The sequence below is a fragment of the Bombina bombina genome, chromosome 2 (assembly GCF_027579735.1).
Source record: "Bombina bombina isolate aBomBom1 chromosome 2, aBomBom1.pri, whole genome shotgun sequence".
In the NCBI taxonomy this organism is placed as follows: domain Eukaryota; kingdom Metazoa; phylum Chordata; class Amphibia; order Anura; family Bombinatoridae; genus Bombina; species Bombina bombina.
The window spans coordinates 367,845,358-368,133,715 of record NC_069500.1 but is presented as its reverse complement, the minus strand read 5'-3'; the positions used below and the strand labels follow the sequence as shown (position 1 = coordinate 368,133,715).

At 38.5% G+C, this 288,358-nt stretch overlaps 2 protein-coding genes across 6 annotated transcripts in view; one reads left to right on the top strand and one right to left on the bottom strand.

Moving 5' to 3' along the window:
• Positions 1–77,588: 77,588 nt before the first annotated feature.
• Positions 77,589–238,899, top strand: CCDC92 (coiled-coil domain containing 92). Of its 5 annotated transcripts, XM_053701821.1 has the most exons (5): positions 155,178–155,408; positions 157,799–158,136; positions 190,565–190,722; positions 195,334–195,375; positions 237,220–238,899. In XM_053701821.1, exons 3-5 carry the CDS (start codon positions 190,593–190,595, stop codon positions 237,990–237,992), a joined length of 945 nt encoding a protein of 314 aa, XP_053557796.1. In that variant the 5' UTR covers positions 155,178–155,408; positions 157,799–158,136; positions 190,565–190,592; the 3' UTR covers positions 237,993–238,899. The 5 variants fall into 5 exon arrangements, with proteins under 5 accessions (XP_053557799.1, XP_053557796.1, XP_053557798.1 ...); XM_053701824.1 differs by lacking the exons at positions 155,178–155,408; positions 157,799–158,136 and adding an exon at positions 77,589–77,739 and having other exon boundaries at positions 190,569–190,722; XM_053701823.1 differs by lacking the exon at positions 157,799–158,136 and having other exon boundaries at positions 190,569–190,722.
• Positions 238,900–242,573: 3,674 nt separating this feature from the next.
• The window catches only part of DNAH10 (dynein axonemal heavy chain 10), a 540,282-nt gene continuing 494,497 nt past the window's right edge, over positions 242,574–288,358 (bottom strand). Inside the window, exons 65-79 of the mRNA XM_053699776.1 lie at positions 280,304–280,577; positions 280,021–280,125; positions 278,771–278,925; positions 277,248–277,402; positions 268,993–269,176; positions 267,803–268,003; positions 267,411–267,620; positions 267,148–267,243; positions 266,309–266,480; positions 266,049–266,180; positions 263,957–264,168; positions 262,959–263,126; positions 261,846–262,026; positions 259,101–259,246; positions 242,574–242,884 (exon numbers count right to left, since the gene is read on the bottom strand). Of these exons, the coding sequence (XP_053555751.1) occupies positions 242,738–242,884; positions 259,101–259,246; positions 261,846–262,026; positions 262,959–263,126; positions 263,957–264,168; positions 266,049–266,180; positions 266,309–266,480; positions 267,148–267,243; positions 267,411–267,620; positions 267,803–268,003; positions 268,993–269,176; positions 277,248–277,402; positions 278,771–278,925; positions 280,021–280,125; positions 280,304–280,577 (2,538 nt within the window). The 3' untranslated portion in view covers positions 242,574–242,737. The remainder of the gene's footprint in view (positions 242,885–259,100; positions 259,247–261,845; positions 262,027–262,958; positions 263,127–263,956; positions 264,169–266,048; positions 266,181–266,308; positions 266,481–267,147; positions 267,244–267,410; positions 267,621–267,802; positions 268,004–268,992; positions 269,177–277,247; positions 277,403–278,770; positions 278,926–280,020; positions 280,126–280,303; positions 280,578–288,358) is intronic.

Sequence of the window (288,358 nt, the reverse complement as noted above, 5' to 3'; positions counted from 1 at the left end):
TCTGCTTTATAGGATTGAAAGAGCTACACAGCCAGACACCTGCCAGGTACAATTGAGTCCTTTGTATACAGTACCATTTCCCTGTATTTAAATATGACCACAGCTGTTTGCTCAGTTTCAAACTTGTCCTGCTAGATTTGCATTGGGTGCTTAGTGCCAGCAATCTTCATATCAATGGGACGCCTTGTTACATTTCACACTCAGCAGATTTGACACCTTGTTCCCCAAACAGCATGGCTTTAAATAGCTGGCAAATCATTTTCAGGTTTTAATGGAATGGTCTTCTTTTTCTCCAATTTATAATTTTAATTGGATTTAACAATTTGAAACTAGACATTATTACTTCATGTTTTCCAAAAGAGTTTCTGTTTGAGCAAATTCTTTTTTTTTTTTTTTTTTTTTTTTAAGCTCAATTTTATGTCCAGTTTTTAATTATTTTTTCATGTTAAATGAGGCACCACATTGGATTTTTTTTAGATTTTGTTTTTGCCTGGAGAGCCAAGAACAGATTTTCGACATTCTGTTATTAAAAAATAAAACAAAAAACGACATACTGCTATGTAAACAAACATCAAAAGAGCAATGTGACATTTTGTGTTATAGTTAGATAGATGATAGATAGATAGATAGATAGATAGATAGATAGATAGATAGATAGATTTGAAATATTACACTTCTGACACTGATTATAATTGGAACTAGTTTTCTTTTCATTTCTTTCTCTCTCTGAGGGTTGAAAAATAGAATACACAAAGGGCCAGATTACAAATGAAGCCTAATCAAAAACACAGACGGCTAGATTTATAGTTTTGCGGCCAAAGGGGTGCGTTAGCTACGCGTGATTTTTTTCCCCCGCACCTTTTAAATAACGCTAGTATTGAGAGTTCTCTGAAGGGCTGCGTTAGGCTCCAAAAAGGGAGCGTAGAGGCATATTTACCGCCACTTCAACTCTCAATACCAGCGTTGCTTACGGTAGCGGCCAGCTAGGAAAACGTGCTCGTGCACGATTCCCCCATAGGAAACAATGGGGCAGTTTGAGATGAAAAAAAACCTAACACCTGCAAAAAAGCAGCGTTAAGCTCCCAACGCAGCCCCATTGTTTCCTATGGGGAAACACTCTAAGTCTGCACCTAAAACCCTACCATGAACCCCGAGTCTAAACACCCCTAACCTTACACTTATTAACCCCTAATCTGCCGCCCCCGCTATCGCTGACACCTGCATTATATTATTAACCCCTAATCTTCCGCTCCGTACACCGCCACAACTTACATTATAGCTATGTACCCCTAATCTGCTGCCCCTAACATCGCCGACCCCTATATTGTATTTATTAACCCCTAATCTGCCCCCCCCAACGTCACCACTACTTTACCTACACCTATTAATCCCTAATCTGCCGACCGGACCTTGCCGCCACTATAATAAATGTATTAACCCCTAAACCGCCACACTCCCGCCTCGCAAACCCTATAATAAATTGTATTAACCCCTAATCTGCCGACCGGACCTCGCCGCTACTCTAATAAATGTATTAACCCCTAAAGCTAAGTCTAACCCTAACCCTAACACCCGCCTAAGTTAAATATAATTTTTATCTAACTAAATAAATTAAATATTATTAACTAAAGTCTTCCTATTTAAAGCTAAATACTTACCTGTAAAATAAACCCTAATATAGCTACAATATAACGAATAATTATATTGTAGCTATTTTAGGATTTATATTTATTTTACAGGAAACTTTGTATTTATTTTAACTAGGTACAATAGCTATTAAATAGTTATTTACTATTTAATAGCTACCTAGTTAAAATAATTACAAAATTACCTGTAAAATAAATCCTAACCTAAGTTACAATTAAACCTAACACTACACTATCAATAAATTAATTAAATCAATTAACTACAATTACATACAATTAAATAAACTAAACTAAATTACAAAAATTAAAAAAATTACAAGAATTTTAAGCTAATTACACCTACTCTAAGCCCCCTAATAAAATAACAAAGCCCCCCAAAATAAAAAAATTCCCTACCCTAATCTAAATTAAAATAGTTAACAGCTCTATTAGCTTACCAGCCCTTAAAAGGGCTTTTTGCGGGGCATGCCCCAAAGAAATCAGCTCTTTTGCCTGTAAAAAAAACACAATACCACCCCCCAACATTACAACCCACCACCCACATACCCCTACTCTAACCCATCCCCCCCTTAAATAAACCTAACACTACCCCCCTGAATATCTCCCTACCTTGAGTCGTCTTTACTCAGCCGAGCAGCGATGGACCAAAGGAAGACATCCAGAGCGGCAGAAGTCTTCATCCTATCCGGGCAGAAGAGGACATCCGGACCGGCAAACATCTACATCCAAGCAGCATCTTCTATCTTCATCCATCCGACGAGGAGCGGCTCCATCTTCAAGACCTCCGGCGCGGAACATCCTCTTCTCCCGACGACTACCGACGAATGAAGGTTCCTTTAAGTGACGTCATCCAAGATGGCGTCCCTCAAATTCCGATTGGCTGATAGGATTCTATCAGCCAATCGGAATTAAAGTAGGAAAAATCTGATTGGCTGATTGAATCAGCCAATCAGATTCAAGTTCAATCCGATTGGCTGATCCAATCAGCCAATCAGATTGAGCTCGCATTCTATTGGCTGTTCCGATCAGCCAATTTAGTTTTAAATAGGAAGACTTTAGTTAATAATATTTAATTTATTTCGTTAGATAAAAATTATATTTAACTTAGGGGGGTGTTAGGGTTAGGGTTAGACTTAGCTTTAGGGGTTAATACATTTATTAGAGTAGCGGCGAGGTCCGGTCGGCAGATTAGGGGTTAATACTTGAAGTTAGGTGTCGCCGATGTTAGGGAGGGCAGATTAGGGGTTAATACTATTTATTATAGGGTTTTTGAGGCGGGAGTGCTGCGGTTTAGGGGTTAATACATTTATTATAGTGGCGGCGAGGTCCGGTCGGAAGATTAGGGGTTAATAAGTGTAGGTAAGGTAGCGGCGACGTTGGGGGGGACAGATTAGGGGTTAATAAATATTATGTAGGTGTCGGCGATGTTAGGGGCAGCAGATTAGGGCTACATAGGGATTATGTAGTTGGCGGCGGTGTGCGGTCGGCAGATTAGGGGTTAAAAAAATTATTAGAGTGGCGGCGATGTGGGGGGACCTCGGTTTAGGGGTACATAGGTAGTTTATGGGTGTTAGTGTACTTTAGAGCACAGTAGTTAAGAGCTTTATGAACCGGCGTTAGCCCAGAAAGCTCTTAACTCCTGACTTTTTTCAAATACCGGCGTTTGGAAGATCCCATTGAAAAGATAGGATACGCAATTGGCATAAGGGGATCTGCGGTATGGAAAAGTCGCAACTGGAAAGTGAGCGTTAGACCCTTTCCTGTCTGACTCTAAATACGAGCAGGTGGTAAAAAGCAGCGTTAGGACCCCTTAACGCTGCTTTTGACAGCTAACTCAGAACTCTAAATCTAGGCGAGAGTGTCTTATGCTCTAACCCACACTAATAATAGCACAAAATCTGAAATTTTATACAGATGGTAAAAATGACTAACCAGAGAATCTTAATACAGCTGACATATTTTTAGAGAGCCATATAGTTTTAATGGGTAGTGAAGAGCTCACTATTATTATTATTATTATTATTATTATTATTATCAGTTTTTTGTTGAGCGTCAACGGATTCCGCAGTGGAAGTGTGCCTGGTGACACATGAAACGCGTCAGACTCAGATCTTACCTGTGAATATGACCAACAAATTGGATGATAAGTATATATCTGTATACAATAAATATTAGACTTTCAATTGCAACAAGGATATGTCTGCATACACTATTTGTGCTTATTTTACATCCAATGAACAAAATCACAGCAGCACCACTGTAGTATTTCCAATCTTTTTTTCTTTATTCCATGACACAAGTACAGCAATAAAATAGAAGGACGTTTCGGGTTATGTACCCTTATTCATGTTCATATAAAATGAATCACTACATACAGACTTAAATACCTACAAACAGGTGTAACTTAAGGAAATGGGGTGTAGATTTGTGGAGCGTGGATATCCACAGAAAATGATTGATGAGGTTACTAAAAGAGTATTGCTAACACCTAAAGGAAACCCTAACAATAAAAGACAAACAAAAGATCCTGATAGGATGGTATTTATTACAGAATATAATGCCTGTAGTCCAAAAATACAACGGATTATACATAAACATTGGCATATTCTTACTGAGTGTAACCCTGAGGTGAAAGCATTTAGACAACTGCCTATGCCCGCCTATACTAGGCTTCCGAGTTTAAGAGATAAGTAAATTAGGGCTGATATAGGTAGTGCTAAGAAAACCAAACAGGGTTTCATTACCTATATGAATAATGGTTGTTATCCCTGCCTCAATTGCTCAAACTGCAATAATTTAATAAAAGGAATTTTTTTTTACCCACCCCCTAACGGGTCAGAAATTTGGAATCAAAGGATACTATAATTGTAATGCCACTTATGTGATTTATTTAATTAAATGCCCATGTGGTATAATTTACATTGGCGAGACGACCCAAAGGGTCAGAGATAGAATCCTTCAACACAAATCTAATATTAGAAATGGTGACCTTAATGCCCCAGTAGCACACCATTTTGTAGAGAAGGGCCATACAGTCTCACAATTAAGATTCCAAATAATTGACTATATACCTATTCCAAGGAGAGGGGGGAATAGGGAACTTCTCCTTAAAAGGAGGGAAGCACTTTGGATTAACAAATTAGAATCATTAATTCCCAAAGGCATGAATAGGGAGATAGATTTGAGTGTATTTTAATATAGGTTAAGTTTATGTGAATATCTGGAAGTGTTAAAGCATTATCTTTGATGTAATCTGTTTATTAGAACTATCCCCTCCTCATCAGTATTTATACTATGTTTTTAACTTTTAAAAAAAAAATTGTAACATTGACAGGTGTTGACCACTGGGTGTCAGTATTTAGAAATAACGAATTGTGAAATAAACCTGATAGTGTTAATCCTAGAGGTGTGGTTACACCTGTTTGTAGGTATTTAAGTCTGTATGTAGTGATTCATCTTGTATGAACATGAATAAGGGTACATAACCCGAAACGTTGTTCTATTTTATTGCTGTACTTGTGTCATGGAATAAAGAAAAAAAGATTGGAACTACTACAGTGGTGCTGCTATGATTTTGTTCATTGGATGTTTCTTGGGTGCTTTTACAGTTTGCACCTCACAGCTTTGTGCACACCTTGTCAGATTTTGTGCTGGATACAGACTTTTGACTGTTGCTTTGTGCTTATTTTACAAGCGGTGTGTTGTGTATGTGTGCATTAATATGTATATATGTTTATAATTTATATGTAATTAAAGAACTTCACTACTTGAGCGGGGGTTTAGCGCACCTTCAGATTAGTGCTCAAATGATAACCAACATAACCTTTACAGCACACCCTCATTAAAATCTATTTTGATTAAAAGAACAAGCTATTAATATTTCTATCACTTTAGATAAACTTCACTTCTCAAACTACAACTATGGACATCCAAAGAAATCTGGAAACCAATGTAGAAAAACAGACAAAGGAAATATATGGACCACCCATGGGGAGATGTTCTACTAGTGTCTATGGATGATATGAACATGCCAAAGGTTAGATTAAATGGAAAATACTTTGTAGCATATTAAAATTTTGGAGATTTCTACTTGGGTTCTTCAAGGAATATTACCTCTTTTTTTTTTTAATTATAGTTTTTTTTTATCACATTTTTATTACGCACATATATATTTTTACCAATATTTTTTTTATTAGGTTTAACATATGATCACTTGATTCTCAGACTTTTTAATTTTTGCTACACATTACTCAGCATTACAGATTATGCATTTAGGGCATGATTACAAGTGGGGGCTAAAGTTAGCAACAGGTATATGGCATATGACAAGGTATTTGACTGAAAAAGGCTATAATGTGTATGTATATATCTATATATATGCTAAATAAGTATATAAGTGTGTGTGTATATATTTATATATATGCCTAAATAAGTATATAAGTGTGTGTATATATATATATATATATATATATATATATATATATATATATACGTATATGTATATACATGTGTATTTATGTGTTTATATGTAAAATATTCATAACTACCTGTTTAGCTTTGTAGGTCTAACACAGTGTTGGGTTAGCACGCAAGTGAAAAGTGTTAGTTGTTTTTTTAAAGCGCACTCTTTTGAGGTCTTTGGGGAGAAGAAGTTAACATGGCTGCAATATCCAAAGTCCTGAAGTTAGTGCAGATCGGGTTTCGCTCGCATGCTTTTTACTTTCAACTTGTAATAAGTTTACTGTTAACAGTGAAAAAATATATTTAGTACACTATTTGTAAACTGGCCTTTAAAGGGACAGTCTACTCCAGAATTTTTTATTTTGTAAAAAGATAGATAATCCCGTTATTACCCATTTCCCAGTTTTTCCTAACGGACACAGTTATATTAATATACTTCTATATCTCTGGGATAACCTTAGATCTAAGCCTCTGCAGACTGCCCCCTTATTTCAGTCCTTTTGACAGACTGACTCATAAATAACTTCACGGGAGTTAGCCCAATGTTTTCTATATGACACACATGAACTAGCGCTGTGGGAAAATGTCAGAATGCACTGAGATTAGAGGCGGTCTTCAAGGGCTTAAACACTTTTTTGGAGAATAGTCAGCAAAGTAATCTCCATTTTTAGAAGTTGGATGGCAAATTATACACCATTTGGTTGGCCATTACTCTAATGATGGGGATGCACTGTTGTTTAGGTTGAGAGTAGTTAGAAATCACATTATATGATTATTGTATTTTGGTTGGCTATGAGACTGTTTAAGTATTTTATACAATTGTATATACACATAAGCCTGAGTTAAAGGGATAGTAAAGTCTTAATTAGACTTTTATGATTCAGATAGGGCATGTAATTTTAAACAACTTTCTAATTTACTTTTATCATCAAATTTGCTTTATTCTCTTGGTATTTTTAGTTGAAAGCTAAACCTAGGAAGGCTCATATGCTAATTTCTAAGCCCTTGAAGGCTGCCTCTTATCTCAATGCATTTGACAGTTTTTCACAGCTAGAGGGCATTAGTTCATGTGTTTCATATAAATAACATTGTGCTCATGCACGTGGAGTTATTTAAGAGTCAGCACTAATTGCCTGACATGCAAGTCTGTCAAAAGATAAGGAGGCAGTCAGCAAAAGCTTAGATACAAGGTAATTACAGAGGTAAAAAGTATATTTCTATAACAGTGTTGGTTATGCAAAATCCTGGAATGGTAAATAAAGGGATTATCTATATTTTTAAACAATAACATTTTTGTTGTTTACTATCCCTTTAAATAGCCTTTTAGCACTATGAAATGTGTTGCTGGTCTTATTCTCACTTGCCACTTTTAATAAAGTTTTAACTTTTTAGCAAACATATCCAGCCATATTGCTCCCTGTGTGTTTCAGTCCCTAAAGGAGTATCCAGCACCTAAGAGAGCTGGTGGTCAGTTTGCTGGGCAATTCAGAAGACCCAGTCTTCTCTTACAGCACCAGACAGGTGCTTGCTGTTTGTGAATATTCAGTTTGATGTTTGTTTCCATTGTGTTCCTGTGTCTGGTTGATTACGGCACCATGAGGCACCTTTTCTTCCTCTCCTTTCAGTGATCTACTCCTGTGGTGAACCCAACCAGTTTAGGAAAGAGCTGCCTTCATTAGATGGTGCCTGGGCGTATTAAGGATTTAAGGACTCCTTGCCTATTCTTTTTATGAAAATATATTATTTACATATATTAATACTTTTTTGCGGATATAGCACCCACTTGTATAAATACCTTTTTGAGGAATTTATTTATATATTCCATACAGCATTAAAGGTATATGCCCCCCCCCAGGGCCGCCATCAGGGGGTGACAGGGGTGACTCCTGTCAGGGGCCCAATGGCAGCCACCAGTGGGTACTACAGCAGGGTGCTAATTGAGCATGGGACATGGGAATTGTTATTACAAGGAGTAAAGTATTAGCATTTGAGAGGATTTCTGAGTGTGCACTAAACCACTATGCACAGTGTGAGACAGACTTGGCACTTTGTTTGTACAATGTGTGCCTGAGTCAGACGGCAGATCACTTTCATTTGCAGAGGAGGTAGGACTTACTTAGCAAATGTTTTTTATTTCTTTGTGCAATTTCAGATTGTACCTTCAGTTTGGTAGTAGTTGTATGGTGGGGCCAGGGGTCCATAAAAACATTTTTTTTAGCAGCAGTGTATTTATGATTATTTGGCAAATGGTAGGTGCCCTTTTGGCAGATATGAGGTTTTTTTAAAATTAATATATATTTTAATTACATTCCATTTTACTGCCCCTTTATGCAAGGACTTTCCAAATGCAAGGAGGCATTTTATCTAAGACTTTTAAATCTGCATAAAATGTTATACTCTCAGACTAAGATTGCTCAGTTTTTGAAATGAGACAGGTTAACTTAAAATTGTTCAGTTTACACTGCAGCTGACTTAATTTTGAAATACATACCAACAAGCCTAAATCCTGCATTAAACTAGATCTAATGGTATGAGTACCACAGCTTATGGTTCCACCAAGACCTTATAGAGTACAGCATTTTCAAAATCCATAAGTACAGCTGACAGATGGGAACATTTGTACACTATATTTGAAGTGGTGCTCTTGTTTGGGGAAAAACAAACAAACAAACATATGTCAACCTTTTAAAAGTACTTTTCTTCATCTAGCCATCTACCCAGATCATTAATGTACAATTTTGAATTCACAAAATTCTTTTTGTTTACACATTTACAAATATGATTCTTTAAAAAGTGATCTCTTAATTTCAGCATTTTTTTATCATGCATGTCACACACTGTTGATTTAGGGGATGCAAGGTGCATAAATGTTTCCTCCTGTGAGTGTTTCTGTGGGTATCTGTATTTGTCTTTGTGCTTTGGTTTGCGTCTCTATGAGTGTGTATGTATTTTTTTCTGTTGGTCTCTCTGTGAGGGTGGGTGTGTATGTCTTTGTGCATTTTCTGTGGATGTCTGTGAGGGTGTGTGCATATGTCTTTTTCTATGGGTGTCTCTGCGAGGGTGTGTGTATGTTTGCCTTTGTGTATTTTCTCTGGATGCCTCTGTGAGGGTGGGTGTGTATGTCTGTGTTTTCTGTGGATGTCTCTGTGAGGGGGTGTGTGTGTATGTATGTATGTATATCTGTGTTTTCTGTGGATGTCTCTGTGAGGGTGCGTGTTTTTTGTGGGTGTCTCTGTGAGGGTGTGTGTATGTCTTTGTGTGTTTTCTGTGGATGTCTCAGTGAGGGTGTGTGTATGTATGTCTTTCTGTGTTTTATGTGGTTGTCTCTGTCTGTGTGTGTGTTTCTTTGTGTGTTTTCTGTGTGTGTGTGTCTTTGTGTGTTTTCTGAGGCTCTCTCTGTCGGTGTTTCCTTGGGTGTATGTGCAAGTTTGAGTTTGTGTGTGTGTCATTGTCTGTTCTTTTTTACGACATTTTGACCTTACTACTGATTATTCACATCTTTCTAAAGACTTTGAGACTAATGAGACCTTTACGGAAGTTACCAATCCACCATTTAACCTTTAAATTATTGTTTAGGTAGTTCAGGGCCCTTCCTTTCAGCCACTGCATGCTGTTGTCATCATTTAGTTAGCATCTTCCTTTACAAAAAGATAATCAGAACTCCATATTTTGTTTTCATTAATCTCCTTTTTTTACAAAACTGTAGTCTACCTCATTACTTGTCAGGTCAGTGTAATCAAGTGCTGAGTGTCTGTTTGGGTGTCTGTGTTTTGAGTGTGTTTGTGTGTTTCTTTGCGTGTCTGCTAGAGTGTCTATATGTGAATCCTTATGTGTTTCAGTGTATGAGTGTGTCTGTGTGTGTTTGTATGTAACTACCTTTACAACATTTCCAAGTTTAAATAGACACTTAAGAATAAAGTGCATATACGTTTTAGTCACTTGGTCAAAAATTGCACATGTCAAGGGGGGGGGGCCCTGATCAATGGTTAAGTCAGGGGCCCCAAAATTTCTAGTGGCAGCCCCCCCCCCCCCCCCTGTAATTCAGTGGTTTAAAGAATTTCCTGGACAGGGAGTAACCTCCATTATTTTTACTGCATTACATAAGTATTGCATTTAAAAAAAAGAAGAAAAAAAGATGTCCGTCTGTAAAGTTGCGGCTGCTTTTGATAAAATGTTGTAAAATAACCTACAGCACTGTTACCCATCTTGCATGCATAGGTTGGAGACTCATCTAGCTGTGCTGGGTTTTAGGGAATCATTATACTAATCATCAATATCATATATTTTTTGTGACTTAACAGGGAAACATTAATGAACACTTAAATAATATGATGCTAAGGTATACAAGCACAAGACGTACTATAGGCTACAAATGGAAATGCAGAAATCTTGGTTCCGTGCTGCATTAGAACATAGTAATTGTGATGAGAGCAGGAAGTGATGTCACTAGTTTGGGGCGGGGCTTAGGTCCGGTAGTCTGTGTCACAGTTAGTTAGTGAAATCAACCTGACTAGATGTATGTTTCCCTGCTCTGTAATAAAATAGAGTTGTACCATCATTGCTGTGTCCTGCATATGTCCTGCATCTCATGACATGATGTCAGAAGTTCTTGCCTGCGCTTCTGTTCCTGATCGATGACGATGTCAAAGTTTACCCCACCTGAGCCTTTTGACTTCTCTCAGCCTGTAGCTTGGCCCACATGGCGTCAGCAGTTTCAGCGCTTCAGGATTGCTTCCAAGCTGGACAAGGAGAGTGGTGAAGTACAAGTTAATTCTCTTTTATACTCTATGGGGAAAGATGTGGAGCCAGTGTTCAAGAAGGGGAAGAATTTAACTTTGATATAGTTATGGATAAACTCAGTGCCCACTTTGTGCCCAAAAGAAATGTGATTCACGAGAGAGCTTGTTTTCACAAACGAAATCAGCGTGTGGGAGAATCTGTGGAGTCATTTGTGTGCAGCCTGTATGAACTAGCTGAATTCTGTGAGTTTGGTGTTGCTAAAGAAGAGCAAATCAGAGACAGAATAGTTATTGGAATTGCAGATGCTGAAGTCTCACTGAAGCTGCAGTTAGAGCCTGATTTAACATTAGATGGGGCTATTAGGATGGCCCGTCAGAGTGAACTGGTGAAAAAGCAAAGTGCTGATCTGAGGTCTGAGAGTATTGTAGATGAAGTGCAACAGTCCAGGAAAACTGCTAGTGAAAGGCACAGTGTGAGCGGTAGATCTAAAATAATGGATAGACCTAGAAGTGGATGGGCGCAGCATGCCCGATGCACATGGTGCTACCGTGCCCATGATCAGAGTGTTATATGCCCGGCCAGAGATAAAAGATGCAGAAAATGTAACAGAATGGGCCATTTTGAAGGGGTGTGTAAAACTGAATACATTAAGGAAATGCAAGTGGACAGTGACCAGGAGGGTCAGGAAGTGTCTTTTGTGGGGTCTGTTGTGGAACGGCCAAGCTCAGAGGAAGATTGGAAGGTTACTTTTGCTGTAATTGGAGCTAATGTTGATTTTAAGATTGACACAGGAGCAGATATCACTGTAATGTCTCTCACTGCATTTATGAAACTGCCTTGACAGCCCCATCTGGTGAAGGTTACTACAAATGTCCATAGTCCTGGTGGCCGCATTGATTGTGCAGGGAAATTTCTTGCCAACTGTGAGTACAAGCGAAGGAAATTCACCATGTGGGTGCATGTGATTCGAGGTCAGTGTGTTAGCAATTTATTGAGCAGAAAAGCAGCCTGTGACTTGGGCCTCGTGGCCAGAGTGAATGAGATCTCCGAAGATATGTTTGGCGAATTGGGCCTACTGAATTGCAAGCCAGTCCGTATAGCACTTAAAAGTGACGCAGTCCCATACTGTATCTCTACTCCCCGTAGAATTCCGTTCCCGCTCATGCCTCAAGTGGAGAAGGAGCTTATGCGCATGAAGTCTATGGGGGTTATTGAGGAGGTTGTTGAAGCGACTGATTGGTGTGCCCCCATTGTTCCTGTTGCAAAGAAAAACGGAAAGGTGCGCATCTGTGTGGACCTGAAAAGGTTGAATGAGGCAGTGAAGAGAGAGAGATTTGTGCTGCCGACATTAGAAGATATAGCTCCAAAGTTGGCTGGGGCAAAGTTCTTTTCTACATTGGATGCTTCTAGCTGCTTTTGGCAGATCCTCTTAGATCCAAAGTGCCGCAAACTGACTACCTTTATCACACCGGTAGGTCGGTTTTGTTTCTGCAGACTCCCCTTTGGGATATCCTCTGCTCCTGAAATCTTTCAAAGGGAACTGAGTTCTCTCCTGAGTGACCACATGGGCACAGCAGTCATCATGGGTCTACAGTGGAGGAGCATGATCAGCGTTTAAGTTGTGTGCTGCAGGCTATCAAAGAGTCTGGGCTGAAGTTAAATAAAGAAAAATGTCATTTTAGGAAAACTGAATTATGTTACTTTGGGCATATTATCAATGGGGATGGCATCAAACCAGACCCCGAGAAAATTTGTGCTATTGAACAGATGAAAAGTCCTTCTGATGTACATGAGCTGAGACAGATATTGGGCCTGGTAAATTATGTGGGCAAGTTTCTTCCAGATTTATTAACAGTTCTACACCCTATCACAGAGTTGCTAAAGAAAGACGTTGCCTGGGTTTGGGGACCTTCACAAGAAAAATCTTTTATGCAGGCCAAGTCCCTGCTGGGGTTCTACGACCCTTCCAAAAAGACTGTGGTTAGTGCTGATGCAAGCAGTTATGGGTTGGGGGCTGCTCTCCTGCAGTTAAATGAAAATAAACTACAACCCATCGCCTACTGTTCCCGCACACTGACGGCTGCGGAGTCAAAATACGCTCAAATTGAGAGAGTGCCTGGCTGCAGTTTGGGCCTGTGAGCGCTTTCAGCGGTATCTAGTGGGTTTAGAGAAATTTAGTCTGGTGACTGACCATAAACCGCTAGTCCCTCTGATCAACTCCTACGATATCGACAAAACACCCTTAAGATGCCAGAGACTTTTAATGAGACTACTCAGGTTCAATGTTCAGGCAGTGCATGTGCCGGGGAAACAACTGGTTGTGGCAGATACACTATCCAGGCTCCCGCTAGCTGCTGCTGAAGAATCCTCAACTGAATCTGATGTGAAAGTGTATGTTGATTCGGTTCTGGCCTCAAAGTCCATTTCTTCAAGGAAACTGGAAGAAATAAAGAAAGAGACATATTTGGACACAGATCTGCAAGAGGTTATAAAGTACATAAAAGAAGTATAGCCCGAGAGCCGGGCAGCCTGGATGTCTTTAAGTTCTTACCAGTCAGAGAGGACGCAGCTCACAGAGCTGGAGGGGTTGGGGCTGTTCCAAGACCGCATCGTTATCCCTGTCAGCATGAGGAAGGAGATGTTAAACAGGATTCACGATGGCCACTTAGGCATTACAAAGTGCATGGAAAGGGCAACTACAGCGGTGTGGTGGCCTGGGATCAGCTCCGACATTGCAAATCACGTGTCTAAATGTACCTTTTACCGGGAACACCGGCCTACTCAGAGAAGGGAGCCCTTGATTTCTACTCCACTGCCTGCGGGGCCGTGGCAGAAAATAGCTGCTGATTTGTGTGAACTGCACGGGAAAAAGTTCCTTGTTGTGATCGACTACTATTCCAGGTATTTGGAAATTGCACCTTTGAATGATATCACGTCAAGCCGTTATCATCCATCTGAAGAGCTTGTTCGCCCGGTGGGGCATTCCAATGGAGCTGGTGAGTGATAATGGCATGCAGTTCGCTTCTGCAGAGTTAAGTGCTTTCAGCAGGGAATATGACTTTGTACATTCCACGTCAAGTCCACATTACCCGCAGGCCAACGGAATGGCTGAAAGGGCAGTTCAAACAACAAAGTTCATTTTAAAGCAATCTGAGCCATACCTAGCCCTCTTGTCATACAGGGCGATGCCCATTCAAGCCACCGGGTTTAGCCCGGCACAGCTGATGCAAGGACACCAGATTCGCACCACTTTACCCTCGGTGGGTGTCTTCAAGCTGACTGGATCTGTTCCTCGGGACGAAGTCCTTAGGAGGGATGAAGAGGCCAAAAAGGGCTATCGTTTCTTCTACGACCGGAGACATTCTGTCAGGCCCTTACAGGAACTAAATGCAGGGCAAAGTGTCAGAATTAAACTGGACGATGAGAAGAAATGGAAGACGCCTGCTACGGTAATTGGACGCTCTCCAGAACCAAGGTCTTATGCAGTCCTTACTGATGGAGGGACGGTTACACGCCGTAACCGACGACATCTTCAGCTTGTACCAGAGAGTCTGGAACTGGATGCCTCAGTACCACCGCTGGTGGGATCCCCTGTTCTAAGAGAGGTGCCTTCCCCTCAGCAAGATCACAGCGGGGATATGTCTATGCCTCCAGCGGACTCTTATTCACCTCCTTCTATATCAGAGGACAGTTCATGCAAAGTTACATCAAGCGGAAGAGTGGTGAAACTTCCAGCCCGATATAGGGACTGACTTTAGAACAGTGACCGGAAGTATGGGCAGAATAATCCCATGGTCACTGTGGACTAGGGTAGTCTACCCCGATGTCCAAGTCAGGATGTAATTAATGTTGTTAATTTTTCTGTAACCAAGTTGCTATATACTGTTCAAAAATGTTGTTGTATGCTCTTTGTATACCCTGTTATTTGTTATATTTAAATGTATGCTTCGCCCTTTGAAAAGGGGAAGATGTGATGAGAGCAGGAAGTGATGTCACTAGTTTGGGGGCGGGGCTTAGGTCCGGTGGTCTGTGTCGCAGTTAGTTAGTGAAATCAACCTGACTAGATGTGTTTCCATGCTCTGTAATAAAATAGAGTTGTACCATCATTGCTGTGTCCTGCATATGTCCCCTGCATCTCATGACAGTAATAAATCCCCCTCCACAGAATTAAATATTTTATTTTCCATTTTCTTACTAATAATGTCTGTCTGCATAAATACTGGGCTGCTGGGTAGATCAGCATAGGTTTTCATGACAGGCTCCCTGCTTGATAGAAAACTGTGGGGTTGCATTGCCTGACAGAACATGACTTTACTGCTTGCATGATCACTGTGTATTTGAAGTCTGTCCTCCAGGTGATGGAAGTAAAGCAGCAGCAGAACATAACATGTTTGTTGCTGTGTGGGCTGAATGGTAACTCTTATACTCCTGAAAAAATAGTGCATTACCAAGTTGTCCCACTCAACTTGACTTCATCCACCACCACCAATTGACTTCATCCACCACCACCAATTGACTTCATCCACCACCACCAATTGACTTCATCCACCACCACCAATTGACTTCATCCACCACCACCAAATTTAAGAAGAAGATGCAGTGTTGGTCCTATAGACAGCTTATTCCTGTTCTTTTCTACAAACATTTCATGGGTGTATTGGTTAGTTGCCTTGAATATTGTGAAGTTCCCTAGACTTTCACAATAAATGTATCATGTCCTGGATGCTCAGCTACAAAAAGGTAGTCTTACTTGATAAAAGCTAAGTGCTCACTTGTAACATCACATAGCCATATACTCCATACAAGTTTTCTAGTCTGTCATGCAGTCCCAGTGAAAATACTTTCAAATTTCCTTTATAAACAAACCTTATTCAGCCTAGGAAATTAGGGCTGTTTGGAATGTATTGGCGATTACGTTGCAGCCCCAAGACCATGGGGCCTATCTATCAAGTTCCGAATGGAGCTTGACGCCCCGTGTTTCTGGCGAGCCTGCAGGCTCACCAGAAACACCAGTTATGAAGTCTAAAGACCGCTGCTCCATAACCCTGTCCGCCTGCTCTGATGAGGCGGACAGGAATCGCAGCAATTCAACCCGATCGAGTACGATCTGGTTGATTGACACCCCCCTGCTGGCGGCCGATTGGCCGCGAGTCTGCAGGGGGCGGTGTTGCACCAGCAGCTCTTGTGAGCTGCTGGTGCAATGCTGAATCCGGAGAGCGTATTGCTCTCTCCATTCAGTGATCTCTGTCGGACCTGATCCGCACTATTTGTTAAAAAGGCCTCTATAGGTTGGACATCCCTGTTCTTATGTATTAATTTAATATTTTTGATATTTTGAGATCATTAAAATGCTGTTATACTAACCTACATTAAAAAATACATTTATTTTACTTAGATAGCACAGCAGTTACTTGCATCTGAAATGCTGTCCTTGAAAACTAACTGATATATTGCCAATTAATAGTAGATAATATTGCATGTTGCATAATCCAATGTTCTGCACATAGCAGAATATATTCTATTTATTCTTAAAGACATATTTAAATATATATACGATGGATTTTTGCACATACTGTATATATATATATATATATATATATATATATATATATATATATATATATATAGGAATATATATTAAAAAAGACACAGAACATATTCCACTATGTGCAGAACATTGGAATGTGAAATATTTACATTAAATACAAATTATAACACTTTATTTAATATGAATATTGCATAAATATGATTTTTCATGTTTTCATCTACTTGACTGCAAAGGGCTGGAATAATATATATATATGTGTATGTGTGTGTGTCTATACATGTGTGTACATATGTATTTATATGTGTATATGTGTTTAAATAGGTACACACTTATAAACAAACATATATATTTATTTATATATATATATACAGTATTTATAAAACAGAATTTATGTTTACCTGATAAATTACTTTCTCCAACGGTGTGTCCGGTCCACGGCGTCATCCTTACTTGTGGGATATTCTCTTCCCCAACAGGAAATGGCAAAGAGCCCAGCAAAGCTGGTCACATGATCCCACCTAGGCTCCGCCTACCCCAGTCATTCGACCGACGTTAAGGAGGAATATTTGCATAGGAGAAACCATATGATACCGTGGTGACTGTAGTTAAAGAAAATAAATTATCAGACCTGATTAAAAAAACCAGGGCGGGCCGTGGACCGGACACACCGTTGGAGAAAGTAATTTATCAGGTAACCATAAATTCTGTTTTCTCCAACATAGGTGTGTCCGGTCCACGGCGTCATCCTTACTTGTGGGAACCAATACCAAAGCTTTAGGACACGGATGAAGGGAGGGAGCAAATCAGGTCACCTAAATGGAAGGCACCACGGCTTGCAAAACCTTTCTCCCAAAAATAGCCTCAGAAGAAGCAAAAATATCAAACTTGTAAAATTTGGTAAAAGTGTGCAGTGAAGACCAAGTCGCTGCCCTACATATCTGATCAACAGAAGCCTCGTTCTTGAAGGCCCATGTGGAAGCCACAGCCCTAGTGGAATGAGCTGTGATTCTTTCAGGAGGCTGCCGTCCGGCAGTCTCGTAAGCCAATCTGATGATGCTTTTAATCCAAAAAAAGAGAGAGGTAGAAGTTGCTTTTTGACCTCTCCTTTTACCAGAATAAACAACAAACAAGGAAGATGTTTGTCTAAAATCCTTTGTAGCATCTAAATAGAATTTTAGAGCGCGAACAACATCCAAATTGTGCAACAAATGTTCCTTCTTCGAAACTGGTTTCGGACACAAAGAAGGTACGACTATCTCCTGGTTAATGTTTTTGTTAGAAACAACTTTTGGAAGAAAACCAGGTTTAGTACGTAAAACCACCTTATCTGCATGGAACACCAGATAAGGAGGAGAACACTGCAGAGCAGATAATTCTGAAACTCTTCTAGCAGAAGAAATTGCAACCAAAAACAAAACTTTCCAAGATAATAACTTAATATCAACGGAATGTAAGGGTTCAAACGGAACCCCCTGAAGAACTGAAAGAACCAAGTTGAGACTCCAAGGAGGAGTCAAAGGTTTGTAAACAGGCTTGATTCTAACCAGAGCCTGAACAAAGGCTTGAACATCTGGCACAGCTGCCAGTTTTTTGTGAAGTAACACAGACAAGGCAGAAATCTGTCCCTTCAAGGAACTTGCAGATAATCCTTTCTCCAATCCTTCTTGAAGAAAGGATAGAATCTTAGGAATCTTTACCTTGTCCCAAGGGAATCCTTTAGATTCACACCAACAGATATATTTTTTCCATATTTTGTGGTAAATTTTTCTAGTTACAGGCTTTCTGGCCTGAACAAGAGTATCAATAACAGAATCTGAGAACCCTCGTTTTGATAAGATCAAGCGTTCAATCGCCAAGCAGTCAGCTGGAGTGAGACCAGATTCGGATGTTCGAACGGACCTTGAACAAGAAGGTCTCGTCTCAAAGGTAGCTTCCATGGTGGAGCCGATGACATATTCACCAGATCTGCATACCAAGTCCTGCGTGGCCACGCAGGAGCTATCAAGATCACCGACGCCCTCTCCTGATTGATCCTGGCTACCAGCCTGGGGATGAGAGGAAACGGCGGGAATACATAAGCTAGTTTGAAGGTCCAAGGTGCTACTAGTGCATCTACTAGAGTCGCCTTGGGATCCCTGGATCTGGACCCGTAGCAAGGAACCTTGAAGTTCTGATGAGAGGCCATCAGATCCATGTCTGGAATGCCCCACAGTTGAGTAATTTGGGCAAAGATTTCCGGATGGAGTTCCCACTCCCCCGGATGTAATGTCTGACGACTCAGAAAATCCGCTTCCCAATTTTCCACTCCTGGGATGTGGATTGCAGACAGGTGGCAGGAGTGAGTCTCCGCCCATTGAATGATTTTGGTCACTTCTTCCATCGCCAGGGAACTCCTTGTTCCCCCCTGATGGTTGATGTACGCAACAGTCGTCATGTTGTCTGATTGAAACCGTATGAACTTGGCCTTTGCTAGCTGAGGCCAAGCCTTGAGAGCATTGAATATCGCTCTCAGTTCCAGAATATTTATCGGTAGAAGAGATTCTTCCCGAGACCAAAGACCCTGAGCTTTCAGGGATCCCCAGACCGCGCCCCAGCCCATCAGACTGGCGTCGGTCGTGACAATGACCCACTCTGGTCTGCGGAAGGTCATCCCTTGTGACAGGTTGTCCAGGGACAGCCACCAACGGAGTGAGTCTCTGGTCCTCTGATTTACTTGTATCTTCGGAGACAAGTCTGTATAGTCCCCATTCCACTGACTGAGCATGCACAGTTGTAATGGTCTTAGATGAATGCGCGCAAAAGGAACTATGTCCATTGCCGCTACCATCAAACCTATTACTTCCATGCACTGCGCTATGGAAGGAAGAGGAACGGAATGAAGTGTTTGACAAGAGTTTAGAAGTTTTGTTTTTCTGGCCTCTGTCAGAAAAATCCTCATTTCTAAGGAGTCTATTATTGTTCCCAAGAAGGGAACCCTTGTCGACGGAGATAGAGAACTCTTTTCCACGTTCACTTTCCATCCGTGAGATCTGAGAAAGGCCAGGACTATGTCCGTGTGAGCCTTTGCTTGAGGAAGGGACGACGCTTGAATCAGAATGTCGTCCAAGTAAGGTACTACTGCAATGCCCCTTGGTCTTAGCACCGCTAGAAGGGACCCTAGTACCTTTGTGAAAATCCTTGGAGCAGTGGCTAATCCGAAAGGAAGCGCCACGAACTGGTAATGCTTGTCCAGGAATGCGAACCTTAGGAACCGATGATGTTCCTTGTGGATAGGAATATGTAGATACGCATCCTTTAAATCCACCGTGGTCATGAATTGACCTTCCTGGATGGAAGGAAGAATTGTTCGAATGGTTTCCATTTTGAACGATGGAACCTTGAGAAACTTGTTTAAGATCTTGAGATCTAAGATTGGTCTGAACGTTCCCTCTTTTTTGGGAACTATGAACAGATTGGAGTAGAACCCCATCCCTTGTTCTCCTAATGGAACAGGATGAATCACTCCCATTTTTAACAGGTCTTCTACACAATGTAAGAATGCCTGTCTCTTTATGTGGTCTGAAGACAATTGAGACCTGTGGAACCTCCCCCTTGGGGGAAGCCCCTTGAATTCCAGAAGATAACCTTGGGACACTATTTCTAGTGCCCAAGGATCCAGAACATCTCTTGCCCAAGCCTGAGCGAAGAGAGAGAGTCTGCCCCCCACCAGATCCGGTCCCGGATCGGGGGCCAACATTTCATGCTGTCTTAGTAGCAGTGGCAGGTTTCTTGGCCTGCTTTCCCTTGTTCCAGCCTTGCATTGGTCTCCAGGCTGGCTTGGCTTGAGAAGTATTACCCTCTTGCTTAGAGGACGTAGCACTTGGGGCTGGTCCGTTTCTACGAAAGGGACGAAAATTAGGTTTATTTTTGGCCTTGAAAGACCTATCCTGAGGAAGGGCGTGGCCCTTACCCCCAGTGATATCAGAGATAATCTCTTTCAAGTCAGGGCCAAACAGCGTTTTCCCCTTGAAAGGAATGTGAAGGAGTTTGTTCTTGGAAGACGCATCCGCTGACCAAGATTTCAACCAAAGCGCTCTACGCGCCACAATAGCAAACCCAGAATTCTTCGCCGCTAACCTAGCCAATTGCAAAGTGGCGTCTAGGGTGAAAGAATTAGCCAATTTGAGAGCACGGATTCTGTCCATAATCTCCTCATAAGGAGGAGAATCACTATCGATCGCCTTTACTAGCTCATCGAACCAGAAACACGCGGCTGTAGTGACAGGGACAATGCATGAAATTGGTTGTAGAAGGTAACCTTGCTGAACAAACATCTTTTTAAGCAAACCTTCTAATTTTTTATCCATAGGATCTTTGAAAGCACAACTATCTTCTATGGGTATAGTGGTGCGTTTGTTTAAAGTAGAAACCGCTCCCTCGACCTTGGGGACAGTCTGCCATAAGTCCTTTCTAGGGTCGACCATAGGAAACAATTTTTTAAATATGGGGGGAGGGACGAAAGGTATACCGGGCCTTTCCCATTCTTTATTTACAATGTCCGCCACCCGCTTGGGTATAGGAAAAGCTTCTGGGAGCCCCGGGACCTCTAAGAACTTGTCCATTTTACATAGTTTCTCTGGGATGATCAAATTCTCACAATCATCCAGAGTGGATAATACCTCCTTAAGCAGAGCGCGGAGATGTTCCAACTTAAATTTAAATGTAATCACATCAGGTTCAGCTTGTTGAGAAATTTTCCCTGAATCTGAAATTTCTCCCTCAGACAAAACCTCCCTGGCCCCCTCAGACTGGTGTAGGGGCATTTTAGAACCATTATCATCAGCGTCCTCATGCTCTTCAGTATCTAAAACAGAGCAGTCGCGCTTACGCTGATAAGTGGGCATTTTGGCTAAAATGTTTTTGATAGAATTATCCATTACAGCCGTTAATTGTTGCATAGTAAGGAGTATTGGCACGCTAGATGTACTAGGGGCCTCCTGAGTGGGCAAGACTCGTGTAGACGAAGGAGGGAATGATGCAGTACCATGCTTACTCCCCTCACTTGAGGAATCATCTTGGGCATCATTTTCAGTGTCACATAAATCACATTTATTTAAATGAGAAGGAACCTTGGCTTCCCCACATTCAGAACACAGTCTATCTGGTAGTTCAGACATGTTAAACAGGCATAAACTTGATAACAAAGTACAAAAAACGTTTTAAAATAAAACCGTTACTGTCACTTTAAATTTTAAACTGAACACACTTTATTACTGCAATTGCGAAAAAGTATGAAGGAATTGTTCAAAATTCACCAAATTTTCACCACAGTGTCTTAAAGCCTTAAAAGTATTGCACACCAAATTTGGAAGCTTTAACCCTTAAAATAACGGAACCGGAGCCGTTTTTAACTTTAACCCCTTTACAGTCCCTGGTATCTGCTTTGCTGAGACCCAACCAAGCCCAAAGGGGAATACGATACCAAATGACGCCTTCAGAAAGTCTTTTCTATGTATCAGAGCTCCTCACACATGCGACTGCATGTCATGCTTCTCAAAAACAAGTGCGCAATACCGGCGCGAAAATGAGGCTCTGCCTATGATTAGGGAAAGCCCCTAGAGCAGTGCTTTCCAAACTGTGTGTCGGGACACACTAGTGTGTCGGCAGCAGTGTGTAGGTGTGTCCCTGCTTCAGCACTAATTTATTTAAATTTAATTTTAAAAAATTTTTTTTTGGTTTCTGCCTTTCCGCCTGCCTGCTACGCATATCACATGGTTGACAAATGATTGATACCTAGTGAGTCACAGATCATCTTAACCTATTGGCGCAGCTCAGTGGGAACTGAAACTATTGCCATTGGCGGCTCCTGGCTGCACGTGTAGTCTCCTTAATTGGCTTGTGACTGCATGTGTAGTCTCCTTAATCGGCTTGTGACTGCATGTGTAGTCAGTGAGTGGGACAGCAGTGTGTTTGCAGCGCGGGCAGTAGTCAATCAGACTCACTGAGCTCTGAGGGCGGCAGCTTAAACGCTGAGCTGAAGTCAGTGTGGGTTTTTTTTTGCAGCTAGCTCCCAGTAGTGCATTGCTGCTGCTGCTCTTGATATATGGATAGGAAGGGGGAGCTTAAAAAATGCTTGATGATGAAATGCGAGTGTCTTTATCTAACATTCCACCAAATATTCAGAAACTGTGTTCATCCCATCAACCTCATACATTCCATTAAAATAGTAAGTAGCTATTGGTGTTATTCTTGCACATACAAGAATATGTCGTATCTCTTAAAACAAGTTCGTTTAACCTCCTTTTTGCTAAAACAACTGAATTACTGTGTCGCGAAATTATGTAGGTCTAAAAAGTGTGTCCCCAATATGAAAAGTTTGGAAAGCTCTGCCCTAGAGAATAAGGTGTCTAAAACAGTGCCTGCCGATATTATTTAACAAAAATACCCAGATTAAATGATTCCTCAAGGCTAAATATGTGTAATATATGAATCGATTTAGCCCAGAAAATGTCCACAGTCTTAATAAGCCCTTGTGAAGCCCTTATTTACTGTCTGAATAAAAATGGCTTACCGGATCCCATAGGGAAAATGACAGCTTCCAGCATTACATCGTCTTGTTAGAATGTGTCATACCTCAAGCAGCAAAAGACTGCTCACTGTTCCCCCAACTGAAGTTAATTCCTCTCAACAGTCCTGTGTGGAACAGCCATGGATTTTAGTAACGGTTGCTAAAATCATTTTCCTCATACAAACAGAAATCTTCATCTCTTTTCTGTTTCAGAGTAAATAGTACATACCAGCACTATTTTAAAATAACAAACTCTTGATTGAATAATAAAAACTACAGTTAAACACTAAAAAACTCTAAGCCATCTCCGTGGAGATGTTGCCTGTACAACGGCAAAGAGAATGACTGGGGTAGGCGGAGCCTAGGTGGGATCATGTGACCAGCTTTGCTGGGCTCTTTGCCATTTCCTGTTGGGGAAGAGAATATCCCACAAGTAAGGATGACGCCGTGGACCGGACACACCTATGTTGGAGAAATATTTAGACATGTACAGTATAAGTATGTATCCCTATGTTAAAGCCCTTTGCAGCCATTTTTTGTATAACACCTGATATCTTTGAGCCCTTATAACTTATTATTAATTTTTTTTAAATAATTTTTTTAAATGTATTTTTGATGTGTTTTGTGACACTTTTTTTGCCTTGCGTAACAGTTAACCAGAGTTTTGAAGTCGCAGTAATCATTCGGGTGTAACCCACAATGCACTCACTCATTCTCATTTACTTTCAACTTGTAATAGGAGCGGAATTTAACTTGTACACAAATGGCCACAAAAAAACAATATTGCTTGTGCGCAAACGATAGGGCTCCACTCATAATCTAGTCCTAAGTTTGAAAAAATATATCGCTGTGCACATTTATCCTGTTGCATGTTGTTGTTAAAAATAAAACTTTTCTGAAGAATTTTAGTACAAACAAGCATCTACATCAAAAATGAAATTATTTAATGATAGCTATATCTTTTTTTACTGTAATCTTCTAAAATATGTATTTTAACACTGAATTTCAATGCACATTTAATTAAAAAAATGTATATCATGCAAGTGAAAGAGCATTTAAACCTCTTAAAATGAAAAAACAGGTTAAGCTTATTTATTTTGCATTTACACTAACAGGTGCACATGAATGTGTTTGCTTATTGCTTATCATCTTTGAGAAAGCACAGAATGCAGGGCAAATGAGGCAGAGGATTTTGATAGCGAGGGTCAATAGTCGTATCAGAGAATGGTGGCTGTTAGGAGCGCTGAGATCACCTAATAGTAGGGTTCTCTGCTAAGTAGAGTCAGGGATATCCCAAAAAATTCTAAGTGAGCCAACCTTAAAAGATATACATATTTATTGTAACAAAGGATGAACTAAGAAAATAAAAAAATTATTTAAAAAACAATGGTATTAGACATTGACTCTGAACCCATATTCGTGCTCCTGAATAATGATCAAGCTTCTAAATGATATAGTTACAGTGATATAATATATTGCAAATTCTCACATGTGAAACAATCAATATTGTGAAAATAAAAATTCAATCAACCATGAAATTAGGTGTACACCTTCAAAAATCAAAAAACAAAAAACAAAAATCAAAAATCAAAAAATGTGTCCTCTTTGTGAATATATCTGTGAAAAAAATGTAAAAAATGTGAAGAAATGAAAAAATGTGATGAAATGAAAAAAGTTTTTTCATTTGATTTTTGAAGGTGTACACCTAATTTCATGGTTGATTGAATTTTTATTTTCACAATATTGATTGTTTCACATGTGAGAATTTGCAATATATTATATCACTGTAACTATATCATTTAGAAGCTTGATCATTATTCAGGAGCACGAATATGGGTTCAGAGTCAAATTCTAATTGTTTTTTAAATAATTTTTTTATTTTCTTAGTTCATCCTTTGTTACAATAAATATGTATATCTTTTAAGGTTGGCTCACTTAGAATTTTTTGGGATATCCCTGACTCTACTTAGCAGAGAACCCTACTATTAGGTGATCTCAGCGCTCCTAACAGCCACCATTCTCTGATATCAAACCAAGATCAGGTCGAGAGATCTTGCACCTAGGAGCTATAGTAGTAATACTCTTTGGCGCTGGAGACATATACACTTCAATAGTCGTATCATGCATGTATTTAAAGGAACACTAAAGTTAAAATAACTTTCATTATTCAGGTAGCGCAGACAATTTTAAACAACTTTCCAAATCCCTTCAATTACCTAAATATGAACAATCTTGGTATATGCACTCTTTCTGAGGCACCAGCCCCTGCATGTGTAAGATTTATAGAATATATGTAGATGCATTTAGTGATTGGCTGATAGTTGTCACATGATGCAGTGTGAAGCAAAATAAAATAAAAAAATGTGCTACTCATGTGAAATTCAAACCAACTGCTTTTGCATTGTCTATTTATTATGCTTTTTTTTTTAGTATGCTATTCTACTGTTTTTTGGAGCCCTTCAATCCACAATAATGACTTTTCATTGTTTATGTTTACCATTATCATTGGACTATACAATAAAAATGTCTGATTGTGATTTCATCAACACTGGAAGGGCTCATCTGCATCTGCTAATTTATCAATAATTATCAAATGGTAGTGTTATTTCCTGCACAGCTGCCAGGCCAGTTTCCTGTCCAGCAGTCTTCTTTTCCCAGCGTCAGGTGGAAGGGCAGTGTGAAAGACAATGCGGACTATAATGCAAGAAAAAATAACAAAAATATAATCAAATTCAGAGCTGAGGTCAGGCAGAGGGTCAAATTCAGTCAGGCAGCAAGCGAGCAGAATCGGCAGGCAAGAGAATGGTCAGAGATTCAGGCAAAGGTCAAAATCCAGATAAAATACAAGACAAAATAAAAAAATATTATATATATATATATATATATATATATATATATATATATATATATAGGAACAAACACCCAGCGACAAGCTTCATACAAGGGCTCAGACTAAAGTTAGTCCTATGAGATTGGCAATTACCAGAACCTGAACAGAAGGTTGAACCAAAGAGTAAAAACAAAAAAATCAAAAAAGAACTAAAGAACAAGAAACTAAAACTCTTCCCAGTGATGAACAGACAGCATAGAGGGCCAATAGGGCAAAGGGGTTACTGGATCAAAATCAGGTTCAGTTCATGAAAGTGTGTCCACACAGCAAGACTGCTTTTTAATATCCTGAACAATTGGTAGAGATATAACAGGAAGATTGTGATGAATCTCATAGTTGTGCAATAATAAAATACATTAAATAATTTTCCTATTTAAGTCACACTAAACATCCTAGAGCAGTTTCAGCTTACACTCTAGCGCAAATTATAACTTTCAACTTGTAACATGAGTGCAAGTTAGCAGATACGCAACATAAATTGTAAGTATAGGTTGCGCTCAAGCAAAGTCAGCTATACTAACCCTTCTCTATTTAACAAGCTTTCCCATGGACTTACAATATCAAGTCATCCGCTAATGTTAGAGAGGTCCAGCAAAATATCATTAGCGTGCCGAGTATAAATGTAATTTGGCCCATAGTATGTAAAAACAATGTTACAATGTAATACAATAACACATTAAAACAAGGAAATTTGTATAAAGTTGAAACACTGTCTATTTTTTTCTAAAACTTTATTTAGTACTAGTTTTGAAGTAAGAACTATTCTGCCAAACTTTGCTGATGAAGATTGTAGCACACCCAGGAGTCATAAAAGTGCCACAAGTTTTCCAGATAGCTGATTCACCAATGTCAGATATTGATGCATCATTCTGAAGTGCCCAGGAAGTAGATACTACCCTAGTAGAATGTGCCTTAAGTCCATCTGGAACTTGCAGCTTGTTAAGCTGGTAAACTTTCAAAATGCACTGGACAATCCCAACTGCCTCTTTGATCTTTGGTGCTGGATAAGAAAAATTTAGAATCTTCTGAAATAAATCCATAAACTGAAATGAAGAAGAAAATCAGAAACCAGAAAAAATAAAGAAAAAACTGGAAACATAGTCTATCCGACGAAACTTGACACGAAGACAGAAATCCTGAAGAACTGGAAGGTAAAACATCAGATACAACTTGAGCTTGAAGAAAATCCTTAGAAGGAATCCGAATTTCAGAACCCAGATGAAGAGGGACCTGGAGCTAAAAAGTTACAAATAACAATGAGTATTAAAACACAAACTGGGCATGGGAATAGGGAGGAAAAATAATCGTCTCTGTCTCTTCAATAAAATCTAGAATATACCTTCACAAAGCTAGGATAATCTGAATTTTATTACAAGGATAGAGACTTATATTTTGCAAGTTTAAAGCTAACAAATACAAGAATTTCGGCATTAAGAATTTCTTGAAAAGATGCTGATTTACAAAAAGCTTTAGAAGCAGCAGCTCCTCTTATAGAATGAGAAGTGAAAGATTTATCTATTCCTGCTTCATTCATAACCCATTTGATCCATCTGCTAATAAAAATATAAGAAACAGGAAGATGAGGGGGAGAAAAGGAAATCAAAAGTTGATTAGAAGAGGAGTTACGAAAAGAATAAGTACGTTTCTCATATTCTTTGAGACAAAGTACTACACATAAAAGAGGATGATCAGAAAAATAAGGATAAAATATAGAAGAAGACAGATTTAGTTCTTCTAGAAATATAAAAAATTACACCTTGAGGTGAGAACATTTTAGAAGAAAAATCTATAGCCTTGACATCAGAAACTCCTCTGCAAGATAAAAGACAAAGAAGAGAAGCAAGTTTACAAGTAAGTTGCTTAAGGGAAAGTAATTCATTAGAAGGCCAAGATTGAAAGAGAGAAAATATTAAATTAACATCCCAAAAAGAAGAATATTTAGCCGAAGGAGGTCTCTTAATCTTTATAGATTTCATAAGTCTGGAAACAGAAATATGTTGACCAATAGGAGAATTATTAATTAATTCCTGACCTGCCGAAATAGCAGATCTATAAACATTAATAGACCTATAGGCCAAACCTTCCTCAAAAAGAGAAGAAAGAAAATGTAAAATGTCATTTAAAGGAGCTGAAAAGGGATCCAAATGTCTTTGACTGCACCAGCCAGACCACTTAGACCAGGAGGATAAGTAACATTTCTTAGGTCCTGGTGCCCAAGAGTCTTGTAATAATGATCTAGCTGATGAAGAAAGACCTTCGGAAGCCCAGGATCCCCTGAAATTGTCCATGCAATAAGACAAAGAGAACCCTAAAGAACTAGTTCGTGAAAATCTCCATTTGGGTCTGACAGAAGATAAGGAACCATGGGAAATAGAATTGGAAACTGAAATGACATTTCTAACAGAGACGGGTACCAGGACTGAGTTGGCCAAAACGGAGATATCAGGAGCAGGGAAATCTTGCTCCTCCTGATGACATTCAATACTCGAGGAATCATCGAGAAAGGTGGGGATGCATTAGCTCCTTGAAGTGGCCAGGATTGGAGAAATACATCTATCGCTAAAGCTTCCGGATCCGGACGCCAACTGAAAAAGCGGAGAATCTGATAATTGAGATGGGATGCAAATAAATCTATCGAGAAAGGACCTCTGATAAGGAGTAATTTTTTAAAAAGGTCTGGGTGTAATTTCCAATCGCTTGAGTCTAGAATAAAATAAGAACCCCAATCCACTGCAGTGTGTGAGAGACCCGGAATATATTCTGCTTGAATAGAAATATTGTTCTGAAGACATTGATGAATGAAATTCTTTGTGATATCTGCTAATTGTTTGGAATGAGTGCCACCCAAAAGATTCAGATAACGAACAGCTGAAATATTTTCCATTCTTAAAAGAATTGAAATCTGAGAATTTTGTTTGATAAAACTCTTGATTGCAAAAGAACCTGCTATCAGTTCTAGGCAATTGATCTGTAACTTGCATTCCGAAATAGACCATTTGCCTCCAGTTATTTGAGAACCACATCTGGCTCCCCAATCCGAATTGCTTGCATTCGATTCTATTATAATATCTGGAGCTTTCCCAAATATAGCTTTGCCGTTCCAGGCTTCTATATTGGAAAGCCACCAGACCAATTCTAGTCTGGCTTCTTCTGAAAAAGAGATTCTGTGAGAATAAGAAAAAACCCTTTCTTAAATAATACATTTTTAACCTCTGTAAAGCTCTGTAATGTAAAGGAGCTGGAAAGATTGCTTGAATTGATGAGGACAAAAGTCCCACAATTCTTGCAAGAGTCCTGATTGGGAAGATTTTTTTCTTTAAAAGATGGGAAATCTCTAGTTTTATTTTCTTTATTTTCTCTAAAGGTAAACTCAGAGTAGAAACCGTGGTGTCTATTAAGAAACCAAGAAAGACTAATTTCTGGGAGGGGACAAGAACTGATTTCTTGAAGTTGACTAAGAAACCCAAGTTCTTCAAAATATCTATAGTCATTTCTAGATGAAGAAGAAGGAGAGAAGGATCTTGATTCATAAGGATAATGTCGTCTAAATAAATGATTAAACAAACTCCCCTGAGTCTCAACCAGGCTACAACCAGTTTTAAAATTTTTGTAAAAACCCAGGGGGCGGAAGATAAACCGAAGGGGAGGCAAGTAAACTGCCAAATAGAATCTTTCCAAAGAAATCTGAGAAACTTGCGATGAGAAAAATGAATAGGAACTGTTAAATATACATCTGTCAAGTCCAATCTTACTAACCAATCCTTGTCAATCAGACAATCCCTCAAAAGATGAATGCCCTCCATCTTGAAATGGTTGTAAGAAAGGAAGGCATTCAAATTTCTCAGATTTATCACCGGACGAAGAGAACCCTCTTTCTTTTTCACAAAGAACATGTTGCTGAGAAAAGAATCTAACATGTCTGGAGCTAGTTCTATAGCTTGTTTCCCTTTGAGATTGGAAATCTCTTGGTCTAATAAATCTGAATCTGTTTTTGCAAAAACAATAGGATTTGGGATCCGAATCTGAAAAGGAGGGGACTGAAAATTTAGTAGAAGACCTGAGACTGCTTCTATTACCCAAGCATTTGAAGTAATGACTTTCCAATTTTCTATGAAAAGGGATAATCTGCCTCCAACTCTGTGTGGAGAAAAATTTGTGTTGTGTAAAGAAAATAGTCTTACCTGAGGTCTGGGACGAGATCTTGATCTTGAGAATCTAGGTGCCCAGGAGCGTTGTCTTGAGGGGAAAAAACTGGAAAGGGAGGGATTTGAAGGAGGGAATTGTTGGAACTGCTGGAATTGAGTTCTGTTGCTAAAGTGTGAGCGACCAGGAAAACGACCTCTTCCTTTCCCGGCCAATTCAAAAACATGACTGGGTTGGCTGTAAAAAATCTTTTAATAGATGTTTTAACTTTGTTAAGAGAATTGAATGTGTTGACGTATGTGCTAAGTTCCTTCAGGCCTAAATCCCCAAAAAGAAGACCCTCCGCTTGAGGACCATCTCTGTGGGAGCAAAGTCAGATATTTTAGGATCTATTCTCCTTAAAACCATTCTTCTATGTTGAGAAGAAAGGGCAGTGTTAGCATCCCCAAATAAATAAACAGATCTTTGGATCCATTGTCTTACAATGTAAGGATCCAACATAGCTTTATTTACAATGGCTTCTTCCATAAGTTCAAAAACTTTAGTAATTGGGCCTAAAGTATCTAAATATCTATCTTGACACGCTTTTAGAAACCTGTCAGGCCCTTTTTTAAGATTAAAATTTTTATTATTAACAAATTTAACAACATTTGCATCAATCAAAGAGTAATAGAGGTTTTATGGGGCAAATCAGGGCAGGGGCATTCTGCTTTTAAAGTAGACCTAGCTTTATTGGAGAGGGATTTCCTTAGGTAATGATCAGGAAATTTAGCAACCCTCTTGGAGGGTCTCCAATTGGAAGATCTAGGGTGTTGGAGATCTTCCTGATCTAAATATTCAAGCCCCTCGTTATCTACCAATTTAACTTTAGATTTTTTTAATTAATTTTTTACGTTTTTTAGCTTTTTTGGCTTTAGGAGAGTAATCAGAGGTAGAACTCTCAGAATATTCTGGGGAATAAATAGACTGCCAAGAATTAATATCTGTATCCATATTGGAGTCCGAAGACTCAGTTGTAGAGACCAAGTCTACCTTCCTCTTGGCAGCGCATTTTTTAGGAGCAAAAATCTCAGACTCAGAATCTGAATCTGAATTAAAAAAAATTATTTTACGAGATTTAACTCTATTGTCTGATTTAGACAGACTGGAAGCTCCTTCATTAGTGTCATCACAAATGTCATCTCTAAATTTTTTAGACAAATGTTTTCTTTTTTGAGTAGCCTTTCTGGGTGGTCCAGAAACCTTTTTGACAGAATTAATAGCTGTCTGAAACTGATGTCTCAAATCCTTAATGGATGAATCAATTCAATTTTTTACAGACTCAGTAGTTAAAGAATAAGAGTCTTTCTGAGATATTTTGAGTAAAATAATAAAGTAATAACATAATTTAAATAATTAAATTTCAAATAATTAACTTATATAATATAAATAATAATTCTAGGGAGATTGAGCAAATAAAATTAAGTTAAGTCAAGTAAATCTAAACTTTTAAAAACATCAAATAATAGGCAAAGAGCTAATGAAATAAATTCATAAACTAAGCAGAAAAAAATAGTGACAAAAACCCTTATATATAAATGGTTAAAACCGCAAAAATATTTTTTTTTTACTATAAGTGTATAGTGCAACAATGTAGTAACATCCGACTGAGGGAAGAAAGTGGGCGGGAAGGACCTGCGTCAGCTAAGAAGAGGGAAAACAATCGCGTCACAAAATGGGGCGTGGCCACGTGACCCGGACGTAAGATGTCGGCAAGGAACAGTAAGACCGACAGAAAGAGTAGTTAAGCCACAAGAAGGGTAAGACAATGAGAAGAACCAAATGAATGATAAACAAAGTAAGGACTAACAAATCTTAGTTTCTAAGGCCTAGATTTGGAGTTCGGCGGTAGCCGTCAAAACCAGCGTTAGAGGCTCCTAACGCTGGTTTTGGCCGCCCGCTAGTATTTGGAGTCAGTGATTAAAGGGTCTAACGCTCACTTTTCAGCCGCGACTTTTCCATACCGCAGATCCCCCTACGCCATTTGCGTAGCCTATCTTTTCAATGGGATCTTTCTAACGCTGGTATTTAGAGTCGTTTCTGAAGTGAGCGTTAGAGCTCTAACGACAAGATTCCAGCCGCCTGAAAATAGCAAGAGTTAAGAGCTTTCTGGCTAACGCCGGTTCATAAAGCTCTTAACTACTGTACCCTAAAGTACACTAACACCCATAAACTACCTATGTACCCCTAAACCGAGGTCCCCCCACATCGCCGCCACTCGATTAAAATTTTTAACCCCTAATCTGCCGACCGCCACCTACGTTATACTTATGTACCCCTAATCTGCTGCCCCTAACCCCGCCGACCCCTATATTATATTTATTAACCCCTAACTTGCCCCCCACAACGTCGCCGCCAGCTACTTAAAATAATTAACCCCTAATCTTCCGACCGCAAATCGCCGCCACCTACGTTATCCCTATGTACCCCTAATCTGCTGCCCTAACATCGCCGACCCCTATATTATATTTATTAACCCCTAATCTGCCCCCCTCAACGTCGCCGACACCTGCCTACATTTATTAACCCCTAATCTGCCGAGCGGACCTGAGCGCTACTATAATAAAGTTATGAACCCCTAATCCGCCTCACTAACCCTATCATAAATAGTATTAACCCCTAATCTGCCCTCCCTAACATCGCCGACACCTACCTTCAATTATTAACCCCTAATCTGCCGAGCGGAGCTCACCGCTATTCTAATAAATTGATTAACCCCTAAAGCTAAGTCTAACCCTAACACTAACACCCCCCTAAGTTAAATATAATTTTTATCTAACGAAATAAATTAACTCTTATTAAATAAATTATTCCTATTTAAAGCTAAATACTTACCTGTAAAATAAACCCTAATATAGCTACAATATAAATTATAATTATATTATAGCTATTTTAGGATTAATATTTATTTTACAGGCAACTTTGTAATTATTTTAACCAGGTACAATAGCTATTAAATACCTTGGATGGTGAAGACAAGGTAGGAAGATCTTCAGGGGCTTAGTGTTAGGTTTATTTAAGGGGGGTTTGGGTTAGATTAGGGGTATGTGGGTGGTGGGTTGTAATGTTGGGGGGGGGGTATTGTATTTATTCTTTTACAGGCAAAAGAGCTGAAATTCTTGGGGCATGCCCCGCAAAGGGCCCTGTTCAGGGCTGGTAAGGTAAAAGAGCTTGTAACTTTTTTAATTTAGAATAGGGTAGGGAATTTTTTATTTTGGGGGTCTTTGTTATTTTATTAGGGGGCTTAGAGTAGGTGTAATTAGTTTAAAATTGTTGTAATATTTTTCTTATGTTTGTAAATATTTTTTTATTTTCTGTAACTTAGTTCTTTTTTATTTTTTGTACTTTAGCTAGTTTATTTAATTGTATTTATTTGTAGGAATTGTGTTTAATTAATTTATTGATAGTGTAGTGTTAGGTTAATTGTAGGTAATTGTAGGTAGTTTATTTAATTATTTTATTGATAGGGTAGTGTTAGGTTTAATTATATCTTAGGTTAGGATTTATTTTACAGGTAAATTTGTTATTATTTTAACTAGGTAACTATTAAATAGTTCTTAACTATTTAATAGCTATTGTACCTGGTTAAAATAATTACAAAGTTGCCTGTAAAATATATATTAATCCTAAAATAGCTATAATATAATTATAATTTATATTGTAGCTATATTAGGATTTATTTTACAGGTAAGTATTTAGCTTTAAATAGGAATAATTTATTTAATAAGAGTTAATTAATTTCGTTAGATGTAAATTATATTTAAGTTAGGGGGGTGTTAGTGTTAGGGTTAGACTTAGCGTTAGGGGTTAATACATTTATTAGAATAGCGGTGAGCTCCGGTCGGCAGATTAGGGGTTAATAATTGAAGTTAGGTGTCGGCGATGTTAGGGAGGGCAGATTAGGGGTTAATACTATTTATGATAGGGTTAGTGAGGCGGGTTAGGGGTTCATAACTTTATTATAGTAGCGCTCAGGTCCGCTCGGCAGATTAGGGGTTAATAAGTGTAGGCAGGTGTCGGCGACGTTGAGGGGGGCAGATTAGGGGTTAATAAATATAATATAGGGGTCGGCGATGTTAGGGCAGCAGATTAGGGGTACATAGGGATAACGTAGGTGGCGGCGGTTTACGGAGCGGCAGATTAGTGGTTAAAAAAAATATGCAGGGGTCAGCGATAGCGGGGGCGGCAGATTAGGGGTTAATAAGTGTAAGGTTAGGGGTGTTTAGACTCGGGGTACATGTTAGGGTGTTAGGTGCAGACGTAGGAAGTGTTTCCCCATAGGAAACAATGGGGCTGCGTTAGGAGCTTTTTTGCAGGTGTTAGGTTTTTTTTCAGCTCAAACAGCCCCATTGTTTCCTATGGGGATATCGTGCACGAGCACGTTTTTGAGGCCGGCCGCGTCCGTAAGCAACTCTGGTATCGAGAGTTGCATTTGCGGTAAAAATGCTCTACGCTCCTTTTTTGGAGCCTAACGCAGCATTTGATTAAACTCTCGATACCAGAGTTAAATTTATGGTGCGGCCAGAAAAAAGCCCGCGGAGCGTTAACAGCCCTTTTACCGCCGAACTCCAAATCTAGGCCTAAGTAAACAAAGGAGTAATAAAGTAATAGCTGACAATTAGAAAGGCAATAAAAGAAAAACAAACATAGGGAAAACGAAAGTAAAATAGAGTTTTGAAAAAACATAAGTAATAAAAAAAATTAAATAACAAACAAAACCCAAAAATAAATATGTATAATGAAAAATAAACAATACAATTTTATTATAACTCTTGATGAGCTCACAAAGAAAACATATACTTATCTGGAGAGCAGCAAAGAGAAAAGAGGGAGTTAGGATTATGTGTGGTCAGTTTATAGCAAGTTGAACTTTTCCAATTGGTCTGTTTTGAATCATACCATGCAGGGTTGTTTTTCATTGGTCATTGTTTTCATTTCTGTTATCTCTATGTTAAATGTTTAAACTGTTTTTTGTAACTTTGAATGGCTGTTGAGCAGTAAAGAAAAAGGCTTATGCAAAATAACATAATTTATGCTTACCTGATAAATTTATTTCTCATGTGGTGTATCCAGTCCACGGATCATCCATTACTTGTGGGATATTCTCATTCCCAACAGGAAGTTGCAAGAGGACACCCACAGCAGAGCTGTCTATTTAGCTCCTCCCCTAACTGCCATATCCAGTCATTCGACCAAAAACAAGCAGAGAAAGGAGAAACCATAGGGTGCAGTGGTGACTGTAGTTTAAAATTAAAAAATACCTGCCTTAAAATGACAGGGCGGGCCGTGGACTGGATACACCACAAGAGAAATAAATTTATCAGGTAAGCATAAATTATGTTTTCTCTTGTAAGGTGTATTCAGTCCACGGATCATCCATTACTTGTGGGATACCAATACCAAAGCTAAAGTACACGGATGAAGGGAGGGACAAGGCAGGTACTTAAACGGAAGGTACCACTGCCTGTAAAACCTTTCTCCCAAAAATAGCCTCCGAAGAAGCAAAAGTATCAAATTTGTAGAATTTTGAAAAAGTATGAAGCGAAGACCAAGTCGCTGCCTTGCAAATCTGTTCAACAGAAGCCTCATTCTTAAAGGCCCATGTGGAAGCCACAGCTCTAGTAGAATGAGCTGTAATCCTTTCTGGCTAGCAGTCTCATAGGCTAAGCGGATTATGCTTCTTAGCCAAAAAGAAAGAGAGGTAGCCGAAGCCTTTTGACCTCTCCTCTGTCCAGAGTAGACAACAAACAAAGCAGATGTTTGACGAAAATCTTTAGTAGCTTGTAAGTAAAACATTAAAGCACGAACCACGTCCAGATTGTGTAATAGACATTCCTTCTTTGAAGAAGGATTAGGACACAAAGATGGAACAACAATCTCTTGATTAATATTCTTATTAGATACCACCTTAGGTAAAAACCCAGGTTTGGTACGCAGGACTACCTTATCCGCATGGAAGATCAGATAAGGAGAATCACATTGTAAAGCAGATAACTCGGAGACTCTATGAGCCGAGGAAATAGCTACCAAAAACAGAACTTTCCAAGATAAAAGTTTGATATCTATGGAATGAAGAGGTTCAAACGGAACTCCTTGAAGAACCTTAAGAACCAGATTTAAGCTCCATGGCGGAGCAACAGGTTTAAACACAGGCTTGATTCTAACTAAAGCCTGACAGAATGCCTGAACGTCTGGAACATCTACCAGACGCTTGTGCAAAAGAATAGACAGGGCAGAAATCTGTCCCTTTAAGGTACTAGCTGACAATCCTTTTTCCAAACCTTCTTGGAGAAAGGATAATATCCTGGGAATCCTGACCTTACTCCATGAGTAACCCTTGGATTCACACCAATAAAGATATTTACGCCATATCTTATGGTAAATTTTCCTGGTGACAGGCTTTCGTGCCTGTATTAAGGTATCAATGACTGACTCGGAGAAGCCACGCTTTGATAACATCAAGCGTTCAAATTAGATTTGGATGATTGAAAGGACCTTGTAGTAGAAGGTCTTGTCTTAACGGCAGAGTCCAAGGTGGAAAGGATGACATGTCCACTAGATCTGCATACCAGGTCCTGCGTGGCCACGCAAGCGCTATCAAGATCACTGATGCTCTCTCCTGTTTGATTTTGGCAATCAGACGAGGAAGCAGAGGAAACGGTGGAAACACATAAGCCAGGTTGAAAGACCAGGGCGCTGCTAGAGCATCTATCAGCGTCGCCTTGGGATCCCTGGACCTGGATCCGTAACAAGGAAGCTTGGTGTTCTGGCGAGACGCCATGAGATCCAGTTCTGGTTTGCCCCAACGATGAATCAATTGTGCAAACACCTCCGAATGGAGTTCCCACTCCCCCGGATGAATAGTCTGACGACTTAGAAAATCCACCTCCCAGTTGTCTACACCCGGGATATGGATAGCTGATAGGTGGCAAGAGTGAATCTCTGCCCAGCGAATTATCTTTGAGACTTCTAACATCGCTAGGGAACTCCTTGTTCCCCCTTGATGGTTGATGTAAGCCACAGTCGTGATGTTGTCCGACTGAAATCTGATGAACCTCAGAGTTGCTAACTGAGGCCAAGCCTGAAGAGCATTGAATATCGCTCTCAGTTCCAGAATATTTATTGGAAGGAGTGACTCCTCCTGAGTCCACGATCCCTGAGCCTTCAGGGAGTTCCAGACTGCACCCCAACCTAGAAGGCTGGCATCTGTCGTTACAATTGTCCAATCTGGCATGCGAAAGGTCATACCTTTGGACAGATGGACCGAGATAGCCACCAGAGAAGAGAATCCCTGGTCTCTTGATTCAGATTTAGTAGAGGGGACAAATCTGTGTAATCCCCATTCCACTGACTGAGTATGCAGAGTTGCAGCGGTCTGAGATGAGGCGTGCAAACGGCACTATGTCCATTGCCGCTACCATTAAGCCAATTACTTCCATGCACTGAGCCACCGAAGGGCAAGGAATGGAATAAAGAACACAACAGGAATTTAGAAGTTTTGATAACCTGGACTCCGTCAGGTAAATTTTCATTTCTACAGAATCTATCAGAGTCCCTAGGAAGGAAACTCTTGTGAGGGGGGATAGAGAACTCTTTTCCTCGTTCACCTTCCACCCATGCGACCTCAGAAATGCCAACACTATGTCCGTATGAGACTTGGCAATTTGGAAGTTTGACGCCTGAATCAGGATGTCGTCTAAATAAGGGGCCACTGCTATGCCCCGCGGCCTTAGAACCGCCAGAAGCGACCCCAGAACCTTCGTAAAAATTCATGGGGCTGTAGCTAACCCAAAGGGAAGAGCTACAAACTGGTAATGCCTGTCTAGGAAGGCAAACCTGAGAAACCGATGATGATCTTTGTGTATCAGAATGTGAAGATAAGTATCCTTTAAATCCACTGTAGTCATGTATTGACCCTCCTGGATCATAGGTAGGATGGTACGAATAGTCTCCATCTTGAATGATGGAACTCTGAGGAATTTGTTTAAGATCTTTAGATCCAAAATTGGTCTGAAGGTTCCCTCTTTTTTGGGAACCACAAACAGATTTGAGTAAAATCCCTGTCCCTGTTTCTCCTTTGGCACTGGATGGATCACTCCCATAACTAGGAGGTCTTGTACACAGTGTAAGAATGCCTCTCTCTTTATCTGGTTTGCAGATAATTGTGAAAGGTGAAATCTCCCTTTTGGGGGGGAAGCCTTGAAGTCCAGAAGATATCCCTGGGATATAATTTCCAATGCCCAGGGATCCTGGACATCTCTTGCCCACGCCTGGGCGAAGAGCGAAAGTCTGCTCCCTACTAGATCCGTTAGCGAATAGGGGGCCGTTCCTTCATGCTGTCTTAGAGGCAGCAGCAGGCTTTTTGGCCTGCTTACCTTTGTTCCAGGTCTGGTTAGGTCTCCAGACCATCTTGGACTGAGCAAAAGTTCCCTCTTGTTTTGCATTAGAGGAAGTTGATGCCGCACTTGCCTTGAAGTTTCGAAAGGCACGAACATTAGACTGTTTGGCCCTTGATTTGGACCTATCCTGAGGAAGGGCATGACCTTTTCCTCCAGTGATATCAGCAATAATCTCCTTCAAACCAGGCCCGAATAGGGTCTGCCCCTTGAAGGGAATGTTAAGCAGCTTAGACTTTGAAGTAACGTCAGCTGACCATGATTTAAGCCATAGCGCTCTGCGTGCCTGGATAGCAAAACCAGAATTCTTAGCCGTTAGTTTAGTCAAATGAACAATGGCATCAGAAACAAAAGAATTGGCTAGCTTAAGTGCTCTAAGCTTGTCAAGTATGTCATCCAATGGAGTCACTACCTGTAAAGCCTCTTCCAGAGACTCAAACCAGAACGCCGCAGCAGCAGTGACAGGAGCAATGCATGCAAGGAGCTGTAGGATAAAACCTTGTTGAATAAACATTTTCTTAAGGTATCCCTCTAATTTTTTATCCATTGGATCTAAGAAAGCACAACTGTCCTCGACAGGGATAGTAGTACGCTTTGCTAGAGTAGAAACTGCTCCCTCCACCTTAGGAACTGTCTGCCATAAGTCCTGTGTGGTGGCGTCTATTGGAAACATTTTTCTAAAAATAGGAGGGGAGAGAACGGCACACCTGGTCTATCCCATTCCTTAGTAATAATTTCTGTAAACCTTTTAGGTATTGGAAAAACATCAGTGCACACCGGCACTGCATAGTATTTATCCAGTCTACACAATTTCTCTGGCACTGCTATTGTATCACAGTCATTCAGAGCAGCTAAAACCTTCCTGAGTAACACGCGGAGGTGTTCAAGCTTAAATTTAAATGTAGAGATATCAGAATCAGGTTGCATCATCTTCCCTGAGTCAGAAACATCACCCACAGAAAGAAGCTCTCCTTCTTCAGCTTCTGCATATTGTGAGGCAGTATCAGACATAGCTCTTAAAGCGTCAGTATGCTCTGTATTTCGTCTAACTCCAGAGCTATCTCGCTTTCCTCTAAATTCAGGTAGTCTGGCTAATACCGCTGACAGTGTATTATCCATTACTGCCGCCATGTCTTGTAAAGTAAACGCTATGGGCGCCCTAGATGTACTTGGCGCCATTTGAGCGTGAGTCCCTTGAGCGGAAGTCAAAGGATCTAACACGTGGGGAGAGTTAGTTGGCATAACTTCCCCCTCGTCAGATTCCTCTGGTGATAAATTTTTTAAAGACAGAATATGATCTTTATTGCTTAAAGTGAAATCAGTACATTTGGTACACATTCTAAGAGGGGGTTCCACCATGGCTTTTAAACATAATGAACAAGGAGTTTCCTCTATGTCAGACATGTTTGTACAGACTAGCAATGAGACTAGCAAGCTTGGAAAACACTTTAAATCAAGTTAACAAGCAAATATAAGAAACGGTACTGTGCCTTTAAGAGAAACAAATGTTGTCAGAATTTGAAAAACAGTGAAAAAAGGCAGTAAATCAAACAAAAAATTTTACAGTGTGTATAATAAGCTAACAGAGCATTGCACCCATTTGCAAATGGATGATTAACCCCTTAGTTCAAAAAACGGATCAAAAAAATGATATAGACGTTTTTTAACAGTCACACCAAACTGCCACAGCCTTGCTGTGGGCCTACCTTCCCCAACAAACGATTTTGGAAAGCCTAAGAGCCCTCTAGAGATGTCCTATAGCATTCAGGGGACTCCTGGAGGAAGCTGGATGTCTCAGTCTGTAAAAGTTACTGCGCAAAAAAGCGCTAAATTAGGCCCCTCCCACTCATAGTAACACAGTGGAAAGCCTCTAGGCAAATTTAATCCAGCCATGCAGAAAAAACTAGGCCCCAATAAAGTTTTATCACCAAAGTATATATAAAAACGTTTAAACATGCCAGCAAACGTTTTATATTGTAAATATAAAAGAGTATTACCTCAGAAAGTAAGCATGATACCAGTCGCTATTAAATCACTGTATTCAGGCTTACCTTACATAAATTTCGTATCAGCAGCATTTTCTAGCATTTCACATCTTCTAGAAAAAATCTTAACTGCACATACCTCATAGCAGGATAACCTGCACGCCATTCCCCCGCTGAAGTTATCTCTCTCTTCAGTCATGTGTGAGAACAGCAATGGATCTTAGTTACAACCTGCTAAGATCATAGAAATCACAGGCAGATTCTTCTATTTTTCTGCCTGGAACAAAATAGTACAACTCCGGTACCATTTAAAAATAATAAACTTTTGATTGAAGCAAAATAACAGCTACATTTCACCACTTTCTCTCTTACTACCTCCATGCTTGTTGAGAGTTGCAAGAGAATGACTGGATATGGCAGTTAGGGGAGGAGCTATATAGACAGCTCTGCTGTGGGTGTCCTCTTGCAACTTCCTGTTGGGAATGAGAATATCCCACAAGTAATGGATGATCCGTGGACTGGATACACCTTACAAGAGAAATAAGTCTCTGTCCTTGTAATAAAATTCAGGAAGAAATGGTAGTTTTGACAGGTAGATGAAAGTTACAATGACCCATGGGTACAACAATTAAACTGTTAGTTTTCCTGAAGTCCTCTATCCTGTAAGCATAGTAATAGAGACAATGCACCATATCCAGAGTATACAGTGGTTTCTCATCCGATTTCTTCTTTGTGAAACAAAATTACAGCAAAATAATGTCTAAAGAAGGGGAAAAAATCTGACACTACCTGAGGTAAGAATTATGGAAGAGTCCAAAGAATCATCTGATCCTGGTGAAATGGAAGAACAGGCTCATCCACTGATATCAATTGGAATTAGGAAACACGTCTTTCAGATGTAACTGTCACAAGAAACACAGTATTAAAGTTACAGAGACTGATTTAAATAGCTCAGAGGGGCACCATCAAAACAAAACAAGCAGCAGATCCCACAATAGAATATGAGTTTTAGACAAAGAACAAATATAAGATAATACTTGAAAGAACTGAATCACTACTGGATCCTGTCTACAACAGGACCCCTGATATTGCTGAGACTTGCGCTTCGAGTGTATCTGAAGACAAACTTCCTTGAAATCCATCACAAAGAAAATGCAGAAAATGGCATAACTGAAACTTTTCTGTGTAAAAGTTGTTTTCCAACATCCAAGTAGAAAATATGTCCAATATTCTGTAATAGGTAATGGGTGTAGTCTGTTTCTTTGCTTGTAAAAGTGCATGAATTACTGTGGATGGAATAATCATCTAACCAAGCCAGATGTAATTTGGGAGGATTAAGATAAGGAACAGGGCCTTGACGAAAAAACACCAGGGAAGCTTGGAAGGAGCAACGGCATCTGAGCTGCCAGCTAGAGCAGAATCGGAAACCATGGCCTTCTTGGACAATATGCGGCACTCAGAATTACTTTCCCCTACTATATTTTATTCCTGTTTAACAGACGTGGCATGATAGGCAGAGGAGGGAACCCATATGCCAGTCTGAAGTTTTAGAGTTGTGAGAAGTAAAATGGGCATGGTTGTTTCTTGTCCAGACCCTCACTGGGGAGGGGTCTCACCTAGTAGGTATTTGCATAGTTTAGGCCAAGATAAATGCTTTAAAAAACAAACCTCTTTTTTATGTAGAACTGCAGTTCAGTGATTAAACAACTTTAAATGTAGTGTAAAGTTGTGGCATCAAATTCTGTAACCTGAAAATGCTGCAAATCAAATAGCTGGTATAGACAGCATTGTGCCCCTTTAATTGCTGATATCTACTATGCAGATATAAAAATTATCTTAATGATCTTATCAGGGGCGTAACTAGAAACCACAGGGCCCAGGTGCAAGAATCTAAGAAGCTCCCACCCACCAAAAAAAAAAAAGTGAATTTGATACATATATGTATTTCAACATAAAATGGCAAAATTAAACTTTCATATTTTAGATAGAGCATGCAATTTTAAACATATTTCTAATGTGATTTGTTCTCTTGGTATCCTTTATTGAAAAGGCTCAGATAGATAGATATCTCATTGAAACTCAATTTTTTCTTTATTTAGATACAGCATACAATTAAAAAAAAAAATTCTACTTTACTTTGTTTATCAAATTGACTTTTTTCTCTAGCTTTCTTTGTTAAAAAGCAGGTAAGTAGGCTGAGTGTGCACGTGTCTGCAGAACAATATGGCAGCAGTTTTGCAAGAACGTTATAAAATTGCAAGAACACTAGATGGGATTCTTGCAATGCGGTGCTCAGATTGAATCAGCCAATCAGATTTTTCCTACCTTAATTCCGATTGGCTGATAGAATCCTATCAGCCAATCGGAATTGAAGGGACGCCATCTCGGATGACGTCACTTAAAGGTACCGTCATTGTGTTAGAAGACTCCGGATGAAGAGGATGGCTCCGCGTCGGCTCCTTGGAAGATGGCTCCGCTCCGGATGGATGAAGATTGAAGACGCCGCCTGGATGAAGACTTCTACCGGATGAAGGACCTCTTCTGCGCACCTTGGATGAAGATTTCGGCCCGGTTGGGTGAAGACGACTCAAGGTAGGGAGATCTTCAGGGGGTTAGTGTTAGGTATTTTTAAGGGGGGTTTGGGTGGGTTAGAGTAGGGGTATGTGGGTGGTGGGTTTTAATGTTGGGGGGGTTGTATTTTTTTTTACAGGTAAAAGAGCTGATTACTTTTGGGCAATGCCCAGCAAAAGCCCTTTTAAGGTCTGGTAAAAGAGCTGATTACTTTTGTAATTTAGAATAGGGTAGGGAATTTTATTATTTTGGGGGGCTTTTTTATTTTATTAGGGGGCTTAGATTAGGTGTAATTAGTTTAAACTTCTTGTAATAATTTTTTATTTTCTGTAATTTAGTGTTTTTTTATTATAGATTAGTTTATTTAATTAAATTTAATTGTAGGCAATTGTAATTAATTTATTTAATTAATTTAATGATATTGTAGTGTTAGGTTTAATTGTAACTTAGGTTAGGATTTATTTCACAGGTAATTTTGTAATTAATTGTAACTTAGGTTAGGATTTATTTCACAGGTAATTTTGTAATTATTTTAACTAGGTAGCTATTAAATACTTATTAACTATTTAATAGCTATTGTACCTAGTTAAAATAAATACAAAGTTGCCTGTAAAATAAATATAAATCCTAAAATAGAAACAATGTAATTATTAGTTATATTGTAGCTATATTAGGGTTTATTTTATAGGTATTTAGTTTTAAATAGGATTAATTTATTTAATTATAGGAATATTATTTCCTTTTATTTAAATTATATTTATGTTAGGGGGGTGTTAGGGTTAGACTTAGGTTTAGGGGTTAATAACTTTATTATAGTAGCAGCGACGTTGGGGGCGGGAGATTAGGGGTTATTAATTGTACGTAGGTGGCGGCGATGTTAGGGAGGGCAGATTAGGGGTTAATACAATTTATTATAGTGTTTGCGAGGCGGGAGTGCGGCGGTTTAGGTGTTAATACATTTATTATAGTGGGGGCGAGGTCCGGTCGGCAGATTAGGGGTTAATAATTGTAGTTAGGTAGCGGCGACGTTGGGGGGGCAGATTAGGGGTTAACAAATATAATGTAGGTGTCGGCGATGTTAGGGGCAGCAGATTAGGGGTTCATAGCTATAATGTAGGTGGCGGCGGTGTCCGGTCGGCAGATTAGGGGTTACAATTTTTTATTATAGGGTTGGCAATGTGGGGGGGCCTCGGTTTAGGGGTACATAGGTAGTTTATGGGTGTTAGTGTACTTTATAGCACAGTAGTTATGAGCTTTATGTTCCGGCGTTAGCCCATAAAGCTCTTAACTACTGACTTTTTTTGGCGGTAGGAGTCTTGTCGGTAGAGGGTCTACCGCTCACTTCTTCCAAGACTCGAAATACCGGCGTTAGGCAAATCCCATTGAAAAGATAGGATACGCAATTGACGTAAGGGGATCTGCGGTAGCCTGGAGTCGCGAAAAGAAAGTGAGCGGTAGACCCTTTCCTGCCTGACTCTAAATACCAGCGGGCGGTAAAAAGCATCGTTAGGACCCCTTAACGCTGCATTGGACAGCTAACGCCAAACTCTAAATCTAGCCGTATGAGTCTTATTGTGGCCTAATCACAATCATAACCAAAATTCTGCCTGCTGTGATGTATTTAGTTTTTGTGCTGCCCTAGGCACTGGGAAATCTGCAACAATTTAAAGGAACATGAAACCAAACATTTTTCTTTGCTGATTCAGACAGAGCATACCATTTACACAAATTTGGAATTTACTTCTATTGTCAAATTTGCTTTGTTCCCATGGTATTCTTTGTTGAAGAGATACCTAGGTAGGTGTTGGGAGCACTACATGGCAGGAAATAATGCTGCCATCTAGTGCTCTTGCAAAACTGCTGCCATATAGTGCTCAAACCACATGCACGCTCCTGAGTTTATGTCCCTGCTTTTCAACAAAAAATACTAAAGGAATGAAGAAAATTTGATGATAGACGTAATTGGCAACGTTGTTTAAAACTGCATGCCCTAGTTGAATTATGAAGGAATTTGTTGGGATTCCATGTCCTTTAAGCTCATATTTACCACTCACATACTTCTCACAGCAGTAGGCAGTGATCACTTATCTGTAAAGGGACAGTAAAGTCAAATTTAACCTTTCATGATTCAGTTAGAACATGCAATATTAAGCATACCTAGGTAGGTTTAGAAGCACCAATGCACTACTGGGAGATAGCTGCTGATTGCTGGCTACACATATATTCCTCTTGTCATTGGCTCACCAGATGTGTTCAGCTAGCTACCAATAGCGCATTGCTGCTTCTTTAACAAAGGATACCAAAAGAATGAAGCAATTTGATAACAGAAGTAAATGTGAAAGTTATTTAAAACTGTATGCTGTATCTGAATTATGAAAGAAAAAAAAAGTTGGGTTTCATCTCTCTTTAGCAAATATAATATTGCAAGAGCATAGCACTGAAAAGATGTGTTATAGAACATAGAATATGCTGCCCCTCCTAAATCCTGCTGCCCTGTGTATACTTTAAGTTGGTTTGTGTGGTAATCTGACAAATACAGAGGCAGACTGAGCAGTCTCACAGAGGACCCAGCTTTTCAACAAGAATACCAAAAAAATGTTCAACAAATATATCTCTGTTTCCAAATGCACTATGGAGCTGACTGCTGCTCCCCCCATATGAACAGTACTGTTCTTTATGACCCTTTAATTACAGTAAAAACTGTTACAGGAACAGTTAATGCAGATTAATCCCTGGTTTATAAACTCTAAATGTATACAATATAAAAAAATAATTAATGTCCTTTTATTAGTATAGTATGCCAAGACTTTTCACTTCCATGTCCCTTTAATTAATGCAGCTGCTCTATTGGCTAACATAAAATTCCAGCAGATCCTTACCAGTCCCTATGTCCATAAGTGCTAGTGCGTTTTGTGTTTCCTATACATTGGGGCCTATCTATCAAGCTCCGTATGGAGCTAGACGGCCCGTGTTTCTGGCGAGTCTTCAGACTCACCGGAAACAGCAGTTATGAAGCAGCAATCACAAAGATCACAGCTCCATAACCTGTCCGCCTGCTCTGAGCAGGCGGACAGACATCGCCGGAAATCAACCCGATCGAGTACGATCGGGTTGATTGACACCCCTGCTGGCGGCCCATTGGCCACGAGTCTGCAGGGGGCGGCGTTGCACCAGCAGCTCTTGTGAGCTGCTGGTGCAATGCTGAATACGGAGAGCGTATTGCTCTCCGTATTCAGCGAGGTATGGCGGACCTGATCCACACTGTTGAGAACATTAAAATATCAGGTCCGCCAGACCTTGTTAAATAGAGGCCATTGTCTGATCTGATGGAGCTAACAAGATCTGTTCTAAAATAATGTTGCTAGACTCTACTGTATTTGTACATAGTGTACCAATAGTGTGTGCAACCTCTCAGTGTGCTCTGTACTGTACAGTTTGGCACAAGGAGACTGATGTCATTTTACTACACAGCACCAAACTGCTCCTAATGGAAACTGTCAGGATCTGCAGTTAAAAAAAAACAAAAAAACAACTTCCTGAAACTGACAATAAAGCTACTCACAACAATAATATAAACCTAGGGCTGGTTATTTGCAAGGGGGCAGGTTTAACACAACAACCACCTTTCCAAAGTCCTAACAAAGATTTATAACAAAGCAGCAACCGATTTCTTCACAGTCGTTTTACTAATGACATAATAAAGTTTTCTAAGGAGTTGTAGGGGTTACAGCACAGAGAGAACCACTGCTTTTGCTCTGATGATAAATCATTGTTTGCTTACCTACTTATTCAGTTAAAGCAGGAATCAGCTGCACAGAATGAGTTTGCCGCAAACATTTGGCTACCAGGAGGGGTTACCTGTGGCAGCCAATTAGTTAACACTCACATTAATATCAGCTGTGCTGCTTAATTATCGGGTCGCACCATTGCAATGACCGAGTAGATAGCTCCTAAATTTAGCAATGCAATGTGCACTGACTTACCTATTCCTAAGTTCCATTCACTGTCTCACTAGGCTTTATCTGTGGCAGTGTAACTGGCTGCATTCACACAGACAGCTCCTCCTGTCTCCTTCTTTCCCGCTCAGGAGCAAATGTTAACCCACGGCAACGCTCTGATTTAAAACTGCTAGTGCGCAGCCCCCGCAGCCGCTAAAAACAATTCTGAAAAAATAGTTTGTTGAAAAAAAAGTCTATTGGGAAAAAAAAGTTTGTTCTGCTGAAGTTGGGGCCCCCCTGAGGGTTAGACCTGCTGGGCCCGGTCGCAGTCGCGTCTTCTGCACGACCGGTAGTTCCGCCCCTGGTCCTTATAACCTCATGATGACATAGTTTTACCCTTTCTGGGAGTTTATACATAGCAAATAAATAGTTAATATATGACTCAGTCATTAGGTTATGTGTGAAGAATATTTTGTATTTAGAAATGTATACATTTTTGTTTATCTCATACTAGTTGGTAAGCCTGTCCAGAGGCTTACCAGAGGCAAAACATAATTTAAGTAAAAACTTACCCCTCAAAATGCCTATTAATACACCCCTCACCACACCCACAATTCAGTTTAACGAATAGCCAGGTAGAGGGGTGATAGAAAAAGGAGTAAAAAGCATAAAAAAAGAAATGGAAATATAATTGTGCTTTATACAAAAAAACATAACCACCATAAAAATGGTGGGTGTCATGGACTCTTGCCAATATGAAAGAAATGAATTTATCAGGTAAGTTCTTACATAAATTGTGTTTTCTTTCATGTAATTGGCAAGAGTCCATGAGCTAATGACGTATGGGACAGTAATACCCAAGATGTGGTACTCCACAGACGAGTCACTAGAGAGGGAGGGATAAAAATAAAAACAGCCATTTTCCGCTGAAAAAATTAAATTCACATCCAAAAAAAATAAGTTTTTCTCATAATTTGAAAAGAAAAAACTTAAAACATAAGCAGAGGAATCAAACTGAAACAGCTGCCTGAAGAACTTTTCTACCAAAAACTGCTTCTGAAGAGGCAAATACATCAAAACGGTAGAGTTTAGTAAATTTTTGCAAAGAACACCAAGGTGCTGCTTTGCAAATCTGATAAACTGAAGCTTCATTCTTAAAAGCCCACAAAGTGGAAACTGATTTAGTAGAATGAGCTGTGATTCTCTGAGGCGGGGCCTTACTAGACTCCAAATAAGCCTGATGAATCAAAAGCTTTAACCAGGATGCCAAGGAAATGGCAGAAGCTTTCTGACCTTTCCTAGGACCAGAAAAAACAACAGACTAGAAGTCTTCCTGAAATCTTTAGTAGCTTCAACATAATATTTTAAAGCTTTTACAACATCCAGAGAATGTAAGGATCTCTCCAAAGAAGTCTTATGATTAGGACACAAAGAGGAAACAACAATTTCCCTATTAATGTTGTTAGAATTCACAATTTTAGGTAAAAATTTAAATGAAGTCCGCAAAACTGCCTTATCCTGATGTAAAATCAGAAAAGGAGATTCACAAGAAAGAGCAGATAATTAGGAAACTCTTCTAGCAGAAGAGATAGCCAGAAAGAACAACACTTTCCAAGAAAGTAGTTTAATGTCCAAATAATGCATAGGCTCAAAAGGAGGAGCCTGTAAAGCCTTCAAAACCAAATTAAGACTCCAAGGTGGAGAGGTTGATTTAATGACAGGCTTGATACGGACCAAAGCCTGCACAAAAACAGTGAATATCAGGAAGCTTAGCAATCTTTATGTGAAATAAAACAGAAAGAGCAGAGATTTGTCCCTTCAAGGAACTTGCAGACAAACCTTTATCCAAACCATCCTGAACAAACTGTAAAAGGAATTCTAAAAGAATGCCAGGAGAATTTATGAGAAGAACACCATGAAATATAACTCTTCCAAACTCAATAATAAATCTTCCTAGAAACAGATTTGCGAGCCTGTAACATAGTATCAATCACTGAGTCAGAGAAACCTCTATGACTAAGCACTAAGCGTTCAATTTCCATACCTTCAAATTTAACGATTTGAGATCTTGATGGAAAAACAGACCTTGAGACACAAGGTCTGGTCTTAAAGGAAGTGGCCAAGGTTGTTAACTGGACATCCGGACAAGATCCACAAATCAGAACCTGTGAGGCCATGCTGGTGCTACCAGAAACACAAACGATTGTTCCATGATGATCTTGGAGATCATTCTTGGAAGAAGAACTAGAGGCGGGAAGATATAAGCAGGTTGGTAAAACCAAGGAACTGCTAATGCATCCACTGACTCCGCCTGAGGATCCCTGGACCTGAACAAGTACCTGGGAAGTTTCTTGTTTAGATGGGAAGCCATCAGAACTATTTCTGGAAGACAACACATCTGAACAATATGAAAAAAAACACATCTGGATAGAGAGACCACTCCCCCGGATGTAAAGTCTGATGACTGCTGATATAATAAGCTTCCCATTTGTCTATGTACCGCAGAAATTAGACAAGAGCTGGATTCCGCCCAAGAAAGTATCAGAGATACTTCTTTCATAGCTAGGGGACTGAGAGTCCCATCCTGATGATTGACATATGCCACAGTTGTGATATTGTCTGTCTGAAAACATGAATGGTTCTTTCTTCAACAGAGGCCAAACCTGAAGAGCCCTGAAAATAGCATGGAGTTCTAAAATATTGATTGGTAATCTCGCCTCTTGAGATTTCCAACCCCTTGTGCTGTCAGAGATCCCCAGACAGCTCCCCAACCTGAAAGACTTGCATCTGTTGTGATTACAGTCCAGGTCGGATGAACAAAAGAGGCCCCTTGAACTATATGATGGTGATCTAACCACCAAGTCAGAGAGAGTTGAACATTGGGATTTAAGGATTTTAATTGTGATATCCTTGTATAATCCCTGCACCATTGATTCAGCATACAAAGCTGAAGAGGTCTCATAATTGAACGATTAAAGGGTATCGCATCCGATGCTGCAGTCATGAGACCTAACATTTCCATGCACGTAGCCACTGAAGGGAATGATTGAAACTGAAGGTTTTGACAAGCTGAAACCAATTTTACAGAATCATGGACACTGAATCTATCTGGAAACCTAAAAAGGTGACCCTTGTCTGAGGAATCAAGGAACTTTTTGGTAAATTGATCCTCCAACCATGTCTTTGAAGAAACAACACTAGTTGATTTGTGTGAGATTCGGCAGAATGTAAAGACTGAGCTAGTACCAAGATATCGTCCAAATAAGGAAACACCGCAATACCCTGTTCTCTGATAACAGAGAGTAGGGCACCAAGAACCTTTGAAAAAAGTCGCTAGACCAAATGGAAGAGCGACAAATTGGTAATGCTTGTCTAGAAGAGAATCTCAGAAACCGATAGTGGTCTGGATGAATCAGAATATGAAGATATGCATCCTGCAAGTCTATTGTAGACATATAATGACCTTCCTGAACAAAAGGCAGAATAGCCCTTAGTCACCATTTTCAAAGTTGGCACTCTTAGAAAACGATTCAAAATTTTCAGATCCAGAACTGGCCTGAATTAATTTTCTTTTTTTGGGACAATGAAAAGATTTGAATAAAACCCCAGACCCTGTTCCTGAAACGGAACTGGTATGATTACCCCTGAAAGCGCCAGATCTGAAACACACTTCAGAAAAAGCCTGAGCCTTCACTGGATTTGATGGGACATGTGAAAGAAAAAATCTTCTCACAGGAGGTCTTACTCTAAAACCTATTCAATACCCTTGAAAGACAATACTCTGAATCCATTGATTTTGGACAGAATCTGCCCAAATGTTTTATAACAAATTTAATCTGCCCCCCACCAGCTGAGCTGGAATGAGGGCCGCACCTTCATGCAGACTTTTGGGCTGGCTTTGGTTTCTTAAAAGGCTTGGATTTATTCCAACTTGAAGAAGGTTTCCAATTGGAACCAGATTCTTTGGAGGAAGGATTGGCTTTCTGTTCCTTATTCTGTCGAAAAAAACGAAAATGATTAGAAGCTTTAGATTTACCCTTAGATTTTTTTATCCTGAGGTAAAAAAAACTCCCTTCCCCCCAGTGACAGTTGAAATAATTGAATCAAACTGAGAACCAAATAAATTGTTACCTTGGAAAGAAAGAGATAGTAATCTAGACTTAGATACCATGTCAGTATTCCAATATTTGAGCCACAAAGCTAGCTAAAATAGCTAAAGACATAGATTTAACATCAATATTGATGATATCAAAAATAGCATCACAGATAAAATGATTAGCATGTTGAAGCAAGCGAACAATGCTAGACAAATCAGGATCTGTTTCCTGTTGCGCTAAGCTTTCCAACCAAAAAGTTGATGCAGCTTCAACATCAGCCATGGATATAGCAGGCCTAAGAATGTAGCCAGAAAATAAATACGCTTTATAGATAAGATTCAAGTTTCCTATCTAAAGGGTCCTTAAAAGAAGTACTATCTTCCATAGGAATAGTAGTACGTTTCACAAGAGTAGAAATAGCCCCATCAACCTAACTGCTGGCAAAGGATACAACTTTTTAAACCTAGAAGAAGAAATAAAATGAGTACCAGGCCTATTCCATTCCTTTGAAATCATATCAGAAATAGCATCAGGAACTGGAAAAGCCTCTGGAGTAACCACAGGAGGTTTATAATCAGAATGTAACCGTTTACTAGTTTTAGTATCAAGAGGACTAGTCTCCTCAATATCCAAAGTAATCAACACCTCTTTTAACAAGGAACGAATATACTCCATCTTTAAGAGAAAAGTAGATTTGTCAGTGTCAATATCTGAGATAGGATCTTCTGAACCAGATAGATCCTCATCAGAGGTGGATAAATCAGTATGTTGTCGGTCATTTGAAATTTCATCAACTTTATGAGAAGTTTTAAAAGACCTTTTACGTTTATTAGAAGGTGGAATAGCAGACAAAGCCTTCTGAATCGCATCCGCAATAATAAAATCTTTTATATTCACAGGGATATCATGTACATTAGATGTTGAAGGAACAACAGGCATTGTACAAGCATGTAAAAGCTTATCATGACAACGTGTTACATACTACAGCTGGAGATATAATCTCCGCTAACTTACAACAGATACACTTAGCTTTGGTAGAACTGTTATCATGCAGCAGGGTTCCAACAGTGGATTCTGAGACAGGATCAGATTGAGACATCTTGCAAATGTAAGAGAAAAACATATAAAGCAAAATTATCAATTTCCTTATATGGCAGTTTCAGGAATGGGAAAAAAATGCAAACAGCATAGCCCTCTGAGCATAAAAAAGAGGCAAGAGGCATATAGGAAGTGGGGTTTAAATAATTAAGTTATTTGGCGCCAAGTATGACGCACAACGCAAAATAGAATTTGTTGGCACTAACAACATCCAGAAATGACGCAACTCGCGTCATGGCAGATGCAACCTTGTTCAAGGAAACCTGGCATCAACTAAGACGCTGGAAATGACAAATTGCATCACAAACGTACCTTTACGCCAAAAAAAATTTCTCGCGTCAAGAATGACGCAATAAATATCAGCATTTTGCGACCTCGCAAGCCTAATTTTCCCTGTGAAAATTAATGAAAAAGCAGTCAATTTGAAGAAAAGACTATACCCCAGGTAAGAAAAAATAACTTCCTAAATATGTTTCCCAATTTTGAAACTGATAGTCTGCAAAAAGGAAATATACATAAACCTGACTCATGGCAAATATAAGTACAATACATATATTTAAAACTTTACATTAAAACATAAAGTGCCAAACCATAGCTGAGAGTGTCTTAAGTAATGAAAACATACTTATCGAAAGATACCCATTCACATATAGCAGATAGCCAAACCAGTACTGAAACAGTATCAGTAGAGGTAATGGAATATGAGAGTATATCGTTGATCTGAAAAGGGAGGTAGGAGATGAATCTCTATGACCGATAACAGAGAACCTTTGAAAAGATTTCCCGTGAGGAAAACCATAGAATCAATAGGTGATACTCCCTTCACATCCCTCTGACAAACACTGTACTCGGAGAGGAATTGGGCTTCAAAATGCTGAGAAGCGCATTTCAATGAAGAAAATCAAGCACAAACTTACTTCACCACCTCCATAGGAGGCAAAGTTTGTAAAACTGAATTGTGGGTGTGGTGAGGGGGGGGTGTATTTATAGGCATTTTGAGGTTTGGGAAACTTTGTCCCTCCTGGTAGGATTGTATATCCCATACGTCACTAGCTCATGGACTCTTGCCAATTACATGAAAGAAAATAGAACTACAGAAAAAAATAAACACATTATCCAAAATAAAAAAATTGAACCTAATCCCTATGAAAATAAAAAAGCCCCCCAAAATAAAAACACCCCCTAATATAAAGCTAAACTAACAATAGCCCTTAAAAGGGCTTTTGTAGGGCATTGCCCTAAGTTAAACAGCTCTTTTACATTAAAAATGAACAAAGTCCCTAACAGTAAAACCCCCCACTCACCAAACCCCCCAAAATAAAAAACCTAACACTAAAAAAACCTAAACTACCCATTGCCCTGAAAAGGACATTTAGCTCTTTTTCACTGCCCTTAAAAGGGCATTTATTTTTATTGTAATTAAGGGGTTAATTTAGGGGATGTTGGGTTAGGTTAGGGGGCTTAGTCATTAAATTAGTTTTTTGCTTTGTGGGGTTTGGCAGTGTAGTAGTTAATAGGTAAATTAGGTTTAATGCGTTGTGGGGGGTTGGCGGTTTAGGGGTTAATAATTTTATTAGGTAGTTGTTGTTTTTTAATACTTCATGCGGGCGGTTAGTTTCTTTTTTTCTTAATACTTTGTACGGGCGGTTAGTTTTTTTTTAAAAAAATACTTATTGCGGCTGATTAGGGTTTTTTTTAATACTTATTGTATGCAGTTAGGTGTTTTTTTCATACTTATTGCAGGCAGTTTTTTTGTTTGTTTTTTGTAATGCTCTGTTTGCCTTCGCTGCATCCCGGTGGATTCCGAAAAATGGCAGGGTGGTGAAATAATCCAATTTGCATCCAGGTGAATTCTTTTGGCTGCACGCACAGCCAACATTATGTTGGATTCCTCGCGCTGTAAACATTCCTTTGAGAATGCGTGCGCAACTGCCGACGGCGACGGACATTAGAAACACAATTATAGTACAGATAAGAATATTCAGCAAATATAACAGATTCTTGGAGTGAAATTACATAGCACAGTGCTAAAAACATACACAAAATATGTGTGTGTGGTTTTGTTCTCTTGTTTGAGCAATTGCAAATGAATGCACTAATTTATTCTCTATTAATTGTTTCCATTCCACTGGGCTGTTCTCAAAGGAAGAGTGGTTACTTCAAAGCCTTCTATTTTAGCTTCAGTTATTAGTCTCTTAATTGTCAGCCTTGGAACTATTTACTCAGTAGAAGCACCAGACTATAATGAATGTACCAAAATATGTTGTCTGTTGTTTTGGTCTGGTATTTATGTAATAAAGAATAAACCATCAGTAAGAGACATTAGACAATTTCTATTATGTCTATAAAAGAGCATTGCTTAGACATGTTAAAGCAACATAAATGCATTTCAGTTTTGAAATCAAGCATTTTACCAATGCACTAGTACTGCTAAATAAAATACTTGTAGAAGCCATAAAGATATGCTCTCAACTTTTGAATTAGAGTAAATGGTGTCAGGGCCGACTTACAGTCGATTATCCAGGGCCCACAAAATTTTAGAGGCCCATGATAATCAGAACTTTGGGGGCTGAATAAATTGTTCTATTTTTTTCTTGTTAAAAAAAATGAACGTGTGGTAAGTCCCTCATGGCTTGTGCAAGAAACACTGACTTCGATTTTTAGGAAGTTTGTCCTCTCTCCATCAAAGAAAAGTGTAAAGTGTTAAATGCTGTCAGATCGAAGCAAATTGTCTGTCCAGGAATGGGTCCGGAGGCTGAGAAGTGGTACAAAACAAATACATACTGAATAAGACCCAAGACTTGACTCTCAAAGATGGTTAGGAGAAATACTGGTGGAATACTGTACTACCTGAAATAACATCCCAATAGGGAGTAGGTGAAGAGAAAAGAATGGTCAGACAGGCTGGGGTCAGTAACCAGACAAGCTGTGTAGTACCAAGTAGGGAGGATGAAAAATAGTTGGGGTCAGGCTAAGGTCAGAACAAGGCAGGCTGTGAAGTACCAAATTGTAAGGCTGAAGCAGAGTCAGAGAGAGTCTGAAAGTCCAGAGTAGGTGGCGGGCAACAGATAATCAGGAGACAAGCTGAGGTTGGCAACAGAAGTAAGGAATCCATGAATAGCACACCAACAACAGGAAAGTCCTTTACACGGGCAGGGAGTGCGCTATTTAAGGCCTTTAGATCGGCCCATAAAACAAGCACTAACGCAACATAGTAACAGTGTGTTACCATGGACTCTCATATAACCGAAACAGAAGCTCAGCTAAACACACATGTTCCTTGCATATTAAAACCTATCACTAATCAATTACTAGAAACATTTTTACTAATACAAGTATATAAAAATGTGACTACTTTTCAATTTTAAAATACATTTGAGTTTGCTGTTCCTTCAAGAAAAAACTTTGTTTAATGACCCATTCCTGAGAAATCAAACAGTTTTCTTCATTGCTAAACAAAAATTAAATCTCTATTTAAAAGTAATCTTATTGAGTTTAAATTTTATAAAGTGGACTAGCTTTAAATTTATGGGGAATTTATGTCTAATATTAATTAACTAGCTGCTAGATTACAAGTTTTGCATTATGAGCGGCTCGGTGCTAACTTGCAAGTTATTTCCATTGCTCACCTCCCTATAGCACTGCTATTATAGGTTTTAAAAAACCAGGCGTTAGCAGGCAATATAGCAGCGTTTAACTCCATACCGCACTCAAATTCTAGCGCTGCTTTGAGCTGGTTTTACGTGCTCGTGCACGATTTCCCCATAGACATCAATGGGGAGAGCCGGCTAAAAAAAAGCCTAACACCTGCATTAAAGGAGCGTAAAGCTCTGTAACGCAGCCCCATTAATTCCTATAGGGAAACAAAATGTATGTTTACACCTAACACCCTAACATAAACCCCGAGTCTAAACACCACTAATCTGCCGCCCCCGACATCGCCGCCACCTACAGTACACTTGTTAACCCCTAAACTGCTGCTCCTAACATCGCCGCCATCTACCTAATTTATTAACCCCTAATCTGCCGCCCCAGATGTCACCACCACCTACCTACACTTTTTAACCCCTAATCTGCCGCCCCCAATGACGCCGCTACCTACCTACACTTATTAACCCCTAATCTGCTGCCCCCAATGTCGTCGCTACCTAAATTACACTTATTAACCCCTAATCATCCGCCCCCAACGTCGCCGCCACTATACTAAAGTTATAAACCCCTAAACTTAACCCTAAGTCTAACCCTAACACCCACTAACTTGAACATAATTAAAATAAATCTAAATAAAAATTATAATTAATACCTAAATAATTCCTATTTTAAACTAAATAAATACCTGTAAAATAAACCCTAAGATAGCTACAATATAACTAATAGTTACAATGTATCTATCTTAGGTTTTATTTTTATTTGACAGTCAAGTTTGTATTTTTTTTAACTAGGTAGACTAGTTAGTAAATAGTTATTAACTATTTACTAACTACCTAGCTAAAATAAATACAAATTTACCTGTAAAATAAAACCTAACCTGTCTTTCACTAACACCTAACCTTACACTACAATTAAATAAATTACATTAATTAAATACAATTAACTAAATTACAAAAAACAAACAAACACTAAATTACACAAAATTAAAAAAAAATATATCAAATATTTAAACTAATTACACCTAATCTAATAGCCCTATCAAAATAAAAAAGCCCCCCCAAAATAAAAAAAACCCTAGCCCATTCAGCCAATAGGATTGAGCTTGCATTCTATTGGCTGATTGGATCAGCCAATAGGATTGAAGCTCAATCCTATTGGCTGATTGCATCAGCCAATAGGATTTTTTCACCTTTAATTTTGATTGACTGATAGAATTCTATCAGCCAATCGGAATTCAAGGGACGCCATCTTGGATTACATCATTTAAAGGAATCTTCAGTCTTCAGCGACCATCGAAAGAAGAGGATGTTCTGCGCCGGATGTCTTGAAGATGGAGCCGCTGTGAGTCGGAAGGATGAAGATAGAAGATGCTGTCTGGATGAAGACTTCTGCCCGCCTGGAGGACCACTTCTTGCCGCTTGGATAAAGACTTCTCCCAGCTTCGTTGAGGACTTCTTGCTGCTTGGATGAAGACTTCTTCCCGCTTCATTGAAGATGGATGTCCGGTCTTCAAAAACTGTGGATCTTCAGGGGTTAGTGTTAGGTTTTATTAAGGGTTTATTGGGTGGGTTTTATTTTTAGATTCGGGTTTGGGCATGAAAAAGAGCTAAATGCCCTTTTAAGGGCAATGCCCATCCAAATGCCCTTTTCAGGGCAATGGGGAGCTTAGGTTTTTTTAGATAGGATTTTCTTTGGGGGGTTTGGTTGTGTGGGTGGTGAGTTTTACTGTTGGGGGTTGTTTGTATTTTTTTTTACAGGTAAAATAGCTGATTTCTTTGGGGCAATGCCCCGAAAAAGGCACTTTTAAGGGCTATTGGCGGTTTAGTTTAGGCTAGGGTTTTTTTATTTTGGGGGGCTTTTGTATTTTGATAGGGCTATTAGATTAGGTGTAATTAATTTAAATATTTGATTAAATTTTTTTGTGTAATTTAGTGTTTCTTTTTGTAATTTAGTTAATTGTATTTAATTAATGTTAATTGTAAGACAGGTTAGGTTTTATTTTACAGGTAAATTTGTATTTATTTTAGCTAGGTTGTTAGTAAATAGTTAATAGCTATTTACTAACTAGTCTACCTAGTTAAAATAAATACAAACTTGCCTGTGAAATAAAAATAAAATCTAAGATAGATACAATGTAACTATTAGTTATATTGTAGCTACCTTAGGGTTTATTTTACAGGTAAGTATTTTATTTTAAATAGCAATTATTTAGTTAATGATAGTAATTTTTATTTAGATTTATTTTAATTATATTAAAGTTAGGGGTGTTAGGGTTAGACTTAGGGTTAGGTTTAGGGGTTTATAACTTTAGTATAGTGGCGGCGATTTTGGGGGCAGCAGATTAGGGGTTAATAACAGTAATGTAGGTTGCGGCAATGTTAGGGACAGCAGATTAGGGGTTAATAATATTTAACTAGTGTTTGCGATGCGGGATGCGGGTGGTTTAGGGGTTAATATGTTTATTATAGTGGCGGCAATGTCGGGAGCGGCATATTAGGGGTTAATACATTTATTTTAGTGTTGCAATGCGGTTTAGGGGTTAATAGGTAGTTTATGGGTGTTAGTGTACTTTTTAGCACTTTAGTTATGAGTTTTATGTTACGGCTTTATAGCGTAAAACCCATAACTACTGACTTTCAGTTTACGGTATGGATCTTTTTGGCCAGACAGGCAAACTCGTAATACCGGCGCTATGGAAGTCCCATTGAAAAAAGGACTTTTTGAAAGCTGCGGTAGTTATGTTGCGTGACGGCCAAAAAAGTGTGCGGTACAGATATACCTGCAAGACTTGTAACACAAAACTCGTAATCTAGCCGTAGACTAATTATTTACATTTTTCCTATTTTACAACACACTATGGTAAGTTCCAATTATCTGCTGTTGCGCATGTATTCTCAAAGGAATGTTGGCTGTGCGCGCATCCAAAAGAATGTTGGATGCACGAGCAGCCAAAACAATCTACCTGGATGCAGCGTAGGCAAATGGAGCATTACAGAAAGAAAACATAACCGCCCGCACGATGTATAAACAAAAAGCTAACCACCCGCACAAAGTATTAACAAAAAAAAACACCCACACGTATGAACAATAGAAACCTAACCACCTGCATGAAGAATAAAAAAAAAAAAAAAATAACTGATCGCACAAATTATTAACAAAAATACTAACTCTTAAAACGCAAAACTCAAATAACAGAAACTACCTAAACCCCCACAACCACAAAGTATTAACAAAAAAATATTTAGATTAGGGTTTGGGCATGAAAAAGAGCTAAATGCCCTTTTAAGGGCAATGCCCATCCAAATGCCCTTTTCAGGGCAATGGGGAGCTTAGGTTTTTTAGATTGGATTTTCTTTGGGGGGTTTGGTTGTGTGGGTGGTGAGTTTAACTGTTGGGGGGTTGTTTGTTTTTTTTACAGGTAAAAGAGCTGATTTCTTTGGGGCAATGCCCCGCAAAAGGCCCTTTTAAGGGCTAGTGGCAGTTTAGTTTAGGCTAGGGTTTTTTATTTGGGGGGGGGGGCTTTTTAATTTTGATAGGGCTATTAGATTAGGTGTAATTTGTTTAAATATTTGATAATTTATTTTTTATTTTGTGTAATTTAGTGTTTGTTTATGTAATTTAGTTAATTGTATTTAATTAATGTAATTTATTTAATTGTAGTCTAAGGTTAGGTGTTAGTGTAAGACAGGTTAGGTTTTATTTTACAGGTAAATTTGTATTTATTTTAGCTAGGTAGTTAGTAAATAGATAATAGCTATTTACTAACTAGTCAACCTAGTTAAAATAAATACAAACTTGCCTGTGAAATAAAAATAAAACCTATTAGTTATATTGTAGCTAGCTTAGGGTTTATTTTACAGGTAAGTATTTTGTTTTAAATAGGAATTATTTAGTTAATGATAGTAATTTTTATTTAGATTTATTTTAATTATGTTCAAGTTAGTGGGTGTTAGGGTTAGACTTAGGGCTAGGTTTAGGGGTTTATAACTTTAGTATAGTGGCGGCGATCTTGGGGGCAGCAGATTAGGGTTTAATAACAGTAATGTAGGTTGCGGCGATGTTAGGGACAGCAGATTAGGGGTTAATAATATTTAACTAGTGTTTGCGATGTGGGCGTGCAGCGGTTATGGGGTTAATATGTTAATTATAGTGGCAGCGATGTCGGGAGCGGCAGATTAGGGGTTAATAATTTTATTTTAGTGTTTACAATGCGGGAGGACCTCGGTTTAGGGGTTAATAGGTAGTTTATGGGTGTTAGTGTACTATTTAGCACTTTAGTTATGAGTTTTATGTTACGGCTTTGTAGCGTAAAACCCATAACTACTGACTTTCAGTTTACGGTATAGATCTTTTTGGCCGGACAGGCAAACTCGTAATACCGGCGCTATGGAAGTCCCATTGAAAAAGGACTTTTTGAAAGCTAGTTACGTTGCGTGACAGCCAAAAATGGTAAGTTCCAATTATCTGCTATCAGACATCTATACTATAATCGCGTTTGCAACGCGTCCATCGGTGTCGCATGTTGCATACACATTCTCAAAGGAATGTTGGATGCGCGCGCATGTAAAAGAATGTTGGATGAGCGAGCAGCCAAAACAATCTACCTGGATGCAGCGTAGGCAAATGGAGTATTACGGAAAGAAAACATAACCGCCCACACGATGTATAAGAAACAAACTAACCGCCCGCACAAAGTATTAACAACAAAAAAAAACCACACGTATGAACAATAGAGACCTAACCACCCGCATGAATAAAAAATAAATAAAACTAACTGATCGCACAAATTATTAACAAAAACCTAACCCTTAAAACACAAAACTCAAATAACAGAAACTACCTAAACCCCCACAACCCCAAAGTATTAACAAAAAACCTAACCCTTAACCCGCAAAACACCCACAACGCCAACTAAAAAAATTACAATATTAACCCCTAAACCCTACAATTCCAACTACCTAATTATACTATTAACCCCTAAACGGTAAACCACCCACAATGCAAAAAAATGTAACTAATCACTAAGCCCCCTAACCTAACACCCCCTAAGTTAAATCTAATTATATAAAATAAAAAACATTACAATTACACACAAAAAATCGCATTACAAAAAATAACAACATCTAAAATTACACAAAACAATAAACATAATTATAAAAAAAACAGCTCACCCAAAATAAAAATAAAAACTTAATCTAAAACTAAAATACACATAGCCCTTAAAATGTCTTTTGTAGGGCTTTACCCTAAAGAAATCAGCTCTTTTAACCTAAAAAAAATTAATTACCCACTAAAAGTAACCCCCCCCACCCACACAACCCCCCAAAATAAAAAGAATAAGTCTAAAAAATTAAGCTATTGTCTCTATGTCAATTTGTATGGGCATTGCCCTTAAAAGAACAAACAGCTCTTTTGCTGCCCATTAAAATAAAAAAAACCTAATCTAAAAAAAAACAACTAAAAATAAACTACCAATAGTTCTTAAAAGGGCGTTTTGTAGGGCATTGACTACATCAGCTCTTTTAACATGAATAAAGAAACAATTACCCCCTAAAAGTAAACCCCCCACCCACAGAACCCCCCAAAATAAAAAAAACTTAAGTCTAAAAAAACCTAAGCTACACAAGTCCAGTGGTGAAGATTTTCTTCCAGGCGGATCCATGTTCATCCAGCACGGGGACATATATAATCATCCTGGAGCGAAGGAACCACGGAGGCAGCCATGGAGAGGAGGCGGTGGAGAAGCGGAGGTAGCCGTGGAGCAGGAATGGCCGCCATGCAGACATCCATCGTGGAGGATCCTCTTTATACGTAATCCACCGTACACTGAAGATTGAATTCAAGGTACCCCATTTATATAGGAGTACTTTGAATTCCTATTGGCTAAAATTTTAAAATCAGCCAATAGGATGAGAGCTATTAAAAATCCTATTGGCTGATTTCAACAGCCAATAGGATTTCAGTTGCTCTTATCCTATTGATTGCATTCCCATTGGCTGACATTTTGAAATCAACCAATAGGATGAGAGCTACTGAAATCTTATTGGCTGATTTGAACAGCCAATAGGATTTCAGTAGATCTAATCATATTGGCTGATTTCAAAATTTCAGCCAATAGGAATGCAAGTTACACCAAATTGAATGCGGTATCTTGAATTCAATTTTCAGTGTACGCCGGAGATCGGATGAAGAGGAGCCTCCACGTCGCTGAGGATCGCTGTTCCAGATCCGCGCATTGGGGAAGACAGTTCTGCACCTCCGATCCACGCAGCCTTCACATAGGATGAAGATAGAAGATGATGGAGCCGCCTGGAAGAAGACTTTCTCCGCCGAACTTCAGGAACGGTGTGTACCTATTTGGGGCTTAGTTTTAGGAATTTTTTTTTATTGGGGGGATTTTTTATTTTTATAGGGGTATTAGTTTAGGTTTAAAAAATTTATTTTGGATAGCTTTGTTTACTTTTTTTTGTAATTTTACATTTTTAACTTTTAGTAAAATTAGGTTGGGGGTTTGCCCTCTGGGCAGGCTTATCGCATAGTTTTCAAATAAAAGCAATATACTTTCCACTGTTGAACAAGCAGCACTGTCAAAGTGTCCAACCAAATGTTTCATATTGAGGTCAATGTCAGATACATTCAAATTTAGTCAGTAGTAGATTAGGGGTATGTGGGTGGTGGGTTGTAATGTTGGGGGGGGGTATTGTATGTGTTTTTTTACAGGCAAAAGAGCTGAATTCTTTGGGGCATGCCCCGCAAAGGGCCCTGTTCAGGGCTGGTAAGGTAAAAGAGCTTTGAACTTTTGTAATTTAGAATAGGGTAGGGCATTTTTTTATTTTGGGGGTCTTTGTTATTTTATTAGGGGGCTTAGAGTAGGTGTAATTAGTTTAAAATTGTTGTAATTTTTTTCTAATGTTTGTAAATATTTTTTTATTTTTTGTAACTTAGTTCTTTTTTATTTTTTGTACTTTAGTTAGTTTATTTAATTGTATTTATTTGTAGGAATTGTATTTAATTAATTTATTGATAGTGTAGTGTTAGGTTTAATTGTAGATAATTGTAGGTATTGTATTTAATTAATTTATTGATAGTGTAGTGTTAGGTTTAATTGTAGATAATTGCAGGTATTTTATTTAATTAATTTATTGCTAGTGTAGTGCTAGGTTTAATTGTAACTTAGGTTAGGATTTATTTTACAGGTAATTTTGTAATTATTTTAACTATTTTAGCTATTAAATAGTTAAGAACTATTTAATAGCTAAAATAGTTAAAATAATTACAAAATTGGCTGTACCTGGTTAAAATAAATACAAAGTTGCCTGTAAAATAAATATTAATCCTAAAATGCCCTCCCTAACATCGCCGACACCTAACTTCAAGTATTAACCCCTAATCTGCCGATCGGAGCTCACCGCTACTCTAATAAATTTTTTAACCCCTAAAGCTAATTTTAACCCTAACCCTAACACCCCTTAAGTTAAATATAATTTTATTCTAACAAAATAAATTAACTCTTATTAAATAAATTATTCCTATTTAAATCTAAATACTTACCTGTAAAATAAACCCTAATATAGCTACAACATAAATTATAATTATATTATAGCTATTTTAGGATTAATATTTATTTTACAGGCAACTTTGTATTTATTTTAACCAGGTACAATAGCTATTAAATAGTTAAGAACTATTTAATAGCTAAAATAGTTAAAATAATTACAAAATTACCTGTAAAATAAATCCTAACCTAAGTTACAATTAAACCTAACACTACACTAGCAATAAATTAATTAAATAAAATACCTACAATTATCTACAATTAAACCTAACACTACACTATCAATAAATTAATTAAATACAATACCTACAATTATCTACAATTAAACCTAACACTACACTATCAATAAATTAATTAAATACAATATCTACAAATAAATACAATGAAATAAACTAACTAAAGTACAAAAAAATAAAAAAGAACTAAGTTACAAAAAATAAAAAAATATTTACAAACATTAGAAAAATATTACAACAATTTTAAACTAATTACACCTACTCTAAGCCCCCTAATAAAATAACAAAGCCCCCCAAAATAAAAAAATGCCCTACCCTATTCTAAATTAAAAAAGTTCAAAGCTCTTTTACCTTACCAGCCCTGAACATGGCCCTTTGCGGGGCATGCCCCAAAGAATTCAGCTCTTTTGCCTGTAAAAAAAACACATACAATACCCCCCCCAAACATTACAACCCACCACCCACATACCCCTAATCTAACCCAAACCCCCCTTAAATAAACCTAACACTAAGCCCCTGAAGATCTTCCTACCTTATCTTCACCTCACCGGGTCCCGATCTGTCCAGAAGAGCCTCCGATGTCTTGATCCAAGCCCAAGCGGGGGGCTGAAGAGTGACGTCCATCCTCGGGCTGAAGTCTGGATCCAAGCGGCGGCTGAAGAAATCCATCATCGGGCTGAAGTCGGAAGTCCATCATCGGGATGAAGTCTTCTATCAAGCCGCATCTTCAATCTTCTTTCTTCTGGAGCGGAGCGGAGCCATCTTCTTTCCAACCGACGCGGATCCAACCTCTTCAAGCGACGCCTACTAGCCGAATGACGGTTCCTTTAAATGACGTCATCCAAGATGGTGTCCCTCGAATTCCGATTGGCTGATAGGATTCTATCAGCCAATCGGAATTAAGGTAGGAATATTCTGATTGGCTGATGGAATCAGCCAATCAGAATCAAGTTCAATCCGATTGGCTGATCCAATCAGCCAATCAGATTGAGCTCGCATTCTATTGGCTGTTCCGATCAGCCAATAGAATGCGAGCTCAATCTGAACAACTGTGCTAAAGTTAACTGTGCAAGCAAGGACTTTATAATTACAGATAGAGTATTAGCTAGATAGCTTTAATCTCGCAATCTGACATCCCACATATTAACAGGTCCTCTTGTTACAGCGTTATTTCTGAATTTATTAATAGCCGGCTACAAAATATATTGTTTGTATCTGACTGCTTGATATTATACAAACTAATAACATTTCACATCTAGATACATAAATCTCACAGGTATTATTCACACACCTATGCTAAATATTAATATCTAGAGAGTTTAAGTGTTTTTAAACGTGTATGATTGAATAGTTAAACCAATAAAGATATGAATGGTTAAAAAATTGTTACTGTATTATTCAGTGATAATTTTTCCTACATAATTGTAGGGGTAAAGCACTCTTTTTTGTTTCAGACTTTGTAACTAATTTTTCTTTGAGTCTCAGTGCTATATTGCCCCCCTAACAGGTGCATGTTGATTACAAAAATGTTTGGCATCTATAGGTACTTACCATTAGTATTACTTTACCTACTATCTTGTTACTATAATATCGATGCGATATGAGGACAGTTTCCACATGGCACTAAAGATTTTAATCCACTAATTCCACCACATAATTAACTTATGGCAATAACAAACATGGCAGTCTTATGTTTCAAGAAAGCTGTTTGTGCTTTAAATAGTTATATATCTATCTACACAGGCCAGTTATAAATTGTTTTATATGTTCAAAGTTAATTTGTTACCCTAGCGACTAAGCTGTCTTGCACAATCTCAATGATTCATACTGTTATTTTGCATGCAGCATAGGACTATTCCTGATATATTGGTGCAATTATTAGATATGTGCATGATCGAAAAATTTGTTTCGGTTCGGATCGATTCAGAGTTTTTCGAATTTCGTTTCGGATCGATTCAAATTCGGAAAACTTTGAAATAATTTGTTTCGGATTCATTCGGATTCGAAAAAATTCGGCTGGATTCAGTTCGATTCGGTTCGGAAATTCGGAATTTCGGTATGTGTGCTGTGTATTAGACTAGTATTATGTACTGTATATTAGGTGTAACCCATAGCAGAGTAATATAACCTAAAATACTGTACAATACTAGTGTAATCCATGGCCATCCGAATTTACCGAATAAATCCGAACTAATTCGGATTTATTCGATAAATTTGGCAGTATTTTAATTCGGAAATTCGGATCGATCCGAATATCCGAATTTGCCAAATTTTCTGAATTTCCGAATCGATCCGAACCGAATTGCACATGTCTAGCAATTATACATTTTTTGTGCACCAAAAATGTCAAAATGTTATTATCTGTATTTGTGGGTGCCTCTGGGGGTCTTGGGGGGGTGCCTAATGACAGCCCACTAACATCTACTATGCAATGTCATGATTCCTGCTAAGATAAAATACTAGCAGCATCTAGGATATACTTTTAGGTACGTTACCTTGGTAGCAATACTTTCCATGGACAGCTATGTTCGCTATAGAAGTTTGGACAGCATATGTTCTCTTATTGTTTACATTTATATTCCAGCCATAATAACCACATTGCACTGATGGATTCTACAAGCCTTTTTTTCTCTCTTCTTACATGATGTGTGTGAATGATGTGTGTGAATCTCAATGAAACATTTCCACTCTCATTTACCAAGGCTCTAGTTTATATAACCGCAGTGTTTGTAGGGGGTTTGTGGGGGCCCTCGGCGGACACCTACCACAGCATTAATTTACTTAGGAGCCACACTTATACCACCCTTGTTTAAAATGATGATAGCACATGAACCCCCTTCTTGCGGCCAGCGGCTAAGACTGCAGAAGGGATTTACATAAATCATACTCAGTACAAATAAGAGGTTATAGGTCATAGAGTTCAACCTTTGATAACTAATGGAAAATGAGAACTTTCATGCAGCAGAAAATATCTCCACACACTTATTTGGCGAACGATCAAGTAGGCTTACTCCGAATTAGAGCGGTTGTTTTAGATATTATAAAGCGAAATTCAACCTCGCTATATAGTGTTGGAGATAGAGTTTATGAGTTGCATGTTATTGGACGGCTAAGCTTAGGCATATTTTCTTTTCTTTAAAAAAAATAAATAAACAGTTTATTTCTATATATAATAATTACAACGACCCAAAAGTGGTCTATAACTAGAGAAATGGGAAATAAAATAAGGAAAATTAGTAAAGACTTACAAGCATGAATACTATTTTGTATTTGTACTTTTTTTGAATTGTTTATGCTTGTAAAACATTTCGCTTTTTGCATCTGTACTGTAAAATTAATCAATAAAAATATTATAATTAAAATAAAGTATTACACACATATATACAGTTTTTTTAATAACAATATGTAATTTAAATTTAATAAAAAAGGTTTTAAAAGGGTTAAATGGGTTATGGTATAAGTCAAGGGCTTGAATGTGTATAAATATGTATGTATTTGTAAATATATATGTATGTATATGTATATACATATGTATTTATGTGATTACAGTATGTAGAAATATGTATGTACACACATACATATACAGAATCTCACAAAAGTGAGTTCACCCTCACATTTATGTAAATATTTTATTATATCTTTCATGTGACAATACTGAAGAAATGACACTTTGCTACAATGTAAAGTAGTGAGTGTACAGCCTAGTATAACAGTGTAAATTTTCTGTCCCCTCAAAATACCTCAACACCCAGCCATTAATGTCTAAACCGTTGGCAACAAAAGTGAGTACACCCCTAAGTGGAAATGTCCAAATTGGGCCTAAAGTGTCAATATTTTGTGTGGCCACCATTATTTTCCAGCACTGCCTTCAGGGCCGTCTTTAATATTGACTAGACCCTGGGCAAACATTTTCTTGCCCCCCCCCCCCCCCTTGCAATTTCGCTCTCTACCCCAACATCCAAAAAAACAACTAAATCAATTTATTTTATTTATTTTTTTAAATTATTAGCCCAGCAGTGGATCATCCACTGCTGGGCTAATCATAAAAAAATGAAATAAATTGCAATTTGTGAAATTGGACCTAAGCAGAACTAATAAGTAAATAAATATATAAATTTCTCCACTGTGGATTAATTTAATATGCTTTTGAATGTGATTCTGGTGTGAGGTTAGCTGGTTAAAGAGATTTAGGGCAGCCAACAGGAGCAAAGCAAGGTAAAGACTGAGGAGGAAGCATGGAGGTGCAGACAAATATAAGTTTACTGACTGGAACAGCAGAATTACTATATGAAGCTGTAAAATCTGAGACAGAGGGAAAAAAAAAACTATAAAAATAAACCTTACCTTAATGTGTGAAGTATCAGCATGACACTATACATTAGCTACTACAGCAGCACATGTCACTTCTTTGCTAGGAACACGCTCCCTCTCACCCTGCACTAGACAATGCTGCATTGGGATGGGCGTGTGTGCACTCACTTATTCTTCCCACTGACACCTTTCTACAAGGCACTGTTCCCCTAACAAACTTCAGTTAGTTGATCTTAGGGCCACAGCAGAAAGAGCAGGGCTAAGGGGACCAGCAGACTGGATGCTGTCTGTCCAAGGCTGCATGGATACAGTATAAGACGAGTCACACAGTCTCAAGACTGAAGATAGCAGTGTCTGCAGCTGCACAGACGTTCAAATCCTCACCTGCCTGCCGCTCCAGCTCTCTGCTGCATGCGCCTACAGTAAGCCCTAGCCAGAAACAATCCCCACCACCAGAGCAGTTACCTGGTAACAGTGGTAACCCTAGCAGAACCTCTTCTGATGCAGTGGGATTGTCTATATGCCGAGTTAGGGCTTAACATTCAGTGCTGCACAGTGGACATATAAAACAGCACATGGCACTAGCTTGGCATGTCACATGACACCGGCACGGTCTGTCACAGTTTCTCACAAATAAATATAAGCAGAGAACTTTTGACTGTGATAGTATTAGGACTGACTGTGTGTGTCCCTCATGTCACATGACATCAGCAGTTTTTTTTAATTATTAAGACTCTTGGGCCCCTCAACAAAGACTGGGCCCTGGGCAGCTGCCTCTTTTGCCCTGACTGCCTTAACCGTCTTGGGCATGGAGTTCACCAGAACTTTACAGGTTGCCACTGGAGTCCTCTTTCACTCCTCCATGACAACATCATGGTGGATGTTAGAGACCTTGAGCTCCTCCACCTTCCATTGAGGGTGCCCCACAGATGCTTGATAGGGTTTAGGTCTGGAAAAATGCTTGGCCAGTCCATCACCTTTATCCTCAGCTTCTTTGGCAAGGCAGTGGTCGTCTTGGAGGTGTGTTTGAGGTTGTTATTATGTTGGAAGGGAGGGGATCATGCTCTGCTTCAGTATGTCACAGTACATGTTGGCATTCATGGTTCCCTCAATGAACTCTAGCTCCCCAGTGCCGGCAGCACTCATGTAGGCCCAGACCATGACACTCCCACCACCATGCTTGACTGTAGACAAGACACACTTGTCTTTGTACTCCTCACCTGGTTGCCGCCACACACGCTTGACACTATCTGAACCAAATAAGTTTATCTTAGTCTCATCGGACCACAGGACATGGTTCCAGTCTGCTTGTCTTTGGCAAACTGTTTGCAGGCTTTCTTGCGCATCATCTTTAGAAGAGGCTTCCTTCCGGGACGACATCAATGCAGACCAATTTGATGCAGTGTGCGGCGTATGGTCTGAGCCCTGACAGGCTGACCCCCCCCCCCCCTTAAACCTCTGCAGCAATGCTGGCAGAACTCATACGTCCATTTCCCAAAGGAAACCTCTGGATATGACGCTGAGCAAGTGCACTCAACTTCTTTGGTCGACCCTGGCTAGGCCTATTCTGAGTTGAACCTGTCCTGTGAAACCGCTGTATGATCTTACCCACCGTGCTGCAGCTCAGTTTCAGAGTCTTGGCAATCATCTTATAAAATTGAAACAGGTGAAAATAAGTGAGGGCGCTGAAACAACTGAAGATATCAAAAACTACTCATGGATGGTATATAAGTTTATTAAAAAATATATGTTAAATCTAACAACTTAATGGGACGTCTCCCTTAATTGTTAGTAAAATATGTTCAGAGGATGAATATAAGTACAAAGTATATAAAATTAACTATACACTGTTAACTAGACTTAGACAATACAGTGATAACTAAACCAATCCTGAATACAAAGTATCAAAAAATAAACAGTAGTAACTAATGTGCCATACAGTTAGTTGACTTGCGTAGTATACACAATACTTTGAAAGTGCTGAAAACGAATGTCTCTTTAAACCATAGTCTTTTAGGCATATACCATCAATCTTGCAATCTAAAAAAATTAAAATTAGTACCTCTCTCAGCAGTTGGTACCCGTATCCTGCTATAATATATAGAGGGAAATGGAGCTAAAGAGTGGATACCTTCCAAGCGATTTGCTCCCTTTTAGTTAGATTGCCGATGCAGTCTCTGTAAATAACAAAGGTACCTGTATTCCTTTGGTTCTCATGCGAGTCTCGGAGTGTATTTGGCTCTTAGTTCACACAGAACTGACATCCGCTTCTTCCTCGATGGAGTCTTACACAGGTGAGTTCACCCCACGTGACCGATGGCGTCTGACATCACGTGTGACACTCACATTTGATGATATCATAGATGTCACTTCACCGTGAGCTATCAGTGAATAGCAGTTTGCTTGTTATTCCTGCACTTATAGCTCTGCACGCAGGGAAGATCCTTGGGAATTGCTGTATTTTTCAGCTATAATATAGCTGGATGATGTAAGCAAAGCCTTTAGTGATTAACCTGCGTTAAAGCAATTGGTGGTAAAAACAATAATAGTATTGTCACACAATGCTGGATGCCACAAATATGACGCGTTTCACCCTTATCAGGGCTTTATCAAGATATAAGTGGCAAGTGAAAAGCTTCCTTTTAAATGATTCTCTTAGTTGTTATTGGTGGAGAGGTCATTGGTTGATTTCCCAAATAAAGGTGGTATTGCCAATTCTTGGTTTAAGATGGTATATATAAGATATCATCTTATAGCCTAGGACATCTTTTTGTAGAGCAACAATTCTTTTATTCAGATCCTCAGAGAGTTCTTTGCCATGAGGTGCCATGTTGAACTTCCAGTGACCAGTATAAGAGAGTGTGAGAGCGATAACACCAAATTTAACACACCTGCTCCCCATTCACATCTGAGACCTTGTAACACTGTTCCCTGGGAGGGAAAATGGCTAATTGGGCCCAATTTTGACATTTACACTTAGGGGTGGACTCCAGTGGCAACCTGTGAAGCTCTGGTGAACTCCATGCCCAAGAGGGTTAAGGCAGTGCTGGAAAATAATGGTGACCACACAAAATATTGACACTTTGGGCCTAATTTGGACATTTCCACTTAGGGGTGTACTCACTTTTGTTGCCAATGGTTTAGATTTACACTGTTATACAGGCTGTACACTCACTACTTTACATTGTAGCAAACTGTAATTTCTTCAGTGTTGTCACATGAAAATATAAAATAAAATATTTACAAAAATGTGAGGGGTGTACTCACTTTTGTGAGATACTGTATATATATATATATATATATATATATATATATATATACATAAATACACATGTATGCACATATGTAGACATATATACTGTATATATATATATATATATATATATATATATATATATATATATATATATATATATATATATATATATATATATATATATATATATATATATATATACAGTATATATATATATAAAAGGTTGGGAGTGGTAGGGTGTTTTGACTTGCACTGTTTATATTGAAAAAATGTATTTTGCTCTTATAAAGTTCCTCTTGATGTATTTCAATAGCAGCTATGTCTGGAAATTCCTCTATCATCAATGGAAAGAATTTGTAGGGGTGAGGAGTGAGGATCCCAGATTGCAGCGCTCATAGAAAGGAGGGAACATAAACAGAAAACAATTTATGGTGCAGTATGAATATACTAGTATACAGTGTAGCATAAAGAGTAAGAATATTGCTCACCTTTTTTGGCCCCAAACATATGAGGTATGTTGAGAGCGTTGAGGGGAATTAACCCCTATCTGTGTTAAAGAAGATGATCCATTGGTAAAGGTGATGATCCCTTGGTAACCTGTTGGAGTATGGTACTTATTTCTTTTGGTGTCTTTGGGAAGTATTATTCTTCTCCTCTATGGAGTATGGTATCTTTATCTTTCTATAGAAGATGGTGAGCTTCTGTTGTGTACTAGTTTGGTGATTCCGTTCTCTATGGAGTATGGAAGGGTCCACTTGTAGAAACAATGAAGTACTTCTCCTCTGTGGGGTATGGTAAACTTTTACTCTTTTACCCTTCAAAAAAGGGGGGAGTGTAGTAGAAAACTTTTGGTGATGAGGAGTAAAGGATAATGCTCCTTATCTTTGTTACGGAGTGTGCAATATAATGAGTTAATCGATTGTATAAAAACTCAGAAAAAACTCAGATGTGAATTTGCAATAAAGATAAAAATCTTTCAGCCAGATTAAGAGTTTTGAGCGCTATAGGCAAATTAACGACCGCAGCATTTTCGGCGGTATTTCACTCCCTATAGCGCTGGTATTACGAGTTTAAAAAAAAGCCGGCGTTTGCAGGCGATATGGCTACGTTGAGCTCCATACCACACACAAATACCAGCGCTGCTTTGAGCTGCTGTTACGTGCTTGTGCACAATTTTCCCATAGACAACAGTGGGGAGAGCTGGCTAAAAAAAAGCCTAACACCTGCAATCACGGAGGGTAAAGCTCCGTAACGCAGCCCCATTGATGTCTATGGGGAAATTTATTTTTATGTTTATACCTAACACCCTAACATAAACCCTAAGTCTAAACACCCCTTAACACCCCTAATCTGCTGCCCCCAAAATCGCTGCAACCTAACTACACTTATTAACCCCTAATCTGCCGCGCCCAACATAGACGCCGCCTAACTACAGTTATTAACCCCTAATCTGCCGCTCCTGATTTCGCCGCCACTATATTAAAGTTATTAACCTCTAATCTGCTGCCGCAAAAATCAACCCACAACCTAACTACACTTATTAACCCCTAATCTGCCGCTACCCAACATCGCCGCCACCTACCTACCGTTATTAACCCCTAATCTGCCACTCCCGATATCGCTCCCACTATATTAAAGTTATTAACCTCTAATCTGCTGCCCCCAAAATCGCGGCAACCTAACTACACTTATTAACCCCTAATCTACCACTCCCGATATCACCGCCACCTACATTACAGTTATTAACCTCTAATCTGCTGCCCCCAAAATCGCTGCAACCTAACTACACTTATTAACACCTAATCTGCTGCCCCCAATGTTGCCGCCACTATACTAAAAGTTATTAACCCCTAAACCTAAGCCTAAATCTAACCCTAACCCTAACGTAACCCTAACACCCACTATCTTTAACATAATTAAAATAATTCCAAATAAAAATAAAAATTAATACCTAAATTATTCCTATTTAAAACTAAATACTTACCTGTAAAATTAAACCTAAGCTAGCTACAATATAACTAATAGTTATATTGTATCTAGCTTATGTATTATTTTTATTTCACAGGTAAGTTTGTATTTATTTTAACTAGGTAGACTAGTTTTTAAATTGAGCTCGCATTTTATTGGCTGTTCCAATCAGCCAATAGAATGCAAGCTCAATCCTATTGGCTGATTGGATCAGCCAATAGGATTGAAGCTTAATCCTATTGGCTGATTGCATCAGCCAATAGTATTTGTTACCCTTTAATTCCTATTGGATGATAGAATTCTATCAGTCAATCAGAATTCAAGGGACGCTATCTTGGATGACGTCCCTTAAAGGGAACCTTCAGTGTACGGCTGGGAGCGTATAGAGGATGCTCCACGCCGGATGTCTTGAAGATGGACCCGCTCCGCGCCAGAAGGATGAAGATAGAAGATGCCGTCTGGATGAAGACTTCTGCCAGCCTGGATGATGACTTCTTGCCGTTTGATTGAAGACTTCTCCCGGCTTCGTTAAGGACTTCTTGCCACTTGGATGATGATTTCGCCGGCTGGATGAGGATGGATGTCCGGTCTTCCAAAACTGTAAGTGGATCTTCGGGGGTTAGTGTTAGGTTTTATTAAGGGTTTATTGGGTGGGTTTTATTTTTAGCTTAGGGTTTGGGCATGTAAAAGAGCTGAATGCCATATTTTAAGGGCAATGCCCATCCAAATGCCCTTTTCAGGGCAAAGGGTAGCTTAGGTTTTTTAGATTAACTATTAACTATTAACTATTTAATAACTAATCTACCTAGTTAAAATAAATACAAACTTACCTGTGAAATAAAAATAAAACCTAAGATAGATACAATAGAACTATTAGTTATATTGTAGCTAGCTTAGGTTTATTTTACAGGTAAGTATTTAGTTTTAATTAGGAATAATTTAGGTATTAATTGTAATTTTTATTTGGAATTATTTTAATTATGTTAAAAGATTAGGGGTTAATAATATTTAACTAGTGTTTGCGATGAGGGAGTGCGGAGGTTTAGGGGTTAATATGTTTATTATAGTGGCGGCAATGTCCAGAGCGGCAGATTAGGGGTTAATAATTTTATTTTAGTGTTTACGATGCAGGAGCGCCTCAGTTTAGGAGTTAATAGGTAGTTTATGGGTGTTAGTGTACTTTTTAACACTTTAGTTATGAGTTTTATGGTACAGCTTTGTAGCGTAAAACTCATAACTTTTGACTTTAAATGGCGGTATGGATCTTGTAGTTATAGGCTGTACCGCTCACTTTTTGGCCTCCCAGGCAAAACTCATAATACCGATGCTGTGGAAGTCCCATTGAAAAAGGACTTTTTAAAAAGTGCGGTACTTACGTTGCATGATGGCCAAAATGGTGTGCGGTACAGCTATACCTACAACACCTGTAAAACCAGCGGTAGTGAAAAAGAGCCATAACGATGCTTTTTCACTCATAACGCACAAATCGTAATCTAGCTGTTTATTTGGTATGAATTAAAACACAAACTCCTGTCTGTGATTCCTAGAGAAAATGTTCCAATGTTGGAGAAAAAGCCCTCAAAGGATAATTGTGGCTGTCCTCTTTGAACGAAAGGGAGTGAATAAACTGATTCCCTTTTTGATGAGATAGTTAATATCAATTTTGTGAAAGTTCCGTTTTGCAAACGTGGAAATAATTGTTGTAGACACTACCTTGAAGTGTCCGGTGGACAAGTGGAAAGTTCCTGTTCACATAAGATGATCCTCTTAGAAGGATGGTGCTGGATTCAAGTAATGTATATGACAGGCTCGGTTGGTTGCTGTCTAGATAGTTGCGGTCTCGCCGGACCGGAAATTATGTCAAAATGGGCATGCCCTTACGCGTTTTGTGAACCTACGTTCACTTCGTCAGAGGGTATGCCCACAAGCTTCGTAGTTGCGCTTATATAGCTTGTTAAGGGGTCGATAAGCTGTAATTAGTTGATTGCTGCAGTGATTCTGTGTATATACACACAAATTTACACATATCATAGTTAGAAAAGGGAAACAAATCCCTATTTCTGTGCGTATATATATATATATATATATATATATATATATATTGATTCAAAGAGAGCACTCTCACTTCCAAAGTTTTTAAATGCCAGGGTGCAAGCAGATATGTATATAAATGAAAGAAAGCACTCTCTGGTCTTTTGGTGAATATTTAATAAATCAAGCGTGACGTTTCGGGGACACACTGAGGAAGGGGAGTGTCCCCCCGAAACGTCACGCTTGATTTATTAAATATTCACCAAAAGACCAGAGAGTGCTTTCTTTTATATATATATATATATATATATATATATATATATATATATATATATATATATATTGCAAATTTACTTCTTAAAGAAGTGGTTTGATGAGAATTTTTGTGATGTGTGTGAACTTTACCTATGTGTTTAATAAACTTTAATGAGAGAAACCTTTTCATCCATGGTTAAACCTCATTTTTATCTTGATAAAAAGAGGAAACATGATCTATTTCCGACCCATTAGGGGTGATAAGATCTATGTGGTAGATAATATATTATAGAAATGCAGCAAGATCATTATTGAGACCTATTGGTTGCAAAGACTTAAGACGGTGAATCCAGTAGGTCTCTCTTTTGCATAACTCAAGTAGTCTCCCTTTTCCTTTTGATCCAGGTATTTGTTCAATTGCTTTTATTGTAAAATTATCACTGTTTTTGTTGTGAAATTGTTCAAAATGTCTTCCAATGCCATATTCAGAATCTGCTTCTTTGATATTGTTAATGTGTTCCAGTGTTCATATTTTCAGACTTCTTTTAGTGCTCCCTATATAGATTTTGTGACATGAGCACTCCAATAGGTACACTACAAATTCTGACAATTTTTGATTGCAATTTAAAAAGCCTGTTATGCGTACTTTTTCAATGTCATTATTGATAATTCATTTGTTCATTTAAAGGACCAGTAAACACAGTAGATTTGCATAATCAACAAATGCAAGATAACAAGACAATACAATAGCATTTACTCTGAATTTCAAATGAGTAGCAGATTTTTTTCAAACAAATTTCAAAGTTATGTATATTTTCACTCCCCCTGTACCATGTGATAGCAATCAGCCAATCACAAATGCATATACGTATAGTCTGTGAATTCTTGCACATGCTCAGTAGGAGCTGGTGACTCAAAAAGTGTAAATATTAAAGACTGTTCACATTTATTTTTAATGGAAGTAAATTGGAAAGTTGTTTAAAATTACATGCTGAATCATGAAAATTTAATTTGACCTGAGTGTCCCTTTAAAGAAACCTTTAATTGAAGGCATTTTTTCTTTACTCTTAGTTCTTTTTAATGTTGTTGGTGCAAGAATCTTTTTAATGCACTTATTTTTGCTATACGGGACTTTAGGGGGTTCAGTAAGAATGTTTGCTAATACTGGATCTTCTTGTAGGATTCCCCAGTGTTTTTTTAGAATCTTTTCTATTTAGCACTATTTGTATAAGTGGTGATAAATCTGGTATTTGTGTCCTGTTTCTTAATTTTGGGCTTGCTGTCTATGGTTTTTAAAAGACATTTTTGGTCTGTGGTTTTCACTTTGTCATAGGCTTCTTTTACTACAGTGTCTGGATAGTTTTTATTCTTAAATTTTACTTTAAGTGATTCTGCTGCAGCTTCAAAATCTATATCTTTACTGCAGTTCCGTTTTATTCTTTGGAACTGCCCATAAGGAATATTATTTATCCAGTTGGGATGGTGACAACTGGCAACATGGAGGTAACCTTTAGTGTCAGTTTTTTTAGTATAGTTTTTTTGTGTGAATGTTAGTTAGTGTCTTCACAAAAGATAGTAATGTCTAAAAAGTCCAGGGTTTTGTCCCCCCAGGTCTTGGTGAAAGAGAGATTCATGTTGTTTGTGTTTTGGTGGTTAGTGAAGATGTTAAATCACTGTCCTCCCCTTCCCAAATGAGGATAATATCGTCAATAAATCGTTTCCAGAATTTTATCTTACTCAAATGCGGGTTGTTTTTAAATACATAGTGTCATGCCGCGCCGCTCTAGCCATTGCTAGGGGCGTGGCGTCTCCTTCCTGCTCATTGCCAGGGGCAGTGTCGGCTCAGGATGTGTGCGGCACTGACGTCATCGCCGCACGCTCCTGATGCCAGTAGGAGCTCACTGGCATGAGACCTGTGCCTAATTGAATCCTGCACTAACGATCTGTCACTGCCCAAGTATAGGTGTTACTCTGTGTGCTCCTGGGTGTGACAGATCGTTCTATGTACCTAAATACCATTGTTGCTGAACCTGCCTGTTTACTGACTACGCTACCTCCCTTAACCCTTAAACTGCTGGACTGATCATTGTTGCTGAACCTGCCTGTTTGCTGACTACTCTACCTGCCTTTACCCTTTAACTGCTGGACTGATCACTGTTGCTGAACCTGCCTGTTTGCTGACTACTCTACCTGCCTTAACCCTTAAACTACTGGACTGATCACTGTTGCTGAACCTGCCTGTCTGCTGACTACTCTACCAGTCTTAACCCTTAATCTGCTGGATTATTTACTGTTGCCAATCCCTGCCTGCCTGACCATTGTAGTGCTTTATCCCTGGACTGCTCTGCTGTTGCTGCTGGAAACTGTTCTGCCTGTGGTGAGTGCCATCTTCCTCATCTCATTGACTTTCTCTGCTCTGAAATATTCCCTATCATTCCAGCTTGACGCCAGGATAACAAGACTACTGGCCGAGTTCGATCTGATAGAGGAGTATCCCACGAGCATTACACATAGTCTTCTTCAAATTTCCCCATGTATAAATTAGCCAAATTTGGAGCAAATTTAGTCCCCATTGCGGTCCCCCATTTTTGAAGATATATTGTCTTGTCAAAAAAAAAGTAATTTTCCCCAGTATAAATTTGATTGCATCTCCAATGATATCTATCTGAGTTCCATTAATTTCACTACTTTTTTTCTAAGAAGAAACGTACACTTTCAATACCTTTTTCATGTGGAATTGTGGTGTAAAGGGAGGTCACATCTAAGGAAGCGAAATGATAATTTTCCTTCCATGTAAGATTATTGATTAATGATAATAGATGGGGAGTGTCTCGTAAATATAAGTCTAATTTCAGGACCTCTGGCTGCAAGACGTTATCTATATATTCAGACAGCTGACTAGTTAAGCTGTTTATGCCTGAAATAATAGGTCTCCCTGGGGGCATTTTTTTCGTCCTTATGGACCTTTGGGAGATGGTAAAAGACTGCTATTTTTGGTGTGTCATATTTCAGAAAATTGAATTAATCTGTGTTAAGAATGTGATCTCTCTTAGCCTGCCTGATAAAATCTAGGTATTGTTCTAAGAAATTGTCAGTGGGATCAGTCTTTAGGATTTCATACGTCTGTGTGTCAGAAAGAATGTGATGTGCTGCTTGTATGTAGTCCCTATAGTTTTGTACCACAATACCGCCTCCCTTGTCTGCCTGTCTGAACACTAGATCTTTGTTTTTGCTTAGAGTTTTAAGTGCTGTTCTTTCTTTGAAAGTAAGATTTCTCTTTTTTACACTGGAGTAATTACATAAATCTTCTATATCTTTCTTTACCAAGTCTTCAAAAATGACAAGTTGCTTACCTTATGAATGGACAGGGTAAAGTATAGATTGTGGTTTTAGGGTGCTGTGTTTGAAAAGTATTTCACCTTCAATATCAGTCTCTATACCTGACATAGTATATGGTATATCTGACTCCTTTTGAAGTTCAAGCATATTAGCTAGAGTGTCAGAGTCTCCCTGGGTGAGTGTTATTGTGTTGTCTATTTCTTTGTTTATTTTTTCTGTTTTAGCAAAGTGTCTTTGTAGTGTCAGTTTGCGAATAAACTTGCATGTGTCAATAAACAAATCAAACGGATTTGGTTTATTTGTGGGGGCGAAAGATAAGCCTTTTTTCAGGAGACTCTTCCTCTAAAGTTAAAGTGTGACTTGATAGATTAAATTTTTTTATATATTCTTTGTTTGCTTGATTGTCACTATTAGTCATGTCAATTACCATTTTGTCTTTTTCCCTATGTTTCTTTTTTCCTCCTCTACATCCTCTCTATTTGATCTAATTGTCTTTTTAGAGGTCTCTGAGGGTGGTTTGTGTAGTTTGGGGATTCGAAAGCTGACTCTTTTCTTGCTCTTAACTCTAAAAAATGTGGTTTGTTTGTCTGTACATAATTCCCCCTTGAGTCATTATATGACCAGCTTCTGGAGTTATGTGTTCTCCAATTGTCTTGTTCATCGTTTATGGGGTTATCCAATATAGTGTCTGGAGTCCTGTTAGTTGTGTATGTCTGATATCCCCTTTGCTGTTGTCTGTGATTGGGGTTATATATACACAATTTTGAGCCCTTCCCAGTCAAATGCCTTTAAACATGCAATATCAATTTTAATGTGTTTTGAATAGAAATACTATGCTATTCACGTAGAAAAATATTGTTCTTTTTTGTATTTTTAAATAGATATTTATATATGGATATATCTGTTTATACAATGTATATGTGTTCTCCCAAAGACCTTTTTAGTGGGTGCACAGCCCGGCTGATTTTACTGACCACCCGGCTAAAATTTTAGGCAATATTAAGCTAAGATTAGCTAATATTAAAAATGTTCAATTTGTTTTGCACAAACTATCATTAAATAAATTTTGCAGTCAGCATGCAAGTGGGAAAAAATAGAATACCACTTGTAATATGACCCTATATTTGTTGTTTAAGTATAGAAGATCAAAGTTTAAAGGTTTAGTTTTTAATTAGTATTTTCGTTTCTATGAAGTTGTGGATGCCACCATATTTAAACTTACAATTACATTCCCCTTATCTATCTCTCCTGTTGAAAATAAGTAGGGACAGATATAAAACAGGCAATAAAAGAAATTGTAGAAACAAGGCTGTGTGGAATCCCTGTTAGATAATTACTTTAACAACCCTAATGTTCAACACAGCATTATTTGCATCATCCATAACTTTATGAAAAAAAGTCAGTGGAAGTTATATTAAATAATGAAAGCAGATTGCAAAGTCTTTAAACGTCAAATAATTAAACATTTTGGGCTGGATTACAAGTGGAGTGCTAATTAGCGCTTTTGCTAGAGCGCTAACTGCGCTACCAGTAAACTGTTTGTGCTGGTATTACTAGTTGAAAGTAAAAAGTTATCGATCCAGCGCTAACCCGACTCGCACAAAAAGCCGAACTTACACTATTGAACCCGTGATAACCTACTGCCCCATAGAAGTCAGTAGAGCCAAAAAAGTGGGTAAAAACTAACCCTACTCACATGCTAACCCGAATCAACATAAGACCCCTACTCTAATAACCCTTAAAGTGCCACATAGCCCGCTGCAAAGTCTGGACTACACTATTAACCCCTAACCTGCCAGTCCCCCACATCACAAATTACCTATGTACACTAATAGCCCCTAAACCGCCAGCCTCCCACATTGCAAAGTAACATACACTATTAACCCCTAAACCCGCCAGCCCCCCTCAATGCAAAGTAACACACTAACATCTAAAACCCCTAACCTAACGCCCCCTAAGTTAACCCAAAATCGACTAACCCTAGCTTTACAAACAAAAAATCTAACTGCCTTGAAAAAAAAAAAAAAACTTACCATTACTGTTAAAAACTACCATTGCAAAAAAAAACTAACATTACAAAAAAAACTAACATTACAAAAAAAACTAACATTACAAAAAAAAACTAACATTACAAAAAAAACTAACATTACAAAAAAAAAACTAACATTACAAAAAAATAACAAACCCTAACATTACAAAAAAAAACGAACATTACATAAAATAACAAATTACCAAAAATAAAAAAAGAATTATGTCTATTCTAAGACCCCAAATAAAAAAAACTTTTCTAAAACTAAACTACAAATAGCCATTCAAAAAAATCTACAACCCTCTAACATTAACCCCTCAAAAAACAAAAACATAACTAAAAAAAACTTACTCTAAAAAGTTCTCTCAAAAGGGCATTTGGCTGGGCATTGTCCTAAAAAGGGCATTTAGCTCTTTTGCTGCCAATATTAAAAAAAAAATGGTTCTCACCGAAGATGATGGCAGTGGCATTTTTCCCGGCAGCAGTCCATCTTCTTATCTTTATCCCGGTGACGGTGGCGGTCTTAATCCATCTTCAGATCTTGAACACAGAGGTCCTCTTCATGCGGTTACCAGCCGCCCACTGAATTTTGAATACAAGGTACGCCTTTCATATAGGGGTACCCTTGCATTTCTTTTGGATGATTTGCATGTTCCAATTCAAATCAGCCAATAGAGAAAGCTTTCATCCTCTTTTTTTTAAATGTATTTTTTTATAAAGCTACGGTTAGTCTATTGTCGGTTAACTTAGGGTGTGTTAGGTTAGTGGGTTTAGATGTTAGTGGGTTACTTTGCGTTGGCGGTCTGGTGGTTAAGGGGTTAATAGTGTACATAGGTAGTTTGATATGTGGGGGGTTGGGGTTTAAGGAGTTAATACTGTAGTGCAGACTTTGCAATGTGGGGGCTTGCGGTTTACAGGTTAATAGTGTAGTGTTTTACTTTGCGGTGGAAGGGTAGCGGTTTAGAGGTTAATAGTGCCAAGAGATAGTTTGTTATGTGGGGTGGTGTTTTAGGGTAGTTAGGTGCAACTGTGTTTTCCGGACAAACTGTTTACGTGACTTTTTAGGTCGCGTAAAAAGTTTGAGAGGTAAAGCGTTTGAACAATCACATTTACTTTCAACTTGTAATACAAGCACATATTACCGCTAAGCGCTACCCATAGAAAACAGAAAACAGTGCACCACTTGTAATATGTAGATGAGCGTAAAGAACACTGCTATCTTGAGATCGTGTTTAGGCTCCTCGCGCTAACGATAGCGCTCCAATTGTAATCTGGCCCTTTATTTTTCAATTTCATGCTGTTTAATATCCCTTTAAAATTCACCCAGGAACCACAATGGTTTTCTCCTTCTGAACATGTAACAGCCAGTGAACCAGGGAGGTATATGCACATTTCCTCCACTCACCTGCTATGTCCTATTCAGAACCGCCTTGGGAACTAAAGAATGTGTGTTAATATACTTTATATAAATTTAAAAAAATAGTTTGACTTTAAAGAAAATTATTTTATTATTTTAGGCTTAAAGGGACATTCCGGTCAAAATGTAAATGCACATAGATTAATTACATCTTTGAATAGAAACATATTTGCTATATACATGTATTGGCAAAAATGCTAATAGTAAAAGTTATCACTGTTTTAGTGTTAACATTTTTTCTCTGCATGTGCATGTGAAGCTTAGCTAGATATTCTCACTGCACCTACAGTTTAAATATTGCAGCTGCTCAGATCATCAGTGGGGCTTGTATCATGCCAACAATTAACAAATTGAGTCATTACTAGATGGTACAGTACATGCACGTTAGGCTCTCCGAACAAGTGCTGTGTTTAAAATTCTGGTGCACGGTGCATACTTAAATACACTTTTGAAACTGCTATAGCTTTTATTAGAAGCATGTTTGCTAATGCATGTATATTACAAAAATGCTTCTGTTCAATACCGAAATGTATCCATGTGGTTTCAAATTTTGGCTGGAATATCCCTTTAATGAACCTTTGGGTTAGAATTAAAGTAAAAACCAGACCCAAGTTTTGTAGCACATCCCATAAAATAACTTTCCACTTGTAAAATACTTTCCACTTGGAGGTAAACATAGAGTGCTGTGGATTGCACTCTGGCAATGTTAGCATACCATATAGGTAACATATTTATATTATATCTATGCTACAATCAGTAGATATGACATAACACAATAGCATCACTATAGAAATGATTTGCAAAATCCCAAAAACTTATGTCTGAGAGCCCTGCACTATGCAATACAAATATACCCCGCTCATACAGCGGGTTAAGGACCGGAGCCCCGCTGTAAAGTGAAAACCACCTTAAAGTGAAACAAGGCAGTTTTAGCTTTCTTTTCACTTGCCAGCAATGTTAATTTTGACGACAAATTTCAATTTAGTCTTAGTTTTAGTCTTTTGACTAAAATGCCATTTTAGTTTTAGTCATATTTTAGTAATCTGAATTGTTTTAGTTTTAGTCTAGTTTTAGTCGACTAAATCTTCAGTAGATATTAGTCGACTAAATTTCCAGTAGATTTTAGTCGAACATCCTTCTTCCCCGACGGACTAACGACGAATGAAGGTTCCTTTAAGGGACATCATCCAAGATGGCGTCCCTTCAATTCCGATTGGCTGATAGGATTCTATCAGCCAATCGGAATTAAGGTAGGAATAATCTGATTGGCTAATGGAATCAGCCAATCAGATTGAAGTTCAATCCGAATGGCTGATCCAATCAGCCAATCAGATTGAGCTCGCATTCTATTGGCTGTTCGGATCAGCCAATAGAATGCGAGCTCAATCTGATTGGCTGATCCAATCAGCCAATCGGATTGAACTTGAATCTGATTGGCTGATTCAATCAGCCAATCAGATTTTTCCTAGCTTAATTCCGATTGGCTGATAGAATCCTATCCGCCAATCGGAATTCGAGGGACGCCATCTTGGATGACGTCCCTTAAAGGAATCTTCATTCGTCATTAGTTCGTCGGGGAAGAAGGATGTTCTGCGTCGGCGGGATGAAGATGGATCCGGAAGAAAGAAGATTGAAGATGCCGCTTGATAGAAGACTTCAGCCGGATGATGGACCTCTTCAGCCCCCGCTTGATAGAAGACTTCAGCCGGATGATGGACCTCTTCAGCCTCCGCTTGGATGAAGACTTCAGCCGGATGATGGACCTCTTCAGCCCCCGCTTGGGCTTGGATGAAGACATCGCCCGGATTGGATGAAGACTTCGGACCCTCTTCTGGACGGATTGTGATGCCCGGCGTGGTGAAGACAAGGTAGGGAGATCTTCAGGGGCTTAGTGTTAAGTTTATTTAAGGGGGGTTTGGGTTAGATTAGGGGTAGGTGGGTGGTGGGTTGTAATGTTGGGGGGGGGGTATTGTATGTTTTTTTTTACAGGCAAAAGAGCAGAATTCTTTGGGGCATGCCCCGCAAAAGGCCCTTTTAAGGGCTGGTAAGGTAAAAGAGCTGTAAAATATTTATTTTATAATAGGGTAGGGCATTTTTTTGGGGGGGGGGCTTTGTTTTTTTTAGGGGGCTTAGAGTAGGTGTAATTAGTTTAAAATTCTTGTAATTTTTTTTATTTTTTGTAATTTAGTGTTTGTTTTTTTTTGTAATTTAGTGTTTGTTTGTTTTTGTAGTTTAGTTGATTTAATTGTAGATAATTGTAGGTAGTTTATTTAATTAATTTATTCATAGTGTAGTGTTAGGTTTAATTGTAACTTAGGTTAGGATTTATTTTACAGGTAATTTTGTATTTCTTTTAGCTAGGTAGCTATTAAATAGTTATTAACTATTTAATAGCTATTGTACCTAGTTAAAATAAATACAAAGTTGCCTGTAAAATAAATATAAATCCTAAAATAGCTACAATATAATTATTTGTTATATTGTAGCTATATTAGGGTTTATTTTACAGGTAAGTATTTAGCTTTAAATAGGAATAATTTATTTAATAAGAATTATTTTATTTTGTTAGATAAAAATTATATTTAACTTAGGGGGGTGTTAGTGTTAGGGTTAGACTTAGCTTTAGGGGTTAATACATTTATTAGAGTAGCGGTGAGGTCCGGTCGGCAGATTAGGGGTTAATAATTGTAGGTAAATAGCGGCGACGTTGGGGGCAGCAGATTAGTGGTTAATAAATATAATATAGGGGATGGCGGGGGTTAGGGGCTGGCCGCCTCCGTAAGCACCACCGGTATTTAGAGTTGCAGTGGCGGTAAATTATGCTATACGCTCCCTTTTTGGAGCCTAACGCAGACCTTCTGTGAACTCTAAATACCAGCGTTGTTTAAAAGGTGCGGGGGAAAAAAAGCATGCGTAGCTAACGCACCCCTTTGGCCGCAGAACTCTAAATCTAGCCGATTTTGATTTAGTTTTAGTCATAGTCTTTTGACTAAAATGCCATTTTAGTTTTAGTCATATTTTAGTCATCAGAATTTCTTTAGTTTTATGCTCATTTTAGTCAAGTTGTAGTCGACAAAATTAACACTGCTTGCCAGTGTGTTTAAAGTCTTGAAAACATGTTTAAACTAACATATATTAGGGGTACAATAGTGCTACTTTTAGTTTAACACTAGCGCAGCACAGTATTCAATTAGTGTTCAATAATAACTGTACCTGTAAAATAGTGACAATTACTGTAGTAAAATTTGCCAAACTAGAGACACAGATTGCACTGAAATGCTGTAAACAGAGTGAACTGTGCATAACAAAATGGTGCCAGTCACTTTTCTCGCAATTACAGCACTGCTTCAAAATCCTTGGAGGATGAACTTCAGCTCCACAAAGCGCTGTATTAGCGAAGCGCTGTAAAGTGAAGCGCTGTAAGGTGAAGTATACCTGTATATAGAAAGATTTCGTTCTAGTTGTAAATTTAACAGCTGGTAGTAATAACACAAATCTTCATAGCCCATAATGGAAGTTTTTGCTGTTATCACCAGTTATTCAGTTAGCAACAGGAGTGTTACATAACACAATTTAAATTGATTCTCATTAACTAAAAATTAGCAAGGCTTGAGGTCTTGAAACATGTAGTGTTCATCGAAGTCTGCCTGGACCTGTTTGTTACTGATTACGCTACTGCAATAACTTTGTGTAATTATTTTTGTATTTTTTATTTTGTATTGTCATTTTGTATTGTGACTTTTCATACAACTATAAATTGTTTATGGTTTTATATATAGCTTTCCACCTGAAAGATTACCCAAATTAAACTCAGATAGATTTAAAAGTATTTTTGTCTTTTTAAAATCTGAAGAGATATATATTAAATATAGGAAACTACAATTTTGTAAAAGCCCACGACTATTAGACTGGTGGAAACTTCCAGCCCTGTACACAAGGTATAAATGAGTTGTTTCATTACCTGAAAGGCCTGCGGCAACTTGTGCAACAGATAAGTTTTAATGTCAGTCTCAATGTTGATACTTCTGTGTTGAACCCAGCTTTGAGGTGAATGATTATGGAGAGAGACATTTGCCCAGTCTTCTGCTGAACCTGAATATTTGTCAGAGATTCCTAGCAAGTGTCAGCAGGCCAGCCTGAGCGCTGCTGGAAAAACACTATGCAAAGAATTCATTTTATCTGCATGGGATGAGTTGCTCGGTATTAACTGTGAATGAAGAGTTCTCTGCCAAAAGCACCACTTCATTATAGTCACCTAGAAGGTAATAAAGGGAAACGCGCCATATATCATCTTTTCTATACTTCTGAAGTTACATTTCTCAAATACAATGAAATATTCTATAAGATAAATGGTGTTTTACATTATTTTAATGCCAAAGTTATTTGACAAAAACCACTGTCTTCCAAATTAAAGGGACACTGAACCCAAATTTTTTTCTTTTGTGATTCAGATAGAGCATGCACTTTTAAGCAACTTTCTAATTTACTCCTATTATCATTTTTTCTTCGTTCTCTTGCTATATTTATTTGAAAAAGAAGGCATCCTTAGCTTTTTTATTAGTTCAGAACTCTGGACTGCACTTTTTTATTGGTGGATTAATTTATCCACCAATCAGCAAGAACAACCCAGGTTGTTCACCCAAAATGGGCCGGCATCTAAAGTTACATTCTTGCATTTCAAATAAAGATACCAAGAGAATGAAGAACATTTGATAATAGGAGTAAATTAGAAAGTTGCTTAAAATTTCATGCTCTATCTGAATCATGAAAGAAAGAATTTGGGTTCAGTGTCCCTTTAAAATGAGATTCAGTGTACAGACATATCCTATAAAGATCTGGAAAACAAAAAGATCAGTCAACTAGAATGTAAAGTGAAACGTGCCATATATTGCCTTTAATTTACTCCAGAAGTTACCTTTCTCAGATACAGTGAAATACTATATAGATATATCTATATCAGGGGCGTATTTGGGCCTAGGCAAACAAGGCACTTGCCTAGGGCAGCAGATTGGGGGGGCAGCACTTTTTGTATCATATATGTGTATGTATATATATATATATATATATATATATATAGAGTATATATAAATGTGAACATTAATTTTGGAAAATGCCTTTAAAAAGAAAAGTCACGTCACCCCTTGACCAAAAAATACTATGACTAAAAAAGGCTTAAAACCTGTTGGATGGGGGGCCAGCCAGGGCAGCACAAAACTTAAATACGCCACTGATATACAGTATATAGTTATTATCGAGCTAGATATGAGTTTTGATACTGGATCTTTAATTTGTATTTTAACTCAAATGTAATTTACTTTATTTTAAAGCCACTCAAACCACCATCTTCCTACTGAAACAAAATTTGGTTTGTACAGGTATATTAAAAAGATCCCTCTAGTCTTAAATGTACTGGTTGTGTTGACAGACAATATCTATCTAGTTCAGTATAAATGTTACTAAGCAACAACTAAGCTGTCATTTGCATATTTAAATATCTTAAGATAAACTCAGCTAGATTCAATAGATTTAAAAAAAACTCAGTTATCCTAGGTAAGTAATTAAAACAAATCCTGATGTAAGACGTACATAATATAAGAATAATCTAAATATAACATGTTGGGGGTTAATTGCAAAAATGTAAAACATTGTTTACATTTAATTTAAATAAGTTGTGTATTTCCTGCTCATACTCATTGGCTGGCATATACTTTTTACTAATGCTCGTTGTCTGATAGGCACAACTCTTAAACCTTTATTGATGAAGAGTGTCATGTATTTTCAAGTCAAAAACGTGTTGAAGTGTTCTCCTTTTCTGAAACAAAGAAACAATAAATCACTAATGTCTAGTTAATGAATCTAAGTCCCTATGCTATTTAAAGGGATAGTAAACTCCAAAATTTTCTTTTAGGATTCAGATAGAACATACAATTTTAAACAATTTTCCAATTTACTACTATTATCAAATTTGCTTCATTCTCTTGTTATCCATTGCTGAAGGGACAGCATTGCTCTACTGGCAGCTAGCTGAACACATCTAGTTAGCCAATCACAAGATACAAATGTGTGCAGGCACCAATCAGTAGCAGCTCCCACTAGTGTATAATATGTGCATATTCATTTTTAACAAGGGATACTAAGAGAACGAAGCACATTTGAAAATAGAAGTGAATTTAAGTGTCTTAAAAGTTCATGCTCTATCTGAATCATGCAAGTTTAATTTTGACTTTCCTATCCCTTTAAATTCATATTAGTACAGTGGTATAGATGCAGTAAACACCTTTTACTATGCATATGTGACTCTCAGATGCCTCCAAGCTATTACCAAGATCAAAGTAGATATTTGATATGTGTTTTTATGTAGGTAAAATCTATAAAAGCAAAATTAAATTACCTTATAGCAAGCACTAGCAGAACAGAAATACAGATGGTAATGTTGCCCTCTTCAGGAGATTAAAAGCAAAGCAAATATTCCACGTTGCAATATATTTTTGTGTTCTGTTTGGAAAGATTTGAGTGTTCTTGAGGTTCTTGAGAACAAAACAAAGCTCCAGAGAATACAATAATCTGTATTGATAATATTATAATGAAATAAGGCTTCTGACACAACAGGATTCTGCTTGTTTTTACCATTCTTTGTATAAATTAAGTGGAAGAGATTAAGAATCTCAGCAGCATTATATGTAGTGTTTAAATAACTGAAACAGATAATTTCATGTACTATCAACGCCATCTACTGTTTAATTTGTTATTACATATTAAAGATTAGTAGTAAATAAAAAGGTAGAAAGATCATATCTATTTATAGTGTTTGATTGTGTATGCATATATATTTGCTATCCAATTGGGATTAAAAATGCAACCAAAAAAGTTGTCAGGACAAAAGTAATTTCCTGATTTTTTTTACCTCTGTACAACGTGAGATTTTTCAGGATCCATTACTAGCTGAAAAACATACGTGGTACAGAAGACAAGAAGACTTTTGTTTTGTTCCACTACTGTATAAAAATACAGACAGAATAATTGAAATAACCTTTAATTTTTATGTAAACAAATGCATTTAACACTTAAAGGAGGATAAATCTGAAATAAGAAATTGTTCTAATATTTTAGTTTGAACCAGGGTCAGGTGTGAAACTTGCTTTGTGAGATGGTTTCAGACTTAGGACTTGATAATAAAAGAAAATTGATCATGGAGAAATTTTATAAAGGGATCCGTATTGTGATCAAGATTGCCTGTAAAATGTTATAAAGGGATGAAATCAGTGTTTGAAGGGCGTCTTGCCAAGAGGTGATGCTTCTATAACACTGGCAGAATTTTCAAAACAGTATCGCCATCTACATTGAAGGCATGATGTAAATGATAAATTTACACAGTATTGAATAGCAATACAATTTACATGGGTCAACAGAAACTAATTTTTTTTGTTACAATACAAAAGGGAAATAAGTACATGAATTATAAACCTATATGAACTGGGGAGTTGTGGGTATATTATACATGAGTACGTCGTTTTTTTATATGTATGTATTATACTGTAAAATACAATATTTTGCATTTAACCCTTAATGACAGACACCATACAGGGTATGGAACCTGTAGTTATACCCTTAAAGTGAATGTAAATGTTGATGCTAAAGTGCCAGGTTTTTAAAAATTCGATTAAAAACAGGGGCACTTTAATTCATCAAAATTTACATTTCACTCATGTTGTGAAAAAATACTTACCTTTTAATCTTGACAGCCGCTCCAACTTCCTCCGCCCATCGCAAAGCCTCTTCCTGGGTCTAAAATGAGGAATCCGGCTTCCTCCAATCACACCGTTGAATCAGACACTGATTCCCCCGGGGGGGAAGCCATGATTGGAGGATGACCCATCCATCATTTCTGACTTCAGAAATGGCTTGCGACGACCGGGGAAAGCTGGAGCAGCTGTCAAGTTTAAAGGGTATTTTTTCACGAGTAAAATATAAATTTTGATGAATTAAAGTGCCCCTGTTTTTAATCGAATTTTTAAAAACCGGACACTTTTGCATCAAAACTTACATTCACTTTAAGTACACACGTCGTACCCTGTACAGTGGCTGTGTCCAAGGCAATCAAAGAGATTGTCTTACTTACAGCTCCGAGACCATACTTTTTATGCATGCCTCCCTCAAGTAAGGGATTGCAGAAATAGCATAATGGAGGCCACCCCAGGCTAGCAATCACAGAGATATGGTGTCCCTGTGATCGCATGACTGTCAGTGATCAGGGGTGCCTCTGTTACATGAGATACATGCTGCAATCAGCAAGTATCTCATGCTGTTGCTGGATGCCTGCATATGAGGCTGTCCTGAAACAGTACATAACAGTCAAATATAACTGTATATACAATCTCTGAGACAACCAGTCACAGTGATTGTATATTGAAGATGGAGCCTAGGATGCTAGCATGCTGCAATGTATGCTGGTATCAGGCTCAATGGTCAATCACTGGATCACTCAGGAGTGAGGAAGACCAGTGATGCCCTGTGGTCACGTGATCACTGTGACAGACAGTCACAGCAATTACATGTCAAAAATAAGAAGCCATTGTTTGGCTTGTCTTCACATCTCCCTTTCTCTTTCTGTAAACACATGTGCAAAAAATAATACTGTTATTTTAATAAAGTGTATTTATATATTGTTTTAATAAATAAGTGTTTTTATGCCTAAAATCGTATTTTCTGCTATTGGCAATAAAAGGGTTGAACATAAAGGGCTAGAGTGAGGCACAAACAGTTTTGCGCTAGCACAATCGTGTTTTTGCAAGCCATTTTCACTGATATTACAAGTGGAGAGAAATAGCGCGATCTCAGAGCTGTGGTTAACTGTTTTCCAAAACTAAAAAGTTGCACAAAACACTTAAAAAATATATTACAAAGTACAGTTACACTCATATTAACACTGTCTAATAAAAATTATTTTAAAAATGGGGGGCGGAGCCTACAGCTGTTGCGGAAGGACGTATATGTGAAGAGCTCCTGATTCTCACTTGGGTTTAACTATATATTTTTATACAAAAAAACACAAATATTGTGCTGGACATCTTTGCTAAAGTGCACTACGATACCCTGGAGGAGTTGGTGAGATAATATTACATAGACGGATCTTCCTATGCTCCTCAGCTAGACCACATTGTGACTGGACACATGGCAAACAGGCCTCTCTGGTGACTCTGTCTAACTTTGTAGTCAAGGCTGCCGCATATTTTATCCCCCCCCCCCGGGTTTCTACGGATTCAGGGTTACTGGCAACTCAAAGAAGTTGCCCCTTCCTTATTTAACCATCTAAGAGGTATCCGCTTCTTGTAACTTGAGTGCTTAATTTCTACCCCTGAAGGAAACAGTAACCGTTCTGCCAACAAGCTACCACTGCGCACATTTTGAACATGGAAGCGCTGGACAAGTGGGAATACACAGTGACCCAGCTGATACACAACCATGTTCAAAGTCTAGAGGAAGAGCTTGGTAAACTCCTCAATCTACATGGATTTTTTGGGCCGCCAACAAGGGAATACACCCGGGTCCAACAAGCGGCCAGGACAAGGCCGGACAGCATAACGTCACCCCACTTGTGCAGCCTGACAGATACAACACTTTCCACAGAAGGATCTATACCTACCTCAGCTTCAGACCGGGAGACTCTAGGTGGTAATGGGGAGTCAAGTGCCCGTGAAAACCTCAGACCGAAAATTGCTGTGAGTATGGATGCTGGAGGGGGGACTGTCTCCCAGGTTCCAGCTCGGGTAATTCAGGCCAAGCTACCCCAAACTAGGGCGCATCGATCCGGAGCTCTGGCTCTAAGTCAGGCTCCCTCTCTGTGGCTGGACTTACTTGCTGCCGACATGGATTGGGCTGATAGCAAGTGCAAAAGAGTGGAACTGACAGAATGTGACGTTACATTTTATGCCCCTCATATTGCGCTTCTAGGCAATACACTACCTTGGAACAGTTACCAGAGTGACTTGCCTTTGCATCGACAGGTCAGTACATACCTCATGGAGGACGGGGAACAGGACACTTGCCGGGGAACAAGCAAACGGCAATCATTTTTTCTTAACCTGCTGATTGCTGCATGGGAACAAGGAAAGTCAGGGATCGGCTGAACCTTATGCAGCAGGCCTGGACATAAAATGCATACTAGACTTCCCGTTCCTGTGTTAAACTGCCCTACCCTAATGATGGCGATTTATGCCTGATCAATGGTGGTCAGTTTTATATAATATCTATGTATGTATTTAGACGCATGATTACACATTTGTATCCTCAAGTGAAGACATCTGCCTGAATTTTTACCCCCTGTCTATTGGTCCCTAGCATTAATGGGAATGGCTGCTATATATTTACAGCTCTGTAAGCTTGAAGAGGACCCCCTGAAGACGTAGGGGTAGTAACCCATGCTAGGCCGCACAGTCATATGTTCTAGTCTAGATAACACTTTTGAACATTTATTATACTGTTATTCTCTGTATGTAATTTAATAGCGCCTGCGTATACATGCCATTTCACCTGTAGAGTTGTTAACCCCCTTTTTCCAAGGTTTCCAGTAAGTCATATAACATAGAGCTATGTCTGCATTTCCCCTAATTTGCTGTTACACATGCGAGAATGTTATGGAGCTTAATGTTGAGACACACTCTTTAGTCTAGAGTGTTAATTAGTTTTACATTCCCTCTAGGATATATGCAAGGCACAGGGCACCCATAAATAGTCCTAACTACTGTTAGAATTTCTACTTGTAAGGCAAGTAAATTGAGATTTAATGGGAGGGGATGCAGGCTTACTGCAACTGTTAAATTCACTAATACTAATACCAGTGAAGTGTGTTGTAGGGGAACTTTGTTTCTGCTATACTCTTCAATAATATGTAATACCCAGTACGAAAACTTTGGGCCGGAGCCTACATATAGTGGACTGTGATTTAAGCCCAGAGGTAGTAAGCTAAGAATGAGGCCTGTTTTCCGTCTCATAACATAATATCCTTAGTATACCAGACCTGATTAGCGTTGTTGAATTATAGCTTAATAGTTGTTCCTAGTGCTAATAAGATGGTAATGTTGCTTATAATGGCCAGCAATGTTTAGTTGGGGGAAAACAAAGTGTTCTCACTAATTGTCTTATTCATAGCTTTCAATGTTTGCTTATCTAAAGTTTAGATGCATTTTTTAGGGTAGTCTCGTACAATATTACTTATAAGAAGTGGATGCTTATTATTATACAATGCACCTAGGGTCCAAGAGTGGCCCCTTTTTTTTTGTTATTTTCATATGTTTCATATATATTAATAATGCCAGCCCAAGAGTGGCCATGGATCAACTCACCTCCATTGATTGTTATTATTTTATTATGGACCAAGAGTGACCTATTACTTACAGAGGAGGTTTATATATGTGAAAAAATGAGGTATTGCTATTTTTTGCCTACTTAATTTTTGAAATTATATGTATCTGAGACTGTACATTATTCTATCAATGTGAACTTTACCTTAAGGTCTGTAATCTTTAAGCTCTGGCAATTTTGCTTGCAATGTTTATGTTTCTATTTGCCTCAATAAAAATATATTAAAAAAAAAAATTATTTTAAAAACATATTGCACAAAAACGTTATAAGGGCTCAAAGATTGGAGATCTTGGGTGTTAGAAAAAAAAAGCCAGGCAAATGGCTTTAACATCGACACACATACATAGAAATTGCATATACATATATGTGTATACTGTATATATCAAAAGCAGAGATAAGCACTCATTGGACTTTGTTTGAGATAAAACTTCATTTTTATTATTCACAAGTTAAAAGCAAGGCATAACGTTTCGGAACCACATAGGTGCCTTTGTCAAATGCAAACACATCACAAAACAATCTTACCTAAAATCACCTCCCCAAATCTCACCTTATATACCCACATGTAAATAACAACTTGCACATAATCATCTGCAGCTGGTTCCCTTCAGTGCCATCTGCGCTGTAAGGAACGTGTATTGTGGGCCGGTGGCGTCTATGTGACGTCTTTGCCTAATGCCGGTTGCTCACAGATTGCGTGTATTGACTTCCACGCTACTTTTAACAGCTGTCAAATTAATAACATCGCTTAAGGACACATGCACGGCAGAACCATAAACAGTAGTGCCGGACATGAGAAACTCACATTACGCAATATAACGGTCCACAATAATGCCTAAACACTACTTAACACAGATATATCATGCAAAAAACAAAAATAAGTGAATAAAAACAGGGTAAAAAGACCTATATTATGGGTGACATATTCAACTACCCACCCTGGGGAGATCTAGTACTGAATTCTGCTGAAAGTGGTGCTGTATTTTAAATAAGTGTTCATACAATCTCATGCTTTTGCTTATTGAAGAGGTTAACAGATTAAAGAATAAGATGGTTTTGGAAATTGATCAAATCAAACAACAGAGTTATCATATACTGACTGGGGACAAAACACAGGAATGGCTCAATAAACTAGACACATTAGTTAACAAATATAGGACTAATCTCATTGCCTTCAAAAACAAAAAACTCACAACAGTCGACACCGATTATAGAGAGAGACGCATTTACAAGTGGTTATATGGGAAAGACACTACAACTTCTATGCACCGTCATAGAACTTTACGTTTTAACAACCCATTAGAGTCTATTGACAGCAGTGGAGGTGATTCCTCTGAAAGTGATATAACTAACACAGGAGATAATACTCCATCTAATGCACAAGCTAGTGGGTCTACTACAATACCTTCTTTTTCTGGGGTTGCTACCAGGGCAACTTCCAAACCACCGTTAGGAAAGGACATATAAAGAGACAGACCAGGAGAGGGGGCTATAAACAAAAAGCAACAACACAAGAACAATAAATAAATAGAATGCTGACTGAGACAGAATTAAAACTCCTTAACCGGGGGGTTGTCTTTTGTGCCTAACCCTAAGAATAATTATTTTGAAAAAATAGTTGATCTTCAGAAACTGCAACAGTAACTTAAACTCAAAGATTTCTATAAGGATAAGGCACAAGACATACCTAATAGGTTTAGGGTTCCATCTTCTTTTGATGCCCCTAATACTAATCATTCCATTAAGAGTTTCACTAATATGTTGTCTCTAGACTATACCACCTGTAATACTAGATCCTTTTCTAATCTCACTAAAAGTTATCTACAGTCCCTAGAGGACTTGAAAAATGACAATACCATCATCATTTGTCCGGCTGACAAGGGTGTTGGTATTGTCATTATGGATTACAGTGACTATAGGATGGAGGCAATTAGACAACTAACTGAAACTGGTGTATACACTAAATTGAAGAGCAATCCCACAAATATATTTAAAACCAACATAGATCAGTTCCTGAGGTCTGCTTTAGAAGCTAGGCATATTTATGAATCCGAATTTAAAAAATTTAACTACTCCATACCCTAAGATACCAGTTTTTTATTTGTTACCCAAAGTCCATAAGACCCTTATTAATTTCCCCCCGGTAGACCTATTGTCTCCGCTCGTGATTCACTTTTTTCTAATATACAAATTTTTATAGATTTTTTTTCTGCAATCTACTGTGAAAGATACTTTTGCCTATTTAAAAGACTCTGTGACTTTGATTAAGACTCTAAAAGTAGCAAAGGGGATAAAACAAAATGATATACTTGTTACCATGGATTAGAAAAACCTATATACCTGTATTCCACATGCAGGTGGCATCCAGGCAGCTAGGGTCATGCTGTCAAAATCTGAGTCATATACTGGTCCCCAATAGAATTTATTTTGCAGTTGATGGATTTTTGTTTAAATAAGAACTATTTCAGATTCAAGTACGACTTTTATTTGCAGACCTCGGGAACGGCCATGGGCTCTAACATGGCCCTGGCATACGCCAATTTGTATATGGCGTGGTATGAAGAATTTGTGATAAAACCACATTTTCATCAGAATGTGATACACTACTCCCTCTACATCGATGACGTGTTCTTGGTGTGGTGGGGCAGTTTAATAGATTTACAGACATGGGTACAAGAATTAAATAACCTTTATTCACCAATAAAATTCAAAATGGCATTTTCAACTGAGGAAATACACTTTCTGGATCTTAATATTTATAAAATATGTTTGTATTCCCAGTGCCGTTTGGGCACATCATCATTTTTTTTAAATCCACAGATAGAAATTCCTTACTGGAATCCCATAGTTGTCACCCAGAACATCAGAAAGAGGGGTCATATCCTCTCAACTCACTCGGGTGGTCAGGAATAATACTGAGGTGCCACACATGTTGGACCAGATGAATGTAATGGAGAATAAATTGATTGCTCATGGGTATGACCCTAAACTAGTACATGAAACCAGGACTAGAATTCTCACTAGAACACAAGATGATCTGTTGAAGGATCAAATTATGGAAACCCCTAATGATGACAGATTGAATTTCATTACTACCTTCGATACAACACATAACATGATGCGTACGGTGATGAGAGATCACAGGAAACTGATCAAGAATGACAGAGGTCTTCCATTTCAAAAGATGCAACCTCCAAGGATCGCATACGGTCATGCCAGCAATTTGAGGGATATCTTGGTGGATACGGATCCTAAATGTTGCTACCAAAAATCATGTTGGCTTAAACCCACAAAGCTGGGATGCTTCAGATGTGGCGATTGCACCACATGCCACAGTATGCAAAATGGATCAACGTTTCATTATCCCCATTGCAATAAAAGATATAAGATCAATCATAGATTGACATGCACAAGTTCTTTTGTGATCTATTTACTCATTTGCCCATGTTCCCAAGTTTATGTTGGGAAAACTACAACTACCTTCCGCGAGCGCATGGCCAATCATAGGTTTGCCATCAGGGAGGCCATAGAAAAGGGTGACTCAGATCAACTGTTGGTTCGCCTTTTTGCACAACACAAACATAATTTAGCAAGTCTAAGGACTATGCTGATTGACCATATACCACCTCTACGGAGGGGGGGGGTAATAGAGCTCAGAAATTGCTGCGTATGGATATTTATGCTGGATACAGTGGCCCCAAAAGGCCTGAACATGATATTGGATTTCACTCCGTTCTTTGGCAAACAATAAAGACCTCTAAAACAGCTGTGGTTATGCATTCTTGGGCATCTTCTGACTTGAATATTTATACAAATTATGAACTGAGAAATATTTCAATATGAATCCTTTGAAGTAACCCTATACCCAACTTTGCTATGGATATATACCAGTACACTGGATTGACCAGACTTATCCAATAGCAATGATTTCCTCCATTTATCATGGACTATGATTATTCGTTCAGGCACCTCAGTATTTCCTTATTGATAAAGTTTCTAACCATACTCCTAGAGACATATGGAGCATAAGCATTTTTAGGTAGTTGAATATGTCACCTGTTTTTATTCACTTATTTTCATTTTTTGCATGATATAGCTGTGTTAAGTAGTGTTTAGGCATTATTGAGGATCATTATATATTGCGTTATGTGAGTTTCTCATGTCCGGCACTACTGTTTATGGTTCTGTTTATGGTTCTGCCGTGCATGTGTCCTTAAAGGGACATGAAGCCAAATTTTTTCTTTCATTATTCAGACAGAGCATACAATTTCAAACAACTTTCCAATTTACTTCTATTATTTAATATGCGTCCTTCTCTTATAATCCTTTGTTGAAGGATTTATCTAGGCACACTCAGGAGCAGCAGAGAACCAAGGTTCTAGCTGCTGATTGGTGGCTGCATCTATATATATATATATACCAATTGTCATTGGCTCACCCATGTGTTCAGTAAGCAACCAGTAGTGCATTGCTGCTCCTTCAACAAATGATACCAAGAGAATGAAACAAATTAGATAATAGAAGTGAATTAGAAAGTTGTTTAAAATTGTATTCTCTGGGGGGGGGGGGGGGGGGGGGAGGGGGATGAGAGACCCCCCAAAAGAAAAAAAAAAAAAAGAAGAATTTAGTGATTAATGTGTGTTGTGAGTAGTACGATGGGGAATTACCCCAAGGAGAAAAACCGTGAATTGTTTCAAGGGTGTGGTGTCAAGCTTTGGCAGTTTTTATTTAGGATGTAGAGAAAATTTGAGCAAAGTGTTTTTCCTATGACCTTAAGGCTTAAGGCTTTCTGCTTTTATGATATGCTATGCTTTTACCCTCTCAACCTATATAGGACCTGTTATTTTTATTTTACCCTGAAACGTTATCAGAAATATAATTCAAAAGATAGATACTAGGACAGTTCTTAAATTAGTATGTAACATAACAATCTATCAGTCAGCAATACTTTCAGTAAACCATGAAAAAAAAGACAAAAAATATGTTCAGCTGTGTCCTTTAAATCTCAGTCTTCAGGAAAGACTTGACATGACAAAGGTGTGAAATCAGTCCTTCTTATCCACAAAACTTAATCTCTTTACCCTGAGCCGTTATAAGCAATAGAATTCAATAGGTATGTATTAAGGGAATTCTTAACCTGATATATGACATAATAATATAACTATCAGCAGTGCTTATAACATTTGCATTCAATAATACCATGAGAAAAGGGAAGGAAACATATTCAGCTATATCCTTTTAACAACAGTCTTCCTAAAAGACTTGTTATGATGAGGGTGTGGAGCCAGTCCTTCTCACTCAAATAGTTAAGTTCGTTTATAATGCTTTGTAGTCTTCTGACTTACGGCTAGATTTAGAGTTGGGCGGTAGCCGTCAAAACCAGCGTTAGAGGCTCCTAACGCTGGTTTTTACCGCCCTCTGGTATTTGGAGTCAGTCAGGAAAGGGTCTAACGCTCACTTTGCAGCCGCGACTTTTCCATACCGCAGATCCCCCTATGCCATTTGCGTATCCTATCTTTTCAATGGGATCTTTCTAACGCCGGTATTTAGAGTCGTGGCTGAAGTGAGCGTTAGAAATCTAACGACAAAACTCCAGCCGCAGAAAAAAAACAGTAGTTAAGAGCTTTCTGGGCTAACGCTGGTTCATAAAGCTCTTAACTACTGTGCTCTAAAGTACACTAACACCCATAAACTACCTATGCACCCCTAAACCGAGGCCCCCCCACACCGCCGCCACTCTATTAAATTTTTTTAACCCCTAATCTGCCGCTCCGTACACCGCCGCCAGCTACATTATCCCTATGTGCCCCTAATCTGCTGCCCCTAACATCGCCGACACCTACATAATATTTATTAACCCCTAATCTGCCCCCCCCAACGTCGCCGCTACCTTACCTACACTTATTAACCCCTAATCTGCCGACCGAACCGCACCGCTACTATAATAAATGTATTAACCCCTAATCCGCCTCACTCCCGCCTCAATAACCCTATAATAAATAGTATTAACCCATAATCTGCCCTCCCTAACATCGCCGACACCTAACTTCAAACATTAACCCCTAATCTGCCGACCGGAGCTCACCGCTATTCTAATATATTTTTTAACCCCTAAAGCTAAGTCTAACCCTAACACTAACACCCCCCTAAGTTAAATATAATTTTTATCTAACGAAATAAATTAACTATTATTAAATAAATTAATCCTATTTAAAACTAAATACTTACCTGTAAAATAAACCCTAATATAGCTACAATATAAATTATAATTATATTGTAGCTATTTTAGGATTAATATTTATTTTACAGGCAACTTTGTAATTATTTTAACCAGTTATTTAATAGTTACCTAGTTAAAATAATTGCAAAATTACCTGTAAAATAAATCCTAACCTAAGTTACAATTAAACCTAACACTACACTAGCAATAAATAAATTAAATAAAATACCTACAATTATCTACAATTAAACCTAACACTACACTATCAATAAATTAATTAAATAAAATACCTACAATTATCTACAATTAAACCTAACACTACACTATCAATAAATTAATTAAATACAATACCTACAAATAAATACAATTAAATAAACTAACTAAAGTACAAAAAATAAAAAAGAACTAAGTTACAAAAAATAAAAAAATATTTACAAACATTAGAAAAATATTACAACAATTTTAAACTAATTACACCTACTCTAAGCCCCCTAATAATATAACAAAGCCCCCCAAAATAAAAAAATGCCCTACCCTATTCTAAATTTAAAAAGTTCAAAGCTCTTTTACCTTACCAGCCCTGAAAAGGGCCCTTTGCGGGGCATGCCCCAAAGAATTCAGCTATTTTGACTGTAAAAAAAAAACATACAATACCCCCCCAACATTACAACCCACCACCCACATACCCCTAATCTAACCCAAACCCCCCTTAAATAAACCTAACACTAAGCCCCTGAAGATCTCCCTACCTTGTCTTCACCTCACCGGGTTCAGCGATCGGTCCAGAAGAGGGTCCGAAGTCTTGATCCAAGCGGCGGCTGAAGAACTCCATCATCAGGCTGAAGTCGGAAGTCCATCATCGGGATGAAGTCTTCTATCAAGCCGCATCTTCAATCTTCTTTCTTCAGGAGCGGAGCGGAGCCATCTTCTTCCCAGCCGACGCGGATCCAACCTCTTCAAGCGACGCCTACTCGCTGAATGACGGTTCCTTTAAATGACGTCATCCAAGATGGCGTCCCTCGAATTCCGATTGGCTGATAGGATTCTATCAGCCAATCGGAATTAAGGTAGGAATATTCTGATTGGCTGATCCGATCAGCCAATCAGATTGAGCTCGCATTCTATTGGCTGTTCCGATCAGCCAATAGAATGCGAGCTCAATCTAATTGGCTGATTCCATCAGCCAATCAGAATTTTCCTACCTTAATTCCGATTGGCTGATAGAATCCTATCAGCCAATCGGAATTCGACGGACGCCATCTTGGATGACATAATTTAAAGGAACCGTCATTCAGCAAGTAGGCTCCGGAAGAAAGAAGATTGAAGATGCTGCTTCATAGAAGACTTCATCCCGATTATGGACTTCTTCAACGCCCGCTTGGATCAAGACTTCAGCCCGATGATGGATTTCTTCAGCCGCCACTTGGATCCAGACTTCAGCCCGAGGATGGACGTCACTCTTCAGCCCCCCGCTTGGGCTTGGATCAAGACATCGGAGGCTCTTCTGGAAAGATCGGGACCCGGTGTGGTGAAGACAAGGTAGGGAGATCTTCAGGGGCTTTAGGTTTATTTAAGGGGGGTTTGGGTTAGATTAGGGGTATGTGGGTGGTGGGTTGTAATGTTGGGGGGGTATTGTATGGGTTTTTTTTACAGGCAAAAGAGCTGAATTCTTTGGGGCATGCCCCGCAAAGGGCCCTTTTCAGGGCTGGTAAGGTAAAAGAGCTTTTCTATTTTAATTTTAGAATAGGGTAGGGCATTTTTTTATTTTGGGGGTCTTTGTTATTTTATTAGGGGGCTTAGAGTAGGTGTAATTAGTTTAAAATTGTTGTAATATTTTTCTAATGTTTGTAAATATTTTTTTATTTTTTGTAACTTAGTTCTTTTTTATTTGTTGTACTTTAGTTAGTTTATTTAATTGTATTTATTTGTAGGTATTGTATTTAATTAATTTATTGATAGTGTAGTGTTAGGTTTAATTGTAGATAATTGTAGGTAGTTTATTTAATTTATTTATTGATAGTGCAGTGTTAGGTTTAATTGTAACTTAGGTTAGGATTTATTTTACAGGTAATTTTGTAATTATTTTAACTAGGTAACTATTAAATAGTTCTTAACTATTTAATAGCTATTGTACCTGGTTAAAATAAATACAAAGTTGCCTGTAAAATAAATATTAATCCTAAAATAGCTACAATATAATTATAATTTATATTGTAGCTATATTAGGGTTTATTTTACAGGTAAGTATTTAGATTTAAATAGGAATAATTTATTTAATAAGAGTTAATTTATTTCGTTAGAATAAAATTATATCTAATTTAGGGGGGTGTTAGGGTTAGGGTTAGAATTAGCTTTAGGGGTTAAAAAATTTATTAGAGTAGCGGTGAGCTCCGATAGGCAGATTAGGGGTTAATACTTGAAGTTAGGTGTCGGCTATGTTAGGGAGGGCAGATTAGGGGTTAATACTATTTATTATAGGGTTATTGAGGCGGGAGTGAGGCGGATTAGGGGTTAATAACTTTATTATAGTAGCGGTGCGGTCCGCTCGGCAGATTAGGGGTTAATAAGTGTAGGCAGGTGGATGCGACGTTGAGGGGGGCAGATTAGGGGTTAATAAATATAATATAGGGGTCGGCGGTGTTAGGGGCAGCAGATTAGGGGTACATAGCTATATTGTAGCTTGCCGTGGTGTATGGAGCGGCAGATTAGGGGTTAATAATAACATGCAGGGGTCAGCAATAGCGGGGGCGGCAGATTAGGGGTTAATAAGTGTAAGGCTAGGGGTGTTTAGACTCGGGGTACATGTTAGAGTGTTAGGTGCAGACTTAGGAAGTGTTTCCGCATAGCAAACAATGGGGCTGCGTTAGGAGCTGAACGCTGCTTTTTTGCAGGTGTTAGGTTTTTTTTTCAGCTCAAACAGCCCCATTGTTTTCTAAGGGGGAATCGTGCACGAGCACGTTTTTGAAGCTGGCCGCGTCCGTAAGCACCGCTGGTATAGAGAGTTGCAGTGGCGTTAAATTATGCTCTACGCTCCTTTTTTGGAGCCTAACGCAGCCATTCTGTGAACTCTAAATACCAGCGGTATTTAAAAGGTGCGGGGGGGGAAAAAGCATGCGTAGCTAACGCACCCCTTTGGCCGCAGAACTCTAAATCTAGCCGTTAGTTCTTTAAGTTTTCTTTTGTTTCTGCTTCTCTCCTTGTGTCCTAAAGCTACTAGGCATACCTCTGAGTTATGATCCCCATTTAGCTAGTGTTTCTGGAGGGGAATCCCGGTGACTATTTTTCTTAAAATTTGAAGGGAGATATTTCCTTGTCTTTAGGATATTTTCCCAGTAATAAAGATTCTTTTCCCTTCTTTGTTTACTTATTCCTTTCTCACTCTTTTCCCCCTGGCTTATGCAAAAGAGAAAAAAAAAAAGTTTAAGCCGCCTATGATCGTGCTCTTGCTTGCTTCCTTCTCTTTTATTTTCTTGTTTTCCCCTCTCCATAAGCTATGTAGAGCTTTTCCTTACTGTCCTTGTATTGCTATATCAGGGAACTTAGCCCCTTACAATGTACTCACCCTTCCCATCTCTCCGGTATTTTCAGGTGTCCCCCAACTTGCAAGTGACCTCCGGACCGTAAACCCCTCTCACCATCCAGGAGAAGGGAAATAACATGTGCAGTTTGCAGAGAGCAAGTACTGGAGCGCAACCTTTCCTCAACCCACCTCCTCCCGCGCAACAACGGGGGGGGGGTCCACTGGTAACTTTCGTGTCGGGTTCGGAACAAAACTGGCAGAGTAGAGGGGAGATAAAAGAAAGACCGTTCACCGCCCTTCTTACCGGGACTCCGAATAGCAGTGCAGCATTCAATCGCTCAGCCGGACACTAGAGCGACACGCTCCTGCAATCGCCTCCTCCCTCGCAGCACCGGTGGGGGAGGAGGATGTTCGTTCGATTCCCTCGGTTCCTCCTTCAGACTTACTCAGTGCGGCCAGGTATATGTTGGCATCTCACAAATGCAGCGTTCAAGGGGTCACCGGTCTCTTCACCAGGAGGGAGGGTGAGTAAGTAGACAATACCAGGGGAGTTAGCTTAGAATAGCAGCTTGTTGTGAGCTGATAGTATGCTTTGTCACAGTCTTATCCTTGCGGACTTTGCATTCTAGGCAGCGGTGTAACCTCAGGGAAAGATTAGTAGAGCCGCTATAGCAGCTTGCTGTGAGCTGATAATGTACTTTAACGCAGACTTGTCCTTGCGGGCTTTGCCTCTTATGGTAGCGGTGTAAAGTCAAGGAAGGATTAACAGAGCCGCTGTGCCTTTTGTCCCCTCCGATATTGCAAGACACGTTTGTAGGGCTTACAGTCCCCTTCGAGCTAGGGGGTCTCAACCAGCAGGCTGGATTCCGCTGTAAGTTCCGGCAGCATGTGTACTTTGCTGGCCAGGTAGCAGCCCTTCACCTCAGGGCTTGGCGCATGGGAAACATCACCAGGTGCTTAGAGCTGGAGAACAAACGCTCAGCCACCTGTGCTGAGCTCCTCCTCCGGAACTGTTTTAATCAGCCAATCAGATTGAGCCTGCATTCTATTGGCTGTTCCGATCAGCCAATAGAATGCGAGCTCAATCTGATTGGCTGATTGGATCAGCCAATCAGATTGAACTTCAATCTGATTGGCTGATTAAATCAGCCAATCAGATTTTTCCTACCTTAATTCCGATTGGCTGATAGAATCCTATCAGTCAATCGGAATTCGAGGGATGCCATCTTGGATGACGTCACTTAAAGGAACCATCATTCGTCGTTAGTCCATCGGTAGAAGAGGATGGCTCTGCGTCGGCTCGTCTGAAGATGGCTCCGTTCCGCTCTGGATGGATGAAGATTGAAGACGCTGCCTGGATGATGATTTCAATCAGATGGAAGACTTCTTCAGCGCCCCTTGGATGATGACTTCAATCGGATGGAAGACTTCTTCAGCGCCCCTTGGATGATGACTTCGGCCGCTGCGGATGTCCTCTTCTGTTCCATCGGTGGTCAGCTGGCTGAAGACAGCTAAAGGTTGGATGATCTTCAGGGGGGTAGGGTTAGGTTTATTTAAGGGGGGTTTGGGTTAGAGTAGGGGTATGTGGGTGGTGGGTTTTAATGTTGGGGGGGTTGTATTTTTATTTTACAGGCAAAAGAGCTGATTTCTTTGGGGCATGCCCCGCAAAAGGCCCTTTTAAGGGCTGGTAAGGTAATAGAGCTGTTAACTTTTTAATGTAGAATAGGGTAGGGCATTTTTTTTATTTTGGGGGGCTTTGTTATTTTATTAGGGGGCTTAGATTAGGTGTAAGTAGCTTAAAATTGTTGTAATATTTTTTAAATGTTTGTAACTTATTTTTTTTTATTTTTTGTAACTTAGATTTTTTTATTTTTTTGTACTTTAGTTAGTTTATTTAATTGTATTTAATTGTAGTTATTTGTAGCTAATATATTTAAATAATTTAATGATAGTGTAGTGTTAGGTTTAATTGTAACTTAGGTTAGGATTTATTTTACAGGTAATTTTTTATTTCTTTTAGCTAGGTAGTTCTTAAATAGTTAATAACTATTTAATAACTATTCTACCTAGTTAAAATAAATTCAAAGTTACCTGTAAAATAAATATAAATCCTAAGATAGCTACAATGTAATTATTAATTACATTGTAGCTATCTTAGGGTTTATTTTACAGGTAAGTATTTAGTTTTAAATAGGAATAATTTATTTAAGTATAGTGTAGTGTTAGGTGTAATTGTAACTTAGGTTAGTTTTTATTTTACAGGTAAATTTCTCTTTATTTTAACTAGGTAGCTATTAAATAGTTATTAACTATTTAATAGCTATTGTACCTAGTTAAAATAAATTGAAATTTGCCTGTAAAATAAAAATAAATCGTAAGATAGCTACAATATAATTATAATTTATATTGTAGCTATATTAGGGTTTATTTTACAGGTAAGTATTTAGTTTTAAATAGGATTAATTTATTTAATAATAGTTAATTTATTTCGTTAGATAAAAATTATATTTAACTTAGGGGGGTGTTAGTGTAAGGGTTAGACTTAGCTTTAGGGGTTAATCCATTTATTAGAATAGCGGCGAGATTCGGTCGGCAGATTAGGGGTTAATAATTGAAGTTAGGTGTCGGCGATGTTAGGGAGGGCAGATTAGGGGTTAATACTATTTATTATAGGGTTATTGAGGCGGGAGTGAGGCGGATTAGGGGTTAATAACTTTATTAATTAATTTATATTGTAGCTATATTAGGGTTTATTTTAAAGGTAAGTATTTAGTTTTAAATAGGATTAATTTAGTTAATAAGAGTTATAATATTTAGATGTATTTAATTAATATTTAAGTTAGGGGGGTGTTAGGGTTAGGGTTAGACTTAGGTTTAGGGGTTAATAATTTATTATAGTGGCGGCGGTGTAGGGGGGCAGGATAGGGGTTAATAGGTATTATGTAGGTGGCAGCAGGGTCCGGGTGCGGCGGTTTAGGGGTTAACATATTTATTGTAGTGGCTGCGGGGTCCGGGAGTAGCGGTTTAGGGGTTAACATATTTATTATAGTGGCGGCGGGGTCCGGGAGCGGCGGTTTAGGGGTTAACATATTTATTGTAGTGACTGCGGGGTCCGGGAGCGGCGGTTTAGGGGTTAATCAGTTTATTAGAGTGGCAGTGGGCTCCGGGAGTGGCGGTTTAGGGGGTAATACATTTATTTAGTTGCGGTGGTGTAGGGGGGGGGGCAGATTAGGGTTTTTTAGACTCAGGGTGCATGTTAGGGTGTTAGGTATAGACAGCTCCCATAGGAATCAATGGGATGTCGGGCAGCAGTGAACATGAACTTTCGCTATGGTCAGACTCCCATTGATTCCTATGGGATCCGCCACCTCCAGGTACGCTGGGCCGGAAAAGTGCCGAGCGTACCTGCTAGTTTTTTGATAACTAGCAAAAGTAGTCAGATTGTGCCGAACTTGTGTTCGGAACATCTGGAGTGACGTAAAAATCGATCTGTGTCGGACTGAGTCCGGCAGATCGAAGCTTACGTCACTAAATTCTACTTTTGCCGGGCTGTAGTGCTTGATAACTACAGCGAATCAGCCTCGCCACAAATACGCTGCTGAATTCCAGCGTATTTGAGGTTGACGGCTTGATAACTAGGGGCCTGAGAGTGCAGTCTCCTTTATTGTTTTTTATATGTTTAGGGTGATTACATAAGCCTGTGCACTCTTGACTAGTTCTCATTTTGTTTGATTGAGAGCTTGCATTGTTTGGCTATTTTAGGGAGACAGGTTTTGAGAGAGACCTTGACATGGTACCTGGGCTTGACCCAATTGGCCAGATGCGGTAACTAACTCTTACAGTTTTGCTTTTAATCTTAGCTGAGAGCTTGCAAGTGAGTGCTGGACTTCCTCTGTGTGCACTTCTCTCTGTATGTATATATATATATATATATATATATATATATATATGCTAAAAACATAAATTTACCTGCAAAGCATTGTTAATTTTGTCACATATTCATGCAGTATTGTAGTAAAATTTGATGAATCTGCCTAAACAAAAATTAATTTATTTCCAATTACTTCTTTTGCAACAATAACAAATAATTTATATGCTGGGTTTATTAAAATGTCAAAGATGAATGGATAGAATGTGTGTACTTTCCTTTGGTGTTACTATTTACCTATATGTTACCATAGTAGCACTTTCTTCTGTGGAAGTAAATTGCTAAGTTGTTTTTCTCTTTTTTTGAACTTGCCTTATGGCTTCATTGTTAGTTTTCTTAAATACAGATTATAATTAGCAATTAAGAATTGAATGACCTGTAAAGACTGTGCACATGTTTGTTAATACAGTATTTACAAGCAGGTTTTGCTACAATTTGCATCCATACGCACCCTTAGGCACATATTGGATTGATATGCAAGAACAATAGGGTATGTCCTGATTAGAACATTTTTGTTACCAAAGCATCCACATCCGCATTCTTGATACATCTTGCCAGAAACTGATAAAATGGATATAACACAGAAAATAGTGTCAGAAAAGCAAAACAAAATATATAAAATGTTCTTTAAGATTCTGCTACAGTTAAACCTCTAAATAAAAATGTCTAGTATGATATACTATAAGATATAGATATTTTGTAAAAGAGGTTTTGACAGACCCTGAGGTGTGCTGTCTTTCAGTTAGGTGTATGGTCATTGTTTGAAAACAAGAGGTTTCCACAGTCAGTCAAGCAACTATAGTTTTACTTTCAGTCACTTGTGATTGCTGTACTCGTATTTTATTTCAAAATGAAAAGCTTCATATTTTGAGTAACTTCTTTACTGACCAAAATATATCTAACAGAAAAATTACTAGTAAGAAATAAACCCCCCAAAATTATACAACGTATGTGAAAAAGCACTATTCTGGTTTCTCACTAAACTTATTTACATACTGCTTGTGCAATCTTGGCACTAATGGTTGCAAAAGTTTATCTGGGAAGCATTAAATTCAATAATTCCGTATCTAACTCATTTCTTATACATAATGGAACTCGACAAGGATGCCCGCTATCACCAATACTTTTTGCTATGGCAGTTGAAGGTATGGTATCACACATTAGAAAAGATGAAAATATACACGCATTAACATAGGTGATATGACTTTCAAACTCTCACTCTACACAGACATTGTCCTTTTCACTCTCTCCAAACCAACGCAGTCTAAACCACCAGTCCTAAAAGAGCTAAACACATATGGCCAATATTTAAATTTCTCCATAAACCATTCCAAATCTGAAATTTTAAGTAATAAAGTAGATCTCTTCACTCTTCAATTAATACATCAAAAATAGTAATTTAAAAATCCAAAAGTGTAGCATTAAATACCTGTGGATCTGGATAGCGAGAGATCAAAATGATCTCATCAAACTAAATTATGATAGATTAATGAAAGAAACTTCTTCAGAACTTGATAGATGGAAACAAAAACCTCTCTCCTGGCTGGGACATATCCAATCAGTAAAAATGACCATCTTGCCAAGAATTTTATACCTATTTCAGACCCTACCTATCCCCCTTCCGACTCACTACATCCCCAAATTTCAAACCTTAATAAACAAATATATTTGGAATGGCACAATGCCCAGAGTTTCCAGGTCAACTCTTTATCTCCCCAAAATGCACGGGGGTCTGTGGACACCTTGCTTGCTCAAATATAGAAGAGCTTCAATACTATTAAGAATAATAGATTGGAGTAAATCTGTGAAAGGTAAAGAATGGGTCCAATTAGAACACCATTTTTTACATGAAAAACAACTAGGTGGCAGATGCTGGCTCCCAATTAAAACATTGCCTAAAATGTACCAAAGCTACCCAATAATAAATTAAGTGTTTCAAACATGGAAAACCCCTCTTAATTCGACCAACCCTATCTCAACTCTCCCTTTGCCACTTACATGTATCTTATTAGACAAATCCCTGTCATTTCAAGAACATTTAAAATATATTAATAACAACACATTAAATGACACACTGCCCTTCTACACTGTCTTAAATGGGAACGATCTTAAACTCATAGCTGAATTAACTGAAATTAGCCCAGAAACATTACTGGTTTAGCTATTTTCAACTACAACTCTTCTTTTCTACACACCCCAGTAAACATAATTTGACCTGACAGAGACTACCATTTGAAATCTTATGTTGAGGGAACCTTGTCAATGGAGGTAATTTATCACTGATATATAAACTATTGATTACTCCACCACCGTCACAATTACCATCATATACTAATATTTGGTCTCACAACCTGATGTCTCCCCTATCCCGTAAGGAATGGAATATTATTTTTCAGCAAAATGCCAAGGCTTCCATCTCAGCCTCAATTCTAGAAACAAATTATAAAATATTACTGAGATGGTATCTAACTCCAAACAGAATTAAAGCAATTTTCCCTAACTCCTCCAATAGGTGTTGGAGAGACTGTGGAGAAAAAGGTACTTTCATACATATATGGTGGTCATGACCATTAATTTAAACATTTTGGTCTTCGGTGATAGAAGAGATAAATATTTTACCTTCAATACATATTCCTTTGGACCCCACTATCAACTTTCTTCATAAGCCCATACCCAAGGTATCCAAAACTCATGAAAGCGCTTTACTAATTCTTTTCAACAGTGCCAAGCAGGTTATCCTAAGATATTGGCACAGGTTAGGTCCACAATCTTATTGGAAAAACTCCACTACCAATTAATAGACCAGATGGACCTATTCTATAGCATAGCCGTCATCCTAAAAATTGATGTGTAGAGTCAGGATGTTGTATCTATATGTTACAGACATGTTTCAAAACACAGAAGATGTCATAATGTTTATAGTTTATTGTTTAAGGAAATTTTAAATTTTTTACTTTGTTTTTTTTTTTTTCTTATGTTTATTCAATATTGACTCTCCTCATTGAGGAGAATGAGGACATCGGAGGATACGGGACTTATGAACTCCATAAAATTCCATATAGACTACCATGGACAATTATATATCAACCAGGAGTCTTACCTTTAATAGGATAACATTCCTCATATTTAAGTACTTTACTGAAATCCATTGAATAAATAATAAAAAAGTAAAAAAAAGTAATTGAAAACACATTAAGGGGAAACTAATTTTGCAGTAGACTTAAGGTGTATTTATGTGGGAAACCACAATGTCATTGGCAGGAAAATGTTCTGAATAAATAGAATTCTGTTCTTCGTGTTTGTAGAGGGGTGTCAGAAAGAGCTTTTGGAGTTGATTAATTAAAGAAAATGTAAGTGTTTTTTTTTTTTTAAATAAAATAAATATATATTGTTTTTAGATTTTCTGCAGTGTAGGTTCCCCCCTTACCCCCCAACCTCCCTAAACCCCCCTAAACAGCTTTTTAAACCTCCCCTGTCCTAACTATTGCTGCCATCTTAGGTACTGGCAGCTGTCTGCCAGTACCTGTAAACCATTTTGTTCTAAAAAAAATATATATTTAACATTTATTTTTATTTTTTGTATTCATTTTCCCCCACCTTCCCCCTCCCGCAATTCTTAGTTAGGGCCCCCCACACCCCCTTTTCTGTAGTATAGCAGCCCTTTCCCTCCTTGTCCCTTTATTATCATTTTTCTGTAGCGTAGGGCCCTCCCTCCCCTTCCCTCCCACCTCCGCTGCTGAGCTGCCCACCCACCTCCCGCCCATACCACCTGCTGGCACCAGCAGCAATCGTTACAGACGTGACACACACAGTGTCACCACCTGTAATGATCAGGCATCTGCCCTCATATGGAACCGGAGAACCAATCAATATGTGGCAGATGCCTGAAGCTTCAGGAACTCCAGCTCTCTGGTAACTTAATAGCGGAGACCGCTTTAGCTTCATGAAGCTAAGATGTATATATACCTTTTGCGGTACGATAGGCAAAGTACCGCAAGACGTATATATACGTCTGAGTGAAGGGGTTAATATAGATATGAAATTCAAATTCTATTATGAAAAAAGCCTAAGACATTTTCTTAAAGGGACAGTCTACACCAGAATTTTTATTGTTTTAATAGATAGATAATCCCTTTATTACCCATTCCCAAGTTTTGCATAACCAACACAGTTATTTAAATACACTTTTTACCTCTGTTATTATCTTGTATCTAATCTTTTGACAGACTTGCATTTTAGCCAATTAGTGCTGGCTCCTAGGAGCTTCACGTGCATGAGCACAGTGTTATCTATATGACACACATGAACTAACACCCTCTAGTGGTAAAAAAAACTGTCAAAATGCCCTGAGAGAAGAGGCAAGCTTCAAGTGCTTAGAAATTAGCATATGAACCTCCTAGGTTTAGCTTTCAATTAAGAATACCAAGAGAACAAAGCAAAATTGGTGATAAAAGTAAATTGGAAAATTGTTTAAAATTACATGCCCTATCTGAATCATGAAATTTTATTTTAGACTAGACTGTCACTTTAATTAATCTAGGTCTGTGGATTTTTAGATCAAGAGCTCAAATACTCCTCCCAAGCAGTTATAAGTGATATACATAGCTAGACAATGATGATTTATATAGAAAAACTCCTCCATTTGTATCAAATGGCTGCATTCATGCAGCCGTTCAGCAATAGATGGGGCCTCAGTATCGTTCCAGTGCCTGGCAATGAGAATCATAAAACTATTGCTAGCTAGAGTCACCATTTTACCTTACACATTAGATAATCTTTCTGGTATTTTATTAAATAACCAAAGACAGGGATCTAGTAGTAACGTTGTCCCTATTAATTTAGAAGTTTCCAATGATATTATAGCCCATGTGGGCACAATTCTAGGGCATTGCCACCATATGTGTGCCATATGAGCCACATAACCACTACACCTCCAGCATCTTACACAAGAAAGCTTATAAATGTTACCAAATCGGGCCAGAGTCATGTACCATCTATGAAGAATCTTGAGATTTAACTCCAAGAATTTACTAGATATAGAAGACTTCTTCACAAATTGATAAATCTAATTAACTTCAGTATAAGAAATATCTATATTTAATTTATCATTCCACCTGTCTATATAGTATTGTGGTACCCAAAATTCAGGTTTCTTTAATAATGAGTAGATGAGAGAAAGAATATGCCTAAGAGGTGTGGCTCTGTGACACATAGACTCATGTGGAGTCAATGTCCTGAGCATACTCCATTTTTGTGGATGAGAGGTCAAATAGGTATAACATTGGTGGTTAAAAGAAACAGTTATTAAAAATCAAAAATCCCTCCTCAACCAATTCGGGTCTTGTCCGGGTGTGCGCTTAAATGACCAAATGACACATCATAAGCACTCTGTCATTTCTTTTATCCTCCCACAAATACCAACACCTGGAGGGAAATCTTTATTATTTATTAGAGGGGTGAGTGGGGAGAATTTAGAAGAGATATTGGGATATTCTATCAGTGTTCTCCCCCAGACTAAGAAAGTTTCTTGTGTTGTATGTGCAGAGTTGGTTGATAAAATATTCGAGTCCCCTGGTGTCCAACATAAAACTCCTAAATTTGAGAGTATGCAATACCATGTTTTAATCTCACCCATATTTTAGTCTTATAGTGTATAAACTAATCTACTATTCTTTGTGGGTGTAAAGCATTTCAATATACATTACATCTAAATCTGGGACTCCAAGACTCCCATTATTCAAAGTCTGACACATAATCTTTCTATTAATTTGTACATGACGTTTATCCCATAGGAACTCGAATATATTCTTTTGTAAAGACGGTAAGACAAAGGTAGCGGAATTGGGAGTTTCTGGAATAATAAAGGATTTTAGGGAGGATAATCATTTTTAGGGCATTTATTCTTCCCAACCATGTCATTTGTTTACGCCTCCATGAAGACAAGGTGGCAATAATAAAGGTTTGAAGGGCACTATAGTTGGCAATAAACATCTCGTCTAATGTAGGCACTAGATATACTCCTAGATATTTTAATAGGCCATCTAAATGGACAGATATTTTGAACTAATTGCTTTTCAATATCTGGAGGTATTTAAGATCTCTGATTTTTGTTTATTTATAAGGAAATTTGAAACCTTCCCAAATTCTTCAAGATGTAGAAATATGGGAATTGATTGTCTTGGATTAGTAAGATAAAATAAAAACATCATCCGCATAAAGGGAAATGTTATGATTACAGTTATTAATTTGAAGGCCTAACACACCTGGGAGTGAGCGAATTTTCAATGCTAGTGTCTGGTTCCTGTCTGGTTCCATTAAAGATAGGAAATGAAGCAGAGAGACAACCTTTTATTCTAATTTCTGCAGAGGGGTTTAAGCGCATAGCAAACACCCTAGCTACAAAATCACTTCCTAGGCCCATCTTTAGCAATCCAGTTCTTAAAAATTGCCAACAGACACGGTCAAAAGCTTTTTCTGCGTCTGTTGATAAAATTGCCAATGGTATTTGAAGGGTAGTAGCATAGTCAATGAAATTAACGGCACAAACAGTATTGTCCCTTGCCTCTCTTGATGACACAAAACCGACTTGGTCTGCGTGAATCAGACTTGGGAGTAAAACGTTCAATCTATTTGCAAGTAATTTTGCATACATTTTTATGTCCATATTCAACAAGGAAATTGGTCGGTAGTTTTCTACTCTAGATGTATCTTACCTTCCTTAGGGATAAGAGTAATATGTGTTAATAGTGATTGACTTAGGATGGGATTAGAGTCAGTAATTGAGTTAAACAGAGTTAATAGGTATGGGGTTAGTGTGGAAGCATATTTCTTATAATATAAATTAGTAAAACCATCTGGACAGTGTGAATTACCCAGATGTAACTTCTCAATTACTGATTGTATCTCCTCCCCAGTTAAAGGGCTATTGAGTATAACCTGTTGTTGTCAAGGTATATGTAAGGTTAATAAATATATATTTTAATCATATATCTTAAGGTTAATAAACATATATATTTATTCAGATCTGACTGGTCAGTAGAAAATTATTCATTTCTTTCAGACAAACTGACTTCAATCATGTTTCATTCTTCCCCACTGAGCATGAAAGTTATTCAAAAGGCAATAATTGCTCTTAATTGGAAGTGCAAACTCATGTTCAGCTCTCCCCCCCCCCCCCCCCATTTAGCATGCAAAATTATTCTAACACCCCAGTGAGGGAAATAAACATTTGGCTTGTTAAACTTTGACAACCATCTCAGGATACCATTTGTCTTTCAAACTGGAAAGGTGTGATAGGATCTCCAAAGTGACATGTTTTGTGAGAATTTCAGCATTACTCTCAGGTGCAAAAAGACCCCATGTGGTGAGTAAAAGACGAAGACTCTGGGAACTGATTTAGAAGAAAGAGCAGTGGGGGTTAAAAAAATGGCCTTTAACAAAAGGCACATTTTAAAATGTAACTTTGAATTACAACAAATAAAATATATATATTTTTTTTGTATGCCCCAAACTATATTGAATATATATCTGGGAGATAGATTGAAATCTGTATAGATTGAATGAAATTTGTAATAATCCCATATTCGAATTACATATATATAACATATTTTCCTGTTTTTTTTTTTTCAGATGAGGCTAAAGGAAAATAAATACAAGATACTACATAGAAGTGGATGTGTATGTATGTGTATATATATATATATATATATGTGTGTGTGTATTGTGTATATACATGCATATTTTGAAAGCATAAAATATCTTAACCTCTGTATGTTTAAGAACATGAATAGATGTTTATGGACCTAAAGAGAAGTGATTATTAACATTTATTTTTATTTCAGATCTACATAGACAGGATTCATGTATTCAGGAAGAAATACACAGAAATGTAACATGCTGTATCTGAGTAAATGCAATATATCAGGAGTTTTAAATACTACCAATCTGGAAAAAACTTAGCAGTATTAAATTGTTTTAATATAATACAATGTTAATAATATAACATATTTGGTATCATAATAATCAGAAAAATAATCGAATACTTCCCATCTATAATTGGGGTTATATGTGACTAATGCAGAGAGTTATGGTCTGATTAAATAACCATTTTATGAGAATAATTAACTTGTTAAAAATGCTTAGAAATGTTAAAGGTGAATTTGTTTTGTCTGTATGTCTACTGCCCCCCGGGTGGCAAAAATCCAGTAGGACAGTTAAGGGAATTTAACTGTTCAAAAGATGCGTTGTCATGGTAAAAACATGCTCAGCTCCGTTAAGGGTCAATCCAATCAGGTATTCCAAATACCCAATCAGGAGGGACAAGGGGGGCCACCCATATTCATCACTTATGATGGAAGAAACCCATATAAAGTTAATGCAAGATAGAGACAGATTTCTGCTGAGCTAAACTTGTAACTGGTTCCTGTTGGGAGTGAAATACCATTTACTCAAGCAAAGTTGATCTATTCTTCTGAGGTGAAAATATTCCTATCAAGGAATATTGGATATCGATTTGGTACCCTTTTTGGTAATGTATTAAGAGATTGCTGTAACAAATATATTTAAAGAGCAGATTGTACTTTTAAACTGTGTGTCATTGTTTGGATAGTTCTTAGCTTGCCTGTTTGTATGCAAAAAACAATTTAAAATAAGCATTCATTGTTGCTGGGTTTGGCAGAGTTAGAGAAATAAATTGTATTTTAAATTGGTAGTCACAGCCTATGTATTGTTTAAATTTGTATCTGGTAGGCTAAGTAACTTATCTCTGCAAGTTCTGATATTGTAAATTAATATTGTATTAGGATAAATTGCAGTTAAATAGCAGAATATATATATATTATCCTATTGATTATAAGCACTGTTAGAATTGTATTGCTTGGATGTTAAAAGATAAAGATTTTAGTCTCATTGTGTAAACTGAATGAAAGGCTATTTGTAAATAAGGCTGGTTTTAAAGGTAAACGTGTATGAACTTTGCATAGCCTATTTAAATAGTTTTCAAACGCATATAATATTGTGTCATATTTTGGTATTGCAAATATATTTCAAAATGTTCATGGATATTAACTAAATAAAAGAATTCAGGGATTTATATTAATTGTATGGTTTCTAGTAGATGCATGTTAGTTAAGGGTTTCTATTTTTAAGGATAATTATTAAAGGTATTGTATTATAACCCTGAGATAGACTGATATATTGTTTGAACAGCACTACTAAGATTTTCATAAATATACTGACATTGTAAACTTATTTTCGTAATTCGATACCTTGTAAAAAAAGATTGCTTTTGATAGCATCTGATATTTTGTCGTTTTTTGCCTGAGGATTTTTCCAAAATGTATAAAGAATCGTAGTATAAACAAAATGCTTACATTATGTCTATCGTTGAATAGACTATAGACTTATCTTACTTTCTAATAGACATAATGTACGAATGGATAATCTTGCATTTAAAGTGAATGTAAAGTTTGACAAATGTGTGCTTGGTTTTTAAAACTTTACTTTTCACTTGTTTTGTTAAAATACTTACCTTTTATTCTTGAAAGCCGCTCCAGCGATTCCCCCGCCCATTGCAAGCCTCTTCATACGTCAGCAATGACAAATCCGGCTTCCTCCAATCACGGCTTCCTCCCCAGAGCAAATCTTGCCTGAAGCCAAGTCGTGATTGGAGGAAGCCGGATTCGTCATTTTTGACATATAAAGAGACTTGCGACGGGCGGGAGAAGCGCTGGAGCGGCTTTCAAGAATAAAAGGTAAGTATTTTAACAAATGAAATGTAAAGTTTGGTGAACGAAAGTGTCCCTGTTTTTAATAGGATTTTTAAAAACCGGGCACACATTCGTCAAACTTTACATTCACTTTAAGTTTACGGGTGAAGATTCTGCTACATTTATTATCTCCTTCATAATATGTCTGGCATAATCTTAATACCAAGCATTTTCCATCTTTATCCAAGAGTGTGTTCAAGGTATCTCTCTGGTCCTGCAGCTTTTTTTCAGTAATTCATCTGTTGGATGTTTAATAAGTTGATTTTCTATATCAGCAAGATAATCAAGGGCTTCTTGAATAGCTTTTCATTTCTGTTTAATATAATGTGCCTTAAAACTAATAATTTCTCCCCTTAATGTCCCTTTATGTGCCTCCCATACTAGTCTAAAATCTGTAACTGAACCAGTGTTTATTAAAAAATATTCCTGCAGTGCCACTGCCTGCCCAATTTTTTCTCCATATAGAGGGTGATCTAAAATATCATTGTCTAATTTCCAAGAAAAAGTAGTAATTGGAGCCGATGGCCATTCGATGAGGCAATAAACCATAGAATGGTCTGTTCAACCTACTGGTTATATCCCTGATTGACAAGTCAATGAAAAACTGGTGACATCTAAAAAATATATTCAATTTGTGAAAATCATGAGTGTAGAAAAGAATAAAATGTATATTGGCGGTCATTGGGGTGATGCACCCTCCAGACATCATGACTTGCTAAATCTTTTAATGCTTGTTTAGCTCTGCCTATCACTCTATTTGGAGTGGAGGACATCCCATTTGAAAGATGTAATAATGGGTTTAAAGTAATATTAAAGCCTCCGCCCATAAGGAGCAGTCCCTTTTTACCTCTAAGACAGAGTTTACAAATCGTTTAAAGAACTTATCCTGTGTGGACACATGCCAGCATTACCATTTTATTGTAAAGTTTAACCACAAGAATTAAAAATCTACCTTCTTGATCTTTAACCGAATTAATCAATGTAAATAGGATACCAGGTTTAATCAGTATACCTACACCATTTGTTTTAATGTGATTAGAGGCATAGGAGCCGATTTATCAAGCTCCGTATGGAGCTTGATGCCCCTGTTTCCGAACGAGCCTTCAGGTTCTCCGGAAACAAAAGTTATGAAGCAGCGGTCTAAAGACTGCTGCTCCATAACTTGTCCGTCTGCTCTGAGGCGGCGGATAGAAATCAACCTGATCGAATACGATCAGGTTGATTGACACCCCCTGCTAGTGGCCGATTGGCTGCGAATCTGCAGGGGGCGGCATTGCACCAGCAGTTCACATGAACTGCTGGTGCAATGATAAATGCAATGATAAATGTTGAAATGCGGCGGACATGATATGCTACATTGCATCATGTCCGCTCGCACTATGATAAATCTACCCCATAATATGCATTTCCGAAATTATATAAAAATGTTTTTGGTTCTTTATTATGAAGGAAATGTGTTTTCTGTAGAAAAACTAAGTCCCCCTTATTATCTTTGAAATCTTTTATAGCTATGCTCCTTTTATTTGGGTTATTAAAGGGACACTAAACCCAAAGGTTAAGGTAGAGAATACAATTTTAAACAACATTCCCATTTACTTCTATTATCTAATTTGTTGAATTTTTCAGATATCCTTTGTTGAAGAAATAGCAATGCACATGGGTGAGCCAATCACACGAGGCACCTTTGTGCAAGCACCAATCAGCAGCCACTGAGCCTATTTAGATAGGCTTTTCAACAAAGAATATCAAGAGAATGAAGCAAGTTAGGTAATAGAAGTAAATTAGAAAGTTGTTTAAAATTGCATGTCTTTTCTAAATCATGAAAGAAAAAATTTGGGTTTAATGTCCCTTTAAGCCCATTGGTATTAATAGTGATCAGATTCATCAACGTATTAGCCGGCTTCATGGAATAAATTGGATAGGAATCAGGCCATATAATGGGGGCAGGTAGGACCCATCTATATTTTACCATTAATGAAGATTGAGGATGTTTACTTTTAAAACACAGGTAACTTCTGAGGAGAAACATTTATAGTAGAGCAGAGACACACATTGTACGTACAAAAGAAACAGAGAAAAACTAAATAATTAGCAATGACATTTAAATAAATAAGAAAATTAACTTTAGAGAGAAAATCCATCCATCTAAAAGTGGTATCGAGTCTGCTGAGGACCCAGGGCCGAACTTAAATATTAGGACATAGAAACAACCTAGAAAAGATAGTGGGGCACAATAATACCAGAAAAACATTATTTGAATGCTAATAATATAATATTCACCAACAAGCAGTGAACAGAGATGCTCTTTATAATCACTCATATAAAGATTAATATAAATAAAGCTTATAGGAAATATTGTACAGGTTTGCCATGTGATTTAATAATTTCACCCATCTCTCTAGTACTATGTAAATATCAAATCTTTTTAATTTTAGAGATGAGTGCTGGCAGTACTTATCCTAATGCTATCCATACAGTCTACATCAAACAATCACTGAGGAAAGTGTTCTCAAACATCCTAAAAATGAGCATTTAATATAAACCGAACCTATAACATATGTTAAACAAAATTACAGTACTGACATTTAACAGTATCTCCCATACATGGCCGCTGCATAATGTCATGTCCCCTTAAGATTGATTTTGTTAGCTGTCCTTATTTTTTTTTAGGTTAGACCTTCTGCCACTGTGCTCTATGGTCTTTCTGACATACTATATCTTGTGGGTTCATAGAGCCTTTAATAGAAGAAACCAGTAGATGAGGTGGGGTCAGAACCAGGCTCAGACCCTTTGAGATTGCTTCCAAATCCTCAATGCCATTATAAACATAGGTTTGCTCCTTGTGTGTATTCACCAGACTAAATGGGAAGCCCCATCTATATTTGATGTTGTTTTCCCGAAGAGCTGTGGTGATAAATCTAGCGTCGCTTCTCTTTTTTTAAGGTATTCAGGCTTAAATCAATCTTCTCCATCTGTCTTGCTTTAAACCATATGTCTTCTTTATCCGAGAATCTCAAGAATTTGAAAAGAACATCTCTGGGAGGTGCATTAGAAGGTGGCAGTGGGTGCAGTACTCTGTGTGCTCTCTCCAATTCAAAGGGTGGTATAGCTGTATTTGTATCTCCCTTGAGGTATTAAAAACATTTCTGTAGGTATTCCTGCAGGTCTGTGGATTTAACTGATTCTGGGATGCCTCTCACCCGGAGATTAGATCGTCTACTGTGGTTCTCTAAGTCCTCTATTTTTTACTGTAAACTCTCTATTTGAGATGTTTGCACTGTAACTTTAGTATTAAAGGCTCCCAGCATTTCATTAGTTGAGGTCTGGGTTTCTTCAACCTCCTCCACTCTAGCACTGATATCGTTAAAGGGACACTGAACCCAAAATTTGTCTTTCACGATTCAGATAGAGCATGACTTTTGAATCAACTTTCTAATTTACTCCTATTATCAATTTTTCTTTGTTCTCTTGCTATCTTTATTTTAAAAGCAGGAATGTTAATCTTAACAGCCAGCCCATTTTAGGTTCAGCACCATGGATAGCGCTTGCTTATTGGAGACTTACATTTACCCACCAAAAAGCAAGCATAACCCAGGTTCTCAACACAAAATGGGCCGGCTCCTATGCATCATATTCCTGCTTTTTAAATAAAGATAGCAAGAGAACAAAGAAAATTTGAAAATAGGAGTAAATTAGAAAGTTGTTTAAAATTGCATGCTCTATTTGAATCATGAAAGAAAAAATGTGGGTTTAGTGTCCCTTTAATATCTCTGCGCATAGAGTTTAATTCAGATGTTATTAGTGATTTTAAGGAAGCAAAATTCTCCTTCGTTGATAGGTTTGCGATATCTTTTTGTAGCTGTAAGATATACTCAGTTGAAAGTTGTGAGACTGCCCCCTTATGAGAAGTTGCAATTGGCCCTTCTAGGCTGGGATGCAGAAGTTGAAGATGCCATATTTTCAGGAGCATGGAAAAAGTAGAAACTGAAACAGGAGCCAGAGTCTGTCTCTTAGCCTGTTTGTCGCTCTTAGTATGTTTTTTGGAAGCCATGTTGGAATAGCAACTGGGAATGGAGGCACTTAACTCAAAAAGCGGCTCCCAAATGTAGTCAGCCAAACGAATCAGAACCAGCCATATAGTCACCCAGTCATAAATCTAGGGAGAGACCCAGTCGAAGGCTCTTTAGTCTTTTAATCCATAGGAAAACAGTAAGAAATCGAATGTGAATATAGATCTATTGTTATAGGGCACACTTATAATGCTTTTATAGATCTGTTGGTAAAGGGCAAACTTATAATGCTTTTATAGTGCTTTTTTATTACTTTCAACACTGTTACAGCGCCTGTGGTACTAAACTAAAAAAACATTTTTTGTAAAAAAAAAAGGAAAAAAGAGCCCTATTCATATTACTGCCCCGCTAAGCTCATGAATAAAGCACCCAATGTTCCTTTTTCTGTTCGAGCTTGAGTAGCCTTTGTCTTTGTATTTCCTATAAGCACCAGAACACATCCAGAACACATCCAGAACATGTGCCCAGCAAAATAGCTACAGTATAGCAACAAAGCAGCAAAGCGACAGGCAAAGTGAGAAACGTATTTTGAACCCTGACTGTGCTCAAGATGATGATAATTATTTATCACTCTTGTTACACAATAAACCTCAAGTCAGTACTAAGCATCTGAAGATGCCCCTCTTTAACGTTATTTTTGTTGTCTAAAGTCTTCAAAACTAACCCCTCTAAATCATATTGCAATTTGTTTAGAGAAATTACTTAAAAGATTTCTTTCTATACAAGATGGAAACTAGCTAAGAGATAAATACCCCTGTCCTATTTACAAAAAAAAAAGTCTACATTACATTCAGTTTAGATAGCATTATGGTAAGATGTATGACAAATTGTATGGGCCTAGTCTAAAGCCAAGTCTAAAATTGGCCCAAGAAAAACTGTTTGATAATGTTGGTCACAGAAAAGGGTAACCAACCCTGCCAATGTCACCAGTTTGTGATGTAGAGGGTAACCATACATACAGAAACATATATAGAAAGGGAAGAGCTCTTTCAGGAACAGACAACAGTTTAATAGCTTGTCCCATGGTAATTTAGTTCCTGGGAGCAGCTTCTTTTAGCCCAATAGCGCTTTTCACAAAGAATAACTTTCCTGAAGTATATCACTCTGATCCCGTCTAACATGGTCAGTCCAGCCCCCGAAAATACAAGCCAATCCTTCTCCGAATAAGGAACATGGCAACCCCAGATGATCGTTTCGGCCTTTTTTGGGCCTTGCCAGTGAGGTGCAGCCACATTCCTTTAAGGACATTGAGCAAGGAGTGTCGCGATCGCGATGCTGATCGATTCTCTTCCTGTTCAGCGCGGTAGCACTTCCTTGGTTGCCTAGCAACCCTGTTTGGCACCGGCCCCTTCTGCTGACGTCAGAAGGGCTTCTTATTCCGGCGTCTCCTCTCCTCGGTGCCTGTTTGTTCATTTAACCCGGCTTGTGAGTACTTTTCTGAACTTCTGGTCTTATTTGAATTGCTGGCTTGTTTGCTTCAATCCTGCTTAACCCCTACCGGCCTGATACCTGATATTTGGAACTTTGCTTGCTAGACTAATCTTCTGATTAACCCCAAACTGCTTGATTACACGTTACTGAACACTGCTTGTTTGACAATTCTACTGTTTAACCCCAAACTGCCTGATTACACGTTGCTGGACATTGCTTGTTTGACAATTCTACTGTTTAACCCCAAACTGCTTGATTACACGTTGCTGGACTTTTTTTGTTTGTTAATTCTACTGGTTAACCCCTAACTGCCTGATTACACATTGCTGGAACTTTGCTTGCTACTGATTAACTCCAAACTGCCTGATAACACGTTGCTGGACATTGCTTGTTTGATAATTCTACTGGTTAACCCCAAACTGCCTGAATACACGTTGCTGGACATTGCTTGTTTGATAACTCTACTGGTTAATCCTTATCTGCTTGATTACATGTTGCTGGACATTGCTTGCTTGATTACTCTTCTGGTTAACCCCTACCTGCCTGATTACTCATTGCTGGATATTGCTTGCTTGATTACTCTTTTGGTTAACCCTATCTACACAAAGTTTCTTCTCCTGACCCTGCTGTGCCAACTTCCAGTTTATTTCAGTGAGTATTTTACTGTAGCTGTCGCAGGGTCAGGTCCTGGAATATACTCACAGTGCTAGTGTGTTTACAAACTTCATTCTAGCATTTGTGTCTAACTCTGGACTTAACCTATCCTGGCATTACAAACAGGCCTATAATGGACCCTGGTGAGTTATCCTGAGCTGTGGCTCTACAGGGACAGCTTCTTGGAACCCACTCTGCACACCTGCAATCCCTGGATTCTAAATTGGATCAAATTACTGCTCTTTTGCATAATCTCTCTCCACCTTCACAAGTCTCTGCAACTCCTATTGTTCCTGCGGCCAGTTCTAACCCTGCATTTAATCCGCCACAAATGATAGGTAAATGATAAAGAAAAAAACAACAGCCAATTGAAATGAATGTTAAAATATAATTTAATTAGACTTTACTAAATGTATTAAAAGAGTTGTAAGCGAAATAATTAATACAATGAGATAAATATAAAAAGGCAATACTAAATGTACATAATTAAATGCATAAAAACTTGTTTATATAAAATAAGTGATTTTTTGTAAGTGACCTATCTATGTAGAGAGAAGACCTCTAAAGACACTTCAAATTACTTAGCCTCTGCTGCAGACAGGGTTAAGGAAGCAAAAAAGCAGTACTAATGAGAAAAAACGAATCCTGGTGATTTAAGCAAAATAACAATGAGCTGCAACAATGATGCTCAATTCAATTTCAAAGTTTTAGGATTGGTGTAAAACGGCAATCCAGCGCAGGTTATATATAGCCGTGAAGAAATAGTACATTAATTTGTTCAGGAGCTCCAAGTGTTTTTGTAATCCAGTATAGCAGTTATACCGCCAGCATGAAACAGCTCTGGGAACCCTCTGTGTGTGATGGGAAGAAAGCCGCCAAGCTCCTCTCCCCTGCAAACTCTGGAATTCCACCCTCAGCTGTGTGATGTCCGTTTGATGCTTCAGTGTTTCCTGGAGTACGGTGTCCTTAGTGAGCCACAATAGTGTGAAGAAAGTAGTTCCGGCAACGTTTCAGCTCTTAGCAGAGCCTTTGTCAAGCCTGTTACTTTCTTCTAAATGAGCTCCTTTTATAGCTCTGTCTGTAATGTTAATCCAAATGGGCGGTTTGTTGCAATTAGTGAGATCCTTAATAGCTGAACCACCCATGTATTTAGCATAAACAAGACAAAATATGCTTATAAGCTTATACTAAAGCTGCTTTATTATTAGAACGCTGCTTTATTATTAGAACACTGAAGTTTGCACTTTGTTTTTACACCTATAGGTACTTTAAGGTTCTCTTTCATTTATTCTCTTCTGAAAAATTAGGTACTATTAAATATACCCTTTTCTTAGAGAAAAAAAGAGTCCCACACTTCTTGATATGTGTATCTTATCAATACAAATAGTTCTAACTAACCATCCGGTTTTAAACATACATATTTTGTCTTGTTTATGCTAAATACATGGGTGGTTCAGCTATTAAGGATCTCACTAATTGCAACAAACCGCCCCTTTGGATTAACATTACAGACAGAGCTATAAAAGGAGCTCATTTAGAAGAAAGTAACAGGCTTGACAAAGGCTCTGCTAAGAGCTGAAACGTTGCCGGAACTACTTTCTTCACACTATTGTGGCTCACTAAGGACACCGTACTCCAGGAAACACTGAAGCATCAAACGGACATCACACAGCTGAGGGTGGAATTCCAGAGTTTGCAGGGGAGAGGAGCTTGGCGGCTTTCTTCCCATCACACACAGAGGGTTCCCAGAGCTGTTTCATGCTGGCGGTATAACTGCTATACTGGATTACAAAAACACTTGGAGCTCCTGAACAAATTAATGTACTATTTCTTCACGGCTATATATAACCTGCGCAGGATTGCCGTTTTACACCAATCCTAAAACTTTGAAATTGAATTGAGCATCATTGTTGCAGCTCATTGTTATTTTGCTTAAATCACCAGGATTCGTTTTTTCTCATTAGTACTGCTTTTTTGCTTCCTTAACCCTGTCTGCAGCAGAGGCTAAGTAATTTGAAGTGTCTTTAGAGGTCTTCTCTCTACATAGATAGGTCACTTACAAAAAAGTTATGTTAATTATGCACATTTAGTATTGCCTTTTTATATTTATCTCATTGTATTAATTATTTCGCTTACAACTCTTTTAATACATTTAGTAAAGTCTAATTAAATTATATTTTAACATTCATTTCAATTGGCTGTTGTTTTTTTCTTAATCATTTACCTATCATTTGTTAAAAGATTTTTATTTTTTTTTCTTGATCATTTACCTATCATTTGTTAAAAGATTTTTTCATATGTATTAGGACATAATCAACTCATATATTTTTTTGACCTGCCCTTTAAGGCGCCCACAGTACTTGTTTTTTCACTTCAATATTCCTTTTGCTACTTTGTAGGGAACTAGTATCCATCTGTGGTGCTGGTCCTTGCTGTTGGATTTATAGCGCAAGAAGTTTAATCACTTTTCCAATATATTTAATCCGCCACAGCCTACAGAACAATTAATTCCCAGAATTCCGCTACCAGATAAATATGACGGCAACCCTGAAGACTGGCGAGGATTTCTTAATCAGTGCCGTCTTCACTTCAGTAATAATCCTCTGATGTTTGTTTCCTCTTCTTCCAAGATCACCTTTTTGATTTCTCTTATGAAAGGTAAAGCCATGGCTTGGGTTTTCTCCACTGTTGGAAAAGGATGATCCTTTGCTCCACGATATTGACACTTTTGTATCCATATTTTCTTCCGTGTTTGATAAACCTGGAAGGTCAGCGGCTGCCGAAGCAGGACTTTTAGATTTAAGGCAGGGTTCTCTTTCTGTAGCACAATACGCCATAGAATTCCGGACTTTAGCTGCTGAAACTATGTGGAATCATGGGGCCCTGCGTGCAGCGTTTCGTAAAGGTCTTTGTGATCATTTAAAAGACGAACTGGTTTATAGGGATCTTCCTGATTCTCTAGAAGAACTCATCAATTTATGTATCAAGTTAGATCCTCGTTACTCTGAGCGTCTCCATGAACGTGACCAAAACAGAAGATCCTTTATCAAATCTACTTTTCGTCCTATGTCTCGTTCACCAAACCTTCCTACTCCGAATACTTCTATCTCTGAATCAAGTGAACCCATGGAGGTTGGTGCAATTAAGTTATCTGAAGCTGAACGTCTCAGAAGGCGTAATCTTGGACTATGTCTTTATTGTGGTATTAAGGGGCATATGTTAAAAGATTGTCCAACCCGTCCAGTAAAAGCCAGGGCTTAACTCCAGAAAGAGGGACTGAGTTAAGCCAAAGACCTTCTCCTACCCTCAATCCCAAGCTGTTTGTTCCAGTCACCTTCCGTTTTGGCAACACCAAATTCCAGGCTCAAGCACTCATCGATTCTGGAGCTGCAGGAATGTTTATGGATTCGGATTTTGTCAATTCCTTTCGGATTCCTTTGCTTTCCAAGAGCCAAGTAATTAAGGTCACAACTGTCAGTGGTCAACCCTTAGGTTCAGGAATCATTCAATATTGTACGATACCACTTCTCATGTCCATAGGAGTGCTTCATTCGGAAACCATCTGTTTTGACATAATTTCTTCTCCTCAGTTTCCTTTAATTTTGGGACTTCCTTGGCTTCAACTTCATGATCCGTTTTTTTCCTGGTCTAAAGGGGAACTTGTTACTTGGGGACCTTCTTGTTTCAAAAAGTGTCTTCAGAATACTCCCAAACCTTCTAGTACAGTTGTGGCAGTTTTGGACATTCCTGATTCCTTGCCTGTACAATATCATTCTTTTTGTGATGTCTTTTCTAAGAAAGATGCTGAAATATTACCTCCACACCGGACCTTTGATTGTCCCATTGACCTACTACCTGGAGCACCTCTTCCTAAGGGTAAAACATACCCACTTTCTCGTCAAGAAAATGTTTCACTCGAAGAATACATCAAGGATAATTTGGCCCGAGGTTTTATTCGCCCTTCTTCCTCTACGGTAGGAGCAGGTTTTTTCTTTGTTGAAAAAAAAGATGGAGGTCTTCGTCCTTGCATTGACTATCGTGCTCTTAATCAGATTACAATCAAGAATTGTTATCCCCTTCCTCTCATTCCCGAATTGTTTGATCGTCTCCAGGGTGCTTCCATCTTTACCAAATTGGATCTTCGCGGGGCATATAATTTGGTCAGGATTCGTAAAAGGGACGAGTGGAAAACAGCCTTCAACACTAGGTTCGGACACTATGAATATTTAGTTATGCATTTTGGGTTATGCAATGCCCCTGCAGTTTTTCAACATTTTGTTAATGAAATATTCAGGGACTATCTTAATCAATTCGTCATTATCTATCTTGATGATATTTTGATTTATTCTCGCACTTTACTGGATCACGTTCATCATGTTTCACTAGTACTCCAGAGGTTACGTGAAAATTCTCTCTTTGCCAAGCTTGAAAATGCTCTTTCCATCAAGAATCCATTCATTTCTTGGGCTACATCATTTCACCGTCTGGATTTAAGATGGATTCTGACAAACTGTCGGCTATTATAGACTAGCCTAGACCAACTTCCTTAAGATCTCTTCAGAGATTTCTGGGGTTTGCTAATTACTACCGTAAATTCATAAAGGACTTTGCTAACATCTCAGCACCTCTTACTGCTCTTACTAAGAAGGGTCAGGATTGCAAGCATTGGTCTGATAAAACCTTACAGGCCTTTGAATCTTTGAAGTCTGCATTCACTTCGGCTCCTATTCTTTGCCATCCAGTTCCGAGTCTCCAATTAATCCTTGAAGTGGATGCTTCTCTGATAGCTGCTGGGGCTGTACTGTCTCAGTGAAATCCTGTTACTAGCAAAATTCTGCCTGTGGGGTTCTTCTCCAAGAAGTTTAATTCTTCAGAACTGAATTATGACGTCGGTAACAAAGAACTGTTAGCTATTAAGATGGCTTTGGAAGAATGGAGACATCTGCTTGAAGGCACGGTTCAACCATTTCTTATTCTCAAAGATCATAAATATCTTCTTTATCTTCATACTGCTAAACGTCTCAACTCACGTCAAGCCCAATGGGCTCTGTTCTTTTCCAGATTTAATTTTGTCCTCTCTTATATTCCTGGTTCTAAGAACACTAAAGCGTATGCTTTATCCAGACAATTCCTGGCCTCTGATTCTACATTATTGGATTCTGAACCCATTCTCCGTCCTGCTAAAGTTCTAGCTCAGTTGTCTACTTTTCCTTTCCAAGCATTACAGTCTGCTCAAGCCTCAATTCCTTCCTCCTATAACATACCTCCTGGGATCTTGTTTGTGCCTACAGAATTCCGCCTCAAACTTCTTCGTTGGGCTCATGATAATATTTTGTCTGGACATCCCGGAGTACGTAATACTTTGTGGAAACTCAAACAACATGTTTGGTGGCCTTCTATGGTCAAAGATGTCAAGGATTATGTTGCAGCTTGTAATTCCTGTACCTCTAATAAACAGTCTTCTTGTTTACCTCTTGGACTCTTACAACCTCTACCTGTTTCATATTATCCCTGGTCTCATGTTTCCATGGACTTTATTACAGACCTTCCTAATTCTGCCGGAAACAAGACCATATGGGTTGTGGTAGACAGATTTTCCAAAGCAGCTCATTTTGTTCCTTTACCTGGATTACCTTCTGCCCAGAAACTCGCTGAACTATTTATACTCCATATCACCAGATTACATGGTTTTCCTTTGGACATTGTTTCTGATCGAGGAGTTCAATTTGTCTCAAGATTCTGGAAATCTCTATGCAAACAGTTTGAAGTTACCATTTCTCTATCTGCTGCCCATCATCCTCAATCCAACGGTCAAACTGAGCGGGTAAACCAATCTCTTGAATCCTATCTCAGGCACTATGTTAATCATCAGCACTCCAATTGGTCTCAACTTCTTCCTTTAGCAGAACTTGCTTACAATTCCCGTTTCAATTCTTCTTTACAGACTTCCCCTTTCAAGGCAGCCTATGGATTTGCACCTAGAACTTTTCCTATGTCTTCTGGGGGTTCTGGAGTTCCTGGAGCAGATTGAACTGTGAAGAATCTCTGTAAACACTGGAAGAAGATTCGGGAAGTTCTTCTCCTCTCTTCTCAAAAGTATAAACGATTTGCTGATCGCAAACGCTGTAAGGCACCTTCATTTCGCACTGGAAGCAAAGTTTGGATATCCACCAGATTCATTCGACTCAAACAACCTTGTGCTAAATTGGGTCCTAAATACATTGGACCATTTAGGATTGTTTCCAAGGTATGTTCTACTGCCTACAGGGTGGCCTTACCAAACACCTTGAAGATTCATCCTGTGTTTCACGTATCTCTTCTTAAACCGGCAGTCTCTAACCGGTTTTCCACCAAATGTAAAGTTCCCTCTCCGTTTCTTGTGGATGGTACTTCAGAATTTGAGATCAGTCAAATTCTTGATTCCAAATTAAGGGGTAACCGTTTATACTATTTTGTCCATTGAACGCTATCCCATCACTGAACGTTCCTGGGAACCTGCTTCTCATGTCCGCGCCTCTGCTTTGATCAAACAGTTCCACGCCCAGAATCCTTCAAAACCTGTTCGTGTTCCCCGGAAGGGTCCTTGAGGAGGGGGCACTGTCGCGATCGCGATGCTGATCGCTTCTCTTCCTGTTCAGCGCGGTAGCGCATCCTTGGTTGCCTAGCAACCCTGTTTGGCACCGGCCCCTTCTGCTGACGTCAGAAGGGCTTCTTATTCCGGCGTCTCCTCTCCTCTGTGCCTGTTTGTTCATTTAACCCAGCTTGTGAGTACTTTTCTGAACTTCTGGTCTTATTTGAATTGCTGGCTTGTTTGCTTCAATCCTGCTTAAGCCCTACCTGCTTGATACCTGATATTTGGAACTTTGCTTGCTAGACTAATCTTCTGGTTAACCCCAAACTGCTTGATTACACGTTACTGGACACTGCTTGTTTGACAATTCTACTGTTTAACCCCAAACTGCCTGATTACACATTGCTGGACTTTGCTTGTTTGATAATTCTACTGGTTAACCCCAAACTGCCTGATTACTTGTTGCTGGACATTGCTTGTTTGACAATTCTACTGTTTAACCCCAAACTGCTTGATTACACGTTGCTGGACTTTGCTTGTTTGTTAATTCTACTGGTTAACCCCTAACTGCCTGATTACACGTTGCTGGAACTTTGCTTGCTACTGATTAACTCCAAACTGCCTGATTACACATTGCTGGACATTGCTTGTTTGATAATTCTACTGGTTAACCCAAAACTGCCTGAATACACGTTGCTGGACATTACTTGTTTGATAACTCTACTGGTTAATCCTTATCTGCTTGATTACACGTTGCTGGACATTGCTTGCTTGATTACTTTTCTGGTTAACCCCTACCTGCCTGATTACTCGTTGCTGGATATTGCTTGCTTGATTACTCTTTTGGTTAACCCTATCTGCACGAAGTTTCTTCTCCTGACCCTGCTGTGCCAACTTCCAGTTTATTTCAGTGAGTATTTTACTGTAGCTGTCGCAGGGTCAGACCTGGAATATACTCACAGTGCTAGTGTGTTTACAAACTTCATTCTAGCATTTGGGTCTAACTCTAGACTTAACCTATCCTGACAAGGAGTACACATCTGGTTTCCCCCATCACCGTTAGGGAATTTTCCCCAGGGTCATATTACAAATACATACAGAAAGAGAAGCACTCTCTCAGGAACCAACCCTGCCAATGTCACCAGTTTTTGATGTAGAGGGTTAACCATACATAGAGAAACATATATAGAAAGGGAAGAGCTCTTTCAGAACAAACAACAGCTCAATAGTTTGTTCCATGGTGAGTTACCACCTGGGAGCAGTCACTTTTAGCCCAATAGTGCTTTGCACAATGAAGAACTTTCCTGAAGTATATCAGTCTGATCACCTAACAAGGTCAGTCCAGTCCCAAAATACCAGACAATCATTCTCCAAACAAGGAACGTGGCATTCCCAGATTATCTTTTCAGCCTTCTTTGGGCCTCGTCAGTGAAGTGCAGCCATATTCCTCGAAGAAGTCCACATCTTATCATCCTTGGGGCCTGATAATCAAAACCTTGCCACTCAGGTGAAATGATGAACTAAGAAGTCTCCCTTTTAGAAACACAAATTTTATCTTGAGAACTGTTTATGTCGCTATGTAGTGTTCTTTATGTGAGACAGAGACTCCTACATTACAATTCAAGGTCTAAAAATATCCCAAAGATTGTACGTGATTTATCTCCATGCTGGTGAGGTTTTGAATTTGAATAAAGGGGCACTGAACCTAAATGTTTTCTTTCATGATTCAGATAGAGCATGCGATTTTAAGCAACTTTCTAATTTACTCCTATTATCAATTTTTCTTCGTTCTCTTGCTATCTTTATTTGAAATAGAAGGCATCTAAGCTATTTGTTTGGTTCAGAAACCCTGGAAAGCACTTGTTCATTGGTGGATGAATTTATCCACCAATCAGCAAGAATAACCAAGGTTGTTCATTAAAAATGGGCTGGCATTTAAACTTACATTCTTGCATTTCAAATAAAGATATCAAGAGAATGGAGAAAATTTAATAGGAGTAAATTAGAAAGTTGCTTCAAATTGCACGCTCTATCCGAATCATTAAAGAAAAAAACTGGGTTCAGTGTCCCTTTAAGACTTTTAGGGGATTACAAATACATACAAAAAGATAAGTGCTCTCTCAGGAACCTCAACTCAGTACAAAGCTTTAGAAAATGTCCCTCTTTGGCCCTAAATTTTATCTGTTGTCTAGAGTGTTCAAAACAAAACCCTCTCAATCACTTAGCAATGTTTTTAGAGAAATTTCTTTCTATATAAGATGGAGACTAGCTAAGAAATAAATACTCCTGCCCTATTTACAAAAAAAGTCTATGTTACATCCTATTTAGATAGCATCATGGTAAGATTTATGACAAAGAGAGCATTGTAGGGGCATTGATAATTCTTTAAAATTTGCCCAAGATAAACAATTTGATATTGTTGGTCTTTGTCACAGAAAATGGTAACAAACCCTGCAGTTTGTGATATTGAGGGTTAACCAACCCTTTCTACTTTTATCAGACTGACACAGCTAAGCCACTTCACACAAGTCTGTGACTCAGTGGGTGCAAGGGTTAAAGAAACACTCTCTAGTCTGTACTAGATTTAGAAAAATGTTCAAAATTTTCCATTTAGGATTATTATATGGGAAATCCTAAGAAAAACACATACTAATAGATTAAAACCCTAAAGACAATTTGGCAAAAAATGTATCTAAAAACACAACTCTATTATTAATAGTCTATTCAGTAATGTGGTTCAGAAACAGGGGTCAAGTCGAGCGGAACGCATGGGGACAGAGTTCCTGCACTATTTTTGCAGGTGGAACGAAGTTCCCCCTGGAAAGAGAACAGAAATGCTTCAGTAAACACTGTTGCTGATGGTGGGAGGAGCTGGAGCACAGTTTGGTTAGAGGGATAGTGAGATCCTCTAGTAATGGACAGTAACACTTCCTACAATACACTTAATGCAAGCCTGTCAGCGGGCCTGCTGTGTGATCACTCCACACTGTATGTAACACATGGTGCTTAAATTTCTGTGTGACTTGCTCTGCGGTTAATTAGTTCCCTTCAGCAGAAATAGGACTATTGCACCTTAAAGGGACAGCCAACACTAAAATTGTTATTTAACAAAACAAAGGGAAGTGATCCCAGATTTGCTGGAAAAGGCAAAAATTCTATTGTCTCCCAACTGACCTTGTTGTCTATATTATAGAAAGAGGTAACTGGCTTGGAGTGTGCTTAGAGCATATTACAACATTTAAAGCAAGGAAAAAACCCTATTGAGAGAATAGGGAAAAGTATGTTCTTTCTACACATAAAGTATATATTTTTCCACTTAAAATATTAACTTTCACTAGTTGTAGTTAAAAAAGGCAGCAGAAATAGAAGTTATATCTAGCGTGCCAGAAAAATAGTTAAAAACACAACTCTGTAACTTTGACTTGTATCAAGTACTTCAATGTTGCTGATTTTAGGTAGTTTATCACATATGAGGAGGAGGAGAAAAATCAACGATATTAGGTGAATGTAAGAGCCTCTATTTAGGAACTGTGTCCTGTATTGCCCTATATTAGGGTAGATAAGCCAATTTCTTTACACTAAATATACTATATATCCCTTCCCCATCCTTCCCACAATAGGCCCCAAATGTTACAACAACAAATAAAAAATATCAATTAATAGATAGTCTGAAATTAACAGAGTGCAGTTAAAATAAACACGAAACCCCTGACGCGGTCGCGTTTCACTTATACGCTTCCTCAGAGGGGTGACCCTTTGTTGTTGTAACATTTGTTGTAACATTTGGGACATATTGTGGGAAGGATGGGGAAGGGATTTATAGCATATTTAGTGTAAAAAAGTGGCTTATCTACCCTAATATAGGGCAATACAGGACACAGTTCCTAAATAGAGGCTCTTACATTTACCTAATATCATTCGGCTAGATTTAGAGTTTTGTCGGTAACGACTCGCAAAGCTAACGCTGGCTTTTTTCTGGCCGCACCTTTTAAATAACTCTGGTATTGAGAGTCCACAGAATGGCTGCGTTAGGCTCCAAAAAAGGAGCGTAGAGCATATTTAACGCAACTTCAACTCTCGATACCAGAGTTGCTTACGGACGCGGCCAGCTTCAAAAACGTGCTCATGGACGATTCCCCCATAGGAAACAATGGGGCTGTTTGAGCTGAAAAAAAACCTAACACCTGCAAAAAAGCCGCGTTCAGCTCCTAACGTAGCCCCATTGTTTGCTATGGGGAAACACTTCCTACGTCTGCACCTAACACTCTAACATGTACCCCGAGTCTAAACACCCCTAACCTTACACTTATTAACCCCTAATCTGCCGCCCCCGCTATTGCTGACCCCTGCATATTATTTTTAACCCCTAATCTGCCGCTCCGTACACCCCCGCCACCTACATTATCCCTATGCACCCCTAATCTGCTGCCCTAACATCGCCGACCCCTATATTATATTTATTAACCCCTAATCTGCCGCCCCCAACGTTGCCTCCACCTAACTACACTTATTAACCCCTAATCTACCGACCGGACCTGAGCGCTACTATAATAAATGTATTAACCCCTAATCCGCCTCACTCCCGCCTCAATAACCCTATAATAAATAGTATTAACCCCTAATCTGCCCTCCCTAACATCGCCGACACCTAACTTCAATTATTAACCCCTAATCTGCGACCGAATCTCGCCGCTATTCTAATAAATGGATTAACCCCTAAAGCTAAGTCTAACCCTAACACTAACACCCCCCTAAATTAAATATAATTTAAATCTAACGAAATAAATTAACTCTTATTAAATAAATTATTCCTATTTAAAGCTAAATACTTACCTGTAAAATAAACCCTAATATAGCTACAATATAAATTATAATTATATTATAGCTATTTTAGGATTTATATTTATTTTACAGGTAACTTTGTATTTATTTTAACCAGGTACAATAGCTATTAAATAGTTAAGAACTATTTAATAGCTAAAATAGTTAAAATAATTACAAAATTACCTGTAAAATAAATCCTAACCTAAGTTACAATTAAACCTAACACTACACTATCAATAAATTAATTAAATAAAATACCTACAATTATCTACAATTAAACCTAACACCACACTATCAATAAATAAATTAAATACAATTCCTACAAATAAATACAATTAAATAAACTAACTAAAGTACAAAAAATAAAAAAGAACTAAGTTACAAAAAATAAAAAAATATTTACAAACATTAGAAAAAAATTACAACAATTTTAAACTAATTACACCTACTCTAAGCCCCCTAATAAAATAACAAAGACCCCCAAAATAAAAAAATGCCCTACCCTATTCTAAATTACAAAAGTTCAAAGCTCTTTTACCTTACCAGCCCTGAACAGGGCCCTTTGCGGGGCATGCCCCAAAGAATTCAGCTCTTTTGCCTGTAAAAAAAAAACATACAATACCCCCCCCAACATTACAACCCACCACCCACATACCCCTAATCTAACCCAAACCCCCCTTAAATAAACCTAACACTAAGCCCCTGAAGATCTTCCTACCTTATCTTCACCATACCAGGTTCACCGATCGATCCAGAAGAGCTCCTCCGATGTCGTGATCCAAGCCCAAGCGGGGGGCTGAAGAGGTCCATGATCCGGCTGAAGTCTTCATCCAAGCGGGAGCTGAAGAGGTCCATGATCCGGCTGAAGTCTTCTATCAACGGCATCTTCAATCTTCTTTCTTCAGGATCCGTGTTCATTCCGCCGACACGGAACATCCATCTTCACCGACGACTTCCCGACGAATGACGGTTCCTTTAAGGGACGTCATCCAAGATGGCGTCCCTCGAATTCCGATTGGCTGATAGGATTCTATCAGCCAATCGGAATTAAGGTAGGAAAATTCTGATTGGCTGATGGAATCAATCAGATTGAGCTCGCATTCTATTGGCTGTTCCGATCAGCCAATAGAATGCGAGCTCAATCTGATTGGCTGATCGGATCAGCCAATCGGATTGAACTTGATTCTGATTGGCTGATTCCATCAGCCAATCAGAATTTTCCTACCTTAATTCCGATTGGCTGATAGAATCCTATCAGCCAATCGGAATTCGAGGGACGCCATCTTGGATGACGTCCCTTAACGGAACCGTCATTCGTCGGGAAGTCGTCGGTGAAGATGGATGTTCCGCGTCGGCGGAATGAACACGGATCCTGAAGAAAGAAGATTGAAGATGCCGTTGATAGAAGACTTCAGCCGGATCATGGACCTCTTCAGCTCCCGCTTGGATGAAGACTTCAGCCGGATCATGGACCTCTTCAGCCCCCCGCTTGGGCTTGGATCACAACATCGGAGGAGCTCTTCTGGATCGATCGGTGAACCTGGTATGGTGGAGATAAGGTAGGAAGATCTTCAGGGGCTTAGTGTTAGGTTTATTTAAGGGGGGTTTGGGTTAGATTAGGGGTATGTGGGTGGTGGGTTGTAATGTTGGGGGGGGGTATTGTATGTTTTTTTTTTACAGGCAAAAAAGCTGAATTCTTTGGGGCATGCCCCGCAAAGGGCCCTGTTCAGGGCTGGTAAGGTAAAAGAGCTTTGAACTTTTGTAATTTAGAATAGGGTAGGGCATTTTTTTTATTTTGGGGGTCTTTGTTATTTTATTAGGGGGCTTAGAGTAGGTGTAATTAGTTTAAAATTGTTGTAAAATATTTTTTTATTTTCTGTAACTTAGTTCTTTTTTATTTTTTGTACTTTAGTTAGTTTATTTAATTGTATTTATTTGTAGGAATTGTATTTAATTTATTTATTGATAGTGTAGTGTTAGGTTTAATTGTAGATAATTGTAGGTATTTTATTTAATAATTTATTGATAGTGTAGTGTTAGGTTTAATTGTAACTTAGGTTAGGATTTATTTTACAGGTAATTTTGTAATTATTTTAACTATTTTAGCTATTAAATAGTTCTTAACTATTTAATAGCTATTGTACCTGGTTAAAATAAATACAAAGTTACCTGTAAAATAAATATAAATCCTAAAATAGCTATAATATAATTATAATTTATATTGTAGCTATATTAGGGTTTATTTTACAGGTAAGTATTTAGCTTTAAATAGGAATAATTTATTTAATAAGAGTTAATTTATTTCGTTAGATTTAAATTATATTTAACTTAGGGGGGTGTTAGTGTAAGGGTTAGACTTAGCTTTAGGGGTTAATCCATTTATTAGAATAGCGGCGAGATTCGGTCGGCAGATTAGGGGTTAATAATTGAAGTTAGGTGTCGGCGATGTTAGGGAGGGCAGATTAGGGGTTAATACTATTTATTATAGGGTTATTGAGGCAGGAGTGAGGCGGATTAGGGGTTAATAACTTTATTATAGTAGCGGTGAGATCCGCTCGGCAGATTAGGGGTTAATAAGTGTAGGCAGGTGGAGGCGACGTTGAGGGGGGCAGATTAGGGGTTAATAAATATAATATAGGGGTCGGCGGTGTTAGGGGCAGCAGATTAGGGGTACTTAGCTATAATGTAGGTGGCGGCTCTTTGCGGTCGGCATATTAGGGGTTAATTATTGTAGGTAGCTGGCGGCGACGTTGTGGGGGGCAGGTTAGGGGTTAATAAATATAATATAGGGGTCGGCGGTGTTAGGGGCAGCAGATTAGGGGTACATAAGTATAACGTAGGTGGCGGTCGGCAGATTAGGGGTTAAAAAAATTTAATCGAGTGGCGGCGTTGTGGGGGGACCTCGGTTTAGGGGTACATAGGTAGTTTATGGGTGTTAGTGTACTTTAGAGCACAGTAGTTAAGAGCTTTAGAAAACGGCATTAGCCCAGAAAGCTCTTAACTACTGACTTTTTTCTGCGGCTGGAGTTTTGTCGTTAGATTTCTAACGCTCACTTCAGACACGACTCTAAATACCGGAGTTAGAAAGATCCCATTGAAAAGATAGGATACGCAATTGACGTAAGGGGATCTGCGGTATGGAAAAGTCGCGGCTGAAAAGTGAGCGTTAGACTCTTTCCTGACTGACCCTAAATACCGGCGGTAGCCTAAAACCAGCGTTAGGAGCCTCTAACGCTGGTTTTCACGGCTACCGCCAAACTCTAAATCTAGGCCATTGATTTTTCCCCACCTCCTCATATATGATAAACTACCTAAAATCAGCAACATTGAGGTACTTTATACAAGTCACAGTTACAGAGTTCTGTTTTTAACTATTTTTCTAGCACACTAGATACAACTTCTATTTCTGCTGCCTTTTTTAATTACATATTAAGTGGAAAAATATATATTTTATGTGTAGAAAGAGCATTCTTTTCCCTATTCTCTCAATAAGGTTTTTTCCTTGACTAAAATTGTTATTGTTTAAAAAGATAGATAATGCCTTTACTACCCATTCCCCAGCTTTGCACAACCAACATTGTTATATTAATATAATTTAAACCTCTAAATGTCTGCCTGTTTCTAAGTCACTATAGACAGCCTCTTAACGACATGTTTTTTTATTAGCTTTTCACAACAAGAGACTGCTAGTTCATGTGGCCATATATATAACATTGCTCTCATGGTTGTGGGTTCTGCACAACACAGCTAAAGTGCAATTCAATAGATAATAAATAAATAAATAAATAGCCATGTGATCAAATCAGGCTTAGATACAAAGTAATCACAGAAGTTAAAATTATATTAATATAACCATGTTGGCTGTGCAAAACTGGGGAATGGGTAATAAAGGGATTATATTTATTTTTAAACAATAATCATATTTAAATTAACTGTCCCTTTAAGTAGGTGAGACTGTGACAGAGGAGGAGTTGCAGGCCCAAAGGCAACCATTCAACTCTTCATTGGATTTAATTTGCTTTCATTAACCAAAGTGTATAGATTATATACATATAAATACAGAGTGTGTGTGTGTATAAAACAATATTAATTGTTTTGGGGGTGGAAGTCTTGGTGAGTTCCCACACTTTTTTTTGTAGGAATTGACCCCTGTTCAGATATTAGACAAAGGAAAAACATACTTAAGGCATATTTAATATTTATAATGAGCAAAACAATAGTCACAGTGCATGTATATAGCAAAAAAGGATTAACAAACAAAATTACACAGAGCAAACAGTTTAAAATAAAAATGAGCAAATAATGGAACAAAACCTAATACTTTATCAGTATAACCTCTGATCAAGGGCAGTATAACAGTGATTAAATGCACTGTTGTCAGCAGCATCCCATGTAACTGACAATATGATTCAATATTAAATAAATTTTTGGTTCAGGTCAGGCCTTTGGTCAAGCCCCTTAATCCAGTTAGGGCCGAAGTAATGTAGCCACCCTTTTTTTAACAGGCCATAGGCTAGCTCCCAAGCTTAGATGAAAGTATATGATACTGTATTTTTCTACGTGGGTACATTAAGTAACAGTATACTGTTAATCACTCACATCGCTGAACCATGTGGATTATTTTGATACCAAACATGTCCAGCAAAGAAAATAAATTGCCTCCGAGCAATAACAATTACTGGAGCTAAAGCACAATCCCACTCTGGAAGAATGCATCTCACAAACTCAACTTAACCTATCATTAGAAAGATACTTTTATAGTTCTATATAGATTGTTACTATGACGTTATATTTTTATGGGAATCCAGACCTAGGACCACGACATAGGGCTCACTTCCTTTGAGCTGTAATTAGGTTTGCATGAGCTCACAAACAGATAAATATGCTGTCAGAAACAATTTCGTTTATTGACTGCTTCCAATGACGCGTTATACCTCAATTTCGGCAGCTGGACTCCGGCTGCCAAAAATATTATTGTGTCCCATAGAAAGTATTAGAAGCCGTTAAGTGATAGCTTATTACAGGTTTCCAATGAAAGCGCAAACCGTTAATATACTGTCAGAGGCTGTTGATACATTGAGAAAAATACACCTAGCTCAACTAGGTGTAAAAAAGGAAAAAGGAGATTTTTAAGACCTACTTCCCATTGCAATTTTAAAACTTACAAATAATGCAAGTGTTTCATGTAAAAATAAATTTTAATATGTAATTTTTATTTTTGTCCCATGTGTAGGAATAGCTGCACTTATGTTTTATGGAAATATCAGTATGTATTTACATCTAAAAATATATGCCAGCACATATCTGTAGAAGTCAAACTAGACCTATGCCTAGGGCAGCAATACATATTACATATATTAATATAGTGGAAACCATAATTATAATAAAAAATAGTATTTGCTTATAGTTAAAAAATATGTATTATAAATAAGTGTATCTTTGTTTTTTATTCACTTTAGAGGTGATCACAGGTAAGGAGCACAGATGTTAAATGTAAATATTATAGTGTAAGGTCGGGTTACCATAGCAACTAACTTGATTTTCAAGAATTCCAATGTCGGATATAAGCGTTAACACAACCTTAACTTATAGCTACACGAAAAGAGTGACTGCACGCAATGCCCAAAATATTTCAATGAAAACCTAGTACTAAAATGGAGCTGTAAATTACTTTTAGCTGTCGGGAACTTCGGTAGCTTACGGCTCCCTTTTTAACAACTCAATGGAAGCGAGCCATCAGTCTTTTCTTTCATTTTACAGATAGGAATATTCAATAGTGCTTTATATTATAGCTTTTTACAGTTACTAACTCGCATCCTTCACAAGAGACTTTTATTTCAACCCCAGCTAACTCTAAAGTTCCAGAACATTCCAGAAGGCAATATAGCATTGATGTTTGCACTGCTGTATATATGAATATATTAGAGCAAACTCTTTAATTTTGCTCCACTCCCTTTCCCCATCATTTCTTAGTCTTTCTCTTTTTATTTTCTCTCCTCCTAATGTTGTGGTTTTATATTGCTTTTTTTACACCCCTGCTATTATGGTATTCTACCCAGCATTCCATTTGTGGTTTATCATAATAAGGTTTATCTTGCCTTCAGTCTTTGAAATAAAAGAAATCCTGGAAATTATCTTGAGAAAATAGAGTGCATATATTGGACTTTCTCTCAAACCAGCAAACAAGCGGCCAGATTACGAGTTTTGCGTTAGAGGCTATGCGGTGCTAACGAGCTGTTTGCTCTCACCGCTCACTTACCTGCAGCGCTGGTATTATAGGTTTTTACAAACCCAGCGTTAAAAGGCAAGAAGTGAGAGTTGAGCAAAATTGTGCTCCTTACCGCACTCCAATACCAGCGCTGCTTAAGTCAGTGGTCAACTGGTTGTACGTGCTTGTGCACGATTTCCCCATAGGAATCAACGGGGAGAGCTGGCTGAGAAAAAGTCTAACACCTGCAAAAAAGCAGCGTAAAACTCAGTAACGCAGCCCCATTGATTCCTATGGGGAAAGAATTTATGTTTACACCTAACACCCTAACATGAACCCCGAGTCTAAACACCCCTAATCTTACACTTATTAACCCCTAATCTGCCGCCCCCGACATCGCCGACACCTACATTATACTTATTAACCCCTAATCTGCCGCTCCGGACACCGTCGCCATCTACATTATATGTATTAACCCCTAAACTGCTGCCCCCAACATCGCCGACACCTACATTATATTTATTAACCCTAATCTGCCACCCCCAATGTCGCCGCAACCTACCTACACTTATTAACCCCTAATCTGCCATCCCTAACATCGCCGCCACCTACCTACATTTATTAACCCCTAATCTGCCGCCCCTTACGTCGCGGCCACAATGTCGCGGCCACTATACTAAATGTATTAACCCCTAAACCTAAGTCTAAACCTAACCCTAACACCCCCTAACTTAAATATAATTACAATAAATCTAAATAAAAATTAATATTATTACCTAAATAATTCCTATTTAAAACTAAATACTTACCTATAAAATAAACCCCAAGCTAGCTACAATATAACTAATAGTTACATTGTAGCTATCTTAGGGTTTATTTTTATTTTACAGGCAAGTTTGTATTTATTTTAACTAGGTACAATAGTTATTAAATAGTTATTAACTATTTAATAACTACCTAGCTAAAATAAATACAAAAGTACCTGTAAAATAAAACCTAACCTAAGTTACAATAACACCTAACACTACACTATAATTAAATAAATTTACTAAATTGTGGGAGCGGTACACTAGTGGTTGGCCATACAACCCTCTCAGTCAAGTAAGCAGTTGAGCAGCCATGCAGAATGTTTAGAACACTTGTTTGGAATAAAAAATATATTATTGGGGCGTGGCTTGGAGGCTAGGGTTAGTGCGGCTACTGGTCAATTTATCATAACCATGCATCCTGATTTGACCATGGAGAACTACCGATTATCAATATATGAGCTCTTTAAGAAGGTTGAGCTATAGATGCGTAGCAATTATGATGATTTTATGGATACAATGAGAGATCCTTGCGGTCAGGGAGGATCGGAGGATCACCGGCAGTATGCAACTCCCCAAACTGAAGTAAATAGTCCTTACCTCACAGTAGACAAATACCAGAGCCATCTTATATAGCCTAGAAAGAGCGACACAGAATTTAGCTTTACCCCAACTACGTGGGAACCGGAGATACACCAAAACAAAGCCAAAGAAGATACCATTGCGTAGCAGACAAACCCGCACACTGGAACTTTCTTTGCTGAAAGTCGGATTGGTGCGGCCGGCCTCCCGACATGCGTCAATGATGGTACAAATGTAAGGTGTGAAGATAACCAGCCCCTAGCTGCAAAGCATGAATGTGGAGGCTCCCAACAACCTATCAGGTCTCAACGATCTTTGCAACCCGAGGCATATACCTATTTGGGACCATCCACTAAGGTGGACACCAGCCGTTTAAATCCACCAACACAACGGTGGGCCTTACCTCACTGGACTCTGAATTTACCCCATAAGGACGGTCTGTGCCTTCTGGCCTCTGAAAAAACAGGTGTCGGTTAAGCTGATAGATTGCTGAAGAATTGGGACTCTATCTTGCTATATTTTTGAAGATCACTTACGGAATAGCTGAGTTACCCTATCTGTTAGTCATTGTTATATTCCTGTTAGTGCAGATCTTTACCTTATTACAGATTTATTGCAGCAAGATTCAGCTTTACTTTTGGTGATAGTTGGTGAAGTTTAATATCCTGCTGCTTACTTTACTGTTAGCAAGATACAGAGCTACTAATGTTGACTGTATGCCTGATGTATAAGATATGCAGAGCTTACTTGGTAGAAGAGAAATGTCATAAACATATGTTTATTATTACCATCTTAGAATGTTATGGTCACGCTATCTAGATGTAAGTAGAGTTACAGCTGCATGCTCATACTCTCACCCACTGATATCAACCACTAGTGAATGCTAGAAATGTTCAGCTGTACAGCTTAGACTATGTGAATAGATCACATCATATGAGCTCTATGAAGATACACTTGTTATGTTCTACTAACTTACTGTAATAAATATCCCTCATTTGCTCTTTATTGCTCTGAGTCACCCTATGTTAGAGTCAATTTTATACTTCTACTAGTGCATATTCTTACCTTATGGCAGATGCTATTGTTAGCAAAACTCAGTTTTACTTTTGTTAATATTGTGTGAAGATTAATCTCCTACTGCTTACTTTACTGTTAACAAGATACAACGTTACTAATGTTGACTTTATGCATGATGTGGGATACGGAGCTTACATGGTAAAAGAGAACTATCATAAGCATGTGTTCATTATCACATATGAATTTTAGATCACGCTAGCTAGATATCTGTAGAGTTATAGCTGCACACTCATACTCTTACCCACTAATACCAACTACTAGTAAATACTAGGAGTGTAAAGTGTGACAGCTTAGGTTATGTGAATAGATCACACCATATGAGCTATATGAAGTTTCACTTGATATGTTCTACTTGCTCTTTTCTGTTCCAGCATCTCAATATGGCCAATATTTTAAAACCCAACTACTCAAAGTATATTTAGGATTATCTGCACTATATTTGTTGATACGTTGTGCACCTGCTGCATCCTACAGTTTCAACTGCTTCAGGCAATCTCTCCACAGTAGTAAAGTGTTTTCACACTTTTACCCCTTGAACTGAATATTTTAAATATGTGAGTCTCATAATAGCCCAAGCCCCAAGAGCACTCTATGGAGATAGTTAGTTATACATAGAGGAATCTATAGATACCCTTGCATATAATTTTGACTTCACTCAACAGTTCTGGTGCCTGTGGAGGGGTTGCCTTAGGTTATTATGCTCCTATACAACTTACATGCACTTGTTTACACTTTAAGCTCATGGTAAGCCTTCCATAATATATAGACGTTCTCCATAGAATTTATCCTTTTTTATAAGGTTGTGTGATTGGACCAATTAGTTTATAATATCTCAAGCGGTGCTTACCCACTGAAAAACTAATTGTAATCTATTATGAATTCATATTTTGCTATTTGTCCTACCATTATATCTCATATTTATTATGTGTCATTAGACCCAATAGGGTCATTAGTACGACTAACATATCTCACCGGTTTTTCCTATATCAAAGAGCCCACAACAGGCCAGCAAATTAGTCGTTTATGGAAGCTTCTAAAAGTATAAAATGGAGGTTTCAAAAGTTCATAGTTTACCAATTATTTTGTTTGTTACTTATTTTATCACAATGTAAAATCTATGCCATGTAATATCTTGCCATTTGTCGCAGGGCATCCATTGTATGTTTTATTTTAGTTCAAAACCTCAATAAAAGATTATTTGAATGAAAAAAATATATTATTAAACAAATGTTTAGCAACAACTGTAATAGAGGTTGGAAGAACTTGGATATCTTCTTCAAAGTTACATTAAAGGATCAGTCAACACAGTAGATTTGCATAATCAACAAATGCAAGATAACAAGACAATGCAATAGCACTTAGTCTGAACGTCAAATGAATAGTAGATTTTTTCTGACAATTTTAAAAGTTATGTCTATTTCCACTCCCCCTGTACCATGTGACAGCGATCAGCCAATCACAAATGCATACACGTACCATGTGACAGCCATCAGCCAATCACAAATGCATATACGCATATTTTGTGAATTCTTGCACATGCTCAGTAGGAGCTAGTGACTCAAAAAGTTTAAAAATAAAAAGATTGTGCACTTTTTTTAATGGAAGTACATTGGAAAGTTGTTTAAAATTGCATGCTCTATCTGAATAATAAAAGTTTAATTTTGAGTGTCCCTTTAAGCAATTCTTAAGAAGCATTAATCACTTAAAGGCACATCTAACTTTTTATACGTATATTAAATAATGACAGATTTTTAAAAGAACTGGATACAACATAAATGTTTTAAAAAACATTTTAAAGGGACATTGTACACTAGATTTTTTTTTTGCATAAATGTTTTGTAGATTATTCCTTTATATAGCCCATCTAGGAGTGTTTTTGTAACAATTATTATTTTTGCTTATTTTTAATAACATTGTGCTGATTTTCAGACTTCTAACCAAGCCCCAACGTTTTATATGCATACTGATGTCTACAGACTCTTGTTACTGGATTTTTATATCAGTATCTGTGCATATTATTCTTTATAGTAGTGTCTATTACATGCAGTTAAATGAAAATTGATGTATACTGTCCCTTTAACTGTCATATCGTTAATAATGGTTGCATTGGTTTACAGAACAGGGAAATAATACTTTAAAAGCCTCTTGTTTTTAGCTTTCTGGAGTATTGAATATGCACTTCAATTTCTCATGGGTATTGGAAAAAAAACAGAATTTTTTAGAGCTACATTACAGGAACAGGAACAAAATAAATAATAAATGTACATAGCCTTGTATTTTACTAAGCATACTTAAACATTATAAGTAGACATCAGTTTGCGTTTCACGTCCATTTAATCCCTACCAAAGCAAATTAACCAGATTCTTTGCAAAATCTGCCTCATGATAGTGTATTAAACTATCTTTCTCTACAGAATTATTTGAACCCACAATTATATCTGATGCTTTTGCAGCTTACTGTTCTAGGTATACATAATATCTCCAGGAAGCCTGTACTTTATGCAGAAAGAACTCTCAAGAGATACTGATTTGCCTTTCTGAGCAAGAGGGTTGATGACAATTGCCATTAAAGATATATACTGAACCTTTACCCTATAAAAATTGTTTAGTTCTTCACATTGTATGCTCAGAGTTATTTTCAACCAGTTTCTCTAATCAATAAAGATTTAAACGCTGCATTCAACAAGAAATGTTAATTTTTGTCTCACCAGTCTCGCAATGTTCACATCAAGGGAAACGTTAAAGAAAAAGTGTCCTTTCCCTTGCCGTACAGACAATTGGCAATGTTGTTTTTATAGGAAAGTATAGGTCTCGCTAGCTTAGAACATTCTGAAATCTTCGGTGTGAAGGGGACGTATTTTCCTTAAAATTGCTCATCTCGCCAATAAAAGAGTGGCGAGACATGTATGGTGAAAATGTTCACCTTAGCTTGCATGTATTGTATAGAACATTAGATATATCTGTGAAGTTTCATTATTGTTATACAAGTTACTCCCATGGAACACCAATGGGAAGTCTATATCTTTGCTATGAAGTGCAATGTCTATTGTAAAAACAAAATACAACAAATAACACAATAATAATAAATGTATTTAAGCTTGGGCATTATGGGTATACTGTGCATAAGTAGTATACGGTGTGTTATTTATATGCATTTTACTATAAAAAAAAATATTATTTCATTTAACTAACTACAAAAAATAGATTTATTATTCATTTACAAGTTTAAATATTATTTTGGAACTAAAGAGTTTAAGTTCAAACTTGTAAATTGCTTTTGCACTGTCCAAAGGGAATTGTTTATACTAACCTATTTCATATAAAAAAATAAATAAAGAAGCAATGTATCATACAATATAAAATCTGCTGCTGGTATAGCAAGCCATTGGAAACACATTAAGGGGAAAACAGTTTTACAGTACGCATCCCTTTAAATTTTCTCAATGAGATTATAGGGAGCATGTCCAACACAATACTGTAAAATCATTTTCTTCCAGATTAGGTTAGATTTAGCTGTAATGGAAAGGCTCATGCTCCTAATAACATTTGTATAATGTTGAATTTGTTGGAGAAATGGGTGTGCATAGTGCCTGGCCCTTCTTTCTTGATAAAGCAAAACTACAAATACTGGGGCTTCATACATCAGTGACCTAGTTTGGATTCTGATGATAATTTATACTGATTTGTGCATTATATGACAAAGCAGGGGTTGACAAATGATTGTAGAACCACCACTGATTTGCTAATTTAAGGGACCCAAAACCCTTTTTATATATTATTATTCAGATAGAGCATGCAATTTAAACAACTTTCCAGTTACCTTCTGTTATCTAATGTGTTTCGTTTTCTTTGTATCCTTTGTTGGAAAGCATACATAGGTAGGCTCAGGTTTTTGTTACAACACACGAACAAAGGCACCACAAGGGCTATTTCCCTGTTATTGTATAATTCTAAACTTAATGTTTGTTAGTTTATGAAGTTTATATTATGTAGGGAATGGTGCTAAATGCATAAAAATAAATATTCCAAAAAGACAAAGAAGGCTCAGGACCTGCTAATTGGTGGCTGGACATGTATGCCTTATGTTATCGGCTCACCCATGTGCATTGCTATTTCTTCAATAAAGATTGCCAAGAGAATGAAGCAAAATAGATAAAAGTTAAAGGGACAAAACACACCTTGAGATCTTTATATAAAATGCGTAGTTATGTATAACGAAACAATTTTGCAATATATTGACAGTATTTATTTTGCACCTTTTTCATGTAATTTAGCTCTAATAATTGAGCAATTTCTAATTCTCAGAACATGAAAAGTACCCTGCTGACTTCTCAAAGCTAATTCCGTTATATCACTGTGCCTAATTGGTTTTATCAAATAACAACTGCAAAACAGAGTATTTTCTACTAACTTTATGACCGTGGCTAGTGTTGTCTGTAGACTAAAGACTGGGTTGGCTCCTTCAAATAAGATAAATGGTGAGTAGAGATAGCTATTGAAAAATAAGTGCAGTAAAAAAGATATTTGTTTGTTTTAAAAACTTTAAGACTTGGCTTGGCTGATATGTTATTCTACAGAAACATGACTGAAATGTCTTGTAATTACACAGTGCTTACTGTCCCTTTAATTGGAATAGTTTTTTAAAACGATATTCTCTATCTAAATCATGAAAGTAAAATGTTGGATTTTGTGTCCCTTTTAATAACTTACACAGACTATGTTGATTTTAACCTTTGACCTTCATTGAGCTACTTGTCCGTATCCCAGTTCACAGATCCCTTCCTTGGCTAACAAAATATCTATTGTTTGAAATCAGCAGAAAAGATAACCCTTTAAAGATACTGTAGATATGTGACAAGGTTAGACTTGTAAAGCCTGTCATTTGCTCATTCAGTTTTCAGGAACGGGAAATTCACAAAATTCTGATTTAAAGGGACATGAAACCTAAAAATGTTCTTTCATGATTTAGGTAGAACATACAATTTTAAACAATTTTCCAGTTTACTTCTATTGTCAAATTTGTTTCATTCTCTTGGTATCATTTGTTGAAAGAGCAGCAATGCACAACTGGTTTCTAACTGAACACATGGGTGAGCCATTAACAGTCATTATTATATATGCAGCCACCAATTAGCAGCTAAAACCTAGGTTCTTTGCTGCTCATGCGCTTACCTAGATAAACCTTTCAGCAAAGGATAACAATTGAATGAAGCAAATTATATAATAGAATTAAATTGGAAAGCTGTTTAAAATTGTATGCTCTGTCTAAATCATGAATGTCTAATTATGACTTTACTGACCTTTTAAATTACAGAAAAAAGGGGGAAAATAAATAATCAAAATTTATAAGATTATGTGAATAAAACTGAAATAATAAATACCTACCAAAAAAAAAAACTACAGCTTTTGCAAATTATAAATTATTTATAATCCTCTACAAAAAACTGTTTATGTAAATTGTTGAAATCATGTATTACATATATTCCAAGAGAGTTAACTATGCTGATGATTTACTGAGTAAATAACGCTATCTAATATTTGCACATAAAAAGCATCAAAAGAATTAATTTGTATTCATGCTGAACACATTGAGAATGAATGTGTTTAACTGCTCCACCTTTGGTTTGCTAAATGTTTCCATAACCTGCAAGTTAAATATATAAGCATAAAAAATGTGTATATCATTACTAAAGATGTTCTGCAATAATTATACAAAACTTCATTAGTTGCTCAAGACTTTTGATAAAATAAAATTAAATAGAAATATGAACAATAGTTAAAGGGACAGCAATGACAAAATGAAACATTTATGATTCAGATCAGCTTGCAATTTTGAACAACTTTCCATTTTACTTATACTATTCAAGTTGTCTTTGTTCTTTAGGTACCCTTTGTTGAAGAGTAAACACAGTTATGCTGATAGGATCTTAAAGGGAAATTATACACTATATTTTTCTTTGCATAAATGTTTTGTAGATAATCCATTTAGATAGCCTATAGGTTTGTTTGTTTTTTAAATGTATAGTTTTGCTTATTTTTAAATAACATTGCTCTGATTTTCAGACTCCTAACCAAGCCCCAAAGTTTTAGAAGTATACTGATGTATACCTACTCCAGTTTGCTCCTGTTTGTGTAAAGTATATTTTCATATGCAGAGGAAGGGGAGGGGGTGGTGTGAGCTATTTCCAAATTTTAGTGGGTGTTCCAGATAACCTTTTCAACAGAGCTAAACTGGGAGCTTCTAAGTAAGCTTTTAAATGGTTTTATATTAGATTTTTATCTAAGTATCTGTGCATATTATTCTTTAAAATAATGTCTATTACATGCAGTTATATGAAAATAGGTGTATACTGTTCCTTTAAGGGGCATAAAACAGTCTCTTTCATTGTTGTAATGAAAAAGCACCAAGCAGTGGGTTATACTCAGAATACATTTTTGCAGTATGTATTATTCATCATTAAAAGGATTTTTCCTTTTATTTATTTTTTAACTTCATTTGTGAAGGGTCCATTACTTCCTGTCACTGCCCCACAAGTGGGCTGTGGTCTCTACAGGAAAGCAAAGGAGCATTCTTTCCTTTGAAGCGTTGCTAGGAGACACCTGTAATAGTTGCTGTTAGTTTATTGCCCATGCTCAGTAGAGGACTTTTTTTGGGGGGAATAATGGACCAGTAAACACAAATTATAAACTACATTATGTCGAACCTTCATTTTGTCTAATGAGTACACTGTTTTATTAGCACTGCGGAATCTGTTGGCGCTTTATAAATAAAGAATAATAGTAATATGTTTATTCATTTCACTTATTTCCCTGTTCCCCAGAACAAAAGAATCCATGCTAACCAATCACAAACTAATATTTAAATATAGCACAAACTCTGCACATGTGCAGTTGAGAGAGACCGGGGAAGCCTGCCCTTATCTCTTCCCTTAAGGTGGTTTAGCACTGATTCAACTTAGTTACTACAGATTTCGGCTAGTGAAGGGGCATGGTCTGACGTGTTTTGCTATGTGATTAGTCGTCAAATGCGTCAGGCCATGCCCCATCACTAGCCGAAATCTGACAGAAGTGCTACAGTACTATTTTTAACGTCTTTTGGAGCATTGTTTGCTAATAATTTTTAAGCCATATGTATTAACGTTACTTTTTATATGTGATTGTCAGTATATGCTCTGACTTTTATGTTTTATGTTTCACGTGGACTCATAAGAGATTTCAATTAAATAAAGCACGCTTTTGTTTCAAACTGGTGTGCAGGCACATATTCCCCTTTTCCCCTTAAGGGTCGTCATAACCCCATTCCACACAGATTGTTCATCCCCCTTTTGAAGTGGTTCATCTTCTGCTGGCGAGGTGAGGACTATCTATACCTAAATATATATATATATATACATAATTATATATAGGTATAGATATATACATATATATATAGGAATATCTATTTAAAAATACATATAACATATTCTGCTATGTGAGGAACATTGGAATATGAAATATTTACTGTAAATACACAGTATAACACTTTATTAAATATGAATATTGCATAAATATGATTTTAAATGTTTTCATCTACTTGTCTGTAAATGGCACTTATATATATATATATATATATATATGTGTGTGTGTGTGTGTACAGTATAAATTTATGTATACATATGTGTTTATATGTGTTCATATGTCTGTAAATACATATATACACATATAAATATATAAATACATATGTACATACCAGTGGCGTATTTAGGTTTGGTGCTGCCCTAGGCACTCAAAATTCTGCTCCCCCCCAAAAAAAATGTAGGCCTTTTTTCCCCTTAATATTTTTTTGGGTCAGTGTGTAAGATGATTTCGTTTTTTTTCATAACAATTCAAAAGAAAATGGGCTAGCAAAACACACAGGTGGGTTGAATTGCATGCATCTCATACCATTTTCTCCCTGAGAGAAGGGAGAGAAAAGAAGGGGAGGGGAGAAAAGGGAGGGAAATTACAGAAGGAAGAGAGAGAGAGAGAGAGAGAGAGAGAGAGAGAGGGGGGGGGAGAGAGAGAGAGGGGAGAAAAGGGGAAGGGAAAGAAAGGAGTGAAAGAAGGGAGCAAGGGAGGGAGTTGAGAGAAAGAAGGGAGGGAAAGAAGGGAAAGAAGGGAGGGAGGGAAAGAAATAAGGGAGGGAGTTGAGGGAGTTAGTGACTTGAGGGAGGGAGTGAGTTGAGGGAGGGAGTGAGTTGAGGGAGGAAGGGAGTTGAGGGAGGAAGGAAGAGAGAAAGGCAAAGAAGGGAGAGAGGAAGGGAGGGAAAGAAGAATACACTTTGAAACAATCACTGCCCTTCACATGCAACAACATATAGTAATTACCATCATTCAAGTAATGAAACTTTTTTAAGTGTCCGTTTACTATTTACTCAATGGGTTCATGAATGCAGAGAAAGCTAGCTATTAGTAGCTAATATACATTAGTGCTGAGAGTTTATGATTAGACATCAAAAGCTGATCTAAGCAGTGCATAGACGCATCCAGTCTGTTAGTTACTAAGACCTGCAATAAGCACTGCGCACGCAGACCCACCACAGCTGACAAGGGGAGGCAGCATATCGGCACAAGGTCTTCTCCTCCAGCCTCACCTTGTAAGCATATCCCCGGGCAAGTTTCTCATCAAGAACGCTTACACTGCAAAAATGCCGGCGGCTCTAAATGAAGCAACGGTTTAAAGGAGCACTGCCTGAGCGACCTTAATCAGTGCACATGCCTTGTCTTCTCTGTAAAAGTCTGCACTTCCCTCACTGTACTGTGTGCTGGCTTTTAGAGAGAGGATAGGGCAGATGTGCAGCCCCCCCCAAAATCTGTCACTAAGGCACCGGCCTTGTTGGCCTAGGCTATAATACGCCCCTGGTACACACACACACACACACACACATATATATATATATATATATATATATATATATATATATATATATATATATAAAAGAAATAGCAAGTTTTCCAGCACTCAAACCTTGGGTGATTCTCAAACGCCTGAGTGCAGTCCTTAAAGGAAGATATAGAAAAAATAGAGTAGAATGAAGTACACTCTCAGGATTTGTTTGAATTTGCAAATCAAAGTAGTTTATTCATAGTATCAACAATTCTTCATAGTCGACGTTTCGGCTTTCACAGAAGCCTTCCTCAAGACAGATAATATCTTATGTCGGCATACAGCCGTGCTCACCAACCAATAGATTCATTCTACTCTATTTTATATATATATATACACATATTTAGACATGTATATGTATGCATCTCTATGTTAAAGCCCTTTGCAGACCTTTTTTTCTAACACCTGAGACCTCATATCTTTGAGCCCTTATAACTTATAATAACTTATAGTGTTATTATGAGCGTAATTGTACTTTTACATGTATTTTTTATGTGTTTTGTGACACTTTTTTGTTTCACAAAACAGTCAACCAGAGTTCTGAGGATGTGCTATCCCGAAGAACATTAACTTCAATTGCGCTCCAGCTTATTACATTTGCTTTCAAATTGTAATAAGAGCACTACATCCAACATGTGCAAACAGACATGAACCCCTTTTCGCTCGCACGTAAACTGGCCCTTAATGTTTTAGAAAAGAATGGGGCATAGTAGTTAGAAATTAAAGTGTTCTAAAGCATTCTTGTAATAAGGACATTTCTGTTGTGTTACTATAGAATAACAAGTCAATCAAGTTTAAAGGTTCTTAAAACAAATTAACATTTTGTTTGCTGCAGCTCCACTCACCTTTTGCTTTATTTGGTGCAGCCAATCCAGGCTTGAGCCTGCAGACAACAAGGCTAGACACAGTGATAAAATGACTTGCTTTGCAGATGTTATCAGATAAAGCTAATTAGGGAAAGATATCTAGCGGAGTAAGCCCTGGGCCAGCAGAGTGCATTTCAAGTTCTGGGATTGTAAAAAAAAAAATCAAAACATAATTTTCTAAGATAAGTTACATGAAAAACTATGTTTTTGTTTCTATGAAGTACTTTAACCTCATTAGCACACTCTTTTATTTCTTGTTTTATATCTGTCTAATGGTTTTCAGCGGAAGAGCTAAATAAGGGGCAAACCTAGGTTTCAACATGGTGGTGCACATTACTTTATAGAAACACAGCGAAACTGAAACATTGTCATTGTTAAATTCATTGTTAAATTGGATGAAATGAAGACAAAATAAATAATGAAAGTATCCTGTAAAAAGATATTTTACTATACATAATTAAAAGGACAGTAAAGTAAAATTATCCAAATAGACCCATGCATAAATCCTATGAGCCTAAACATGTTTATAAATAAACGAAGAATACCAAAAAACAAAGAAAATATAATTGAAGTAAATTTGAAAGTTTATTAAAATTGTATGCGCTGTTTGAATCATGAAACTTTAATTTTGAATTTACTGCCACTAACAATCTCAAACTGTATAATGGCAATTGCCTACATTCTCTCAGAGAAGTATCTGGTGGTGGTATCACGCCATATCTTGCCAATTTCTGTGTTCTAAATATTGTACTTGTCAGTGTAGCCAATCAGGAACTGAGCCTATGCGAAATCACTTGAAAGTGATGCAGCATAACTGTAAAAAGCTGACATGAAAATATTAGTTTAACATTACCTCAAAATATTTTCAACTCACAAGAGTAAGTGTTCTGTGAACAGTTGTATTTCAGCTGTTTAGCCAATCAGCAGTTCTGAGGTCATGCTTTGCTGTGATCGGATCAGATTTTACTGAAATCTCATGAGATTTATTTGCAAACTTCCTTAAAGGGATATTCTAGTCAAAATTAAACTTTAATGATTCAGATAGAGCATGCAATTTTAAGCAAATTTCTAATTTACTCCTATTATGATTTTTTTTCTGTTCTCTTGGTATCTTTATTTTAGTGTAAGCTTAGAAGCCGGATCATTTTTGGTTCAGCACCTGTGTAGCGCTTGCTGATTGGTGGAAACATATAGACACCAATCAGAAAGTGCTACCCAGGTGCAGAACCAAAAAATGGGCCGGCTCCTATGCTTACATTTTTTATTTTTTTAATAAAGATACCAAAAGAACTAAGAAAAATTGATAATAGGAGTAAATTAGAAAGTTGCTTAAAATTGCGTGCTCTATCTGAATCATGAATGAAAGTTTAATTTTGACTAGACTATTCCTTTAAACTGAAAAAGAAAACAACATGACTGTGCCTGCACATGCCTGATGCACACTCCCTTGCCGTCCTGAGACTAGCATTCTGATTGGTTGATTAAAGTCTCTTTACAGTGGGGTGTGAACACTTAGAAAATGTTGAGATAAATATATTCCTTTTTTACATAGAGATGCATGTAACGGTGATATTTTCTAATCAGCTTTTTACAGCTCTGCTGCATCACTTTCAAGTGCTTCAACATTTGGGTATCATGTCCCTTTATAGGAGTACAGCTCAGGTGATACAATGTCTGGCTGAATGCAGGGTGACAAATTAGAGTATCTTTTTAATATATACATAACGGAAAACCGGTCAATATAATATACCAATTGTTTTAAATGTAGCTAGATCTAAAAATGTATCATAGTTGTGTAAACTGATTCATATAATTTATTTTAGCAACAATCTTAAGAAACGTATAAAAGTATCAGAAGAATACTGGTGTTTGAACCCCAAAACCATTCTCCCCCAGGAATAAAAGGGTTTATCTAGCAGGGTACGGTAATGTTCATAGTAAAATATTTAAGTAAAATATATAAATTATTTAAGTATATAGTACTAAATTAATTACTTAGGCATTATAAAACCATGATGGTCAAAACAATAAGAGAATATGATTAAAATAAAATGCTGTATGAAAATACCGAAAGTGCACATAATAATGACCATTTGTTGCGCCCCCGGTGTCTTATAATAGTACTGCATGTCATGTCCCTCTTCCTGGGTGACCCCGTTGCCATGGTGTCCGCATTACATACACCTGAGCCCTGCGCCTGCGTGTACACCGGGGAACGTCAGGTTACCGGAGCATACCGCTACCCTAGACGCTGCGGAACGGTGGGAGTTAAGTGACAGGGTGTCACTCACGGAGCGGGGAAAAGAACACAGGACTCTGTAACACCCGCAAGTCTACAGGGCGGTGCGGACTGCGGGAGGCCTCCCAGCATGCACTGCTTTATTGTGGCCAGTATCTCAGGGAGATGAAAGGGGCCAGTGACTGCCGGGAGCCGGACAGCTGAGCTGGTGTGGAACCAGCACCGATTACGGGTGTGTATGTGTCATTTAATCATAGGGGATACATTGTATACACAAAGTTATATTAATAGTCATTTCAAGCTGACCACCAATTACACTCTATTTATTATTGTGCCTGCTCTAAAGTAAATATTCTATATCAGTTGCAAATAGAGAATAGTATGCAAAATGGTAATACAATATATGAATTGCAGTATACAACTATATATATTTTACAATATTGCCACTGCAGTATCACACCAGAAGTCAAGCTCTGCATAATACAGGTGCTCACAGTGTATAGTATTAACACTGAACCCCCTGCATATGCACATGGTTGTCTGATCCTGTAGATAAACTGCAAATATCACAATGCAATTCCTTTTTATTTGATTTGGAAGTGACGTCTTCAGTGTGGCCCAGGTCTGGCTAGATGACTGGTAATGCCTGGTAGGTCTGGCTAGATGACTGGTAATGCCTGGTAGTCTGGCTAGATGACTGGTAATGCCTGGTAGGTCTGGCTAGATGACTGGTAATGCCTGGTAGGTCTGGCTAGATGACTGGTAATGCCTGGTAGTCTGGCTAGATGACTGGTAATGCCTGGTAGGTCTGGCTAGATGACTGGTAATGCCTGGTAGGTCTTGCTAGATGACTGTTAATGCCTGGTAGGTCTTGCTAGATGACTAGTAATGCCTGGTAGGTCTGGCTAGATGACTGGTAATGCCTGGTAGGTCTTGCTAGATGACTGGTAATGCCTGGTAGGTCTGGCTAGATGACTGTTAATGCCTGGTAGGTCTGGCTAGATGACTGGTAATGCCTGGTAGGTCTGGCTAGATGACACGGTAATGCCTGGTAGGTCTTGCTAGATGACACGGTAATGCCTGGTAGGTCTGGCTAGATGACTGTTAATGCCTGGTAGGTCTGGCTAGATGACACGGTAATGCCTGGTATGTCTTGCTAGATGACTGGTAATGCCTGGTAGGTCTGGCTAGATGACTGGTAATGCCTGGTAGGTCTGGCTAGATGACACGGTAATGCCTGGTATGTCTTGCTAGATGACTGGTAATGCCTGGTAGGTCTGGCTAGATGACACGGTAATGCCTGGTAGGTCTTGCTAGATGACTGGTAATGCCTGGTAGGTCTTGCTAGATGACTGGTAATGCCTGGTAGGTCTTGCTAGATGACTGGTAATGCCTGGTAGGTCTGGCTAGATGACACGGTAATGTCTGGTAGGTCTGGCTAGATGACACGGTAATGCCTGGTAGGTCTGGCTAGATGACACGGTAATGCCTGGTAGGTCTGGCTAGATGACTGGTAATGCCTGGTAGGTCTGGCTAGATGACACGGTAATGCCTGGTAGGTCTGGCTAGATGACTGGTAATGCCTGGTAGGTCTGGCTAGATGACTGGTAATGCCTCGTAGGTCTGGCTAGATGACTGGTAATGCCTGGTAGTCTCGCTAGATGACTGGTAATGCCTGGTAGTCTCGCTAGATGACTGGTAATGCCTGGTAGTCTCGCTAGATGACTGGTAATGCCTGGTAGTCTCGCTAGATGACTGGTAATGCCTGGTAGTCTCGCTAGATGACTGGTAATGCCTGGTAGTCTCGCTAGATGACTGGTAATTCCTGGTAGGTCTGGCTAGATGAGGGTAATGCTTGGTAGTCTGGCTAGCTAAATGACACGGTAATGCCTGGTAGGTCTGGCTAGATGACACGGTAATGGCTGGTAGGTCTGGCTAGATGACACGGTAATGCCTGGTAGGTCTGGCTAGATGAGGGTAATGCCTGGTAGTCTGGCTAGCTAAATGACACGGTAATGGCTGGTAGATGATTGTAATGCCTGGTAGTGTGGCTGGCTAGATGACACAGTAAATAAATAGGAATCTTCTTACCCTCTCAATCCCATACAAGATTAGTGCACTTGTTATGATACTACAAAGGCACAAAACTAAAGTCACTGAATAACAGAGAGCTGCGAGCTATGCCTACTGTGTTACACCCACTTCAGCAACCAAGTGGTTAAACCTGAGATCGCAAGACTACAGTGTATTATAGAGAGCGGAGGCATTCTGCGTTCAGTGAACATGTCAGGTTACTATGATCTGGGAATTAAATGCAGACAGTATATGAACAATTCATCAGATGATCTGCTTATATTAAAGAAACTCGTATTCACTGTGTCTTGTGCGAATTACATTGCATTATCGTCCTGTATGTCTGACCCAATTAAAGGGACTTGTGCATCCTGTCATCATTTTGAGAGCTGGTGGATCTCTGCATCCTTATAGTTACCATCTTATATATATATAGTATATGCATCAACTAACTGTATATCGTATTATATGACATTGGTTCTGTGTATGTCGCATTGTCCTGATTTGCTCATATCTGCTGGCTCTATTTTTGGAGCCTTCTCTCAGCAGGATCTGATTTCCAGCCTCCCTTTGATCTGGTTTTGATGGGAGGGACATCTTCCATCCTCCTATCCCCGTCATGCTTGTTTGGGGCATCGCCTTGAAATAAACGATCCATATAAACCCCCAAGGGATGAGAAGGGCGTTTTCTGTAGTGATCACACGAGGATGAGGGGCTGGAGAGCATCCTAGTGCTGTGATTCTCCTGTCACAGGGTGGGGACACTTGGCTGCATAGCGTTTATAGATGGAAGGGACCTTGCTGTAGAACCATCCTGAGAATGTCAGCCCCAGATTTGGGTACTTGTTAATGAGCTGACCCTCTACACGTGGTGCTGAAACCCTTAGGTGAGTGATGGGAATTGCTGCATTCATAGCCCCATATAAATATAACTTCGCAGGCTATGGTAAGATCATAGGTACCGAGGAAGCTGCATTGCAGATGTATAGCAATGTTCAACCTGTATGTAAAATTCTGGTACCCTATTATGTCTCAGATGGGCTTTTTAATCTGGGTTTAACACCAGTGTTGTTCTGTGCAAAGCTGGCCTGATGTTTGACTCTTAGGGAGTTTACTTATTAATATGCTGTGCCTATATAAAAATATAGATGATACAAAGCGAATTCATTATAGACAGATAACTGAACACCTTTATGTAACATTTCTTATCTATAACCCCTGTAAACGATTATTGCAAGGTATTCTATTATTCTTTTAAGACTGTGCTATGCATTTGTATTTTAAAGCAAATGCATTGTTATGAAAATCGCCATATAATTCCATAATTATTTAATGGAGCAGACAAAGAGAGCAGTGATTTATCTATTAGTGATGCTGATGACCTGCTCATATCTCCAGGGTTTAAACAATGACATCAGCCCTGCAATCCTAAACCTGTATCTACAATCTGCTTATTTAGCATATTCAAAGTTATTAGGTTTCCTTTTGTTGTTGGGGGAAAGAAGTTTGCTTGTAAAAGAAATTAAACAAACTTTATCATTTAGACATTATAAATAAAACTGTAATTTTAACATTTAAAATGACAACCTATTTTTCAGAAGTTAAAACAGTTGAAATACCAAACAAAGTATATTTCACTACAGGTTCCTTTGTTGACTGCAAATATACAAACTTTGAAAATATGTTTGGATTTTTTTCATATTTTGAATACAAAAGTCTAATACAAAATGCATCTTTTGTGCTTTACATTTTTAGGATACCACCTGCAGATTTTGTCTGCAGTAATGTCAGTACTTTGCATAAATGTAGTTAACCCTTTCATTGGTAAATTGTATTGCAACACACTGTTTTTGTTATCAAGATGGCAAACTTAGAGGGACATAAAACCCAAATTTGTTTCTTTCTTAATTCACATAGAGTGTCATTTTAATCAACTTTCCAGTTTACTTCTATTATCAATTTACTTCATTCTATTGGTATCCTTTGTTGAAAAAACAGCAATGCACTTCTGGGAGCTAGTTTTCACACTGTGTGAGTCAATAACATGAGGCATATATGTGCAACCACCAATCAGCAGCTCGTGAGCCTACCTAGGTATCAAGACAACTAAACAAATTGCATAATAAAAGTAAACTGGAAAGATGTAAAAAAAAATTGCATGCTCTAACTGAATCATGACAGAAAAAATTGGGTTTCATGTCCATTTAAATGCTACCAATAATGTTTTGATTATATTCCCAGCTTAAGCTATTTCCATTACAAATAATATATTATACAGTGTGTATAAAATCGATATGGTAGCCTTGGCATTTTCCAGGGCTTGACAAATTCCAGAATCTAGAGAGCCATAGCTGATAAAGTTTTAGTTCTGGCTACTAACATTCTTATTAATTCTACAGCATTTATAGAGATATATCCTGCATTGCCTCCAAAATGTGTGACTGGCTACAAAGTTGCTTGGATGGTTCCTGTGTGTAATATAATTTGTAAACACCTGCATTATGCTTACATAGTTTGACTTCTGGTGTGATACCGCAGTAGCAATACTGTATGTTAGTTACACTACGTTATGTACATTAGATTCATTGTTTACTTTCCATTTGTGTGAGATCAAATACTTAAAATCATAATTCATAAACTCTATTTTTTTTTTACATCAGACTTAATATTTTTTTACCCGATTGTCTTTGCAGTTAGTCTCTCTCTTTGCTTCTGTTTCCCATGTCTAGTTTTGCCAAAAATCCCACAAAAACATAGACATATGTAAAGAACTATTGCATATAATTAATCAAAATGTTTTTTTTTAATTTTTCTTGTTTTCTTTATAAAAAAGGAGACATTGGGTTCTTAAAGGGACATTGTAGAGTAAAAATAAAATGCTGTTTTGTTGAAGCTTTTTATTTTTAGTCAAATAACTTTCTTTTGAATTTAACCCCCGAAAAATCGTTTATTAAATTTTCTAAGCTGTGCTACTGGTCCACTTAAAGGGTCATGATACCCAAATGTTGAAGCGCTTGAAAGTGATGCAGCATAGCTTTAAAAAGCTGACTAGAAAATATTACCCAAACATCTTTATGTAAAAAAGGAAGATATTTTACCTCAACATTTGCTAAGTATTCACACCCCACTGTAAAGAGGCTGTAAGCAGCCCCAGGACTTGCAAGGGAGTGTGCATCTGTCATGTGAAGGCACAGTCTTGTTATTTTCCTATTAGGTTTAAGGAAGATTACTATGAAATCTTACAAGATTTCAGTGAACCCTTATGAGATCACAGCAAGGCAAAGCAACAGGACAGCAGTTGAAGTATAAAAGTTCACAGAACACTTACTAGTGTGAGCTGAAGAGGTGATATTTTCCTGTCAGCTTTTTACAGTTATGCTGCATCACGTTCAAGTGATTTAGCATATGAGTATTATGTCCCTTTAATATAGACAGCTGGTGAACCAGTAAGGATTAGTAGTGCATGTGTATGCTCCAGTCACCAGCTTTATCCTAGCTTTTATTTACAATTGTGGAGCTTATTTCTATATACTATATTGTATTTTCTTTTTACAATTAGTTTTACTAGTTGACCAGCTTTATCCTAATTTAGATCAGAATCAAGGTGTTTTAAAATCGCTACACTGACTTAGGGCTATATTACAAGTGGAACGCTAATTTATTGCACACCTGTAAACAGGAAAATTCTCCCGTTTACGGGTACTCAATAAATAACCAGCCAGTGATCTTGCGGTAGCAATAAGCGCTCAGAAAATTAACCAGAGGTCAGACCTCTGGTTAATTTTTTTAAATGTGCCCCAATTGCCCCCAAAATACAGTGTAGTAACCGTTATTAAAAAATAAAAATAGTAGGATCTTTGTTTTTTAATAAATTAACTGCATGAAACAGTTATAAAAAGCTAAAGTTGGCGGGTGTGGGGTGTTAGAAAAAAAAAAAAAAAAAAAGTGAAAAGTGCCTTTACATTGCGGTCTATGAGAACTGTGTGTTCCCTGTAAATATATATGTTTATTCATATATTTATATATTTTTATATTTGCTGCCCATCGCTGCATGACTTACCCCCTTCTCTGTGCTATTTCTCATGCCATGTTTGATGGTACCGTGCTCTAGTGAATGCAATGCTTCAGTGCAATGCTAACATGAGGTCGTGTTCGCATTGCACCTAACTTGTAATACCAGCGCACATTTGCATGCGCTGGAATTACTAAACTGAGTGCCAATATCACCTTTGCGAAAGCAACATTTTACGCTTAACTTGTAATCTGGCCCTTAGTGTTTAAACCTTTTAAAGGTGATAAACACATAGTTAAAAAGGGAATTCGTTGTAACTAAAGAACTTTATATACTATATGTCGCTTCAAATAGTTTATGTAATAAACAGCTTAATGAGCACAGCACCTATATCATAAAACTAGTCTAATAAGTGAGCAAGTCACTGGCAGCACCTGCAAAACTACCTAACCAAATGCATCAAAAATGTAAGGCAGATTACGAGTGGAACTGTTATGCATGAGCGATAACGATAAGGGGTTAATCGCGGGTGTTTGCGCTTGTCGGTAGTAGCATGCATATTACTAGTTAAAAGTAAACTTATTTGCTCGAGTGCAATTCAATGTTTCTTTCTTAATTCACATAGAGTGTCATTTTAATCAACTTTCCAGTTTACTTCTATTATCAATTTACTTCATTCTATTGGTATCCTTTGTTGAAAAAACAGCAATGCACTTCTGGGAGCTAGTTTTCACACTGTGTGAGTCAATAACATGAGGCATATATGTGCAACCACCAATCAGCAGCTCGTGAGCCTACCTAGGTATCAAGACAACTAAACAAATTGCATAATAAAAGTAAACTGGAAAGATGTAAAAAAAAATTGCATGCTCTAACTGAATCATGACAGAAAAAATTGGGTTTCATGTCCATTTAAATGCTACCAATAATGTTTTGATTATATTCCCAGCTTAAGCTATTTCCATTACAAATAATATATTATACAGTGTGTATAAAATCGATATGGTAGCCTTGGCATTTTCCAGGGCTTGACAAATTCCAGAATCTAGAGAGCCATAGCTGATAAAGTTTTAGTTCTGGCTACTAACATTCTTATTAATTCTACAGCATTTATAGAGATATATCCTGCATTGCCTCCAAAATGTGTGACTGGCTACAAAGTTGCTTGGATGGTTCCTGTGTGTAATATAATTTGTAAACACCTGCATTATGCTTACATAGTTTGACTTCTGGTGTGATACCGCAGTAGCAATACTGTATGTTAGTTACACTACGTTATGTACATTAGATTCATTGTTTACTTTCCATTTGTGTGAGATCAAATACTTAAAATCATAATTCATAAACTCTATTTTTTTTTTACATCAGACTTAATATTTTTTTACCCGATTGTCTTTGCAGTTAGTCTCTCTCTTTGCTTCTGTTTCCCATGTCTAGTTTTGCCAAAAATCCCACAAAAACATAGACATATGTAAAGAACTATTGCATATAATTAATCAAAATGTTTTTTTTAATTTTTCTTGTTTTCTTTATAAAAAAGGAGACATTGGGTTCTTAAAGGGACATTGTAGAGTAAAAATAAAATGCTGTTTTGTTGAAGCTTTTTATTTTTAGTCAAATAACTTTCTTTTGAATTTAACCCCCGAAAAATCGTTTATTAAATTTTCTAAGCTGTGCTACTGGTCCACTTAAAGGGTCATGATACCCAAATGTTGAAGCGCTTGAAAGTGATGCAGCATAGCTTTAAAAAGCTGACTAGAAAATATTACCCAAACATCTTTATGTAAAAAAGGAAGATATTTTACCTCAACATTTGCTAAGTATTCACACCCCACTGTAAAGAGGCTGTAAGCAGCCCCAGGACTTGCAAGGGAGTGTGCATCTGTCATGTGAAGGCACAGTCTTGTTATTTTCCTATTAGGTTTAAGGAAGATTACTATGAAATCTTACAAGATTTCAGTGAACCCTTATGAGATCACAGCAAGGCAAAGCAACAGGACAGCAGTTGAAGTATAAAAGTTCACAGAACACTTACTAGTGTGAGCTGAAGAGGTGATATTTTCCTGTCAGCTTTTTACAGTTATGCTGCATCACGTTCAAGTGATTTAGCATATGAGTATTATGTCCCTTTAATATAGACAGCTGGTGAACCAGTAAGGATTAGTAGTGCATGTGTATGCTCCAGTCACCAGCTTTATCCTAGCTTTTATTTACAATTGTGGAGCTTATTTCTATATACTATATTGTATTTTCTTTTTACAATTAGTTTTACTAGTTGACCAGCTTTATCCTAATTTAGATCAGAATCAAGGTGTTTTAAAATCGCTACACTGACTTAGGGCTATATTACAAGTGGAACGCTAATTTATTGCACACCTGTAAACAGGAAAATTCTCCCGTTTACGGGTACTCAATAAATAACCAGCCAGTGATCTTGCGGTAGCAATAAGCGCTCAGAAAATTAACCAGAGGTCAGACCTCTGGTTAATTTTTTTAAATGTGCCCCAATTGCCCCCAAAATACAGTGTAGTAACCGTTATTAAAAAATAAAAATAGTAGGATCTTTGTTTTTTAATAAATTAACTGCATGAAACAGTTATAAAAAGCTAAAGTTGGCGGGTGTGGGGTGTTAGAAAAAAAAAAAAAAAAAAAGTGAAAAGTGCCTTTACATTGCGGTCTATGAGAACTGTGTGTTCCCTGTAAATATATATGTTTATTCATATATTTATATATTTTTATATTTGCTGCCCATCGCTGCATGACTTACCCCCTTCTCTGTGCTATTTCTCATGCCATGTTTGATGGTACCGTGCTCTAGTGAATGCAATGCTTCAGTGCAATGCTAACATGAGGTCGTGTTCGCATTGCACCTAACTTGTAATACCAGCGCACATTTGCATGCGCTGGAATTACTAAACTGAGTGCCAATATCACCTTTGCGAAAGCAACATTTTACGCTTAACTTGTAATCTGGCCCTTAGTGTTTAAACCTTTTAAAGGTGATAAACACATAGTTAAAAAGGGAATTCGTTGTAACTAAAGAACTTTATATACTATATGTCGCTTCAAATAGTTTATGTAATAAACAGCTTAATGAGCACAGCACCTATATCATAAAACTAGTCTAATAAGTGAGCAAGTCACTGGCAGCACCTGCAAAACTACCTAACCAAATGCATCAAAAATGTAAGGCAGATTACGAGTGGAACTGTTATGCATGAGCGATAACGATAAGGGGTTAATCGCGGGTGTTTGCGCTTGTCGGTAGTAGCATGCATATTACTAGTTAAAAGTAAACTTATTTGCTCGAGTGCAATTCAATGTTTCTTTCTTAATTCACATAGAGTGTCATTTTAATCAACTTTCCAGTTTACTTCTATTATCAATTTACTTCATTCTATTGGTATCCTTTGTTGAAAAAACAGCAATGCACTTCTGGGAGCTAGTTTTCACACTGTGTGAGTCAATAACATGAGGCATATATGTGCAACCACCAATCAGCAGCTCGTGAGCCTACCTAGGTATCAAGACAACTAAACAAATTGCATAATAAAAGTAAACTGGAAAGATGTAAAAAAAAATTGCATGCTCTAACTGAATCATGACAGAAAAAATTGGGTTTCATGTCCATTTAAATGCTACCAATAATGTTTTGATTATATTCCCAGCTTAAGCTATTTCCATTACAAATAATATATTATACAGTGTGTATAAAATCGATATGGTAGCCTTGGCATTTTCCAGGGCTTGACAAATTCCAGAATCTAGAGAGCCATAGCTGATAAAGTTTTAGTTCTGGCTACTAACATTCTTATTAATTCTACAGCATTTATAGAGATATATCCTGCATTGCCTCCAAAATGTGTGACTGGCTACAAAGTTGCTTGGATGGTTCCTGTGTGTAATATAATTTGTAAACACCTGCATTATGCTTACATAGTTTGACTTCTGGTGTGATACCGCAGTAGCAATACTGTATGTTAGTTACACTACGTTATGTACATTAGATTCATTGTTTACTTTCCATTTGTGTGAGATCAAATACTTAAAATCATAATTCATAAACTCTATTTTTTTTTTACATCAGACTTAATATTTTTTTACCCGATTGTCTTTGCAGTTAGTCTCTCTCTTTGCTTCTGTTTCCCATGTCTAGTTTTGCCAAAAATCCCACAAAAACATAGACATATGTAAAGAACTATTGCATATAATTAATCAAAATGTTTTTTTTAATTGTTCTTGTTTTCTTTATAAAAAAGGAGACATTGGGTTCTTAAAGGGACATTGTAGAGTAAAAATAAAATGCTGTTTTGTTGAAGCTTTTTATTTTTAGTCAAATAACTTTCTTTTGAATTTAACCCCCGAAAAATCGTTTATTAAATTTTCTAAGCTGTGCTACTGGTCCACTTAAAGGGTCATGATACCCAAATGTTGAAGCGCTTGAAAGTGATGCAGCATAGCTTTAAAAAGCTGACTAGAAAATATTACCCAAACATCTTTATGTAAAAAAGGAAGATATTTTACCTCAACATTTGCTAAGTATTCACACCCCACTGTAAAGAGGCTGTAAGCAGCCCCAGGACTTGCAAGGGAGTGTGCATCTGTCATGTGAAGGCACAGTCTTGTTATTTTCCTATTAGGTTTAAGGAAGATTACTATGAAATCTTACAAGATTTCAGTGAACCCTTATGAGATCACAGCAAGGCAAAGCAACAGGACAGCAGTTGAAGTATAAAAGTTCACAGAACACTTACTAGTGTGAGCTGAAGAGGTGATATTTTCCTGTCAGCTTTTTACAGTTATGCTGCATCACGTTCAAGTGATTTAGCATATGAGTATTATGTCCCTTTAATATAGACAGCTGGTGAACCAGTAAGGATTAGTAGTGCATGTGTATGCTCCAGTCACCAGCTTTATCCTAGCTTTTATTTACAATTGTGGAGCTTATTTCTATATACTATATTGTATTTTCTTTTTACAATTAGTTTTACTAGTTGACCAGCTTTATCCTAATTTAGATCAGAATCAAGGTGTTTTAAAATCGCTACACTGACTTAGGGCTATATTACAAGTGGAACGCTAATTTATTGCACACCTGTAAACAGGAAAATTCTCCCGTTTACGGGTACTCAATAAATAACCAGCCAGTGATCTTGCGGTAGCAATAAGCGCTCAGAAAATTAACCAGAGGTCAGACCTCTGGTTAATTTTTTTAAATGTGCCCCAATTGCCCCCAAAATACAGTGTAGTAACCGTTATTAAAAAATAAAAATAGTAGGATCTTTGTTTTTTAATAAATTAACTGCATGAAACAGTTATAAAAAGCTAAAGTTGGCGGGTGTGGGGTGTTAGAAAAAAAAAAAAAAAAAAGTGAAAAGTGCCTTTACATTGCGGTCTATGAGAACTGTGTGTTCCCTGTAAATATATATGTTTATTCATATATTTATATATTTTTATATTTGCTGCCCATCGCTGCATGACTTACCCCCTTCTCTGTGCTATTTCTCATGCCATGTTTGATGGTACCGTGCTCTAGTGAATGCAATGCTTCAGTGCAATGCTAACATGAGGTCGTGTTCGCATTGCACCTAACTTGTAATACCAGCGCACATTTGCATGCGCTGGAATTACTAAACTGAGTGCCAATATCACCTTTGCGAAAGCAACATTTTACGCTTAACTTGTAATCTGGCCCTTAGTGTTTAAACCTTTTAAAGGTGATAAACACATAGTTAAAAAGGGAATTCGTTGTAACTAAAGAACTTTATATACTATATGTCGCTTCAAATAGTTTATGTAATAAACAGCTTAATGAGCACAGCACCTATATCATAAAACTAGTCTAATAAGTGAGCAAGTCACTGGCAGCACCTGCAAAACTACCTAACCAAATGCATCAAAAATGTAAGGCAGATTACGAGTGGAACTGTTATGCATGAGCGATAACGATAAGGGGTTAATCGCGGGTGTTTGCGCTTGTCGGTAGTAGCATGCATATTACTAGTTAAAAGTAAACTTATTTGCTCGAGTGCAATTCAATTTAACAAGTCTCGTGTTATAACATTCTCAGAGCTCTGGTTAACTGTTACGCTCTGCAAAAAAGTTGTACAAAATAAATATTACCAAAAAAAAATCATATAGAAATATATGTATTTATGAAGAAATAGAGCAATTTCTTCTGTGTGAAGAACATTGCAATTTAAATATTAATATTTTATGTGGGGCTAGCGCACTTGAGAATATGCATTTGGGTATGCACACGAGTAGGGTGTTAGTTCCACTTTGAAGTCAGTGGGGGAATACGTTAACATGATAGCGATATTGTAAGTTTGGCGTTTTGTGCTTTAATTTGTAATATATGTGGTATCCAACGCATGCAAAAAGCTTACTTCTAGCAGGGGTTGGCGCACAAGCGAGATTGATAATTACCACTTCTCTCCTAATCTGGCTCATAGTAAGTTAAGGTATAAATTATGATAAAAATGCAAGAAACTTTATTATGGTGGCTGTCTCAAAAACATTTCAACAACATTTTGGGCTAAAGGCCCTTAAGGATAGTAAACACCAAAAAATGTTATTGTTTAAAAAGATAGATAATCCCTTTATTTACCATTCCCCAGTTTTGCATAACCAACACTGTTATATTAAAGGGTCAGTAAACCTTAAAAAAAATGTTATATAATTCTGCACATAGTGCAGAATTATATAACATTACATTAGCCAAACGTTTTAAATCATAATATTGCCTTTTTATTTTTAAAAAATATCGCTGTTTTACAGACCCGCTCTCTGGGCTCTGCTGAGCGGGTCTGTTGTTTTTACTGAGCGCATCGGGCCAGCTGTATAGTCACAGCCCGGCCCGACCGCGCCATTAGACACAATGCAGCTCGCTCCCGCTGTCAGACAGAGCAGGAGCGAGCTGCATTGTGTCTAATGGCGCGGTCGGGCCGGGCTGTGACTATACAGCTGGCCCGATGCGCTCAGTAAAAACAACAGACCCGCTCAGCAGAGCCCAGAGAGCGGGTCTGTAAAACGGCAATATTTTTTAAAAATAAAAAGGCAATATTATGATTTAAAACGTTTGGCTAATGTAATGTTATATAATTCTGCACTATGTGCAGAATTATATAACATTTTTTTTAAGGTTTACTGTCCCTTTAATATACTTGTTACCTTTGTTATTGCCTTGTATCTAAACTTCTGCTGACTGCCTCCTTATCTCAGATCTTTTGACAGACTTGCATTTCAGGCAATTAGTGCTGACTCTTAAATAACTTCATGTGCATGTGCACAATGTAATCTATATGAAACACATTAATTAACGCCCTGTAGTGGTGAAAAACTGTCAAATGCATTCAGTTGAGAGGCAGCCTTCAAGGGCTTAGAAATTAGCATATGAGCCTACCTAGGTTTGGCTTTCAACTAAGAATAACAAGTGAACAAAGCAAATTTGATGAAAAAAGTAAATTAGAAAGTTGTTTAAAATGACATGCCCTATCTGAATCATGAAAGTTTAATTTGGACTTTACTATCCCTTTAATTCAGACAGTTCATATAACGTGGTGAAGAACACGCAAGTGACATGGTTAGCTCAAGGATGTTTGGTGGTGAATTACAGATTCACTTTATCTTTTATTATCAGTTATTTGTATCAGTTATTGTTATCTTTTAATTCTATTTCAGGAATGGTGATACATTTTTAACTGCATTTTTGCCACCTGACCATGTACAAAATGATCACTACAGCTCATTGTCTTTTCCTGTGCCCAGTTGTATCTTCTCTTAGGTTCACTGTAGTCTTAGAATTTTAGACTATTATTCCACAAACTGGTCTGTCTGTACCAGTGCATATGTGTTGTCATTTGTCTTGTGTATTTATTGGGTTTTATGGCATTCAAGTAAGGTTATTAATTAGCAACATTGTATTTAACATGATGCAGTGACATTGTCCTTGGTAATATCCATATCAGCCACTATACAATTACTAATACCTACTGTAAATACACTGATAATTAGTGCAGTCAATGTGTATTTTGACCTAGGCTAACTAGGCTTGTGCCAAAGGCGACGGGTTTTAGGGGGCAGGAAACTTTGTAGTGTAGTTCTATGCTTATATCCCGTATTCTTCAAATGTTTTGTTTATTCATTTTATTACAAATGAATAAGTCCCTGGTTGTGTAGTTGGGGTTTGTTACCCCCGTGCTTCTCTTGCCCTTTTGGGAAATGTATGTGCGTACATTGCTGGGGTTGGGCTTAACTCTGGGGGCCGTTGTTTTCACAGGGTCCAGGGCAGCAGAAAACAAAATAAACAACAAAAGCAATGGAACGTCATATCATTTAGAATAAAAGGCATCTTTAAAGTTACATAATCATTACATTTGAACTGCTTGTTCATGACTCTCCCAGTTTAAGAGTAAATAATTGATTTGACTGTTACAACATTTAGCCTGTGGAGGAAGTGCTGGATTTGCACAGACATGGCTGTCACTGGTCTATGTAAGTTTAAAATATGGATGGGCGAATATTTTACAACATTAGAATTTTAACACATTCTTTCGTTTTGAATTTCGAATGTTTGTACAACATTCTAAAATTCATTTAATGTAATAGTATTTCTAATGCTTTCTTTAATTGTAATATTTGATTCAAATTTTTCTAATTCGATTGAAATTATGCAATATTCAAATTTGGAAAATTTGAATTGATATGTTTGTAATAGTATTTCTAATGCTCTCTTAAAATGTAATATTTAAATTAAGCAATATTCAAAATAGAAACATTGACATTTATATATTTGTATCGTTTGTTTCAATCTAATTATGAACATTCGAAAACGAAAGTAACATTTGAAAAACAGAAATAACATTCGATTACCGAATTTTAATGGATTTTTATTCTTATCAACATTCGATTGTCCAAAACGAATGTCAACAGGACTATTCATTCTACCAAACGCATTACACTTTCAACACATTCGCCCATCCCTAGTTTAAAACTAACATTTTCTCAGAGACCAGTGACTGTCATGTCTTTGTGTTAGACTATAATAACTGTTAAACTTTATTCATATGCGCTCACGCGGTGTCTTCTGTTAGTGTACTGTGATCATAAAATGTGCATCAACATTATGAACAATTTAAATGAGTTCAAACCAACTCAGATCTGGACTAGAGTTTACAAAGGTCTCTATTTTAACCCATACGCATTTACGTACGAAAATCTAGTGCACAAGCTTTGGTGACTTTTTGCCTCAGTTATTTAAAAAAACAAAACACTTCTCACATTATATAATTGATATAAAATGGAAATATAGTTACAAAAGATATAAGAAACAGGTTATTCAAGGGGGTGTTAAGAGACCTTTGCAACATGTATACACGACTAAAGACATTATAGCTAATTAATTAAGTATTAAAGGGATGATTTAGTGTAAAAAATAAAATACTCCATTAAGTTAAAGCTTTTCATTGTCATATTAATTCCTTTGGCTGTTGCAGTGGTAAAACACCTAGTAAAACAAAGCTATCTTCCTTTGCAACTCCCAATGAGGGAACAGCTGATGAGCAAATGAGAGGCAGGCATGCACGTGAATGCTTCCGTCACTGTATCCTCATCTGAAGCAGAATAGGAGTGCAGCTTTGACTATGTGCTTAACCCTTTTAAAGGAGTTAAATGTATAGTACAAATTGTGATTTTTTTTTTAATATTAGATGTTGTAATGAAATAGATCATTTTATTTTTACTCTGGAATGTCTCTGTAATAACTTTTATATAATGCAATGTCTTTTTCTTTACCTTGCCTTAAATATTATTGCATGACATGTGCAATTAACAATTTCAGCTAATTGTGAGTAACTTTCTAGTTTTTACATTTTTTTAAATTTTCAAACACTGCACTAACATCATAAATAACCATTGTAAGTTAAAGGGACAGTCTACCTGAAATGTTATTGTTTTAAAAGATAGATAATCCCTTTATTACCCATTCCCAGTTTTGCATAACCAACACTGTTATATTAATACACTTTTTACCTCAGTGATTACCTTGTATTTAAGCTTTTGCAGACTTCCCCCTTACAAATTTGCATTTTAGCCAATCAGTGCTGACTCATAAATAATTGCAAAGGAATGAGCATAATGGTATCTATATGGCACACATTAACTAGCGCTGTCAAGCTGTGAAAAACTGTCAAATTGCATATGAGCCTACCTAGGTTTAGCGTTCAACAAAAAATACCAAGAGAACAAAGCAAATTTGATGATAAAAGTAAATTGGACAGTTGTTTAAAATTGCATACTTTATCTGAATCATGAAAGTTTAATTTTGACTAGTCTGTCACTTTAAGTGAACAACAACTATTGTTTTCAAGAGGGGGAAGGTTGTTTTAAGAAGCTAAGTCCAAAATAATGAGAAAAGAGCTACTCTTCCCCATTAGGGGAAATGTCCTGTGTCCCAGTTCCACCCACTACATACCTGACTCTATCCAGCCCCACCCACAATACATGTGGCTCCACCCACAAAAACTCCAGCAGGCCACCGCCCACTAAAAGGGAGGGAAATGAAAGAAGGAAGAGAGAGATTGATTGATTAGGAGTCAGCCCATTTTAGGTTCCACACCTTGGATAGCGCTTGCTTATTGGTGGCTACTTTTAACAAACCAATAAGCAAGCATAACCCATGTTTTCAACCAAAAATGGGCCAGATCTTACGCTTTACATTCCTGCTTTTTAAATAAAGATAGCAAGAGAACAAAGAAAAATTGATAATAGGATTAAATTAGAAAGTTGCTTAAAATTGCATGCTCTATCTGAATCATTAAAGAAAAAAAATGGGTTTAGTGTCCCTTTAGTCCTGGGCCTTTTTTTTTATTTATTTTGTATTAAATAATGGAGAGATTAATGATGCAGATGACAATTTTGTGTTTTCAGCAGGTAACAATTTTAAAGCTTCAGGGGTATTAACCTCAAAAGCATTTTAGTATCTTTATCCCTATAGACAATACAAAATAACAATGTTATTTTGTATTGTCTGACAAATGGGGTAACACCCCGAAATGTTACATTAAAGGTAACTTTGGAAATCCTGGCAAGTGCATCCCCATTTCTTTACTATATATATATATATAAGCAAGGAAAGCGCACTTCAAAGGAATTCCATCCACAAGTATATTCACTTTATTGGGAACTTTACGATCCGTCCTCAGACATAAAGTGTGTGTATATATATATATATATATATATAATTATAATTATTATTTTTTATTATAATATTATATATATTTTTTACAACATTCATTTTATTCTCCAGGTAGGTTAAACACAAAGTTAATAATATGTATGCTTTTAAAGATATCTGCGTTACTGTGTCAAAATAATGACAGTGTTAATTTGGCTGTGGTTTCTTCTCAGTTGCTCTTTAACCAGCTTTTAATTATTAAGTGCAAAGAATTCTACTTTGTTGTATAGTGTTAAAGGGCGCTTAGGCCCTGCTTGCTAGGTTGCTCTGAGAACTGAAAATCCCAACAAAATGTTTTCTGTTTGCTTCCTGAATATGTTTATCACACACATCACAAACTGACTGAAAAACTTGTTCAGACACGTTAGGCAGCCATCTTTATGAATGAAATAGCCTCCATGTTCCATTGTCCCTGTGTGTTTTGTTTCCACATAGGTGTGCAGAAACCCCACAAAAAGACAGTTTCTTCCTTTTTTTTCTTGCATATTTAGCTGGTGTTTTGGTTATATCATCTATTTATTTGGGCTCTCCCATTTAAAAGTCCTTCTACTTAATATATAGGAACTAAAAAACCATGGAAGCTGAATATAACGTTTTTTTAAAGGCACTCTAATGGATTGTAATGAGGGCTTTTGTGTTCTATCACTAATACAGGGTCAAAATGATTAAAGGGTCGTTCTCGTGCAAAAAGTACAATGATTTAACTATTTACAGCATTTTAAGTACACACTACTTACCTTGGCTATAGGATTGATCACACAACCTTGTTCTTTTTTTACAGTAGATTATAACTTTTCAGCGACTATTGTCACTGTGTTTTTCTGGTGATAAAGATACTAAAATGCTTTTGAGGTTAATACCCCTGAAGCTTTAAAATTGTTACCTGCTGAAAACACAAAATTGTCATCTGCATCATTAATCTCTCCATTATTTAATACAAAATAAATTAAAAAAAAGGCCCAGGATTAAAGGGACACTAAACCCAATTTTTTTCTTTAATGATTCAGATAGAGCATGCAATTTTAAGCAACTTTCTAATTTAATCCTATTATCAATTTTTCTTTGTTCTCTTGCTATCTTTATTTAAAAAGCAGGAATGTAAAGCGTAAGATCTGGCCCATTTTTGGTTGAAAACATGGGTTATGCTTGCTTATTGGTTTGCTAAATGTAGCCACCAATAAGCAAGCACTATCCAGGGTGTAGAACCTAAAATGGGCTGACTCCTAAGCTTTAAAGTCCTGCTTTTTAAATAAAGATATTGTAGAGATAGATACCAGCACAACACCAATTAAAGTCCCACAGTGAGAACTGCCGAAACTCACCATTATGTAGAGAAAAATAAAGGAAAAAGGGTCTCAAATAATGCAGAAAAGTCCTCTTTATTAGATCTTATCCCATGTAACCTAATAAAGAGGACTTTTCTGCATTATTGGAGACCCTTTTTTTCCTTTATTTTTTTTTTTAAATAAAGATAGCAAGAGAACGAAGAAAAATTGATAGGAGTAAACTAGAAAGTTGCTTAAAGGGACAGTTTACTCAAACATTTTCTCCCCTTTAATTTGTTCCCAATAATCCACTTTACCTGCTGGAGTTTATTACATTGTTTACATGTATTTCCATTACCCTTATATTGGCATTTGAATTGAATTGAGTGTATTTAGCCTGTGGTATTCCCACCCATCCTGAAAGTTTTTGGCCTCGAGGCCAAGCTATATTAACACAGCCAGTAGAAGAAATTACACTCCCAGTGGGTTATAGAAGATATAAGGTAATAAAATGTTAATTTTTCATTGTTCTCTCCAAGTATTGGTGATTGGTTTATGGACAGATATAAGATAAAGAAGCAGGTATATTTATACAATGTGATAAAGTAATGATATCTGATTATACCTACAAGCTCAACTCATTTTATTAGGTTGTGGCTTCAAAAAACAAAATAAGCTAATTCATATACACAAATAAGCCTTACGAAAGCAAAAAGTAATTGGAAACACATTAAGGGAAAAACAATTTTATAGTTTACTGTCCCTTTAAAATTGCATGCTCTATCTGGCTCATGAAAGAAAAAATTTAGGTTTAGTATCCCTTTAATGACAAACAAAATGGCGATTTTGTTGGTTTAGCGATTACATCACAGGTTCAATGGCCTGTACATTGATTGATCCCTTTTAATAATGTGCGGTGATGGTAATAAGTGGTGCGTGCAATTAACCTGTTGTGATTCAAAACCATAGAGATGTGTGTGTATGTTCTTTCAAATTATTTAAACAGGGAGGTTATGGGTGCAGTGAGTGTTTTGCTTTTCTGGTTTATTGATTAAGCACATTTTTTTAGCATGTAGTGGTTTTTATCTGTTTTGGATCATTTTAGCAAGGGAATTTGATTTAAAAAAATTATTTTTATATATATATATATATATATATATATATATATATATATATATATATATATATATAAAATTATGAATGCAAGTTGAAAAATAAACAAAAAAAACAATGGCAGTGCTGAGATAATGCTTTGCCATTTGCTCATGAGATTTCATAGAACTTACTTAAGCACAATAAGTAAATAACGTGACTGTGCCTGCATATGCCAGATTCAGACTTCCTTGCAAATCCTGGGACAAGCATCCTGACTGGCTGCTTAAAGTCTCTTTACAGTGGGGTGTGAAATTTGAGGTAAAATATTTTTCTTTTTTACAGAGAGATTCTCAGGTGATATTTTCAAGTCAGCTTTTTACAGTTATGCTGCATCACTTTCATGTGCTTCAACATTTGGGTATCATGTCCCTTAAAATTAACCACTTGGTTCCTGGGAATCTCAGCGAAAAACTTTCCCAAAATTATGGAACCTAGGTTGACAGTTTAATCAAGTTTGATTGCCTTGGACTGAAAGAGTGACAGTATTGCTTGATAGGGAGGCTATACTTTCACCCAGTTTGTCAACATAATAATAATAATAATTATTATAAAGAAATAACTCCCTGGTACATTTATTTCTTCATCATGAAGTAGAATATAGCTTACATTTTGTATACATTAAAGGGACACTGTACCCAAAAAATTTCTTTCATGATTCAGATTGAGCATGAAATTTTAAGCAACTTTCTAATTTACTCCTATTATCAAATTTTCTTCATTCTCTTGGTGCCTTTATTTAAAATGCAAGAATGTAAGTTTAGATGCCAGCCCATTTTTGGTGAACAACCTGGGTTGTCCTTGCTGATTGGTGGATAAATTCATCCACCAATAAAAAATTGCTGTCCAGAGTACTGAACCCTAAAAAAGCATATATGCCTTCTTTTTCAAATAAAGATAGCAAGAGAACAAAGAAACATTGATAATAGGAGTAAATTAGAAAGTTGCTTAAAATTGCATGCTCTTTCTGAATTACAAAACAAAATGTTTGGGTTCAGTGTCCCTTTAATTTCTCTCATTTCAAAGACATGGCAAATGAGATCATCTGAAAGTGATGGTAAATCCGAGCATTTAAAAAATGCTAGGATTTATCATCACTAAAAATAAACTGTAATTTCAGTTATCATTTAATACAAAAAGGGTGCTAAACTCTGTGCCGGCGGCAGCTCCCTAAAATCAGAGCCTCCGGCAGCCCACAGAACAGTGCTCTTTACCAATGAGGAGACGTTTCTACTTCTAACTCAATAGCCGTGCGATGTTCTGTGGATGGCCGGAGGCTCGGACTTTAGTGAGCTACCACAGACAGGGTGAGTTAAGCACCCTTTTTAAAGGGACACTGTACCCAAAAAATGTCTTTCCTGATTCTGATTGAGCATGAAATTTTAAGCAACTTTCTAATTTACTCCTAATATCAAATTTTCTTCATTCTCTTGGTATCTTTATTTGAAATGCAAGAATGTAAGTTTAGATGCCGGCCCATTTTTGGTGAACAACCTGGGTTGTCCTTGCTGATTGGTGGATAAATTCATCCACCAATAAAAAAGTGCTGTCAAGAGTACTGAAACCAAAAAAAAGCTTAGATGCCTTCTTTTTCAAATAATGATAGCAAGAGAACGAAGAAAATTTGATAATAGGAGTAAATTAGAAAGTTGCTTAAAATTTCATGCTCAATCTGAATCACGAAAGAAAATTTTTGGGTACAGTGTCCCTTTAAGTAACTGATTACTGAAACTACACTTTATTCTAGTGATGGTAAATCCTAGCGTTTTTGCAAATGTCTGGATTTGGTGGGAAATGTGGTGCAAATACATGCTGCTTAATAGTATTGTACTAGTACTTTTCTTACTGAGTGATGACTCCCAAACTATGCTTAGCTGTGGCGTGAGAGTGTGTGTGTGTGTGTTTTTGTCAGTGTCTTTATGTGTGTTTGAGTCTGTGTGTGAAAGACAGAGTGACTGTCTTTGTGTGTAAGAGAGAATGTTTGTGTGAGAGTCTTTGAGTGTGTGTGAGAGTATGTGTGTGCGTGATCGAGACTAGAGTGTGAATATTTGTATGAGTGTTTGTTTATGTACTTTTATACATAGGCCGATCGTTGCAGGCTTAAAGCGGTCATCAGACCGCAGCTTCCTAACCAGTATGCCAGCTATTAGCTGGCAGATGAAATCGTCCCGGGGTGATTGACAACCCCCTACTCGTGCAGCATTGGGCTAGAGCAAGCAGGGGGTGGCATTGCACAAGTAGAGGGGGGCGACATTGTGCAAGTAAACACTTGTGCAAAGTTAAATACAGTGCATTCTGCAATCCCGGGATAACAGATTAGTGTGAGCAAACCGCTGTCCATCCATCAGTTCATGAATGCTATCCATAGTGTGTACTCTGCAAAAAAATGGTTGCTGTGCACTGCGCAAGAGGGTTTGGCCTGAACTAAAGGTGATAACCATTGTTAAGAGGTTATTATAAGTTTAAAAGATATGTGTGGCAATTAAAAAAAGATTGTGAAGATACAATGTCTACATTAAGGGATGCTATGAAAAATAGAAACAAGCTTAACAGTAATCTTTTTACAGAGGATGAGGTTTTGTTAGCATTATCAAAAATAAATGTTAAAAAGGCAGTGGGTCCTGATAATATTCATCCAAGGGTTTTAAAAGAACTTCGATCAGTGCTAACTGTCCCATTAACTGATCTGTTTAATCAGTCACTATTAACAGGAGCTGTCCCAGATGATTGGAGAATAACAAATGTAATACCTCTTCATAAAAAAGGGCATTAGAGAAGAATCTGGCAACTACAGGCCAGTTAGTTTAACTTCAGTAGTAGGGAAATTAATGGAAAGCCTCTTAAAATAAAGAATTATGACTTACATAAAGACAAACAATTTAGAGGACCAAAATCAGCATGGTTTTACTTCAGGGAGATCATGTCTTTGATTATGTAACAAAAGTATTAGACAAGGGTGGAGCAGTTGATGTAGCATATCTAGATTTCAGCAAAGCATTTGACACCGTCCCACACAATAAACTAATTCACAAACTGTATCTCCTTTGTCTAGATTCAAAAATTGTGAACTGGGTGGAATGCTGGCTTAAGGACAGAAAACAAAGTGTCTTAGTAAATGGAGTTCATTCAGCAGAGGGGGCTGTTACTAGTGGTGTTCCTCAGGGGTCAGTTCTGGGGCCTGTTTTGTTTAACATATTTATCTGCGATATCAGCAAAGGGCTACAGGGGAAAGTATGTCTCTTTGCAGATGATACAAAAATTTGTAACAGAGTGGATGTTCCAGGGGGGGGGGGGTAGACAAAATGAGAAGTGATATACAACAATTGGAGGATTGGACAAACGACTGGGATCTAAAGTTTAACACAGCAAAGTGTAAAATAATGCATTTAGGGAAGAAAAATCAAAATGTTAATTACAGACTCAATGACACTTTACTGACTGTTACAGATGAGGAACAGGACTTGGGAATTATTATTTCAGATGATTTAAAACTTAGTAAACAATGTAGTAATGCAGCGAGTAAGGCTAGCAAAATGCTTGGATGTATTGGTAGAGGTATTTGCAGCAGAAATAGTAAGGTTCTTATGCCACTTTATAGATCATTAGTTAGGCCTCATCTTGAGTATTGTGTGCAGTTCTGGAGGCCATATCTTCAGAAGGATATTAACAAACTTGAATCTGTGCAAAGGAGGGCTACCAAAATGGTACATGGTCTACAAAATAAAACTTACCAGGATAGGCTCAATGACCTAAATATGTATAGCTTAGAGGAAAGAAGGGAAAGAGGTGATATGATAGCAACTTTCAAGTACATTAAAGGGATTAGTAAAACTGAGGCTGTGGGCATTTTACATAAAATGGAAAATTCAAGAACAAGGGGTCATGAGTTCAAGCTAAAGGGTAGTAGATTCAGGAGTAATTTGAGGAAGCACTTCTTTACAGAAAGAGTGATTGATTTATGGAATAAACTTCCTCAAGAGGTAGTAGCAACAAACACTGTGGGGGGCTTTAACCCCTTAACGACCGAGGACGTGCAGGGTACGTCCTAAAAAAAAAGGCAGTTAACGCCTGAGGACGTACCCTGCACGTCCTCGGTGTGGAAAGCAGCTGGAAGCGATCCTGCTCACTTCCAGCTGCTTTCCGGTTATTGCAGTGATGCCTCGATATGGAGGCATCCTGCAATAACCGTTTTAAGCCATCCGGTGCAGAGAGAGCCACTCTGTGGCCCTCTCTGCACCGGAGATCAGTGGCTTACAGCGTTGGTGGGTGGGAGCCGGACCGGGAGGCGGGTGGCGGCCATCGATGGCCCTAGTGGTGTGGAGGGGGGCGGGATCGTGGGCGGGGATGCCAGGGGGGCGGGCGCGTGCACGTGGAGGGAGCCGGTGGGAACCGCTACACACAGAAAAAATAGTGTAGGAAAATGGAAAAAAATAGTATAAAAAAATAAACAAATCGGATAAAAAAGCAATCAGTTAGGTGGTGGGGGTTGGTCTGTGGGGAGGGGGAAGCTACACTACAGAAAAACCGGGCAAAAAAAAATAAAAAAAAATATTTTTTTGCAAACTGGGTACTGGCAGACAGCTGCCAGTACCCAAGATGGCCCCCAATAAGGCAGAGGGGAGGGTTAGAGAACGGTTTTGGGTGGGATCAGGGAGGTTGGGGGCTAAGGGGGGGGGGGGATCCTACACAGTAGCATATGTAAATATGCAAAAAAATGTTTATTATTTTTAAAAACCCTTTTATTTTAGTACTGGCAGACTTTCTGCCAGTACTTAAGATGGCGGGGACAATTGTGGGGTGGGGGAGGGAAGGGAGCTGTTTGGGAGGGATCAGGGGGTGGGATGTGTCAGGTGGGAGGCTGATCTCTACACTAAAGCTAAAATTAACCCTGCAAGCTCCCTACAAACTCCCTAATTAACCCCTTCACTGCTAGCCATAATACACATGTGAGGCGCAGCAGCATTTAGCGGCCTTCTAATTACCAGAAAGCAACGCCAAAGTCATATATGTCTGCTATTTCTGAACAAAGGGGATCCCAGAGAAGCATTTACAACCATTTGTGCCATAATTGCACAAGCTGTTTATAAATGATTTCAGTGAGAAACCTAAAATTGTGAAACATTTTACGTTTTTTTTTAATTTGATCGCATTTGGCGGTGAAATGGTGGCATGAAATATACCAAAATGGGCATAGATCAATACTTGGGGTCGTCTACTACACTACACTAAAGCTAAAATTAACCTTGCAAGCTCCCTAAAAGCTCCCTAATTAACCCCTTAACTGCTGGGCATAATACACGTGTGGTGCGCAGTGGCATTTAGCGGCCTTCTAATTACCAAAAAGCAACGCCAAAGCCATATATGTCTGCTATTTCTGAACAAAGGGGATCCCAGAGAAGAATTTACAACCATTTATGCCATAATTGCACAAGCTGTTTGTAAATAATTTCAGTGAGAAACTGAAAGTTTGTGAAAAAATTTGTGAAAAAGTGAACGATTTTTTTGTATTTGATCGCATTTGGCGGTGAAATGGTTGTATGAAATATACCAAAATTGACCTAGATCAATACTTTGGGATGTCTACTAAAATAATATATATACATGTCAAGGGATATTCAGGGATTCCTGAAAGATATTAGTGTTCTAACGTAACTAGCGCTAATTTTGAAAAAAAATGGTTTGGAAATAGCAAAGTGCTACTTGTATTTATGGCCCTATAACTTGCAAAAAAAGCAAAGAACATGTAAACATTGGGTATTTCTAAACTCAGGACAAAATTTAGAAACTATTTAGCATGGGTGTTTTTTGGTGGTTGTAGATATGTAACAGATTTTGGGGGTCAAAGTTAGAAAAAGTGTGTTTTTTTTCCATTTTTCCTCATATTTTATAATTTTTTTATAGTAAATTATAAGATATGATGAAAATAATGGTATCTTTAGAAAGTGCATTTAATGGCGAGAAAAACGGTATATAATATGTGTGGGTACAGTAAATGAGTAAGAGGAAAATTACAGCTAAACACAAACACCGCAAAAATGTAAAAATAGCCTTGGTCCCAAACGGACAGAAAATGGAAAAGTGCTGTGGTCATTAAGGGGTTAAAAATGCATGGGACAAGCATAAGGCTATCCTACGAACTAGATACGTTTATACTGTTAGGTAAGGTCGGGCAGACTTGCTGAGCCTATGGCTCTTATCTGCCGTCAATATCTATGTTTCTAAGTAGGTTTTGGTAATTATATGCCCTGATTTCCCTTCACAAAATGGCAGTCTTTGGGAAGGAACATAAACTAACCTTTTTTTTTTTTTTTCCTTGCCTAAGGCGATGAATTTTACATTTACTTACCATGTTCATTCAGAGAGTGGGTAACCAACCATTTTGTTTATCCGCAGGTAACTTCACCTTCTTCTCAAACCATCTATCAATATTTCACCGTTCTCTTACTCTATCAGCTGGGATAGATTAACCTTGACAAAGTCATTCCCACTGATTATTGCTGGGATAAGACATGAGTTATTGTAACACTCCTGGGAGCTGGATAGTAAAATATATTCATCTTTATATTGCAGCCTTAGAGCAAGACATTCACTCTTTACTAAAATGAGATTTACTTTTTTATACATTTTGTCCCTGTGATCTGTTTATTCGTGTTCTGAGTGGAAATTAGATTTTTTTCAGTAGTCCACGAGGGATATTGTAGCATTTTTTTTTTATTTAAAGGGAGATTGAACTCTAAAATGTTCTTCCCTTCAATGTGTTCCCGATAATCCATTTTACCTGCTGGAGTGTATTTACACACAACTCCATTACCTTTGTTATGTTATTTGAATTAGACACTTTTGCCTATAGAAACCATCACTTTTTCTGAAAATATGAATAGCAAACATATTCTCTGTCGAAAAGATATATAAACAGAAGACAATAGAACCAATGAATCTCCCATTGGGTAGCAGAAAGAGAGAGATTTATATATATATATATATATATATATATATATATATATATATATATATATATATATATATATATATATAATCTGAGATATCTGGTTGTGCTCATTTAACCCCCCAGCCATAATTAGCATTCCAGTACTTAACTATTATGCAATGTGTTTGGACACAGATAACCAATCTGCTTTGTCTCCAGACTCAACAACAGGTGATTGTTTTACTGAGTAAACACACTATTTAAAATACTAAATAAACATGAAGGAAAGGTTTCCAATACACGTAATACTCTATAATAGGTATAAAAAGTTATTTGGAACACATTATGGAGAACACATTTTATTGTAGTGTCCCTTTAAGACCACTGTGGACTATACCTGTTATAAACAAATTTGCATGATTCTATAAACATCAGACCATATCTCAGTGTAGGTGAGCAAAGAAGAAGATAACAATATCTTGTGATATTATGGTGTATCATGATATCAGGGTCTACATTTTGGGCTTACTTTGGAAACTAAAGTGCCTAAGGAACTGTACATGTGTACACTGCACTCCTGCACATACTCTGCACAACTTGATAATGGAAGTCAATTGGAAAGTCTCTTTAAAATGAATGCCCTATCTGAATCATGAGAATTACATTTGATTATAGTTTCATTTTAACATCTTGTTAGCAGCAATTGTTATTTAATAGCCAAACTCTACCAACCACTTGTCTCATGGAGAAGTCAACATGGGCTTGAGTATGCAGACAACAAGGCTAGCCATAATATTGTACAAAGAAAGGGGGTTTACAATGGCACTACTAATGGCAGAACCCCACTTAATTCAAATGTTAATATAGTGAAAATTGAATATATGGTTATTTCAATTTTTACACTATTATTTAAATTACTTCAGTGGGTAGGTGCTTGTGCATAAGTTAAACTATACTAAAAGATAGTGGAGCAAGAGTTGTTCCACTGGAAAGTATGCACGCTTTAGCACTCTGATGCCTAGACTCAAGGCCTAGCTTACCGGATAATGGTAAAATATAACTTTTATTAGTATGTTAAAATGTGAAACGAAAATTGACAAAAACCACACTCAAATAGTTAAAATCACATGTGACAATTAGAGCCTGGGTGTAAGTTTGTGTAATATTGGTTATAAGGTTACAACCAATATAATCCTATAATTTCATAAGCCTAAAATAAGTTATTAGGTTCAGTTGAATTGCAATACTTGTGGGAGTATTATATAATATATGTTTGTGGTACAATGGCTAGGTGGAGCACAGAATATAATCTGTGTGGTTGATATATTCTACAATAATGGCAATGTGTTCTCGCACTTAAGTGGAATTGTATCAAATGATGATGTAGTTCATTACCACAATTTCAGGTGCTTTTAAATAGTATATATTTGATTAGGCCACTGTAAAATATATTAATCCACTGTATATTCGAGACATATATTCCAAAGAGTTCTGTCGTAGCTTATAGTGTGGCTTTGTGTGGGCGAGTACAATAATATGAGCAGCTAGCTCACAGTAGATGTGGAGGTATACATTCCTGACTGGTATAGTTATTGGAAGTTACAGGCCGTTAACTTGGTTCAAGTTGCGATTGCGGATATATTGATTTTAATTATGTTGTCCAGTAATGGCTCTATTAATTCATGATACAAAAATCATAAATACGATACATGCCAGTACTTAACCCACAATGTACCGAGTAATTCTATATAGGAAGTATATCTATATAGGAATGTTACCAATAATGATAACACTATTACAACTTGAATAGTAATAAAATTGTTATATGAGATATACGAAAATAGGTCTGGTTATGGGTCAATATGATATGCGCTATTATAAGTGTATTAGGTTGTTGCAGTAAAATAATACATCTATATGGTACAACGTGCCACTGTGTAATCTCCACTATTTCTGATAGAAAATTGTGAATATTATAGGGTTACAACTACCCAGTAATTGTTATTCGGTTAACCATTAATATTGTGTACCAGATCTGGCTATTTATAATAGCGTTATAATCAATCCATTAATGTGTTAATCCTCGGTGTTCTCTGCCGAATCCGGCTATTAGACAAGGTAGGTACGCTTACAATTACACAGGAAATAATAGTATCAATGTTAAGTATACGCAACTCTGTTGCCGTTAGATTGCTACTGTATTAGTGCTGTTATCTTCACACACTATATCAGATATCAATAGCGTTTATTGTCAGTAATATCAGCAGTAGTGTTATCGCTACTCAGTTGTTTATGCGTTAACCCTTGTTATTAAGTAGCAAATCAATCTGTATAGAATATTCAGTATAATGTAATATTAGGATTGCTTTTATTATGTATATTGAACATTCGGGTTCTATGTCAAGTTCAGCTGGTAAACTTATTATGTATATTCACGGTCGCACTAGAGATAATATATGTGGCCATATTGTAACCAGGTTGCCATTTGTTAATATAATCGTCTCCACAATAAGTGCTGCTGTGTGATCTATCCAATATTTATTTATTGTTATGTTATTTGAATTAGACACTTTTGCCTATAGAAACCATCACTTTTTCTGAAAATATGAATAGCAAACATATTCTCTGTCGAAAAGATATATAAACAGAAGACAATAGAACCAATGAATCTCCCATTGGGTAGCAGAAAGAGAGAGATTTTTATATATATATATATATATATATATATATATATATATATATAATCTGAGATTTCTGGTTGTGCTCATTTAACCCCCCAGCCATAACTAGCATTCCAGTACTTAACTATTATGTGTTTGGACACAGATAACCAATCTGCTTTGCCTCCAGACTCAACAACAGGTGATTGTTTTACTGAGTAAACACACTATTTAAAATACTAAATAAACATGAAGGAAAGGTTTCCAATACACGTAATACTCTATAATAGGTATAAAAAGTTATTTGGAACACATTATGGAGAACACATTTTATTGTAGTGTCCCTTTAAGACCACTGTGGACTATACCTGTTATAAACACATTTGCATGATTCTATAAACATCAGACCATATCTCAGTGTAGGTGAGCAAAGAAGAAGATAACAATATCTTGTGATATTATGGTGTATCATGATATCAGGGTCTACATTTTGGGCTTACTTTGGAAACTAAAGTGCCTAAGGAACTGTACATGTGTACACTGCACTCCTGCACATACTCTGCACAACTTGATAATGGAAGTCAATTGGAAAGTCTCTTTAAAATGAATGCCCTATCTGAATCATGAAAATTACATTTGATTATAGTTTCATTTTAACATCTTTTTTTTTTTTTTTTTTTTTTAAATATATGTTTTATTAGTTTTTCAGATAAAATAAACAGGTACAGCATTAGTACGACCAAAGCGTACTATTCCAGTGATAAAACAAAAGTAATGGATACATAGGTAATCACACAACATGCGACAAGAAAACTTGAAAACATAAACAGCACCGTATCTGATATAAGGGAGTAATAAGATTGTTCACTTGAGTCTATGATGAGTGAAAGGGGGTAGGAAAAAAAAAAAAAAAAAGAAAAAAAAAAGGGGGGGGGGGGCTCATCCAAGGGGAGAGAGGGGGGGGGAGGGGAAGCGGGTCATGAGGGAGCGGATATGAACCTACAATGGCCGTTAGTGAAATCTGAGAAGGTGTGGGATGGCGTACCGATTCTACATAATTAAGATACTCTGACTTAAGTCTCAAAGCTAGGGAGCCATGTCGTGTCAATCCTATTCTTCCATTCTGCCCAAATTAGTTCAAAGAAGTCAACTCTATCCTTGGAGTAATAGATAGGCTTTTCCATGGTGTAGATATAGGCCATGGTTTGGGATATGTCAGACCATGATGGGGGGTTAATTCTTTTCCATGCTTTGGCTATGTTAAGTTTGATAGCTGAGAGGAGATAGATGCTCAATGAAGCATAGTGTCTGGGAAGTTTGCAAGTACCCACGTGGAGTAAGGCAACTTCTGGGGTGCGGGGGAGAGAAATACCCATATGCAGCAAGGTCAAGAAGCACCTGTCCCAGATGGGCCTCAACTTAGGGCAAGACCACCAGATGTGGGTCATGTCTCCTACACCGCTGCAGCCTCTCCAACAGATCGGGGATGTTTCAGGGAAAATTGCCGCTAATCTAGTAGGCACAAAATACCATTGTGTAAGCAATTTAATAAAGGTCTCGCGCATAGTGATACAATGAAGGGTTTTGTTTGTGAGGAGTAGTGTACGGTGCCATTCTTTGGTAGGGACAGTGAACTCAAGTTTCTGTTCCCATTTAGAGATGTGCAGTGCCTTATCTATAGGGACCGCACCCTCCATGATAGAGTAATGGAAAGATAATGGTTTGCCCAGCCTCAGTCCCTGTTGCCACTTGGCTTCCCAGATGGTTAAAGGCCTGGCTAGAGATGGTTTAAATCCCCAGCTGGTCAGAAAGCTGAGAACCCTAACATATTCAAATCGCATGTAAGGCGGAGGGGGTGATGAGTCACCTATTTGGGCTAAAGGTATGAACAAATCCCCGGGAGAAGAGTGCCATAAATCTGCCACTTTCGAGATGCCCAGTCTCAGCCACGTCAAGGGGTGAGAATCCTGAAGGCCAGAGAGAAGGCCAGTTAATGTAGTGATGGGGGAAGGGTGGGGAGCCACCCGGGGGCAGTGTCTTAGTTGCTCCCAGGTAGTTAGGCATTCTTGGATTATCTGATTCTCTATCCCTAAGGATCTCCGGCAATGTGGAGGGGTCCATATCAGGTCCCTCAGGGTGAGGTTAAAGGGTAGGGAGGCCTGTTCAATCGACCTCCATCTACTATCGGAGTCCTTTACTCCCCATTGAGTAATGTGTGTTAGCATAGCTGCCTCATAATACCTGGATATGGATGGGGAGGCCACTCCCCCATGCATTTTGGGGTACTGCAGGAATTTGTGAGCTACTCGTGGAGGTTTGTTCTGCCAAATGTATTTGGTGCAGGCACCCTGAAACTGGGTGAGGAGGGATCTAGGTACCCTGATAGGGAGGCATCTCATGACATATGTCAATTTTGGGAGGTAACTCATTTTGAGGGCTGCGACCCGGCCTAGCCAGGAGATACTTCGATAGTTCCACTGCTTGGTCAGAGTATGCAGTTCAGTTAGGAGGGGCTTATAGTTATTCAGAATTAGGTTGGGTATGGAGTTAGATAACTTAACTCCCAAATGTGAGATATATTCATTGTTAATAACAAAGTTATATTTGACTCGTAATGAGTTAGTATCTAGTTCTGAAAAACCTTGCGTGTAGAGCTCCGATTTGGATTGGTTTAGCCTATAGAAAGATAGGCCATTTTAACATCTTGTTAGCAGCAATTGTTATTTAATAGCCAAACTCTACCAACCACTTGTCTCATGGAGAAGTCAACATGGGCTTGAGTATGCAGACAACAAGGCTAGCCATAATGTTAGTATAGAGTTCATTCTTTTGTAAATAGCTCATTTGCCTTTATTTTGGAATTTGAAATCGCTACTTTTGCCTGTGGTATCCCCACATATATTGGCTATAGTAAAGCTATGTAAACATAGCCAGCAGAATAAATTACACTTCCAGTGGTGGGTAGGGGGTAGGAGAGAAAAGTAATACAATGCTATTATATATATTGCTCTCTCTTTAAGTATTGGTATACAAACAGAGATTAGATATGGAAGTATTTGTGTGTATAGAGTGTTATGAAATAAGTATATCTGACTTCCCTACAAGCACAGCACATATTAATTGGTTGTAGTGTCAGAACAGAACCAGCTATTTTGTATTAAAAAAAATAAACATAAAGGAGCAATTGTCCATGCATTTTATATTTGCTGCTGGTATAAAAAGTCTTTAGAAAAACATTGAAAAAAACAATTTTACAGTACACTGTCTCTTTAAATTCTGTGAATTAGAAAATACACAATTTTCAGAGCTAAATTACATGAAAAGGGGGCAAAAGAAAGTATATTGAATAGCAGATAACCCATTCAGGGCCAGATGCTAACATTAGCTTGCAACTTGATATTACAAATCCATGGTAAATCTCATTTGCCTGAGGAGGGTTAGCATGGCTGACCGCTCTGATATAACAACCTATACTTTCAATGGATATTGCAACGTGTTAAATAGCGCTCATATTACAAGTTGAAAATTATAGGCTGAACTTGAGTGAAAGCTAAAATTGCGCTAGAATATTTAGCTTGACTTGAGACCTGAAGTAAAATCACAAAACACTACTACACACACACACACACAAATATATATATATATATATATATATATATATATATATATATATATATATATATATATACTTTTTAATAAAAAGTATAATTATTTCTGTGTTTATATGTGTAAATATGTATGTACATTTATACTGTATATACACTTTTGAGCATGCAACATAATTTGTATTCAATTTTAATGTTTCAAATGTTTTTTTAATAGACATACTTTTAATATTTTTATTTTTATTAAAAAAATATATACAGTGTGTGTGTGTATATAAATATATATATCTATACTATAATCGCGTTTGTAACGCCTCCATTGCCAGTTGCGCACGTTTCCTCAAAGGAATGTTGGCTGCGCGAGGCAGCCAAAAGAATGTTGGCTGCGCGCGCAGCCAAAAGAATTGCTGCATCCAGGTGGATTCTTTCACCACCCTGCCATTTTCAGAATCCACCTGGATGCAGCATAGGCAAACCCTGAAGCCTTAAAAAAAAAACACGCCACCGCCCACACGAAATAACGAAAAAACACGTAACTGCCCGCAAGAAATAAATTTAAAAATCACGTAACCGCCGCACGAAATAACAAAAAAACTAATCGCACACATGAAGTATAACAAAAAAAACTAACCTCCCGCACAAAGTATTAACAAACACCAAAACCGCAAACCCCCACATTGCAAAATAATAAAGTAATTAATCCCTAATCCGCAAGTAACATAATTAAAATATTAACCCCTAAACCGCCAACACCCCACATCACAATAAACCTATTAACCTCTGAACCCCCACATCACGATAAACCTAATTAACCTATTAACTCCTAAAACTGCCAAACCCCCACATCGCAATAAACCTAATTAACCTATTAACCCCTAAACTACCAACACCCACATCACAATAAACCTAACTAACCTATTAACCCCTAAACCGCCAACCCCCCCCCAATGCAAATAACTAATACACCCCCTAAATTAACCCCAATACTGTTACAATTAAAATAATAAAACCTAACATTAAATTACAAAAAATAATAAACTCTAAAATTACAGAAAAATAAGCAAAATTATAAAAGATAAAACAAATTAAACCTAATCCCTATGAAAATAAAAAAGCCCCCCCCCCCAAATTAAACCTAAGCTAATACCCCTAAAAAAATCCCCCCAAAAATAAAAACACCCCCTAATCTAATACTAAACTACCAATAGCCCTTAAAAGAGATTTAGTAGGGCATTGCCCTAAATTAAACATTAAAATAAAACTAAACTACCCATTGCACCTAAAGGGCCATTTGTATGGGTATTGCCCTTAAAAGGGCAATCGAATCTTTTATAGCCCATTAAATTCCTAATCTTAAAAATAACCTCACCCCCCCAAAAAAATAAATCCTTAAACTAAGCCCGAAATAGGTACTCATCGTTGTTGAAGTCCAGCGGAGGTCTTCTTCCAGGCGGGCTCCATCATCTTCTATCTTCATCCGAAGCGAAGGCGGCGTGGAGCTGGCTTCCCCGATGCACGGATCCGCGGCGGCGGTCTTCAGTGGCGGCAGTCCTCAGTGGCGTATTTATTGGGGTACCCTGCATTCCTATTGGCTGAAATTTTGAAATCAGCCAATAGGATGAGAGCTACTGAAATCTTATTGGATTTTTGTAGCTCTAATCCTATTGGCTAATTTTAAAATTTCAACCAATCTTCAGTGTACATCGGATGAAGAGGAGCCTCCACGTCGCAGAGGACTGCCGCTGACGCACGCATTGGAAAAGACAGTTCCGCACCTCCGCTTTGTGCCACCTTCCTTCTGGATGAAGATAGAAGATGATGGAGCCATCTGGAAGAAGACCTTCTCCGCCGGACTTCAGGAACAGTGAGTACCTATTTGGTGCTTAGTCTTAGGCTTTTTTTTTTTATTTTTTTGGGTGGATTTTTTTTTTAGATTAGGGTTTTTTGGGCTGTAAAAGAGCTGATTGCCCTTTTAGGGGCAGTAAAAGAGCTGAATGCCCTTTTAAGGGCAATGCCCATACAAATGCCCCTTTAGGTGCAATGGGTAGTTTAGGTTTTTATTTAGTGTTTAACTTAGGGCAATGCCCTACAAAAGCTCTTCTAGCGGCTATTGGTAGTTTAGTATTAGATTAGGGGGTGTTTTTATTTTTGGGGGATTTTTTCTAGGGATATTAGTTTAGGTTTAATTTTTTTATTTTGGATAGCTTTCTTTATTTTTTTTTTGTAATTTTACATTTTTTATTTTGTGTAATTTTTAGCTTTAGGGTTTGTAGTTTTTCTTTAAATAGACTGCCTCTGGGCAGTCTTATCGCCTAGTGTGTATGTATGAAGAAAAAAAATAAATAAATATGTATATATCTGTGTTCATATAGTTGTATAAATATATTTTAGAAATAAAAATATTTAGATACATATCATACTGTTCCATGGCAAACCAATCTGCTTGCTGTTTTTCAGATAGACTGTGTAATTAGTGGATATCAAAATGGCTACTTCTAACCTGGAGAACCAGTTGCACAGCGCCCAGAAGAATCTACTGTTTCTGCAACAGGAACATGCCAACACATTAAAAGGCTTGCATGCTGAGATCCGCAGGCTGCAGCAGCATTGTACAGGTAACCACACTGACAAATAGATCACATGTTTAGTGAGCAGACAGTGCATGTTATATATCCCTGCTAGGCTACAGTAATAATGGTCATGGATATTTAGTCTTTACATGATTGCTTTAGATTGCAGGCAGTGCATGTTATATATATCTGCTGTACTACAACAGTAACAGATGTGGATATTTAGTATTTACATGATTGCTTTAGGTTGCAGGCAGTGCATGTTTTATATATATATATCTGCTGTACTACAACAGTAACAGATGTGGATATTTAGTCTTTACATGATTGCTTTAGGTTGCAGGCAGTGCATGTTTTATATATATATATATCTGCTGGACTACAACAGTAACAGTCGTGGATATTTACGGCTAGATTTAGAGTTTGGCGTTAGCCGTCAAAAGCAGCGTTAAGGGGTCCTAACGCTGCTTTTGGCCGCCCGCTGGTATTTAGAGTCAGGCAGGAAAGGGTCTACCGCTCACTTTCTTTCCGCGACACCAGGCTACCGCAGATCCCCTTACGTCAATTGCGTATCCTATATTTTCAATGGGATTTGCCTAACGCTGGTATTTGGAGTCTTGGAACAACTGAGCGGTAGACCCTCTACCGACAAGACTCCAGCCGCAAAAAAAAGTCAGTAGTTAAGAGCTTTATTGGCTAACGCCGGAATATAAAGCTCCTAACTACTGTGCTATAAAGTACACTAACACCCATAAACTACCTATGTACCCCTAAACCGAGCCCCCCCCCACATCGCCAACCCTCTAATAAAATTTTTTAACCCCTTATCTGCCGCTCCGGACACAACCGCAACCTACATTATCCCTATGAACCCCTAATCTGCTGCCCCTAACATCGCCGACACCTATATTATATTTATTACCCCCTAATCTGCCCCCCCAACGTCACCGCTACCTACCTACACTTATTAACCCCTAATCTGCCGACCGGACCTCGCCACCACTGTAATAAATGTATTAACCCCTAAACCACCGCACTCCCGTCTCGCAAACACTATAATAAATTTTATTAACCCCTAATCTGTCCTCCCTAACATCGCCGCCACCTACCTACAATTATTAACCCCTAATCTCCCGCCCGCAATGTCGCCGATACTATAATAAAGTTATTAACCCCTAAACCTAACTCTAACCCTAACCCTAACACCCCCCTAAGTTAAATATAATTTTAATTAAACTAAATAATATTCCTATAATTAAATACATTATTCCTATTTAAAACTAAATACTTACCTATAAAATAAACCCTAATATAGCTACAATATAACTAATAATAATTACATTGTAGCTATTTTAGGATTTATATTTATTTTACAGGCAACTTTGTATTTATTTTAACTAGGTACAATAGCTATTAAATAGTTATTAACTATTTAATAGCTACCTAGTCAAAATAATTACAAAATTACCTGTAAAATAAATCCTAACCTAAGTTACAATTAAACCTAACACTACACTATCATTAAATTAATTAAATAAATTACCTACAATTAGCTAAACTAAAATACAATTAAATAAACTAATCTATAATACAAAAAAAACCCCACTAAATTACAAAAAAATAAAAAATTTTTACAAGAATTTTAATCTAATTAAACCTAATCTAAGCCCCCTAATAAAATAAAAAAGACCCCCAAAATAATAAAATTCCCTACCCTATTCTAAATTACAAAGTAACCAGCTCTTTTACCAGCCCTTAAAAGGGCTTTTTGCGGGGCATTGCCCCAAAGTAATCAGCTCTTTTACCTGTAAAAGAAAATACAATACCCCTCCCAACATTACAATCCACCACCCACATACCCCTATTCTAACCCACCCAAACCCCCCCCTTAAAAAAACCTATCACTAACCCCCTGAAGATCTCCCTACCTTGAGTCGTAGTCGTCTTCACTCAGCCGAGCCGAAGTCTTCATCCAATCTGGGTGATGTGGTCCTCCATCCGGGCGAAGTCTTGATCCAAGCGGCAAAAAAGAGGTCCTCCATCCGGGCGATGTCTTCTTCCAAGCGGCATCTTCTGTCTTCCGGATCCATCTTCTTTCCGGCCGACGCGGAACATCCTCCTTCCCTGACGGACTAACGATGAATGAAGGTTCCTTTAAATGACGTCATCCAAGATGGCGTCCCTCGAATTCCGATTGGCTGATAGGATTCTATCAGCCAATCGGAATTAAGGTAGGAAAAATCTGATTGGCTGATTCAATCAGCCAATCAGATTGAGCTCGCATTCTATTGGCTGATCGGAACAGCCAATAGAATGTGAGCTCAATCTGATTGGCTGATTGGATCAGTCAATCGGATTGAACTTCAATCTGATTGGCTGATTGAATCAGCCAATCAGATTTTTCCTACCTTAATTCCGATTGGCTGATAGAATCCTATCAGCCAATCGGAATTCGAGGGACGCCATCTTGGATGACGCCCCTTAAAGGAACCTTCATTCGTCGTTAGTCCGTCGGGGAAGAAGGATGTTCCGCGTCGGCGGGATGACGATGGATCCGGAAGACAGAAGATAGAAGATGCCGCTTGGAAGAAGACATCGCCCGGATGGAGGACCTCTTCTTTGCTGCTTGGATCAAGACTTTGCCCGGATGGAGGACCACATCTGCCGGATTGGATGAAGACTTCGGCTCGGCTGAGTGAAGACGACTCAAGGTAGGGAGATCTTCAGGGGGTTAGTGATAGGTTTTTTTAAGGGGGGTTTGGGTGGGTTAGAATAGGGGTATGTGTGTGGTGGGTTGTAATGTTGGGGGGGTATTGTATTTTCTTTTACAGGTAAAAGAGCTGATTACTTTGGGGCAATGCCCCGCAAAAAGCCCTTTTAAGGGCTGGTAAAAGAGCTGATTACTTTTGTAATTTAGAATAGGGTAGGGAATTTTATTATTTTGGGGGGCTTTTTTATTTTATTAGGGGGCTTAGATTAGGTGTAATTAGATTAAAATTCTTGTAATATTTTTTTATTTTTTGTAATTTAGTGTTTTTTTTTTGTATTATAGATTAGTTTATTTAATTGTATTATAGTTTAGCTAATTGTAGGTAATTTATTTAATTAATTTAATGATAGTGTAGTGTTAGGTTTAATTGTAACTTAGGTTAGGATTTATTTTACAGGTAATTTTGTAATTATTTTAACTAGGTAGCTATTAAATAGTTAATAACTATTTAATAGCTATTGTACCTAGTTAAAATAAATACAAAGTTGCCTGTAAAATAAATATAAATCCTAAAATAGCTACAATGTAATTATTATTTATATTGTAGCTATATTAAGGTTTATTTTCTAGGTAAGTATTTAGTTTTAAATAGGATTAATTTATTTAATTATAGGAATATTATTTTGTTTTATTTAAATTATATTTATGTTAGGGGGGTGTTAGGGTTAGACTTAGGTTTAGGGGTTAATAAATTTATTATAGTAGCGGTAATGTTGCGGACGGGAGATTAGGGGTTAATAATTGTAGGTAGGTGGCGGCGGCGATGTTAGGGAGGGCAGATTAGGGGTTAATAAATATAATGTAAGTGTCGGCGATGTTAGGGGCAGCAGATTAGGAGTTCATAGGGATAATGTAGGTGGCGGCGGTGTCCGGTCGGAAGATTAGGGGTTAATAATATAATGCAGGTGTCAGCAATAGAGGGGCTGGCAGATTAGGGGTTAATAAGTGTAAGGTTAGGGGTGTTTAGACTCGGGGTTCATGTTAGGGTGTTAGGTGCAGACTTAGAGAGTGTTTCCCCATAGGAAACAATGGGGCTGCGTTAGGAGCTGAACACTACTTTTTTGCAGGTGTTAGGTTTTTTTTTCGGTCAGCTCAGCCCCATTGTTTCCTATGGGGATATCGTGCACGAGCACATTTTGCCAGCTTACCGCTACCGTAAGCAACGCTGGTATTGAGGGTTGAAATGGAGCTAAATTATGCTCAACGCTCCCTTTTCTGAGCCTAACGCAGCCACCCAGACAACTCTAAATACCAGCATTGTCTTAAGGGTGCGCTGGGAAAAAAAGCAGCGTTAGCTACGCGGGTCTTTACCGACAAAACTCTAAATCTAGGCGTAAGTCTTTACATGATTGCTTCAGCCTGCAGGCAGTGCATGTTGTATATCCCTTCTGGTCTACAACAGTCATGGTCATTCAGTCTTTACATGATTGCTTTAGTTTGCAGGCATTGCATGTTATATATCCCTGCTGGACTACAACAGTAACAGTCGTGGATATTCAGTCTTTACATTTCATTATATATAAAAGGGTAAGTGCAATAGGGTATGCCTGTTATTTGGGGCTTTCAGTACTTAATTGTTCAAAACAAAAAATAACTTAATGTTAGCTTCACTGTGTTAAAAATAGTTATACAACTTAGACCTGCTCTCTTACAGACTCAATGTGACTAAAGATAAGTACTAATCTAATGTATACTTGTGGATACCTACTGTAAAATTCCATACATTATTGTGTCCTTTCATTGGGTTAGGTACAAGAGACTGTTGTGTTTTTTCAATACTTTAAAAGCTGTAAGGGCGAGGCAGAATAAAAAAGAATAAGCTTAAAAGGCTGAGTTCAAGCTGGAATTATCCATGACTTTCTAAACACCCCATTTGTTTTTTACAGATCTGACGTATGAACTGACTGTTAAAAGTGCTGATCAGACAGGTAAGCAATGCACTAATTTACAGAAACCTGGACTTTTATTACATTATGTATTGTTAGAAGGTTTTTTTCCTAGTTATTTAGCATGAAAAGGCAAGATCACGCAATATTTTAGTCTTGTATAATGCCAATGGATTTGTTATCTTATTCCTCAATATAGAATACTAGTCCTAAAGCCCGTTCACACGGGCCATTTTTTGCAGTACAGCGGTCCCACCCCTTGCACTCTCTCCCTCCCCCTCTCTTTTGCTCTCTCTCTCTTTCTCTCTCTCTCTCTCTCTCTCTCCCCCTCTCTTTTGCTCTCTCTCTCCCCCTCTCTTTTGAGCTCTCTCCCCCCTCTCTTTTGAGCTCTCTCTCCCCCCTCTCTTTTGAGCTCTCTCTCTCCCCCCTTCTCTTTTGCGCTCTCTCTCTCCCCCCTTCTCTTTTGCGCTCTCTCTCTCCCCCTCTCTTTTGCGCTCTCTCCCCCTCTCTTTTGCGCTCTCTCTCTCCCCCTCTCTTTTGCGCTCTCTCTCTCCCCCTCTCTTTTGCGCTCTCTCTCCCCCTCTCTTTTGCGCTCCCCCTCCCCCCTCTCTTTTGCGCTCTCTCTGCCCCTCTCTTTTGCTCTCTCTCTCTCCCCCTCTCTTTTGCGCTCTCTCCCCCTCTCTTTTGAGCTCTCTCTCTCCCCCTCTCTTTTGCGCTCTCTCCCCCTCTCTTTTGCGCTCCCCCTCCCCCCTCTCTTTTGCGCTCCCTCTACCCCTCTCTTTTGCGCTCTCTCTGCCCCTCTCTTTTGCTCTCTCTGCCCCTCTCTTTTGCTCTCTCTCCCCCTCTCTTTTGCGCTCTCTCCCATCTCTTTTGCGCTCTCTCTCTCCCATCTCTTTTGCGCTCTCTTTCTCCCATCTCTTTTGCGCTCTCTCTCCCCCCATCTCTTTTGCGCTCTCTCTCCCCCCATCTCTTTTGCGCTCTCTCTCTCCCCCTCTCTTTTGAGCTCTCTCTCCCCCATCTCTTTTGCGCTCTTTCTCCCCCTCTCTTTTGAGCTCTCTCTCCCCCTCTCTCTCTCCCCTCTCTTTTGTGCTCTCTCTTTTGCTCTCTCTCTCCCCCTCTCTTTTGCGCTCTCTCCCCCCTCTCTTTTGCGCTCTCTCTCCCCCTCTCTTTTGCGCTCTCCCCCCCTCTCTTTTGCTTTCTCTCTCTTCCCCCTCTCTTTTGTGCTCTCTCTCTCCCCCTCTCTTTTGCGCTCTCTCTCTCCCCCCTCTCTTCGCACTCTCTCCCCCCTCTTTTGCTCTCTATCTCCCCCATCTCTTTTGCGCTCTCTCTCCCCCTCTCTTTTGAGCTCTCTCTCCCCATCTCTTTTGCGCTCTCTCTCCCCCTCTCTTTTGAGATCTCTCTCTCCCCCCCTCTCTATCTCCCCCATCTCTTTTGCGCTCTCTCTCCCCCTCTCTTTTGAGCTCTCTCTCCCCCCTCCTCTCTTTCTCCCCTCTCTCCCCCCCTCCTCTCTCTCCCCCCCTCCTCTATCTCTCTCTCTCTCTCTCTCTCTCCTGCCCTCCTCTCTCTCTCTCTCCCCCTCCTCTCTCTCTCCCCCTCCTCTCCCTCTCCCCCCTCCTCTCCCTCTCCCCCCTCCTCTCCCTCTCCCCCCTCCTCTCCCTCTCCCCCCTCCTCTCCCTCTCCCCCCTCCTCTCCCTCTCCCCCCTCCTCTCTCTCTCTCTCTCTCTCTCTCCCCCTCCGCTCTCTCTCTCTCTCTCTCTCTCTCCGCTCTCTCTCTCTCTCTCTCTCCCCCCTTCGTTCTCTCTCTCTCCCCCCTCCTCTCTCTCCCCCCCCCTCCTCTCTCTCCCCCCCTCCTCTCTCTCCCCCCCCTCCTCTCTCTCCCCCCCCCCTCTCTCTCTCTCTCTCTCTCTCTCTCCCCCCTCCTCTCTCTCTCTCCCCCCTCCTCTCTCTCTCTCTCTCCCCCCCCTCCCCTCTCTCTCTCTCTCCCCCCCCTCCTCTCTCTCTCTCTCTCTCTCTCTCTCTCTCCTCCCCTCCTCTCTCTCTCTCTCTCCCCCCCCTCCTCTCTCTCTCCCCCCTCCTCTCTCTCTCTCTCCCCCCCTCCTCTCTCTCTCTCTCCCCCCCTCCTCTCTCTCTCTCCCCCCTCCTCTCTCTCTCCCCTCTCTCTTTTGTGCTCTCTCTCTCTCCCCCTCTTTTGCTCTCTTTTGTGCTCTCTCTCTCCCCCTCTCTTTTGTGCTCTCTCTCTCCCCCTCTCTTTTGTGCTCTCTCTCTCCCCCTCTCTTTTGTGCTCTCTCTCTCCCCTCTCTTTTGCTCTCTCTCTCCCCCCTCTTTTGCTATCTCTCTCCCCCCTCTCTTTTGCGCTCTCTCTCCCCCTTCTCTTTTGCGCTCTCTCCCCCCTCTCCTCTCTCCCCTGCTCTCTCTCCCCCCCCTCTCCTCTCTCTCTCTCCCCCCTCTCCTCTCTGTCTCTCAGTCTACCCTCTCTATCTCGCGACTGCGTCCGACCACGCCCCTTCACGTCCGGCCACGCCCCTTCATGGCAATTCACGTCAGCCACGCCCCCACTCACGCCCGGTCACGCCCACTTCTGCCACAGATGAGATCAGCTAGGGAGTAGGACTCAAAGGCCAGGTGTGTTTGTCCTTGTGCTGTCTCTACTGCGCATGACAGCTTCGGACAAACACACTTGGCCTTTTATATAATAGGATTGTTCATTTCTAGTTCAGTCTGAATCTGATATGCAATGAGAACAAAGATTACAGTACTCTAGCAGTTGGCAATATAAACCCATGAAAATCCAGACATTTAATTTCCCTTTGTAGTGACTAAATCAAATATTTTGCTCATCATCCCTAATACAAAATGTCCATTCTCTTTTCTCAGTATTTAGTTTTACAATTTGTTAAAGGGATACTAAACCCAAAGCTTTTCTTTCATGATTTAGATAGAGCATGTCATTTTAAGCAACTTTCGAATTTACTCCTATTATCATTTTTTCTTTGTGCTCTTGCTATCTTTCTTTAAAAAGCAGGAACGTTTTAAGTTCAGCACCCTGGATAGATTTAGCCACCAATAGGCAAGCGTAACCCAGGTTCTGAATCAAAAATAGGCCGTCTCCTAGCTTTGCATTTCTGCTTTTTAAATAAAGACAGCAAGAGAACCATGGAAAGCACTTGTTTATTGGTGGATGAATTTATTTACAGTGTGTTCATCAAAAATGGGCCGGCATCTAAACTTACATTCTTGCATTTCAAATAAAGATACAAAGAGAATGAAGAAAATTGATAAAAAGGAGTAAATTAGAAAGTTGCTTAAAATTGCATTCTCTATCTGAATCATTAAAGAAAAAAAATGGGTTTAGTGTCCCTTTAAGCATTATAAATAATATCTTTATAATTACTGTCAATTTCTTCTCCTGCTTAGACATAAAGCAGAATATGAGTGTAGACAATTGTGTGACAAACAGAATCACAAATAATGAGCTTATAAGGGTCCATCAAAATTAGTATCTTGCCATAAAATATATAGAAGTGCAAGATCATAGAGATATAATTAATGTTTTTTAAGAGATGCATTCACCCCACGGGGTCTACAGACTAAATGCCATCCCACTATAGCTTTTACAAAAGGTACAGCTCTCATACATACATTTGGCACTTCACTGACAGGAAAGTCATCATTCACTTTGGTATCCCAGATCATTATGCAAATCCCATTCCATAGTGAGTAGTCACCAGGCCTCCCCTTACTGAGACTGAAATCAGCTCCACTGCCTCATGTTTGTATAGGCCAGATCACTCCCCCATTCAGTGCAAGCCATGATACATTTTATAGGCTCATACCGTTCTAAAGGTTAGGGAGTGAGACACAACTCTCACGTTCATGTATCTCACTGACCATAGCAGTGTAAACTACCAGCAGGAATCCTGCAGCTTTTTCTTAGTTTTTCCTTTTGCAGTATATCATTTATGTTTCTGGTGTAGTAACCATAGCAGACCTTTGCAGCAGTTATAGCTCTTCACAGATTGATTTTTTTATGTCTTTGTCCTTACAGGATAGAGGACTTGGAGTTAAAGGGACAGTAAAGTCAAAATTCATTATTCAGATAGAGGATGCAATTTTAAACAACTTTCCAATTTACTTTTTTTTTGTTTAAGAGTAAATCTGGATAGGCTGATAGGAGCTTAGGGGTGTGCAGCAGTGTTTGCTACTATGTATTTAATTGCTATAAACATTGTTGCAAACCTTCCTTCCAGGTGGCTAAATACACGTGCACACTCTTGAGCACACCTATGTAATGCTTTTTAACAAAGGATACTAAGAGAACTAAGCAAAATTGATCATATAAATAAATTGGAACGTTTGTTTAAAATGTCATGCTCTATCCTATCCATTTATGTATATTTTGACTTTACTGTCCCTTTACTTAATGTTACACCATTCATAAGGATGCTATATGTAACTGTACCTCTAAAGAAAGAACATCTCATTGCTAATATTTCACTTGTTTGCAATATGCAGCCACCACCAGAGGCCCACCAGTGAGTTAGACATTATTGCTGTAGGGGATGCAGGTAATCATTACTAGATCAAGTACCAGGAGCTGATATTCCTAATATAAATTAGTCCTGAAGAAAAAAATCATTGTGAGAAGGGTTTGCAAACTAGCAGGTATCAGAATATGATGAAGGTTATAGAGTGACTCTGTAGTAGGGGGGGATCCATCTGGTGCTCTTGCAGAACTGCTGCCATATAGTGCTCCAGACATGGGCACACTCCTAAGCTTACATACCTGCCTTTCAACAAAAGATACCAAGAGAATTAAAAAATGATTTAAAAAAAGTAAATCAGAAAGTTGTTAAAAATCGCCTGCCCTATCTGAATCGTGAAAGAAAAAATTGCGGTTTCATATCCCTTTAATTTGAGATGTAACTGTTTGCCCCATGATCAATGACATCACTGATGATACATTATGTAATATGTGATGTCATTAACAAAGCACCAAGCATGCAGAATTTAAAGGGACATGAAAGTCATAATTAGGCTTTCAGTTAAAGAGACATAAAACCCAAAAAGTTACTTTCATGATTCAGATAGAACATACTATTTGAAACAAGTTTCCAACTTCTATTACAAAATGTTCTTTGTTTTCTTGTTTTCCTTTGTTGAAACGCAGGAAGTAAATTCAGGAGTGTGCACGTGTCTGCAGTACTATATGGCAGTATTTTTCTGCAACAATGTTATACATTAGCAAGAGCACTAGATGGCAGCACTATTTCCTGTCATGTAATGCTCCAGACATGTGCACGCTACCTATCTAGATATCTCTTCAACAAAGCAAATTTGACAATATAAGTAAATTAGAAACTTTTTTTAAAATTGTATTCTCTATCCTAATTATAAAAATAAAAAAGACTTTTATTTTCTTCACTTCATGTAGTACACTGCTGCCTTTTCAGATGTTTTTATGGTCATTTTCCATTTTGTTCAGTTTTAATTGTACTAATTGTACTATTTTTTAATTCAAGAGAAACGACTTTCTTCAGATGTTTTCCCATTCTTCAAGGAGTAGTAGCAATATGCGGAATTAAAATCAGATATCTTAACATCTAATCGCTGTATTTGCTAGTATCATACCCAAATTGTTAGACTGTATAGCACTTAAATTGATCAAAATATCATTATGGCATTTCACAGGAAACCGCTACAGGTACTCGCTACCTCCGGGCTACAGCGCCATACAAGCCAATATCTGGGACTACAACTCCCATAAGCCTCTACTGACAAGTGCTGCTTCTGAGCATGTCTTCACTTATATTTTCATCTGTTTGCTTCTATGGAGCATGCTTAAAGTTCATAAAAATAAGAGTTTAAAACTTTATATCACAGTAACCACTGTTTTCATAAATTAAAATCACCTACTAGACAATACAATCTATCTGCATAGAAGATTGCATCCATTGTGCTGTAGCTTCAGCTAATCATTTTCACTGTTAAGAGATGTGGAAAAGTACATTTTTTTCAACACATAATAAATAAAAAATAAATAAAATAAATTAATTAATTCATGCAATCCAAAAGGTCAAGCACCTGTAAACCAGAATTTAATCCTGAACAGTTGCAGGTAACATAAACTACAGCAGATATAAAACTTTATGGGTTAATATTGTTTTATTTTATATGTTAGAAAACACATACATGGCTTACAAATGTTTCTGTCCATGAAAACTGTAATAATTCAACACAAGAGTTTAAATAACATAAATTATGTTTTCTTTCATATAGGTGGCGAAAGTCCACAAGCTAGTTACTAATGGGATATAATAACCAAGATGTGGAAGTCCACAAGTAACTATAGAGGGAGGCATGAAATAAAAACAGCTATTTCCACTGAGAAATTAAATCCCAAAAAATAATTGTTTTCTTAAAAATTCAAAAAAACTTAAATCATAGGCACTAGAATCAAACTGAGACAGCTGCCTTTAGATCCTTTCTACCAAAAGCTGCTCCCGAAGAAGCAAAAACATCAAAATGGTAAAATTTAGTAAAGGTATGCAAAGAAGATCAAGTGACTGCTTTGCAGATTTGTTCAATTGAAGCTTCATTCTTGAAAGCCCAAGATGTGGCAACTGATCTTGTAGAATGAGCTGTTATTCTCTGAGGCGGAGACTGCCCCGCCTGCAAATAAGCTTTGTGAATCCGAAGTTTCAACCAAGATGCCAAAGAAATGGCAGAGTCTTTCTGCCCATTATTGGAACCAGAAAAAATAACAGCTGGGAAGTCTTTTTGAAATCTTTAGTAGCCTCAACATAATTTTTCAAAGCTCTTACCACATCCAAAGACTGTAAAGATCTTTCAAGAGTATTCTTAGGATTAGGACACAAGGAAGGAACAATCATTTCCCTATTTATGTTGTTAGAATTCACAACTTTAGGCAACAATTTAAACAAAGTCTGCAAAACCGCTGTATCTTGATAGAAAATCAGATAAGGAGACTCGCAAGAGAGAGCAGACAATTCAGAAACTCTTCTAGAAGAAGAGATAGCCAAGAGAAATAACACTTTCCAAGAATGTTGTTTAATGTCCAAAGAATGCATAGGCTCAAAAGGAGGAGCCTGCAAAGTCTTTAATACCAAATTTAGATGCCAAGGAGGAGAGATAGATTTCATAACAGGTTTGATACGCGTCAAAGCCTGTACAAAACAGCAAACATCAGGAAGATTAGCAATGTTTCTGTGAAATAAAACAGAGCAAAGATTTGTCCTTTCAAAGTATTTGCAGATAAACCTTTATCCAAACCATCCTGAAGAAATGGTAGAATCCTAGGAATTATAAAAGAATGCCAAGAATAATCATGAGCGGAACACCATGAAATATAGATTTTCCAAACCTTGTGATATATTTTCCTTGAAACAGTCTTACAAGCCTGTATTATAGTGTTAATCACAGAGTCAGAGAAACCTCTATGACTAAGAACTAAGCGTTGAATTTCCATGCCTTCAAATTTAGAGATTTGAGATCCGGATGGAAAAACGAGCCTTGAGACAGAAGGTCTGGTCTTAGAGGAAGTGACCAAGGTTGGCAACTGGACATTCGGACAAGGTCTGCATACCAGAACCTTTGAGGCCATGCTGGTGCTATCAGAAACACATAAGATTGTTCCATTATGATCTTTGAGATCACTCTTGGAAGAAGAACGAGAGGTGGAAAAATGTAAGCAGGTTGGTAAAAAAACCATGGAACTTCTAGAGCATCCACCAATTATGCCTGAGGATCCCTGGACCTGAAGAGGTTTCTGGGAAGTTTCTTGTTTAGATGAGAGGCCATCAGATCTATATCTGGAAGACGCCACATCTGCACAATTTGATAGAACACATCTGGAGGGAGAGACCACTCCCCCGGATGTAGAGTCTGACGGCTGAGATTATCCGCTTCCCTGTTATCTACACTTGGCATATGAATCACAGTGATTAGACAAGAGTTGTATTCTGCCCAAGAAAGTATTAGAGATACTTCTTTCATTGCTAGGGGATGGCGAGTCCCCCTTGATGATTGACATATGCCACTGTTATGACATTGTCTGTTTGAAACCAAATATACAGTTCTCTCTTTAATAGAGGCCAAGACTGAAGAGCTCTGAAAATAGCATGGCATGCTAAGATTTTGATTGGTAACCTTGCCTCTCAAGGATTCCAATCTCCTTGTGCTGTCAGAGCCCCCCAAACAGCTCCCAAACCTGTGAGACTTGCATCTGTTGTGATCACAGTCCAGGTAGGATGAACAAAGGAGGCCCCTTGAACAATAAGGTGATGGTTTAGCCACCAAGTCAGAGAGAGTTGGGTGTTGCGATTTAAGTATATCAGTTGTGATATCTGAGTATAATCCCTGCACTTTTGGTGCAACATGCAAAGCTGTAGAGGTCTCATATGAAAACAAGCAAAAGGGATTGCGTTCGATGCTGCAATCATGAGACCTAAAACTTCCATGCACATAGCCACTGAACGGAATGATAGAGAATGAAGGTTGAGACAAGCTGAAACCAATCTCAAACTCATGGACACTGAATCTATCTGGAAACCTAAAAAGGTGACTTTTGTCTGAGGAATCCAGAAACTCTTTGGTAAATTGATCCTCCAACCATGTCATTGAAGAAACAAGAGACATTGTTTTGTGTGAGCTTCTGCTAAATGAAAATATTGAGCTAGTACCAAGATGCCGTCCAAATAAGGAAACACCGCAATACCCTGCTCTCTGATTACAGATAGAAGGGCACCTAGAACTTTTGAGAATATTCTTGGTGCTGTTGCAAAGCCAAACGGAAGAGTCGATAGTGATCTGGATGAATCGGAATGTGAAGTAAGCGTCCTGTAAGTCTATTGTGGACATGAAGTGACCTTGCTGAACAAAAGGCAGAATAGTCCTTATAGTCACCATCTTGAAATTTAGTACTCTTACAAAATGATTTAAAGTTTTCAAATTCAAAATTGGTCTGAAAGAACTTTCCTTCTTTGGTACAATGAATAGTTTTGAATAAAAACCCAATCCTTGGTCCTGCTGTGGAACTGGGACAATAACCCCTGAAAGTTCTAGATCTGAAACACATTTCAGAAAGGCTTGAGTTTTACTGGGTTTTTTGGTATATGGGTAAGAAAAAAACTTCCCAAGGGAGGTGTTATTCTGAATCCTATTTGATACCCCTGAGAAATTTAAATTCTGAATCCACTGATTTTGGACAGAGTCTGTCCAAACTCTTAGAAATAACTTTAGTCTGCCCCCTACCTGAAGAACTGGCTTTAGGGCTGCACCTTTATGTAGGTTTCGGGGCAGTATTTGTTTTTTTTATAAGGCTTGGATTTATTCCAATTCGGAGATGGTCTCCCATTAGAGCCAGAGGCCTTGGGGGAAGGAGTGGTTTTCTGTTCTCTATTATGACGAAAGGAACGAAAACAATTGGGAGCTTTAAATTTACCCTTAGATTTCTTGTCTAAGAACCCCCAGTAACAGTGGAAATAATAGAATACAATTTCTTAAACCTAGAAGAAGGGTTAAGAGGTACCAGGCTTAGACTATTCTTTAGCAATCACATTAGAGATAGCGTCTGGAACAGGACATACTTCAGGAGTAATAACAGTAGTCTTAAAGGGACAGTCTACACCAGAATTTTTATTGTTTTAAAAGATAGATAATCCCTTTATTTCCCTTTTCCTAGTTTTGCATAACCAACACAATTATATAAATACACTTTTTACCTCTGTGATTATCTTGTATCTAAGTCTCTGCAAACTGCCCCCTTTTATTTAAGTTCTTTTGACAGACATGCATTTTAGCCAATCAGTGCTGGCTCCTATGAGCTCCACGTGCGTGAGCACAGTGTTATCTATATCACACACATGAACTAACACCCCCTAGTGGTGAAAAACTGTCAAAATGCCCTGAGAGAAGAAGCAGCCTTCAAGGGCTTCGAAATTAGCATATGAACCTCCTAGGCTTAGCTTTCAACTAAGAATACCAAGAGAACAAAGCAAAATTGGTGATAAAAGTAAATTGGAAAATTGTTTAAAATGACATGCCCTATCTGAATCATGAAAGTTTATTTTGAACTAGACTGTCCCTTTAAATACAGAATTTAGACAGTTACTAGCTTTATCATCAGAAGGTTTAGACTCCTCAGTACCCAAAGTATACAAAACTTCCTTTAAGAGAGAGTGAATATATTCTATCTTAAATAAAAGAGAGGAATTGTCTAAATCTGTCTCTGATGTGGCGTCCTCTGAAGTAGAGGATACATCAGTATGCTGAAGTTCAGAACTTAATTCACTAGGTTTAGGAAAATGTTGCAAAACCCTTTTATGTTTATTTGAAGGCAGAATAGCAGTCATTGCCTTTTCTATAGCTGCAGCAATAAAATCTTTAATTTCTGCAGGAATGCTATGTACATTAGACTGAGATGGAATAACAGTGGGTGCATTTGTACTCATAGATATATTATCAGCATTTAACAAATTGTCAAAACAAGAACCACATACTTGAGCTGAAGACTTTAGATCAGCTTTTTACAACAAACACACTTAGCTTTGGTAGATACATGTTCAGGCAGCTCAAATCATATGGTAACATCAGAGGCAGGTTCAGTTTGAGACATAATTGCAAAAAAACAAAATTTGATTTTTTTTAATTAATTCTGCAAATTTATATGCATGCTCCTATATATATGATATATATATATATATGTGTGTGTATATATATATATATATATATATATATATATATATGTGTGTATATATATATATATATATGTGTGTATATATATATATATATATATATATATATATAAAACAGGCTTGAGAGAATGGGAAACAGAGCAAATATTTTTAAAAAAGACTGATTCATAAAATAATGCTGCATGAACGCTCTCTTAATGGGACACTGAACCCAAATGTTTTCTTTCGGGATTCAGATAGAGCATGCAATTTTAAGCAACTTTTTAATTTACTCCTATTATCAATTTTTCTTTGTTCTTTTGCCATCTTTATTTGAAAAAGAAAGCATCTAAGCTTTTTTTTTGGTTCAGCCTCTGGACAGCACTTTTTTTGGTAGATACATTTATTCACCAATCAGCAAGAACAACCCAGGTTGTTCACCAAAAATGGGCCGGCGTCTAAACTTATATTCTTGAATTTCAAATAAAGATACCAAGAGAATGAAGAAAATTTGATAATAGGAGTAAATTAGAAAGTTGCTTAAAATTTCATGCTCTATCTGAATCACGAAAGAAAAAATTTGGGTTCAGTGTCCCTTTAAGCGTTTTCTGAGAGCACTGAATGAGCTGGGGCGGAGCATATAACAGCAAATTTGTCAGGAAATTTTATCGCCAAAAAAGGTGCAAAATGATGACGCATGGCGTAAATAGTGTCATCAAAATTCTAATACACCTATCACTCTAAAAAGCAGGTAAGAAATTGGTTTGTATATACAAAAATAAAATGTACCTAAATAAAGCCTAATGTGTACTTCTATTATACTGCAAAAAATGCGATTATTAACATTCCATGAGACTAACATAATACATAGCATCCTAATTTATAAATAAATTACTAGCTCCAAAAAAACCCTTGCATGTTTCACAGACTCTACCAACCTTAACAAATATTTAGCCACCAAATAAAGTCGCTAAAAAAGAACACAGAATTACTGACTCAAGGCATGTATACAAAGAATATATAACAACTTTACTTAACCCCTTAAGGACTGGGCATTTCAGACAAAAACTTCCCCAAAAGACCAGAGCATTTTTAGCATTTTTGCCATCACTACATTTAAACAGAAATAGAACCTTTTTTTTAAATCTTCTTTTTTTATAATCAAAAATATATATATTTTTAGTATGCAACCCAAAGTATTGATCTAGGCCCATTTTGGTATATTTCATGTCACCATTTCACCACCAAATGCGATCAAATTAAAAAAATCATTAACTTTTTCACAATTGTAGGTTTCTCACTGAAATTATTTACAGCTTGTGCAATCATGGCACAAATTGTTGTAAATGCCTCTCTGGGATCCCCTTTGTTCAGAAATAGCAGACATATATAGCTTAGCTATTGCTTTTTGGTAATTAGAAGGCCGCTGGGCACCATATTTGTATTATGCCCATCAGTTAAGGGGTTAATTAGGTAGCTTGTAGGGTTAATTTTAGCTTTAGTGTAGCGATCACCCCTGATCCCTCCCTGACCCCTCTCAAACAGCTATCTTCCCTCCCCCACCCCCCAAAGGTCACCCCCATCTTAAGTACTGGCAGAACATCTGTCAGTACTAAAATAAAAGGCTTTTTTTTAAAATACTTTTTTATATATATTTTCTGCAGGATCCCCCCTTACCCCCCAACCTCCCTGACTCCCCCCCCCCAAACAGCTCTCTAACCCTCCCCCATCTACCTATTTGCCACCATCTTAGGTACTGGCAGCTGTTTGCTAGTACCCAGTTTGCTGTAAATTAGGCCAATTTTTTTTTTTAAAAAAAAAATACCCTCCCCCTCCCAGATCGACTTCCCACCTTCTTATACCATCCCTTAGTATTATAACCAGGATTCCCCCCTCCCTGCTGCTCTCAGTGGGGTTTTTTTCTTCCTAACCGTTGCGCATATATCGCGCCCCCTTCCAGCGATGTCCCTCTCTGCATCAGTAACTCTGCCCATCTATTTCTGAACTGCCCCACTTGTGGGGCATGTAGAAATAGCGAAATTTCGCTATTTTTAGAGAGATTGTGGCAGAGAGAGGCCCAGGTACAGGGTACGTCACTGGTCATTAAGGGGTTAAAAAGTGCCAAATCCATAGCTGAGAGTGTCTTATATAATAAATGTATATACTTACCGTGTAAGACACCCATCCATATATAGCAGACAGCCAAACCAGTACTGAAACATATCAGCAGAGGTAATGGTACAAGAGTATATTGTCGATCTATAAAGGGAGGCAGCAGATGAATCCCTGCGACCGTAGGCGAAAACATGGTATCATCAGGCAATACTCCCTTCACATCCCTCAGACAAACACTGCACTTAGAGAGGAACTGGGCTTCAATATGCTTAGAAGCTCCTTTCACAGAAGAATCAAGCACATCATGCGTTACTACCTCCTAAGGAGGCAAAGTTTGTAAAACTGAGGTATGAGTGAGGTATATATACACAACAGCAATTTAAAATATGGGGAGGCGAAAAGTGAGTTTAAAATCCTCCACTAAATCCAAAATGTAGAGAAAATAACTAATTGTGTAAACCATTTACAAATCTAGACAAGTCAGAAGACTTGCTTTATCTTCTGACTTGTCTAGATTTGTAAATGGTTTACACAATGGGTTATTTTCTCTCTCTCTCTCTCTCTCTCTCTCTCTCTCTCTCTATATATATATATATATATATATATATATATATATATAAAAAGACTGAAAATAGGCGCAGTTAAGGATACTGAGAGGCTGTCAGCTGAGAAGCTAATAAATGCAAAAATATACTAGTATGTGAAAGAATATACTGCAAGGGAGAACAGTAAGACTACTACCTGTCTATAAGACTACTACCCCTTCCACTTCAATGGTATATATACAAAATATATCTGAAACAAAACATATGTGGAATATGTAGATAAATAGATGGTAAAAGAAGCCTAGGTAAAAACGCTACAAGCAATTCATAAATAAAAATATATGTAGATGAAAATACAACATATATGTGAAGGTTGAACAGAGCTAAATAGCTAATCAGTGTATAAATGTCTGATATGCACATAGAATGCACACACAAAACAAAGAACAGAAAGCTTACATTAAAAGCATTATAAATAAATAAATAAAGAAATAAAACTAATTTGGGAAATCAGCCAACAATAAATCCCAAATTTGATCAGTCACATATATTGACAATGAATTGGTGTGATGTACCACACATCTCATAAATATGGTCTCAGTCTTGTCAGAGATTGAAGGCTGAAAAACATTGATGAATATAAATAGATTGTCCTAAAACGACATTCACATCCAACTTACTAAATGGTACCTCGATCATATGAGGTAAGTGACGCGCATAGATTCAAATAGAAATCCTGGGACGATCAGGGATCCTGCTTCAGTGCTCCCTGGGTATGGTACACCTCTTCTTCTCTCACCCTCCGTATCACAGGAAACCGGGTACGGAGAAAAGGAGACTCCAATCCACTGCTTAGTGGGTGCTGAGCAGTGGATTGGTAGCTGTGGAGGAAAACGGCACCCCCAGTGGATTGGAGTCTCCTTTTGCGTGTCACTTACCTCATATGATTAAGGTACCATTTAGTAAGTAGGATGTGAATGTCGTTTTAGGACAATCTATTCATTTGTATGCATCAACCTTTTTTTTTTTTTTTTTTTTTTTTTTTTTTTTTTAAATGAGGTTTTTTATTGAAGGAATAACAATTACAAAGACAACAAACGGTTTGCTCAAGCAAACTCATGACGTACAGTAGATGTAAAAACAAATATCGTGGACATAAGAAATACATAAGAACATATTTAGGGATAGATCCCTTATCATAACAGTTGCATAGTGTACCCATTTGAAACATAGCTCAAATGAATAGGGATTGGGGAGAAAACCTAAAAGCGCCCTCTTTTTTCCCTCAAAGACACCTGAGGCCACTTTTGGACCCCAATAGATTCAATTTGCTAATCAGAGGATTTTTGAGTAATACAGGCCAAGTCAAGGCCTACACTTACAGACTCCTTCATATGTCTGCTAGGACCATGGTTAGGTCCGGAAAACTAGTAGTAAAATTGAAGGAGATGGTAAACTTAAACATAGCAACATTAAATATACACACACTAAACATTATATCAGAGAAATAGAGCTGCAGAAACTGCTTCACCAATAAGTCTAAATACTAATAGGTATCTCTCTCTCTCTCTCTCTCTCTCTCTCTCTCTATATATATATATATATATATATATATATATATATATATATATATATATATAAAGACTGAAAATAGGCGCAGATAAGGATACTGAGAGGCTGTCAGCTGAGAAGCTAATAAATGCAAAAATATACTAGTATGTGAAAGAATATACTGCAAGGGAAAACAGTAAGACTACTACCTGTCTATAAGACTACTACCCCTTCCACTTCAATGGTATATATACAAAATATATCTGAAACAAAACATATGTGGAATATGTAGATAAATAGATGGTAAAAGAAGCCTAGGTAAAAACGCTACAAGCAATTCATAAATAAAAATATATGTAGATGAAAATACAACATATATGTGAAGGTTGAACAGAGCTAAATAGCTAATCAGTGTATAAATGTCTGATATGCACATAGAATGCACACACAAAACAAAGAACAGAAAGCTTACATTAAAAGCATTATAAATAAATAAATAAATAAAGAAATAAAACTAATTTGGGAAATCAGCCAACAATAAATCCCAAATTTGATCAGTCACATATATTGACAATGAATTGGTGTGATGTACCACACATCTCATAAATATGGTCTCAGTCTTGTCAGAGATTGAAGGCTGAAAAACATTGATGAATATAAATAGATTGTCCTAAAACGACATTCACATCCAACTTACTAAATGGTACCTCGATCATATGAGGTAAGTGACGCGCATAGATTCAAATAGAAATCCTGGGACGATCAGGGATCCTGCTTCAGTGCTCCCTGGGTATGGTACACCTCTTCTTCTCTCACCCTCCGTATCACAGGAAACCGGGTACGGAGAAAATGAGACTCCAATCCACTGCTTAGTGGGTGCTGAGCAGTGGATTGGTAGCTGTGGAGGAAAACGGCACCCCCAGTGGATTGGAGTCTCCTTTTGCGTGTCACTTACCTCATATGATTAAGGTACCATTTAGTAAGTAGGATGTGAATGTCGTTTTAGGACAATCTATTCATTTGTATGCATCAACCTTTTTTTTTTTTTTTTTAAATGAGGTTTTTTATTGAAGGAATAACAATTACAAAGACAACAAACGGTTTGCTCAAGCAAACTCATGACGTACAGTAGATGTAAAAACAAATATCGTGGACATAAGAAATACATAAGAACATATTTAGGGATAGATCCCTTATCATAACAGTTGCATAGTGTACCCATTTGAAACATAGCTCAAATGAATAGGGATTGGGGAGAAAACCTAAAAGCGCCCTCTTTTTCCCCTCAAAGACACCTGAGGCCACTTTTGGACCCCAATAGATTCAATTTGCTAATCAGAGGATTTTTGAGTAATACAGGCCAAGTCAAGGCCTACACTTACAGACTCCTTCATATGTCTGCTAGGACCATGGGTAGGTCCGGAAAACTAGTAGTAAAATTGAAGGAGATGGTAAACTTAAACATAGCAACATTAAATATACACACACTAAACATTATATCAGAGAAATAGAGCTGCAGAAACTGCTTCACCAATAAGTCTAAATACTAATAGGTAAAGGAATACAACCAATCACAGCCAAGTTCAGTTACATTATGCTGAGAAAGGAGCAAATATTTCACCCATAGGTAACCATATGTATCCAGTTTATAGTTAAAATTAACCAGTGCCTCTATTCATTTTCATTCGTCCCAACAGGATCCTATTCTGTGAAGAACGTGGGAAACACTTATGTTGGTTACCTTAGACCCTTTAACTCTTAAGCATCCTACCAGTAAATCTATCTCATACATTAAATATATACATGAGCTAATATCTATACAAAAATTGTAGGGATAGACAGTTTGCAGACTTTGGAACACAGAATAATAGTCATAATACATCTTTCAATATTAAGATCCGGAGAGCCATTCTTACACACATGCAGGTACAAACCATAGCAGAGGCTCTACGAATAGGACAGAGACTACATAACTCTGTTAAATAGGGAGTATGGAGGGTAAGCCATTTATCCCTTACCACAAAGTGAGGGGGCGGATTCAGGGCTGGTAATGAAGTCCCCTTCCTTGGATAAGCCATGTAACCTAAATTATATTTGGTGTAAATGCTCTCCTCCACACAACATATATATTATCAGAAGGGGACTACCGTAATTTTAAGGGAGCTGACTCATTACAATTGCATGCGGAAAAAAGTGCCAAGAAACACATAAGGGCTAAATTTAGTGAATGTCTATATACAGGATAAAATTGACCAGTTTAATTCACTAACAGGTATATAATGAGCCTAAACATCAAGGACCCTACTTAAAGTACTTATTTGCCAGCTTAGAATGACACTAAAGTTATATTGTATATGCAGCACTCTCATAACCTTTAGTTCCACATATGATCTTTGCCATGCTATCCGGTACAGAGGGTGCAGTACTAAATCAGCCCAAGGGCGTCATAAAAACAGTATATACCGTTCAGTAACTGGACTCTAATAAACTGTGAGATTAAAATCACCAAACATCAACATCAGCAAAGCGTTAATGTCCTGTAACTCAAATCAACATCTAGTGTCTCTCTTCAGCCCACTCCAGTGAAAAAGCTGCATGGCCAGACTCCACATAGCCTGTTGAGGCAGTTCCAATCGCAGCTAGTCTCCTAAACAAGAGCCTGTGCAAGACCCAAGATGGCTGACCTGCACTGAATTCCAGCGAAGGCCAGCGCCAAATGCTTCTTTCCTGCAAATCCACAGTATGTTGTGGCCTCTCGGACTCCATTGTACGAGCCTCAAAACCAGGGGACCCGGGAGACATGGAGCGGGTAACGCTATCCTCAATAAGTAACCCACGCCCAGGAGACCTAGCCGTGGGCCCGCTCAGACTGTTCTCGTTAGGCAGCGAATATAGGTTAGGTTGCGCAACAGCAGAGTCACGAACTCCAACAGACTGCATTTTCATTAGGAGGCTATAAAATCTGGCCAGGATTTCAGTCTCATATTCTTCCAACAATGCTTGTGCTGCGCTATATAGATCCTTCATGCTGAAGATTATAGGGGTCTGAACAGTGCAGGTGGTAACGCTGCGTAGGGGCTAGTCTCACTCAGGCAGCAGATCCAGTGTCCATGTCTAGCTGTTGATGATCTTTATGACCCTTGCGACTTTGGGCTGATAACGCTTACCTTTCGGGATGAGGGATCAGTTGCAGTAAGGAGTCAAATCCCCTCTGACGATCTTGGCCTAAGGGCCTAATGCCGGAGTGCAACCAGGTCCCCCAGCTTCCACTACTCTCGGTTTCTGCGGGCACATCAATGATAGCCCGACTGGTCACTTAGTTACAAGGGTGGTCTAGTACAATTTTGTATGTAGTAATATTGTTTTTTTTACTTATTTATGCATAATTATGTCAGGAGCTCTGATCCCACACGTCTGCTCTGAAAGCTAGTTAGCTCCGCCCCCACATCAACCTTTTTAATCCTTCAATCTCTGACAAGACTGAAACCATATTTATGTGATGTGTGGTGTATCACACCAATTCATTGTCAAGATATGTGACTGATCAAATTTGGGATTTATTTTTGGCTGATTTCCCAGATATATTTTGTATATATACCATTGAAGTGGAAGGGGTTTATAGACAGGTAGTAGTCTTACTGTTTTCCCTCACAGTATATCCTTTCACATACTAGTATATTTTTACATTTATTAGCTTCTCAGCTGACAGCCTCTCAGTATCCTTATCTGCGCCTATTTTCAGTCTTTTTATTCATATCTTTGTACTTGTACTTATATTTCACTGGAAGTGTTCGGGTGGGCACCCTCACACTCCCAGCATTTTGTTTATAGGCAGAACTTTGAGTATCAGTATTGGGTTTTAGGTTACTACTTAGAGCTGATTTCCAGTTCACCTGTTTAACTATATATACTAAATTGATTTTTTTATTGTCCTAATATGAACTGAACACCTTTCACTTATCTGTGAAACTATTGGAATTCACTCCTTTTTTGCACTGTACTTTAATTTCCTGACTTCTGTCAGAAAAATCTTCATAGACAGACAGTCTATGATGGTTCCTAGAAAGGACACTCTTGTATGAAGAACTAAAGAGTTCTTTTCTAGATTCACCTTCCACCCTTGTGACCTTAAGAAAGCCACTGCCAGGTTCGTGTGTGATTTTGCTAGCTGAAAGGACGGCGCCTGAACTATGATATCGTCCAGATACGGCGCCACCGCAATGCCTCTTGAACAAAGCACCGCAAGAAGAGACCCCAGAACCTTTGTGAAGATTCTGGGAGCTGTTGCAAGACTGAAAGGAAGAGCCACAAACTGGAAATGCTTGTCTAGAAAGGCAAACCTTAAGAACCTGTGATGATCCCTGTGAATGGGAACATGCAGGTACGCGTCCTTTAAATCTACTGTTGTCATAAACTGACCCTCCTGGATCAAGGGAAGGATGGAATGAATAGTTTCCATCCTGAAGAATGGCACTCTGAGAAACTTGTTTAGACTCTTGAGGTCTAGAATTGGTCTGAAGGTTCCTTCCTTCTTGGGAGCCACAAACAGATTGAAATAGAATCCCATACCTTGATCTTGAGGTGGAACGGGAACGATCACTCCCAGAGCTAAGAGGTCTTCTACACAATGTAAGAATGCCTCTCTTTTTGTCTGGTCTGCAGATAACCTTGAAAGTAGAAACCTGCCCCTGGGAGGACAAATTTTGAACTCCAGCTTGTATCCCTGAGACACTATTTCTATAGCCCAGGGATGCTGAACGTCCCGAACCCAGGCTTGAGCGAAAAAAGAAAGTCTGCCCCCTACTAGATCCATTTGTCCCGTATCGGGGGCAAAACCTTCATGCTGTCTTGGAGCCATTGGCCACCTTCTTGGATTGCTTACCCTTATTCCAAGATTGGGCAGGTCTCCAATTAGATTTAGCTTGTTCCTGCTTAGTTGAGGGAGAAGAGGAAGATAATCCCTTGAAGTTGGGAAAGGAATGAAAATTACTTTGTCTTCCTTTTTGCCTAATCTTTTTGTCCTGAGGGAGAAGGTGACCCTTACCTCCCGTAATGTCAGAAATAATCTATTTCAGCTCAGGACAGGGTCTTCCCCTTGTAAGGGACAGCTAGAAGCCACCTCTTTAACTGAGTCAGCTATAGGAAACATCTTCTTAAAAATAGGAGAAGGAGAGAAAGGAATACCAGGTCTCTCCCATTCTCTATTAATAATTTCCGAGGCCTTCTTAGGAACTGGAAAAACATCTGTAAAGGAAGGTACCTCATAATATCTGTCTAATTTGCTAGACTTTGGGGGGACAACCATCACTGTGGAGTCACTATCATCTAGGGTAATTAAAACCTCTCTAAGTAAGAGACGAAGATGTTCCAGTTTAAACCTGAAAGATACCACTTCTGAGTCGGTCAAAGGTAACACCTTCTCCGAATCTGAGATTTCTCCCTTCAGATGCCAGAGCAGGAACCTCTTCCTCAAATCTGTGAGAAGAGACTTCTGAGATAGCTACCACAGCATCAGAAACCTCACTAACTGCAGAAATGGACTTTCTCTTGCAATGGCCCTGCAACATTGGAAAGGCAGACAGAGCATCAGAGATAGTAGTAGACATAAGAGAAGCTATGTCTTGTAGTGAAATTCCAGAAGGAACTACAGTAGACGTGCAGGGCACTGCTGGTGAGGGAGATAATTTTTGGAACAGTTGGAGAAAGTTGCTGCAGAAATTGACCCTCATCAGAGGAGATTGGCTCAGCAAAAATGTTATCCCTAAATTCACAGTCCTTTCAATACATGTAGGACAGAAAGGGATTGGTAGTTCCACATTTGCATCAAGACATAAAGCACATGTAACAGCTTGCACCTCATCTTGGTCCATTTTTTCACATAAAATATTGGTATTGAGCAGAAAAAATACTGGGAATAACAATAAAATAAAATTATCAAAAACCATTACTGTCTCTTTAAATTTAAACGTTTTTTCTTTCTCTTGACAAACTGCTAATTTTGCTGTAGTTACAAAACGGTTAGAAAATGTAAGCAATAATTAAACCTCTGCAACACAGCAACCTGCTGAGGTGTTCCTACCTTAACCAATGCTACCGGATCCCTTGTAGAAACGATCCGTTACTGCAACCTGCCGCATCTGTGCTAAAAGTGCATGAAAAGTGTTCTACATGCTGCTCTAGCCCAGATAAACCCCAGTACAGCACATCTGAAGACCTGCAACTGCTTGGAAATAGTGCTACAAGCAGAGGCTCCAAAAAAACAGGAAGTCCTGCCCTTCGTGAACGTGCTGCAAGTCTCTGCTTCCCTCTCCGGGAAAAAACTAAAGTGAAACCACCAGAACCCTCCAATAAATAAAATAAACTTAGCAACATAACTCCAGCCCCAGTGCCTGCACCTAATTACTGCCTAAGTAAGACTTCTTTTCTGAAAGACTGAAACTGTGCCCACATAAGTAAGGTTTACCATTAACCCCTTATGTACCGTAGTTCTAATGAAACAAACACTGAGACTCCTTAGATCCCAGAAAAAGGCAGCACTTACCTCAAACGCTGCCTGGCAGTAGGTCAGTTCCCAAGCTTGAGAGGTCCTCTCCCTCACATTGGCCTGAGAGATAAGCAATGCTGAATCAGTAATAATCTCAGGCTGAAGGATATGGGGCAGCTGAAAATGGGAGGTGCAGTGAGAATTATGTCCCACCAGTTCCCATAGCTCTAAAGCCACCAGAGCTCTACTGTAGAGACTGATATGGACTAGGCTACACCACAGAACAAAGTAGCACTCTCTTGCACTACTCATAAAATAAAAAACTCTTGATTGAAGAATCTAAACTAACACCTCACTTTACCTGCTTCCTATCACTAACGTAGGCAAAGAGAATGACTGGAGTGGGAGGGAAGGGAGGAGCTATTTAACAGCTCTGCTGTGGTGCTCTTTGCCTCTTCCTGCTGACCAGGAAGTGAATATCCCATAAGTACTGAAGATGATCCATAAACTCATTGTGTCTTTAAGAAGAAATACAGACATGCTGAACAACATGGCCATACTACCAAATAACCTCCCGGTCGGCCAAAACATGAAATAAGGCCAACTGGGCTAGCATTACACCTAACCTGTTTACCCACATTTGTGTTGAGTACAAAAACAGTATAAACCACCCAGACGGCTGCAATTAAATAAAATAAGCCGTTGGGAGTTTGCAAGTATGCTAGATCATAAAAAAGCACAGAGTCACTCCAGTGCCTGCATTCACTGCCAGATAACATGCCCCCCCCTTCTCCTAGGGCCAATGTATCTAGTGTCCCTTATAAAAGTATAAAAAGTGCTACATTTTTCTGTGTATGCATCCTTTCCAGAAAAAAGCATTTAGCACTTACCTTAGAAAGCTGCCTGGCAGGAAGGCAGCCCACCCGGCTTGCGAGGCCCTCCTCCTCACATTGGCCTGTGGAACAAAAAAGTACTGAGTATATTCTCTACCCTCAGACTTTAACAAATAGGGCAGCAAACAATCTATGGGAAGCGCAGTGAGAATTATGTCCCACAAGTTCCCATTGCTCTAAAGCCACCAAAAGCTCTACTGAAGAGACTGATATGGACTACACCCTAGGACAAAGCAGCACAATCTTGCACTACTTTAAAAATAATAAACTCTTGATTGAAGAATCTACACTAACACCTCACTTTACCTCTTCCTATCACTAACATAGGCAAAGAGAATGACTGGAGTGGGAGGGAAGGGAGGATCTATTTAACAGCTCTGCTGTGATGCTCTTTGCTGCCTCCTGCTGACCAGGAGGTGAATATCCCATTAGTAATAAAGATGATCCGTGGACTCATCGTGTTTTAAAAAAGAAAGAGAAGAGCTCCAATAACTGTAACCTGTGTGATTTTAGCCTTAAATGTAAAACAACATTTTTATTGATAGGACCACTAGCAGCATAGAGATGTAGATTGCTGCTTCACACTGTAATTCACAGAAAATGCATTATGGCCCTGTAAAATCAATTTAATGATCGCTAGGCAGCTGCTGCATGTTGAAACTGTGCTTTGTTACCACAAGTCCCCAGAGGATTCCTGCAGAGATATTTACAGGCATAATATAAATATTGCATATAACCTCGCTCCTCTCAGTATTGATGGGACTCTTTGCTGACATAAAGTCATGTATTTTTGAAATGGTATACTATATATATGAGAGACAAATGACCTTCCTGTATTGATTTTAAGCCATTAGTATGCTCCTTCTCTTTTTAATGATTTTTAGCAGACTTATCATTGCCAGAATGAAAAGTAAACTGAAATATTGTATATCAGAAATACCACATTAATAATACAAAATTCTGAAAGCTAAATTTATAATAAATATAAGTGATTTTGTTTTGTTTTATTCTGTTAAGCAATTTGATATGTATATAATATGTGTACTGCCAACATTAAATCAATAACCCCCTTCGACAGTGTACCCTAAATTAGTGCCCAATGATCCATTCTTTACCCTCTCCCCCATGGGGTTAGAAGAGATAAGTAATAAAATGTTAAATTTCAATTGTTCTCTACGTATTTGGCTTTGTTAAACAGACAGAGATAATACAAATAAGCATTTGTGTACAGAAATTGATAAAAAATAAGATCTGATTTCCCTGCAAGCTCAACCCATTTGAATGTATTTGTATTTCATGTACAAAAATAAACATAAATAAGCAAATTCTCATAAATTTTCTACTCTGCAGCTGGTTTTACTAGTCATTGGAAACGCATAAAAAGGTGCTTCAGCACAAGAATTTTCTTTTATGCTTCAGATAGAGAATATAATTTTAAACAACTTTCCAATGTTTTCTTGATATCCTTTGTTGAAAATCAGGAAGGTAAGCACAGCAGTGTGCATGTCTGCAGTTTTGCAAGAATGTAATGCATTAGCAAATGCGTTACACGGCAGCACTTTTTTAGGCCATGTAGTGCTCCAGACGTTCACACTACATATCAAAGAATAACACGAAGAACAAAGAATAACATGAGAACAAAGCAAATTTAATAGTAGAAGTAAATTGGAAACTTTTTAAAAATTGCATTCTCTGTCTATATCATGAACAGAAATGTGTGCTTCATGTCCCTTTAAGGGAAAAATAATTTTACAGCACATTGTCCCTTTAACCAGTATGCTGGGACAGATTTGTATTATAAGGCATCTAGCTGTTCAGTTTATGCTCACCTGTCTTCTCTATTCTTGGAGCTAAATATATTGCTGTTGAGTATAACTGCACTGAGTAATACAAGTGCTGAGCATAGCAGGTGATGGAATGGGTGGAATTCCTAAGTGGGTCACTAGAGACACAGGAATGTGAGTTGTGTGCTTAGGCTCTAGTGATGGAGATGTATTAGGTAGAGACACAGGGATGAGAGTTGTGTGATTAGGCTCTAGTGATGGAGATGTATTAGGTAGAGACACAGGAATGTGAGTTGTGTGCTTAGGCTCTAGTGCTGGAGTTGTATTAGGTAGAGACACAGGGATGAGAGTTGTGTGATTAGGCTCTAGTGATGGAGATGTATTAGGTAGAGATACAGGAATGTGAGTTGTGTGCTTAGGCTCTAGTGATGGAGATGTATTAGGTAGAGACACAGGGATGAGAGTTGTGTGATTAGGCTCTAGTGATGGAGATGTATTAGGTAGAGACACAGGGATGAGAGTTGTGTGATTAGGCTCTAGTGATGGAGATGTATTAGGTAGAGACACAGGGATGAGAGTTGTGTGATTAGGCTCTAGTGATGGAGATGTATTAGGTAGAGATACAGGAATGTGAGTTGTGTGCTTAGGCTCTAGTGATGGAGATGTATTAGGTAGAGACACAGGGATGAGAGTTGTGTGATTAGGCTCTAGTGATGGAGATGTATTAGGTAGAGACACAGGGATGAGAGTTGTGTGATTAGGCTCTAGTGATGGAGATGTATTAGGTAGAGATACAGGAATGTGAGTTGTGTGCTTAGGCTCTAGTGATGGAGATGTATTAGGTAGAGACACAGGGATGAGAGTTGTGTGATTAGGCTCTAGTGATGGAGATGTATTAGGTAGAGATACAGGAATGTGAGTTGTGTGCTTAGGCTCTAGTGATGGAGATGTATTAGGTAGAGACACAGGGATGAGAGTTGTGTGATTAGGCTCTAGTGATGGAGATGTATTAGGTAGAGACACAGGGATGAGAGTTGTGTGATTAGGCTCTAGTGATGGAGATGTATTAGGCAGGGACGTGCACTCATAGGAGGCAGGGGAGGCAGTGCCTACCCTGCCATATGTGGCCAAAACTTAATTCATTTTTAATTAAAACAAAGAGAAAAAAAATAATATTTCCGCCCCATGTAATGCTATGGAGAGGCAGGTACAGAAACCCTTCTCTCCATTGTAGTACATGGGTCAAAGGAAAAGCTGTGCTGCAGCGCCACCTGTGTTCTGTCAATATATTAGCAGCAAAAATTGGGACAAATAGGAGGCACCCCTCTTGATGCCTCCTAGCAAGTGAAGGATATATAGATTAATCAGAAGGAGCAGAGTCATGTGACACAACTGGAAGCTGAGGTAACCTAAGAACAGATGATACCAAGCAGAAGAGTAAAGTAGTATTCTACATCTCTTGTGATTCACAAATTGTGTTCAGATACAGCTCATTAACAGGGGGGGGGGGGCGACAGAAAGTGAGCATAACCTAATACTGACAGGAAGTCAAAGGGTCAATTCAAATTTAAATCCATGATTTAAAACCCAGAGTTTGAAGTTAAGTGTGCAGTGTCCACATTATTTAAATTATGCCTTTTTCATGGTTATTTTATTTAATTAGGTACAAACTCCATATATGCTATGTCTGTTCAGTCAGAGGATGCAATATCTATTTTTCTTTTTCTCTGTATCTCCATTTATTTAAAGACTGCTGTTAACTTGTAATTCACAAATCAATTGAAAGTTGTTGCATTGTGTTTTTAATATGTGCTGCTTTTATACAAGTTTATATTAATAAAAAGGAGATAATGAGTCATTTAAAAAATATATGTAATTATTGCAGTTAAATGTTTTTAAAAATAATGACACAGTAAAGTAACTGGTTAAAGACATAGTCAAAGGGAGACATTTAAAATTAAACTTTCATGATTGAGGTAGAACATGCTATTTTAATAGACTTTTCTAGTTATTTATATTTTGAGAATTAGCATCAACTGTTACTGGCCCCATGTCAGCAAATCAAATTAGTTTTTAAAAGGAACATGAAAGTCATAATTACATTTCCATCATTCAGATAGAAATTGCACAAAAAAAAATAATAAACTTTCTATTTTACTTTTATTATTATGTACTTCATTCTTTTGGTATCCTTTGGTGTCCTTTGTTGAAGAACCTACCTAAGTGGGATGTGCATGTGCGTTTCTTGAACACCATATTGCAGCAGCTGTGTTGGCAGTATTGATAACTTGTCCTTTGTATAAAACTTGTATGGTAAATTATTTCTATTTTTACAATACAGTAGTGAGTAGAGAAGAGATTGTGTATCATTCTAATTGCTTAGTAACTGGCACTGTGCCACAGATTTGTGTGAGTGTGTATGTGAGCAGAGTGTGTGTGGGTGTCCGTGATCAGAGTATGTGTGCTTTATTCTCCAGGTAATCAATACATTTCCGATGAGCTGGTGCTTTAGTGCAGTATTTCTCAACAATGGTCCTCAAGTACCCCCAACAGGCCAGGTTTTCATTATAGCTGAATCAGTGCACAGGTGAAGTAATCAGCTGATCAGTAACTCAGTGGTTACTAACTTGCTCTCACCCATCACCTAATTATGTCACCTGTGCACTGGTTCAGCTATCATTTAAACCTGCCCTGTTGGGGGTACTTGCGGCCCTCTGTACATGTGTTTCTTCGGCGTATCATATCTAGTGCCTCACCAGCCTCTGACCTCACTGCACGTCACTGGTATTAGGTAGAGACACAGGGATGAGAGTTGTGTGATTAGGCTCTAGTGATGGAGATGTATTAGGTAGAGACACAGAGATATGAGTTTTGTGCTTAGACTCTAGTGATGGAGATGTATTAGGTAGAGACACAGAGATATGAGTTTTGTGCTTAGGCTCTAGTGATGGAGATGTATTAGGTAGAGATACAGGGATGAGAGTTGTGTGATTAGGCTCTAGTGATGGAGATGTATTAGGTAGAGACACAGGGATGAGAGTTGTGTGATTAGGCTCTAGTGATGGAGATGTATTATGTAGAGACACAGGGATGTGAGTTGTGTGATTAGGCTCTAGTGATGGAGATGTATTATGTAGAGACACAGGGATGTGAGTTGTGTGCTCAGGCTCTAGTGATGGAGATGTATTAGGTAGAGATACAGGGATGAGAGTTGTGTGATTAGGCTCTAGTGATGGAGATGTATTTGGTAGAAACACAGAGATATGAGTTTTGTGCTTAGACTCTAGTGATGGAGATGTATTAGGTAGAGACACAGGGATGAGAGTTGTGTGCTCAGGCTCTAGTGATGGAGATGTATTAGGTAGAGACACAGGGATGAGAGTTGTGTGATTAGGCTCTAGTGATGGAGATGTATTAGGTAGAGACACAGGGATGATAGTTGTGTGCTCAGGCTCTAGTGATGGAGATGTATTAGGTAGAGACACAGGGATGAGAGTTGTGTGCTCAGGCTCTAGTGATGGAGATGTATTAGGTAGAGATACAGGGATGTGAGTTGTGTGATTAGGCTCTAGTGATGGAGATGTATTTGGTAGAGACACAGAGATATGAGTTTTGTGCTTAGACTCTAGTGATGGAGATGTATTAGGTAGAGACACAGGGATGAGAGTTGTGTGATTAGGCTCTAGTGATGGAGATGTATTAGGTAGAGACACAGGGATGAGAGTTGTGTGATTAGGCTCTAGTGATGGAGATGTATTAGGTAGAGACACAGGGATGTGAGTTGTGTGCTCAGGCTCTAGTGATGGAGATGTATTATGTAGAGAAACAGGGATGTGAGTTGTGTGCTTAGACTCTAGTGATGGAGATGTATTATGTAGAGACACAGGGATGTGAGTTGTGTGCTTAGACTCTAGTGATGGAGATGTATTAGGTAGAGACACAGGAATGTGAGTTGTGTGCTTAGGCTCTAGTGATGGAGATATATTAGGTAGGGAAACAGGGATGAGAGTTGTGTGCTCAGGCTCTAGTGATGGAGATGTATTAGGTAGAGACACAGGGATGAGAGTTGTGTGCTCAGGCTCTAGTGATGGAGATGTATTAGGTAGAGACACAGAGATATGAGTTGTGTGCTCAGGCTCTAGTGATGTAGATGTATTAGGTAGAGACACAGAGATATGAGTTGTGTGCTCAGGCTCTAGTGATGTAGATGTATTAGGTAGAGATACAGGGATGCGAGTTGTGTGCTTAGACTCTAGTGATGGAGATGTATTAGGTAGAGACACTGGGATGTGAGTTGTGTGCTTAGGCTCTAGTGATGGAGATGTATTGAGTAGAAACACAGGGATGTGAATTGTGTGCTTAGGCTCTAGTGATATATAAGGTAGATACACAGGGATGTGAGTTGTGTGCTTAATCTCTAGTGATGGAGATGTATTAGGTAGAGACACTGGGATGTGAGTTGTGTGCTTAGGCTCTAGTGATGGAGATGTATTAGGTAGAGACACAGGGATGAGAGTTGTGTGCTCAGGCTCTAGTGATGGAGATGTATTAGGTAGAGACACAGGGATGTGAGTTGTGTGATTAGGCTCTAGTGATGGAGATGTATTAGGTAGAGACACTGGGATGTGAGTTGTGTGCTTAGGCTCTAGTGATGGAGATGTATTAGGTAGAGACACAGGGATGAGAGTTGTGTGCTCAGGCTCTAGTGATGGAGATGTATTAGGTAGATACACAGGGATGTGAGTTGTGTGCTCAGGCTCTAGTGCTGGAGATGTATTAGGTAGAGACACAGGGATGTGAGTTGTGTGCTTAGACTCTAGTGATGGAGATGTATTAGGTAGAGATACAGGGATGTGAGTTGTGTGCTTAGACTCTAGTGATGGAGATGTATTAGGTAGAGACACTGGGATGTGAGTTGTGTGCTTAGGCTCTAGTGCTGGAGATGTATTAGGTAGAGACACAGGGATGTGAGTTGTGTGCTTAGGCTCTAGTGATGGAGATGTATTGCGTAGAAACACAGGGATGTGAATTGTGTGCTTAGGCTCTAGTGATATATAAGGTAGATACACAGGGATGTGAGTTGTGTGCTTAATCTCTAGTGATGGAGATGTATTAGGTAGAGACACTGGGATGTGAGTTGTGTGCTCAGGCTCTAGTGATGGAGATGTATTAGGTAGAGACACAGGGATGAGAGTTGTGTGCTCAGGCTCTAGTGATGGAGATGTATTAGGTAGATACACAGGGATGTGAGTTGTGTGATTAGGCTCTAGTGATGGAGATGTATTAGGTAGAGACACTGGGATGTGAGTTGTGTGCTTAGGCTCCAGTGATGGAGATCTATTAGGTAGAGACACAGGGATGAGAGTTGTGTGATTAGGCTCTAGTGATGGAGATGTATTAGGTAGAGACACATGGATGAGAGTTGTGTGCTCAGGCTCTAGTGATGGAGATGTATTAGGTAGAGACACAGGGATGTGAGTTGTGTGCTCAGGCTCTAGTGATGGAGATGTATTAGGTAGAGATACAGGGATGTGAGTTGTGTGATTAGGCTCTAGTGATGGAGATGTATTTGGTAGAGACACAGAGATATGAGTTTTGTGCTTAGACTCTAGTGATGGAGATGTATTAGGTAGAAACACAGGGATGTGAATTGTGTGCTTAGGCTCTAGTGATATATAAGGTAGATACACAGGGATGTGAGTTGTGTGCTTAATCTCTAGTGATGGAGATGTATTAGGTAGAGACACTGGGATGTGAGTTGTGTGCTTAGGCTCTAGTGATGGAGATGTATTAGGTAGAGACACAGGGATGAGAGTTGTGTGCTCAGGCTCTAGTGATGGAGATGTATTAGGTAGACACACAGGGATGAGAGTTGTGTGCTCAGGCTCTAGTGATGGAGATGAATTAGGTAGAGACACAGGGATGTGAGTTGTGTGATTAGGCTCTAGTGATGGAGATGTATTAGGTAGAGACACAGGGATGAGAGTTGTGTGCTCAGGCTCTAGTGATGGAGATGTATTAGGTAGATACACAGGGATGTGAGTTGTGTGCTCAGGCTCTAGTGCTGGAGATGTATTAGGTAGAGACACAGGGATGTGAGTTGTGTGCTTAGACTCTAGTGATGGAGATGTATTAGGTAGAGATACAGGGATGTGAGTTGTGTGCTTAGACTCTAGTGATGGAGATGTATTAGGTAGAGACACTGGGATGTGAGTTGTGTGCTTAGGCTCTAGTGCTGGAGATGTATTAGGTAGAGACACAGGGATGTGAGTTGTGTGCTTAGGCTCTAGTGATGGAGATGTATTGAGTAGAAACACAGGGATGTGAATTGTGTGCTTAGGCTCTAGTGATATATAAGGTAGATACACAGGGATGTGAGTTGTGTGCTTAATCTCTAGTGATGGAGATGTATTAGGTAGAGACACTGGGATGTGAGTTGTGTGCTTAGGCTCTAGTGATGGAGATGTATTAGGTAGAGACACAGGGATGAGAGTTGTGTGCTCAGGCTCTAGTGATGGAGATGTATTAGGTAGATACACAGGGATGTGAGTTGTGTGATTAGGCTCTAGTGATGGAGATGTATTAGGTAGAGACACTGGGATGTGAGTTGTGTGCTTAGGCTCCAGTGATGGAGATGTATTAGGTAGAGACACAGGGATGAGAGTTGTGTGATTAGGCTCTAGTGATGGAGATGTATTAGGTAGAGACACATGGATGAGAGTTGTGTGCTCAGGCTCTAGTGATGGAGATGTATTAGGTAGAGACACAGGGATGTGAGTTGTGTGCTCAGGCTCTAGTGATGGAGATGTATTAGGTAGAGACACAGGGATGTGAGTTGTGTGATTAGGCTCTAGTGATGGAGATGTATTTGGTAGAGACACAGAGATATGAGTTTTGTGCTTAGCCTCTAGTGATGGAGATGTATTAGGTAGAAACACAGGGATGTGAATTGTGTGCTTAGCCTCTAGTGATATATAAGGTAGATACACAGGGATGTGAGTTGTGTGCTTAATCTCTAGTGATGGAGATGTATTAGGTAGAGACACTGGGATGTGAGTTGTGTGCTTAGGCTCTAGTGATGGAGATGTATTAGGTAGAGACACAGGGATGAGAGTTGTGTGCTCAGGCTCTAGTGATGGAGATGTATTAGGTAGAGACACAGGGATGAGAGTTGTGTGCTCAGGCTCTAGTGATGGAGATGTATTAGGTAGAGACACAGGGATGTGAGTTGTGTGATTAGGCTCTAGTGATGGAGATGTATTAGGTAGAGACACAGGGATGAGAGTTGTGTGCTCAGGCTCTAGTGATGGAGATGTATTAGGTAGAGACACAGGGATGAGAGTTGTGTGCTCAGGCTCTAGTGATGGAGATGTATTAGGTAGAGACACAGGGATGTGAGTTGTGTGATTAGGCTCTAGTGATGGAGATGTATTAGGTAGAGACACAGGGATGAGAGTTGTGTGCTCAGGCTCTAGTGATGGAGATGTATTAGGTAGAGACACAGGAATGTGAGTTGTGTGCTTAGGCTCTAGTGATGGAGATATATTAGGTAGGGAAACAGGGATGAGAGTTGTGTGCTCAGGCTCTAGTGATGGAGATGTATTAGGTAGAGACACAGGGATGAGAGTTGTGTGCTCAGGCTCTAGTGATGGAGATGTATTAGGTAGAGACACAGAGATATGAGTTGTGTGCTCAGGCTCTAGTGATGTAGATGTATTAGGTAGAGACACAGAGATATGAGTTGTGTGCTCAGGCTCTAGTGATGTAGATGTATTAGGTAGAGATACAGGGATGCGAGTTGTGTGCTTAGACTCTAGTGATGGAGATGTATTAGGTAGAGACACTGGGATGTGAGTTGTGTGCTTAGGCTCTAGTGATGGAGATGTATTGAGTAGAAACACAGGGATGTGAATTGTGTGCTTAGGCTCTAGTGATATATAAGGTAGATACACAGGGATGTGAGTTGTGTGCTTAATCTCTAGTGATGGAGATGTATTAGGTAGAGACACTGGGATGTGAGTTGTGTGCTTAGGCTCTAGTGATGGAGATGTATTAGGTAGAGACACAGGGATGAGAGTTGTGTGCTCAGGCTCTAGTGATGGAGATGTATTAGGTAGAGACACAGGGATGTGAGTTGTGTGATTAGGCTCTAGTGATGGAGATGTATTAGGTAGAGACACTGGGATGTGAGTTGTGTGCTTAGGCTCTAGTGATGGAGATGTATTAGGTAGAGACACAGGGATGAGAGTTGTGTGCTCAGGCTCTAGTGATGGAGATGTATTAGGTAGATACACAGGGATGTGAGTTGTGTGCTCAGGCTCTAGTGCTGGAGATGTATTAGGTAGAGACACAGGGATGTGAGTTGTGTGCTTAGACTCTAGTGATGGAGATGTATTAGGTAGAGACACAGGGATGTGAGTTGTGTGCTTAGACTCTAGTGATGGAGATGTATTAGGTAGAGACACTGGGATGTGAGTTGTGTGCTTAGGCTCTAGTGCTGGAGATGTATTAGGTAGAGACACAGGGATGTGAGTTGTGTGCTTAGGCTCTAGTGATGGAGATGTATTGCGTAGAAACACAGGGATGTGAATTGTGTGCTTAGGCTCTAGTGATATATAAGGTAGATACACAGGGATGTGAGTTGTGTGCTTAATCTCTAGTGATGGAGATGTATTAGGTAGAGACACTGGGATGTGAGTTGTGTGCTTAGGCTCTAGTGATGGAGATGTATTAGGTAGAGACACAGGGATGAGAGTTGTGTGCTCAGGCTCTAGTGATGGAGATGTATTAGGTAGATACACAGGGATGTGAGTTGTGTGATTAGGCTCTAGTGATGGAGATGTATTAGGTAGAGACACTGGGATGTGAGTTGTGTGCTTAGGCTCCAGTGATGGAGATCTATTAGGTAGAGACACAGGGATGAGAGTTGTGTGATTAGGCTCTAGTGATGGAGATGTATTAGGTAGAGACACATGGATGAGAGTTGTGTGCTCAGGCTCTAGTGATGGAGATGTATTAGGTAGAGACACAGGGATGTGAGTTGTGTGCTCAGGCTCTAGTGATGGAGATGTATTAGGTAGAGATACAGGGATGTGAGTTGTGTGATTAGGCTCTAGTGATGGAGATGTATTTGGTAGAGACACAGAGATATGAGTTTTGTGCTTAGACTCTAGTGATGGAGATGTATTAGGTAGAAACACAGGGATGTGAATTGTGTGCTTAGGCTCTAGTGATATATAAGGTAGATACACAGGGATGTGAGTTGTGTGCTTAATCTCTAGTGATGGAGATGTATTAGGTAGAGACACTGGGATGTGAGTTGTGTGCTTAGGCTCTAGTGATGGAGATGTATTAGGTAGAGACACAGGGATGAGAGTTGTGTGCTCAGGCTCTAGTGATGGAGATGTATTAGGTAGACACACAGGGATGAGAGTTGTGTGCTCAGGCTCTAGTGATGGAGATGAATTAGGTAGAGACACAGGGATGTGAGTTGTGTGATTAGGCTCTAGTGATGGAGATGTATTAGGTAGAGACACAGGGATGAGAGTTGTGTGCTCAGGCTCTAGTGATGGAGATGTATTAGGTAGATACACAGGGATGTGAGTTGTGTGCTCAGGCTCTAGTGCTGGAGATGTATTAGGTAGAGACACAGGGATGTGAGTTGTGTGCTTAGACTCTAGTGATGGAGATGTATTAGGTAGAGATACAGGGATGTGAGTTGTGTGCTTAGACTCTAGTGATGGAGATGTATTAGGTAGAGACACTGGGATGTGAGTTGTGTGCTTAGGCTCTAGTGCTGGAGATGTATTAGGTAGAGACACAGGGATGTGAGTTGTGTGCTTAGGCTCTAGTGATGGAGATGTATTGAGTAGAAACACAGGGATGTGAATTGTGTGCTTAGGCTCTAGTGATATATAAGGTAGATACACAGGGATGTGAGTTGTGTGCTTAATCTCTAGTGATGGAGATGTATTAGGTAGAGACACTGGGATGTGAGTTGTGTGCTTAGGCTCTAGTGATGGAGATGTATTAGGTAGAGACACAGGGATGAGAGTTGTGTGCTCAGGCTCTAGTGATGGAGATGTATTAGGTAGATACACAGGGATGTGAGTTGTGTGATTAGGCTCTAGTGATGGAGATGTATTAGGTAGAGACACTGGGATGTGAGTTGTGTGCTTAGGCTCCAGTGATGGAGATGTATTAGGTAGAGACACAGGGATGAGAGTTGTGTGATTAGGCTCTAGTGATGGAGATGTATTAGGTAGAGACACATGGATGAGAGTTGTGTGCTCAGGCTCTAGTGATGGAGATGTATTAGGTAGAGACACAGGGATGTGAGTTGTGTGCTCAGGCTCTAGTGATGGAGATGTATTAGGTAGAGATACAGGGATGTGAGTTGTGTGATTAGGCTCTAGTGATGGAGATGTATTTGGTAGAGACACAGAGATATGAGTTTTGTGCTTAGCCTCTAGTGATGGAGATGTATTAGGTAGAAACACAGGGATGTGAATTGTGTGCTTAGCCTCTAGTGATATATAAGGTAGATACACAGGGATGTGAGTTGTGTGCTTAATCTCTAGTGATGGAGATGTATTAGGTAGAGACACTGGGATGTGAGTTGTGTGCTTAGGCTCTAGTGATGGAGATGTATTAGGTAGAGACACAGGGATGAGAGTTGTGTGCTCAGGCTCTAGTGATGGAGATGTATTAGGTAGAGACACAGGGATGAGAGTTGTGTGCTCAGGCTCTAGTGATGGAGATGTATTAGGTAGAGACACAGGGATGTGAGTTGTGTGATTAGGCTCTAGTGATGGAGATGTATTAGGTAGAGACACAGGGATGAGAGTTGTGTGCTCAGGCTCTAGTGATGGAGATGTATTAGGTAGAGACACAGGGATGAGAGTTGTGTGCTCAGGCTCTAGTGATGGAGATGTATTAGGTAGAGACACAGGGATGTGAGTTGTGTGATTAGGCTCTAGTGATGGAGATGTATTAGGTAGAGACACAGGGATGAGAGTTGTGTGCTCAGGCTCTAGTGATGGAGATGTATTAGGTAGAGACACAGGGATGAGAGTTGTGTGCTCAGGCTCTAGTGATGGAGATGTATTAGGTAGAGACTCAGGGATGAGAGTTGTGTGCTCAGGCTCTAGTGATGGAGATGTATTGGGTAGAGACACAGGGATGTGAGTTGTGTGATTAGGCTCTAGTGATGGAGATGTATTAGGTAGAGACACTGGGATGTGAGTTGTGTGCTTAGGCTCCAGTGATGGAGATGTATTAGGTAGAGACACAGGGATGAGAGTTGTGTGATTTGGCTCTAGTGATGGAGATCTATTAGGTAGAGACACAGGGATGAGAGTTGTGTGATTAGGCTCTAGTGATGGAGATGTATTAGGTAGAGACACAGGGATGAGAGTTGTGTGCTCAGGCTCTAGTGATGGAGATGTATTAGGTAGAGACACAGGGATGTGAGTTGTGTGCTCAGGCTCTAGTGATGGAGATGTATTAGGTAGAGATACAGGGATGAGAGTTGTGTGCTCAGGCTCTAGTGATGGAGATGTATTAGGTAGAGACACAGGGATGTGAGTTGTGTGATTAGGCTCTAGTGATGGAGATGTATTAGGTAGAGACACAGGGATGAGAGTTGTGTGATTTGGCTCTAGTGATGGAGATCTATTAGGTAGAGACACAGGGATGAGAGTTGTGTGATTAGGCTCTAGTGATGGAGATGTATTAGGTAGAGACACAGGGATGAGAGTTGTGTGCTCAGGCTCTAGTGATGGAGATGTATTAGGTAGAGACACAGGGATGTGAATTGTGTGCTTAGGCTCTAGTGATATATAAGGTAGATACACAGGGATGTGAGTTGTGTGCTTAATCTCTAGTGATGGAGATGTATTAGGTAGAGACACTGGGATGTGAGTTGTGTGCTTAGGCTCTAGTGATGGAGATGTATTAGGTAGAGACACAGGGATGAGAGTTGTGTGCTCAGGCTCTAGTGATGGAGATGTATTAGGTAGAGACACAGGGATGAGAGTTGTGTTCTCAGGCTCTAGTGATGGAGATGTATTAGGTAGAGACACAGGGATGTGAGTTGTGTGCTCAGGCTCTAGTGATGGAGATGTATTAGGTAGAGACACAGGGATGAGAGTTGTGTGCTTAGGCTCTAGTGATGGAGATGTATTAGGTAGAGACACAGGGATGAGAGTTGTGTGCTCAGGCTCTAGTGATGGAGATGTATTAGGTAGAGACACAGGGATGAGAGTTGTGTGCTCAGGCTCTAGTGATGGAGATGTATTAGGTAGAGACACAGGGATGAGAGTTGTGTGCTCAGGCTCTAGTGATGGAGATGTATTAGGTAGAGACACAGGGATGAGAGTTGTGTGCTCAGGCTCTAGTGATGGAGATGTATTAGGTAGAGACACAGGGATGTGAGTTGTGTGATTAGGCTCTAGTGATGGAGATGTATTAGGTAGAGACACAGGGATGAGAGTTGTGTGCTCAGGCTCTAGTGATGGAGATGTATTAGGTAGAGACACAGGGATGAGAGTTGTGTGCTCAGGCTCTAGTGATGGAGATGTATTAGGTAGAGACACAGGGATGAGAGTTGTGTGCTCAGGCTCTAGTGATGGAGATGTATTGGGTAGAGACACAGGGATGTGAGTTGTGTGATTAGGCTCTAGTGATGGAGATGTATTAGGTAGAGACACTGGGATGTGAGTTGTGTGCTTAGGCTCCAGTGATGGAGATGTATTAGGTAGAGACACAGGGATGAGAGTTGTGTGATTTGGCTCTAGTGATGGAGATCTATTAGGTAGAGACACAGGGATGAGAGTTGTGTGATTAGGCTCTAGTGATGGAGATGTATTAGGTAGAGACACAGGGATGAGAGTTGTGTGCTCAGGCTCTAGTGATGGAGATGTATTAGGTAGAGACACAGGGATGTGAGTTGTGTGCTCAGGCTCTAGTGATGGAGATGTATTAGGTAGAGATACAGGGATGTGAGTTGTGTGATTAGGCTCTAGTGATGGAGATGTATTAGGTAGAGACACTGAGATGAGAGTTGTGTGCTCAGGCTCTAGCGATAGAGATGTATTAGGTAGAGACACAGGGATGAGAGTTGTGTGATTAGGCTCTAGTGATAGAGATGTATTAGGTAGAAATACAGAGATATGAGTTATGTGCTTAGGCTCTAGTGATGGAGATGTATTGAGTAGAGACACAGGGATGTGAATTGTGTGCTTAGGGTCCAGTGATGTAGATGTGTTAAGTAGAGACACAGAGATATGAGTTGTGTGCTCAGGCTCTAGTGATGTAGATGTATTAAGTAGAGACAGAAGGATATGAGTTGTGTGCTTAGGCTCTAGTGATGGAGATTTATTGTGTAGAGACACAGGGATATGAGTTGGGTGCTTAGGATCTAGTGCTGGAGATGTATTGTGTAGATCAAAGGGATGTGAGTTGTGTGCTTAGGGTTTAGTGATGGAGATATATTAGGTAGAGGCACAGGGATGTGAGTTGTGTGCTTAGGGTTTAGTGATGGAGATATATTAGGTAGAGGCACAGGGATGTGAGTTGTGTGATTAGGCTCTAGTGATGGAGATGTATTAGGTAGAGGCACAGGGATGTGAGTTGTGTGCTCAGGCTCTAGTGATGGAGATGTATTAGGTAGAGGCACAGGGATGTGAGTTGTGTGATTAGGCTCTAGTGATGGAGATGTATTATGTAGAGACACAGGGATGTGAGTTGTGTGCTTAGGCTCTAGTGATGGAGATGTATTAGGTAGAGACACAGGGATGAGAGTTGTGTGATTAAGCTCTAGTGATGGAGATGTATTAGGTAGAGACACAGGGATGTGAGTTGTGTGCTTAGGCTCTAGTGATGGAGATGTATTAGGTAGAGACACAGGGATGAGAGTTGTGTGATTAGGCTCTAGTGATGGAGATGTATTAGGTAGAGACACAGGGATGTGAGTTGTGTGCTTAGGCTCTAGTGATGGAGATGTATTAGGTAGAGACACAGGGATGTGAGTTGTGTGCTTAGGCTCTAGTGATGGAGATGTATTAGGTAGAGACATATGGATGTGAGTTGTGTGCTTAGCCTCTAGTGATGGAGATGTATTAGGTAGAGACACAGGGATGAGAGTTGTGTGATTAGGCTCTAGAGCTGGAGTTGTATTAGGTAGAGATACAGGGATGTAAATTGTGTACTCAGGCTCTAGTGATGGAGATGTATTAGGTAGAGACACAAGGATGTGAGTTGTGTGCTTAGACTCTAATGATGGAGATGTATTAGGTAGAGACATATGGATGTGAGTTGTGTGCTTAGCCTCTAGTGATGGAGATGTATTAGGTAGAGACACAGAGATGTGAGTTGTGTGCTTAGGCTCTAGTGATGGAGATGTATTAGGTAGAGATACAGAGATGTGAGTTGTGTGCTCAGGCTCTAGTGATGGAGATGTATTAGGTAGAGACACAGAGATGAGAGTTGTGTGCTTAGACTCTAGTGATGGAGATGTATTAGTTAGAGACACAGAGATGAGTTGTGTGCTTAGACTCTAGTGATGGAGATGTATTAGGTAGAGTCATAGGGATGTGAGTTGTGTGCTCAGGCTCTAGTGATTGAGATGTATTAGGTAGAGTCATAGGGATGTGCATGTGTTCACAAAGAACTTAACACAGTTAGCACTTTATATTTTGTAACTTGTTGGTTGCACTAAGTTTTCCGCTAACCTTTACCAGTTTTAAAAGTTTTTACTCCACCTGTTATAAGTTTACTAAAGTATGTTATTTATTAAAGATATATTTTAGAAAGAACTAAAATTTCTTTTTTTTCTCTGAAGCTTATTTGCAATACAATTTTCAGCTGCAGCGATATATTATCAAACTTTAAAAATGGTAATCAACACATTGCCAATGAGCTTGTTCTTTAGTGCAGTGTTTCTCAACAGTGGTCCTTAAGCACCCCCCACAGGCGAAAAATGCCAATATTTTTTTAATTTATTATAGCCACTACACAATTTATTTTTGGGGCAATTGGAGAACATTTTAAAAATTAACCAGAGGTCTGGTTATTTATTGCGTGGCCATAAATGCGAGAATTTGCCTGTTTACGGACGTACGATAAATTAGTGCTCTTCTTGTAATCTAGCCCTTAATCGTCAATTTAAGCTACCTCTATTGGGTTCATATATGTGTTTCTTGGGCATATCATAGCCACCAGCTTCTGACCTCACCGCACATCACTGGTCACTAGATATCTGAATCCAGAAATTCTAATCAGCTTCAGTTAATTTCTCCCTTTTCATCTGACAGAATAACTATTTAAAGATAAAACTATCTACTATATGTATCTATCCTCAAAATCATAATACAGAACAGCATATATATTATTACTATTGCTTACTACGGATTATTATTATCAGGTATTTGTAGAGCGCCAACAGATTCTGCAGCGCTGTAAACATAGTCAGTATACAGGATAACTTTTGTAGGGATCAATTGGGTAGAGGGCCCTGCCGAGAGTTTCATTGTTGTAGTCAGCTCTTATGAAGGTGATCTGCAAACAGCTGGGCTCATAAGCTTACATTCTAAGAGGTTCAAGGGGAAAGCAATGGAGTTAGGAAAGGTTAGTGAAGGTTGTATGCATCCCTAAATAGTAGAGTCTTTAGGGAGCTCTTGAAGCTGTTAAAATTAGGGGAGAGTCTTGTGGAGCGAGGCAGGGAGTTCCACAAGATGGGGGCCAGTCTGGAGAAGTCCTGTAAACGGGAATGTGAGGAAGTAACAAGAGAGGAGGAGATCGTGAGCAGATCGAAGGGGACAGGAGCGAGAGTATCTGGAGACAAGTTCTGAAATGTAGGGGGGAGCAGTGCAGTTGAGGGCTTTGTATGTCAGAGTGAGGATTTTGTGTTTAATCCTAAAGGCAAGAGGAAGCCAGTGAAGGTATTGGCAGAGAAGTGCAGCAGATGAAGAGCGACGTGTACGGAAGATGAGCCTGGCAGAGGCATTCATAATGGATTGTAAAGGAGCTATGCGGCAGCTAGGTAGACCAGAGAGGACAGAGTTGCAGTAGTCGAGGCGGGAAAGGATGAGAGAGTGGATTAAAATTTTAGTTGTATCTTGTGTAAGAAAATGTCTAATTTTAGAGATGTTTTTAAGGTGGAAGCTGCAGGCTTTAGCCAAGGACTGAATGTGAGGAGTGAAGGAAAGGTCAAGTGAGTCAAATGTGACCCCAAGACATCGGGCATGCGGGGCAGGGGTAATGATGTAATTATCAACAGTTATAGAAAATTTGGGGGTGGAGATATTGGAAGAAGGGGGAAAAATAAGGAGTTCAGTTTTGGAGAGATTTAGCTTAAGGTAGTGAGAGGACATCCAAGATGAGATATGAGAAAGACAGTTAGTGACACGGGTTAGTAAGGAAGGAGGTAGGTCTGGTGCAGAGAGGTAGATTTGGGTGTCATTGGCATACAAATGATATTGAAACCCATGGGACTTTATTAAGGAACCTAATGATGACGTGTAGATTGAAAAGAGAAGGGGACTGAGGACAAAACCCAACAGAGGTACCCCAACAGAAAAATGGTAATGGGGCAGAGAATGCTCCGGAGAAGGCTACATAAATATACGGTTAGTCAGATAGGAAGAGAACGAGAGAGCTGTGTCGCAGATGCCAAAGGATTGGAGGGTTTGGAGCAAAAGAGGGTGGTCAACAGTGTCTAAGGCTGCAGACAGGTCAAGGAGGATAGGCAGAGAAAAGTGGCCTTTAGATTTTGCTGTAAGTAGGTCATTGGTAACCTTGACAATTGCTGTCTCTGTAGAGAGTGATGGGGACAAAATCCAGATTGGAGTGGGTCAAGAAGAGAGTTTAGTGTAAGGAAATGGTATAGACGTGCATATACTAGCTTTTCGAGGAGGCAAGAGGGCGGTAGTTGGATGGGGAGGTTGGATCGAGGGAAGGTTTTTTGAGGATAGGTGTAACCGGTATATGTTTTAGAGATGAGGGATATATGCCAGTACTGAGGGAGAGGTTGAAAATGTGAGTATGGGGGTGAGGGTAGAAGAGAGGGAGTAGCTGTGACTGGATGGGGTCGAGGGGACAGGTAGTGAGGTGGGAGGACAGTATAAAGGCAGAAACTTTGTCCTCGTTAACAGGGGCAAAAGAACTGCATTTTTGGATATTTGGATGATTGTGAGCTTTTGAGGGGGTGGGAGATTAGTAGTATGTTGAGAGCTGATTTCACTTCGGATGGAGTCAATTTTATCATTGAAGTGGCTGGCAAAATCTTGAGCTGAGAGAGAAGTTGTATGGAGTTACCTTGTTCTACTACTGCTTAGAAAATTCAAAAAGGTATTTAGGTGGTTCCAGACTTTTGTCTCACTTCTGTTTTGTAGAAAATGAACAAACATTTTAAAAATCATAGGTTCTCCCTCTAATTACAAACAGATGTAAATCCTACACTATTCAAAAGCTTCCGTTACTCTGGTAAACATCCAAATAGCAACGTTGCAATATTTAACCAAGCTATATGACAAAACATTTTGAGCTTTATATCCCATCAAATAAAAACATTCTTTATTTATTTGTAATAATAGTACAGTAATTAACTTTGTAATCCCCTTTACTACACCAAAAAGCATTAGCTTCTAAAATGACGTCTGAATTACAGGAAACTTCTGTCAAATGCTGTTACAGGGATCATAAAGAAAGCTTTAGCTCATGTCTCTTGCCTACTTAACTCAGCTTATTTTCCTCCTAAACTAATCTAGTATTGTATATTTGGTACAATAGAAAGTTATCACAGAATTCTGTTTATTTTTCTAGAAAATGGTTTTTCAAGAAGTGATGAGCTAAGGAGAAAATGTGAAGAATTGGAAGCTCAGTTGAAGGTCAAGGAAACAGAAAACAATGAGTTATTAAAGGAGCTGGAGCAGAAAAATGCAATGATTATGGTACTGGAAAACACAATTAAGGAAAGAGAGAAAAAATATCTGGAAGAACTTAAAGTTAAAAGCCACAAGCTGAACATGTTGTCCAGTGAGCTGGAGCAAAGAGCCAGCACCATTGCATATCTAACATCACAGCTACATGCCACCAAGAAGAAGCTCATGAGTGCAAGTGGAACGTCTGATGTTGTTCCACCAGGAAGCCCAGTGCTGGGCAGTTATAAGCCATCTCCCCCAAAAGAAAAGTTGCCTGAAACTCCAAGACGAAGAATGAAGAAAAGTCTCTCTACTCCCTTGAATGCTGACTTTGCAGAGGTTTATAGGCTTGGTGCTGATGGCAGAAAGATACTTTTGCGTGAACCTGTGGATGCAATGCCTGACCCAACTCCATTTTTATTGGCAAGGCAGTCAGCAGACACACAGATTATCAAAGAAAGGCCACTTGTAATCCCTCCAATTCGTTCTGACTCCAGCAGCCCAGCAAAAGAAAAAAAGCATAAGGCTCACATTGGAGTAGCTCATCGAATTCCTCATGCAACTCCAGTCCAGAATCCGCTAGTGCCCCAACCAGAGGTTGAAACTCTTGCAGTTGATCAAGTTAACGGTAGCAAAATTATTCGGAAGCACTCAGGAACTGACAGAACTATTTAATAAAGGACTTGCATAAATAAACTGTTAAAACTTTAAAGCATTTGCTTTTTATGCACTGTGTGAACAGATCTGAAATATTCAAATCTAGAAAACATTTTCTTTGTTTTTACTATTACTTAGAATGCCCCTGCATGCCAAATATAACTAGATTCCCTGAAGATAAACTGAAAAGTGTTGTGCTGGAACCAACATTGCAAAATACACAATTTCTAAGACTTTGGTCAAACCAACACGCATTTCACTGCTTGCTATTCACATTACATCTGCTTAACTGACAAAAGCACAGGCCTGCAGCATCCCCACATCTGCAGGCATACATCTGTGTAGGCTAATATTAATCTAATCAACTAGAAGCAATTTGTAAATGTCTGTAGTTCAAGTTACAGTCTAATATATAACAAAGCCTTTTCTTTTCTGGCAGCACTAGCAATAACACAGCTATATATATATATATAAGTATGATGGACTAAAGACAACTGTACTCAAATGAGACAGTAGTGTTTTAGTGTGCTGAAACTGTATGTAATGGGAGCTCATTTGGTTATGGTCAAATGCAGTGTCAATTAAAACTAATAATCATTGTCATCTCCTTAGTTATTCAAACTAGTTTGAAAAAAAATGCTTGTTGTTGTCCATTCCAAGCCATTAGAATGTGCCATGATAAAAAAAAGATGCTTTAGCCATGGTGGTTTTTAGTTTTTTTCTATGGTATGTTACAGCTGTCTGAATTAGTTATGCAACCAAAATTACAAAAAGGATATAACAGAAAAGTTTGGTTTCCCTATATTGGGATTGGGTAAGCATTACTAATTATAAGACACTGCCTTTTCTAAGGTAGGGATTATTTTGTGTGTAAAGTTTCCATCTACACTGTAGCAAAATATATAAATGCTGTCAATGCAACCAATTGCTTTTGTCTCAAACTTGTGCTTCCTCCCACACGCCGTAGACACCAAAAAGCAAAATCTGTAACCCAGATTTTCAAAATGGTGCAAACTGTCTAAACCTGCTACTTGATTTGCAGCATTTCCAGGTTACATAATGTGTTTATTGACCTTTCTGTCGTGTAAAAAATGTTCTTTGACCCATGCTCACTAGAGAGAAGTGCTTAAAGTGACACTAAACCCATTTTTTTTCTTTCATGACTCAGATAGAACATGAAATATTAAGCAACTTTCTAATTTACATCTATTATCAATTTTTTTCTTTATCTTGCTATCTTTATTTAAAAATCAGGAATATAAAGCTTAGGAGCCAGACCATTTTAGGTTCAGAACCTTGGATAGAACTTGCTTATTGGTGGCTACATTTAGTAAACCAATAAGCAAGCATAACCCAGGTTGCAAACCAAAAATGGGCCGGCTTCTAAACTTTATATTCCTGCTTTTTAAATAAAGATAGAAAGAGAACGAAGAAAAATTGATAATAGGAGTAAATTAGAAAGGTACCTAAAATCGCATGCTCTATCTGAATCATTAAAGAAATTTTTTTTTGTTTAGTGTCCCTTTAATTTCCTTTTAACCAGTACTGGTCGTGAATCATGAAGGTTTTTCCACTCAATAGTATTATAATTCATGACGTTCTGGTTAGTTTAATATATAATATTCATTGTAAAAATAAACATTCTGATTTCTATTACAATTTTTATAGTTTAAAGTCTAATTTGAGCTGTAGTTTTATTTACTTTCCCTTAACCAGGAAATTGCAATGTTTATTAGTCTGAAATACATGTGTGCATCCTTAAAGGGCCCTTGTAGTGGAAATATAGCATGCTCTGATTTGATAGAGCATGTCACTTAAAGGGACACTGTAACCAAATTTTTTCTTTTGTGATTCAGATAGAGCATGACATTTTAAGCAACTTTCTAATTTATTCATATTATCAAATTTTCTTCATTCTCTTGGTATCTTTATTTGAACTGCAAGAATGTAAGTTTTAGATGCCGGCCCATTTTTGGTGAACAACCTGGGTTGTCCTTGCTGATTGGTGGATAAATTCATCCACCAATAAAAAAGTGCTGTCCAGAGTACTGAAACAAACAAAAAACTTAGATGCCTTTTTCAAATAAAGATAGCAAGAGAACAAAGAAAAATTTCTAATAGGAGTAAATTAGAAAGTTGCTTACAATTGCATGCTCTATCTGAATCACAAAAGAAAAAATTTGGGTTCAGTGTCCCTTTAACACTAGTTTGAACTCTATGGGCCCAATCTCTGGTGAGATTATCTAAGAAGACTCGTCAGTACTGCAAGGCCCTTTAAAAGGATATTAAACAGTATACAATTGTAATATAAATGGTTAATTATGTGTAATACAACAAACTTTACAATATACTTTCATTAATAAAGGTGACACTCAAATCAAAATTTAAACTTTCATGATTCAGATAGAGCATGCAATTTAAAACAACTTTCTAATTTACTTCCATTAACAAGATGTGCAGTCTTTTTATATTTATACTTTTTGAGTCACCAGCTCCTACTGAGCATGTGCAAAAATTCACAGAATATACTTATATGCATTTCTGATTGGCTGGTGGCTGTCACATGATACAGGAGGAGTGGAAATAGACATAATTTTGAAAAAAATCAGAAAAATATCTACTACTCATTTGAAGTTCAGACTAAGGGGTAGATTTATCATAGTGCGAGCGGACATGATACGATGTAGTGTATCATGTCCGACAGACATCGCTGAATGTCAACAGCATACGCTGTCGGCATTTATCATTGCACCAGCAGTTCTTGTGAACTGCTGGTGCAATGCCACCCCCTGCAGATTCGCTAGCAGGGGGTGTCAATCAACCCGATTGTTTTGATCGGGTTGATTTCTGTCTGCGGCCTCAGAGCAGGCGGACAAGTTATGGAGCAGCGGTCCTTAGACCGCTGCTTCATAACTTCTGTTTCTGGCGAGCCTGAAGGCTTGAACGGAAACAGGGGCATCAAGCTCCATACGGAGCTTGATAAATCGGCCCCCAAGTGCTATTGCATTGTCTTTTTACCATGCATTTGTTGATACTGCAAATCTACTGTATTTACTGGTCCTTTTGTTGGTTTTCTAAATTCCACTGATTCTAATGAGTCTGAACTTAAGTTTTCCCATTATCTATCCCTCCTGCTCAGGACAGTTAGGGACAGATGTAAAACAGGCACTAAAATGCTGTGTGGAATCTCTGTTAGATAATTAGCAATCCTATGTTCCACATAGCCTTGTGTGCACAGTGTTAAAACATGGAATTTAGAAAACCACATTAGGTCCTATGTGTTGTACATCAGCAAAGGGGTTAAACTCATAGTTAAAGTAAATTCCACTCAAACATTGGGAAGTCTTGTAGATCCAGTTGAAAACAATAGTTGGAAAGTTTAAAAGAATTTACACTGGGCAAAGCCACTTGAAAACTACATAACTGGATTTTCTTATGGATTGGAATGGATTTGAATAAAAAAACAAACTTAACACACTGCAATAGTTTCCAGTGGTACAACTAAGCTTGTCCTTTCCCCAATATTAATATTCATATGCTACAGTATGTTATATGGCCATTTAGAGTGACAATAATGTGGCTGCTGGCTCAGCTCACACAGTGGTTAATAAGGCGGTGCATACAAGGTGTGTATGTATGTGTGTGTGTGTGTGTGTATATATATATATATATATATATATATATATATATATATAGTGTGTGTGTATGTATGTAAGTGTTTATATATATATATATATATATATATATGTCAAGTTTTGAACATTATCAAAGTTTAAAAACCTATATTATATTGTGCACTAAATAACTGATTAAATTATTCCAGATATGTACCTAACAACTGTTAAAAATGAGTAACATACATAACAAAAGTATTGATGAATAAAATACCAAACAATATAAATTCTTATAAAGAAATATGTATTTATTATTGTGCTACAATACAGCTTAAAGATAAAAATAAATGTATCACCAAACACACATGTGGTTTATCATCTATCCAAACTATATACATGTACTTTTGGAAATGCCTTTATTTGTATCTTTATATTATACTGTAAGAATCACTATTGTTTAGTATTTACTAATACTTTATATTTGTTGAGTTGTCCCTTTTCTCTTTCATTGCAGATCTATGCAAACTACATATGTCAATTTCACCATAGGAGATTCTAGCACTCCACTTGCAGCCCATTCCAAAGAACAATCTCATTCACCCCTCCTGTCTGTGGCAAATTATCAAAAACATTCAGCATCACTGCAGTTAGGCACCAGCTAGAGCACGAGCAGCCGCTTACTAAAATGCTGTTTTGCTCAAGTTGTTTGTAAATTATTTTACATAATTATTTATCAAGTCTGTGTGCTGAAAAGCATTTGCTATCAGAAAAATAACGGCATTTAGGTAAATGCAGCTATTCTGCTTTTCATCCCCCTGGCTGCAATGCATTGTGGAGCAATGCATTATTCCCCTTTCTGATAACTAAACAAATAAACCAAAACATCTACAGTTGACATTTAACTTGTTTTTGTATGTAAGAAATGATGATTGCTGGGAAGTTGAAATAAAAACACATTTCTGGCTCTAACAAACGGCTCCGGAGATTTTTTATTTGAATAATTACACTTTATTTATCTTGTAAATACATGCTTATAAAATACTTTAGATTATATGAAGATTTAAAGATGTTTAAGAGGCAAAATATTCTCCTTTTTAATATTTTTACAGAAAATAGTTAATTTATATAAATATCCAAAAATAAATGAGTTTAGTCAGAGTTGAGAGTGAGACAGACACCCTGTAGCACCCAGTGCGAAATGTGCTTAGTAGTAAAGAGATCTGCTTCAAACACCAGGCCGACGCCCATCGCATTCCTCCTCATGGATGTGGTATATACTGGTGTTCTGAAGGTGTTCTGGAAAACAGAGGGATCCAGTTAAACATTCCAATTATTGCTCGTTCATTCTTTTCTTTTTTAAATGTGCTGCTAATTTATAACTGCTGACAACAGTAATACTAAAGACATTGGTAATATACTCACGGACGTTTAACATTATTATAGGTAGCATGTTTTAAGGAACATAATCCAAAACGTGACAGCCCAAATATGTAACCACTTAATATTTCTTTTTAATGCTGTATCTGAACCGGTCTCAATATAAGTTATTACTAGTAAAGTATATATGGTAAAAACTATATAATCTATTTAAAATAGAAGTGTACAGCAACACAGAACTACATGTGGACAGGTGTTTAATTCTAGTGTCATCAGCACATCAGGGGCGCGATCACATATACGGCGCAGGTTTCGGCGCAAGCGTGGGAACCCGCACCGTCCGTAATTTCACCTCGCACATCGGGGTATTACATATACTGCGCCGTTAGATGCTAAACTGGCGTAAGTAGGACAAACTGGCGATCCTCTGAAATGTGCGCAAATACACATTTTAGTCGTCGCAAGTAACTTACGCCAGTATTTTATCCACAGAAAGTGTCAATAAAACATAATTTATGCTTACCTGATAAATTTATTTCTCTTGTAGTGTATCCAGTCCACGGATCATACATTACTTGTGGGATATTCTCCTTCCCAACAGGAAGTTGCAAGAGGATCACCCACAGCAGAGCTGCTATATAGCTCCTCCCCTAACTGTCATATCCAGTCATTCGACCGAAAACAAACAGAGAAAGGAGAAACCATAGGGTGCAGAGGTGACTGTAGTTTAATTAAAATTTAGACCTGCCTTAAAAGGACAGGGCGGGCCGTGGACTGGATACACTACAAGAGAAATAAATTTATCAGGTAAGCATAAATTATGTTTTCTCTTGTTAAGTGTATCCAGTCCACGGATCATCCATTACTTGTGGGATACCAATACCAAAGCTAAAGTACACGGATGATGGGAGGGACAAGGCAGGATTAAGCGGAAGGAACCACTGCCTGAAGAACCTTTCTCCCAAACACAGCCTCCGAAGAAGCAAAAGTATCAAATTTGTAAAATTTTGAAAAAGTGTGAAGCAAAGACCAAGTCGCAGCCTTGCAAATCTGTTCAACAGGGGCCTCATTTTTGAAGGCCCAGGTGGAAGCCACAGCTCTAGTAGAATGAGCTGTAATCCTTTCAGGGGGCTGCTGTCCAGCAGTCTCATAGGCTAGGCTTATTATGCTCCGAAGCCAAAAGGAAAGAGTGGTTGCCGAAGCTTTTTGACTCTGTCCAGAGTAAACGACAAACAGGAAAGATGTTTGACGAAAATCCTTAGTAGCTTGTAAGTAAAACTTCAAGGCACGGACTACGTCCAGATTATGTAAAAGACGTTCCTTCTTTGAAGAAGGATTAGGGCACAACGATGGAACAACAATCTCTTGATTGATATTCTTGTTAGAAACCACCTTAGGTAAAAACCGAGGTTTGGTACGCAGAACTACCTTATCTGCATGAAAAATCAGATAGGGAGAATCACATTGTAAGGCAGATAGCTCAGAGACTCTCCGAGCCGAGGAAATAGCCATCAAAAACAGAACTTTCCAAGATAAAAGTTTAATATCAATGGAATGAAGGGGTTCAAACGGAACTCCTTGAAGAACCTTAAGAACCAAGTTTAAGCTCCACGGGGGAGCAACAGGTTTAAACACAGGCTTAAATCTAACCAAAGCCTGGCAAAATGCCTGGACGTCTGGAACCTCTGCCAGACGCTTGTGCAAAAGAATAGACAGAGCAGAAATCTGTCCCTTTAAGGAACTAGCTGATAATCCTTTGTCCAAGCCCTCTTGGAGAAAAGACAATATTCTAGGAATCCTAACTTTACTCCATGAGTAAGTCTTGGATTCACACCAATAAAGATATTTACTCCATATCTTGTGGTAGATTTTCCTGGTAACAGGCTTTCGTGCCTGTATTAAAGTATCAATGACTGACTCGGAGAAGCCACGCTTTGATAGAATCAAGCGTTCAATCTCCATGCAGTCAGTCTCAGAGAAATTAGATTTGGATGATTGAAAGGACCTTGTATCAGAAGGTCCTGTCTTAGAGGCAGAGTCCATGGTGAAAAGGATGACATGTCCACTAGGTCTGCATACCAAGTCCTGCGTGGCCACGCAGGTGCTATCAGAATCACCGATGCTCTCTCCTGTTTGATTTTGGCTATTAGTCGAGGGAGCAGAGGAAACGGTGGAAACACATTAGCAAGGTTGAAGAACCAAGGCGCTGCAAGCACATCTATCAGCGTCGCTTCTGGGTCCCTAGACCTGGATCCGTTACAAGGAAGCTTGGCGTTCTGCGAGACGCCATGAGATCCAACTCTGGTTTGCCCCAACGATGAATCAACTGAGCAAACACCTCCGGATGGAGTTCCCACTCCCCCGGATGGAAAGTCTGACGACTTAGAAAATCCGCCTCCCAGTTCTCCACGCCTGGGATATGGATTGCTGACAGGTGGCAAGAGTGGTACTCTGCCCAGCAAATTATTTTTGAGACCTCTAACATCGCTAGGGAACTCCTGGTTCCCCCTTGATGGTTGATGTAAGCCACAGTCGTGATGTTGTCCGACTGAAATCTGATGAACCTCAGTGTTGCTAACTGAGGCCAAGCCAGAAGAGCATTGAATATCGCTCTTAACTCCAGAATATTTATTGGAAGGAGTTTCTCCTCCTGAGTCCACGATCCCTATGCCTTCAGGGAATTCCAGACTGCACCCCAACCTAGAAGGCTGGCATCTGTTATTACAATTGTCCAATCTGGCCTGCGAAAGGTCATACCCTTGGAAAGGTGTACCCGAGACAACCACCAGAGAAGAGAATCTCTGGTCTCTTGATCCAGATTTAGCAGAGGGGACAAATCTGTGTAATCCCCATTCCACTGACTCAGCATGCATAATTGCAGCGGTCTGAGATGAAGGCGCGCAAATGGCACTATGTCCATTGCCGCTACCATTAAGCCGATTACCTCCATACACTGAGCTACCGAAGGGCGCGGAATGGAGTGAAGAACACGGCAAGCATTTAGAAGTTTTGATAACCTGGACACCATCAGGTAAATTTTCATTTCTACAGAATCTATAAGAGTCCCTAAGAAGGAGACTCTTGTGAGTGGGGATAGAGAACTCTTTTCCTCGTTCACTTTCCACCCGTGCGACCTCAGAAATGCCAGAACTATCTCTGTATGAGACTTGGCAACTTGACAGCTTGATGCCTGTATCAGGATGTCGTCTAGATACGGAGCCACCGCTATGCCTCGCGGTCTTAGAACCGCCAGAAGTGAGCCCAGAACCTTTGTAAAGATTCTCGGGGCTGTAGCCAACCCGAAGGGAAGAGCTACAAATTGGTAATGCCTGTCTAGAAAGGCAAACCTTAGAAACCGATGATGATCTTTGTGAATCGGTATGTGAAGGTAGGCATCCTTTAAGTCCACTGTGGTCATGTACTGACCTTCTTGGATCATGGGTAGGATGGTCCGAATAGTTTCCATTTTGAAAGATGGAACTCTGAGGAATTTGTTTAAGATCTTTAGATCAAAAAAGCGTAGGAATGCCTCTTTCTTTATCCGATTTGCAGATAGCCTTGAAAGATGAAATCTCCCTTGTGGAGGAGAAGCTTTGAAGTCCAGAAGATATCCCTGAGATATAATCTCCAACGCCCAGGGATCCTGAACATCTCTTGCCCACGCCTGGGCGAAGAGAGAAAGTCTGCCCCTACTAGATCCGTCGCCGGATAGGGGGCCGTTCCTTCATGCTGTCTTAGAGGCAGCAGCAGGCTTTCTGGCCTGCTTGCCTTTGTTCCAGGACTGGTTAGGTTTCCAGGCCTGCTTAGATTGAGCAAAAGTTCCCTCTTGTTTTGAAGCGGAGGAAGTTGATGCTGCACCTGCCTTGAAATTTCGAAAGGCACAAAAAATTAGACTGTTTGGCCTTTGCTTTGGCCCTGTCCTGAGGAAGGGTGTGACCCTTACCTCCAGTAATGTCAGCAATAATTTCCTTCAAACCAGGCCCGAATAAGGTCTGCCCCTTGAAAGGAATGTTGAGTAATTTAGACTTCGAAGTCACGTCAGCTGACCAGGATTTAAGCCATAGCGCCCTAAGCGATTGGATGGCGAATCCGGAATTCTTAGCCGTTAGTTTAGTCAAATGAACAATGGCATCAGAAACAAATGAGTTAGCTAGCTTAAGTGTTCTAAGCTTGTCAATAATTTCAGTCAATGGAGCTGTATGGATGGCCTCTTCCAGGGCCTCAAACCAGAATGCCGCCGCGGCCGTGACAGGTGCAATGCATGCAAGGGGCTGTAAAATAAAACCTTGTTGAATAAACATTTTCTTAAGGTAACCCTCCAATTTTTTATCCATTGGATCTGAAAAAGCACAACTGTCCTCAACCGGGATAGTAGTACGCTTTGCTAAAGTAGAAACTGCTCCCTCCACCTTAGGGACCGTCTGCCATAAGTCCCGTGTAGTGGCGTCTATTGGAAACATTTTTCTAAATATAGGAGGTGGGGAACAAGGCACCCCCGGTCTATCCCACTCCTTGCTAATAATTTCTGTAAGCCTTTTAGGTATAGGAAAAACATCAGTACACACCGGTACCGCATAGTATTTATCCAGCCTACACAATTTCTCTGGTACTGCAACTGTGTTACAGTCATTCAGAGCAGCTAATACCTCCCCAAGCAACACACGGAGGTTCTCAAGCTTAAATTTAAAATTAGAAATCTCTGAATCAGGTTTCCCCGAATCAGAGATGTCACCCACAGACTGAAGCTCTCCGTCCTCATGATCTGTATATTGTGACGCAGTATCAGACATGGCCCTTACAGCATCTGCGCGCTCTGTATTTCTCCTAACCCCAGAGCAATCGCGCTTGCCTCTTAATTCAGGCAACCTGGATAATACCTCTGACAGGGTATTATTCATGATTGCAGCCATGTCCTGCAAGGTAATCCCTATGGGCGTCCCTGATGTAATTGGCGCCATATTAGCGTGCATCCCCTGAGCGGGAGGTGAAGGGTCTGACACGTGGGGAGAGTTAGTCGGCATAACTTCCCCCTCGTCAGAATCTTCTGGTGATATTTCTTTTATAGTTAAAGACTGATCTTTACTGTTTAAGGTGAAATCAATACATTTAGTACACATTCTCCTATGGGGCTCCACCATGGCTTTCAAACATAATGAACAAGTAGTTTCCTCTGTGTCAGACATGTTTAAACAGACTAGCAATGAGACTAGCAAGCTTGGAAAACACTTTAAACAAGTTTACAAGCAATATAAAAAACGTTACTGCACCTTTAAGAAACACAAATTTTGTAAAAATTTGAAATAACAGTGAAAAAAAGCAGTTACACTAACAAAATTTTTACAGTGTATGTAACAAGTTAGCAGAGCATTGCACCCACTTGCAAATGGATGATTAACCCCTTAATACCCAAAACTGAATAATAAAAGACAAAAACTTTTTTTTTTTGTTTTTTTTTGTCACAACAACTGCCACAGCTCTACTGTGGCTTTTTACCTCCCTCAAAAACGACTTTGAAGCCTTTTGAGCCCTCCAGAGATGTCCTGGATCATGCAGAGGGAAGCTGAATGTCTCTGTCAGTATTTTATCTGCACAGAAAAGCACTAAAAAAGGCCCCTCCCACTCATATTACAACAGTGGAAAGCCTAAGGAAACTGTTACTAGGCAAAATTCAAGCCAGCCATGTGGAAAAAAACTAGGCCCCAATATGTTTTATCACCAAATACATATAAAAACGATTAAACATGCCAGCAAACGTTTTATATCACATTTTTATAAGAGTATGTATCTCTATTAATAAGCCTGATACCAGTCGCTATAACTGCATTTAAGGCTTTACTTACATTAGTTCGGATCAGCAGCATCCCTAGAAAAATATTAACTACACATACCTTATTGCAGGAAAACCTGCACGCCATTCCCTCTCTGAAGTTACCTCACTCCTCAGAATATGTGAGAACAGCCATGGATCTTAGTTACTTCTGCTAAGATCACAGAAAACGCAGGCAGATTCTTCTTCTAAATACTGCCTGAGATAAACAGTACACTCCGGCACCATTTAAAAATAACAAACTTTTGATTGAAGAATAAACTAAGTATAAAACACCACACTCCTCTTACGACCTCCATCTTGGTTGAGGCTTGCAAGAGAATGACTGGGTATGACAGTTAGGGGAGGAGCTATATAGCAGCTCTGCTGTGGGTGATCCTCTTGCAACTTCCTGTTGGGAAGGAGAATATCCCACAAGTAATGGATGATCCGTGGACTGGATACACTTAACAAGAGAAAGAGTAGTTTTATGCAAATTAGGCTAACACTCGTAAAAATGAACCGCGATTTCATATAAAAATGCAACACGTAATTATGCTATTCTAAATTCATATATAAACCCATATATAAAGAGATGAAGGTAATACAATTATGATTTCCCATTGTTCTCTCCTCCAAGTATTGTTGATTGCTTTGAGAAGAAATTTAAAGTAAATAAGCAAGTATATGTCCACAATGTGATAAAGTACCTACAAGCTCAATCCATTTGATTATGTTGTGGCTTCAAACTATTTCAAATACACAAATAAACCTTAAAAAAACAATATCATAGTATACTGTCCCTTTAACCTTGAGATGCTGCTTAAATGTATGTGTTTGTTAAGGCTTCCAGGGAGTTACGTTGCTTTTTTAGTCAGTGCAAGGGTTCCTGCGCCTGCAATTTGTGGCAACATAAGAATGGAGTAGATTCTCTGAATTCTGCGCGCGTAAGTCCTTACGCTGTATATTGGATACTAAATTGCGTGTCTGTTCTATGTTAGTCTATGGTTAAAAAAAATAAGTCCGAAGGGTGAAATATACGCGGGCAACTTGTATGCTACGCCGTATATGTAATACCAAAATCGCGTAAAATCTGGCGTCGCCGGCTTTTGCGGGCGACGCTGCATATGTAATGGAGCCCTAGGTTTCTAAGTGCTGCACATAGAGGCTGCTTTGCAGTACCCAAACCAGTCTCAATATATGTATTGTAAAATTAGTTTCCCCTAAATTAACTTCCAGTGACTTGTTGTAGCAGCTGCAGAGTAAAATACATATGGGAAAAAGTTTAGTTTACGTTTGTTTTTCTATATGAAATAGCTTTCCCCCCCTTTTTTATTATTTGCAACCACATCCTAGTTCAAAAGGCAGAGTTTTTAGGGAGAGCAGTCACCCTTATCTTATCTTTTTTTCTATGCACAATTGCCTCTTTTTTTGTATCTTACACAAAAGTCAGTACTTATAGAGAGCAGTTGAAAATAAACATTTTAATACTTATCTCTAATCACCCGCTAGGGGTGTAATTTCTTTGTCAGCTTCAATTTTACATATCTTTTATAATCAGTACTTAAAGGGATACTCAGGTCAAAATTAAACTTTCATGATTCAGCAGGCATTTTTAAACAGCTTTTTAATTTACTTCCATTAACAAAATGTGCACAGTCTATTTATATTTACACTTTTTGAGTCACCAACTCCTACTTAGCATGTGCAAGAATTCACAGCATATATGTATGTGCATTTGTGATTGGCTGATGGCTGTCACATGATACAGGAGGAGTGGAAATAGACATAACTTTAAAATTTGTCAGAAAAAAAAAGGACATTTATTCTTACCTGATAAATTTGTTTCTTTTACGATACGATGAGTCCACGGATTTCATCCTTGTGGGATATCACCTCCTGGTCAGCAGGAGGAGGCAAAGAGTACCACAGCAGAGCTGTATATATAGCTCCTCCCTTCCCTCCCACTCCAGTCATTCGACCAAAGTTAGGAAGAGAAAGGAAAAGCCAAGGTGCAGAGGTGACTGAAGTTTAACAAAATTAAAGTCCTGTCTTAGAAAAACAGGGTGGGCCGTGGACTCATCGTATTGTAAAAGAAACAAATTTATCAGGTAAGAAAAAATTCCTTTTCTTTTACAAGATATGATGAGTCCACGGATTTCATCCTTACTTGTGGGATACAATACCAAAGCTATAGTACACGGATGAAACGGGAGGGACAAGACAGGGAACCTAAACGGAAGGCACCACTGCTTGAAGAACTTTCCTCCCAAAAACAGCCTCAGACGAGGCAAAAGTATCGAATTTGGAAAATTTGGAAAAAGTGTGAAGAGACGACCAAGTTGCAGCTTTGCAAATCTGTTCAACAGAAGCATCATTTTTGAATGCCCATGAGGAAGCCACAGCCCTAAAGGAATGAGCCGTAATTCGTTCAGGAGGCTGCTGTCCAGCAGTCTCATATGCAAAACAGATGATACTCTTCAGCCAAAAAGAAAGAGAAGTAGCAGTAGCTTTCTGACCCCTACGTTTCCCTGAAAAACGACAAACAAGGAAGACGATTGACGAAAATCCTTAGTCGCCTGTAAGTAGAACTTCAAGGCACGGACCACGTCCAAATTATGTAACAGACGCTCCTACTTAGAAGAAGGATTAGGACACAAGGAAGGAACAACAATTTCCTGATTAATATTTTTATTTGAAACAACCTTAGGAAGAAAACCAGGTTTGGTACATAACACCACCTTATCGGAATGAAAAATAAGATAAGGAGAATCACATTGTAATGCCGAAAGCTCAGAAACTGCGAGCAGAAGAAATAGCAACCAAAAATAAAACTTTCCAAGATAACAACTTAATAGCTATGGAATGCATAGGTTCAAACGGAACCCCTTGAAGAACTTTAAGAACTAAATTCAAACTCCAAGGAGGAGCAATAGGTCGAAAAGCAGGCCTGATTCTAGTCAGAGCCTGACAAAAGGATTGAACATCTGGAACATCTGCCAGACGCTTGTGTAACAAAATAGATAAAGCAGAAATCTGTCCCTTTAAGGAACTTGCTGACAACCCTTTCTCCAATCCGTCTTGGAGAAAAGACAAAATTCTGGGAATCCTAACCCTACTCCATGAGTAGCCCTTGGATTCGCACCAATAAAGATATTTACGCCATATCTTATGGTAAATTTTTCTAGTAACAGGCTTACGTGCCTGAATCAAGGTATCTATGAACGAATCAGAAAACCCTTGCTTAGATAAAATTAAGCGTTCAATCTCCAAGCAGTTAGCTGCAGAGAAACGAGATTCGGATGATGGAAGGGTCCCTGAATGAAAAGGTCTTTCCTCAATGGAAGCTTCCATGGTGGCTGAGATGACATGTCCACCAGATCGGCATACCAAGTCCTGCGAGGTCATGCAGGAGCAATGAGGATCACCGAAGCCCTCTCTTGTTTGACTCGAGCAATCACCCGGGGAAGGAGAGCAAATGGAGGGAACACATAAGCTAGGCTGAAAGACCAAGGCACTGCCAAGGCATCTATCAGCTCGGCCTGGGGATCCCTGGACCTGGACCCGTATCTCGGAAGCTTGGCATTCTGGCGAGACACCATAAGATCCAACTCCGGCCTTCCCCATCTGAGAATCAGGTTGGCAAATACCTCCGGATGAAGTTCCCATTCTCCCGGATGAAATGTCTGTCTGCTTAGAAAATCCGCTTCCCAGTTTTCCACACCTGGGATGTGAATTGCCGACAGATAACAAGAGTGAGCCTCCGCCCACTGAATTATCTTGGCTATCATCGCTAAGGAACTCCTTGTTCCTCCCTGATGATTGATGTAAGCTACAGTCGTAATGTTGTCCGACTGGAATCTGATGAACTTGGCTGAAGCCAACTGAAGCCAAGCCTGAAGCACATTGAATATTGCTCTCAACTCTAAGATGTTGATGGGAAGTAGAGACTCTGTTCGAGTCCATACACCCTGAGCCCTCAGGGAGTTCTAGACTGCTCCCCATCCTACAGGCTGGCATCCATTGTCACTATCACCCATGAGGGTCTGCGGAAGCATGTCCCCTGGGATAGATTATCCAGCGACAACCACCATAGAAGAGAGTCCCTTGTCTCCTGATCTAGATGTATTTGAGGAGATAAATTTGTATAATCTCCATTCCACTGACTAAGCATGCTCAGTTGCAGAGGTATGAGATGAAAACGAGCAAACGGAATGATGTCCATCGCCGCTACCATCAATCCGATCACCTCCATGCACTGAGCCACTGACGGCCGAGGATTGGTCTGAAGGGCTCGGCATGTATGCAGAATCTTTAACTTTAACTCCGTCAAAAAGATCTTCATGGATCGAGAGTCGATTAGAGTTCCCAGGAAAGGAACCCTTGTCTGAGGAACTAGCGAACTCTTTTCCAGATTCACCTTCCACCCGTGAGTCCTCAGGAAGGATAGAACAATGTCGGTATGAGACTTTGCTAGCTGATAAGACGACGCCTGGATCAGAATATCATCCAGATAAGGTGCCACTGCAATGCTCCGCGGTCTCAGAAGACCGCCAGCAGAGACCCCAGAACCTTTGTGAAAATTCTGGGTGCCGTGGCAAGACCTAAAGGAAGAGCCACGAACTGAAAATGTTTGTCACAGTCTGTTTGCTAAACAAACTATCTATGAAATAAAAGAAATGGAAACTTCGATTAGACCACAGCTGCTGAGATAAAAGTATGTAATTGTGGATTAGAATTATATGAGAAACACATAGGTTACCATAAAGATAACGTGAGTCACGATTATAATTCTAAACAGTTGATATGAGTTTCAAGGAAAAAAAATAATAGCTTAAAACTGCCACCTGTATGTTACTACAGTTGAATGCAGTTAAGTTTAGTAAATGAAACTTGTGTGGAATAATGACAGAAGTTATAGGAAAAAATATAAGCTGAGATATGTAGTATCAAAAAGTATCAACTTGCTGAAAACAATTTGGAAAATGAAAGATACAAATGAGACTAATTTGAAAACAATAGACAGAGTTAAATAGAACTTACATACTCCTGATAGTATTTTGTTAGAGCATGATAGCTGCGAGTATTTGGTTAATTATAATAAGCCATGAAAGAAGAGTGGTACCTTATCAGAGCCGGATGGCAAGTTTAGATTTGAGAGGTAAGTTCAATGACACTTAGAGTTCCGATGAGTATGAGAGCTGCAGCAATTGCCTGGTTGAACGATCCCGTTGGCGTGTGACGTCACCGCGGATTGATCTTGTAGATCCGGCCGGAATGTCTGATGGTATCGTAACAAAGGGAGAATCTTGAATAAGAGCACAGCAACGAAGTAAAAGGCTTGAAGGGTATTTGTAGATTTGTGCTGAATCACTAGAAAGTTAATCTGTAAATTCTCAAGAGAGCATAGTATCAAAGTTGACTCAATACCAAGCACTGAACTAAAGGAGTGGCAGTCTTTTATAGGAAACAGGAAGTGAAGCAACTTGTTGTTAAAGGTACAGCATCCCTAATTCTTGTTAACAAGTGATACTTAAGGTGAATCCTGACAATGTTTGTCCAGGAAGGCAAACCCCAGGAACTTGTGATGATCTCTGTGGATAGGAACATGAAGATATGCATCCTTTAAATCCACGGTAGTCATAAATTGACCCTCCTGGATCAATGGAAGAATGGTACGAATAGTTTCCATCTTGAATGATGGAACTCTGAGAAACTTGTTTAGACTTTTGAGGTCTAAAATAGGTCGGAACATTCCCTCTTTTTTGGGAACTACAAAGAGATTTGAATAAAACCCCTGGCCCTCTTCCTGTATTGGAACGAGACATATTACTCCCATGGAAGAGAGGTCTCCTACACAACGTAAGAACGCCTCTCTTTTTATCTGGTTTGCAGATAATCGAGAAAGAAGAAACCCTCCTCTGGGGGAAGAGTTTCTGAACTCCAACTGATATCCCTGAGATACAATTTCTAGTGTCCAGGGATCCCGAACATCTCTTATCCAAGCATGGACAAAGAGAGAAAGTCTGCCCCCACTAGATCCGGTCCTGGATCGGGGGCCGACCCTTCATGCTGACTTGGAAACAGCAGTAGGCTTCTTGGATTGTTTACCCTTGTTCCAAGACTGGTTGGGTCTCTAAGATTACTTGGTTTGTGAATAGTTCCCATCCTGTTTAGAGGAAGAGAAAGGGGGAACTCCCTTGAAATTTCGAAAGGAACGAAAATTACTCTGTCGCCCTTTCTGTTTGGACTTCTTATCCTGAGGGAGGGAATGACCCTTACCTCCCGTGATGTCAGAAATAATTTCCTTCAAGTCAAGCCTGAACAGGGTCTTCCCCTTGTAAGGAATGGCCAAAAGCTTAGACTTAGATGACACATCCGCAGACTAATATTTCAACCATAAGGCTCTGCGTGCTAAGATGGAAAATCCTGAACTCTTAGCTGCCAATTTGGTAATCTGCAATGAAGCATCAGTAATAAATGAATTAGCTAATTTGAGAGCTTTAATCCTATCCTGTATTTTTTCCAAAGAAGTCTCAGTTTTAAGAGATTCTTCCAAAGCATCAAACCAATAAGCAGCCTCAGTCGTAACAATGCAGGCCGCCGGTTGCAATAGCAACCCCTGGTGAACATAGATCTTTTTAAGGAGATCCTCCAATTTCTTATCCATAGGGCCTTTGAAGGCACAACTATCCTCAATAGGGATAGTAGTTCGTTTAGCTAAGGTGGAAATAGCTCCCTCCACCTTAGGGACCGTCTGCCAAGAGTCCCTAATGGCGTCAGCTATAGGGTACATTTTCTTGAAAACAGGAGATGGGGAGAATGGAATACCCGGTCTCTCCCATTCCTTAGCAATAATTTCTGAAGTCCTCTTAGGAACTGGAAAAACATCAGAATAAGAAGGGACCTCCAAGTATCTGTCCAACTTACTCAATTTCTCTGGAGGAACCACTATTGAATCACAGTCGTCCAGAGTTACCAAAACCTCCCTTAGCAACAGACGGAGGTGTTCAAGCTTAAACCTAAAAGATACCACATATGAATCCGTCAGAGGTAAGACACTTCCTGAGTCAGAAAGTTCACCCTCGGATAGGACCTCCATACCCTCCAATTGAGAGCCCTGGGAAGGTATATCTGAGATCGCCATTAAAGCATCAGAAGTTTTATGGACCATGAGGTTATCCTTCCTACTGCGTTTGCCTTGAAGTACGGGAAAGGCAGATAACGCCTCAGAAAGTGTAGATGACATAACTGCAGCAATGTCCTGCAGAGTAATTGCAGCAGAGGCTGCAGAGAAACTTGGCGCCGCTTGAGTGGGCGTTAAGGGCTGTGACGCTTGGGGAGAAAGTTGCGGCATACTCTGAGTCTTATCAGTCTGAGAAACATCCGCCTTAGATATACTTTTATTAAAGAAAATCTGCTCTCTAAACTGTAATGCCCTCTCAGTGCATGAGGGACAAAAAGTAACAGGGGGTTCCACATTGGCATTTAAACACATAGAACATGTACTGTGTTGAAGGTCATCCATGACAAAAATAAGCAAAAGCAAGATTGGTCGTGGTACTGATAATTATGTGATGATTCAAAACATAAATAACATGTAATCAGCCTAATATAACTGATAACAAAAAACTTTAAAAAACGAGTGCACTGTGCCTTTAAAAAATAAAATTGTTCAAATTTTACAGCTCAATACTCGATAAGTGAAAAACAGAAAGCAAACTGCGTTTTTACTGCTGGTTTTAAAATCACACTCTCTGAAATTGAGCAATGTCTTAGGGACAGAAATTAAACAATTGCACCCTGGATGAAATGTCTGTCACCACGCCACAGCTCAGCTGCGGTGCCTACCTGTCCCCACGTGACAACGACTATCTCCTTGATTGCGGCGTGCCTAAGAGCGCTTGTGAGGTTATTGAAACAAGCGGACTTAGGAAACAACGGAGCCTTAAAGTATGCTGCCGATCGGGCCACTTCCTGATCCAGAATAACAACTGCGCGGCTAAGCCCGCGAACGCTAAGCCCCGCCCTTCGTGGGCGGTAAACAAACTCAACCCGTATAAGTATTGATCATGTAGAAAAAACTAATGCCGGACAAGTAAAAAAATCAATGTGTTCCCTCAAGTGCACTGCCTATTATGGTAATGTTAGAGCAGAGTACACCGAAGTATATAACTCCAAGCTACCAATCCCCAGCGTCAAGCCCACACACTCTGTTGCCCTTTGTGTTTGTCCATTCAACCGGGCTAAAACAAGAGTGAGCCTCCACGGTAATTACAGCTGTCACAGAGCCATGAAGGGAATACACCCATGCAAATAAGTTATTAGTGCAAATTGAGTACCCTTTACTTATATAGGAAATAAAGGCCAGTCAGTTCTGAGCTACTTAGTGTCCCAGAAATTAAAGACTGCACCTACCTCAATGCTGGGCAACAGCATGACTTGTCCCACACGATGAAGAGGTCCTTTTCATCTCCTCCTGTAGATCTGTGGGAACAAACAGGGTCTTAGATAATATCTGCTAAGACCATCATCAGCAGGGCAGCACATAGTATGGGAGGCGCAGAGAGAATGAAAATCTCCCCAGTTCCCATTGCTTAAAAGCCACCTGTAACTCTACTCTAGAGGCTGACAAGGAATACAGCTACACCCTGAATAAAATAGCACTCAATGGTACCATTTTAAAAACATCAAACTCTTGATTGAAGAAACTAAACTAACACCTCACTTTGCCTCTTCCTATCACTAACACAGGCAAAGAGAATGACTGGAGTGGGAGGGAAGGGAGGAGCTATATATACAGCTCTGCTGTGGTGCTCTTTGCCTCCTCCTGCTGACCAGGATGCGATATCCCACAAGTAAGGATGAAATCCGTGGACTCATCGTATCTTGTAAAAGAAATTACTACACATTTGAAGTTCAGACTAACTGCCTTGGCATTGTCTTTTTATTATGCATTTGACAATTATGCAAATCTACTCTATTTGCTGGTCCTGAAGTACTGAAATTTGCAGATACAACAGGATGCAAAAGCAGCTATTTCAAATGACAGTGAAAGCTATCTGTAAGCAATTTAATACACATGGATAACTCGGAACACATTAAAAGGGAGAACATTTTACAGTACACTGTCCCTTTAAAGGGACATTATGCACCCAAAAAAATATGGGCTATTTAAATAAAGCATTAAAAGAAGATAAAGTTTTGACATGTATTATCAATTTTATTGCTAAAGCCCATAAAAATTATGATAAAGTTTGTTGCCCTCTGACTGGATGTGAATACATTCGTAATACCTAATAGCTACAAAGCAAGGATTTTTCCTACACTCCCTAGTAACTAGTGTGCTTACAGCCAGTCCCCATGCTGGAGCTGCCTGTGTAATTGATAGTCTGTTGTGGCTTTCTGTGGAAAAGTGACCTAATGTGCTAAACTAGAATCAAGTTTGTATCTTTAAAGGGACAGTCAAGTCCAAAAAACATTTCATGTTTCAGATAGGGCATGTCATTTTAAACAACTTTCCAATTTACTTTTATCACCAATTTTGCTTTGCACTCTTGGTATTCTTAGTTGAAATTTAAACCAAGGAAGGCTCATATGATAATTTCTAAGCCCTTGAAGGCCGCCTCTTATCACATGCTTTTTTATTTGCTTTTCACAAAAGGGAAGAGCTAGTTCATGTAAACAATATAGATAACATTGTGATCACGTCCGTTGCTTGTGGCAGACACTGCACTAATTGGTTAAAATGAAAGTCTATAGATAATAAATAAAATGTCATGTGATCAGGGGGCTGTCAGAAGATGCTTAGATACAAGTTAATCACATAGGTAAAAAGTATATTAATATAACAGTGCTGGTTATGCAAAACTGGGGAATGGGTAATAAAGGGATTATCTATCTTTTAAAACAACAAATTCTGGTGTTGACTGTCCCTTTAAAGGAGCAATATACTAGGATATTTCTTAGGAAAAATTATGTAGAAGATGACTAAATATATTCATTTTCTTTCCCTCAACGTTTAACTTCTGTGTATATTTTCTTTTATAGATTATAATGTTCTTTTCTTATACAATTTAGCATATTAGAGATGCAGCAGATCCATCATTTGTATAAAAACATAAGCATCAGTAATATCTACATTGTCTGATTTTAATGCTTCTTATCCAACGGCATATGACTAAATCTCAAAAAATATAACGGGTTACAAATGTGTTTGTAACTTAGGAGTCACCCTGAATACTGAGCAGCCAGACATCATTACACTCTGCAGTGTGAGTATATATAGTTATGACACACTATATAAAGAATCCTTTACAGACTGCTCACCTGTAGTTTCAGACGATGCGCTTCAATAGGGATCACTTTCAATACTGGCAGCTCCACTACAAGTACTTTAGGTTTGCTTTTGATAAGACATGAATTCTCTATATCCCAATCTGCTCCTTCCAGATAGAGGCCAGAAATAAAGCATCCTACAAGACAGACGTCAAGAAAACAAGGGGGAAATCAGAGACTAAACATAACATTCCAATAGCATGGATTACGTGTTCCTATTTTTTATTGGCTAGAGTACCCTGAATTTGTATACTCAGAAGATCTGCTCCCCCATGAATGGTCTGACAAGTCCTCCGCAAACTGAAGTGCTACCCAAATTCACTAAAACTTATCTCCGGCTGTTTATGTTATTTAAAACAGCTGCTTCCAATAAGAATAGAAAGGTGAGAGAACTGGAACCAGAAAAGGAACTGGTAATTATTGGAGAAACGAGAAAGGGTCTCTACTGAGTTGTGGCCCCTGTGCAGCAGTTATATTCTGAACACAAGTTAATACATAACATAGTTGCTAGTATATGGGCTCTGGGTGTGTCTAATACATTTTTGCCACTTTCTTTTCTAACTCCACAACCCTTAACCCCTTAATGACCACAGCACTTTTCCATTTTCTGTCCGTTTGGGACCAAGGCTATTTTTACATTTTTGCGGTGTTTGTGTTTAGTTGTAATTTTCTTCTTACTCATTTACTGTACCCACACATATTATATACCGTTTTTCTCGCCACTAAATGGACTTTCTAAAGATACCATTATTTTCATCATATCTTATAATTTACTATAAATTTTTTTATAAAATATGAGGAAAAATTGAAAAAAAACACACTTTTTCTAACTTTGACCCCCAAAATCTGTTACATATCTACAACCACCAAAAAACACCCATGCTAAATAGTTTCTATATTTTGTCCTGAGTTTAGAAATACCCAATGTTTACATGTTCTTTGCTTTTTTTGCAAGTTATAGGGCCATAAATACAAGTAGCACTTTGCTATTTCCAAACAAATTTTTTCCAAAATTAGCGCTAGTTACATTAGAACACTAATATCTTTCAGGAATCCCTGAATATCCCTTGACATGTATATATATTTCTTTTAGTAGACATCCCAAAGTATTGATCTAGGCCAATTTTGGTATATTTCATACCACCATTTCACCGCCAAATGTGATCAAATACAAAAAATTGTTCACTTTTTCATACATTTTTTCACAAACTTTTGGTTTCTCACTGAAATTATTTACAAACAACTTGTGCAATTATGGCATAAATTGTTGTAAATTCTTCTCTGGGATCCCCTTTGTTCAGAAATAGCAGACTTATATGGCTTTGGCGTTGCTTTTTGGTAATTAGAAGGCCGCTAAATGCCACTGCGCACCACAAGTGTATTATGCCCAGCAGTTAAGGGGTTAATTAGGGAGCTTTTAGGGAGCTTGTAGGGTTAATTTTAGCTTTAGTGTAGTATAGTAGACAACCCCAAGTATTGATCTAGGCACATTTTAGTATATTTTATGCCACCATTTCACCGCCAAATGCGATCAAATTAAAAAAAACGTAAAAGTTTTCACAATTTTAGGTTTCTCACTGAAATCATTTACAAACAGCTTGTGCAATTATGGCACAAATGGTTGTAAATCCTTCTCTGGGATCCCCTTTGTTCAGAAATAGCAGCCATATATGGCTTTGGCATTGCTTTCTGGTAATTAGAAGGCCGCTAAATCCTGCTGCGCCTCACACGTGTATTATGGCTAGCAGTGAAGGGGTTAATTAGGGAGTTTGTAGGGAGCTTGCAGGGTTAATTTTAGCTTTAGTGTAGAGATCAGCCTCCCACCTGACACATTCCACTCCCTGATCCCTCCCAAACAGCTCCCTTCCCTCCCCCACCCCACAATTGTCCCAGCCATCTTAAGTACTGGCAGAAAGTCTGCCAGTACTAAAATAAAAGGGTTTTAAAAAAAAAAAAAAAAAAATTTTTTTTAGCATATTTACATATGCTACTGTGTAGGATTCCCCCCTTAGCCCCCAACCTCCCTGATCCCCCCAAAACCGCTCTCTAACCCTCCCCTCTGCCTTATTGGGGGCCATCTTGGGTACTGGCAGCTGTCTGCCAGTACCCAGTTTGCAAAAAAAAGTGCTATTTTTGGTTTTTTTTTTTTTTTTTTCTGTAGTGTAGCTTCCCCCCACACAGACAAACCCCCACCACCTTGCTGATGGTTTTTTTGTTTTAAATTTTAGGCATTTATTAACATTTTTTATTGTAGCATTTTCTGTAGTGTAGCGGTTCCCACCCGCTCCCTCCCCGTGCACGCGCCCGCGCCCGTGCGTGCCCCCGGCCATCCCCGCCCACGATCCCGCCCCCCTCCACATAACCAGGGCCATCGATGGCCGCCACCCGCCTCCCGGTCCGGCTCCCACCCACCAACGCAGTGAGCCACCGATCTCTGGTGCAGAGAGGGCCACAGAGTGGCTCTCTCTGCACCGGATGGCTTACAAAGGTTATTGCAGGATGCCTCCATATCGAGACATCACTGCAATAACCAGAAAGCAGCTGGAAGCGAGCAGGATCGCTTCCAGCTGCTTTCCACACTGAGGACGTGCAGGGTACGTCCTCAGGCGTTAACTGCCTTTTTTTTGAGGACGTACCCTGCACGTCCTCGGTCGTTAAGGGGTTAAACATGAGTTGCATCCTCCTCTAAAACAGATATTTTTTCAGATATTTTTTTATTCAATAGGTTCAACGCACCTTGACCCGATCTTTCTGTAACTTCTTCAGCTGTCCGGTACTTGGTCACTTGAGTGTACAATGTGGAGCGGTCGAGTGGCCAACCATTCTTCCTGCAGGTGGCTTGCACAAGAGCAGTTAGATAGGACTCGGGAATATGAAGACCTGACAGCCACATGACGGTCGGCTCACTCTCATTAACCTGAACATGGAGATACATTTCAGCTTCTTTCGTTTCTGTACTCCTTTCAACATGTATCAAAACTATGTGGTATCTAATCAAATCTGGTTCTAATTTGTTTAAAGTCACACAGGTGTACAAGGTATGATAAATCTTTCTCAAATTCCAAACTATCATATAAACAGCTTTTCTAGTGATTTTGAAATGATGTCACTAACAGTATTTCAGTTCATCAGAAAAAGAACCTTTCACAATAGTTTTCATGTGATCTTAAAATAATGTTAAAGATCTTTCACATCTTGAAAAACTAATATTCCCATATTAGTGCAGCACATCTAAGCTTTTTGCACATTTTTTTTTGTTAGGGGGTGCTGTCAATATCGCACATGCTAAGTTCACATAATATAAACAAACAACACTTTTGAAATAAGAAATATGTAAACAAATAAAACATTGACATTAGAATTTTGTTCATGAATAAGATTTTGAGATTGAGTGTTTGAGCACTATAAAATCATGAATTGACACAAATTGATAGAAAAGGGCAAAGTGCACATAATAAATGTAGCTTTTTATGAGATTAAGCATCTTGCAATCTAACATACATGGCAGCCATTAGCAATAATGTTGTCCTTTCCCACTGGTTGCTTATTTTTTGTTTTCATGCGTTTGCTCAGTCCTAATAAAGGAAATTGCGGTGTTCAGGAAATGTGCTGATTTATCATTGAAAGCTATGTAAGGATTGCAAAACATTTGCTAAGGACACGAACAATAGTCAAGTTGGGAATTATGAGTTTAGGTTATATTACAAAGTGTGTAGAAATAGCTGTCATAAACAGAAATCTAACTTGCAAACATGAAACAGAGGTTATTCCTGCTAATCAGATGGTCACAATCATAAAATAAGAAATCTGTATCGTTCCCGAAACTATTAGACACAACAAAGGGCTCACCCAATATGTATATTGATTAAACCGTCTCCTGAAGTGGATCATCCAGTTTCCTAACGATTTCAAAGTGTCAGGAGCAAGTTTTCTCCAAATGTTAGGAATGTGCCCATTGAACAAAGCTCGAGCCACTTCATCCAACTCACTGCTCATCCCAACTTCCCCAGCCAAAGCCTGTTCAGAGTATTACAAATTAGCATCGCTAGGTAACAATGCCACACAACTGCACTTACAGCAACACCATAAATTCCACGTTCATGTGGCTTAAAGGGACATAAAAACCAAAATCTTTACAATGTGCTTCTATTATCAAATGTTTGTTATCCTTTGTTGAAAAGCAGGAAGGTACGTTCAGGAGTGTGTACGTGTCTGCAGCACTATATGGCAGCATTTTGCAACAATGTTATATAGTAGCAAAAGCACTAGATGGCAGAACTATTTCCTGTTAGGTAGCGTGCACATGTCCTGGAGCACTACATATCTAGATATCTCTTCAACTAAGAATAACATAAGAATGATGCAAATGATATAATATAAGTAAGTTGGAAACTTTTTTTAACATTGTATTATCTATCTGAATCATGAAAGAAAAAATGTCTGCCTTTAAATAACATCCTGGCCAGTGCACTAATCTATGCCAGTGCACAAGGCTGAGGGATAGCCTGAAACATGCTTGGCTTGTTGTGCTCTCTCTGAGCAGGCATATAACACGGGATATGTACTTGTTTTTATGGATTCTATCTACGTGCTTTGTACAAATAAAGGGCTCGACGTGTATTTGCTGCAACATCAGGAGTGCGCAACTGTTACAATTGTTACCTTACATTTTGTATTCTACATAAATTGGATGCTGAAAGTTTTTTCACAAATAAAAACCCCCACACAAAATGAACTTCTTACTCTGGAAACTATTCTCTGTAACATATAGATGTACAGAGTTGTACAAATCAGTAAACAAAACTTCTCACACAGAAATTCCCATCCCTTATTATTTGATTACTTACTCTCTGAAGCTCAGCTAAAGATCTGGACATGCGTACAATTAGTTTGTTGAAGCGCTCCAACTCTTGCAGCAATACCACAGTGGTTGGTGAGATTTCTAATCCAAAGTTCTTTCTTATTTGATCTATATCAAATGTCGGAGGTAGCTTGTTTTCAATGTCCTTGGCCACTTGACCAATGTACTCATCACGACTTATACCAGTGCTTGATTCACCTAACAAATATTTTGAAATTATTTCATGCTCTTCAAATTCACATTCAAATACAGTAAATTGTACCATATTATATTCTATATGATATGTTATTATGTGTTCCCATTTATGATTACAATGTATACATATATTTATGTTAGATTTTGAAAATCTAGATATATAAGACAAAAGAATACAATTCACATTATAACTATACTGGTACTATGAAACTGACTATAATAAAGAGAAAATATACCTTGGGTAATAAATTATAATAAAAATATCACACAGAAAGCAATCTGCTATAAACAGGCACACATCAATCTGATATACACAAGCACACAGCAACCTGATATAAACAGGCACACAGCAATCTGATACAAACAGGCACACAGCAATCTGATACAAACAGGCACACAGCAATCTGATACAAACAGGCACACAGCAATCTGATACAAACAGGCACACAGCAATCTGATACAAACAGGCACACAGCAATCTGATACAAGCAGGCACACAGCAATCTGATACAAACAGGCACACAGCAATCTGATACAAACAGGCACACAGCAATCTGATACAAACAGGCACACAGCAATCTGATACAAACAGGCACACAGCAATCTGCTATAAAAAGGCACACAGCAATCTGATATACACACACGGGAATCTGATATAAACAGGCACACGGCAATCTGATACAAACAGGCACACAGCAATCTGATATAAACAGGCACACAGCAATCTGATACAAACAGGCACACATCAATCTGATATAAACAGGCACACAGCAATCTGATACAAACAGGCACACAGCAATCTGATACAAACAGGCACACATCAATCTGATACAAACAGGCACACAGCAATCTGCTATAAAAAGGCACACAGCAATCTGATATACACACATGGGAATCTGATATAAACAGGCACATGGCAATCTGATACAAACAGGCACACAGCAATCTGATATACATAGGCACACAGCAATCTGATATACATAAGCACACAGCAATCTGATATACACAGGCACACAGCAACATGGATATACACAGGCACACAGCAATCTGATATACACAGGCACACAGCAATCTGATACAAACAGGCACACAGCAATCTGATACAAACAGGCACACAGCAATCTGATATACACAGGCACACTGCAATCTGATATACACAGGCACACAGCAATCTGGATATACACAGGCACACTGCAATCTGATATACACAGGCACACAGCAATCTGATATACACAGGCACACTGCAATCTGATATACACAGGCACACTGCAATCTGATATACACAGGCACACAGCAGTCTGATATACACAGGCACACAGCAGTCTGATATACACAGGTACACAGCAATCTGATATACACAGGCGCACAGCAATCTGATACAAACAGGCACACATCAATCTGATATACATAGGCACACAGCAATCTGGTATACACAGGCACACTGCAATCTGATATACACAGGCACACAGCAATCTGATATACATAGGCACACAGCAATCTGATATACACAGGCACACATTAATCTGATATACACAGGTACACATCAATCTGGTATACACAGGCACACATCAATCTGGTATACACAGGCACACAGCTAACTGATATACACAGGCACACAGCAATCTGATATACACAGGTACACAGCAATCTGATATACACAGGTACACAGCAATCTGATATACACAGGCACACATTAATCTGATATACACAGGCACACATCAATCTGATATACACAGGCACACAGCTAACTGATATACACAGGCACACAGCAATCTGATATACACAGGTACACAGCAATCTGATATTCACAGACTCACAAAGACATATTCTATTCAAGATGAGACACCACTAGAAAATGTCTTTATAGGAAAGAACTTGGATACCTGTTTGAGGCTGCAGCTCCAGGAGATGAGACCACATATCTCTAGCAGCTTGAGTATAGTATCCAATCTCAGCATTTGAATGAAGTCCGAATACTTCAGGGGTGTTTGAAAGTGGGAGGGACTCTATCTCATCTGTGACATTATAAATACATTTTTTACAATACTGTGCAAGCAGAAAAGTTGTTTTAAAAACAAAACAAAACTAAAATCAAAGTGTAAAAAACACCACAATTCAAAACAGAAAAATATGTCTAACTCACCAACAAAACTGTCTTTTGTATTGCCTTCTGGTATTCTGTAGTCAACGTCCTCATTCTTATAGAAATGAAAGAGTTGGAATTTATCGAATATAAAGTCACCCAGATATTCATCCATGTAGATGGTGAGAATCCGGCGGTCAAAGCTGTCAATGGCTCGTCCCCCATACATAACCTGCAGTGGTCAAAGAGCACATACTTCAAAGTCAGACACTTAATTCAATTGGAATTTCACACTATTTAAGATATGTAACATAAATTCTACTTGATGCATTTTACCTGATCATACAAGGTAAAAAATATGTTTCTGACATTTTATATTCTGAAAACAGTCGTATGCTATTGGACTAAGGTCATATTTGCCATATACAATAAAAGGTCATCCTTTGCTTACTACAAACCCCAGAAACACACATAAATTGTTTACAGATTTGAAGGTCATAACACATTCTTATACAAGTGGGAACCATGGTTTATCTTGTTGTGCACTTTATATTTAGAACAATTTAATTTGTACTTTATGCCATTCTGACGTTCATTTTATTTTATGTTCTGTTTGTATTATTTCCCGTGTTCTTTACTTCCATGTTATACTATAATATTGTTGAAGTAACATAAGGGTTGGTGGCAACCAATAGATAACTGTGGAATTAATTGCAAATATCCCGTTCATAAATGCGATGTCTTCACAGAATAGACTGCACCTGAGGTTTAAGCTTCCATTATCTCACACACTAGGATATCTGTAACTTTACATTAGGACTCCCTCCCCAGACCAGAGACAATATCAACCCATGTAACAAAGAAATACAAAGTGATAGAAGATAGGCCACCAATTTTACCTCTCCAATCAGATATTTCAGGCTTCCCCAAGGAATCTTGGTATCATGTTGTTGGAAAGCTTTAGTCAAATACGTATTCAATATTTCCATACAGACCTAAAAAATACACCAGAAGAGGAATGTTTTATTTCCCAGTCTTATTTGAAACCTTTTAAACATGTATAGTTAGAGCATACAATAAATTACTGTGTGAATGCTCACTAGCAGCCACTTACAGATCAGTATAATTCATTCAACCATCAGACGAAAACAAGTGACCATACCTGGAAATCAGATTCATTGAAGTCATAAGGCACGTTCCAACCAATTTTTCCAAACTTTCTCCTTTCTTGTACCACTGCATGGAAAAATGCAAGCACATAGACCAAGGACTTGAATGCAGGGTGTGGACACGCATCAAGTGATTCATGTGAGATCTTGAAATAAGTGGCCCTCATGTTCAGCTTTAGGCCATTTGGAGGCTCTGTAACAACCTAAAGTCAAAATACAGAGGGTTTTAAATAAAGAGAAATCCCATAGCCAGAATAACCTAATACCTAACAGATTTCAGATATTCTGATTGATGGCTGTTCCTTCAATCTGTACTATGACAGACCCAACAGAGAAAAAGTTAAGTTTGAAGGCTTATTATTAAAGGTGCAACAACACCATGTACCTTGAGCGATTTCTGTAGTATACCAATAGGGAAGTCTTTGGTAGGATCTGTAGTGAGCCAAAGTCGGAAATCTGGGTGGGATTTCTTTATTCTCTCCAAGGCCTTCTCTAAATCTTTTAACCATTTCACCAGAAGATGGCAGTTTTGTAACATCAGCCACTGCCCACGAGACACAGCTATATCTAGGAGCTGAAGAGCCACCTATACAATGGGGGGAAAAAAGGTATCAGGTCAGAATTTAAATGAACATTGCGTACACACATTTTCTATAATGTATGTGAAAAAGAAGCATTTATACATGTTAAAAATATATATTTTGTAACATTTCTATTTCAAATCCTAACAATAATACTGAAGTATTGGTTGTGTATATCCTACTAATCCTCATTGGCTGGACAAGTGACACAAATATAATAGATAAGAGGGACACAGTTCTGCCACACTATCAAGAAATGACTGCTTTATTCAGAAAATTTGCATTTTTTTAAAAAACTAAAGAAAACTGCAACATATTTTGAAATGCCCTCTGCCCATTAAATATCCACATGCTGTTAATAATAGTTTTACAGTAACATTACTGGCTTTTGTGTGAAAAACTCCCTGACATAGATTAGTGCATGGAAACTTGATTTTAAAAAGGCTGGCTGAAGGGAAGATGTGAAGGTAGAGGGGATTATAAGAGAATTCAAGGAGATATGGAGATTATATACACAACGAGAAAGACAAATATATAGTGGTGCTGCTACACTGCAATGATCCATAAAACACGACTAAACGCCAATCCAATCCATAATAGTACAAGTATAATTAGGTTACAACAATTTTTTTTAGAGTGTCTCCATTCTAGCCACCAGCATGATGGGGGTGGGGGATCATACGATTCAGGCCTCACCCAATAACTCTATCTTTCTATGTTTTTAGCACAGCACTTTCCTTTAAGACGAGCTGCTTTGGTAAATTCACACAATGCAAATGAGCGTCTTGAAAGGAACATAATACCTAACAACGTCTTCTGATATATTTTTAATATTAACTATACAAAGAAATTACCTTTTTACATTCCTTAAAAAAAACACTTGACAGGCACCACACTTATTCGCATGGGTATTTTAGATGAATCACTTGAAATTAGCAAGTGGAAGGAAGCTAGAACCTTAACACACTGATTCCACAATGCTTTAATGACTTACCTTTTCCTGACCTTGCCCCATGGCAAGAAACTTCAGCCGGTTTCCCCCAAATCCTGACCTTTCTGCCAGTTTCATGAGGTCACTAGCTGGGTCAGAGCCTGGGCTCAGAATAAACACTATGGGTGATGTTGGAACACTCTGCTCAAATATAGCTTCAAAGCTGATGACTGGGGGCTGCACATACCTGAATAACATAACAGATAATACAATGTATGTTTAAAAATGTCTGATATGTTTAGCTCTGGATTTAGCAATATTAACTTTTAAAGAACATTTTATAGAAATATAGAGCAAGGAGTAATTCCTCAATATTAATAATTTCATGTTGCTGGATGGTTTGTGTTCTGCTGAATCATGTAAGTCACAGTTGCAGCAGTGTAATGGTTAATACAGAATAATGTGTAAAATGATACTGAACACTAAAGCACTATTTTCCTAATTGTACTATAGCAACTCCCAGGGCTGCTTTACTCTAACAATCTGGTCAAACTGGCTCCAGTATTTGCCAGTAATAATAGCTTGAGGGCTCGCTATGATACAGACAGTCAAAGTGTCAATTAACAAAAATTAATATTTGTTGTATAATTTTTTGTTATTTCTATAAAACATACAAAATATCGGATGATATGAAGTCTTGTGTTAGCAAACTTTATTGTAGCGCTTCCATTAATTGACTGTATCGCTTTATGACGGCTCTTAATAAATAGTAGCTAAGGAACTTCTTACTCCCCGACTCAAGAAGTGCAGATACCTATATCATATAGCTACCAGTGTTTGTCCCTAGTAACCCTAACAGCAACCTGCCAGCATCCCAATTACTCCTAACCGCAAACCAACTCCCAATGCAATATTTATTTTTATTTTTGGATGGAATCTAGCAATCGAGTCCTTTAGGTGTTAAGTGATTTTGCATTAATACAGAGAACAGTGCAGTTTAGCTGCATAGATCTCTTTACCTAGTAGTATCTTCACCTTTTAAGCCACCAACCAAGGGCCAAATTACAAGTAGCGCTCTAAATACATTTTTTTCTTGCACACATAAACCACTGGAGATAAACTTTAAGCCAGGCGGGTTAGAGTGTGCACTACAAGTTGAAAGTAAATTGTTTGCTCATGATCGAAACCAAACGCGCGTTAACCTCTGAACGTTGTTTATTGCAACCTCGATAAATTCTTCTCCCCATAGACTTTAAAGGGATAGGAAAGTATATGAATATATACAGGTATAGACATATATAGATATATATAACATAATTTATGTAAGAACTTACCTGATAAATTCATTTCTTTCATATTAGCAAGAGTCCATGAGCTAGTGACGTATGGGATATACATTCCTACCAGGAGGGGCAAAGTTTCCCAAACCTCAAAATGCCTATAAATACACCCCTCACCACACCCACAAATCAGTTTAACGAATAGCCAAGAAGTGGGGTGATAAGAAAAAAGTGCGAAAGCATAAAAAATAAAGAATTGGAATAATTGTGCTTTATACAAAAAAATCATAACCACCACAAAAAAGGGTGGGCCTCATGGACTCTTGCTAATATGAAAGAAATGAATTTATCAGGTAAGTTCTTACATAAATTATGTTTTCTTTCATGTAATTAGCAAGAGTCCATGAGCTAGTGACGTATGGGATAATGACTACCCAAGATGTGGATCTTTCCACGCAAGAGTCACTAGAGAGGGAGGGATAAAATAAAGACAGCCAATTCCGCTGAAAAATAATCCACACCCAAAATAAAGATTAAATGAAAAAAACTGAAATTATAAGCAGAAGATTCAAACTGAAACAGCTGCCTGAAGTACTTTTCTACCAAAAACAGCTTCAGAAGAAGAAGACACATCAAAATGGTAGAATTTAGTAAAAGTATGCAAAGAAGACCAAGTTGCTGCTTTGCAAATCTGATCAACCGAAGCATCATTCCTACACGCCCAGGAAGTAGAAACTGACCTAGTAGAATGAGCTGTAATCCTTTGAGGCGGAGTTTTACCCGACTCGACATAAGCATGATGAAAAAGATTTCAACCAAGATGCCAAAGAAATGGCAGAGGCCTTCTGACCTTTCCTAGAACCGGAAAGATAACAAATAGACTAGAAGTCTTTTGGAAATTCTTAGTAGCTTCAACATAATATTTCAAAGCTCTAACTACATCCAAAAAATGCAATGATCTCTCCTTAGAATTCTTAGGATTAGGACACAATGAAGGAACCACAATTTCTCTACTAATGTTGTTAGAATTCACAACCTTAGGTAAAAATTTAAAAGAAGTTCGCAACACTGCCTTATCCTGATGAAAAATCAGAAAAGGAGACTCACAAGAAAGAGCAGATAATTCAGAAACTCGTCTGGCAGAAGAGATGGCCAAAAGGAACAAAACTTTCCAAGAAAGTAATTTGATGTCCAACGAATGCATAGGTTCAAACGGAGGAGCTTGAAGAGCCCCCAGAACCAAATTCAAACTCCAAGGAGGAGAAATTGACTTAATGACAGGTTTTATACGAACCAAAGCTTGTACAAAACAATGAATATCAGGAAGATTAGCAATCTTTCTGTGAAAAAGAACAGAAAGAGCAGAGATTTGTCCTTTCAAGGAACTTGCAGACAAACCTTTATCCAAACCATCCTGAAGAAACTGTAAAATTCTCGGAATTCTAAAAGAATGCCAGGAAAAATGATGAGAAAGACACCAAGAAATATAAGTCTTCCAGACTCTATAATATATCTCCCTAGATACAGATTTACGAGCCTGTAACATAGTATTAATCACAGAGTCAGAGAAACCTCTTTGACTAAGAATCAAGCGTTCAATCTCCATACCTTTAAATTTAAGGATTTGAGATCCTGATGGAAAAAAGGACCTTGCGACAAAAGGTCTGGTCTTAACGGAAGAGTCCACGGTTGGCAAGAGGCCATCCGGACAAGATCCGCATACCAAAACCTGTGAGGCCATGCTGGAGCTACCAGCAGAACAAACGAGCATTCCTTCAGAATCTTGGAGATTACTCTTGGAAGAAGAACTAGAGGCGGAAAGATATAGGCAGGATGATACTTCCAAGGAAGTGACAATGCATCCACTGCTTCCGTTTGAGGATCCCTGGATCTGGACAGATACCTGGGAAGTTTCTTGTTTAGATGAGAGGCCATCAGATCTATTTCTGGAAGTCCCCACATTTGAACAATCTGAAGAAATACCTCTGGGTGAAGAGACCATTCGCCCGGATGTAACGTTTGGCGGCTGAGATAATCCGCTTCCCAATTGTCTATACCTGGGATATGAACCGCAGAAACTAGACAGGAGCTGGATTCCGCCCATACCAGAATTCGAGATACTTCCTTCATAGCCAGAGGACTGTGAGTCCCTCATTGATGATTGATGTATGCCACAGTTGTGACATTGTCTGTCTGAAAACAAATGAACGATTCTCTCTTTAGAAGAGGCCATGACTGAAGAGCTCTGAAAATTGCACGGAGTTCCAAAATATTGATCGGTAATCTCACCTCCTGAGATTCCCAAACCCCTTGTGCTGTCAGAGACCCCCAAACAGCTCCCCAACCTGTCAGACTTGCATCTGTTGAAATTACAGTCCAGGTCGGAAGAACAAAAGAAGCCCCCTGAACTAAATGATGGTGATCTGTCCACCACATCAGAAAGTGTCGTACAATCGGTGTTAAAGATATTAATTGAGATATCTTTGTGTAATCCCTGCACCACTGGTTCAGCATACAGAGCTGAAGAGGTCGCATGTGAAAACGAGCAAAGGGGATCGCGTCCGATGCTGCAGTCATAAGACCTAGAATTTCCATGCATAAAGCTACCGAAGGGAATGATTGTGACTGAAGGTTTTCGACAAGCTGATATCAATTTTAGACGTCTCTTGTCCGTTAGTGACAGAGTCATGGACACTGAATCTATCTGGAAACCTAAAAAGGTTACCCTTGTCTGAGGAATCAATGAACTTTTTGGTAAATTGATCCTCCAACCATGATCTTGAAGAAACAACACAAGTCGATTCGTATGAGATTCTGCTAAATGTGAAGACTGAGCAAGTACCAAGATATCGTCCAAAAAAGGAAATACCACAATACCCTGTTCTCTGATTACAGACAGAAGGGCACCGAGAACCTTTGTAAAAATTCTTGGAGCTGTAGCTAGGCCAAACGGTAGAGCCACAAACTGGTAATGCTTGTCTAGGAAAGAGAATCTCAGAAACTGAAAGTGATCTGGATGAATCGGAATATGCAGATATGCATCCTGTAAATCTATTGTGGACATATAATGCTCTTGCTGAACAAAAGGCAGGATAGTCCTTATAGTTACCATCTTGAATGTTGGTATCCTTACATAACGATTCAATATTTTTAGATCCAGAACTGGTCTGAAGGAATTCTCCTTCTTTGGTACAATGAAGAGATTTGAATAAAACCCCAGCCCCTGTTCCAGAACTGGAACTGGCATAATTACTCCAGCCAAATCTAGATCTGAAACACATTTCAGAAATGCTTGAGCCTTCGCTAGGTTTACTGGGACACGGGAAAGAAAAAATCTCTTTGCAGGAGGCCTTATCTTGAAGCCAATTCTGTACCCTTCTGAAACAATGTTCTGAATCCAGAGATTGTGAACGGAATTGAACCAAATTTCTTTGAAAAAACGTAATCTGCCCCCTACCAGCTGAGCTGGAATGAGGGCCGCACCTTCATGTGGACTTGGGAGCTGGCTTTGGTTTTCTAAAAGGCTTGGATTTATTCCAGACTGGAGATGGTTTCCAAACTGATACCGCTCCTGAGGATGAAGGATCAGGCTTTTGTTCCTTGTTGTGACGAAAGGAACGAAAACGATTATTAGACCTAAATTTACCTTTAGATTTTTTATCCTGTGGTAAAAAAGTTCCTTTCCCTCCAGTAACAGTTGAGATAATAGAATCCAACTGAGAACCAAATAATTTATTACCCTGGAAAGAAAGGGAAAGCAGAGTAGACTTAGAAGACATATCAGCATTCCAAGTTTTAAGCCATAAAGCTCTTCTAGCTAAGATAGCTAGAGACATATACCTGACATCAACTCTAATGATATCAAAGATGGCATCACAAATAAAATTATTAGCATGTTGTAGAAGAATAATAATGCTATGAGAATTATGATCTGTTACTTGTTGCGCTAAAGCTTCTAACCAAAAAGTTGAAGCTGCAGCAACATCCGCTAAAGATATAGCAGGTCTAAGAAGATTACCTGAACACAAGTAAGCTTTTCTTAGAAAGGATTCAATTTTCCTATCTAAAGGATCCTTAAAGGAAGTACCATCTGCCGTAGGAATAGTAGTACGCTTAGCAAGAGTAGAGACAGCCCCATCAACCTTAGGGATTTTGTCCCAAAATTCTAATCTGTCAGATGGCACAGGATATAATTGCTTAAAACGTTTAGAAGGAGTAAAAGAATTACCCAAATTATTCCATTCCCTGGAAATTACTTCAGAAATAGCACCAGGGACAGGAAATACTTCTGGAATAACTACAGGAGATTTAAAAACCTTATCTAAACGTTTAGATTTAGTATCAAGAGGACTAGAATCCTCAATTTCTATGCAATTAGGACTTCTTTAAGTAAAGAACAAATAAATTCCATTTTAAATAAATATGAAGATTTATCAGCATCAACCTCTGAGACAGAATCCTCTGAATCAGAAGAACCAATATCAGTATCAGAATGATGATGTTCATATAAAAATTCATCTGAAAAATGAGAAGTTTTAAAAGACTTTTTACGTTTACTAGAAGGAGGAATAACAGACATAGCCTTCTTAATGGATTTAGAAACAAAATCTCTTATGTTATCAGGAACACTCTGAATATTAGATGTTGACGGAACAGCAACAGGTAATGTAACAGTACTAAAGGAAATATTATCTGCATTAGCAAGTTTGTCATGACAACAGTACAAACAACAGCTGGAGGAACAGATACCAAAAGTTTACAGCAGATACACTTAGCTTTGGTAGCTCCAGCACCAGGCAGCGATTTTCCAGAAGTATCTTCTGACTCAGCTTCAACGTGGGACATCTTGCAATATGTAATAGAAAAAAACAACATATAAAGCAAAATTGATCAAATTCCTTAAATGACAGTTTCAGGAATGGGAAAAAAATGCCAGTGAATAAGCTTCTAGCAACCAGAAGCACAAAATAATGAGACTTAAATAATGTGGAGACAATAGTGACGCCCATATTTTTTTAGCGCCAAAAAAGACACCCACATTATTTGGCGCCTAAATGCTTTTGGCGCCAAAAATGACGCCACATCCGGAACGCCGACACTTTTGGCGCAAAAGAACGTCAAAAATGACGCAACTTCCGGCGACACGTATGACGCCGGAAACAGAAAAAAACTTTTGCGCCAAAAAAGTCCGTGCCAAGAATGACGCAATAAAATGAAGCATTTTCAGCCCCCGCAAGCCTAACAGCCCACAGGGAAAAGTCAAATTTTTAAGGTAAGAAAAAAATGATTTATTCATATGCATTATCCCAAATATGAAACTGACTGTCTGAAATAAGGAACGTTGAACATCCTGAGTCAAGGCAAATAAATGTTTGAATACATATATTTAGAACTTTATATAAAAGTGCCCAACCATAGCTTAGAGTGTCACAGAAAATAAGACTTACTTACCCCAGGACACTCATCTACATGTAGTAGAAAGCCAAACCAGTACTGAAACGAGAATCAGTAGAGGAAATGGTATATATAAGAGTATATCGTCGATCTGAAAAGGGAGGTAAGAGATGAATCTCTACGACCGATAACAGAGAACCTATGAAATAGACCCCGTAGAAGGAGATCACTGCATTCAAATAGGCAATACTCTCCTCACATCCCTCTGACATTCACTGCACGCTGAGAGGAAAACTGGGCTCCAACCTGCTGCGGAGCGCATATCAACGTAGAATCTAGCACAAACTTACTTCACCACCTCCATAGGAGGCAAAGTTTGTAAAACTGATTTGTGGGTGTGGTGAGGGGTGTATTTATAGGCATTTTGAGGTTTGGGAAACTTTGCCCCTCCTGGTAGGAATGTATATCCCATACGTCACTAGCTCATGGACTCTTGCTAATTACATGAAAGAAATATATATTTAAAAATGCAAAGAACATTTTCTACTATGTGAAGAACATTGGAATGTAAAATATTTACATTAAATACACAGTAAAACACATTTTCATGTTTTTAAGTTTTTAAGTGGAAAGGGCTTCAAAGTGTGTGTATGTGTGTATATATATATAAATATATATGTGTGTGTGTGTATACATGTGTATAAGTTTATGTATTATTATATATAAATACATAATACACATGTATATACAAATATATAGACATATATATGCACAAGCATACACCTATTTAGAAGTTCTTTCTCTTTGCAATAAGTTTTGTATTTAAAGGGACATTAAACCCAACAAATTTCTTTAATGATTCAGATAGGGAATACAATTTTAAACAACATTCCAATTTACTTCTATTTTCTAATTTGCTTCATTCTTTAGATATCCTTTGTTAAAGAAATAGCAATGCACATGTGTGAGCCAATCACATGAGGCAGCCACCAATCAGCAGCTACTGAGCCTATCTAGATATGCTTTTCAGGAAAGAATATGAAGAGAATGAAGAAAATTAGATAATAGAAGTAAACTAGAAAGTTGTTTAAAATGGTATTCTCTGAATCCTGAAAGAAAATGTTTGGGTTTAATGTCCCTTTAAGTTCAGGTAATACCAACTATACAACAATGATTAAAAGGGAACCGGAGCAATAGAAGCAAAAGGGGCATTCAGTTTAGATGCAATTCTACAGATTCTCAGTTTATGGCAATACGCTTAGAATCTAGGGAATGTAGATGAATGATTATAAACAAACACCTAACTTACCACTAATAGTAGTGAAGTCACAAAAACCTGCAGATGTGGCATCAATGGGATTTCATACCCAAATACTTGGCCAGTTTTAGCACAAATAATGAAGAGATGAGTGTCACATTGCTAATCACCTGGACTAAACATTAGGAAAAACAATGGAAGCCCATATGCTAATACTGCCTATGACCTCTCAGTAAAAGGAAGGGAGCTCAGACATTATACAGGCAGAAAATGAAATATTCCTCATCTTCCCCATTCAAACAGAAGCTCCAATTTTCTAGTGAATTCAGATAAATTAAAAGCTGTGGGTTTTCTCTGCTTTGTAAGAAATAGCCCCAGTAACTTACTTTTCTCCCATGATAATGGTAACATAGTCTGTCACAGCTCTGTACACACGATCTACTCGGAAACATCGCAGGAGGAGAAGATTCTGAAAGTTGGTAAGTTTGTCTTTGTAGCTCATAGGGAAGGGGAATTGTTCTGGTGTGTCCAGATCATACCACTATACAAAAGACAAAAGTGAGGTGATAATGTATTGATCATGCAAAGAGTAGGGGTACAATGTTTAATGTACTGCAAGAAAAGCAGAAATACTAGTACGACATTATATGCAGACTACTTGCTACCACTACAGATATTTGTCTCAGTTCCTTTTAGCTTCTGTTCATTTTCTTTCATGTCTGTATTAAAGACCTCATTATCAGACTAATGTGAGAGATGAAGCAATAATTACATGCATGGTGAGAAACCATGCACAAACTCCCCTTTTAAGCATTATTTAGTACGTGTTTCTTCTTCACAACGAGGACCTGCTTAGCTACATAAACGCTCTTATACTAGAATTTGACTTTGTAAAATTCTGTGAGGGATTGTGCTTTACAAACAAGACTTCTTAGATAATATAACCAGACTAGAGAGATGTAGAGAATCAGTTCCACAGAGTTCCATGGGTACTTGGGCAAAAATGACATGCTGTAAAGAATAAGAGCACATCGTTTTTACAATGGAATGTCCCTTTAATGTTAAATGATAATGCTGCATCATGATCACAGAATCATGTGTCTGTGGTGGTTACCTACCATTAATTGCAAGAACTTGTAATATCACTTAAAAGAACATTATAAAGTGACAAATATGTGTTTTATTTGTTAGATGGGGAAATGTTTGCATCCCTAACCATAGCTATGTGTTTAAACCCCACAATTCCAGCTTAGGAGTCACAAGCATTGCAGCTTCCAAGCATAATACGGCTGGTGATTGGCAGTTACATGCTACTGCCACTTCTGATTGGCTCACCAGCCATCTTTTGCTGTGATTCCCTTATAGGACTTTACTGATGTGTTTAACTCCTTTAAAAATGCTAAAGCCTTACCCCACATGAATTTTACTGCACACTTCCACTACAGACGGTTATGCTCTGTTTGGCATACAGACTTGTAACATGATCACAAAATAGAAGAGGTATGGATTGCGCTTGAGCGATGTTAACATCTGTAGCTCTAATAATTTTGTGCTCCACCAGTAATCTAGAGTCAGTAATGCTAAATTACATGCTAGTAACAAATAAGTTCATGGAATTTGTGCGTGGAATGTCCATTTATTTGATTCTTTATTACGTTATATCGAACATATAATTTGTTAACTGTTAAGGTGACTGCTTTTAAATCATATATTTTTAATATAAGTCATTGTTGCTATAATATTGTGTGTAACATATAAAAAGGAGATATGAGGCCAGGTTTCCAGGGCCCCAGTAATGTTATTATTAGCGTAAACTGATGCACTATCAATATTTCTGTCTAGCAGCTTTCTGAGAAGTGTTTTATATTGACCGTGTTTGTATTTATTTCCACACTGCAGTGCCACTTACAGCTTTCCACTCTGCCTCGTGCCTCTCCACATCATCAGGAAGAGTGCCAAACAATGCAGGGAACAGCTCAGACAAACGCATAATATCTTCCCACCCCTGGTCCGACAGCCATGAGCACGGCTTTTTTCTCCGGCTTTTTTCCAGGGAGATATTTCCTAGAAGCAGAGAAAAAAACAATCAATTATTGTGTGGGGTTATGTAATCATAAGGCTTCAAATGATCATTTAATATGTTAAATTAAAGGGCAATGTAGCATAGAGTTACATTAAAGGGATAGTCTAGTCAAAATGGAACTTTCATGATTCAGCTAGAGCATGCAATTTTAAGCAACCTTCTTATTTGCTCCTATTATCAAATTTTCTTCATTCTCTTGGTATCTTTATTTGAAAAAGCAAGAATGTAAGCTTATGAGCAAGCCCATTTGTGGTTCAGCACCTGGGTAGCGCTTGCTCATTGGTGTCTAAATGTAGCCACCAATCAGCAAGCGCTACCCAGGTGCCGAAACAAAAATGGGCCAGCTCCTAAGCTGACATTCTTGCTTTTTCAAATAAAGATACCAAGAGAATAAAGAAAAAATGATAATAGAACTAAATTAGAAAGGTTCTCTATCTGAATTATGAAAGTTTATTTTGGCTAGATGTTAACAATATAATACCAGTATGTGGGTTACTTTTTAACTAGTGCTGGATTACTATTAGGCTAACCAGTGCCAGCCCAGAGAAGTGTTCTGCAAACTGAATTCAGTAAAAACCCTTTATGCTATGGTTGTATGATTCAGGGTTTCACACAAAAAAACCGTCTTATTTCAGTTTTTTCCCTCACATTAGAGATCATTGTATATCATACTTGTACATATCTCCACAGAAAATATCAGCAGTGCCGACACTAGAGCAGAGGATTTTGGGTAAGGATATATAAATGTTCTTAAGAATGCACCATGGTTTTTTTCTTTCCATATTCATTTTATTCATGGATTCCCTCATTTAAAGGGAGTAAGAAGGCAGCAGCTGTTGTTATACAGTTTGGGTTGTTGTTATGGTTCAGGAGAGGGTCTGTGTAGTTATTCTGTTTCATGGCCTAGTAATGGGTTTTATGGACATTATGCTGAGCCCCTAAAAGCAAGTATATTATAAATAATATTGCAGCTATTATTAATTATGATAATGCTAATAATAATTAATAGAGAATCTAAGTGTGTGTTTTATATCTTTAAGAAATAATCAGAATATTTGTTTGGCAGAGTTTATTACCTTTTAAGAAAAAGTCAAGTTCATCTTGTGGCACCCGGCCGTCTGCTTGTTCTATCTTGATGGTCATATTGAAGGAAAACAGCAATTTATGTTTCTCAAACAAACCTGAAAGGAAAAGTTTTAAAGTTCAATAAAAACAAAAATATAAAACTTTATAACTTTGTGTAACTTAAGCTTGACAATTGGTCACTAGTTTTTGAATGCAGCTTAAACATTATGTAGTCACTTGAGTGTATAGAAACCCCTCTGGGAGATATATCTCTTTATACATCATTGTACCAACCTGTACATCCATAGTTGTAAACATTGAATGTCAGTGTATCCATGATATTCCTCAGCCTTTTAGCCAAAATGCCGTCAGGCATAGATTTCCTCAATGAGAAGTCAAACACGGATAAGAAAGAAGACAATGAATACTGATACATGGTGTTCACAAGCGCCATCTCAGACAAGACGAAAAAGAGAATTGCCCCACGCTTGGCAGCCAGTCTATAACCGTCCCGCAACCTGTCAATGTCAACTGCAGTCTTCTCCGCGAGCTTCAGTTTTTCAGTCACCTGAAAAAGAAAATTACTTCTTAAGTAAAGAATATTTTTATTTTTTATTTTATTCATATAATGTTTGTTTATGTTAACTTCTCTATTGATTATTTCATGATTTTGATCAATTACATAACAATATTGTTTTACAGGTACAAAATCCCCAAATCCGGAAATTCCAAAATACAAACTTATTGTGAAATACAAACTTTATAATTCATATTAGTTTAAAAATAAGTTATCAAAAATTACTTTTTTCCTGCCTGTAAGTCACAATCTTCTCTGCCTGAGTCTATGTTTTGTTTTTGTTTTTTGTGTTCTAAAATGCAAATAATAGTCTATATTTATTTAAAATAACAAATATTACCTTTCTGATTACTGTGCTGTACTATCTTTCTGTGGGGACTATATATACAAAAGCATTAAAAATGATATAAAACTACCTTTAGCTTACATGTATACGCTGTATTATGATATGTAAATATATTATTGTTTACACTTGGTCCCATCCCCGCTTCAAACTGTCCTATTTTAAAGATGCAAATATTCCAAAATCCAAACCTTTTCCAGTCCCAATCAGTTTGGATAATGTTTTTTCTACCAATATTAATTTTTTTTTATTCAGAACTCAACCACAACAAAATAAACAGCTGTTCCAAAACTGATATCAGCAATACTGAATGAATGATTGAATGGAGGAACGTGTATAGCGCTACACCGAAAACTAAATCGCCACAAGGCGCTTTTCAGCCAGAAGCGGCCTGAGCCTTCAGAAATGGATTACTAGTTCAAGGATTCTAATTAAAGGAAGTAAGAAAGTTATGTTAACAATTCACATCTATAACTGCATTTAAGGGACAGGTATTTGGGATTTCAAGGTAAACTGTCAATAATATAATGACTAAAATGCAAATATGTCCCACCCCTCAGTAAATCAAATGGTCATACATCTCGTGCTATTGTAGCAGAAAATAATCCCCTAAGGTAACGTTTATCACCTCTAGACCAACAATACCCCAAAACTGAGCAGAAATGACTTCTTAACTTGATCAGCCACTCAGTCAATATGGCCAACTAAATACAGCTCAAAACCATTGCTGCACAACAAATTAAAGGAAAATCCTAATTCCTCATAAATGTTTACATATGTTTAATAAAACAAATCTGCCTTGTACTTTCATTAATTATTTTGTCCACATTTCCTATAATTTAACTGTGAAAAACAGAATTTATGTTTACCTGATAAATTACTTTCTCCAACGGTGTGTCCGGTCCACGGCGTCATCCTTACTTGTGGGATATTCTCTTCCCCAACAGGAAATGGCAAAGAGCCCAGCAAAGCTGGTCACATGATCCCTCCTAGGCTCCGCCTACCCCAGTCATTCGACCGACGTTAAGGAGGAATATTTGCATAGGAGAAACCATATGGTACCGTGGTGACTGTAGTTAAAGAAAATAAAATATCAGACCTGATTAAAAAAACCAGGGCGGGCCGTGGACCGGACACACCGTTGGAGAAAGTAATTTATCAGGTAAACATAAATTCTGTTTTCTCCAACATAGGTGTGTCCGGTCCACGGCGTCATCCTTACTTGTGGGAACCAATACCAAAGCTTTAGGACACGGATGAAGGGAGGGAGCAAATCAGGTCACCTAAATGGAAGGCACCACGGCTTGCAAAACCTTTCTCCCAAAAATAGCCTCAGAAGAAGCAAAAGTATCAAACTTGTAAAATTTGGTAAAAGTGTGCAGTGAAGACCAAGTCGCTGCCCTACATATCTGATCAACAGAAGCCTCGTTCTTGAAGGCCCATGTGGAAGCCACAGCCCTAGTGGAATGAGCTGTGATTCTTTCGGGAGGCTGCCGTCCTGCAGTCTCGTAAGCCAATCTGATGATGCTTTTAATCCAAAAGGAGAGAGAGGTAGAAGTTGCTTTTTGACCTCTCCTTTTACCGGAGTAAACAACAAACAAGGAAGATGTTTGTCTAAAATCCTTTGTAGCATCTAAATAGAATTTTAGAGCGCGAACAACATCCAAATTGTGCAACAAACGTTCCTTCTTTGAAACTGGTTTCGGACACAGAGAAGGTACGATAATCTCCTGGTTAATGTTTTTGTTAGAAACAACTTTTGGAAGAAAACCAGGTTTAGTACGTAAAACCACCTTATCTGCATGGAACACCAGATAAGGAGGAGAACACTGCAGAGCAGATAATTCTGAAACTCTTCTAGCAGAAGAAATTGCAACTAAAAACAAAACTTTCCAAGATAATAACTTAATTCTAACCAGAGCCTGAACAAAAGCTTGAACATCTGGCACAGCTGCCAGCTTTTTGTGAAGTAACACAGACAAGGCAGAAATCTGTCCCTTCAGGGAACTTGCAGATAATCCTTTTTCTAATCCGTCTTGAAGGAAGGATAAAATCTTAGGAATCTTAACCTTGTCCCAAGGGAATCCTTTAGATTCACACCAACAGATATATTTTTTCCAAATCTTGTGGTAAATCTTTCTAGTTACAGGCTTTCTGGCCTGAACAAGAGTATCAATAACAGAATCTGAGAATCCTCGCTTCGATAGAATCAAGCGTTCAATCTCCAAGCAGTCAGCTGGAGTGAAACCAGATTCGGATGTTCGAACGGACCCTGAACAAGAAGGTCTCGTCTCAAAGGTAGCTTCCAAGGTGGAGCCGATGACATATTCACCAGATCTGCATACCAAGTCCTGCGTGGCCACGCAGGAGCTATCAAGATCACCGACGCCCTCTCCTGATTGATCCTGGCTACCAGCCTGGGGATGAGAGGAAACGGCGGGAACACATAAGCTAGTTTGAAGGTCCAAGGTGCTACTAGTGCATCCACTAGAGCCGCCTTGGGATCCCTGGATCTGGACCCGTAGCAAGGAACTTTGCAGTTCTGACGAGAGGCCATTAGATCCATGTCTGGAATGCCCCACCGCTGGGTGACTTGGGCAAAGATTTCCGGATGGAGTTCCCACTCCCCCGGATGCAATGTCTGACGACTCAGAAAATCCGCTTCCCAATTTTCCACTCCTGGGATGTGGATAGCAGACAGGTGGCAGGAGTGAGACTCCGCCCATAGAATGATTTTGGTCACTTCTTCCATCGCTAGGGAACTCCTTGTTCCCCCCTGATGGTTGATGTACGCAACAGTCGTCATGTTGTCTGATTGAAACCGTATGAACTTGGTCCTCGCTAGCTGAGGCCAAGCCTTGAGAGCATTGAATATCGCTCTCAGCTCCAGAATATTTATCGGTAGAAGAGATTCTTCCCGAGACCAAAGACCCTGAGCTTTCAGGGATCCCCAGACCGCGCCCCAGCCCATCAGACTGGCGTCGGTCGTGACAATGACCCACTCTGGTCTGCGGAACGTCATCCCTTGTGACAGATTGTCCAGGGACAGCCACCAACGGAGTGAGTCTCTGGTCCTCTGATTTACTTGTATCTTCGGAGACAAGTCTGTATAGTCCCCATTCCACTGACTGAGCATGCACAGTTGTAATGGTCTTAGATGAATACGCGCAAAAGGAACTATGTCCATTGCCGCTACCATCAACCCGATCACTTCCATGCACTGAGCTATGGAAGGAAGAGGAACGGAATGAAGTATCCGACAAGAGTCTAGAAGTTTTGTTTTTCTGGCCTCTGTTAGAAAGATCCTCATTTCTAAGGAGTCTATAATTGTTCCCAAGAAGGGAACCCTTGTTGACGGGGATAGAGAACTCTTTTCCACGTTCACTTTCCAGCCATGAGATCTGAGAAAGGCCAGGACGATGTCCGTGTGAGCCTTTGCTTGAGGAAGGGACGACGCTTGAATCAGAATGTCGTCCAGGTAAGGTACTACTGCAATGCCCCTTGGTCTTAGCACCGCTAGAAGGGACCCTAGTACCTTTGTGAAAATCCTTGGAGCAGTGGCTAATCCGAAAGGAAGCGCCACGAACTGGTAATGTTTGTCCAGGAATGCGAACCTTAGGAACCGATGATGTTCCTTGTGGATAGGAATATGTAGATACGCATCCTTTAAATCCACCGTGGTCATGAATTGACCTTCCTGGATGGAAGGAAGAATAGTTCGAATGGTTTCCATCTTGAACGATGGAACCTTGAGAAACTTGTTTAAGATCTTGAGATCTAAGATTGGTCTGAACGTTCCCTCTTTTTTGGGAACTATGAACAGATTGGAGTAGAACCCTATCCCTTGTTCTCTTAGTGGAACAGGATGAATCACTCCCATTTTTAACAGGTCTTCTACACAATGTAAGAACGCCTGTCTTTTTATGTGGTCTGAAGACAACTGAGACCTGTGGAACCTCCCCCTTGGGGGAAGTCCCTTGAATTCCAGAAGATAACCCTGGGAGACTATTTCTAGCGCCCAAGGATCCAGAACATCTCTTGCCCAAGCCTGAGCGAAGAGAGAGAGTCTGCCCCCCACCAGATCCGGTCCCGGATCGGGGGCCAATATTTCATGCTGTCTTGGTAGCAGTGGCAGGTTTCTTGGCCTGCTTTCCCTTATTCCAGCCTTGCATTGGTCTCCAAGCTGGCTTGGCTTGAGAAGTATTACCCTCTTGCTTAGAGGACGTAGCACCTTGGGCTGGTCCGTTTTTACGAAAGGGACGAAAATTAGGTCTATTTTTCGCCTTGAAAGGCCGATCCTGAGGAAGGGCGTGGCCCTTACCCCCAGTGATATCAGAGATAATCTCTTTCAAGTCAGGGCCAAACAGCGTTTTCCCCTTGAAAGGAATGTTTAGTAGCTTGTTCTTGGAAGACGCATCAGCCGACCAAGATTTCAACCAAAGCGCTCTGCGCGCCACAATAGCAAACCCAGAATTCTTAGCCGCTAACCTAGCCAATTGCAAAGTGGCGTCTAGGGTGAAAGAATTAGCCAATTTGAGAGCATTGATTCTGTCCATAATCTCCTCATAAGGAGGAGAATCACTATCGAGCGCCTTTATCAGCTCATCAAACCAGAAACATGCGGCTGTAGTGACAGGGACAATGCATGAAATTGGTTGTAGAAGGTAACCCTGCTGAACAAACATCTTTTTAAGCAAACCTTCTAATTTTTTATCCATAGGATCTTTGAAAGCACAACTATCCTCTATGGGTATAGTGGTGCGTTTGTTTAAAGTAGAAACCGCTCCCTCGACCTTGGGGACTGTCTGCCATAAGTCCTTTCTGGGGTCGACCATAGGAAACAATTTTTTAAATATGGGGGGAGGGACGAAAGGAATACCGGGCCTTTCCCATTCTTTATTAACAATGTCCGCCACCCGCTTGGGTATAGGAAAAGCTTCTGGGAGCCCCGGCACCTCTAGGAACTTGTCCATTTTACATAGTTTCTCTGGGATGACCAACTTTTCACAATCATCCAGAGTGGATAATACCTCCTTAAGCAGAATGCGGAGATGTTCCAACTTAAATTTAAATGCAATTACATCAGGTTCAGCCTGTTGAGAAATGTTCCCTGAATCAGTAATTTCTCCCTCAGACAAAACCTCCCTGGCCCCCTCAGATTGGGTTAGGGGCCCTTCAGAGATATTAATATCAGCGTCGTCATGCTCTTCAGTAACTAAAACAGAGCAGCCACGCTTACGCTGACAAGGGTTCATTTTGGCTAAAATGTTTTTGACAGAATTATCCATTACAGCCGTTAATTGTTGCATAGTAAGGAGTATTGGCGCGCTAGATGTACTAGGGGCCTCCTGAGTGGGCAAGACTCGTGTAGACGAAGGAGGGAATGATGCAGTACCATGCTTACTCCCCTCACTTGAGGAATCATCTTGGGCATCATTGTCATTATCACATAAATCACATTTATTTAAATGAACAGGAATTCTGGCTTCCCCACATTCAGAACACAGTCTATCTGGTAGTTCAGACATGTTAAACAGGCATACACTTGATAATAAAGTACAAAAAACGTTTTAAAATAAAACCGTTACTGTCACTTTAAATTTTAAACTGAACACACTTTATTACTGCAATTGCGAAAAAACATGAAGGAATTGTACAAAATTCACCAAATTTTCACCACAGTGTCTTAAAGCCTTAAAAGTATTGCACACCAAATTTGGAAGCTTTAACCCTTAAAATAACGGAACCGGAGCCGTTTTAACACTTTAACCCCTTTACAGTCCCTGGTATCTGCTTTGCTGAGACCCAACCAAACCCAAAGGGGAATACGATACCAAATGACGCCTTCAGAAAGTCTTTTCTAAGTATCAGAGCTCCTCTCACATGCGACTGCATGCCATGCTTCACAAAAACAAGTGCGCCACACCGGCGCGAAAATGAGGCTCTGCTTGTGCTTTGGGAAAGCCCCTAAGAAATAAGGTGTCTAATACAGTGCCTGCCGATATTATAATATCAATATACCCAGATAAAATGATTCCTCAAGGCTAAATATGTGTTAATAATGAATCGATTTAGCCCAGAAAAGTCTACCGTCTTAATAAGCCCTTGTGAAGCCCTTATTTACCATCGTAATAAACATGGCTTACCGGATCCCATAGGGAAAATGACAGCTTCCAGCATTACATCGTCTTGTTAGAATGTGTCATACCTCAAGCAGCAAGAGACTGCACACTGTTCCCCCAACTGAAGTTAATTGCTCTCAACAGTCCTGTGTGGAACAGCCATGGATTTTAGTTACGGTTGCTAAAATCATTTTCCTCATACAAACAGAAATCTTCATCTCTTTTCTGTTTCTGAGTAAATAGTACATACCAGCACTATTTCAAAATAACAAACTCTTGATTGAATAATAAAAACTACAGTTAAACACTAAAAAACTCTAAGCCATCTCCGTGGAGATGTTGCCTGTACAACGGCAAAGAGAATGACTGGGGTAGGCGGAGCCTAGGAGGGATCATGTGACCAGCTTTGCTGGGCTCTTTGCCATTTCCTGTTGGGGAAGAGAATATCCCACAAGTAAGGATGACGCCGTGGACCGGACACACCTATGTTGGAGAAATTTTGTTTTTTCCAATGCCCTAGAGAGGGACATGCAGTATTCAGCACAATGCCCCTGTAACATTCTACATAGGGACTTATTTATCACTATAGTAGCTCGTTTATATCTGTCTGCAGAGGAGATGGCTTTTTAAAAAATACACCCCTGGACATCAAAACAATGCAAATGACAGTTTAAATTGGTTTTGTATGCAGATCTTTCTCAATGCAGTGCTTAAAGAAATAGTAAAGTCCAAATTAAACTATGCTTTGCCCCTTAATGGATTCCCAATTTTTGGTTATACGAGTTGCAGGGTACTAACTGTATTGGAAATGTATCCTTTTGGTTTAATTAACTTAAATAGTTTTTTTTGTTCACTGAAATCACTACTTACAATTTCAGTACCTAAGTCGTAGTCTTTGTGTATACAGTGAGATATGCTCTTTGTGTAGGTTCAGCCCATTTTAATGTGTATGTTTTTGAGAACAATGGGTGGTAATTTCAATGAGAAAAATCAGCTATTTCAGTTATAAAAAATAAACCTAATGTGTAACTTATTATACTGTTAAAGGGCCATAATACCCAAATGTTTAAACACTTAAAAGTGATGCAGTATAGCTGAAAAAGCTGACTAGAAAATATCACCTAAACATCTCTATGTAAAAAAAAGTTTCTCAGTAGCCACATCCCATTGTAAAGGACTTCTAAGCAACAAATCAGTATGTCTGTCCCGGGACAGCCGAAAGGATTGAGCCTCGTGCACCTTCATGTTATTTCCCTATTCAGTCTAAGGAAGTTTACAATGAAATCTCATGAGAGTTAAGTGAAATC

Bases quoted from the DNA above. Each gene is read 5' to 3' on its own strand.
- CCDC92 (XM_053701824.1), top strand. From the start codon at position 190,593: ATGGCTACTTCTAACCTGGAGAACCAGTTGCACAGCGCCCAGAAGAAT. The intron at 190,723-195,333 runs GTAACCACACTG...TGTTTTTTACAG, and splicing joins GCTGCAGCAGCATTGTACAG to ATCTGACGTATGAACTGACT. The intron at 195,376-237,219 runs GTAAGCAATGCA...TTATTTTTCTAG, and splicing joins TAAAAGTGCTGATCAGACAG to AAAATGGTTTTTCAAGAAGT.